The sequence below is a fragment of the Melospiza georgiana genome, chromosome 3 (assembly GCF_028018845.1).
Source record: "Melospiza georgiana isolate bMelGeo1 chromosome 3, bMelGeo1.pri, whole genome shotgun sequence".
Lineage (NCBI taxonomy): Eukaryota > Metazoa > Chordata > Aves > Passeriformes > Passerellidae > Melospiza > Melospiza georgiana.
The window spans coordinates 106,130,567-106,418,924 of record NC_080432.1 but is presented as its reverse complement, the minus strand read 5'-3'; the positions used below and the strand labels follow the sequence as shown (position 1 = coordinate 106,418,924).

Genomic DNA, 288,358 nt, shown 5'->3' with positions numbered 1-288,358 from the left:
TTTTGAAGGTATTTATGACTTAGGCTGGAATAATTTTGGCTTTCCTTTCTTTCTCTCAAAAAGATGGTTGAGTTGAGGCACAGCTAAACAAGTCCACCTCTAAAGGGGAATTATGAAAGTGCTATAATGGGAGACAGCACTTCTGCTATGTGACCAAGTCACTGTATAATGCATTACCTTATCCACCCCCAACCTTAAAAGTCAGAAATGGATTTAGCTTCTAAGTTCTAACAAATTAGGGCCTTAGAAATGGATTTAACATTAATAAATCACATTAAATCCTCCATTTCAAGTCTTCAAGAAAACATGATGTCTTTGGAAAAAAAAATATATTTGATAAGAAAATGGAGAAATATGTTTTCTAGCAGACTACTCCACTAAATTTGTCTTATTATTATAATTTTAAATCTGGAAGCATTTAGAAGCTTCTTAAGAGGTTGGGATGTTAAATTAATCAGAGATGACAGATTGGTGGGCAGATGAGAACAAGCGCTATCATGAATTGGTGTCATGTGACCCTGAAATTTAAGGTACTGTCAAATTGTGCTGTTAGTATATCTGAAAGACATTTATAAACCAGAATTTTCAAAGGAAGTAGATATTTTAATACCATTTTCTTCCTGATTTTGATGTTTTCTTTTAGAAGGAGAACAGAAACATTCAGTAACTTTATGAAAGACTTTGAGGAAATCTATACATTTTTCATAACTGTGAAAATCTATTTATTGCTTCAGCAGGTATTCAAAAGTAGCACATCCACCAAAACCTTCATGACCTCCAAAAGTCTGCAACCTGCCAGGCTGCTCCTCTGAGATGAAGTCCACATAATGAACCTGCCACCTAGGGCCAACATAGCGATTTGTGCAATGGGCTTATATCTAACTTTTTTCTTTTTTTTTTCCCAGTGTCTTTCTGCACATTTTTCAAACTAGCAGAATGGTTAAATGGATATGTGTATGGGGTTGAACTAACTTGCTGAAGGAAAAAAGCTACACTGAGATATTTTTTACATTTTGAAACAGGTTGCAAATAGCAAAACACGATAAGAAGTAATATGCTAGATAAAGATTAATAAGAACTTGAGTTATACATTTTATTAAGTAGGCAAACATAATTGTTTTGTTTTCTGGTTTCGAAGGACAGATGGAATGTAAAACAGGGCAGGTGAAGAAGGCTTGAACACAAATCTGTAAAAATACCTTAAAAGTCAAATTCTAACCTGTAAGTATGAGCCATGCGATATAAATAAATGATAGCTGTGTGGCACATTTGAGCTAGATATTGGATATAAAATAGCAATCAAATGTCTGGAGAGCAGCTGCTTGCCTATCTATAAGACATCTGGCTCTTTTCCTCAGCTCAGGAAGAACTTGCTGCTACAGCCAACTGTTGTGTTTCAGAGACCTGTTTTATTTTCCAGCATAAAATGTAAGTGCAATGTGACACAAAGCAATTTTCCCTTTTGAATTGCTTAGAAGTTTTAAGTTCCTTTTGTGTGGATTTATACTGCAGAAAGCTCTGCTTCTTTTGCCATCCTTTCCTGTTGCCCTTCCTTTATACCCCAACCTACCAGTCAGGCATGATCATTACAACTGGCATAATTTCCCTGTCTTTAAAAGGCCCTCTACTTTGTCTTAATGGTGTTTTTATTATTTAACACAGGCTGGAGAAAGATCACGTTAAATGCTGCTTTATGAGACAAACGCAGCTTCCTGAATCTGTGGAGACACGAGGCTGCAGCTCCTCTTGCGTGCTATGCACTGCCTGTCAGCGCTGTCTCCTGGTGCCCCTCACAGCCTCCAGCTATAGGGCAGCTTTCTTTATGTCTTTGCTGATTGCTCTCCCTCCAGAGGAATGCTGAAGTGTCTAGAAAGACAGCACAGAGGTGTTCTTTCTCTGAGAGACACATGGTACAACATACCTATAGTTTACAAGCCAAAATCCTTCTTTTTCAAGAAATATAGAAAATTTGTTTTACTTTTTAATATGAGGGAAATGGAATTAAATTCTGTCTCTCGAAAACCACTGAGCTGGCTGGAAAGTCAAAAAGTCTTCTATTTCTATTTTCTACTTTTCGTGTTTTCAAATGTTTCCTGAAGCATCCACTGAAAGAAAATTAAGCTGAACCTAAAGATCACTCTGTGCAGCTTGTTTGTTCCAGGGTGGCTGGTGAATAGATAGGTAAACTTTTCTTGTGAACTTTTAGGAGCTATCTGGAGGTGTAATCTGGCATTCTATTTATCCATGTAGAAATCAAAACAGGTTTTTCATTTGTTGGGGTTAATACCTTCCTTCCTTCCTTCCTTCCTTCCTTCCTTCCTTCCTTCCTTCCTTCCTTCCTTCCTTCCTTCCTTCCTTCCTTCCTTCCTTCCTTCCTTCCTTCCTTCCTTCCTTCCTTCCTTCCTTCCTTCCTTCCTTCCTTCCTTCCTTCCTTCCTTCCTTCCTTCCTTCCTTCCTTCCTTCCTTCCTTCCTTCCTTCCTTCCTTCCTTCCTTCCTTCCTTCCTTCCTTCCTTCCTTCCTTCCTTCCTTCCTTCCTTCCTTCCTTCCTTCCTTCCTTCCTTCCTTCCTTCCTTCCTTCCTCTCATCATCCACTGATGATTTTTTAACCTAAAGACATGATCCTTAATGTGGCCTTTTATACTTGCTGTCAACTTCTGGTTTATGAGTTATGATTTAACTACAACACAGATAAGCAGACTGTACTCTTGCAAAGCAGTACCTTGATGACATTCCAAAGAACATGCACCAAATTCCCTTTTAGCATTGCTAAAATGAAGACCTTAGAAAATTCACTCCTAAATTATCACTTTAAATTTCCCATTAAGTTATAATAGCAAATGAATTCAGAGAACAAGATAACAGATTATATAAGGAGTTACTAAACTATTTTATGTTAGCCTATAAGTGTTCCTTTAGAGTGAGAGAGAAGCTGTAGCTATAGCAGAAAAAAGTTTCTCCTTTCAGAGCATTTGGTCTGAAGCCTGTTTATTTTGGAAACTTTCTCCTTGATTGTGGTGCAGTGGGAGGAGTTTTCACAGTGGGCAATTAATTTTAATCAAAACCATCATTTATTTTGTCTAAAAAAAGTGTGTGTTTGAGTAGGTTTGAAGGAAGAGTGAACCCTTTTGTCCTTTAAAAATACATAATCTGATTTGGCAGGGCACATTTGTGGTGTCTCTGTGGTAGATTTTCTATTAAATTTATTTAAATGCTCCCATCCCTGAGAAAATAAGCTATAGGAGTTGGTTTGAGACCTTCATTAAAGGCTACTCCAAAACATGTTTTATATGAAAAATGGCTTTGCTACTGAGAATGATTGGTATGTCAAGAATTTCATTTCAGCTAACATTTTTGTTATTAGAAGCAGCTTCTGTTGTGTACAGAGGGGTTTTGTTCAGAAAGATATAATGTAAGATACGAAAAAAGCATCCTTCCAGTGTTCTTATCTACTATGCAATACTTCTATTGTAAGCATAGATAATAACAATTCTAATATTTTTTTCATTTCCTTGGGTGCTGCTTCTTACTCACATCTTATAATGGTACTCTTGATTTTACTGCTGCTTCTCTGTGAGCTAGAAAAATAATCAAAGAGCTTGTTTTTCAGTGTGTTTATTGAAACCTTAGAACTGGATGCCTTAAAGGTGATCTTTTAAATCCCTTTTGCCTTTTTGTATTTCCCGTGTAACATACAAAGACCATCACATTAAAACGTGTTTTCCCTATTGTTTTCTGCATCATTAAATCTTGACAGGCCCATTTCTCTTCCATTTCCTTTTGAAAGAACACCAGTTTCTGAAGAGTGGAAGGAGGGAGGATTGAAGTAGGTCAGAGCCTTTGGTGACATAACCATGACAGTCTTTTCAAACTATTCAACAGGCAGATCATCCATAGATTGGAAGGAAAATGAGAATCCAATTAAAGCCAAAATAAACAGACTGATACTTTGTTCAATAGGTTTCTGTGGTTTCTCTTGTGTTTTGTTGTCTCTATCCTGTCCCACCCTTGCCCTTCTGGAAACTTTATTATCTTTTTTGTGTACTGATAAGCAAGTTTTAAAATTGTCTCAAATCAGTACAACTCTGCAGCATTCAACTCTATAGGACCATAAGTTTCTTTGGGTAGCCGAAACAAATTTCTCTGTACCTTTGAAGACATATACCATATTTTATTACTACTGTGGCTATTTTTACAAAACCCTTGCTTCCTGAGCAGCAACCACATTCCCAGGGACTGTTTGCATATGCCAGCAACAGATAAAGTTAACACATCTGAAGCAACTAAGGAATGGCAGTAACGCACTGGATGGTGCTCGCTCTCTCATTTCTATTTTTGGTTGGGTTTTTTTGTACAAGTTGTCCTACGATATCCTGACAAAAACAAACAAACAAAACCTGACTAAAACAGAAAATGAAAGTGTGTGATGCTTGCTGGGAGATAAAACATCTGATTATTTTATGTTGTCACTGTCAATAGGCTGACAAGATAGTGATCATCACTAATTCATCACAGCCATTAGAAGGGAAGAACCACACTTCCTCATCTGGTCTCATGAGCTCTCAGGATCTACTGAGAAACTATTACATGCTAGCCAACAGCAACAAGTGATTTTATTAATGCAAGTATTAATTTTCTTAATACATTTTGGCCTTGTCCAGTGTAAAATGTACAAAGTACAGTCCAGTCAATAGCAGCCAAAATACCTGGAGCATCTTGAAACCCAGCAATTGTTTGGAAATGGTTAGAAAAGGCATCCTAGAAGCAAAGGATACAAAACAATTATGAAAGGAGAAGCTGGGATAACCTTGCCCACAGCGTCTGCTCTCAGGTCAATGTTAAACACAGCAGGAAAGGGCATAGAGACCAACAAGAAATATTCTGCACACCAGATGAGTGAGCTGGATACTGTGTCCTTAAGGGTGTCTGGGGGTATGTTTTAAATATTCCTGTACCCTATCTCTAACCAACAAGATCCTGTAATTTCCAGCCACTTCCGTGCTTGCCTGCTGCTGAATGTCAACAGTAAATACAGCTGCAAACACAGAAGTTGGAGCAGTTAAAGGATGTGTCATATTTCACTGGAAGTTTATTATAATTTGCAGTTGAACTTGATTACTTAAAGGTCATCTCACTTCCGTACATAATCAGTTTTCCTTGCTCCCAATTTTACTTATACAATTGTCAAACTAAAATAATTAAGGAGGAATTGCATATGGGGAAAGAAATTGTTTTCATGCACCAAAGAGCACATAATTATTAAACAGTTGAGGTTGGAAGGGACCTCTGGAGCTCATCACGTCCAACCCCCTTCTCAAGCAAGTTCACTTAGAGCAGGTTGCCCAGCACCATGACCAGATGGAGACTCTAAAACCTCTCTGGGCAACTTGTGCCAGTGATCAGTAACTCTCAGAGTGCAAAAGGATTTCCCCTTTGTCAGATGAAACCTGCTATTGCAGTTTGCACCCATTGCCTCTTGTCCTGTCAATTAAAGATAATGTAATGTCCTGCAGTGAATCAAGGAGATGGAAGCTAATTCATATATTTCATATGTAGTGATGCCTAAAGATGAGAGACTCTGTCAGAATCTGTTAATTTCTGGCAAAGAAATGAAATTGCATGATGATACCTCCTCAGAAGTGTCATCCTCTTGTAGATGCAGATTTGGGGTTGGACAAGTCTTTAATTTGAAAACTGTAAAATATTACCTTCAGTCAGCTTGACAAGCATCATTCTTCCAACATTTAGTCTTCAAACCTACAAATCCCAGCAGCAAGTACACTGTAAATATTCAAAAGTGAGCAGTAGGTAGGACTTGCTTCTTTTAATTCTCCTTCTACCTTTGCTCAGATGCTGTCCTTTACTTTTCTGCTACAGCTACTTAATTTTCCTCCCTAGCATTACTAGTCACCCAGATTTTACTATAATGATCATTCATCAATTTTTTTCTCTCTCTTGAACATAGAAAAACAGCCATGTGAGAGTGATGCAGCACTAACTCCAGACAGCAATCCTGTTGATGCCATGGCTGAGTCAGTGCAGGTAGAATGCTGCTGGGGGCTGTGCCACAGGGGGCATGGGTGACATGGGACACCCAGGATGCTGCCTGGGCTGGCAGGGGCTGATGCTCATGGCAATGGAGAGTGGCTGCTTCTCCTGTCTAATACATCTGGGTGCCTGGACAGGGGTGAAGCCAGACCACGTCCCTCTCCCATCCTCTACCTCCTCTGATGCTCCGTTGGAGAACACTGCAAGTTTCTGGAAAGGATATTGACCTAAGGATAAGAAAATACACACAGTCCCAGTCTGTACACTATCAGGGTTCTAAAGACACCTGGAAAATCTTCATAATCCTGGAAGATTAAAGGTAGTTCCACCCTATTCTCCCTCTCTCTATGCATCCTGGTCTTACAAGGAGCTGAAAGCTCCCCAGAGCCATGGATAAATGAAGCTCCTCATCACACACCTTCTTGGAGTGAAACTTGCTGTAAAGTTTCTGATTCATAAACCCATTGGCTGTTTTTGGTTTGTGCTGTCTTTTTACTGGAAAAGTTTTGAGCCTTTTCCTTTTGCACAGCAATTGCATAAGCCTAATTTTTTTAAGAAAAGATCCCCAACTGGCAGGCTTTTCTATAGAGACCAGGTCCTCAAGGGACCTTTCAATATCTTTCACCCCAATTTCTCTTTTCCTTCTCATCATATCTTTCCAGCTGGACAGAGAAACTTGTTACCTGACAGCAAGACTGCTTTTTTACCCCATAAGGTGAGAGTCTCTTGCCATTCCCTTTTGTTTCATGCACTTTGTTTAGTGAGAAAGGGCAGGTTAGGGACTCTGACCTGAGTAACTCAAGGTTTTTTGCAAAATCTGAAGACAGAAAATAAGCAGGCTATTTTATTCTTCTTTTATTAATCCAGACCAGAAATTACTTATATGAGGAAACACTGCAGTGGAACTGGAGATTACTTAGAATATAGTTGTATCATGTGGAAATTTCCTTCCCTTTGTTAAAGAAAGGCATTCAATAAATAGCATAAGGTAGGTAAAATAACTGGAAAATGATGCTGTAACAGAGGCAACACTTTCTTGAAGATCTAAGGTATGGCACAGTGATTTGCCCTAATTGTTGTTGTACTTTTATCATCCTTAATCGTTTTGATGCTATTCCAATTTTATCTGGGGGGTTCCAACCAAGGTTAGGGTTTCAAAACTTTTTATATACAAAATGTATAAAATAAGATTGTCCCTTCTCACTCATTGCAAGTGAACATGGGAATTCAACACAGTACTGACATTAATGATATTATCACAGAAACATGTTCACAGTGGTCCTTATAACCAACCCCTATCACAGCACTCTGCAATCTTAAAATTAGCAGAAGAAATTGGCTCCAAAGAATAAACAGTCTTTATCCAAGCCTGTCACTGCACTAAATTAACCAAGATACCTCTCTTTAAACACAGAGGTTGGCCTGCTTTCTTTGGCAAGATACTGCCATGAGTAACATGGAGATAAAGATATAAAATTAGAAGAAATATATCAATAAAAATAATTGAAATATAAGAGTTTCATTTCACCAAAACTGATAAACCTTTCTATCTTTATGCTTTTATGTAAAGAAGGGCTTATCAAGATAAATCATTTGATGTTATTGAGATGGTGTTAGGAAGATAATAATTTGCCTTTTTAAGGAAGAAAAGGAATAAAATTAATTTAGGTAGACTAAATCTGCTCTCATCTTTTGCCCTTTTATTCCTGTTTCTTTGAAGCCAAAGCAGAAAAAACCTATGTGCCAAAAGAAAGGAAAAATTCCTGCAAAGCAAGAAAATGTAGCCCTCCTTTTCTAATGTCTAAGAGAGAACAACTGTATTGAAAAATTCTCAGGCTACCTCTAAGCAGCGAGCACAGATTTTAGAAGTGCTTTAATTGGGTTAGCATAGTACTCCCCCAGGTCTGTTCTCCTGTCTGAGCAACACCATAAGCCCAGGGAAAGCACCTTATTAACACAATTGCTCTTCTCTCAGGCTGAGCCAGCCTGTTCACATTTAGCTGATATTTTGCAAAATCTAGGCTCAGATTGACTTTGACTTGCTGTTGGAGAAGAAGTGCAGAGAAGCACAGACACTGATGGATTTTGGCACAAGGTGGGAAAAACAAATTTCGTAAACAAGCAGGCTGGTTCCAGTCTGGGTGGCAATGAGAGTCTCTCTTGCAAGGGTTCTTCCAGCAGCACTTTCAACTGGACCAGGAGACACTCCCCAAGGTGCTGTTCTGTTCAGTTGTTATAGTCATCTAAACCATGGTCCTGAGAGACTGCTCCATGGGCATGATCCATCACTGAGTACTTTAAACTAAATAAGAAACATAACCTAGATATTCTATCTGCATAAGATTGCCCTACACAGTCATTTCAACAGCTGAAAGAACACTTTCTACTGACTTTTTTCAAGTATCTTATCTTGTATAGTTTGATCAATTCTGCAGCAAGAACCACCCAGAGAGTCTTTGGGATGGCCTGATTCTTCACACAGGATATTAATCTGCACACTGAAGATGTGTGCAGACTATTACAAATGGCTGCTACATCTCAGAAATTAGCTTTCAGTTTGTCTATGGATGCTCTCATACTTCTCTTAATTTCATCACGTCTTACCCAAAATACATCTTGGTCCTACAGGCACTGCTAGAAGTCAGGTTTTCTCTTTTTCAAATGGTTTTAGAAAACCAGTTTTTCTTAAAAATATGTTTTTAGATCCCAAATTTGGATAGTACTGTGTACATGTTTTTAACTTCGATTGAGTCTGACAATTTTATGTAGGAAGCTGTGCTATGATCCATCTATGACAATAAAGCCCAGGCCTCTGCTTAACAGTATTTACTGTTCTCTTCCCTGACTCCTCTGTCATAGAAGTGATCTATCCACCTGAATATGGAATTTGGTCCAGAAAGTATTTTAGTTTTAGTACTATTTAGAAGTCAAACCTGGAAGTTGGAAAATGGATCTCAACCCTTCCTTGCCTTGAGTTACTCAATAGATCAACAAGATTATCTTGTCCCAGAATTTGTTGCCTGTCAATTTGCGCTGTTTCACTTGCACTTAAGTCAGAAGTAATCTGGTTAGTTACTAAATTTTCATTTTCTGTTACTTCTGGCTTCTCAAACCTATGTAAATTTAGGGATTTACTTCTTAGCTTTGATATGGTTTTATGATGGTTTTTTTGCGGCAAATAAATAATAAGAAATAAAGAAAAATAATGTTTCTCTCACCAAATTGGTTGACACATACTTGATGCAAGCATGTTGACAAACCACAATGAAACACTTGCATTAGATTGAAATGGCTTTTGAAATGCTGAAGTTCTTCAAAAAATGGAAATATACTGCTATATCCTGTTTTCCATATACTTCTACTTGGAACATACTCAGCATGTAATTTTAAAGAAAGAACATTAACATAATTAACTGTGTAATCTCAATGCCAAATGTATGTCAACCACTGAATTACAGGATGGGTAAGGTTGGAAAAACCACTGGAGGTCACCTGGTCCAACATCCCTGCTCAAGCAGGGTCCTCCAGAGCACCTTGCTCAGAATCGTGTCCAGATGGCTTTTGAATGTCTCCAGAGAAGGAGATTCCACAATTTGCCTGAGCAACCTGTTCCAGTGCTCAGTCACCTACACAGTTAAGCTCTTCCTCATGTTTAGGTGGAACTCCTCGTGTTCCACTCCTGCCCATAGCCTCTCACTCTCATTGCTGGAACCACTGAGAAGAGCCTGGCTACATCCTCTTGACACCCTTCCTTCAAATAATTCTATACAGTGATATGTCTCAGTTTTCTCCCCTTCAGGCTAAAAAAATATGGAGTGCTTCATGAACTTGCATATGATCATATCATATGTCATATCATACCTCATTTCTAATGTTATTTTTCTCTTCTCCTGTTTTATTGTCCTGGAAAAGTAAGATGATTACAGTCTCCACATAAACAGCATTTGGGTTGAGAAGTCCCACCCAACTGGATCCTTCCCAGCCTTTTCATTTCTTCTGGCACGTGGCAGTAGATGTGGTTGCTATCCAGCTGATTAAAATTACCTTTACTTATAGAGTGAACCAATCAGTAGCTTTATTTAATGTAGAGAACTGCCATTAAATAGTATTAACTATACAATACACCTGTGCAGAATTTTAGAACCTTCTGCCAGTTTGGAAAATTAAAAGAAAATATGATACTTCTGTTTCCACTGTTTCACTGAGCTATATCAGCAAAGCTACTTAGCAGCTTTGTATGGTAGAAACCAGACAAGAACAGATACACAGAAGAGCTTTATCTGTAGCTGCCATTCAAATGTAATCCCAGACAAAAGGGGTGAAATTTACCAGTCAAAATTATATTTAGCATCATTTTAAGACATCCTTTCTACTTCCTTGCTCCAGAAAGACAGAAGTCTCACATAGGACCTGTATTATCTGGCAAATTATGTTCAAGTGTCTCAGGTACTCTGGGATGTCTAAAAGGCCATTAAAGGCCTAAGAACTCAACTCCAAGTGTTCCTTCTACTCTTGGTATTATAGTAAAATATAAATAAATTTTAATTGAAAGTTAATATATCATTGATTATATTTTAATTTTCATCTACATTTTCACATATTTTGTTATTTTTAACTTCCTGAGTTACAATACTTAGGGAAAAAATTTGAAGTGCATACTGAGGCTGAAGAGAGTGGTGAATAAAGCCCACACAGCCAGAGCAGAATATAGGCAGCACTTTCAGCAGACTATGCATGTCTAGCCTTCTACAGTAGTCATTCTTGAACTTTGTTTTGTTCAACAAACTTCAAGCACCAGGATATGTTTGAAAAACCTATTCCAAAGTTTTTTCAGGAAGCCTTAAACATTTTTAATCATGGTCTTTTGGATTTCCTTCCTTGAACTCCTTCTCTTTTTTCCCAGGCACGTAAATGAGGGTGTAAGACCTTACTTGCTCATGGTGTACCCAGTCTACTGACTTGGACTCTCTTTACAAAGTGACATTGATACCAAGCAGTGAAATCTTAGTAATAACCTCTAAGACTTCTGTCCACACATCCAAATAAGCAGAGTTACCTTTCCTTGGCTTGCCCAGAGTGGATCAGTGTTTGGAGGAGGAGGCTATCACCAGCTGCTCAGAATTTCTTTAACTCACTATCACTGCTGCGCAGCTTCCTGTGGATCTTCAGGAAGAATGAAATGAGGCATCTAATTTCAATGTGGAATTCATTATCCACTCTTTCTTCAGAGCACCACAAATTAGCCAGGAATGGCCAATGTCAAATCATCTGGGGTACTTAGCAGAACACCAAGAATAAAAACAATTATCTGACCCAAAGTAATCATTAAGAAGTTTGCCGAATGAAGAATGTGTTACTGTAAATCAATTTCAACACTCCTTTTTGTAGACACAATTTCAGGTGGTAGTACTGAGTGCATATAGTTCCAAAATAATGATTTTCAAATTAATTTCAGTTATTTATTTTTGAGGTTTTGCACAAACTGCCAAGAAAAGAACACTTTCCTGCAGGATTTTTTAGCTGCATCTGAAGCATGGATAAGCTCTGCTGTGTGCAAGTCCTGCATATAAATTAGCAATCACATCTTAAAGCAGTGGAGTGAGAGAGGACTTTTTAAAAAGGTATATTTATTTTGTCAGCAAAATATCATCTCAATTGTCAATAAGTTCCTAATTTTTACTATAAAATCTGTCTATGATGTATTTTTCTCATACTTTTTGTGGAGGCAAGTTGAAATAACATTTTCTCTATACAGCCAAGATGGATGCATTTTAAAAAGGAACAAGGCTAACAGGACAAATCTTTCACCAAAAGCTTGCTTCTGTTTTATTGACTTTCTCCCCCTTCCAGATAATCAAAGGAGAAAGAAGAGTGCTGGCACTCAGAAATAATGCATTTGGGATTGTCCAGGACAACAAACTCACAACTGTGGTTTCATTGTTGGATCATTTGGCACGTGCTGTTGATATGGTCAGAGTGCTTGGCTACACGGGTGAATGTGGGGTGATCCTGAGCTTGGTTCTGGCTTTTCAGAACACCCTTATCCAAAGCCTGCATATCTGCAATTACCATTGTGTCTTCACAGTGATAATTGCAGATTACTGGTAGCACCTCACTCATCTGCGTGGAAAAGATTGTGATAGCCCAACTATCAGAGAGTGGAGAAGTGTGAAGGTGTGTCTGGAACACAGCTTTGACACACTGGAGAGAAGGATTGTCTGTGGTTCTTGTCTTCTTCATGAGGCTCAGGAGGAAAAAACAGGCCTTCAGCAGAGAGAGCAGGCAGCCTGAGTTACTACAGACCAAGGAACAAATGACATGGGATGAATTTGCCTGTCAGCACATGCACGGTTTGGGCAGGCAATTCAGCCTTCCTGAACATCACCCTGCTAAGCACATAGCAAATCAAAAACATGCCCCAGGATGTGCCATGCAGTAATGGCAAAAGAGTGAATAAAAGGGCTACATTTATATTTCTTCTATTTTATACAGCTTCTTCTCTTCTATGTTGTACAGTTCTGTATTTTACAAGCTGTCTATTTCTATGGGAATCTTATTTTCAGGTCATATGTAAGCACTATATGAGCAAACAGTAGGCACAGTTAAACATGTAAATCTATTTAAATTTGAATAACATTGTAGAACATCAAAGGAAATATTTCATGAGTGAAGTTTGTCATGGTTTAAAATAGGAAAAGCACTCTACATAAAGATTTCCAGTTTGATTGTTTTGCTTTCAGTCATCAGAATACACAAGTTTTTCAACTTGTAGAGCAGTCTTAAAATTAATGTGTTATGAAAGTAAAATTATTTTGCTGCACTTTGCATCCTTTTCTTCTTATCCAAGAGCCTTCTGACAGCCACCTAATACCAGCTAGATTTTCAAGTGTCCCTTATTGCAGATAATTGGAAGCATCTGCTCCATTGTTAAAATGTGCACTCCTGTGCTTACAGCTGAAAACTGTGATCTCAGCATATCCAAACATCTCTTCATCTTCCCAGCTTCAATATAATTTTCTAGTTCTGATCATGTCCTGGAGTAAGGAGTTGGTTATTCTAAGTAGTTATTCCTTGATTTATGTCAATTTGAAGAAATTGCAGAACTGCTGTAATTTTCAAGTCAATTGTTCCTCCTCACACCACCTGTGAACTAAAAAGGATGTGCTTTCCAAAAGATATTCAGTGCCTGCTGCTCAGTTGTTGGTTCCTTGGCCATTCCTGAAATTTTTTTAGTGTTGCATCTTGGCTGATACAGCATCAGCAGTTCTGAGGCACAGAAGAGCCGAGTGCTGGAAACGATCAGTGTGGGCACGTTGTTCCCTTCAGTTTGTGAGGATCCTCTCAGGCTGACTGCCCTACATACAATCCAAGAAAAAGAGATTCTTACACACACTGGAAGGACCCAGCAGGCTTTTCTCTGAATAAAGGATACTTCTTTATTCAGCTCTTGCTGGTTACAAGGGCCAAGAGCTCAACTACAGGGACTGTCTTGATGAGTGTGTTCAGCTTGTGACAGGCTTAGTAAAAGTGATGAAGAGTGGAAGAGGGTCTACAAATCTTCAGCAGACGTTGGTATTCCTGTCTCTGGAGGAGACTTCTTTTGCCTATACAAAAAAGCTCCTGCTCAGAAAAGTTCAGATACAAAATATATGAGTTGCTGGTGCAGGACAGCATTGTGCAAAGGAAGTACTATTAAGAGAACTTGGAGACTAGTGTAGTTCTTGCTTTCATGCATTTGAGAAGTATTATAGACATTCTAACAGATTTCAATATCCCCCAAGAAATAGATATCTTAAGTATAACTTGATAATGTATTATTTATATTGGGAATCATTAAGATTCTTAATTTGTGTCTACAAGCAAATGAGGTGTCCAGTGTCCCATACACAACCAGTCTCCTAGAAAACCAACTGGTCTAGTAAGTGACTCTGCTCAGCCTGAGGTAAAGTCTCACTCCCTGAGCTCTCCCTACTGACTCTGAAGAGAGCCCGGACATCTTTATCTAAAATCATAACACCCATAGGTAGATAGCTGGGATGGGTTGTCTTCATTTACAAACTGAAGGACTCCCTGAATCTCCTGTTGTCATTGCACTGAAAGAGATATGTTTTTTTAGGACTTAATGGTGCTGCACATGAGTGCTTGGGAAACTCTTGTCAAAAGTAGGGGACAGTGTCGGATTTCTTAATTCTTCTTCCCACTACTGGTCACTTATTTATGAAGCAAAGATTAAAATGCCATTTCCTTTCTCCTTCCCATAATCTTGTTATAAAACATTACCCTTTCTACCATCCTCTCTTTCTCTTCAGATCATCATCATCATTTTGAAACTGCCAACACACAGGGAGTTGTTTTCCCTAGTTTGCTTAATGACTTCTGTGCTGCAAACAGCAGTTTAAGGGGTGAGTGTAAATGCAGTGGTATTGCAGCCTGAACCCCAACCAGCCCCTTTTTGGTGAGCATCCATGCTTGGCCTCCCAGCCCTCTACAACCTTGGAGGTTCCCACTACTTCCCCCACAGATTTTGTGCTGTCTTCCTTTAACTTTCTCTTTCAGCTTAAACACTTCCACCATTCTTTTTATGAGTACCACAACACTTTGCATCCAACACCCCTCAGAGCCCTTCCCCTGTAGCCAACATTTGCTGACACAATTTTTTTTCTTTTCCTTGAAACAAATGTGACCTCGTTTGTGAACTGCAAAGAACATTTCTACAAAATGAGATTTGTTAAAAGCTTCAGCCTGGTGACAGATTTTAGCAAGCAGCTTTTTTCTTGGATACTTTTGCCAACAGTCATGCCTGGTGCTGGGCAAGGCTGGCTCACTGATTGTCTGCATAACCAAAAACTGCACAATTCATGTAAATCAGGCAAGAGAAATGCTTTCTGGTGAGAAAGGGTATGTCTACACAAGTAGATGGCTGCAGGTGCAGTACATGTCCAGTCTGAAATCTTTGTCTGATACATTCTGCTTCTTAGAAAGGCCTGACTTCATATAAGCTTGGCTATCTGATGTCCACTAAAACAAGGAGTCTCTATCAAAAGAAACTACATAAATCTAAACAATGAACAGACAACTAAATTCATCAGTTTTATCTAATTTTCCTTTTGTATTACCTAACTGTGTTGCTGTCCATCTCCAGCTCTTCCTTTTCTTCTGGACACGAAATAAAATTTTCTATTCTGAATTTTCTCTGCTATTTGATGCTTTTTTTGACAAAAATCTAGGCAGATCTTGCAGCCGTTTTCCTGAGAAGTAGGCTAGTACTTATTCAGGTACTTATTTAGGTACTTTAAACTTCAGTGCACTTTCTAATAGCCTCTGCAATTTGAATACAGAAGGAGATAAGATGTGGTTAAGCCACCAGGCTGATAGAGACACGATATCAAATCAGGTTGAAAGGTGATTAAAAAAATGAATGTGAAGACTTAGAAGGCTCAGAATTGCAGTCCTTACCTATCCCCAAGTCTGCTAATAACTCCCAATTTCTTCTTTTCACAGCTTGTCTTCACTAATGGTTGGCAGTATCAGACCACCGGTCTTAGTTTGAAGAAAATGTCAGCTTAACCCAAGCAGAGCATTTAACAGCTAAGTGGCTTTTCTTGAGTAACAACTCACACTTGTAAATTAATCATGCTGCAACAGTCTCACTCTAGGCTAACTCCACATACCAATTTAACTCATTTTCCATGTTTTGAATGTGGAAACATTAAATCTAGGTCAATATTTTCAGCAAATTCAATAAATTATTCACTGAGTCAATTATTTTCTCAAGATATTTTGTACCACAAATTTTCTACCTGATGCTACGCAACCATTTTAGCATTCAAGGAAAGAAACCATTCTTATCTGCAAAAGGACTGTGTAGTCATGCATCTTAATTCAGGATTTAACATCATTAGGTATAGCATAGCAGGAGGGAAGCAAATTTCACCCCACCACACACTTGATTATCTTCAGACTGAGATGTACTTGAGTCTATATCTGCTTATTCTTGAAGTCAAGCAGGTGAAAATCCTCCATTAATGCAATAAAAATTGTATATTCCTAGAAGCAAGTCATTAAGCAGTTTGTCTGACATTGGCTGGAAAGTGTAATATAGCTTCAGATCACTTGCCTGACCCTGTAAATCAAAATGTACTCATGATTTAACAAATCCTATTTTTTTTTGCTTATTTCCCTTTTGAATTTTACAGTTTACATGTAGTATTAGTAAAATCACACCAAAGCAAAACTTGGAAGCAAAAAGAAGTAAAAAATGGATAATAGTCTACTGTCTTCTAAACAGAGGCTTCTGACAGAAGTGAATTGTAAGAAGAAGTTGAATGAAAGATATGGATATTTGACACGCAAAGGTTGAATAAGCAGTTCTGAAAATAAGGGCTGGGCAGATGAAATAAGGACAAAAATGCAGGCAAGACAAAAAGGGGTGGTTTGCAGGGAGCACTGGCAATCCCGCCAGCATGGGGAGAGGTGGATTTAGACACACTGCCATAAAAAATTCATGGAGCTCAACCATAGTCAATCCAAAGTTAAAAGGAAATCTTCCAGTGAGATCCTGTCAAAACTGACACGCTCAATATTCTGCTCCTTGCCAAGCCCAGCCCAGCAGCTGCACTGGTGATGAATGGCTTGCAGCGAGGCCCTGCCGTGGAAGTCTCCGCCGGGTTGGCCCAGTGATGCTCATGGGCTGTGGCAGGCGGTGAGGAAACCGGCAAAGGCGTCCCACTGGGTCTGTCAGACTCACCTTCCCTTCTCCCTGAACGGTGCCTTTTGCTTTTCATCACTGTCACAGCCATGCTCCAAAACAGGTCCTCTTCCTCAGCTGCACTCCCAGAGAAAACTCAGGAGTGTCATGCCTTGCAGGACCACACAGTCAGAACCTTCGCTCCCACTCACTGCCAAAAATTAAACCTTTCTCCCTTTCTGCAGCCTTGACCTGATAATTGTGCTGGTGGGAGGAATAAACTGTTAGTGCTGCTCCACTGAATTTGGATTTTAAATGTTCAGCATGCCATTCATTAAAACTGTAATTATTAATAGTTTTTAAAAGGCATTGGTGTCACACTTTTTTTTTTTTTTTCACAGCTTTAATCTCATGACTAAGGAACTGTCAGAAAGAAGAGAGACTCTTTTCATAATGGAAAACATTTTGATGTGTTTTAGCAGAATATTTTATGTGCAAGTTGAACAAACAATTCCAAAGAGCCTTGTTTTTGATGGGTTTTCCAGTTATATTGACTAATGTACAGAGGAGAGAGGTCAAGTAACAGCTATTTCCAAATAAAATTACATTCTGCTGAAATCAGAATCTGTGACTTTCTCAGCCCTGAGTCTTTTTCCCCAAGCCATTCACTATTAGAGATTATCTAATTATATAATATTTTACACAATAAATGCAAGCATTGTGCTTTTTTGGCATCTTTTTTATCTCTATTATAAGAAGCTAATTAGACTGTATTTTTCATGTGCAGGATGAATATGTACTATATGTACCCAGATACATGGTGTTGAACATTAGGGTCATTAACAGTGTTTCAATGTATAATTAGATATTTCAGATTTGAATGCCATTGCTAACAACATTAATAGTGTACAAGGTTTTCCATTAACCCACTGAGGTTGTGGGATGGTGAACTATTAACTCAAAGGTATTTCCCTTCTGAGGACCTAAGACCATACACAAATCCTAGTATGGCCTCATTCTTGATTGTCACCCAAGTGTTTTTTAATGCAGGTATTAATCTCTGAAAGAAGTCAACAGATGCATCATGTACCAATTCTTCCTGAAGCATGGACACATCATGAGCCGCATGGCAAACGCTTAATAGGAATTCAAGTACATTTGCAAAACAGACTGTTCAAAGCAGTTTGTTGCATTTAAATGGCATAAAAGGTTGAGTTTATTCTAAGCTCTATACTATATATGACATTTGGAATAAAACACAAAAGAAGAGGAACTAGAAGATGGTTCTGGTACTTTTTTTTAGCTGGAAGAAGTCCTTAACACATTGAAGCTTACATGACAGGGCCATTTCCTGTTGCAGGATACTCCCATCAGTAATGGGAGAGAGACTGGGAAAGCTAAAGATGAGAAATTAAATGCCTGAAACACTTTTTTTGGAGAGCAGGACAGGAAGTGGTGAGAACAGACATTTATTTTTATACTGACTGTCTCGGTTCTAGGGAAATGAGAAAACGCAGTGTGAGTTGTATTGGCAAGCAGTGAGTCATTGATTCACTTCGTTGATAAAAGTATGGAAAAAGTATCCCTCAAGGAGGAAATAAACTGTTGAATTGCAGCTTTACTGGCAGCAGGGGCAAAATTCTTTTTCTGCAGCTCTACTGTTGCACCACATGAAACACTGTAAAAATTATGAATTTAAATACATAATGGAAAAGACATAATAAAGGAATGACAGATAATCAGCTCTATTTCCCCTATAGCCTTTTTTATTTTATATTTGTAATGCCTGATTTAGTGTTTTTACTAGTGGCAGTACACAATATCCTAATTCCACAGTCATTCTACTGAGTGCTGAAAATATTTGCTGAATAAGTTATCTTTTAGAAAAATATATAAAAGCTATAGGCAGAGTCCCCCAATGGCATAACTTGCATGTAAAGATGCCTCTTATGTGTTTTTTCTCACCACTACTTGAATCCCCTACAGCTCCTTACAACTCTAATGTAGTGTTTCCTACCCAAGAAGCTCAGCTGCAGACCTGCTGATTAACAATTTTATGGGCAAAAGAAGAAACATCACGAGCAGCTGGTATTTGCCAGAGAACCAGGGAAAGGAGAGTATCAAATTGCACCGATGACCCACTGCCTCTTGGAGCCTATCCCCTGTCCTGTGTGGCTGAAATGTGGCTGTGCTGACTCTGTCACCATAGCCTGGGGTCCCACTGGCATTTAATCAACCTTATCTGCAGCCTTGAAATCCAGAACACACCATTAGATAATCCACTTTGAACCTTCTCAAGGGTTTGAACCAAGAGAGAAAAAAAATTGGCTCCTGCCCCACCTCGGGCTTAGTTGGGTGGTATTTTTCTGCAGCATTTCGGAGCTATCTAAGCAATTCAGGATTCAGAATTTGACATGGGGGTTATTTCTTCCTCAAAAAATGTTTACTATTGATGCTGAAGTCTTTCTTTACCACACAACAATAGTGAAAATGTAGCTAGAAATAAAAAGAAAAACACATCCCAGACACACACAGAGAGAGAAGGAGCAGAGAAGGGAGGGCATTATCAATATAATCAGTGCTGCAGACATGGAGCTGTTCCAAGCCTATATCAGGGCAATTGGTCATTCAGCTTAAATTTGGATTTGACAGGAGCACAGAGCCTAACCCATCATTCACTGGGAATACACTGTTCTTCCTATATTGACTGCATTTTTAGAAAAGTCAGCATTTTCCATAAGAAAACTTTTACAGATGCTCTAGGGTATTGAAGAATACCAGCCTTGCCAAAAGACAAGCCTTAGATTTCTTATTATTCCCAGGCTCTGACTCCTCAGAGTACCATCTTTCATCTTTCAAACAATTTTCTTGTCAAAATGTGACTTTTTGAGTAGGGTTTTTCCCCTTCTGTCCAGTTGCTTTAACATTTTTATCCTTCATATTGAAGGAAAAAGTTTTATCTTGGATCAGCACAGGTACCTTTATGTTTTGCTTTCTATTTCAGCAGCATGTTGTATTTAATAGGAGACATTTCCAAAAAGGCTGAGGGTCAGGCTTTCAAGTTTGCACTGAACAGCTGCATGTGTCTGAACTGAACATCCACTCAGACAGCCATAAAAATTCCCTTCAGCAGACTGAGCATGGCCACGCAGAACAATGCTGCCTTGCAAATTCCCAAAGAAAATCCTCGTGAGCAGAACAGCCATTTGAGACTCAAATTCAGGATTTCTGTGCCAGTGTCTGGACAAGTTGATCATGCCCCTGCCACAGCAACTCGGGTCAGCATTGCACTGGCACCATGGCATTGTCCCCTGCAGGTGGGGAGCTTATGAGCTGACCTAAGGATGGCATGGAAGGGGCGCTTTCCCTTTGAGCTTCCTGCACATTTTGAAAGAGTGTGACTTCTGTAACAAAGCCCACTTTCTAATCTCTCAGTCTGGTTTTGAAGGTTGCATGGCAGCTGTGGTCTTTAAACATGCCTGATCAGCATTTTAGGCACAATCTTTCTTAGACATGACTGAGTATCTGTTAAGGTTAATGTGCTTCACCAGCACATTCCCAGTTCATAGTTGTTGGATACTTTTATTATTATTTTGATTAAGAGTGAAAGTGAAATTTTCTACTGGCATACCAGAATCAAGCTCATCACTTGTAAAGTAAACAGAGATTTTGAGTCCCAAATTATTGAATGAAGTTCTCCTCAGGGAAGTTTTCTTTGCCATTTCCTGAAAAATATGCCAAGTATCTTGTATGTTTTGCAATGGACGCCCTGTCCACAACAGATTTGTTATGGCATGTTCTGAATTTTTCTGCATTTCTGCTGTTATCCATGCAAAACCATCAACTTATTTTGCACAATGTATCCACAAATAAAAGCAAAACCTATGCATTCTATAAATCATCTGACATTCCAACAGTGTGCTGTTTTCTGACTTTGGATGACTCATTGTCATATTCATTTGTTAGCTTGTTCATCTATTAAATGTAACACGCTCCATAACAAGTGACCCATTTAATTTTCAATGCTAATTATGTCTTTTTGGACCCTCCTAGTTCATTTTTCCTAGTCTTAGTGCCAAAGGTTAATGTCTTAAAATTAGATACCTAAACAGAAGTGGGACATAGGCACTGCTAAATGAGTAAAGCAATTATAATTGTGCAGCTTTAAGCATTTCTTCTACTAACTTTCTATAAATAAAACTTTCCTCAAAGGTTTCAGCACAGATCAATTCTGAGCTAATACTAACTATAAAAGTTATTGTCATATTCAACTAATTCTGGAGCTATGAGTAACAAGGCAATTACAATAGAAGTCTACAGAAATGCAAGCTTTTAGATATTTTGTTCAAGTTAGAATGCCTGACCCAGGTATTCTACACAGACAGACACAGAATATAAGCACAAAGAACATTTTTATATCATATATTCCTGCTGATTAGCACATCTTGAATAGCACATATTGGTGGAATGTGATCACTGATGCTATTACAAAACACTTTCATAGTGTTCAAGACTGTTGATATTTGGCAAGCTCTGTAATTGCTTTAATGTTTTATAGTAATAGTATTGCATTGATTTCTTTTTGGTATTTTTGTCTTCATTATCAAACCTGTGCATCTACTACAACTTCTTTGCCATTTGTGCCCAACAGCTTTTAGGATCAGTGTGCCTTTCCTCTCGTTCTACACATTTGGTTTTCAGCTCTTCCACCTCTCTCCCAAGGCCAGCGTAAACAAACAATTTCTGAGGCCATGGAGGCTGTGTAAAATGTCTGAATGACAAAGTAATGAACACTCTCTGTGACTGGAGTCAGCACAAGTGTTTATTGCTAAGCAACAAAGACTGATGTCAACGAGTTTTGCCAAATGCAGATGGTGAGTAGGTTTGTTGGAAAAATGAAATCACTCTAACATAACTCTTAACAGCAGATGCTAATACAATAGAAATAAAATGCACTCAACTGGTCGGAGTGAAGCGCTCCACACAGAGGAATGAGGTTAATTTAATAATACTTTCTGATGGCTCAGCCTGTGTATTATGGAATTGCTCATATGTGAAAATATTCCTAACTTACCTCAGCAAGATTAAAGAAGGAAAAACATCTGCAAAGCTGTCCTAAAGTGCCTGCCATCTCCAAAGCTGTGGTTCAGAATGTTGTTGTCAACAAAGGAAGGACACAATACACTGCACCCAGCTGCTGGGGAGGTGGTGTTTGGAATATGCAAATACAACATCACTGGACACTTCAGACTCTCACAGCATAAACAACTTTTAGTGTTGTTCAGCAAAAGCTTTTGTATTGTCTCTCTGAACAACTCGCCAGGTGTGAATGGTGGGCTGAGATTGATGATTATGTCACTGTAAAACTGAACCTCTTCCCTGAGGGGAATGTCCACCAAATTCTTTTTATCCTTGTTTGAGACCAGATCTGTCACAGTGGAGAACACACTCATTTATCTGCTTTGAGCACCTTCATGAAAACACAGAAATCTTCATGCACATCCTTCAGGCAGAGCTCAATATCAAAATCACATGCAATTTTCCTTCTTCCTGTAGACAGTGCATAAAAGCAGAACATGAAACTGAAGAGGTGGTAGATAGCTCTTAAAGAATATGCAGGGCATTCTGTTCTGGTTCAGCCAAACTGCTAAAATAACTTACTATAACTCACCCCTGGTGCAAGCTGCACCAGAAAGCAGCTACTCCCTTCCCTGGAAGTCCACATACCTTACTCACCCTTCCAAAACAACCTGCTTGTGATGACTTAAGTTTTAGTTTTCATATTTTCAGTATCTGCACTGCCTTAGTGTGTGACTCTGAACTTCGTATAAAGTGTTACCAAGTTCTCTTCACAGTTTAGTTCGACAAAACAATCCTTTTCCAGCCTGAGAGCCAAGGACACAGTTGCAGCTTTAGGCTCAAGAAGTGTAAACAGCAGTAAGTTGAAGAGAGCAATCTGGGAGGATGGGACTTCATAACCTGAAGCTGTAATTGGACAATTGACACAAATATGTAAATGGACCAAAACTTATAAAAGTGTGAAAACTCGTGACTGGTTGTCCATCCTGGGTCCATCTTGGGCAGAGCCCCTGCTGGGCTCTTGTGCTGCCCAAGGTGTATCCTTTGAAGGCCTTTCAATAAACACCTACTTTATTCCTTTAACTCTGTCCAGCCTCTGTTCTAGGTCAGCCTCTCCAGGCATCACTTGAACTCAGCTTGGAAGTTTCAGATCTGCCGCCCTACTCCCAGATGCCAGTCACGTTCTGTATAAAGAGACTCAATGTTCAGCCTAGAATTTCTGCTAATTCCCTAAACTGGATGGTACAGAAAGACAGGCACATTCCCATGTTCTCAGCCTCCACAGCGAGTGAGTCACCCTTGCTGGCCTGCACCAATCCTTACGTTGGTGCAGAGCCTGGAATAGTAGCCTGTAGTAGGATAAGCACAGTGTGGTGATGGCAATAAAGTAAACACACACACACACACAAAACCAACCCTACTTCTTGTTGTAGAAAGTGGCTTAATTTCCTTCAAAGTAAAGATGTTGCACCTCAGGCAACTCATTAAACAAGTCTCTTGCGTCTGAATGAAAAATGTAACATGCATGAAAATTACTATCTTAACTTGAGTGAAAGAAAGATCAGCCAGAGCTCATGTGGGACTCAGCTGGGAAAAATTATTTTACTTGCAGCTATTTTTATTTCTTGTAGCTGTGTTAGACAACCAGTCGAATTATACTGTACAGTTACAACAGAAAGACATGAGTGGCTGCTTAGAACTAGGTAAAGTCACCTAAAAAAAGACATTAACTCATTTTGAACAGTGATTGCATCTGGAAGAGATTTTAGGAAATGCTGTAATTTTTGTCACTTGCTTTACCGTTATTACATGTTGTAAGTGTCTTGGGCTTTTTCAGGAGTTTGGATCTAGTTTTTCAAGGTCAGTTGCTCTGCTTGCCAATGTTCATAAATGGGAGAGAATAAGTGATATTTCAGGACTTGGGTCATTCAAAAACGGTTCACTCTTGCAGTTCACTACTGAACATTCGACCACATGGCTTCTGGCTTCTGATGTCTCATCAGGCAAGCAAAAATGGTGAAGTGATGAAAGTGGTAGTGACAAATGCATACCAACTCAAACAACCTCTGAATTGCCTTCTTGGCTTTAAAGATATGTTCAGGAATACTGAGTCATTCAAATATTCAGGGTATTGTGAGAAATATCAGTTGAGCAATGGAACTTTAATTTAATTTCAGCTCTTTAATCAAAAATTTCTTTATGAATTTGTTTGGACTGGGGGAAAAACTCCCATTTTTTCTAACAGTCCTAGCCACTGTGCTTTTTCTCTTGATCACCAGGCATCTACACAAAGCCACAAAATTCTGTTTTCTCCATCTGTAATGCACTGCTGAAATATCTAGCACTCATGTCATTTAGCTTTAAAAGCTATTAATGCACTTGGTAAAGAGAAAAAGTGAAATATGAAATCTTGTCAAGCCTACTGGAAGCTGTAGTTAGTCTTTTTTAATAAATGTTTTTCAGAAACTCTGTTTCGTCTATGATAAATGCACTTTTTCAAGTATAGCACTGTAGATTTAGTATTGAGAAAAATCTGTTTACAGCTGCTGCATTCTGAACTTTTTATTTAACTGTACACACAAAGACCTCATAAACTTTCCAAGCCCATCAAAGTTCTTTGCCCTTGGACTGATCAGACCATCTGTAGATGTGAGAGGACACCACGTTTTCCATGTCCATTCTGCTGAGCCTGGCAACAAGGGCTTGAATTAGTATCAAAATATGACAGTGGGAATTAAACATTTAGCATTGTGGGCTTGGATGTTGAATTCCCACATGCCACCTGAGTCCCTAGACTGTAAAGTGTCCTTTGACACAACAAGAAGGTGCTGGCTGTTCCTAAGTAAAGGAGTGACTCCACCAAAGCTCTGGAGAACCCAATCACCACCAACCCTGAGTGTCTGCATTTGGCAGGGGTGGGGGCATGTGCTCAAAACCCTGAAACAGACCTGAGCCTCAACTACCTAAACCCCAGACAATTTCTGCAGCCATGGGGCTCCTCGAAATGGTTTCTCACCCAGCATGCCCAAAGCAGTCTCTGGTTTCAGCTCCCTATCACTGAGAGGGCTGCAAGCCAAAGGGACTCTCAGTATGGGGCAAACTCTTTGAAGCTAAGTGCTTAGGAAGTCTGTTGTCACACAGGGTGCCCCATAAAGTCCCACTGACTATAGTCCTTCTCTAAAATAGGTTTATTGAAGTAAGTGCAGAGTGTTTTAAGCTACCTTTTTTCCCAGGCACATTCTCCTATAATTTGAAGCCTGTATCTCATGCCTATTGGTTGTAAGATCATTATCAAAGGACCTTAACAGCTTTATGGAATATAGAAATTTGCTGTCATTGTGCTCTGAATTCTGAAAAAAATGGACCTCATTCCAGCTTTTTAAAAGGCAAACCCTGCAGTCCTTGGAAACCACTTGAAATTTAAATTACTATACTAGTATTATTATTGTTACTATTGCTATTACTTGCTCTATATTAAATAGACTTCAGAAATCAAGAGGTAAGTCGAGATGAATGACCAGTCTCAATTTACTAACTTTCCAAACCTAACACAGAACCAAGGTCTTTTTAATTGCAACTACCCATAGGATTAGCTGCAGTTTGAACTACACTACAGATCAGGCAACTCTTGTCTAATCAGGTCCCTTTGTATTTGTGTGGTAATATTGCCCCACAGCTAATGATGTCTCAGCAGACACTACAGTTCTCTTTCAACCAAAAGCAAACATTGTGAAGGCCATTTGAAAATCAAATCTTCCCCTCTGTGTAAGGGAGAGTCTGGAAAATACCACTAAGTACAGAAAGAGTAAATGCAAGTAAAAAGTATGGCAAGGAATATATTTCTTAGGTGTTAATTGAGAACAATATTGATATATAATAGTACCCTTATAATAATCTAATACATTAAAAGACATTAAAATGTTATGAGCTATTAAAGCTCTGACACTGATTTAGTGTAAGTATCTTTTGGCTGCCAGCCAGTATTGTTTAAAAGCTGCAAAATTATCCTGTTCTGGTGGGAAGATGGAAAAGTTTGAAAGCTTTATTTTATTCTCTTTTTGGTTTTTTTTTTGATGGGTCTTACCCCCTATAGCATTAATAAGGGTCTGCAAAACAAACTGTAGGGTTGCAAAACACAAATACATGGAGAAAACAGGGAAGATAATTTGAGAATAAAGCTGTTAGCTGCTCCTGACTGTGGCCCCAGAAGCCTTCTGGTAAATCTGACTTTAAAATTCAAACTTTCAGCTATATCAGGATGTATCAAATGAAGTACATTTATTTGGCTCCTTGGATGTGCTGTATATTGAAATGTCTGGTACCTCACTAACAAATTCATATCTTGTCTTTTTAGAGAGATGCAGGAAAATAACAGGCCTCAAAGGAACTACCTTTCAGAACAAACATGTTCTCTCATTGTTTACTTAGAGAAGAAAACAAGGAAAATTAAGTAAAAGCAGATGGCATTTTATGTCAGAAAACCATCTCACAGAATCATGTCATCTAAAAACTCAATAACTCAGTTATGTCTGCTACAGAATTTATGTTTGCTATTAGGCCCATGAGATCCTGTACCTATTGCTGTGAAAGATTTGAGGGAAATGAAGTCAGGATGTCACAAAAAAAGGAAGATATATAATATTCTGTCATGACAAATATTTCCCACCATTTCTTTTTGAATCCTTGCTCGACAGAGATCTAGAGATCCTCTTTGACACTCAAGTCAACTTCTGAAGGAAATAAAATACCATAAACAGAGAAGGATGGCCGTATTGATCTTTATGGTGATGAAAATTAGGATACTGAAATGCCAGATATAGTGAAATGCCAAAATTTTGATTGACTTTAAAAAACTTATTCTGGGGCTTAAAAACTTTTTAGTTCAATCACATAGAAAGGTCAACAGAATTTAGCTGCTCTTTAAAAAAAAAAAGGACAAAAAATGTCAATGGGTCTTTTATATCTCCCCAAAATTCAGCTTTAAGAATATGCACCTTTTTAAATAAGTAGACAGCTATATCATACTTTTATATGTTTTTTGCATGCTGACAGTCACAATTGGGTCTAAAGTTAATCTGTGTGTGCATGTCCATGATTTTTCTGCGTGTCTTCTCTACTTATTCAGCCTGCAGAACTTGGTCCCTCTGAAGGTGGGTCTGCCCTTGCTGCAAGAAACAGAGAGAGAGGAGCCAGATTTCCCCCTGCTGCACGAAGGAGGTCCCATGAAATCACCACCAGGCTTTCCCTGATCCAGCAGACAGCTGCATTTGCAAGGCTTCAGGGCAGATGAAAGGGGCAGATGGGCTGTGGTTGTTCAACTCCTCTGGCACTGCCCATAGTTGGAGCGGTCCCTGCTAGCAAATGGGGACTCCTCCGGGTACCTTGCTACACAGTTCTGCTAGTTCTTGCAGAAATAGACCCAGTACTTCATGAAGAAGACAAATAGTCTATTGTGGTACTACTTGCATTGCAGTCATTGGGAAGACTATAAATAAACAATCTCGGGAACTTCAGCTCAGGAAAGATCCAGAGAAATCTGAGGTATTTTTATCCAAAACCAGCATGTCTGAAGAGTGATGTGCTGGGGTGCAGTTTATTCAGAAAAGATCTATTTTATCCACTGACATTAGAAAAAAAAATCTGGAAGAAAAAACCCAGAATCTTAATACTCTTTTAATAATCTGAACTTTGGTATGACAATAGAACAGCACATAGACGATGGTACAAAGCTTTTAACAATGTCACAAAACTACCAGCACAAAAACCCCCAAGCAACCCTATTAACAATAAGCACTACTCACTGCAATAGTTCCAGCAACACATTTACTGAATTGCATGCTTGCTAATTTTGAAAAACATCTCCATATGAGACAAGAATAAAACATGACATAAAGTACACACTTTATACCAAAAAGAGAGGACTATCCGCTTCTATGCTTTCCTGAAACTGTCTCAGCTAACTATGCTCAGCAAGATGTTATAATGTTGGTTGCTGAGACTGGTTATGGCTTACATAATGATATAAACTTATTTCTCAATTTCCCACTCTGTTTATGGGGTCACAATAGTTAGTTACCTGCTTTCACAGAGTCACTGGAATAACAAAACCTCTGAAGCTCATCACCACTCTATCCTTCTTGGAAGTAACTGTAATGAGAGACTGCCACACATGGTTAGCAAGAAGCTGGTTGGGATCACAACACCACAAAGTGATTAATCACCATTGTGTCCGCTTTCAGTCAAGAACCATTCATCATGGTTAGATATTTGTACTGGAAATTTTTGACATATACCTAATGTTAGAGAATTTAAAGTAAGTTTACAATAATTTCACCACGTTAGAGTCAAAAAGGGAGGAGGAATGGAGAGAGTTTTCTCAGCTCATAGAAGTTATTAATTAGCTAGTCAAGGACTTTGTTCTAGCAAGAGACATTTGCATCTCCAAGGAGCTGAAGTAAAAATACTTATTTTAATTGAGAAGAATGATCAGATGGTTTCTTCGATAATGAAGCAAAAGTATAAATTTCAGGAGGATTAGATTTATCAGGGCTCCAGATAAATTTCTTATAAGAGACAACACTTTGTCCAAAGGGAGTGAAAATAAAAGTATATACCATGGGACTAGCTCACTTCTCAGGGTATGCTGAAGGCCTGCTCTGCTGGATATGCCCTGATCATGTTCCAGCTCTGTTTTGGGAGATGTATGAACCACTCTGGTCCCCTTGGAAGTCACGGGGATGTCCCCTTAGGCTCAGAGAGATTAGGCTGTTTTGGAGGACAGTACAGAAAAGGTCACCAAAAAGACAGCAGTACCACAGACTTCAGCATTTGCATGTCTAGTACAATGTAAAACCTCCAGATTTATGCCTCTACTGAGAAAATATAGTTTGTGGTATAGAAAATACTGTTGGTGTGAGAAAAAGCCTACTTCCTGAGCAGCAGTCACCAGCCCCATTCTTGCTGTGTGCCAGGAGCAGGAGCAGCAAGCCCCAGAGCTGCCTTGCTACCACGGCTCAGGCTCCATCTGACTTCCACAGTGGAAGAAACCAGGCTCCAGCCGCTCAGCCTTAGGATGTCAAAATTAACATCTGCCTACTCCACTAATGAGCCTTGAGCTGGTGATTGAAAATGTATTGGCATCCCTAGTTTCTCATTAAAAAGGCTGCTTTTTCAGATATTAAACTCTTTATGCAGCTCTTGTTTGAATTTTCTTCAGTTCTGCATCGTGCTTTCAAACTGCAGCCAATCTTCCAGCAGCAGCATTGCTAAATCTGCAGGCAGGGTCCTTACTGTCCCCCTGTCCCTCTGCCCTTAAAAATAAGGAGACTTTGCCTTCATCTTAAAAGAGTATTAACCCCTTTTTGTTTGGACTCAGTCAGGGCAGTCAGGCTTATTTTGATAATTTATTGATAAATCACTTTCTCAAATGCCACCTTAGTCTGTGTGTGGATGTGTCCTATTTAAAATGTCTTTTGTATTTTTTTGTTCTGGTGAGGCTAATGCTGCCAATCCCTTCTACCAGAGAGACAAGAAGCAGCTTGCAGAGGGAAGAGCAAAGCAGTGCAAAGGCTCAGCAGCTTCAAAGTGGGGCTGGCTGGCTCCACAACATAGACACCAGTCACAGAGATTGCTGCAGAGTCCATGAGAATACCAGCTCAGCCACTGCAGTGCTGCTTGCTAACTCAAGTATGGGCCAGAACTCCATCCCATCTAAATAAAAATGCAACCATTTATAGTGGGGGCATGAACATAAACTGTGTCAGGAATCCTCTTTATTTGTAGTTATATCAATAGCTAAGAGATAACATACCAGGAGGCAGAGCTTGAGAATATGGTTCTTAGGGCTGAGATCAATAAAGCATGTGCACGGCAAATAGTGCTGTCTGTGGAGATCTTTGTACCAGCTTCAATGCTTCTCTGAGAGCTGAGAGATGCTCCAGAATATCTTAGAAGTCAAAAGCAGCAAAAAGGTAACAAAGCAGGGGGGAGGACAGAGATGGTTAAAAGCAATTAGGAACTTCCCTGCTATTCAGAAACTTGACAAAAGTTTCTTGGAGCACAGCAAATCTCCCAGTAGGAACTGCTCTTTTCTAGCTGGGAATGGATTTCTGAAAAGTTGAATAGCTCTGTAAAGCTGACTGCACAAGGTCAGAGGAATAAGAGACATCTCTAAGGAGGGCCCTGATGTTCTGTCTTATCTTTACTTGCTGTACTTTGTGCCCAGGCAGTGTCTTCCCAAAACACTGCATGACAACCCCAGAAAAGCAGCTCTGAAGACGATAGGAAGGATGTGCTTTTGGAGCTCTACTGACACATGCTGAATTCAGCATCTGCAGATAGCTTTTTTTAATCCCCTCCAGCTAATTATCTGTGAATTCTAAATTTAATCACCATCAAATATTTTCATATTTTGATTAGCTCTCCTTCAAAATAATTTAAATTAAAAGTGAACCTAAACATGTACCCCTGGGACCTGAGCAGGTGTCCTGCTAGAGAAATGGTTTAAGAATAACCTACCGTGGTGATTTAAGATGACCCAGATGACTTTCTGCTGAAATAGGCACTGACATTGTCTCTTCTGACATCTTGACTTTAGGGAAGTCAACTTTTCCTGAGGGCAGTACTTCCTACAGTGCTTCAAAAAGATCCCCAGGAGAGATGCCTCACTGAGTGCTCTGACATAAGACATTGCTTTTTTTACAATCGGCCACTGCTTAAGTGAAAATCAGTTTAAAAAAAAATCAAGTAAATAAAAAACTCTGAAAAGTCTTATGTCTAGATCCTGAAACACAGGACCTGAGGACCAGAAGCATACATAGGATTGGACAACCAAGTAATTCAAAATCTGTACTTGTGGAATATTTGGAGTGAAAAGACTCAAAACCAGTGTTTTAATCCCTTGAAATCTGGTTTATAGCTCTACTGTCTTTCTTAGGGATGTTTTAAATATTACCATCTTATGCTATAAACTTTTTTTGTTACACTGAAAACACACATGCTCTTATTCCTTCAAATCAGAAACAAGATTTGGCCATTTATATCTCTATAGACATGATTCTATGCAGGAAATTGGTTATTAAAATGGGTAACATTGATTTAGGATGCCAGTTGTTCTTTGTGGTTGGGTCATGTATCATATGGAGCTGACATCCAGTTTCCAATTCACTTGGCTGCTCCTCCTTACGCACTTGCAGCACATTTGGATGTCAGACAGGGCCAGATTGTTTTTGGAAATAGTGGTGAAGAAGGTGTGTGAGTAACCCTGCTCTCATCCCCATTAGCAGTCAGACAAAGCAGCAGTCTAGGTTGCAGTCCTCCACAGGGACTGGGCAGGAAGAGGCACCATGTGATGCCCTTTTCATCTCCTGAGCCCCCATCACAGATGCTGTGGCTCAGATGATCACGTTGCAGATCCGTGCTGCCCACCCCAGCAGGCGCAGCTGGTAGGCAACGCAAGTCTACCCCAAAGAGCAAGCACAACAATGTGTTCACCTCCTTGGCAGGCAGAGGCTGCAGGGGGAACACTACTGCCTCTTTGCACAGCCATGAAGCTGTGAATCTCTGTAGCTGGGGTGATAATTTCAAAGGGTTTCACAAAACAATATTTGTTTTGTGACAATGCATTTAAACTCAGTAAACACAAATCAGAGAAATGGTAGTGTCTCCAATTAAAAAAAATAAAGCCAACAAAAACCCATCACTGAGAATCACTGAGCTTGGACACCTCTCAGAGCAGAAAAGCATTTCATTCTTTCGTGACTTCAATTCAAAAAGAAGAAAAGGTATTGCAGCATTCCTGACACTATTGAACCTTCCCAACAAGCGATCAATAGGATTTCAGACAGCTTCCCTGCCAATCTGATGCCGCTGGGGAGGGAGGAAGGACCGCTGTTCCCACAGGCCTTTGACCCTACACTGGAGCTCAGGAGCACAAGGGCTGAGTCTGCTTTTCCCATTCCCAGAGGACTCTCTGCCCCCACACACGAAGGTCCCTTTCTGTGCCCTGCTCCTCTGTAATCCCTCTGCTCTCTGCAGGGCTGGGGCGAGCGTGCTCTCCGGGAGCAAAGGGAACAACAGCCTGTGCTGGCAGCCTCGTGGAGCAGAGAGGCCCTGCAGGTACTGCTGACCCATCTCTGCCAGTGCAGGGGAGTGGCAGTGATTGTAAAATGTTCTGTCTGTGCAGAACAGGGCACAAGGCTGTCACTGCAGCTACCCAAACCACAGCAGTATTGTGGCACAGCTCTGCTGCTGTCTGAAGGCCCATGCTGTTGACACTATGGCCCTACATTCATCACCCATCATTGAGGCCACATCTAGAAGATGTCACTGATTAAATGATATAATGGAGCTTGAGAGAATAAAGATTTATGTAAAAATGTCAATTTTGAAGCTACTCTGTGCAGATGACAGCACATATGGATATAAGGTAGACACTTTCTTGAGGTATGAAACTGATTTTTGGTAGCCTCACTATCAGGTATATTAGAGCAATATTTAAGATTTCTATTTAAGAGACACATATGCATAAGGCAAGAGACCTTTGCCAAACAATGTGCAACAGAGATAGGACACAATAATAATGTGTTGTTGCCTCCAATGCTTTAATCTCTTTCATTTTAGGGAAACTCACTCTTTACTCCAACATTTTCATCATTAGTGCACCATTATCTTTCAGTGCTGTCTACAATATCTAGATGAGATTCCTCTTCCATACAAATTAATTTGTGCCTTTTGTATTCCTTTCAAAACCCTTTTGAGACAACATCTAATCATTTTCTTAATCAAATGGCAAACCTGGTGTTTAACCCACCCTATTACTGTCTTCTTCTAAGCAGCAGAATATTCTCACTTGATGTCTGTAACTTAATCTTCACACAGTTAACCTTCTCCCTCTGCAATTGCTCCCGTAGCAGAGTTCTGAAGGTGCTTATTCATCTTCTCCATGACCCAGCACTCAGCAGAAACTTTGCAGCCTTATTCCCTCTATGCTTTTTGCCCATAAATAAGCCATACTAGTAAATAAAAAATCATCTATAATTTTTAGGTCAGTGGCCAACAGATTTATTACCCATCCATTGACATGTCTCACTTAACTTAAGCTAAACTAATAGTCTGCGGCACTGACATTTCCTCTTAGTGCTCTGACTTAAGACTTTAAGATTAAGTGCAAAATGTTCAAAGCCAAATCCTGTCCTTCTTTCCATTACCTTTAGCCTTACCACTGGAAAATGCCACAAAGACTTATGATTGTGAATAATCTTAGATGTGACCTCCTTATCCATGTCTACCTTTCAATTCTCACTGCATGACACTTCTTCACAGCAGAAGCTCACAACCACATCACTCTCTCTCATTACTTGCTTCCCACAATATTCATTTCCCTGCCTTTGACAAATACCATCTTGCCTTGCTTCTAGCCTGTCAGCAGCAAAGTCAGTTTTCTTAGCTCATTGTTTTGACTGTACCATTCTTCTCCTTGTATTCTGTAACAACAAACATAATCTGCTCACAGTGCTTCCAAGGCTCTGTGACTGATCTATCCTCTCCCATTTACTGCATTACCACATTTAAGGGCCACTTTCATGGAATCAGCCTTCCCACAGATTCTTGTCCCTCCCCTCCACCTAAAAAGATCAATTTAAGTTATCCATTGGTAACTGCAGCCAGATTATTGGCAGCCAAACTTCAAGGCCCAGCTTGCTCCCTGGGTCGTTTTGACGGGCTGAAGTGTGGAGCCACCTTTTCCATCTGAAAGTGGAAGCCACTACAAGCCACTTGATTTGAGACTGGTCAAGCCAAAGCCTGTAATGAAGATGATTAATGGATGATAAGAATGCTTCAGTAGATCAGGCATAGTACAACTTGCTGACCTCAAAAAAATCCAACAAAATAACCCCAAACCCAAACCACACATATTCTTACAATTTTCCAGCTATGATCATTAGCACAAATTCATTTCAGTCATTAGAATTCCACTCCTCTCCACCAGCTACCAGTTTGCAGTACTTCCCATGGTTTAAGCACATGTTACCTTTCCAGTGATATAAATCAAGCCTCCCACTGACTCAGAGGGAACAGCAGTTTCTCTAGGTGACAATCCCAAAACCAAATGGTGAATGCAAACATGAGACAAAAAGCAAAAATAATCTTATTATTAGGTGGAAAGAATATAAGAAGAGCACGAGTTCAGATGAAACAGTTGTTTATTAAAAGGTATGGTTTAGAACAAGTTTGAAGGAAAGATTTAATTTAAGGACTGCATAAAGATGGAATGGCTAAAGCTAAATGCAACCAAAGAGACAGCAGAAAAAGAAGTAAACTGTAGGTACTGACACTAAAAAAAAAACCGAACAAAATTGTGTGAGCCACCTGTTGCTTGCACCTACTCAGGGTTTGACTCATGGGCAGAGGTACATTCAGGCAAATGTTACTCTTTCCTCTCTGTATCATGCTCTTCTAAAACATGAACTCTTCAGTACAGATTTTTTTCTTTCATAGATCTTCTATAGTAGTTTTTGAGTGAGATACAGTAGCTGGAAAAATCTGAGTTCTTTCAGTTGGTAGCACCAAAATAAGATGTTTTATTCACTAACAAATATTTCCTTTTTGGTTTATGTGTGTGTCTGCAGTCTGGCTGCAATATGTTGTTGTCCAAGTAATTATTTTCAAATGACATCCTAAATGATTTTAAACTGTCATTTATTCTTTCCTCTTTACCAAAAGACGAATATATCTTCTTTTTTTATTTCTTTTAACCCTCATAATCTGCGCAACTTGTTACTAGCACTGCTCTTGTGTCAAGGAAAAGGTGAGGTCCCCTTGACTTCTCTCTGTGGCTCCAGGTTCACGAGTTCTGCTCTTTCCAAGAACACACAGTGTGCACCCAGGTGACACAGACACGTGGCCTTGCAAGTGGTGCAGTCAGGGGTATCCAGGTATGATTCTGGCTTAACACTGTGACATCACTACTCCCTGGAAAACTGGCACACCAGATCAACATCTCAGCTGATGGCCCTTTGAGCTTATACTATTTTGGCCCTTAAAATCTCCACTTGAAATTTGGTCCTCAGCTGGGGTGATCTCTGTGATAATGTACAGAAGAGGACTGGACATGTCAAAGGATTTTGCAGTCATAATAAATAAAATAAAGTGTAGAAGAGAAAGGAGACATACAGAGACCAGCATGATGATTTAGAGTATTCTCAGGGGTGAGAGAGAGAGAGAGAGACTGTGTGTACAGTTAACCCCAAATGCACCATTGCCCCAAACTTACAGCTTACTGTCAAGTCTGGTCTCAGTTAAAAGCCATTAAGGAGCTCACTAATCATACCTACAGCGTTTTACTGCTGGACATAGAATTTCGCTTGACATCACTGGTCCCAAGAAAAATTCGTTTCCTCTCCTAAATCTTGTGACAAATTGCCAAAGAACCTCTAGAGGGATTTATCCTACTGCTCTTTAGATAAGAGAAACATAATGTACTGTGTAACTCAGCAATTTTTAAAGGTGCCCACTGCCACAGTTTTCAGATTTGTAACCAGCCAGAGTAAGAATGCTTTGCTATATGTCAGAGAACTAGCCAGGTTTATTTCTTGACATGATTATTGATTGAAACATAATTAAGAAACATAGGGTTTCAGTCACTAAATAAAGTCACAAAGGATAAAATTACAATGGCATCGTTAAGATTACATTTAACAAGAATGGTCTCCCTAACTGAATTCAACAGCAGCTATATTGTGCCCCATTTTCTCTTAGGTTCATTGAAAACTTACCCACCCCTATGGAGTTAGGATGGGATGATTTTGTCATGATGGCTCTGGCATGTGCCACAGACCTTCTTTCCACATCACATCCACTTGCACATGAAGAGCACAGGACAAAGGCTGAGAACCTTTCCAACTCATCTCAAAGCAGAATCCCTCATGTCTGGAAGAAAGTTTTCCTCCTTTTTGCTTGTGAGTGATGCCACACAACACTGAGGAACAAGGAATTATTTTACTCTTTCCCCATCTTTTCTCCCAAAGTCTCCATGAAGATTTTCACTGTATGTCTCAATTAACATATTCAGCCTGTATGTTTAACAGTCATTTTAAAACACATATGTAAGCCAATGAATGGAGTAAATATTTATAGATACTGTTCATTTTAACTCTATTAGTCTTATTCTAAATTAATAAAAGTAGATAACAATTTGAGTAACACAGATACAGCTTCATGCTTTGGGTTGCATGGATTTTCTTCTACCATATCAATTGTATTTGTATTGCTGGGTACAGCATGATGGTTAAAAACATATATAGAAGAAAAGCAAGGATCAATGGAGTAAAAGGCTTCCTTCTTTAGATTACTCTGTTCAATAGGAGTACTCTCAGCAGATTCATGATTCACAGCAGATTCTTGGTTCAGCCTAGCAGAGAAGTCCCAGTGAATTTTCCTTACTTACTGCTAGACCAAGCAAAAACTGCAGCAGCTCAACACCCAAAGGAAAGTAGCATTTCCAAAGCTAGACAGGACAGATAAGAGCTTTGTCAGGAAGAACAAGGGAGTCAGGACTCTTCCCTGGCTGAGTTGAGAATGAACCAACTGCTGGAAATGATGAGCATTTGCCTAACTCAGACCTGACTGCAGAGTCCAGGTCTGTGTCTGGAATACAAGAAAAGAGTGGGACTTGACACTTTTGGAGTTTGCCAAAAGGCAAGTGGATGTCAGCCCAGATCAGGGGTAGTTACGAGTCTCCTGTCTGAAACATGCAAGGTAAAAAAGTGTGTTAAAACTAATCAAATGTACTGGTAGGTGTGGAGTTATTTACTGGCACTCTGCACACATGCACTTCTTATTTCATTCTGTTGTCTAATGTTGACACATACACATGAAAATACTTCTGTTATAGCTGATTTGACCTTTAGAGTTTAAAATGTAACTCTTTAATGGCAACACATTTTATCCCTCCATCTTTGACATTCCTCAAAATCAGGCTCCTGGGATACTTTGAAGATGATTTGAGCGCCTGTAACAAAGGAAACAGAGCTAAGAAAGTTTTGTAGCATCCATAAAGGTAGAGGAGAGCACGCACAAACCTTGGGAGTTCTGAGAAGCAAGAGGCACCCACACCTGAAGATCAGGGGCATTGGTATGGAGTTGCAAGCTAGGGGACTTCTGGACTGCTCTGCCTGGTATTGAAGCCAGACTGAACTTTCTGCATTAAAGACGGATATTTCTGCTAAGGTTTGGGTTCTGATATCTCCTGTATTTTTCTGTTTCTCCGTCAGATTGTAGGTAAATCACTCAGCATCATTTTGCACTGTATCCTGAAACATAGAAAAAGGTAGCTCACAGAAGAGAAACTTGCTTTGAGGTACTGAGAAAAGGGAGTTCTGAACCCTTAGATCTGGCCTACAACAGGCCAGAAAACAACATCATCTGATTGAAAATCTCTGCTGTCATCTTATATCACATTTTCTGGAACTGTGGGTGGGGTGGGAGGCTGCAACTCATCAGTTTTGTTTCTGAAACACTGAGGGCCAAATCATGTGAGTACTCTGATGAATTCATGCTCCTTTGGAAAACAGCTCTCCTAGGACTGACACAAACATGTTCTTTAAAGTAGAGGATGATAATAATGCTTATTTTACCAGAAGAAGATTGGTATCATTGGCTTCCTTAACAGAGAAGATCTGAGGCACAGAGTTACTCAGGGACACTTAGCAGGTCAAAACCAGCCCGTTTTTCTGCTGTTTCCATGCCTTGAAGACAGTCCCTGTTGGGCAGCAAAGCACTATAGGGCCTGAGGGCCCCATGGCATGAGGTAGGCCCATGAGATGGTGCTGTGGTGGCTGACGTGGCCTTGGGGCAAGCCAAGAGCACGGCAAAATACAGCTGGGGCAGCCTCTGGGGCCAGCAGGGACTTGGGCCACTTTTGGGAAGGCAAAGAGCAGCAACACACAGGGAGCAGAACAAAAATTATTTTCCTGGGGTCGGAGGTCTCAGCGGTATGAGGAGAGATTGCCTCACACTGAATCTGAGCATTTCAAGGAAAAACGAAATTCATTTAATATCTTACATGCAGTGAGGATTGGAAAGTGAGCTGTTAGGCTGCTCATCGAGGTCAAGCAACATAAAAGTACTTATCTGTCTATTGTTTCTTTTGATCACAACATTTTGAAGTGTCCAGACACTCAAACACAAGGCTTGTTTGTACTAAACATCAGCTGTCCTTCAGAGAAGCCCTGTACCCTGCCTCTGCCAGCTGCTGACTAAATGAAGGGAAAAGCATTTTTCTCTACCTTCCTTATTCCTGGGCTGCTTGCCAAGTCCTTTTCCAAATCCTCGTGACTCTCTCTCGAGCAAAGGGAGCTGCCTGTGCCTCTTCCCCAGGAGCAGCAGGAGCCATCTCGGGCGCCCTCAGTCCCTGCCTGCCCCTGCCAGCATCCCACCAACCCTTCCCAGCCCAGTGTGGGGCTGCCTGGCCCTGTGCGCCAGCTCCTGAACCCCTTCAGTCCCACAGAATCCTGCCAGCCCCTCGCGGTGTGTAACCTGCAGCCCAAGAGCAGCTGACTGGAGCCTATGGCTGCTTTCACCCCAGAGCTTTCTGGACAGAGAGCCGACTGATTTACAGATGTAATATCACTGTCCACTGGCAGCCAGGGGTCTAACATCCTTCCCAAATAGTGATGTTTGGTCACTAATGGAGCCCATGATCCCTCAGTCAAAGGGAGTGGTATATCCTCCACTGCCTCCAGCAGCCTTTTATTCAGTACATGAAAGTAAAATTGCAGTAATTTCGGATATTAAAGGAAATAAATACACGCCAACATGAACTCCACAGCAGTACTGAACAACTGTACTTCTTTACCAATACAGTGGGTCTGAAAATATGAAGTTTTGAGCTAAATGAGACTTCTAGCCCTGAAAGCTTTCCTTGGGACTTAGGAAGCATTCATGTTGATACATGCAGGTCCCTCAAATGAAGAACTGCTGCCACATTCAGGGAATCTTTTAGAGAAGATATAATTTTCCTTGCCTCAGTACTTCTTTGAGTTACTCCTTTCCCAAAATTTTCAGTTTCGTAAGTAATTTTAGAAATGCGTAAGATATTTAGAAAGGGAAGGACACAAGTCTTTGATTTGATAAAAGTAGCTTCAAAAACTTCAACCTTTCAAACAACTGAAAAGAACACTTAGGATTACTTTAAAAGCATTAAATCCTAACCCATCTCCACTTTTTTTTTTCCTTTTTTTTCCTACAGAACTATCTGCAGCTATATAAACCCCAGTATTGCTCCTCTACTTAGGAACAGCTGCTTCATTAAACATCAGGGCAAACACTGCATCACTCTTTCTACTGTCTTTTTAATATCAGGTCTGAATTCCTATAAGCAGGAGTATTGTCTCCAGCCAATACAAGGATTTAACCCACATATATTACCCAGGCCAAAATCATATATGTAAAGGAAGCTGAAAGAATGTGAAGAACCTCCTTCTATTAAATGAACTAGTAACCATGCAGCTTGGAAAAAGCCTGGTGGAATCCCTTTAGGATCTTACCCTAAGACTGATTAAAGGAACTCAATTATGTCTGCTGACAAACCACTCAGAATATTTTGTGAACTGTGACTGAAGTGTGACTGAAACTTGTCATTCAGGCAGAAATCAATTCACTGTTCCTACAGCAAAATGTAAAACTCCCAGTACTAGTAACTTTTATTTAATTGAAATAAATAACTTCAATTTTAAAGACTAGCTGGGCAAGAGTATCCTACAGGGTGTTGACATACAACTTCTTTCTGTGGAAGCTGACTTACAATAGTGCCAATTTATGAACTAGTGAGAAGGGCTGTGATTTAATTAAAAACAGAAGAGATAAAATCCTTCCTTCATAAATGAAAGGTAATGTCCTCTAATTGTGTATAGCTGAGTAAGAATACAGAACAGCATGGGTGAGCCTTCTTTCCTTACAATACCCTGGAGTCTCTAGTTCTGGGAAATTGCACAATGACTAATTTTATTTTTTTTAATATTTCATTCTTGTGTATGTGTAGAGATCTGCTTAATAATCCAGAGTAACAGGTAATGGGCTCTGGATTTTCAAAGCAGTCTCCCAGCTCCAGAACCTCATAGCTGGATGCCCACCCTGCAAAACCTAAGGTGATGCTTTCTTGGAATGCAATCATTATTGTAGCATCCAGCATCCTTTTTTTTTGGCTGCAACTTTACATATAATAGAGGAGTAATGTCTGGAAAATTTTCAGAATAGTCAAGTGTCTTAATTCCTGTCTACCTAATGCAGAAGCAGGACAGGATGGGCTGGGGAATCAGCATTCATCAGTACAACCCAAGAGAAGAAAATCATCAGAAATGCTTCCTTTCCTTGGGATGTTCAGATCCAGTGGAATCAGACCAAGCAGAATTGCATTTAGAGATGTTGTTTCCTGTAGTAATTGTCCTCTGGATGTGCCTTCCCTTGCCGTGGTGTCGAGTTGTCCTTGCATGGTACAAAGAGGAAGCCTCAAGCACCATCTCAGCTATCTTGGCAGCTGGAATATGAGATTCCTTGAGTCCAAAAGAGGCTTCAGACACACTCTGAAGACACCCTCTGTTTTACTGATTGTTTTCTATTCTACTATATGATTTTTGAGGCAGGTTTGACCTCTTGTAGCATGCAGGATACAGGACACAGAATCTACAAGTTGAAGCAGTGCTGTCTTCTGCCTTGTTTTCTATATGCAGCAATTTTTTTTCTCTTTTGACTGTTTTCAAAGAGAAGTGTTCCCAGCGTGTCTGGAAGAAAAGTCTTCATGATTTCATTGTGCATTGGTAAGAGGATTTTTTCCCCCATATAACATTATTTTGCCCTTCTCAGCATCACTTGCCTTTGTTCACTGATTTTCCAAGCCTCTCCAGTGAAAATGTTGAATATTCTATGTCTCATATGCATCTGTGGGACTTGGCTGCTGTCCAAGAGGAGGACAGGGCTTCTCCCAAAGGTTCCTGTGAGGCCCCAGATAACACACTTAACACACTTGAGATCATCTCTTGCTCTTTTTTGAAAGCAAGAAGTTATTAGTTTCTTGTTTCAGCTGCATGTAAATACACTGCTCAGAAGTATATTTAAGTATATGAGTGCATTACCCAAGCACCAGTACTCGACCAGTGCCTTACTGGCAATCCCATAAGAAACTAATAGTGGCTCTTTCTAAAGTTTTAGCCAAAGCACAAGTATAAATAAATGAAAGAGACTGATTAACTTATCATGATGACTCCTTCAATCATCTTCTCCATTAGTGTGGATCAAAGTACAGAGCCTTGTACAAAGGCACTTCAGATCTAGCTGTCTGATACAAAGGATCTGAACCCGGGAGATGAAAAATCTGGTTTTTACCTGACACAAAAAGCCCATTATTCTTCAAGGTTCCAAAACAGAGAATAGCTCTGAAATACTCATTTTTGAGCTGCTGAAGATTGCTTAGTGTGCCATCTAAATAATCACACTTTGCTTTTGGTATCTATACATTCATTCAATATGAAGACTTCACAAGAGATTTTTTTAATGCCTTTGCTATATTTTGGTAGGTAGTTTCTGACATGGTAATTAGTTCAAATTAAATTAGACATTTAGTCTTCTGACATCTGGAACAGTGGCTGCCAGCTATTTTCCTTCTATTTTTTTCCTGAAAGAAAGAATATATTAGGTTGCATGGTAAAAAGCTTATCTACAAGCTCACAAAGGAGCACAGGGACAATGGCAGGTGAGGCAAGCCAAGTAATATCCTCCCTCCCAGCTCCTCCCAGAGCCATAATGGAGGGGCCAAAGGGCCATCAAACACCCATCACCACAAGCCCAGAAGAGCACAGACGCCCTGGGGCAGGTGGTTCTAGGGGACACAAGTGCATGTGTCCAGGCATAAAACCCATAACAAGGAGGAGATTATTCCCTATGGATATGGGATTATGATATGCAAGGGAAGAGCATTTGGAGATAACATGAGATTTAGAATTCAATCTTTGGTGGAGAAACCAAAGCTGAGGAATGGGAGGGCTAAGGACCATTTGCAGAGGAATGAATTTAGGAACAAATGACAAGATGAGTGATAAAAGGAGAAAAGGGGCTGGCCCTGCGCAAATGGATACCAAAAGCTGTTTGGTATCAATTGTCCAGACATACCCTGTGTCTCTCTCTTGTGTGCAGAAGTGTGGCAGGAGATCTAAAAGCCAGTAACTGCAGTGGGCTCATGGGTGGGAGTTGTGTGCCTGGAGTGCAAAAACTGGCAAGGACAACATGAGTAAGAGTGTGATCACTTGCAAAGATTAAGTCTGAGTAGCCAGAGTGGGTGAGGTGCCCTGGGAGCCAGGTGCATGCATTTATGTGTGTGTGCTGCTGTGACATCCCTACTGGGTGCATGTGCACACGTGCATGAAGGTGTGCTCACGGGTGTATGGGCAATGACCTGTACCAGCAGCTGCAGTGGGGCTACAGCACTGGGGACTCATGTGACCAGGTGAAAAAAAAAAAAGGACATTAGGATTTGGTATTTGAGCACACCTCCTGGAGGGATCCACCCTGTACCTATACATATACATAATTATTACTGGACCCCTAGCCTGGTTAGCCAGAGAGGGGAGGACCACGAGGCCCTCGGGGCTGTTCGTGCTGGTGTGGCACCGAGCGCCTCTGCCTGTGCTGATGATGTGTGTGGCTTGCAATGAGTATGTGTTTGTGTGTTTTGCACATACATCCGTGTCTGCAGGTGCCTGGGGAAACATGCTCAGCCTCACTACTGACTGGACCTGGGCCATGGAGCTGTGCAGCCTCACCTCCACTGGATTTGGCTGCCCTGAGCCAGGGCCACACAGACCCAGGGGGGAGAGAGCCCACGGGGCCTCCAGGCAGTGCATGTTCCTTCACCATCTCTCACCTACATGCCACTCCTTTCAATCTTTCTGGACTCAATTGAACACGGAGTTTTAGTATGTCCCTTGTGAGTCAGACAAACCCGTCCCAATATGAACTTAGCACTGATGTTTTCCTCCTGCTGCATACACACCTGGCTGTTCTCTACATCTGCACTGGTTTCTGGTCCATCTTCCATCCTATCTGCATCTTCCAAATATAACTCAGATTCTTCTAGGAACTGAGTTCGGGGAAAAACAGCCTTGCCCTGTAAAGAGCTACAAGGAACCTTGCTTGCTTTTGCATTAATTCTCTTAAATGTACTTATCCCAATATTACTTTTGAAAACAGTACTTCTCATCTTTTCAGAGACTGGATATTAGAGGACTGAATCCAAATGAGATTTATGCACTAAAAACAACATACAGGTAGGAAAGGGCATGAATTGAAATTTTAAATCTACAGGAAAAAAAGTGGATGAGCTTGGGAGGTGTATGCCTTAATGCAAAAGCAGATATGAATGTATTAAATAATGTTAATTTGAACATATCTGGGAATATCAAGATTTTTAGAAATGGTGTTATATAAGTAATTTTATGAAAGTGGTACCTGGATGGAAGGAAAATTCTAACTTAATTTTCACTTTTCTGAATTCTGGAAATATATTTATTATTTTTGCCCCATACAGCCCTAAACATGCTCCTGAAATCTCACATAACATCATTAATGATTAAATTTTCCAGATATTGTTTTCTCCTTTCGTTCTTATTTTTGCCTTGATTCTGCATAAGGAAAGAAATACCAAAAAGGGGTTGTTTACATAATCACCCCCTGCTCATGTCTTTCCTATTTTTCTATGACCATTCAGCCTAAAAGATAGAACATATGATTACTCAGTGAAAGCCCTACAGCCATGTACTCCATCTGTTTGTAGCCTTCTAAGTATTATTTGTATAAAGACAATAAAAAAGTCTTGTTCCTTTATAAGGAAGACTGAAAGTAGTTTGATGTCTGAAAAGAATCACAAAGATTTTCTTTCTCCAGCTCTTGAAAATGACTCAGTATGAGATTTTGATCTCTATACTGTAAATTTGATATCCTGTGGATCTCCTCCTCATCTTATCTATTGAGCTGCTTGTTGTATTACATCTTTCAAGACTAACACATGATTGATTAAGAAGCCTCATTTTCTGCTTGCTTTTCTATATGATTATTCTGTGCTTAAATGTTTCAAGCTCATTACCAGCCAGACTCACTGCTGTAGGAGAATTCACTTAAACTGCTTCTGTATTTTAGGTACTAACTGCTGGAATGTAAAAAAACTCTTAATATGAACCACTAATCATTGTGGACTGACACAGAGGGTTGTTTAGGATGTCTCTCAAATATGTTTCATTCCTCTAATGACAAAAAAGTTACCAACACACAAAATGGAGCTGGCATCTACTTCATTCCATAACTGTACAATACTACAAACACCTGTCATTTTCTTACACGCGTTTGGGCATGGTTCTTCCTGAAACTGCCCACTCACCTGTCTGCTATGGCCATGAGATGTTAGAGCAGTAACCTTGGTTTTTCTTTACACCCTGGTGAAGGTTTGAAGATTTTGGATTACTTCCTCAAAGTCTTTTTTTGCTCTAGCCTTTCTTTGGTGGAGAAACCTGTTCTTCAATCTCTGCTACATCTCAATTTAAATGGAATTTTACTATTTGCCTGCAGAATTGCTCTCAGCCACATTGCTCAACCTGATTTGCTGCTACAAACCACAAATGCTTCTTCTCCTGTGTTACTACTACTTGTCATTTTCACTTTGCCTCCAGAAAGAATAGCTTTAGACTGATCTGGATTTTCATGTGAAAGCGCTTACTTCTGACAATATCTGGTCCTTTCTGACCAAGAGAACACAGTAACAGCGTTTTCAAGTCAGAAAGCACTTGGAGTGCTCTCCTGATGGACTGCAGAGTGGCTTTTTGCAGGCAGGGGCAACGAAGGGTGGAAATCAGCTTCTCCAAATTGCGTTGTCCCTACTCCACACGGCCCTGCTGGAGATTGAAGGCTAGGCCAGCTTCCTCAAATGCTTTAGCAGGGAATATGGTGTAAACATCTAGACATTTAGTTGAGATCCCTTTTATCACATGGAGACTTGGCACATTAGTCAAGGCGTTTTCTTCGTCCTCTTCATGCAGAAAAGGCAGAACTTTGTTGGCTGCTGCATGGCCCTATGAAGGTTAATTGCAAGATTTCCCCTCTTGATTTCTATATCCTGTGTTTTATTAATTGAAGAAGTGAGAAATGCCTCTTAAATAAAACTGAGGATTACTAGAAAAATAGTGCAGCCATGAGGCTGCAAACAGCTGCTCCCACAATGGCAACTGCTGTTGAACTGTCGTGTGTCTCACAGCACCTGGAGCCAGCAAGAGTCACACACGTATCCCTTACCTTGAAACATAGGAAACACAAGGTTGGCAAGTGTGTGTTCAACTTCAAACCTCAGTGCCCAGCAGAGATTTGTATCAAAAGCATCATTTGAGTGTCTGAACCCGAGGCAAGAAATAGATAAAAGAAAGGCATGCTGCTTCTGTAATGAAAGACTGGAACAGCATGGGTTTAGGCACCTTTGCAGTTTACCTGCAGAGTCATGAAGAGGCTCCCAGGAGAAAACACCCAGAGGCAGGATTCACTGAGCCAGTTCCACAGGAATACAGATACAGGGTGGACAGAAAGGACAGTCTCTCCTACTAAAAATTTTAGATGCTCCATCCTCCCAGAGGCAGAGAGCAGTGACAGGCACAGCAAGGGAGCAGAGAAGCAGGACAGCAAAACTCTCAGACCTCTTCAGAGAGAGTCAAAAGTTTGCCACCACATCCCTGAGCATCTTTTAAAATCTAGGTTCAACCAGGACACACTCTGCCAGTCACAGAGATGCTAAGCTCACGTGGAACACTCTTCCCAACCCTAAAACACTCTACGTGAATCTTGCAACAGACTTTACATATTTATATTTTCCGGCACTGAGCAACGTTTGCCCTACATTTCTTCTCTTTCACTGTGAACAAAGGCGTGCCCTCACTCTCCCTGTCCCCCTGTGTGAAGGGTTTTCTGAAGCAGATGCTGCTGCTCCAGTAGCATGAGGCCTTTAACTACCAGGTACCTCAGCAGGGCTCGAGTCAGCCTTTTCGCCTCTGTCCCCAGGTCACTCAGGGCAGCTTCCACACTGACTGTCCTCCCAACAGCAAGCATGGCTGTCTGACTGTCTGCTTGTGCACAAAGTTCAGAGCCTCAGCATACACTTAGAAGGGTATTTTCCTGATGAATTAGCTTCTGAGCAAAATCCTCACAGCACAGCGGGGAGCTGGGAGTATTTGCTGCCCGTTGCTGAAGATGAAGGTATGTACACTCCAGCAGCGCAAGGAACGCAAAGTCCAACTCCTGAACCACCCTGCTCTCTCCAAGTCCCCTAACTCTGTAAAACTGACAGAAAACTCAACTCTCTGGAAGTGCTGGAATACTCATTTGAAATCTCATTTTCCATTTTTCACACATGTAGAGAAGCCCAGTGAGAAAGAATTTGGGGTAAACAAAATTCCTTCGAGGAGATCAAAAAATGACAAATGAGAATTGGTGAAGCATTGTTTAACACTTTTATGAGGGTACTTTCTAGAACCATAGTATATTAGTTCTCTTTTAACAGGTATGCAATTTCAAGGCAATTCTTTTGGATTTCTTCAAATTACTGAAAATATTTTCCACTTCTTCAATTTTTATCTTACAGATTTCCTCCTGCCTATGACCAGTAGAAGCACAAAGGGTCAGGCACTTTCTGTACTATCCAGTTAAGTAAATCCTTATTACTTGAATAACTCTCTGAAGAATAGCAGGCAGATAAATCATGTAAGATTTTTCCAGTCTTTTAACAACCCCCATCTAGAATACATACACACACAGCTTTAAAAGAACATTGATTACACTATCCACGAGGTGCTAAAGTAAGTTTTGTTTGCTTTTAAAAGAGTAAGAAAAATGTTTGTGGAAAAAAACTAAACATTTTTTCTGACATTACATGAAAATAATAATAATTATGCCTAACAGAACTGACTACAACAAAAGTAAAGCTGCCTGTTAAAAAACTGACAACCGATTGAAGCTTGTAATTTCAACCTTCATCAACTGCTTTCTTGAGTGACTCATCAAATCAGTGTTACCTAAAAAGTCAATACTGAGAAAGAGGGTAAACCAATAAAAACTCCTTTCAGTCACACAATTGCTACCACTCTTGAGAACACAGTCAAGCGTTTTATTGTTTATACTCATTTTCATTTACACATAAGAGGAACAATCAATGCAGTTCTATCACAGCAGGTGGACCATAACCTGAAACTCTGCTGAATACGCACAGACCTGTCTTAAGGTCCAATCGGGAGAAAAAAGAAAAAAAAAACAAAAAACAAACAAAACAAAAGAAGAAAAACTAAAAAAACATGGGGGAGAAGTAGGGAGGCAAGAAATTTCACTAACATCAGTAAATTCATGATTCATGGGTATTTATTTTGCAGGTGAAATAGCTCTTCTGAAAGAGCAAACTGCTTCACTTCTTTACAAAATACACTAAATAATGTTAAGTACTTAGAGAATTCTAAATTTCGCAGTGGTTCATGCGGTAAGGGTGTGCAACTGACACAAAATGGAAAACATGGTTACAGCATCAAACTGCTACTCCTATTCCCAGGTGGTTTATGGAAAAGGTCATTGGACTTCTTGATTTCTGCTCTTATGGAGTAAAACCAAGAAGTATTTCCTTTTTAAAGGCAACTATGAGGACAGACTACAGATATGCAGTGCAGTTGAACAGGTCTACAACTCTTGTTTCTAGAGCATTTTCAATTTACTATTGTTTTGAAATACAAATATAAAACTTTTGCACACTGTCGCTTCTCACACATGTTCAGCTGAAGGAGTCATTTACAGAATTTACTGTGATGCTCCTATTTTAAACATGAGTTTGTCTCCTCTTGGCCTCATGGGTGAAGCGAGCAACTCTTTCCACTGAAAGAAAGAAATTACAGGTGTGCAGAAGTACAACTATGCTACCAACACAGACAGAGACAACTGTGCTCTTGTGCACACCCCTACAACCGTCCGGAGAACAAATTAAGAAGTTAAGCCTGCAAAATAAATGGAGTTTACTCTCAAACTTTTTTTCTTCATTCCAGATGAATTATAGACCTTGATTCGAGGCTGCCCTCTTTTTTTTTTTTTTTTTTTTTTTGCAACTGATCTGCGTGCCTATCGGAACAGCATCTCTGCCAGAGTCATTACACTGAAACGCAGAGCTGAGCAGTTTGGTGGCAGAATGTATTGACGTTTTTGCAGCATCATGAGTCTGGCAACTGGGCTTGGGGAAGTTTCAAGCAGTGGGTCTTTACAATAGCAACTTGATTCTGCAGACAAAAAGCAAAAGATTGGCAGAATTATTAATGTATCACAATAAAGGCATGTATGCATTCTGCAGGACGTGGCGCTGAGTTTAGCAATGAGCAGGCGGCCACTGCTGTCAAGAGGCGCGGAAAGGCAAAGCCCTTCCGCGTGTGAAGAGACACACCGAGGTGTCCGGTCTCCCACGGAGGCTGAGGGACAGCTTTCCCCTCGGGACGCCTGCTCGCAGCCGGCTCCGCTCCCGCAGGAGCGGCCGGAGCCGTGAGGAGGGCAGAAAGGAGCAGGGCTGGACTTCGTCAGCAGCCTTCATCTGGGGCCTATCCTACCTCCCTTCCTCGCCAAAAAAAACCCGAAAACAAAGCTAAAAAACACCAACAAAGCCCATCACGCCGTTTGCGGGGCCGCATGGCCTCCCTTCCGAGGGGTGCCCGCCCAGCGGTGCCCGCAGCCACCGGCGGGGCCGGGGGGCGGCTCCGGGGCGGGGACCGGCCCGGCCCGGCCCGGCTGGCGCTCCCGGGGAGCTCGGCCGCGGGTTCGGAGCGAGCGCCCTTTAGCACTAACTGGCCGAAACACGGGCATTAGCATGCGAAATGGCGGCAGATTGGTTTAATAGGTGGAATAAAAAGCAGATTGCCGTGAGTCACTCCCTGCGATCTGGGCGGGGAGGGGGGGCACACACAGCCTGTGAAATGCCAGGGGCGCGCAGCATCGCCACTCGCGCAGGGTCTGAACACCCGCTCGCTGTGGGGTCGCACCCCCTCCCGCCCCATTTCCACCCCCCGGCTCCCCCCGGCCCGTCGCGCCCCCACTCTCGGCGCAGGGCGGGGTGCGCGCACCTACCTGTGGCGCCGGGCGCGGGCGTGCATGGGGGCTGCCCCGGGGAGCACATCGCATTCAACATTTCAGCCTGTGCATCGGAAACGTATGAGTTTGTGGAAAGCTTGTTTGAAGTCTTCGTTAGACATAGTATAGATGACGGGGTTGATGAGGGAGTTGAGATATCCAAGCCAATTGAAAAAGTCAAAGATGGCCATGTGGAACCAGCAAGCGTCCTTGCAAATAGGCATCACCAAGCTGATGATGAAAAAGGGCAGCCAACACACGATGAAGGCTCCTAGAATAATCCCTAAAGTCTTTGTAGCTTTCCGCTCTCTAGCGGCCGTCAGCTTCTTTTTCTCCAGCAGGGCGTCCGATACCTTCACCTTCACCTGGTTCATGTACACGGGGGAGCCCGTTTCGCTGGATCCCTCGGGAGCCTTGGAGTTTATGGACGTGACGGAAGAGGTCGACCCCGGGGAGTCTGTAATTAACTGTGCCCGCGTTAGTCTTTTACCTGCTTTCTTTGGCGTCTGCTTCAAAATCCGCGACCTGGCTTCCACGTAGATCCTCCCGTAGAGGGCTATGAGCAGCAGAGTGGGGAAGTAGAAGGCTCCGACTGTGGAGTACACGGTGTACAGGACGTGGTCCGTGTTCACCACACAGTTAGATACTTCCTCGGCCTTCGCCTGCCGCCAAAACAAAGGGGGCATGGAGATGCAGATGGAGAAGATCCACACCAGGGCGATCATGCCCGCTGCCCGCTTGGGAGTCCGTTTCGTGGAGTACTCGACGGCGTCGGTGATCGCCCAGTAGCGGTCCAGGGCGATGACACAGAGGTGCAGGATGGACGCCGTGCAACAGGTGATGTCCGAGGACAGCCAGATATCGCAGACGATCTGACCCAGCGTCCACCTGCCGGTCACAGTGTACATGGTGCTGATGGGCATGACAAGGATGGAGACGAGGAGATCAGTGACGGCCAGCGAGGCGATCAGATAGTTGGCCGGCGTGTGGAGTTTCCTCGTCTGGTAGACCGTGGCGATGACAAAGGCGTTGGAAAGCACCGTGGCCAGGGTGACCAGCGCCAGGACGACGGCGAGCACGATCTTCCAGGAGAGAGGGGTGGCATCTTGGTAAATCACTTCCTCGGCGCTACAGTTTCGGTAAGAGTCGTTGGCGGAGCCCAACTGCGTCCGGCAGGGGCCGGCCGGCTCCATCCCTCCGCGGCCGCCGCCCCCGCAGACGGCGGGGCTCGGCGCGGCACGGCGGGGCCGCTACCCCGGCAGGACCCCGTCGGCGCCGGGGGAGGGCTGCAGCATCGCCGCGCCGGCACCACCTCCCCGCCCGCCTGCCCGCCCTTCCGGGAGCTCCGAGCGGAGCCTCACTCCCCACGGCCGAGGGAGCAGGGCAAACTGGGGGCCAGGCGCGCCCGCTCGCCCCGGCAGCTCATCGCCCCGCCGCCTGCCCGCGGAGCGCGGCGAGCCCCGGACATGGGGCTCCCGCCCCGGCCGCCCCTAAGCGCAGCCCCGCCGCCCGCGGCTCCGCTCCGTGTCTCGACGGGCGCGGTGGCAGCGGAGCCGCATGCCCGCGGGCGGCGGCCTCGCTCCCCCGGGCTGCGGGCGCGACGGCGGGGGCTGGGGGGGGCAGCGGAGCCGCCCCGCCGGGCCCGGGCCGTGCCTTCACGCGCAGCCCGCCGCAGCAAGTTTGCAGCCGCCGCCGCGGGTGCGGGAGGAGCGGGAGGAGAAAGAGGAGGGTCCGCGGGAGGCAGGGGGAGAGACCACCTCCCATTGCGCCCCGCCGCGGGCCATGCTGTCGATGCCCGGCCTCCGCCCAGCACCGGCAGCCGCGGGCAGGGGCCGGTGTGAGTGAGCGCCGAGCAGCCGCCGCCCCTTATATAGCGGGCGGCGCGGCTCCGCCGGCACCGAGCAACCGGTGCCGCTCTCGGGCGGGCTGCCCGCCCGCCTGCCCGCCCGCCTGCCCGCGGAGGAGGAGCCGCCGCCGCCTCCCTTGGCCCTCCCTCCGGCACCCACCAGCCGCCCGACGGAGTGGGGCGGGGGGCGTTCGGCCCGCTCCGGCCCCGCGCACCGCCCCAGCGCCGGCCCCCCGCCCCTGCCCCTGCAGGCGTCGGGAGGAGCCCGAGCCCGTCCCCCGCCCAGGCAAGGAGCAGCCCCTCCTTTTCCAGCCCGACGAGGGATGCCACGGCACGGGCGGATGCAGGTGTTCCTTGGTCCTGCCGTTGTTCCCACCCTATCTTCCCATCCTATCATCCTATCTTCCCACCGTGCCCGCTGCGCCGTGAGGTGGGCGATGCCAGGCTCCCCGGGGAGCCCGGCGGGGCTACACCCCGGTGTACTGCCCGCCGCCACGTCCCGTTACAGGCGCCGCTCGGTGCCGGGGCTGGCCGTGCGGGACCGTGCGGGACAGGGGCGCAGCCGGAGCCGCTCCGGCACCGCGGGAGCGCCCGCCCTGCCCGCCGGCAGAGGGGCTGCGCAGCGCGGCGAGCCCCGCCGCAGTGGAGGTGGATCCCCCCCGGATCACATCGCCTGCTTTACACTTCTAGTAATCCCGTGTCTTCTGGGCTCAGGCTTTCTTACCCATTTTTCTCCTTCCTTTTATATTTTTTTTCCTTTATTTTTCTGGTGCGCTTGGAGAGGCACGCCCGCGGCTGAGCAGCCTTGATGTGCCCCACAGGCTCCTCCATTGCTCGGCAGGCGGGGACAGGAGCAGCGGGAGCACACGTTTGTCCAGGTCCCGCAGCTCCTGCCAGCGTTTGTTCTCAGCAGCCGCAGGAAAGTTTTGCACACAAAGGGAGTGCGAGCTTGCTTTTTGCTGGGTCAGGATAATTCCAAGCTTGGTAAAATGCCTGTGCTCCAGCCCGACTAAATCTCCCGAAGATACCACGACAAATTAAGTTAAGGGGAAACAAGCGTTTTCAGTCTGCAAGCATGTTTATGCACATCTTCACGTGCTGCTGCTACATGCCTAAGTTCCCTGTAAACTCTCAGCAGTTCCCTCTTGGACATCTCCTCATGGCTGTTTTCCTCTGTGATGAAAAAGCAGTCAGTTTCCCCGTTGCCCCGTCCTTTGTGGGCTGTGCTCAGCACCACACAGGGGCAGACACTGCAGTGCTCTGCCTGGGACATCGAGCTCATGGATGGGGTGAGAATCCACTGCGCCCCGTTCTTCAGCAAGAGGGGCTGGCTCACCCCAGAGGATGCAGACCAAGGAAGTACCACAAGAGGAGGCTGGAGAGGATCCATCGTGTCCCAGAGGGGCTAGGAAACTCTAGGAACAGAAGCGTTGAACTGAAGAGCCAGGGCTGCACAACAGTGTGGGAAAGTGAGAGCCCTGCAGGGACAGCCCCTTCCTCCCTCCTTAGGCACAGGACGAGGTGCCCTGATCTGGAGATGTGCTAAGACCCACAGGTCTCCTGAGATAAAGAAAAGAAACGAGTGGTGGTGCTTGAGATTTTGTAAAATCTGTTCCAGATCTTTAGTTAGACTCTCAAGAAATGAGGAAGATTGGATTAAAGAAAGTGTGGCAGTCAAGGTTTGCCTACATTCCCTGAACTGACAGGAAGATAAAATGTCAGTAAGCCCTTCTGTTTTCCCAAAAGTGCATGGGGATAGGGTTTGGTCTGTTTCCATGTTTCTATTTTGTGGTGCCTCCTTGTGTTCAAGCAGGCACCACTTCCTTTGTGCCTGGTAATTGGTTGGAAGCTCTAGACTTTACTGCATTAAAAATAATAATACAGAGCTGTCTGCATTCTTCTGATCTTTTTGATAGGCAGAGATTTTATAATCCTGGCTTCTAATACAGTGTGATATTGCTTTCACTTCTGCTCAGCATTTCTGGCTTAATTTAGTTGTGCTTAAGTTGGCAACTGCCCTCAAGCCTGTGTAGCTCAACATTCTTCCCAAATAGGGCTACATATCTGAGAGGAATTTAAATTTAAAACACCAATAATAACAAGAGGAAAACCTAGCCCTTCATTCAATTTTGGAACAGCTTGCCTCTTGTGCAAAGGCTCTTCTGATAAAATTATAAAACCTCCAAGGGCAATGTTCTAGCCCTAGCCACAGCCATCAGCCATGGTGTGTAGTGTAGACAACTATTATGTGAATGGGTAATGAGTTCTGGCCACTAATGTCACTGTTTATTCTCATTCTAAAATATTTGTGTTCTGTGCACAGCTTTTGCTGTTGCCCTTCTCCATTAATTCTGGGTCATTATTCATCAGTAATCATTGTTCATTGCTTCCCTCTTTGTCTTGCCAAGAAGATGATTTTTTTCCTCCCTCATTTGTTTTCTTCCATTGTGCTCGCTGGTTTCTCACTCATTTCTGTAGCACTGCTCCGAGTGGTCGGCAAAATGTTCACCCAGAGTGACAGGTCTGGCTGTGGTGAGTGACCTCAGCTCACCTGACTTCCTTTAAGGACCACCTGGTCTTCCTGGGCAGGCTCAGAAAGCATTCCCCACGCTTCTCTCCAAGGCTTCAGCCTTGGGTGATGAAGGGCTGCAGGAAGAAAGTAAAGCCATCTTCCTAGCAGGGCTCCGTGTCATGGTGCTGCGCGTCACTGCTGGAGGGGCATGCCGAAAACGTGTCCCCACCCAGGCTCTGGAGCTGCTGCTTTCCTCAGGCTGTGCATGGCTGTGCATGCTGCTTCCAAGGATTTGTGTCACAACAAGGGGTGCTCAGGGTGTAGAAGACTGCTCTTCCTCTCTGCTCTGCCAGGCTGCACGTAGCCCCCTGTCACAACCGGGCTCCCGAGGGCCAAGGCTTGATGAAAGCACCAGATTCTACCTGGATCATCAATAAGTGCTGGAGTCCTGGAGTGCCAGTCAGACACGTATTGTGCATCATATGTATTGTCACATGAACGATCATATCTCACTGCTGGGCTGTCGCCCAGGAGCCTGCATTTCATTGTTTATTTTCTCCTCTCCTAACTGGATCTGAAAAGATGCTTATGAGAAGAGATCTTATTTCCTGAAGCTTTTGGCTTCTGTGCAGAGGCAGGCATAAAATTAATTTCTTTCTGCTCGCATAAGACTGTTAATAATTCTTATATCCAGATTCTAAAATACCCAAATATAGAAACTGCAATGAAAACTGAGCCTATTATTGGTTTATTGCTTCACAGACTGCCCATGTATGGCGTAAATATCTTATAAATAAATTAGAGAGAGAAGACAGACACATAGAAACAAACCTAAGTACAGAAAAGTCCTCATTGTACAGTCAGATCTGTCCTGGCCACAGATAATGTGTGGGGTTTGGCTCTTGCATCTTAGGTATATTTGAACATGGAGCTCAGTGCACAATATAAACTTCACCTCTGCTCTTGACTCAGCTGGTAAGTTGTGTGTAATGGCATCTGTAGCCTCCTGCACTGTGATGAGATTCATACTCATATTTTAAATAATGAAATTCTGAGTCCTTCTGTTAGCAAAGATAACCTTGGCTATGTAAATCAACACGGTGGTATTTTGGTCAGTTTGCCAACAGGCAAATAACACTAATGTCTGTGTGAAGTTTCTCAGTGTTAACTTTGAAATACAGCTAAGGCCATTTAAATGCCATCACTTTTAAGTCACTAGTCAAAATTAAATCACCCAGCTTGAGTTACTGAAATTTAATTATAAGGAACAGCTGGGCCTAGTTTTGATTTTTACTCTAAGGACCCAGACAAAGAAACAAGCACATGGGCTCAGAAGGCACAAATACACACTGAGTTTCTCAATCCATACTGGTCAGGCACAGTTGCTGAAAAATGCACTCAGATGCCCTCCAAATATCATTCAATTACCCTGAGTAGGCAACTGAGGTCAAGCAAAAACATCCCCTCCAGGCCTCCCTTACAGTGTCTCTAGCAGTTACTCTCCATTCATTGCACTGATCCTCACACATTTCAGTTCATGGAGGTAGAAGTTGAGGTTGGTGTCTATCCCTCATCCATCTACAAGGAATTTGAATTTTAACAATGTTCCTGGAGATGCTCCACAGGAAACCACTTCAATCCTGCCCATAATTCTCCTCTCCTTGCACACTGCCCATAATTCTCCTGCTTTGTCACAAATCAGAATTGACTGCTTGTGTGAAAAGGGTTGTGGTTTCAGTCTGAGGCTGCTGGAGCCTCTAATTCACACTAAAATCAGTGCAAAAGCCTGTTTTGGTACCAGAGAATCTGGCTCAATGACCATCCCTCCAGTTCAAGCTGTCTCCAGTTATATACCTGAAGGGATTTTAACCTACCTGCTGTACTATGGGCGGATTATAACCTGCTATAAAATTCATTCATATCCATTGGGGAATGATCTGTGGAAAATAGCCATGACAGTGTGACATAAAGGTACAGCTGTCTAGGAATAAAAACCAATGGCATAACCTTTAGCACCTGTTCAGCATTGAGGGAAAGTACAATACATTTAGGCTTTGTAGGGATTCAGATGAAAAAAGGTCTAATTTTCTCATCTGCTCAGATCTGGCAGGAGATAAATTCTCCACTTTCAGATATGGACCTGCGTCAGTTTTAAAGCGTTGTCCCACTTCAGCATGTTCCACTCTTTCTGTCTGATTTAGAGAATGGAATCTCTAAAGGTCTCCTTTCAGGATCCAGAGTTGATTTCAAAGGGGTCCCAAATATCAAGTTTTCAGAAATGAAACACTGCGGTTTTTGTTAAAAAAAAAAAAAAAAAAAAAAAAAAAAAAAGCCAGCAGACATTTTAAAGCAACAAGCTACTAATGCATAAAGCTTCATGGAAACTTGTGCAATTCAGTGAACCTCTGCAAAGAAGTAAAACTGCTGAAAATTAAGAATAAAATCTTTTCCTTGTGAAATTATCATGTCAGCCTTGATTTAAGGAGAGCTACAGAGATTCCTTCCTATTAGAGATCTGCTTCTTCTGCATGGCTAATTAATATTTATCTAGGAAAGAAGGTAACATATGCTAAGCCCACTGCCACTATTTATAAGCATGCTCTAGTCTTTGTTCCCGGAGGTAATCAGAAGCTAGGAGCTTTTGCTGGCATGCAGATTTGGGCTGCTAATTTAATAAAATGCATCAACCATTAATTTGAGTCCTTTTAGGATGTTTACTAGCTGACAGTTTCTTTTGCAGTATGAGACTTAATTGCAAAATTTAGTTGTCTGTTCTGCTTAGCAAGAGGCTTACGGAGAGATGCCTCTTAGAACCTGCTGAAATTCAGGAACAGAAGCAGTTTTGGAGGCCACAAAGGTCTTGCAGGCTTGCTTTCATCAGCAGATTAGTGTAGCAGGACTAAAGCAGTGGTGAATGATTGTAGCATCATCCAAATATCAGAGCTTTGTGAGATCAAGAGGCCCTTTGAGAAATTCAGGGTACAGACAGTTGTTCTCAGCAGCACTTTGCAAGGTAGAGCACAGTGGAAGATCTCATTCTGGTCACAAGGGACAGTTTCTGTAGACCAATTAAATCCAATGTAATCTGATCTTGGAGAGAGGCTGTTATGAAACTGATGGTCTAAATGTTGCAAAGTGTGAAATCCATGAGTGAATCTACTGAAAAATTTGAGTCAGCAAAGGCCATCAGTATCCACCAGTGCTCTAGGGGTAGCTCTTTAGGGAAGAAAACAAAGGCCCAGAAGAAGTAGGTAAATAAAATTGTGTCACTTGAGGCTTCTTCCAAATAAAAGGTATTCATGCGTCCCACTGCTTGGAAGCAGAATGTGTCTCATCTGCCCTTTCTCAAAGTAACCAAGTAGAACTACAGAACCAGATCAGCAGCCTGGATCAGCATTGTCCCAACTGTACATCTTTTCATATTTCTTTTCTTATTTCCCAATCTTTTCATTATCCAAAGATTGTCCTAATAGAAGCTGTGAAAGTGCATGTCTTTACATCTCATGTTTAGGGTTATTTATTGGGGAAGGGAATACTTAACTGTAAAAGATAGATGGGATCTTTATCATATTTAAAAGGTATGTCTTAATTCTCATTACAGGAAGAAGTCAGTTTTAAAGAATTCAGATCTCAGGTAGAACATGCCCATAAAGAGGTTTTGAGGTGATCCAAAAAATACCTTGGCTTCTACATGTAGCCTTTAAAATGTTAGTGGGTTTTTAAAAAGTTGAGATGTGGACTTTTTCTTATTTGCCAGATGGTCATGTCTGTGTTCGTGGAAGCAGAATCAGATAATTTTATTTTGTAGCTTTTAAATTCCAGCTGTGGATTTCATGGGTTTCTGTTTCTTTCCTTAGGCAAATCCTTCTATGTCCCTTCCCCAATTCTCACTCTCCATAGTTCTATCTCTTCACTCTAGGAGCTCTGCAAAGGTACAGTGGGTGCACAGTTCACCTCTTCAAGAGCAGACCAAGGCTTCCATACCTAAGCAATCTGCTTCTTTCCTATTATTATAAAAATATGCATCTATTATTAAAAAACAAACAAAACAAAAAGAAAAAGCAATCTGCAGCTCACTCTGGGTTTTCTTTGGTTTTCTTATTATTCTCAAACATTTCTGGACTTGGCCCAGATCTGTCTCCACACCCCCATTAACGTTCATGACTTTCATCCTAATGATGAACTTTCTCCCCCCACATTTCAAAACTCCTTTACTGCCTTCTCCATATCTTGCTCCTGCAGCTTAGAACACGTCTGCATGTGAGCCTGACCTTCTGTGCCCTCACTCTGCTCCCACTGCTGTCCTTGGGAAGGAGCAGGGAGAATATCCTTGCATCTCCCCTCAAGACCCACAGCCTCTGTCATGTTTAAAACAGAGTCCTAAATCCTAGGGGATTTCTACACTCCGAAACCATAAACTCCCATCCAAGAGTATAGAAAATACTCGGCTGAAGTTATCTCATTGTCCAAGTTGCCCCTGCTTAAGAACAGCTTGAGGCTAGGGAGATTTAGTTGCTAAAACTGCCATCCTGGTTTCTCTAATGTTTCAGCTATGTTTTTCTGATCTTGGAGGTTGTATTATACCTGCCTAAAATGCTACCACACAATTTCATAGCCTGCTGTTGTGGCCATGACCCTCTTCTCTCTTCATCCCTTCTTTGTGCATCCTTTTTCTTATCTCATTCCTCCATTAATACCTCACTAATAAGCACATTTTCTTTACATGACTTTCAAAGCCTTTGGTAGTTCATCTACTTCTCATCACATATTCAGGTTAATTACTGCCTCCCACTAGCCTCTGATGCTGGCCCCTCCCAGAGTATTATTCAATTTCAGTCAGACATCTTCATGCCCTCCCAGGCTCGAGACAAGTTTCCTGTAGCAGGTACAGATATCCTCATTATAAAGGATAAAAATCCTCCCTCGCTGTGTTACCAACAAAGCACACTTTACAAGAATCAGGCTGTTGATTAAACTATGACTGCTGCCTATTATTCTTCCTGGTTGTATTTTCTTTGCTGATGTTTCCCACCTGTGTGCCTCTGCTAGTGCTAATCTTAGACTGCAATTCTTTTGAGCAGAGACACCATATTTGCTGCTATGAAAATAGCTTTGAGGGTCCTGATTCTACACTTTGAGTGGCTTGGAATAAACTCTCTGTCAATAGTAGCTATTAATATTTTCTCTTATGTTGTTTTTCATCTGTACAGTTCAGAAATCACTGTCAAGATCTAAGCTGGGCAAGGGAGAGAAAATATAATGAAAGGCTTGTGGGTTGAGATAAGGGCAGGGAGAGATCACTCAAGCAGTTACTGTCATGTGCAAAACAGGCTCAACTTGGGGAAATTAGTTTAATTTACTGCTAATCAAATCAGAGTAGAGTAATGAGAAATAAACCCAAATTTAAAAAAAACTCCCCACCACCTCTTGCTTCTTCCTGGGCTCAACTTCACTTTTAATTTCTCTACCTCCTCCCCCCAGGCAGCGCAGGGGGATGGGGAATGAGGTTGGCGGTCTGTTCATCACACATTGCCTCTGCTGCTGCTTCCTCCTCAGGGGAGAACTCACACTCTGCCCCCACTCAGCGTGGCGTCCCTCCCATGGGAGACATCCTCTCTGAACTTCTCCAACGTGAGTCCTTCCTCTGGGATGCGGTTTTTAACAAACTGCTCCATCATGGATCCCTTCCACATGGAGCAGTCCTTCAGGCACCCCCTGCTCCATCATGGATCCCTTCCACAGGGTGCAGTCCTTCAGGCACACCCTGCTCCCTCATGGATCCTTTCCACAGGGTGCAGTCCTTCAGGCACACTCTGCTCCAGCATGGATCCCTTCCACAGGGTGCAGTCCTTCAGGCACCCCCTGCTCCAGCATGGATCCCTTCCACAGGGTGCAGTCCTTCAGGCACCCCCTGCTCCAGCATGGATCCCTTCCACATGGTGCAGTCAATCAGGCACACTCTGCTCCAGCATGGATCCCTTCCACATGGTGCAGTCAATCAGGCACCCCCTGCTCCAGCATGGATCCCTTCCACAGGGTGCAGTCAATCAGGCACACTCTGCTCCAGCATGGATCCTTTCCACATGGTGCAGTCAATCAGGCACCCCCTGCTCCAGCATGGATCCCTTCCACAGGGTGCAGTCTTCAGGCACACCCTGCTCCCTCATGGATCCTTTCCACAGGGTGCAGTCTTCAGGCACACCCTGCTCCCTCATGGATCCTTTCCACAGGGTGCAGTCTTCAGGCACAACCCTGCTCCAGCATGGATCCCTTCCACAGGGTACAGTCCTTCAGACACACCCTGCTCCAGCATGGATCCCTTCCACAGGGTGCAGTCTTCAGGCACCCCCTGCTCCATCATGGATCCCTTCCACAGGGTGCAGTCCTTCAGGCACCCCCTGCTCCAGCATGGATCCCTTCCACAGGGTCACAGGGTGCAGTCAATCAGGCACCCCCTGCTCCAGCATGGATCCCTTCCACAGGGTGCAGTCTTCAGGCACCCCCTGTTCCAGCCTGGGTCCCTCACAAGGTCACAAGTCCTGCCAGGAAACCTGCTCCAGTGTGGGCTTCTCTCCATGGACCCACGGGTTCATCCAGGAGCTGGCTCCAGCACTGGCTTCCCATGGGGTCCCAGCCTCCTTCAGCTGCATCCACCGGCTCCAGTGCGGGGTTCTCCAGGGGCTGCAGGTGGATATTTGCTCCAGTGTGGGCTTCCATGGCTTGCAATCTCTGCTCTGGCGTCTGGAGCACCTCCACCCGCTTCACCTTTGCTGATGCTGGTTAATGTAGAGCTGTTTCAGGTATTCTCTCACTCTGCTCTTCTGCTACAGCTGCAGATCCACAGGGTTTTTTCTCCCTTCTTGAATAGGTTATTCTAGTGGCACTACCACCATCACTGAAGGGCTCAGCCTTGGCCAGCAGTGGGTCTATCTTGGATCTGTCTGGCATTGGCTCTGCTGGACACAGGATAAGCTTCTAACAGCTTCTCACAGCTTCTCACAGAGGCCCCCCTGCTACCAAAGCCTTGCCATGCAAAGCAAATACAGCAACAAATGATCCACATAAACTGACATGATCAGCACAGTGGACAGTTCAAAATAAGATCAACCAGAATCTACAAAATATAAAGGCTCCTCATTTTCTGCTTGGGAAAAGCAGTTTTGCTGTATGTTTTGTTATATTTTAAAGATAAGGACTGCTCCTTATTTACGTTATGCAAGTAGTGAGAAATAAAAGAGCTGACTATTAAGATGTAATGTGTACCTGGTTGTTTGCTTCTATTGCAGCTCTGAATTCTGAGCTATAGAGATAAAAGGGGAAAACACCCCTGCCAAAAATTGTGTTCTAAAGACTGGGGTTTTGAGAAGTAGAGAACACGATTACCCTTTCCCTTCTGCATCTGCTTCTTACCTGCCCTAAAAGATTAATTTCTCCAAAGTCTCCCCAAAGGATAATATCTTACTTATAGTTTGATTACAAGAATTGGGGATTTCATCTTAAGTGAATCTGCCTAACCTCTGCCTAAGATGCATACACTTAATGTAAAACTTTAAGAACCTGGTCATGGCAGACAGGACTTCTATTATCAGTGACTTTCCAGGCTTCTTCCTCTCTCCTTTGGCTGTAGTGCAAATATTGCCATTTATTGTTGGAAATGTCTTTTATTGGGGTACATTTCTTGCCTCAGCAGACTTTCTTACTGGCTTAGTACTATATGTAACATTAGGAGTTAATTTACTCCTGTCTTCTGCTGTGCTGCCCTATCAATGACCTTTGGACCAGTGGTGAAAAACCCAGTAATGTAGATTGCTCTTTTACATGATTCTGAAAATGAATCTGATAAAACCTCAGCAGTACTCCCACTTCCTACATCTCACATTTACATTTACACTTTGTAAATTCCTGAGAAAAAGAATTTTTAGTTCCATGTTCTGAGAGAGACCTGCAAGAGTTCAGTAGTTCCCTTTTCAAAAAAAAAAAAAAAAAAAAAAGCATTTTGGTAGCATTGTTCAGTCTTTGACATTTTGATTGCCAGTAAGTACACAAAGTCCTCTGAGACATCATCCTCTGAGGAGCCATGAAACATGGGTCAGCCAGTTGTTGACAGCCTAATATTATCTGGCCGAAACAGTATGAAGAAAGCTATTCCTGCAAGCTGATGGTTGTGTGCATTCCCTTTCTTGGATTTCTTTCATGAAAATGATTGGAGCAAGTTTAGATATCCTTTCCTTAATGAAAGGAGTGGGTTAAATTTGTTTTGGAGATTTTAAGTATGCTTTAAAATCATCTGCTGTCTTCTCACTCCCATTTCTGTACTCAATTCTGCTTTAATTTAAAAGGGTCAGACTGCAGCTTATCAAGGATCCTTTGGGCTGAAAAAGACCTGCCTTGAAAAAAGTCTACCTATTAACTGTTTTCAGCCCCTCTGACATTTGCTCATATATCAGAAATTTCCAATTGATTGCCAATGAGATTTCTGAAAAGCCAGAGAAATGAAGAAACGAGTTACTTGGATGTCTAATCATAGGCATGTTTGATATGACCTTGAGCCAGGAGGACTTGATGAGATGGTTCTAACAGTCTGTTGTCAAAGTCTCTATATTTGGATATATTTGAAGCTAAAAGGCACAGTTTTACTTTTTGTAATTTTAAGAACACTTGGCAGGCACAGCCAGATGAAGGAAAGCAAGAGAGAAATTTGAGGATATTTATCAAACAGTTTTAGATAATTTCAGCCTTTGCATCTTGATAATAGTAGCTTATACAAGCAGTCGCTTCACTAAATTATACAATATTCAGATGGAGGTGATTTGCAAATAGATGTGTCTCTGTAGGGAAAGTTTTGTGTGGGTTACCCCAAAAGCCAGAAATGTAAAAATATAGAAAATTAACAGCAAATGATCTCGAGGATCAAAACCAAATCTTGACAAAATAAGGACTAAACCCCGCTGTCATTTAAGCAATGTAACTATGTACATTTACAATTAAATTCCACCCACACTACTTACATACTGGGTAGCATTTTTTGAATATTTGAAACTTGCTAAAGAATTTGAGCATCCACCTATTGCAGGCAGAAAAAAGTAACAGATTTTTAAGGACCCAAGAAGTGTTAGGGATCTCTACCAATAACTACAGGCCACACAATTTTACCAACCAGTACTCTGACTCAAGAATTTGTGACTGGAGCAAGCTGGTCGAGTCACTGGTCTTAGAGGTGGAAGGCAAGAAATATATTTTATCATCCCAGCTGAGATAGCAGGAGAAAAAGCAGAAAAATCCTCAGGGGCACAAGAGATCTTCAGCAGGTCACATATTCTGACCCATCCCAATTCATTCTTCCAGATCTCTTTTTAAAAGTCTATTCCACTGGTGAAATGCTGGTAAAAATCTGGTAAAAATTTCCATCTTCTTTTTAGCATGAACTTGTATGCCTTAGGTGTCCAACAGTTCTGCCAGTATAGTTCTTTACAGCCTTCAATCAGATAGCCTGCAGTCAAGGTTCATTTTTAACTTATTTCAAATGGTTAAACAGACCTGCTGTCTTTAAGCTTTTGTGCTCCCATGCCTCTGTTTTCTGATATTTGACTTCCCAGTCTCATTACTTCTTCCTACACAATTCTCTTATGCTACTTGAAGCGAGTGTAAAAAGGCTGACAGATACATATAGATACCAGATATATGGTATGCACATATATCCTTATAATAAAATTTTATATCTGATAAAATATGTAAACATATATGTGTGATACATATAAATATATGTGAAAGGCAGTCACAAAAAAAGAAAGGAAAAATCATGAATCAAAGAAGGGAAAAAGTTCACAATAAGAACTCATATAAAATCTGAGCCACAAATTTTATTTTAAAATACGCATGTATAGCCTAGCTGCTCACTAGTAAATTGCAGATGTCCTCTATCATTTTATAAACTAATCCATGGAAGGAAGGTAGGGGACAGTTTCAAAGGGAAGCTGCATGTACCTTTGCTGCGTTGGCAAGGCAGAGCCACGGGCTGACCTGACCCAGCGCTGGCACCGCTGTGCTCCCCAGAGGGTGTCAGGCTGGATGACTTCCAGAGGCTCCTACTCCTGCCAGCATTGCTCTGCTTCTTTGCATTAATGCAGAAAGATTTCTGGACACAGCCACGAGGGAGTAATAAATAGTGGTGACTGAATTTGGAAAGGTAGCTTCAGTTATCAAGGCAGTGAAGACATAGACCTGCCCTTTTAAGTATTGTATATAAACAGCGGCAGGGAAAAGCACCATATGTATTAAAATCCCAGCAGAATTTAACAAAATAAGGGTGACTTGATTTTGGCAGTGTGCTGTTTGGCTTTCAGAATGAATTATTGTAAAAACACAGGAATTAGAGAAAATAGGGATTGAACTAATGAAGTAAGAAATATGAGGATTGCCAGGAATGTGGAAGAGCCCAGCAGAAAACATTAACAGACAGCATGAATGGAAACAGCAAACTTTTCACCCATTAAGTGCAGTCACAAGAGGGATAAAATGTGCTGCAAAGCAAAACCAATGGACTAAAACAAATCTGGCTAAATTACTGATCAAGGCAAAGTTTTGCCCTAGAACGTATGAAAGCAAAGTGTTACAATTCTGCTATTATTATTGTTGTTCTATTAATTATGCAATACATATCAATAAAGATTCCTTTTGTGCTAGGCAATTCCTGTGGATCCTATGATCTTCATAAGAATTTTCATTTAGCAGGAATATTCCATGCCTTTTTTCTAACTAATTTTTTTATGCTAATAGAGTATTCATATGACAGTACAGCTCTTCCTAATCTCAGGATTTAATAAAAGGTTTAATTGCAGAGGCATTTTTCTGAAAAGCAGAGGGATATTTATTTGCTCCTCAAATAGCCATGAGGAAAGTTAAATTAAGAGGTTTATAGTATGAGATTTATATTGGCTTTAAAGGATAGCTGGCCACTTCAGCAGAAGTGGGTTTGAACAATCAGTGATGAAGTAAAGAATTGCTTCATTTGTTGTGGACAAGTCAGAAATTCAAGTATTTGGGAAGCTTGGAAATTAGCTTGAAGTAACATTTGAGTTCAGCTTCTGTCTGATAACCACCTCTCTGATGGGTGATGTGACTGTATGGTGCAAAATGCATTTTTGTGATGTGGGAGTCTCAGTGAAGTCCCAAACCTGTTCACCTTGTCTTGCTCCTCATTAGTGAGAATGAAAGACTCACAGTCTCTCTGATAAGAGGAATGTGGGGGTCAACATCCAGCCAGCAGCACATCAGAGAGCCTGGTCTGTGCTGGTGAGGGCTGTCACTGTCTGTGCTGGGGCAGGACACTGGAATTGGTGCTGCACATGTCAGAGTCTGCTGCAGCAGCAAAACCCGGGGAAGCTGCCTCAGTCTGGTTGCCTCTGCCACCAAGTATGTGTGGCAGACATTAGATTTTCCCTATAAAAATGTCTCTCTTGTCAGAATGGTATAAAGAATCCTAATGTAAATGAGACTCAACCCACATTGCACACTACAGTACTGCTGATTTGTTACAAAAGGAAGCACTGCTGTTCAACACTGTGTTAATGAGTGGTGAGATGTATTCATTTCGAAGTGGGGAAAGGATGCCAAAGCAATTGATCAGGAAACAAGGAAAATAAAAAGATATATTTCTTATAAAGCAATGTTAAATAGGGGCAGTAGGCTCTGGCTGCAGGTCTATAATATCTAGATTTACTCTTCATTAAGGAAAACAACCTAAGCTTTTTTTGTTGTCACCTAAATTGATACCAGAAGTGTCATTTAATGAATCATAATTGGTTTTCTTAGATCTAAACTAGATAGGAAAACAAAACTGCAAAACCTCAGTAGTGTGGGCCATGGAAGCCTTATTTTACCCTACAAATTCTCAAGATTTTGTTCTGTTGGCAATTGTCATTCTGAGATTCTGTTCTCAATTGCTTTTGGAATGCAAGTTGCAAATTCCAGCCTGATTTTTATTTAATGTCATACTTTCATATGGCAGTGGTAATCAGAGTCAGAACTATGCTTGTAAGACCAGGCAAAAGTAGAAAGTCATGATGTACAGCACTTGAGATTTATGTAGCTGATAATAACACTCGTGAAACACTGAAGGGAAATAAAGGCATTTCTTACTGTGGTGACAATAGGGCAGTGATGGCTTTGAGAACCTGGATATTTCCAATGATTCAAAACAGTCAGAAAATATTTCAAGCCTTTGAAATAATCCAAAAAGCTTGAATTCCTCATGTAAGGAAAATAGTGGATATCCTAAGTTATTGATTTTCTTAATCAAACTTTTCATTTGTTTCTTTTAAAACTTTCATTAAGAAAAAGGAACTGACATGATTCAGCTGTTTACTGTTTTGTCAATATGGGCTGCTTTGGAATCCTTCTCAGAACAGCCAATTGAGCAGATTTTTTCTATGTGGTTAGGAACTTCTACAATTCTGCACTCTTGTTGATCTCCCCCATTTAAGCATGTGCTGTTTTGCTGAAAACTCCTCATTCCCCTAGCCATCTCACCAAGAGTTTCCTCCAGGCTACAATCTCCTTGTCTCACCTTTCAGCTATATCTTTGATTTTTTTTTTTTTCCTCTTCATTGGCTTTTTTGCAGTCACATTATTGCTTTTAGGAAAAGTTTCCTTGGCACATGCCTGGGGTGTTCTTGCACTTTGCATCCTCTCATGTCATTGCGCCATTCCTCTCCCTGTTCTTCCATCCACACATTCAGAAATCAATCAGCACCAATTACCCACTACATCTACAGGGGTTCAGAGCTGCAGTCTTGAAAGAAAAATTGTGGGGGAGTTCAGATTTCAAAGGGGGTCTCATTCTGCTGGATCAATTTGGACTGAGAACATTGGAGTGACTTACTATTCACTGAAATGAATGCTCCCACCAGTCAATAGCTGAATAACTCAAACCTTGCATGACACATTTCATTTCCAACCAGTAAAATGCCTACTTTGACCTCTCTGGAAAATGCTAAATGGCATCAGCAAAAGCAAGGGAAGGCTGTTAATTTTATTATCATCATTGCTGGCAAATAAAGCACTGGAGAAATATAAAGGTTTGTGTTCACAATCTGGCATATTCAAATAATGCAGATGCTATCACAGAAAATTATTTAAATGCCTAATCAGCCTATAGCCCTAAATAATAAGATATTAAGCCAAGGAATCTTTGGGGTCACATTGATTTGTTTAATAGTTGATGCATTTCATAAAATCACAGCAAGCAAACAGAATTGATTTAGGGCTGCTATTTATGGAGATCAGCTCACTGGGAGCTGTAACCATTCAGTCTCCTGGAGGACTGTCTCATGACAAACTTCTGTGATTACTTACCCTGTTTGTGGCACCAAGAGATTTGTACCACTCTGCTTTTCTGGTAAACTTTATGATCCTGCTTCTTTGCTTACTGTCAGCAGATCATAAAAGAGTTTCTTATTGTGGGAAGTCCAGCTTGAATAAAGAGAAAGCAAAATTCAGGAAATTAGGAAAGCAAATTTTGAGAAGACTGGAAGTTTGGGGAGATGAAAGCAGACCACGAGAGCATGTTGTTCTTAGCACACACCTAGTGTTTAGGAACTCACACATCACTAATAACAGACATATTTTAAAAGCAGCGCAAACTTCTAGTCCTTGGTTCTCTCAGATAATTTTGGAGGCTTCTTGAAAATTTTGAAAATTGACTTGTCGTTAAAACAAATATGAAATACAGAAATTTATATACAACAGAAAAGGTGTGTCTGGTATACTGCATTATGTTGCCTTTGAAACCCAGCCATAGAGGAGATGTTGTAATGGGATTTGCTGCTTGTCTAGCCTGGGAAAAGGATAATGTGCACTTGTTCTTTTAAGTTGTATGCCACACCAGAAATGTTAAAACATCCAGTAGAAGCATTTTAAAAATACGTTCTTTGAACTGCAGTTTGCAAAAACAACAGTTGGTGGCACTTTGAAACAATTTTTATTTCTAAATGCATTTGCTTATTGTAGGTGTGTACAAGATTACATTAATATTAAATTACTGTTCTACAGTGATTCAGATTAGGGTAACGATACAGAACTTATCAGCTGTCTCTGCATGGAACACAGACAGCTTGCTTAAACTGAATCTGAAATCTGCATTTGTAAAAAACAAGGGAAGGTGTTCAGGGAGATTAATTCTTAAAAAGAGTCACAGAGAAATTACCAGAAGACAAATAATGGCAAATGGAAAGCAGAGAGTCACTGCAATCAGCATGGCTTGCTCTGGTCTGCAGAGGCACCGTGGCCTGAAGCAGTATCACACGTTTCTGTGGGCAGCTTGCTCTCACTGGGTTTACATTTTGAACAGGTTTTTGCCATGGCATTGATGTGCATGGTATGTAACATGTATAGATTTCTGTTTCAACCAGCACCCACTAGGTAAACAGGCATTTCCCGGGATTTTAATCCCCAAGCAATGTGAGGATGAAGAACAGAGAGACACTGCCATGGCCATTCCAGGAGAATCAAGCATTTATCTGTGGTGATCCTATCAACCAAGTGAAATCACACCACCTGCACAGGAACTGCAAAGTGTTTGATATCACAGAGGAAACCTGGGCATTACTGGAGAAAACCAGTGGTTTGAAAGATATTCTCTCTCTGTTATCACACACCTTGTCTGAATAAGTGACATTTATAGTAGCTGACAAGCAAAACCTCTTTCCTTAGAGATTATATACAAGCCTTTCTTCCACGAGCCAGTTTCTTTTGAGCCATTTCAATTCCATAAGGGGTACATCACCAGTTGGTCACAAAAAAAGCCCTGAATACCAGGATGGCTTGCTGCATTAGCTGTGGCCATTTGTTTAAAGGACAGAAAGACCAGACTACAGCTGATACTTGGCAATCTTTACAGCTTGGGCAAAGGCATTTCAGTGCCTTCTGTTTTGTCTCTAATTCTTGCATATTGGAAATGAGAAGTCTCTGTCAACAGAGAGTAAGAAATTTGGAACCACTGCTGTTGCAGATGATTTCTGTTTGCCATCTTGGCCCTGAATATGTTGGTCTTAACAGTATAATCCATAAGTGATTCTTACTTAGTTTACTAAATTACATGTTTTCCTGTTATTAGTAGCTCTTTATATTGGCCACTTTACGTTCTGTGGCAAAATGTTTTGCTCAGCTTCTGACATGTTTCTTGATGCATTTACTAATATGGTCTTTCCTGGGAATGTTTTGCATTTCTCCCATTTGATTACATGAGGCTGCACTGACGGGAGAGCTTGCAATATCCAGTATGCTAAGCCAAACCTCCTTGTTGTGAACAGTAATGCTGCCTGGCATTCTAAATTTTCTGTAATGCTCTGCTAGATTGGGTGTAAGTGTGAGCTAAATACTGATTTGAAGTGTTTGCTTTCATATACTTCCGTGTTCCTCAGCTTTTGCAATGTTCTTGCTTCAGCTGCATTCACGTGGTGCTTAGGCAGCCCAGCAATGCCTACAAGTTTTGTGCCTTAGTAACTTTCTGAGTCCTTGACACGCCCCCACTCCCCTACCTGCAGCAGTATTCTTCTTGCAGTCTGGGAGCATAGCTCTGCCTCCGTTTGAGATAATGCTTTGAGGCTCTTTTAAACAGTTCTCTCCAGTGCCTAATTCAGGAATGTGTACCTGGACCAAAAAAAGGGTTCTTTGCTGATGCTAATGTGCTGATGCTGATGCTGTTCTCTTACATGCCTGATCTTGTGCTTGCAGAGGGCTCAGGAATCTTTGTTTAGGTATTTTGTAAACCTGCATGCATAGCTAATCAATTTTCACACACTGCTGCTTTCAGTTCAGGTGTGGATGCAGAAATACCTATTTTCTGACTTTTACCTGCAGATAACTTATGACCCACTCTTTATCTTGGCTGCTAACCGAGGTAGTAATTTTGGGCTCAGCAGTTACTATACTTCCCTTACATTTCTGACCTGCAGGCTTGATTGTTTTTATTATGCTAGATACAATTCTTTTGCTCACATTCTCTCTTTGAACTGCTGTATCAGTTGTACAACTGTGTACCTGTTATTAATGCTGGCTCTGAAGTGCCTGTAGATGTAAATCAGTGTCCCCTCCAGGGATTTCTGTCATTATATTAAATGAACTGGATCACGTTCCTCCTCCTTTTATCCCTACTTTCTCTTTGTCCTTTCTTCTCGTTCCTTCCTCCCTAGGCCAGGTGCCAAAAATGCTGGAGAGGCAGTATCTCAGCTATCAGCTTAAATTGTCAAACTGGCATCCACCTCTTTCATTTGAGGGAGCACTGTGATTGAAATTCCTTTTATTTTAGGCAGTGGTAGTATTTTAAACTCACAACTATCTAAAGAATTGGCGAAAACGCTGCACTGCTTTGCTGTGAAGGGGTGGTTACAGACCAAGTGAGGAAATGTTTGCATAAATACTATGTAGGCAGATTCCCACCTAGAAAAAGCCGCTGTTTCTGCCAAAATATTCAGAATCTCTCTGGCATCCACCACAAGACAATTGTCAGACTTTATTGGTCTGATCAGGAAAGGCTTTTGCTTTCATTTGGTGCCAGCATATTTTCCTGACAGTGATGTGAGAGGTGACCAGATGTGTTTGTTGACCATGGAGATGCCTACGCAGGGAATCTCTTTCCTTCTTCTTCAGCAGAGGTGAGTGGAATTCTGCAGTTGCTCCCAAGGAGGATGGGTTGACAGCATGCTTGGTGTTCATGACCTTTCCAGGCTGCATGGGCTGGCATGAATGCTTAATCATTGCAGGTGACAGATTGGGGGAGCCTGGGCTTTGCTCTGGAGCCAGAGCTCTGAGATGAGAACCCCGTGTCCTAGCTGGGGAGGCTCAGCTCAAACTACTCTTTGTGCCACACTTCTCTCTTTTTATCAACAAGGCTAAAAATCAGGGATTTCAGGGACACAGGAGTCCCAATTTCCTGTTTAGCATTTTGTTAACTAGTTAACAAGTAAACTCTGACTCTTCATTTACTAAACCAGAGAAACTTTATTAACTTGCTGCACACTTCTGTTTTGTCAGGCGTTTGGGGATAATAGCAGGGGAGAGGAGACAATATAGAATCTAACATTTCTATTGGATCTGACTGTGCTTGTTCATGGCTAACTTCCAGATGTGCATGTTCAAACTGTGGGTCTGCAGTGGGGGGATGTGCTCAGTTTTGTTCTAAAGATGGAGTATTATAAAGAAAGTAGGACACATGTGACAAATGCTTCAGTCCTTCGAATGTTTTCCTTTTTCAATTGTTGTCAACTAATCAAGAATATTCAGAAGCCTGGGGATGAGGCTAGAAGGGGAATGCTGACTGGACACAAAGATGGGACTGGTTTGCCTCAGATAACCCAAGCAATGATTTGCAGCCTGAGTTATTGGCAAGGAGAGCAATGAGGCACAGCATTACCTGGGAGTGGTGTCTGAGGGCTGATCTTAACAAAGAAAGTTTTCTTATACCATACTAAATGTGTTGAAGTTTTTCAGACTCGAAAAAGTGAAATGTCATCTCTTTTGATTTGTTAATGGGGAATTGCTGCACAGCATGTCTCATAAGCAGTATATCAAGTGTCACAAAGCACTCTGAATAAGAGGGAAAGTCAAATTATCCTTTGGCAGATGGAGCTATTGGGCAACTGAGCAATTCTCATGTAGGAAAATCTTTGTACAGAGTCAACATTGATTGGTTTGTTTGGTTTCAGTGTGAAAAGATTTTCTCAACATTCACATTTTTTGCAGAAGTGATACTTTCTCAGCCAACTCATTAAATGTTGTGTTCTCTGCCTGAAAATATCTATTTAAACTCTTTGCTGCACCCTCCCAGCAACCTGTTCTGATGCATAGCTCCCTCCCAGGTGATACCAGAGATGTGTTCGCCTTTTGCAGATCCTGGAATGAAATACAGAGTTCTTTTTCTATTTCATTACGAATGCAGCTGCCAAGGCCAGCATCTTCATTACCCCACTTTTGCATGCATGAATGCTAAATCCATTATTTATAGGCAAATTTCTGATGATAACTATTTGTTTGTCATTGGTGGAAATTTGCCTGTGTGCTCCCTCAGAAACAGATTGGCATTATATAACATTATATAACTTCACCTAACCAGCTGTAATACTATCAGAACACGTGTGCAGAGCAGCTCAGAAACAAATGAAAACATTTTAATGGAACATTTATTTTCAGGTAGTAGCACATGTTACTGTGGTAAGTCTGAAAGTATTAACAGCTGACTTACGAGGTGATATGTTTTTATCACTTACTTTTGGGATCCAGTCTTAATTGTCTGCTAATGTCAAGAAGACAAGCCGCTAATGTTGTGCCAGTAAAATAACACAAAGAAGTAATAACTGATTCCTTTAGGTGGTCATACATTAAAAAAACTAGAACAGCTTCTTCCAAAACAGAAAACTGTGTATGGAATGTGTAGACCTAGCCTTAGAAAACATGCTCACAGGTCCTGTTGTCTCATCTGCAAAGGATTTCCTACCTGGGGGAGCAGTGGCCCTGTCACTGAGGGCGGCTCCTGAGTAAAGGGCTGAGTGATATGCAGTTGTCTCTTGTCTATCTAAAACCCAATCAAGCAAATAAACAACTTATTTGCATAGAAGAAGGCTCTTAAAAACCCAACTAAACCCAACTAACCCAACCCAAACAAAAAACCCACACACATATGAACAATATTATGAATTCTTTTAACCCTGTTGAGCCCAAAAGGTCAACCAAAAAAAAAAAAAAAAAAAAAAACCAAACAAAAAAGCTTCTGATGTCTCTAAAAAAGGCTTTTGCAGACACTGACAGATTTTTCATTTCACTTGTCTACCTGGGTGAAACAGTCACTCAAAAATGGGATCAATGACTTTAATCAATATCTCACCCAATACTGTGAGAGGTCATCTATCATTGTCTCCCAGCACTTGGGTAATTTGCAAACAGACATTCCTTGTGCTGGAGTCATGCCCAGAGGGCTTCAGCAGGAAGGGAATACCTCTCTGTTGGTCAAGCACAAAATAAAAAAAGTCCACACTTACTGCTGGAACAGGAACGAGCTGAGACAGGAGTAAAACACAGGCACCAAAGGCTTGAGAGGGAAGGGGTGAGAGAACATAATGGCAGAGAAATGGCAGAGTGAGGCAGAGCCTCTGAGCCACTGTTCCCTGGGGCTGAGGAATGGCTGTAAGGGGGGCAGCTCATCAGAAGACCAAAGCTGTCTCCAGCACCTAAAGCAATTAGTAGATTTTTCAGAAGAGCTGGTGCCTGAATGTTTCTGCAAATCTCCTCATAACATGACTGTGAAAGCCACAAGCTCCTGAGTGCTGCTGAAAGCATGGCTTTTGCTTAGCTGTTGGCATGGAAGCTAAAGCCACCCTAAGGACTCTGTTTAGGTATGGCTGTTTGCAGTGTTTGTCAGTGCATGTTCCTCCTCCGCGTCCAATGCCAGACCCACTTGTGTCCTAAACGTGGGAATTATTGATGTCATCAAAGGTTAATAGTTAAAGACATATTTTCATTGTTAAGTACCCCCAGCTGAAAAGCTGTTAATCATATCCCAGGAGAGCTTGCTAGCTTGCATTTTTGAGGATGCAAGGAAATGTTATTGCCTAGTTTTTATGTCACTGTGCAATGAGAACGGGTGTCTTACTATTTTATATAGTGTTCAGATATGAAATATAGCCAGACCTCTCTTGAAGGGTTACTCTGGTTTGATACAAATTTCAGGAAAATGGCATAAATTTATTATAGTCCATATATACAGGAAATTCTGATCTTTGATCAGGTTATTAAATTGACTAATGTTCCAAGGGAAAACAAAATGTTTGCAAAAGGTGATAAAAAATGAAATTAAATTGAGGTTCACAGGATGGGATGGATTTCAAGGCTGGGAGATCAGAACTTAAACATTACAACCTGAATATTAAATTAATAATTAATATTATATTAATAAAGATATTATAGTTGCTTTAAGTATAGCATATCTGGCATGGTGGTATTGTTGTTTTGCTTTAGGAATACATTTAATTTCTTAATTGTCTCCTGAACAATATTTTCAGTGAAATCAACATGAGAACATCATCAGAAAGGAATCTAAAATAGTACAATCCTTTTCATCAAATGCCATGAAATGTTTATTATCTATACTGTGTGCAAGTACATCTGCACACAGTATAGATCTGATTGTCACCAGGATGCAGATACACCACAGGATAGATAATAATATTGTTTGAGTTACCTTGTCTCCAAATTCCTCATTAAACATTTCTTCTTTTTTGGAGAAATCTTCTGTAAAACTGCAGAAATCTTCTGTGATGCATCTTATGTGATGTTGTTATGATCCAAGTTCAGAATTTACGGCAATGAATTATTAACCCTTCTGGATCATCCTGAATATTGAAATATAGCTCATAAGGCTTACATGTGCTTAAATTTCTTCAGCAAGTATGAGAAACTGCCAAAGCACCACTACCTCCTCTGCACAGATTGCAAGAATTTTATCTTTCTTTACATTCATTGAGGATAAATAAAGCTGTGATACATTGCAAATAAGGAATTATTGTGGCAAATCCATCAGCTGAATCTTTGGCTCACAGGCATAATTTTATTTCAACAATTATATAAGCTGAACTGGACTTATTTCTATTGAAAAGTTACAAATAAAAAAACAGATGCAAAAGAAAGCAGATAATAGAACACATACTCTTTTAAGTCAGTGTGAATATGAATGTGCGATAGCGAGTGGACTATGAATGTCTGTCTCTTGGATTCTCAAATACATTACATTCATAAGTTATGCCTGTGAGTTATTGCTGTGCTAGTAAATTCTATAAGAATCTTTTGTTAAATGGTTTAAATTAGTCTGTCAATTAAGTGCTGTCAAGTTTAGGTGCTGTTAAAACCTCTAAGCCTAAACTGCTGGTCAAGTCCTGGGCTCAGTTTGGCAAGGGAGTCCACTCTGAACCTTATGATACAACAGGAAAGCCTCCCTTATTCCTTTTTATCCTTACTCTTTCCCATCCTTACCCCTTTTTCTATCCCCAGACTCCACATATATCATTTTAGGTTGTTTTTTTGTTCAGATTGATTGATTTCAATCTGACCATTTTAGTCTGATTTTTCTCTATGTACTTTAACCATGTATAAGTAATAGAGTGAACTTTGCCAATGAATTTTGTAATACTTTCCCTTTAATATTAAACCTGCTTTTACTGATACCTTTTCTGGGGATTCTTTGAGCAACCTAAAATACTCATTCACAACAGTCTTAAAATCCCACATGGTTTTTCAAAATAGAAGCACTTTACAATGCATCTATTAAAGCCTTTTCAAGGTTAATGAATGGAAGACTGAATCTACATCCCCGTCCTGGTCCAAGATGCCTACTCAAGTTAACATTGTTAATCTCCTGTCAGTTTGCATCTACTAAAACATGAGGGTCAGTTTTAAAACTGAGAATTCAGTTGTCTCCAAAACTGAGTAAATAACCCCAAACTGATGTTTGAATAATTCAGCAGCTTTAAAAAGAAACTTATTAAATACTTCCAGATATAGATAATCCTTATGTACCATAAATTTAAACTGCCTAAGAAAATTTGCAACAAATATCATCAAACTCTTAAGAGAATCCTTCACTATTGCACCAACTTGTTGTTCAAGAGGATTTTGTTGAGGAAGTTAGAGGTAAGAACTTTTTATTTAATCATGAAAAATTTATTGCAATGTTAACTACAAAGAGCCCACTCCTACTCCATAACCATTAAAATGCAGGAAGTCACCTATTCAATAATGCAGAATTGTTATGTATTAAAAATTTAAATCTATAAATATTAATAGAACACAGGTCAGTCTCTTAACGAACAGAGGTAGCTGTACACACAGCTATTGTTGTAAGCCTTAAGGGGTGTACATTAGTTATGACATAGAGAAAAACAGACATGTTAAAAAGCAGTTGTCCAAAAAAGGAAGTTTTGTTACTTTTTTCAGATGAAAGACAAGGACAGTAAATCCTATACTAATCCCAGTGTCTGTGCTTGTCCTTTGGGAAGGCAAAGTTCCTATTTCAATCTAACGAGTCAACGTGTTGGAGTCAGCTTTACAAGGGCATGGCATAAAGGTGTCTATAACCAACAGCAGCCAAAGTCACCTTCTGCAGCCTTGCTCCTTTACACCACTTTGGCTGTATCAAGAGGTCAAAGACACCATATTGCTTTTCAAGGCACTGAAAACACCCGGACAATGTGTGCCAAATGTATCCAAAATCAACAGAAGAGGAGTGATTGCCATGAAGAAAACTCCCAGGTTTTCACAGCCTGAGATTTATAACCTCCGGGAAAGGGGAAGCTGAGTGGGTTGTGAGAGAGCTTTCAGTATCAGCATAAAGCAAACTCGAAGTACTGCAGAGGTACCACTAGCTCGTCAGCAGTGAATCCTGTTAGATGTAGTCAGCTCTTGCAGGAGATATTTGTGGCCTTTCCCAGCCTAAACCAAACTGGCATCCCTCAAGCCTCTCCAGCTCAGCCAGGGGAGCTAGTTAGCAGCACAGGTTGAGTGGTGGCCTGCGTGAGAAGCACAGATGTGACCTGGCAGCAGAGCAGAGCTTGGGCAGCATGCACAGCACAGGGCTGTCCAGGCTGTGTCTGGAGAAACGTGTTTGCTTCTTTACTTGAAGCTCTCAGCCACTCTAGGAAAACCACTGGAACGTGGCCACATTGTTTCATTGCCTTATCTGTGTTTGCCCCGCTGTGTAATGCTGCAAATGCAGGAAGACACAGATGTCTGCTGCCTGCAGCTGAAGGGTGAGGTGCGGGGGGCTGAGTGTCCTCCCCAGCTCCTGGGGACAGGGAACAGGGCACAGCTCCTGGGGACAGCTCCTGGGGACAAGTATGCTGTTTGAGAAATAGAAAGAGAAACAGCAGTAGACAGACCACTGGTCTGTCCAAGGAGGGCATCTTTCATGTTCTTATTTCCATCCCTTCCCTAATCCAAGATATCCTTCCCCAGTTTTGTAAGAATACAAATGCAAAAATGGAAGCATTTTTCTTTTTCTTACAGGCTGTCTGTTCTTCCTCCTCTCCCCCTTAGGTGGAGTAAGAAACTGCAGGCTAGAGCATAGGAATAATTCTCCAACACACCACAGGGAAAGCTGATCATCTCACATGCATTGTTTTTGGCACCACATCAGGAAAGCACATCTGTCTTCACCATTTCTCACAGTGGCAGTGTTGAACACTCCACACTGCTCTGCAGGGTGCTCCTTCAGCCCTGCTCTCTGAGGGAGCACACGAGGCCAGAGGACCCATGCCATGGCCTCTCTGCTTCAAAGCATGATTTAATATTAGGCTTAATTCAATTTTAGACTAATGACAGTCATAAATAGTATCACAAGAACAGTGGAATGAGGAAAACACAAACTTGGTGGAGACAACACTTCAGTTAATGAAATGTTTTGAATTAGAAATAGTGGCTGGAAATAGAATGTTTGTTAGGCAATCTGGGCCTGTTTAGAGATACTGTATTTAGTTGAGTCTGAAAGTGAAAAGCAATTTCCTAGCTGTGTGTTTGTCCTAAACTTCTTCATCTGCATTTCTAAGGGCTCTTGATACACTACTTTGTTGAATGCTCCCTGCTTTTAATGATGTGACAGCTCTGCAAAAGATTGATGGTTGCTATTAATATATAGGAGAATATACAGGTCCCATCTGTATATCTGAGTGTTTCAGAATAGAAATGGAATAGATTTGGCCACATAGAAACAGAATAGGCACTGCTGCAGCTAGTGCCAGATCTCCATTCTCCTGAAATTTTGTCCCTCTTAGGATGACTATTTCTATCCCATTGTGACATTTATCCCATTTCTGATTCCAGTTTTTTGAACTCTGTAACACCAATGCTAAACATGTTACATGAGCTGTTCTAACTTGGACCCTGGCAGGAGAAAGAATTCAGGATGTAGCAGTAGTTAATAATTTTGTTATTAGGTTAAGTAGTCTGTTAGACAGGAAGAGATCAGCAAAGCACTTCTTATTGATTTGATAAGAACAAGCCAACTGTATTCATTTGTAACCAGCATCTGTGCAATAAAAGATATAAAAACAACATAAAAACCTGTTATTTTGTATGTTTTACCCTGGATTGCTCCCGGGGCTTCTCAGTTTGTTCCATTTCATTGTTCATTTCCACACACTTGGGTTCATACCATCTCATGTAACTGTGCTTGATTAACACCACTGCCATTCTTTATTTCATCATCTCTTTTAATTTACTAGGCTTTTTGTTCTTTCATCAAGTAATTGGATCCTGTCTTTCTTTCTTGATTTTCACTATTATCTTCTAGAAGCACTGAACCTGGTTGTTCCTTATGCCTCACTTCTTGGCCTCGTTGTCTTTTTTTCCCCTTCCTTCTTCTCCTCTTCTTGACACATTGTGGTTTTTGGATATTAATGTTTGTCATATGTCTATTGTTGGACAATTACAATTAATAAATCCAGCTTTATCATTCTGTGTGCACTCACACAAAGAGTGTGGGCATGGAAGCAAGGAGGATGTGGCTTTCCATTTATATATGGTGCTTTACGGACAGAAATTCCCCTATCTCTGGAAAGCAGACGTATGCTTAGTGTTGGCTCCCTAGAGAGACTGAGAGTATTATCTGAAGAACCCAAATTCCCTACTAGAAAAACCAGTGGGATTGCTGCAGGAAAAAATGCAACCTAGTGTCTGTGTGGTATTTCAAAAGTTCAAATTTTTGCATTCTCAGCATTTGTCCTTTCAGAAGAATACAGAGCATCTAACAAATACCAGTCTGTCAGTCTGTTGGGGCCAGGTGATGGCTTCAGTGATGAAAGTCCAAAACTCTTTTGTCTCTTATGGGAGCTTTTGCCTAATTGAACTATATTGTCCTTTAGCTAAAGGCAGTTTTATTAGTGCATGCCCACACCAAAACATCACCTAACACAAAGGAGAACATTGACGAAAGAGATAGGCTCAGTCTCCAAATCTGCTTAGGCTTGTTAGTGATGGCCACTCATTGTATTGACAGTGTTGTGTGGCTTTTGCTTCTGAGCCAGCATGGCATCTCCTCAGTATCTGCCCTGTCTTTGCAGGGTAACAGGGCATAGCTAAACTGTGCCTTGGGCATAATGAGTTGTGTATTTCACCAGAAATCTTCATTTTAAAAAATCTGGATTTACAGTGACAAAAAGAAGCAAAACCAAAAAATTACAATATAGGGTTATAAATACCAGGACATTTTATTTGTAAGACATATCACAGCAACAAAAAGGAAATTCTGTGTGAGGAATATCAGTTGGTTTACTGTATAATGGATTTTATTTAAAATATATCTGCAGTCCTCCATAGCACTCTCAGTGATTTACAGGATTCCATTTATATGCTTTTTACAATTTAGACTATTTGCTGTAAGCATTGAAAGTTGACTGGAAACTATTAACATCTATTTATCAGAGTATTTTTTGCAGAAGTCAAATGGTAGCTAATGCTTTTGGAAAAGATTTCTATCTATATACATAGCCATTCCTCAAGCAATATTCGGAGTTGATTCAAAAAACAAGAGAGAGAAGTGATTTCTTCTCTTTGTCATTTACTGTGAACAAAAAAGTCAATTGCATATTATGCAGCTACCAAGGCTTATTTGACCAGCACTGGTGATAATAAATGAGAAGGGGAACAAAAAACTCCGGTTGTCATCCATCTGCAATGGCATTTTTTAAATGGTTAAATATAAAGCCATTTAAACAATTTTGGCATTAGGAAAAAAGTCCCAGGGAGACAAAAAGAAAAAAAAGGCAAAAAAAAAAAAAGGCAATGTAAAGCATGATAAGACCAGATTATTCCTTCCCTTCAATATCTGAAAGTAACATTCCAGCCATAGATCTATACTGTCAGAGAGAGGTAAAAGTTTTAAAAAAAAACTCATGTAGATTCTCAAGTACATTTATTTTTTTAATGCTTTTGACAGAGATAAAGTGGTATTAGATTTCAGTAAGCCAAACATTACAGTTTTGTCATGTCATATATACAATAAAGTATTCGAGTTTTTCAAAATAATACTATCAATTTACAGTTAGAGAAAATTTTACCATTAGAGTGAATTGATTTAGCCTATGAATGTATACTCTTGTAACAATGCTGATGATCTTCAACTCAATAATCAGATAGATATTAGATCAGCAAATAGGGATCCATATCCATGGAACATGCTTTATGTATGTGTGTGTGTGTGCCATGCATGCACATCCTATATAATTTAGTTTCTTCAAAATGTAAATTATTGCTGTTCTCACAGGCACTATATCAGACTGCCTGATTAAGGATCCAAGAGGTTTTCCATTACAGAAATGATCTACATTCCTCTTTTCTCAGGGGGGAATCCAATGGTACACAATGGTACAAGCAACTGCATTTTGTGCTGGCCTCTAGAACAGGCTGGGTCGTGCCTTTACTAAGCAGGCACTGCTTGTTCTGGAGTAGAGCTGGAATGTAGTCTGGTGGGACTAACATCATTAGCTATGTGGGACTAACATCAAATTGTGCTTCCTGGGCTTTCTGAAAACATACATGTAAGAAAGTTTAGTTCAACCTGATACGATACTGTGCTCATTGCCCAGCTCTTCTCTCAGCTGTACTACTCATATCACAGTATGACAACTGTTAGTGTGGTCTGACAGAATCTGTGCCACTACTGTAAACGCTTTGTTTTTCTGTGGATTGCAAAATTATGTATTGAGAAATTTAAGGGATAATTGCATACTAGATTTTATGCCTATCGATCATATAAATTTTATCTCAGCTCAGCTACAAATACATTTAAAATTTTCTGCATTTTAACCATAGATTAAAATGTCACTGTGAACAATTCTACCATTGTCTCAATTAGATGAATGTATTCCTGTTAGTCAGTTAAATAACTCTCTTATTGTGTAAGTAACAATTGGCATACATTAATTCAAATCTTTAGGGAGGTATTAACATGAATAAAACCCCTTGGGAACATATCTCCCTGCTGTTGTGTTCACAATTCTTTAATTTCAATGACTTCTTATCTCAAAATTCAGCACAAAAGAGCTTGACTGAAGACATGTTAAGCTTCTAGAAAATCTAACCAATTTCAAAATGCTTAGAACTGGCCTTGCTAGTCACCTCTAATATTGTCACAGATTCATAGAAAATCAGAGCAGGAAAGTCCTTCATGGGATCGTTTAGTCATTTAAAGAGAAGCAGAAGCTGTCACTGAGCTCAGTGACAGCAAATCACACATTAGGAAATATAGTTCCTGGTGTTGAAAAATTACTCAGTCTAAATAAGTTTTTAGAGCGGTTGCATGTTTTGTTCCACAGGAAGAGATATTTCTCATTTTTCATTATTTACACTTTCTGTACTACAGAGTGGATGCAGTGTTTTTCCAGATGCCAGGTGCTTCCAGTCAAAACTACTTTTCCCTTCTAGCCAGCTGTAATCTTTCAGGATACCCCAGAGTCACAGCTGAGCTTTCCTTCTCAGAGCATTCTGTTAACCTACCCCAAGCATAGTCCTGGCTGTAAATATCCAATTTTGCTCATGTTTATGCTTGAGTGAGGAGCCCATCCACCTAACAGATGTGCTAATGAGAGGAAAAAAATGAAACACTATTGACCAGTTGTCATGGTTTGACACTGGCCAAATGCCAGGCACCCACAAAAGCCTTTCACTCAGCTTCCCCTGTTACAGATGGGCAGAAAATTTAATGACGGGTTCACGAGTTGAGATGAGGACTGGGAGAAAACACTCCAAGGGGAAAACGGGCTCATCTTAGAGCTACAAAGTGAGTTTATTACTAACAGAGTCAGAGGAGGAGAATGAGAATTAAAATAAACCCTTAAAAACACCTTTTTTTCCTCAACCCATTCCTCCTTACTGCAATAGCCCAGGGAGACAGGGCATGGGGGTTTGGTCAGTTCATCACCCAAGGTCTTCTTCTGCTGCTCTGGGAGAGCAGTCCTTGCCCTGTGAGACCGTGGGGTTCCTCCCACGCAAGGCAGCTCTCTGGGAACTTCTCCCGAGTAGGTCCGACCTCACAAGCAGCAGTCCTCCCAAAATGGGCTGCAGGTGGGTCTCTGCATCCCCCATGGATCCCCACGGGCTGCAGGGGCACAGCTGCCTCAGCAAGGTCTCACCATGGCCTGCAGAGGAACCTTGGCTCTGGAGCCTGGAGCACCTCCTGCCCCTCCTTCTGCACTGACCTTGGTGTTGCCATGTTGTTTGCCTCACATGTTCTCACCTCCTCCTCTTCTCTGACTGGAATTAAAACTGTGCCACTACTTTTGTTCTGATTTCTTCTTAACTATCTCATCACAGCGGTGTTACCAGCCTAATTGGCCCAGCCTTGGCCAGCAGCATGTCCATCTTCAGAGCCGTCAGGAATTGGCTCTGCTGGACATGGTGGAAGCTCCTAGCAGCTTCTCATAGAAGCCCCCTTTCCCTCCCACCAAAACTCAGGCTGTGCTAAACCAAGACACCAATAAAAACATAATGGCAGCTTTGAGTGCTTAGTGATCCCTCTTGGGTTTTTTTCTGTGTAATTTCTTCAGAGAACAAAAATTTTGTTCTGTGCTGAATAATCTACCTTGGAGTTTAAACTTACCATAAAGCAGATTTGCTTTCAAGTGTATACTGTCACTCATTAAGGTCCCTCTTGCCATTCCACTAGCATATTTAACTGCCTCTGAAGTATCCTTGCAAACTCTCTTGAAGATTTTTGTTAAGCCTATACTCTGCTTATTGCATTGTTATTCCTTGCTCTAGGGTACACCTGGTGCTTGTTGCTTTGAACTTGTTTGGCTTTGTAAAATTCCACCTATCCTTTCAGGCTGGGATAGAATCAAGCATTGAGACCATTCTATAGTGTGCTAGGACACCTTGTTCAGGCTTGCAGAAGTCTGTGAAAATCCATATTAATACATAATTTAGAAACTTCTGGTTGCTAATCCTAAATCAAGGTGGTAAAGGGTTCCCTAATGGAACAGAAACCAGAAACTCCTCCATGGAAAAAGCTCAACTCAGAGTAGAAAAGACATGATGTATGGTAGTGCTGCTCTCCTCTTATGAATGTTTTGCCCAGCATAAGTGGCAGTTCTTCTGCTTGTTCTGGATTTATTGCTAGCTGTGACTCCATCAGAACAGCTGCTAATTGTACACTGGCTTCATGTTGTCGGGGTTTGATGGACATTGTACACCAAAGCCTCTTACACCTCATTTTCCAGTCTGACTGAAGTCTCTCAGCCAAGCCCAGATGGAATGGATTTTGTGTCCTCTGCATTAAATTTTAGAGTTTATCTGTAGAAATGTAGGATGATGTGTGGTTAACTGCCAGACTTTCATTTTGCTGCAAAGTTCACCTTGTTTGTAAGAGTCTCTGCATTGCCATGAGGGATGTTGACTTCCATTTAATTGCTATTTCTTCTAGCATCATTAGTAACACTTTCAGCTTACTCTTGTAATCAATCCCAGCTAATTCAGGAGTTTATCAGTACATGACATCTGCCTTAAGGAAATGTACAGAAAACATGAGTCTGTCTTTTTTTATTATTGTTGTTATTACCTAAATGCTAAATATGCATTGTTTGGTGATACCTCAGAAAAGCCATATACATATTTTGGCTACAGTAATGGTCAGAGGGCTGGAGTACCTCTCCTATGCCTGGAGGAAGGAGGGCTCTAGGGAGACCTCACTGCAGCCCTCCAGTACCTAAAGGGGAATGACAAAAAAGCTGGAAAGGGACTTTTCACAAGGGCATGAAGTGATGGAATGAGGAGGAATGGCTTTAAATTGAAAGGGAGCAAATTTAGATTAGGTATTAGAAAGAAATTTTACTGTGAGGGTGGTGAGGCAGTGGCACAGGTTGCCCAGAGAAATTGTGGGTATCCCCTCCTGGATCTGTTCAAGGCAAGGTTGGATGGGGCTTTGAGCAACACGGTCTAGTGGAAAGTGTCCCCTGCACATGGCAGGGAGTTTGGAAATGAGATGATTTTTAAGGTTCCTTCCATCCCAAACCATTTTATGATTCTATGATTCTAATTTACTGTTTCAGAGTTGTATAGCACTGAGGACAAAAATGTATATTTGGCTTGTGATAAATCTTTTGGCATAGTCATCCAGAGCTCATAGATTTTTGACTCATGCTACATTTGTTGACATTGTTCCTGGCTTCTACATAATTTACTTTAGTTCCCAAAAGAAGTCTCATTTGAAGTATATAGTTGAATGAAAATATAACTGTGTGCAGTTAGAGCCTGTTAACTGATCACATTCCTTTGGGAAAGGATAACTAGCATTTTATCACCAAAATTTTTAAGGAAATACCTGAGTAAGCATTTAGCAGTAGAAAAATATCACTTTCATTAGTGCATGGACTGAAAGGATTTGGGAGGTTTGGGTTATTTATAGAGAGGGGCAAGCCAGGTGCTGCTGCATATAATGGTTGCCTGGTAACACATCTAGGATTACAAGATAGCAGGGTCATTGATGTAGGCTTACTTCATCAGTAAAAGAGAAAAGAAAGGAAAAAACCCTAAACCCACACCAGCAAACTGTTCCTTGGCAAGTAGTGTTCTTCAGTGCTTTGTGAGCAATTCAGTAATGCCGAGCTTTCAGAAATACATGCTCTAGAAATGAAAGACCAGAATAGAGGCTTGTTAGTCATTGCTTTTGTTGTATCAATAAGAAGCCCAGTTTTGTCTTTGGGCTTGGATTGGGTTTATTTTCATTTGCCTTGCATGTCAGTTTACAAATACTCAAAAAGCTTTACATGACTCTCTGCATGCCGTTCTACTTTAATAAATATTTGTTGATATTTTGATTGTAATATCTTTGGAGCTGATCCTAAGAGGATAACTGGTACTGAAAGCAAAATTATTTAATAAGATCACTCATGTATTCAGCTATTACCTCTCATCATTAAGAGTGGCAGATTAGGCTCAGTATAGCTGTAGACAGGCGAGCTTTTGTACACATGTGTATTTAAAGCTGTATTTAGATATTCAGTTGCTGAAAAAATACCCTAGCTTGCATAGACATTGAGAACTTACAATGAACATTGTTTGTCATGGGCATTTTTGATCCTCATAATGCCTTGGTTTGGGCAGCATTCAACAATTTTGGCATCAAAATATGCTTGAAATTGTTAGTGAGCAAATACAGTTGTCACTACCATATTTATTTTTCGACTTTTTTTTCTCTGAATATGTCCTACCTTTCTGCCAAAAACACTTCTCCAGCCAAGCTGGGAACAGCTACAGAAGTTACTTTGCAAGTGGCTTCTCAGAGGCACAAACTCCTCCTTTGAAGTCTTTCAGCTTTCACAAAATCTTTTATTCCAGTCAGGCCTGGGAACTCATCCTACATCATAATTTGTTTGTTGTTTCTTTAAAGCTCTGGTGTAAACAGAAATCAATAATGATTGATGATGAGACCCACTGGGTCTTGAGTTTGTTGTGCAGTAAAATTAATATTCCTGGGTTTTGGATATATGGACTCAGCCTGTGACCTCGCAGCTGTGACCTGTGCTGAAGCACAGCACATGAATCATAAAAGGATCTTGTCATGGATTTGGCTTGAGAGAGAGATTCTCTTTTGCTGCCTTCTGGATTCTTTTCATAAGGAATCAAGGGACAGTCAAAGTGGGCAGTATGATCCTCCAGGGCAACTTACTCAAATAGCCAGAAGGCTCAGCCTGGAAAAGAAGGATATTTTGTCCCAGGCACAGGTCCTGCAATTCTTCTCATTTCAGGAGGGTGTAGTAGTGTGTGTGGAGAGTCATATTTTTGTTTCCTGATCTATTCTCTCGTTCAATAAATGGTAGTGTATTCATAGAATCATTTAGGTTGGTAAAGACCTCCAAGATCATCAAACACCACCATGTGAACTAAACCATAGCACCAAGTGCCACTTCTTGAACACCTTCAGGAATGGTGACTCCACCACTTCCCTGGGCAGTCCATTCCAACGCTTGGCCACTGTTTCAGGAAAGAAATTATTCCTAATGTTAAGCCTGAACCTCCCCTGGCACAGCTTGAGGCTGTTTCCTTTTGTCCTGTCACTGGTTGCCTAGAGAAGAGACCGACCCCTGCCTGGCTACAGCCACCTTTCGAGGTAGCTGGAGAGAGTGATAAGGGCTCTCCTGAGCCTCCTTTCTTCCAGGCTAAATAACCTCAGTTCCCTCAGAAACTCCTCAAAGGATTTCTGTTCCAGACCTTCCACCAGGTCCATTGCCCTTCTCTGGACACACTCCAGCGTGTCAATCTCTTTCTTGAAGTGAGAGGCCTAAGTGCAATCACTGCCCTGGTTCTGCTGGCCACCCTATTTTTTATACAATCCAGAATGCCATTGGCCTTCTTGGCCAGCTGGGCACACACTGGCTCATGTTCAGCCTCTGTCAACCAGCACCCCCAGGTCCTGTTCTATCACAGCTGAGACAGCCACCACACACAGAGTAACAGCATACAATTTCAGAAGGCCTGAAGCATGCAGAGCAACACCATACCACATCAGAAGGCTTCAAGGTTCTGCACTTTATTTCTCTTCAGTGCACTTTATTGTCCTTCATCTGACATGCATTGCACCTGTGTGCCCTCTGCACCCTTTGGTGATTGGTCAGTGCACCTCAGCACTGCATGTCTCATCACCTTCAATACTGTTCACCTGTCCTGCACAGCTGTAGCCCATTAGGGATGAGATTCAATCACAGCCCCACTCCCAATTACCTCCAACTGTGTGCCTGCACTTTTCCACCAGGCAGCTTTTCAGGTACTGCCCTCAGCCTGTAGTGCTGCTGGGGATTGTTGAGACCTGAAGGACTTAATCTTACACTACATCTCATATTGTTGGCCTCAGCCTATGGATCCAGCCTGTCCAGATCCCTCTGCAGAGCCTTCCTGCCCTCCAACAGATCAACACTCCTACCCAGCTTGGTGTCATCTGCAAACTGACTGAGGGTGCACTCGATCCCATCATCCAGATCATTGATAGTGACATTAAACAGGAGTGGCTCCAATACTGAGCCTTTGGGAACCCAGAGTGACCAACCACCAACTGGATGAAGCTCCTTTCACCTCTCTGGGCCAACCTTCCAGGTAGTTTTTAACCCATCAAAGAGTGCACCTGACCAAGCTGTGGGTTGCCAGCTGCTCTGGGAGAACACTGTGGGACCCAGTGTCCAAGGCTTTACTGAAGCCCAGGTAAACAACATCCACAGTCTTTCCCTCATCCACTAGGCAGGTCACCAGATGATATAAGGATATCAGGTAGGTCAAACAGCACTTCCCAGGGTTCCTTGAGTCCACTGGAATATTTTTATATCAGTACTTTGCCATGTCTGCTAGGAAAGAATTTCAACATCATATATGGAATCTGCTAATACCAATTCTTGTGAAAAGGAAAAGAAGTAAAATAGGAGAATCACTGAATTTGATTTGAGCTATTTTCTAACATGCCATTCTTACTTCTCTTTAAGTGCTGACCTGCATTCTCTCTGAGAAGCAGAATTAACTCTTACTCACCCTTTCTTTACAAGACAAAAATCCATCCCTTCATACTACTCATATTTGTGCCATGTTTTGATCAATATGAAATTGCAGGTTTTGATTGACAATATTTTACCAGTATGAATAGGTAAATATGAAAATTCTACATTCATTATAAAAATTGAGCAATTAAACCATTGATTCATCCTGGTATTGTCATTCCATTAGTCCAGATTTCTCTATTGGAAGCTTTGTAGTTTGTAGGTTTGGTTTCTGCTAACAAAAGTCTTTACTTTTTAAATTTGCTTGGTTGCTTTTTTTCTAACCAGCATTCTTTAAGGTCTTGTTCCAAATACATTTTCATAATTAAAATAAATAGGAGAATCTCTTCCCTGCTTTCCATTTCCACAGATAATAAAAATAAAAAGAAAGTTTTTCTCTCGAGTATTCCAATTCTTTTAATTACCGTCTCAAATTTGATTTAGGGTTTTTTTGTTGTTGTTGTTGTTTTCATTGCTCAAAGTAATTTTGCTTGCTGGCAATTAGAGATAGGTGTTGTGCAATAAGCACTGGGAGAAACCTCAGCAAAATTGTTTCCATGGTGTTTAGTCAGATCTGCATAACTGTTGCTTAGTGAGGAAAATAAGACAAGAGTACTCAAAAGCAGAAAAACAGGGGTCACTCGAAGTTGTGCGTTTCAAACTGGCCACACCTTCCATCCAGCCTGCTGGGGTGGTGTGCCACAGCATGGATGGGGTATTTTACCAAAGGAATTTGTTCCGAATTCTCAGTCTGAATGACAGATTATTATATTATTCTGTTTCCTTTTTACTTTGTTATTTATGAAGAATAAAATATGCTGAAAGCATGATTTATGAAGAAGTAGATCTAAAGAACTCCCTCCATCAAAGCACACCTTTCTTCTCTCAGCTCACTGTGGCATGCAGCAGGATTTCATGCCTGAAAAAGCATCCCTGAGCCTCTTTGGTACTGATCCAAAGCTGCAGAGTCACCCAGAAGCTGGAGGCTGGGTACTGTTTGTCCTGGAGCTGCAGCTCAGGGGGTCACAGAAGAAATAGTGAAATGTGCTGCAATTCCTTAAAGCTAGAAATACTATTCTTGCTTCTCCTACTCAAGGGAAGAAGGTAAGAGGGAAGTCTCTCTGCAGAGTAATCTGTATGCAGAGCAGGTTCATTTATACAAGAAAAAGTATAGAAGAATTAAAATTTTGCGGTTTTTTGGATGAACCTGCAACTTGGACATCAAGCTGTACTTCTATAGAATAACCTTGTATTTAGGAGTTCCCACAAAACAAAGTGGAACATCCTTCAGAAACTAAGCCAGAACTTTCCCTCCCAAAACAAACAAACAAACAAACAAACAAACAAACCTCACAAAGATAAGAGAAAGCAAAATATGACAGATAAGAGCCTTTCACCACATTTGTGTGGGGCCATACAATGCCTGCTCACTGATTCCATCTGGGAGCTTTCCAAGTCCATGGCTCACCCTTTTCCCCACGTCCCTTGCTGCTCTTGCTCACAGAGAGACAAATGCCTGCACCAGGCCTATGGGGCAGCTGAATCAAAGGACAGGGGATGGATAGCTCAGTTCTGTTCTGTCCCATGCTCAGAGTGGTTTTGTGGTTTGCAGCAAAGGGCTGCTTGTGGGCACACTTGTTTCTGGCTGTTTATTCACTGTGGCTAAGCAGAGCACCTCCAGCAGCACTGCCCGAAGTGTTACACAGTCCTGGACCTCCCCAGGCTCTTCCCCATGTGGCTGTGGTTTTATCTATTGCATTACACTTCACATTATCAGTCCCTGTTAACTCCATCTTTTGTATATACAGTCTTTCATTTCACTGTCAAGCTAGTAAAATCCATCTTTTATGTGTTAAGCCAACTTTTGTCCACAAAGCACTCCATTAAACCCATCAAATCTATTTTGGTCTTATTTCTGCAATCATTTCTGCCACATTTTGTGCCAGCTCAGACCAATAACTAAATTATTAAAGCTTGGAGCCCTACTCAGATAATATGGGCACTCTCTGAGCAGCATAGGACAAAGGTTAACAGCAGAATGAGCAGTGGAAAATGAAGCACAGAAGGGATGCAGTATAAAGATGTTTTGTAGCCAGTCCTAGCATTAATGTACTTACTATATTTTCCATGTCATTTATAGCATCTTCCTCTCAGTTAATTTTGTAATCGAAATCTGAGGATTCAGGCTGGGGAGGAGAATCACTCTTCTGGAAAAGGGGAGGCCATTTTAAATATTTGATAATTGAAGTAGGAAGAGGGAACATGTAGAGAGGGAAGGCTTGAAAATTTGGTGTGGGGAAACAAATGTTTTTAATTTTTCTTTTCTTGCACTATAAACTGAGTGCAAAATGAACAAGATTAAGCAGTATTAGTTTAGAATTATCCCAAAGTTCTACCCAAATGCAGCTGAGTTTGTTTTTGGGAGAAGCTTCATTTTCCATTGAAGAATTATATGATACCAGAAAATAGGAACTAAAGCCTCGATTTGCTCCTCCTATATTACAGAGTTAAGTGTCAAGATACCATACTAGAGCAAGAAAAGCAGCTTTCAGCAACTGGTGCCTTTCCAGCTCATGGTATCCAGAGCAGGGATCCTAACTCCCCCATGCCTTCTCCAAGATCTCTGGTATTTGATTTATTCCCCCAATGTGAGGAGTGTGACCATCAGAAATGACCTCATCCTGACCTTTGTGCTAAGTGGGGAAAGAGCAAACAAGAATGAGTGCAGTGAAATAAACATTGAGGAGTTTATTTTAATGGGCAATTGTGAGGGCAAAATGAAGTGGTTTGGAAGAAATAAGCAGGTTTTAGGGAGAGAGGTTAAAAAGGAAATCAGGCCTGTGAGTTTCTTGTAGAGTTTGTCACCCAGTCACTCTGTATGGAATGCTGGCAGAGACAGGACCCAGGGGCAGGAAATAGTTGTATGCCAGTATTGGAAAGCTCATGGAGGATGCAAGATCTAGCTCTAATATAAAAGATCAGCTCTGTATAAAAAAGTGGCAGAGTGCAACCTTTCATGATTATCTGTCAGTTCCCTGCCATCATTGTTCTGCATGGTCCAAGTTTGGTTCCCTCACCCTCTTCACTTCAGGGAATCCCCCAAATAGGCAGCTACTTCACAAGGAAATCCTAATGGGGACTTGTATTTCATACTTAATGCTGCTCTGCATGGTGCTTACTACTTTAGGGACAATGATTAAGTGTATACCAGAAGGCAAAATGAACCTTCTTTATCAAAAATTCTGGTTTCCTTATGAGACTGTATTTAATATTTATAGATCATCACATTGTTTTATTTGTTTACAAAACATATTTCTCCTCCACAATCTGTGTGAGAAGCATGAAAAAGAGAAGCACACTTATTTGTAAGATTAAATTTCTTTTATCTTCCTTGTCACAAATCTTCACTTGGATAAGATAATGTAGGTTAGGAAGTCTCTGTAAAGCATAGAGTTCCAGTTCTCAACTTTCTTAGTGCAGAATTCTGAGTCTCTTTCTAATCTTTCTTATTACTCCCATCTGCACCCTTAGAATAACTATATTTTGAGATAGACTAACCTGGGGACAGTATTCCTAGCACAGCAGGCATAGCTCGATTTATAATGGGCTTGCAATCTGTTTTTTCTTCATACCAGCCTTTTGTAGACTAATAGTTACTTTCAGATTCTCATCTCTGTTATGCAGTGATCCTTAGAGAGCTGTGATTAGTAATTTATGACTGCATCCAGAGTCATTGTTGCATTGAATTTCTTATTGCCACCTCACCATACTGCCTATTTCCTAATATTACTCCTAGTTTGGCCTGGGTTTTCTTGACCTATATAATTTTGCTATCTTGCTGTTTATCACCCTCCCCAGAACTACTACACATAGACAACCATACAAACCTCATGAATATATTTGTTGTATCTCAGCAGTCACCTTTTTTAGACAGTTCATATCAACAAATTGCCTCTCACCTTGATCCTTCTGTATTTCATTATCAATGTATGGAATATTATGAAAGGCAGTTTCAAAATCTAAATAAATAATGTAAATTAATTTTCCTTCCCTTTTAAATATTTTCCTGTCTTTTTGAAAGACTGTTAAATATGTAAGAGGACATGATCTCCCTTCTAGCATATCTGCCCTTACTGAGCCATGTGGTCATGAAGCTTCAAGGGACATATGTTCTCTCCATAACCAATTCACAAAGTACAAATTCATAGAATCATAGAAAGACTTCAGTTGGAAGGAACCTTAAAAATCATGTAGTTCCAACCCCTCACCATGGGCAGGGATGTCACCCACTAGATCAGGTGGAATTATTCTAATAGAAATATGTATTTATGAGGCACTTACATTGTGTTTGAATAAGAATACATGCTTTTGAAAATTTAATGCTTTTGATTTATTTCTCATTAGAAGGCAGCATAAAAAATAGGCATTGTGGAAGCTTACTGCATTCCGAGGATAAGTTTCCCCTCTGCGAGGCATTTGTGCAGTCATTAAAAGGAATGCCACATGGTGTTGTGATGATCTTTTAGAATAAGAAAGTCATGAGGGAGAATTCTGTGCTACTAATTCTTTCAATTACAGCAACCTTGTAAGAAAAACACTTTTAACATTTAGCAAAGATTTTCTTTGGGACCCCTCAGTTGTTACATGGGCCTTTTATTTTTCATCACTTACTGAAGAACATGTGAAAGCACAGGGGCAAGTATAAAATGCCTGACACTCTCTGTTTTAGTGTTAACTTAGAAAAAGTTTCATTAATGACTATAAACCATTGGTTTGAACAGTCTTAAAGACTGGCAGAATGGATTGTCAGACTAAACAAAAATCAAATTGCCAAGTAGGAAACTAAAACACTAGATCACATTTTGCCTAGTTTGCCTCTACAATACTGGGCCATTTTTATAAGGGGAAACAAATGCCCATATTCTTTGTTTAACTGGTCAAAATGTGTCACCCCAGTATGCTGATCTCTACAAATCCCTGCTGGGTTCTTGTCCAATTAAAAATTTTCCACATTTTGAATTGCCAAAACATCTTATTACAAAGAGCTCTACTCCATCTCATTCTAAGCAATGAATAATTTTTCTGCACATCGTTTCCTTTTCTTTCAAATGGGACAAGCTTTCCTAAGCTTTGGAAAAGTCCTAGAGGACCCAGAGTGAAGCACAGTCTTTGAGAGGATGATTCAACCCATCTTGAGATAAGCGTGAAGACAGATAATGCGCATTGCTGTCACAGACATCTTTTCATAAAAATCCTTTCTTTTAGGATTTGTCCTTTCTGGGAAGCTGAGGCCCCAGAAGAAAAATGTAAACAATTGTTATCAGCTGGTGTGGAATGCAACAGGTGCAGCTGTGATTGGTCTTCTGTGAGTGTTTGGATTTGTTGACCACTCACAGGAGAGCTTGCTTGCTTTCTACTGGACACAGAACTTTGTGATTCATTCCTATTCTATTCTATTCTATTCTATTCTATTCTATTCTATTCTATTCTATTCTATTCTATTCTATTCTATTCTATTCTATTCTATTCTATTCTATTCTTAGCTTAGCAGCTTCTGAACTTTTCTCTCTATTCCTTTTAGTATAGTCATAATGTATTATACATCATATATTAATAAATCCAGCCTTCTGATCATGAAGCAAGATTCTCGTCTATCTCTCTCACCCTGAGGAACCCTCACAAGTCATGTAACACATTGCCTTTGGGAAGCCCCCCTCTTCTCACTGACTGTGGAAAGTAAGAACATCTACATTGTGCAGTGCTGCACAGACACCTGAGCTCGGTCTGAAAACCAGAAGCATCCTGGCTATTCATTCCACCCTCCTGGGACAGTCATTCTGAAAATGCACCAATGTGTCTGACCCCAGGATCTTGGTTTGCACCTCACTTGACTTTGCTGTTCAGAACAGCCTGGAGAATTTCCTGTGACAATACACTGCAAAGGCTCAGGCACGAGTCAGGCGCAGACGGCAAATCCAGGCTCAGAAGCAGCCAGGAATGTGACTTTGTCAGGAATGTATTTTGTCTTTGACACTACCCACAGAAACATGAGGGTGTCACATAAAGGCTGAGATGATAAGGTAATGCTAGAAAGCCTAAAGAGGACCTTCTAATTTGATTAAAATGGAATTAAAGAGAGAATAAAGTTTTTCTATCAATTTAAGTATTTTGAGGTTTTAACTGATTATAAAGACATTTTTTAAATGTGTGGCTTCATTTCCCTCTTTTATTATTGAAATCCTTTCCATTACAATTTTCTTTGTGTATATAGAAAGACAATTTAAATCAACTTTCATTTTTCATTCTAACAGAGAAAACCACATTTGCATGGTGGAACGACAGTAGAAGAAAAAATCTGGTAAAGAATATGACTTTTACTAAGCTAAAACTGCTAGTTAATTATTAATTCTATTGTCATAATGGATTTCTTAACAGAATTAGGTGCAACAAAAGTGGAAGCTTCTCTAATCTATCTCCATGTGCTTTTTACTCAATCCCAACATGCTTGCCTGGAGCACAGGTTAACTGTTTGCTCAAGCTGTTTATAGATATTGCATTTATTCTAAACATGACTAATTCTTTTAACCAGATGGCTGTAGAGATAGCTCTTTTTCATTTTTTTTCAGTATTTGTTTCCTGGGTCTCTTGTTTATATTTATGATGGGATTTTATCACCATATGTCCATTTTTTATACCTTTTAATTACTTAGACTTGGTACACAATATTTTCTTTTTGAATGACTCCACAAAACAGTGAAATAACCAAATTGTAACAATTCATGGTCATTTTCATACTCTAATGTCTTTTTTCATAATCTATTTAAAAGTAATTCTGGTACCTTATTCAACTAGTGCTGCATCCTCTGAGAAATTCCAGAGATATTCTCAGAAAACACAAAAGGTTTGTCCATTCATTAAGCACAATATTAATGAGACTGAGTTCTCCATCCTGATTTTAGATATGCAATTCTCATCATCAGTTGGCAAAGGTAAGTGATCTTGTTCCCACACAAAAAATACCATACTTCTCCTTTATAATGGAAAACTGTGTGAATGAACACTAGATTTTGCAAATAATTTTGGTGACTGCACAAATGTGTTCGCAGTTTGGGACTCTATTTTCAACTCAGATATTTAAATTCACTTATGTGAATAACGTCACAGAAACTTTATTTTTCTTACATTTAAACATACTGCATGTAGAATGTTTCATAAGAAGACTAGAGCCAGTATTATTGTCTATACACAATAGTACTGGCTCTAGTCTGTGCTCTGAACAAGTGTTATAAATAATTGCTGAGTCAATCTACAATAGAAAGAAAATATTTTTAATATATGTAGCCAGTTTCTTCAGGGAAAAAAGATGCAGCTTTTATTGTAATTGACTAGTTAAGTAGCCTGAACTGAACCCAGATGATATTGATCCAAGATATCTTCCTGGATGTTGCAAGTCTTTACTGCAGGGAGGCCTCTCTGTCTCTGAGTCTTTAGTTGAGGGTCTCCTTCCATGAACAGAATATTGCCACTCATCAATGCTCTCATCACCTCCAAGCTGCCAGTATGAACATCAGATACATCTGCATTATTTTTCTTGGTTCAGGCAATTTTCTTTGTGCTGTTCTGAAAAAAAATTGAAACTGCTTCCCCTTTGGAGTGGAAAGCTCTTAAACTTTCCCTTAAATTTTTGCTATAAAAATAGTGCCTACCAAAAAGTCAAAATGTATTGCACTTATGTAAAAGCTGTTAAATATTAAACACAGCTGAAATAAAGTCTTCAGATTTCTAAATGAAATCTGATAAATTTTCTGATAGATAAATTTTTAAAATTTTTAGAGAAATTTTCAGATAAATTTCTTTATCTGAAGAGCTTCTTAGAAAAAACACTTAGATGTACTAAAAACTAATTCATATTGGCAATAGAGTCACAAAGAAGAAACAAAATTTCTCACTTATAGTCAAAAAATGATACTTTTCTACTCATTAAATCAGAAAGCTGTCATCTTGCCAAGCAGTATAGTTCTGGGTCCAAATACCAGGTTCTAAAACTAAATACAAACAGATTGTGGGACATGCTCTGGACAGCTTGTTCTCAGATAGCCTGTGATGTGATGTGCCTTTCAGCTGACTGGTGGACTCTGGCTGTCCCTCCAGAGGCTTGGAGATGGTCACTGGCCCCAGGGCAAGAAAAAATGTCTCTGGGTGACAGAGAGATGGCAAAAAGGGAGGAACTGTAGCTCACAAAGATAGTATTGGGATGAGTAGAGAGACCTGGTCACCCATAGCCCAAGCCCTGCTGTGGCAGACAGAAACACTTTAGGGATGAGAATGGGTTGGCTCTAACTCAAACCGTAGTGGGATCGCAGCAGCCAAGCAGAGGAGCACGAATTTGCCTGTGAGTATATGATAGATGGAACAGATTTGCTCATACACAATTTTATTTCTGTTCTGTCTTATTTAGTTATGCTTAGTATTCTCTCTTTTAAAGGCTTCTTATTTTAGTTTATATTTTAATAAAATCTGGCTTTGAGTTGAAAGAGATTTTTGGTCTTCTGGTCTCCACCATAAGGCAAGGATCTGAGAGATATGTATCTCAGAGATTCACCTGTCTCTCCTCTCACTCCACTGCACACACATCCTTTGCTTAGCAGTGAGCAGCATTTGAATTTATCATAATTGACTGCAAATTAGTACTTACATCCTGTGAAAATGCCAGGGTTTCAAAATTTTTGCTGTTAGGCAGAAGAAACATTGACAATTTTTTTACACAGCTTCTCATTCTTTTTGTATTGTCATTCCAAGCTAAACAACACTTCTTGACATTTTCAAGTACTGGGTTCACTGTGAGTTTAAGTGAAGCCTTTAGGTTCATCTTCCTCTAATTTACTGTGGATTTTGAGCTGCTGCACTGACTCCTGAAGAGGTGGTCTTTGTGCCTCCACTCTAACTCAACTGTAATAGTAAGATTTTAAAGTGAAACTTAACTTTCTCAGTGTTGTGTAATGCAGCCCCATAGTAATTATTTAATCACCCAGTGGTAAGCTGAAACATTTCAACATCTGCTTTTGGGTTTGAGTTTGTCATATCATTGGGTTTTAGTTTTGAAAAACTCCCAATAAAGTCTATATGTCATTACTGAATTTGTAAAGTATTTTGTTACAAACATGGGAATGTTATTAGATAACTTATTAAGTCCATGCATTTCAAAATCTACACTATTAGTTTCAGTAGCCTTCTCAAACCAGAGATCTACTTCAATTTCTGGAAAAATTGTGCTGGTTTTGGACCCCGACCCCCTGCTTCTCTGTTGGAGTTCTCCCACCTTATCTCCTCCTTCACAGCATTTCCTCTCTTCCCCACTAGGTTTGTGCGACTGTTTCTACTTATTCCACAAGTACCACAAATATGAATTCTTGAGAACTGGGCAGGGTCATCCAGAAAGGCTCTTTGGTACTGTGGGAAAGGCACAGATAATTGTGGGTCATCACATTTTGTTACTTGTTTATTTATTTGTAGGTTGAGATCCTGATTATGTAGTCTGAATTGATTCAAAGTGAGCTAAAGGTCAAACTTATTTTGGCCAGGCAGTTAAGATGATTTGTAATTCATGTTTCTCCAGTTTTAGGCCGGGTCAAATACTTAAGGGAGATATGGCTGGGATGTTAACAGGTTCCTAACCTAAAGTACATGGGAATATTTTTACTATCCCTTCCCTTCCCTTCCCTTCCCTTCCCTTCCCTTCCCTTCCCTTCCCTTCCCTTCCCTTCCCTTCCCTTCCCTTCCCTTCCCTTCCCTTCCCTTCCCTTCCCTTCCCTTCCCTTCCCTTCCCTTCCCTTCCCTTCCCTTCCCTTCCCTTCCCTTCCCTTCCCTTCCCTTCCCTTCCCTTCCCTTCCCTTCCCTTCCCTTCCCTTCCCTTCCCTTCCCTTCCCTTCCCTTCCCTTCCCTTCCCTTCCCTTCCCTTCCCTTCCCTTCCCTTCCCTTCCCTTCCTATTTTATTTTCTAAAATTAAGAACATACAGGAAAGGTAAATGAGAACATCCTATTTCCTCATGCACACACAGAAAATCATAACTGTTATAACTTTGTGTGTGTACACAGACATATCTATATATATCCATCCTAAACCTATTATGAATTATTAGCAGAGGATTTAATAACTGTTCCATGAGTACCATTCTGAATATTCTGAAAACTATTAAATAATGCATTTTACACTGATATTATGTCAAGTAGTCATAGTATTTGTAGCATTTTCTGTTCGAAGTGTCTATAACCTATAACCACTATATAATGAGATCATTATTTGTGTATAAAGTTTTGTGCATACTATGTTGCCTGCAATAGCTGTGCTTATTTCTGAGGAAAGGCAAACAAATAATTTTACAATATTTGTCTATAATATTTTGTTTCAATGCACTGACAATTTGACTTTAGATTTTTTATGTTATCTTTTGCTTTCACAGTACCAAGTCATGAAAGACTCCAATTTATTGACTAAAAACTATTTTCTTGGAACCTCTGTTACCAAGGTCTCAGACTGAAAAAAATTTCAATATGTCTATGGAGAAGAAATAGTATTTTTCAGAATATGCTGGTCCGGAAACTATTCTAATGCATAAAGTGCCTTTAAGTGGACAGGCACTTCAATTTAAATAATATCTATCTGTAATGTGACAGGCTTGAAGGAACTTGATTACTTGTCTAGCAGTCTAATTTGAAACCCCAGAGGTAATCACTGAAATCCAAAGGAAACAAAGTTTAATTTGACTATGTGACCTCATGTGTTGATCTAGATTAGTTGTTTGATGATCTCCAAAACCCTTATCAGTTTAACAGCTACCCTGTAATAAGCTCCCAGTAAACAAATCTTCCTCCTCCATCCACCTATTTTTTATTTTGAAGAAGGCAAAAATTGGTTACATACAGAATGAAAACTAAAAAACAGTGAAGCAAATACTCAACTAGATAGAAAATAGCAAACTGTCACAATACCCAGACCCCTTATTCTGTTTTGATTGCAAGTCCTAACTTCTGGATACATCTAATTTAAATGCAAAATAAAACTTCAGAGCTATACTATGTATTGCTAGTTTACAACTGTTTTCACAGTTTTACATTAGATTTTCTTCATATTTCTTATTTGAAAGAAATAGATCTGTTCTCTTGCAAACAAGTTTGGTTTGGTTGTTTTTATGTTCTTTGCCTGATCTAATGGTAAGGATTTTAATGTACCTGATCTTCACTTGATTTATTCATCTGCTTGATTGGTTAAACAGTGATCACACATGCAGATCTTCCTAGGATGTGCTTTCTCTTCTTTTTTTTATGAACTTGGAGTCCTGTGTGCTGAATACTTACCAGTTGTCATCTTGGCAAGGTCTGAATTCAATTACAGGACTTTGTGTTTCACTTCGCTGTTTGAGTTGGGTGATTCCATCCAGAAGGTTATTTAACCTGTCCATTATCTTGCAAAATAGTGTTTCCAAATAACTTTCTTCATTTCTTATCTATAATTTGCTTTCTCATGGCCTTTTCTGACTGCTTCAAAATTTTCTTATTCGAATTCCCATGGCCTGACTCTTCCTTCAGCATCAGAACAGGACAACCTGGACAATATAACTAAGTGTTTTGAAGTTCCTAGAATTGTAAATCCTGGTTTTCTTTCCCCCAAGCTTGACTTTCCTATACTTCCCCATGTCATTACTTCAGCAAACTTTTTTTTGGACATTTTTCAGAGCCAGCATCCTGTGGGTAATATGGGGTTTTGTGGTTCTTTAATGCCATTTCTCTTATCCTGTTTCTTATCCTATTTCTCCACCCTGGAAGACTTCCAGTACAGCTCTGCCTCTAGCAATGCAGTTGTCAAGATGTTTAAAGAGTAGAGAAGTTACTTTTTAGCTCTTTACACTTTTAAATGAGGCTTTCTTGTACTTTTTTGTAGAATTTTTGAAATACAAGGAAGCTTTTCCAGCATCTGGAAATCATTACGCAAAGGGGCAAATGCTACAGCAGCCTCTGCACCACGAGCAGGTTGTCTGTATGCCAGTAAAGGGTCTGGGGACACAAAAATGCTAACTGCTGGACATAAATCTCTGTGCTTCAGGAGCTACAATATTAGAAGTTCTTGAACTCCCAGACCTTCTGATAGCAGCAAATAAAGACTTTGGCACTACTTCTAATATCCAACTGTGAGAAGGGGCAATTCTCAGGAGTTCAAAAGAAAATATATGCATATGGGTGGGATGGGTATGTTTCATGGTATGGAACCATCTTGTTACTGAGCACTTGGGAATGCCTTACAGAACTGCAGCTGGACAAAATCCCCAGGGAGGACAGGGCAGTGGGGTCTGACCATCCCATCTGACAACCTCAGCAACTGCAGCCTAACCTTTTCATAGTAGAAGTCACCCTGAAATGGGCATGAGAGGGGAGAGCCTGAAATGCAGCCTTTTTTCAATATGCAGGTAGCAACTAGGATTTGCATGGAAGGGCAAGGAGGGGACTTTATAGAGGGACATTGTATTTGGGAAATGAGCTTTAGGAACCTCTGGCACAAACCACCACAGATGGTCCAGAGAACATCTGCTGTTCTACCCTGAGAGGGAGCTCTTGGGGTTACTGCTGGCTGATAGTAGGCCTAGCACTGTAAATTTTCTTGCTCCATAAGATTTTTGCATACTTTCAGAGGAAAAAAAGCATCTTTATGGACCACTGTAAACATACATCCGATTCAACCAGATTTACCTGTGAACAGAGAAAAGGAGAGAGCAAAGACAGCTAATAAAGGTGTGTCATACTGATTAACTATACAAATCAAAAGGGAAAGCAGTATCTTTTAGATGTTAGACCTCCTAATAGTTATTTCACATCTGCAACACCTGGGACCTGTGCAGAACAGGATTTGTTTTCAGACCTCATGGCCATGATTTCCTATGGTCATTCATTTCTTGTATATTCCCGCATTCTTAGAAATATGCATAAAATACTGCTGATCAGTCTGGATCTTTTTAAATCAACTGATTCTTTCCTGTAAAACAACCAGAAGCATAACGAAAATACAGTCATTAATGGATAATAAGTTTGTACTCTCCAGGAAAGACAAGATTAAAGTGTGGGACTGTCAATCATTGTGGTAATAAGAAAGAGTGAAATAAAGATTATATGGATGAAAACAGAAAGGATTTTGGTCAGTTGTATTGTGGAAAGCTTGCAAAAGAGATTTCACTGAGGCAGTCTCTGAAATACTGCACAGGCAGGTGAACAGACATCTCTATATTTCCAGTAAATTCTTATCGCTGTGATTACAATTTTTCCAGGTGTATGCTGGAGGACATGTATAAATAATACTGATAAAGCTCAGTTATTACAACATAGCCACATGTACAGGAATAAAAGACAATGGAATGCCAACCATAGATGGGACAGAGGTTTCTGCACCCTGATGAGTTGAGTTGATGATTGAGTTTATAGAAATGGGACAACATTCAGTGGCATTTGTGAACATTCTTCATAAGGCCAAGAATTAAGGAGTAGTATCTAGAGTTTCTGCATTAAATCAAGTCATATTTTGGAACAATGCAAAAAAAAAAAAAAAGATTTATAGTAGAGATCCTGTGATAGCCTGATGTGATGCAGCCATATGAAAACATCTTCTCATTAATAGAAATGTAATAAACAGTATTCTAGCAAGAGTTTACCTGGAATATAGTGTACAATTACAGCTGCTTACACAAGATAATTAAGCATGCTGAAAAGCAAAGAAAGGCATCTAAGATGCTTAGAGGGAAGAAAGTTTTCACATGATCAGAGGCTTAGAGTACCTCTCCTATGAAGACAGGCTGATAGAGCTGGGGTTGTTCAGCCTGGAAAAAAGAAAGCTCTAGGAAAAGCTTATTCCAGCCTTTCAATACTTAGAGGGGTGGGTCATAAGAAAGAAGGGAGAGACTTAGAACCAGAGTCAGTAGCAATAAGACAAGAGGGAATGGGATTAAACTAGAAGAGGAGAGATTTAGCTTAGGTGTTAGGGAAGATGGTCTTTACTGTGAGGGTGGGGAGGCACCGGCACAGGTTGCCCAGAAAAGTTGTGGACGTGTCATCCGTGGAAGTGTTCAAGGCCAAGTTGGATGCAGCTTAAAGCAACATGATGTTGTGAAAGACATCCCTGCCCAAGGCAGAGGAGTTGGACTAGATGACCTTTAAAGCTCCTTTCCAACACAAACCATTTTATGGTTCTGTCTTTCAAAAGGAACTTGGTTTTCATAGCCTAACAAAATGTTGCATGTCCATAATATTGCATGTTAATACACCAGAGAAAAGCCATTTGAACTAATATCCACTGCTGCCACAAGAACAAATGGGTATGAACTGGCTATTTATAAATTTATCCTGAAAAGGTTTCTAAGCATCAGAGCAACAACAATTTGGAACAATTTTTCTAGTTGCAGCACAAAATTTAATGTGGTTAAACAGAACAATAACAACCTGGATTAAATTGTAGATCAACCAACTAAGCAGAACTCCTGTGCTTTCCTATGGCCTATATTATTAGAAAGAAATGTAATACAAGGGTTTGGGCAATACAGATATAGCTCCTATATCTCTAGATAAGGTTCTGAGTTCAGCACACACCAAAAAATGCATTTGGTGCTGCTGATTTTTTGTGCTTCACCTAATACTTAGTTTCTGTGTCTGTTGTTCATTACAACACTTATGACCTTGATTATGCTTTGGTTTTATTACTGTTTAGGTACTTAATTGCATTTCCATCATTAAATATGCACTAATTCTTTCAAATGAAACTTTTAAAAAATATTTTTTCATTAGATTATATCTTTCCAATATATTGTGAATCTTGCTGTTATAGTATTACATTTCAGCTTGGCATGCTGATGTGTAATGTCCATTCCCCTCTCCTGTTAGGGTTTTATTGGTTGCTATAGTTACCGACCATTGCTCCGTTCATGTCATTTATGTAGGCTAAATTCTTAGTGACCCTAAATCTGTTATCATGCACACCTTGTTGTTCCTATATTGTGAGATGTCAAGGCACCCAACATGTTATGAGGAAGACTTCCAAAAAAATTAGTAGAGCTTGTCTGCATGACAGTCTGGATTTGCAGGGCTGATCCCTCCATGCATTGCCATAGTTTTACATCCACCTTAAGAGTAAATCAGCCAGGTCTTGTACATGCTGCAACACAGTCTATCTTGATATTTATTATTTAATCTATTAAAACATTTGGCTGTCTCCACACACAGTTGGGGGACCAATTAAAAGTCCAGAAAAACTATACAAAGTTTCTCATGTAATTAGACGTTTCAGGGCATGCTATTAAGGGCCATCTGTTCTCCTGGATGACTGAGTATGACTGAGAAATGAGATGTTTCCTTCTGTGCTTGAGGTTCCGTCTGTCTTGATTCTATATTTGATTAACTCTGTATGGGGGTGGGGACTGAATTTATTTATAATGGTCTTAATCTGTATAGCAGGTTAAGTATGATTAGGGTAGGATACTGAGTTGTTTAGCATTTGAGATACCCTTTAGTGTTTCAGAGCAAATAACTGTCTTGAACGTTTTTCTAGGAGAATCCCACTGCTTTTCTTTTCCCCACTGCCTGTTTTTTCCCTTTGTTATCAGTGATCCAATTTTCCCATAGAATAAATGGTTGCAACTAGAGAAAAATCACTGCCATTTTATGCATTTTGAATTTGGCTAGTAAAGCCAAGCAGATCTGAGCAGTGCAGCAAAACATATGCTGTAAACTTATGAGAACTGGCTTGCTCTCCCCATGGTAACATCTGTGCAGGCTCACCAAAGGTAACGTAGAACATGCCAGACTGCTGCAAAACGTGGAGATACCCAAATTAACTTTTAATTTAGGTATTTCTGCTGTTCTGCCAGCTGTGATGTGCCAATACCCTTAAGAGCAGATTTCAGTCGCTTTTTATCAGTGTAGCTGGCTGCCTACACTTTTCCCTCTAAGTGCCTCTAAATCCTAACAGAGCAATGACATGCAGCAATACTTTTGTTTAACATTTCTAACAACAACTGGTGGCTTTAGCCAGAGTTTTGCATTATCACACACACATTCAAAACTTAAATCTGGCTATAAATAATACTTCAGCTTCTTTGTATAAATTTTTGCAAATAAGATCAAAGGTCTCCTATGCTCTGCATATAGCAAAGTATTCACAAATCTGTGCCAAGCCAAGACATCTGGTCATTGTGTTTTGGTTATAGTAATGTGGGTTTTTATATCTACCATGTTTTCTTTGACATTTCACCCACTTTACACACAGCAGCAAGTACAGTTATATCGATATTCAAAGAACACATTCACTTACTCATTTAAATGCAATATTGTTTGAAAAATTACACAGGAAATAGTTTATGACACTCTGTTGCACACTTTGCACTGCTAATGCCACTGCCCTAGCATCACCCTTAGGCATGTAAACCTGGCACTTTCCCAGGCTTCCAGCTGATTTCAGGAATGGTTATCATACACAGTTTAAGTCTAGTATTTGATGATAATTGTAGGCACTTAGAATAGAAACATATCAACAAAATTTAGATACAGTTAGCTATCAAGGAGTGAGTTAGTTACCTTTCACCTCCTTTATGTCAGCAAATAATACCAAGGAATTTCCAATTTGAAGTAACTTTTCCTGACTTAGAGAAGATGTGTAATTGGGTATCTCCCTTGGAGTGAGGTATATCACCTGGGAGCCCACGTTCCTCATCCCTATGAAGAGGTCAGTCTTAACTTCTCTTTTAATTCCTTGAAGTTAACTTCACCGCTCCCCTAAGTTTCCTTGGCCTGCAATGTGATGAACTCAGTATTTTTTAGCAATTAGTATCTGACTCTAGAAACTACTTCATTTTCTCTCTCTTGAGGAGAAAGTGCGTGGATCTTTCTACAAAGAAAATATAAGTGCAGCTATCGTGACCATGCAGCTATAGCTGTTAATGATGCACATCACAGTGAACATGATTCATACAGTCATCTGGAATTTATTATCTACTGTGAAGGAGATGTGGACTTTTTTGTGTAATCAGAAAGAGAATATAAATTCTGTTTTAAAGAATTTTTCCTGAAATGAAAAGCCTAATTTCTCTTATTATTATTCAAAGTGAGTAAAGTTGTTTAAAGAACACCACAAAAGCTATTAAAACTTTGACAGATGTTCTGGTGAAATGTGAAACTGGTTTTTTTTACCTTCAGGAATGACATTATTTTACTATTGTGATAATTCTATGATCAGAAAACTGGAAAAATTAACTTTGATGGATTTTCTTTTTTCCTGGAATGTTTCTTTCATAAGAGAAGGGCACAAGAAATCTGGAAGCATCAAGATTTGGCAAGCAATTAAATCATTCAGAAAGTGGAATTTTAATCCTTATAGGAGCTCTACTTAAAGTGTCATCTCACAAATGTGTTTTCATCTTGGGAATGGTCATGTTGGCTGTCTGCTCCCTTTCACAATAATAATGTACATCTGTTCTCACAGTTTTCATAAAATGGAGGATAGTATAAATCACTGCAGATTATATAATTACTGCATAGTAAAAACACTGAGTTTATAGATGTTTTTACATCGTTTTCTATGTATTTCAATATGTATATAGCTCATGTGCTACAGGAGTGGTTTTGATTTCTGAAAATTCAATAATAATCAGAAATTCTTAACACATTCCTTATCCATTTTCATCATAAGAATACAAGTTATGTTACAGAGAACTAAAAAAAGGTGTGCGCATGAAAATCAAGGTTTATATAATCTTCCTGCTACACTAGGAGCAGGATGGAAAAAGGTGAGTTTTCTGTCCCTCTTGGCTTTTCTGGGCCCTGTTAAAAGTATCTAGGTTTTTCAGGCTCCTCCCCTGTCTCAGCTAGAAACATGGGACATGTTTTCTTATAATTGAGACAGTAAAGCCTCTGCTATTCAGTGGCATCATTTTCCATTACAATACTTCACCTATAGACACAGCAGATCCTTTTTCTCTCAGGATCTAAATTAATTACAGGTTTTTATCCTACGTAGAAATTCCTTTGTGATAACGTGTTGTTCTGCATGCTAGAGAGGAGGTCACGGGAGATCACTACAGCCTGATCTGGCTGCAAGGACCCGTGAAAAGTTCAGAGCTGTTACCAGTGACAATCCTGTTCACGGGGGAATTGCAGGTGAAGTCATTTGTCCCCCAATGACCCCTGAAGCTTGTGTCCCATCTGCCTCAGCCTGTTGAGCCCCAAGAGCCTGGGTCCCTTGTGCCTGGTGCATTTCTCCACGAGGATGAAGCCCCAGCAGCACAAAGGGGATGCTCCTGCTTTGAGGAGCAGTTGTCCAAAAGATACTTGGGGAGCTTCTGCATCAGTGGGGTTAGTAGCTTTTTGGGGGCTTAAAGCTTGTTTGTGTTGAGGAACAAATGAGAATGGATATGTGAAAACTCTCCTGTCAGGCAGAATAATATAGACTGTGTTCAAGCTGTATTTTAATTAACGGTATCAAAAATAGAGTGTCATACAGACTGAATGCTAGGGATGATTTAACAGGCAGAAAGAACAATGAGTGAGAGCTTAGCAAACTAATATAAGGTTGGAAAACAAGATTTGATGACCTTTTAATCACTGAATTTCTCAGTATGTAGAGGAAGATAATTTATTTTCTCAATGCTTCAGTTTTTTTTCTGTACAGTGGGGACAATAAAACTCCTTGAAATAAGCCTTTTAGGGAGAAATGTTAAATATTGGCAATTGCTTACAGCTTTGATCAAAGAATCACACTGGCTATTTACTTTGGGAAGTAAATGCTATGTGTAGATACAGAATTTCAAAGTATAATAGGTCATGAAACCATGATATGAGAAGGCATTCCTCTCAGACTTGTGAAGTAAAAAAGCCAACTGGACATGAAAGGGCCTTTGACAATCTTCAGAGGAAAGAACAGGGGAGCACCTTTAAATCTGAAATTGCAGATAAATACATTTTCCTTCCTTAAACCCACTGCAGTTCCAATTAGGGATTTTACTTCTCCCTTCCCTCCCAAAGTGTGGCACAATGCTGCTATGCATTATTGAACATGCTGCTGTGCCTTGCTTGACCCCAGAGGTGACTGCTTCTGGCACCGGACAAAACGAGTCACACAGATTCCTTGAGTACCTCACTGAGAGATTGTGACTAGCTTAATTAGAGAATGCTCAAGAAGTGTTGTGAGATACTTGGATTACAGGCATTGTGTAAGGCCAAATTAGTTATGAGCATTAATACAATCTTGATCTAAAGAGTAATTTGAATAAGGGATGAAATAATAACAAGATCCCTTTGAGTCCCATACAGCACACTTTGTTTTCCCACATAAAATATCTCGCACATCATTTAAAATGTTTCTGTGGAGCAGAGCAAGGCAGTGCCACTCAGAAGTGCCAGGAAAATGCACTACCAGATGTGAGTCATTGCTGAACTCCAGCATTCGTTTTTTTGTTCACCTTTCAAGCACAAGACAACCTGTTCCCTACTGCAGAGTTGCCTGCAGGTGCCTTGATGGAACATGCAGTGAGGAGCCTGCCAGTCAAGGGGGGGTTGTTTGATTTTCTTCTGAAGTTTCAGGAATTATCTTCCTTTCCTGAGAACACCTGGGGTGCTGTGGCACAACCATCTTTGTCCTTGGGTGAAATCTTAGCATTTCTGAAGTCAAAGAAGTCTGCCCTTTTATCTTTCAGTGGTACCAGGATTTCCACCATACACATGTTTCAGTGCCATGCTCTTTCAGGTAAGGAAACAGTGAAGTGCTGGAAATGACATGAATTTCTGTAGCCATGTGGTCAATATCCCTACCAAAGTGGAAGAATCAGACTGGATGTAAGTGACCAATCACCAAATCAGTCTTGGAAGTTGGATGGCCAGAATGGGCTTCCACTGCAGCTTGTTGCATGGTAAGCTTCATACATTTTGTGGATACCTAGAAAGTTTGGTAGCAGGTTTACTTTAATGAAATCTGAACACAAGGAGATCAGATTTCTAAGTCTAAACTTTGTATATTTCTAGGATAGATTCTTTTGATTAAATACACATATCCACAGTGTATTTAGGACATCCCAATTCTAAGATGAATTGAGTTACTCTCTAGATCTGCATTGACTCTTAAGAGTAACTGGCTACAATTAGTCACACAAATCTCATACTTTTATACTTATTGTTTGTAAGTACTCTAGGGTTTTAATGAAATGGGGCTGGAATACTAAATTATTTATTGTTACTAAGCTAGTTAGCACAGAAACGTGAGCAGAGAATTGTATTTTAACTTTACAAGCAGGGTATCTCTGCAAAATTTTCCCTTTGATTACTACCAAATGAAATATCTCAGCTGAATAACCATTTTCTTTTCAGATATTGAACAAATATCCCTAACAAATACTCTTCACACAAGCTCCACTTGTAAGACCAGAATTCCACATGCAAATTTCCTTTGAATGTAAAACCTAGGGTGGCTGTCTAAAGCTAAGCATACAAATGGCATTCTGAACATTTAGTTCTATTCCATTTATTTTTGTTTAGTTCTGTGCTCCATTATAATGAGATACACGTTTTTGTGTATCGAGGACTATAATTACTCGTGTCCATAGAGCAGCTCAGCAGAGAGTATAATTATTGCTCAAATGTCAGCTCAAGGCAAGAATTAGGCTCAAAAGTCTGACATGGTCATTACTCCTACATTTTAATTTGTTCACCTCCAGGTAGCACCTAACAGATCACCTATGCCTGTCCTAATTTTTCAATACAAAGAGATTAAAGTCCTGCCTCTGTATCCTTTTTTGTGAGGGAGACAGTCATACCTGAGAATGAAGCTGGTTCTTCATTCATGTCAGAAGGACACAGAGCTGGTTCTGGGACAGGACCACAGGGCAGCACAGGGCCACGTGTGCAGCACTGCCAACATCACAGACACATCTGAGCTGCAAAGATGTGACAGATGGGCCTGGGTGCACAGAGGTGGAGGGTGTTCTCTTTCTTTGGAAAAATCAAGCAAGGTCTTGGGGCAAGCTAGGCATTTGCCACAGCTGGAGAGATTTTTTTCAGTCTGGAAGTGACATAGCCATTGCTCATGAGCTATGTGTAGATCAAAAACTGGTTTGATGTGGCTGCCAAAGAGCCCTTCAAGACAGGGGCTACAGCAGGGGTGACCAGAGAGCCTGCATTGTATGCTCTCTGTAGGTGCCCCTCATGCCCACCTACCTCCAAGTGCAACTTGCTCCAGAATTCAAAAGCACTTTTAGCACAGGAAGACACTGGACTGTCCCTTACTCAGCTGGAGAATGGGAGCAGACAAGGGCTGCTGTCCAGCACAGGTACCCACCCACTGCTGTTACACTGGCCTGTGCACTGCTGACACTTCTCTTTTCTTCTGTTTTTTTGTTTTCTGTCTGGGGCACCATTAAAGTTCCTGAGAACTATCACAGTTCAGTACAACAAAAACCTTCAGGCTTTAACACAGTGTATTGGGTTTGTGGTTTGTGCTATTATGTTGAGCAAAACCAAACAAGTTATAAAGCCACAAAAAACCTTCAAACATCCCTCCTTTGCCTATTACCAGTGAATCCTGGCTCTCTAAATAATTAAAAAATATCTGGTACTTAGGCTTTTTTTGGCTGACTTTCTCTGAGTTTGTGTGAAGACTTTCCTCCACAACAGAAAGCCCTGACCATCTCAGTCCTATATATTCAGGGCATGTCTGCATACTTCCCATTATTTTGGGAACTACAGACAGAGATACAATGCTACAGTTGGCCAAGATTTCTCCATAAGGCCCTGGTAAGGTACAGGAGCCTACACAGAGATAATCATCTCATCACAGAGATGATTACCCTGCTCTGTACCCTATGACTGAGTGAATAAAGGAACCACTTTTTCCTCTATATTCATACAACTAATCACAAAACAATAATGTTTTTTCAGAAAATTGTCTCCATTACAGCAATGTTGGAAGTAGTAGGGTGAGAGTGAATCAGCTGCGAAAATTAAAAATTCTGTTTTAATATATTTTAGTAATAAATGTTCACAAACAAGCACAAATTAAGTTTGTTCTCTATATTTTAAATTAATTTTTACTCTTCAGTTTATAAGATTCATGTCTCACTATATGATTTAAGTGGTTTCACAAAATTGCTTCAAAAGAAATGATTCTGTAGAGTTTGCATATACTTGATACATATCTTTGAAATTATTTGCTCTTGTGCATGTTTTTAGTTACAGAATAAAGACTGCTTAAAGTTTTATTGAGAAAATTCAAGTAATTCCCTTATAACTAAATGAAAAGCACATCATTAAAAGAAGATTTAAAGGCAAGAAAAAATCCTTTTATGAGAGTACAACTCTTGAATAATTACTTCAGCTCTGGCAGTGAATACTTTGTTATTTAATGAAATCATAGTATGCAGTACTTTATCCCAAATGTGTCACGAATTTTCAGTGAGAGAAAATGAACTTTGGTCCTAATGTGTACTCTGGGAGTGAGAGGCACATGGCAAATATTATAGCAGTTCACTTTGAATGTTATTTGCTCAGGTATCTTTGCTCAGGTAGTATCTGGGGTGTCAATAACAGCAATTTCATGTTCTCTGTCAGGCTCTACAGGAAAAAACGCATCAGAGTCCTTTGCCTCCTCACCCACTGGCTATGGATCTCTCATGCTGATGCACAGTCCGTGTCCCCAGGTGTTCCCCAGCGCCCTCCCTGTGTCTCAGCTGCAGCTCTTCACCACCTGTGGTGTTCACTGATGCACAGTCCGTGTCCCCAGGTGTGCCCCAGCGCCCTCCCTGTGTCTCAGCTGCAGCTCTTCACCACCTGTGGTGTTCACTGATGCACAGTCCGTGTCCCCAGGTGTCTCCCCAGCGCCCTCCCTGTGTCTCAGCTGCAGCTCCTGTGGGGCTCACCCGAGCCCCTCTGTGCCCGTTCCGTGCGATGCTCGGGGGCACACACCCGCACACTGCTGGCCGTGCCTGAACCCCAGAGTGCAGCACAGTGTCTGCACTGGTGCTGCAACTCCTCTCACCTAACCTCAGCTTTCCAAAGGTTAGAAATATAGATATTACTCTAGTCCCTTTCCAGCTAATGGAAGGAGACAGGGACAGCTGGCCAAGATTTCTCTGGGTGGACCTCCCCGCTCTCCAGAGGTGTCAGTCCTGCACCTGCAGGGACATCAGCTGGATAACGCTAACTGCATGTGGCAATGCCAGGTCTCAAGAGTTTGCAGAGACAGAGCTTGACCTTAATGTGCACCAAAATGATTTTAGCATTAACAGGACCATTTTTGGCAAGCACGTTGCTCTACATAAGGAAAGATCTGCTCATGGGCCTCCCAGTACTTGGGCCTGATATTTCAAATGCTGCAGATTATAAGATGCAAGAGCAATACAAACAAAAAGTTTTATCAGTGATAATGAAACATCATTAGAAGCTAGTGAAATACTTTTCTAAACCATTTAAAACCATTTTGCCAATAGGTCAGGTGCAAACTAAGTTAACTCAAAAGGACTACAAATACTGATTTTTGAAAATAATTAAAAGAAATAAAACAATACTAATATTACCTGAGCAAAATTAAAGTTGGAGCCAAGAAAAGTAGATGCAAATTATGTATATTTCTCAAAGATAATTCCTGGAAGTATATTTATGTCTCTAAGTACAAAGGGGAAATTGAAAATAACATTATTTAAATCTCACATTTTTAAAGTAATATTACATATGTAATTCCAATAAGGATAAGTTAAATTAAAAGCCATACAGCATAGAAGAACTGTGCTCTCATTATGTGAAGTGCTTCCTAATAAGTAAGTGAACCACTGAGCAAATTCTTTTTATTCATAACCTGCACAGAAGAAGACAGGGGTAATCAGTGGAACAAAAAAATCTGTCAGTGTCCAATATGAAGTTCTTGTTTAGTGCCAGATTAAACTTCTCAGCTTTTGTCTGTCACTATTCTTTGGTTTTTTATGTTAAAGATATATTTCAATAGAAAGCCATTTGTAAATATGAAATAATCTAAAATATTATTAAATACATTTATTAGTATGTGATTTTAAAGACCTTGTGGTTTATTGAATAGATTTTAAGCTCTTTTTGGAGGAAAAAAAAAACCCAAACAACTTACTTGCTTTCTTTCTAAAAGCAAGCACTACCAGTTACTTTTTTACAAATACACTTTCTGTACCTTATTTTTTCATGATGGAGATGTTTTGACTGATGTCACAGTTTTAAAAGTCAGTGAAAAATCTATTTCACTGAAGTGGAAGCCCTGATCAGGCATTGCTTTTTCTTCTTAAACCTGAAGCAAGTATAAAAGCATGTCTCTTAGAACATTTAGATCAAGCTTTTTTTCCTGCTCATGAGCAAAGAATTCAGGAGTAAAAGAAAAAGACAAAGGATTTCTCTGTGACAGGAGAGAAAGGCAGGGGAAAAAACCCAAGACAAAACAATATAAAAGCCCCACCATTTCTCCTTAAAATCCTTAGGAGACCAACTCTCCTCCTCACTTTGTGTTTTGTGGATGGAGAGGTTTGAGCTGATTGATGACAGCGTTGGGTTAGCATAAGGACCATTTACTGAAGTGAGGAAAAGTAGCTCTTCAGTCAAATACTTCCATATCTTTTGCTTTTTCCAGTGGCTCCTTTGTACTGTTTTCTGAAACAACATTACTATGTTGATTACTGCTCCAAGAAGATTATTACTGTAAAAATGTTCAACTGACAAAGATTTCAGAGTGGGTATTATCAATTTGTGTGAGTCAGACCTTTGTTGGCAAAATCTCAATGGAATTGCAAAATAGAGTTTTCCAGCTCGGCAGACTTGTACCAGACACGTACAATGCTACGCAGAATGTCAGTTCCATGCATCAGAGGAAAGGTTTTCAGCATGTTGCAAAGCAAACAAACAAACAAACAAAGCAAAAAATTGTATTCATCTCAGAAGATGAAAAACAACTGTCTGAATGTGAATAAACACATACACACACACACATACACTTATCTACACACGTGCTCTAACACACATGAAACATCAGTCAGGCTTCTAATATCTGCACTCAAAATAGCAAAGAGGAACTGTTTGACACAAGACCATACTGACAAATGCCAATACTGAACTGAAAAGGTGAGGATATATTTTTTTAACTGTTCCTCTTACTGTCAGCACCAATATAACTGACAGAGCTATCCTATCTCTCATCAATTAATTTTTTAATTGCTGTAGGTGAAAGCTAGATTTAAACAAAAGCTTTGGAGGCATGGAGTTTCATATAATATTTCAGTAAACAGCCAGCATTATCAGTTTAGATTTCATTCACTTGTGAGGAAAGTATAAAAGATTCTGGACATTTTCTTTGAGCTGTTTACAAGAATTTACAGAACAATTGTAAAAATCAAGTTATAATAGTATTGCTGATACAAAAAAAAATAGAATTAGTGAAGAAATTTACATTAAAATGTCCAAAACTTCCAAGAATTTTAGAAGACTGGATTTCTTCTAAAAGCCTTTTTTCTCAATTTAGCAGTGCTCAATAAAACTGAAAAGCTATTAACCTAAGTGAATAAACTATCAGAAGCTATTCACTTTTTGATGAGTCAGCATATCCAGTTCTAACAACAGCCCTGGTGTCAGATTAGGAAAACTCATGGGTCTAGATAAGATCTTAGAGGACAAATTTCAATGTAAAAATAACAAATGATTTCCATGTAGCTTTGAATTTTTATTTAGCTTCTTTAAACTACATAAGGAAACGAAATTTTATTCTCTCACATACCAAGGAGGAGCTAGGCAAGTTTAGCAACAATATTCTGGATAGATGGTTACACAATACTGAGTATTGCAATAGGATGTGACATGCTGCACATTGCAAATGACATAAATCATTAAATGTTTTAATGCTGAAGTCTTTAAAGTAATTTATGCAATTTACTGGTTGGTCTACAAGTCAGTGTTTCAAGATTATTCTTATACTGCTATGAGTTGTTCAACAATGTCAGTGATCAGTTCTCTTCCCTCTGCCTTATTTTGTGGTTGTCATTAGCAATATTGCTTAATGCTTTATTGAACCTCCACTTGCCTGTTTTCTCACTATGTAGATATATTTCTGTTCCCTGTAGCCAAGTACCCACAGAATGATATGAATACTATTAACTTTAAAATGTAATGTCATTATGAATACTTGCTTAAATGAAGCACACAAAAATTGTTTGGGTTCAGAGCCCAGTGAATAAGGAGTCAAGCCAATCTCTGATGCTATTGTCAAAGTCTTCTTATTTTTCTTAGGTTTGTACAGAATCATATACAGAATCATATGATTGCCTTGTTAAAAAAAATACTGGGATCACATTCATAATTTCTGTTGGTTTTGTACTAGTATACACTCCACTTTATCATCTTAGACAATTAAGAAAAGAGAATTGTGGGTTTGGTTCATCACTGTTCAAAATACAAAGTGTTACTCCAATCTATTTGAAGTTTTATCTGAAAATTTTAGCACTGAGTGATTATTGAAATACTCACAGAACAGAAAGGAGAATCCTATAAACTCAATTAAAATGGAAACACAAATATCAAGCACCAAAAATCTCACAAACTGTCAATTATTCCTTTAACATCATCCTGTTCTATTAGGCAACTGTGAAAGTAAATTCCTCCTTGTTGGAGGAAATACCAAGCCATATGCTATTACTGTACCCTGTGATTTTAAAGAAGATGCATAAAGTCAAAATGTTTTATTCCCAAAATGTACCTGACATTTTATTTTTCATTATGCCTGTTTGTATGTGTTACAAGATTTATTTTGATGAAATGAATGGAAAAAAATAGGACAGTAGAAATAAAAAGTTAAATCAAGGCAAAAATAAATTATCTATATTTTATTAGTTATTATAGTATATCAGCATCTCTCTCTGTAAAAATAGCAAATATCCCTGGCACTGCGATAATTAGGTGCTTTTTGTGACAAAGGATATATAGGAGGCACTACTTCACCACAAACTGTATGGGCTTTCATTGGTGGTATCCAGTCTTCTCAGGTCCATGCAGCCCAAAGTCCACCTGGAGAGAAGCTCCAGTTCCAGCTGCAGATCCACATCCCTGGGTCCCCTGACCTGGTCACTCTTGTCACATGAAATCTTCAAGGTCAGCATGAAGAAACTTGTGCTTTTCTAGAGAGGTAGGACAGGAACAGTAAGTCCTGCCTTGGGCTGGTGCAAGCAGTGTTTGTCTCATTTTTATATTATGATTTCCTTTCGTCACCTGTTGATGCAAAGAATGTAATTAGACTAATACAAAATACAAAACCACCAGCCATGAGCAGTGTTATTGTAGTGTAAATTCATGCCAGTGAATGGAGGATGGATGAACAGAGATATTTTTCTCCTGTGCCTTTGTCTTATTAATAATATCAATGAGCAACATCAGTTGTCTTCTTAGGCAGGTTGGGGAACACAAGCAACTGTGCCTGCTCATTATCTCATTTACCCAAGTAGTCTTTGCTAAACAGGCACATATTCTTGTATCCTCACTGCACAGACAAGACAAGATTGATGGAGATAACACCCCCCCCCCCCCAAAAAAAAAAAAAAACCACAAAAAAAACCCCCACAAAAAACCCCCCAAAGATAAACCCAGAGGGACCACAGGTATTTATTTAATGACAGGACCTGATTTTCATAAGGTATTTGCTTACTTGAATTGAAACCATTCATAATAAGGAATAAACAATTCACTGAAATTTGAGCATTAGACATCAAACCAAGTCTGTTTTATCTGTTGAAGTAAACTGAAAAGAAAATTTCACAGTGTCTGGCACAGTCAAAGGTAGAAATCCTTCCTCTTCATTACCCTCCCCCAGATGCTTAGACCTTGTCTCCAGGAATACATCACGTGAGAAACTTGTCAATTATCAAAACTTTTAACTCTAAGACTGCGATTAGGCAGAAAATAGAAATATGTTTCAAAATTAATGCAGTAAAGAACTATGGCAGTAATAAAAGAAGCCTTAAGCTTCCTTTCAATATTTCCTCATTTTAGTTATTGGTTTGCAATATCAGCATCCCATTACAGTCTAAGCTACAAAGACTTCAGGATAATAGATCTTCCTTTAGGCATCAGTGTTTGAAGGGAGGACAATTTAATATTCTAAAATCAGTGGAACTGTGTGGGCAGTAAGGAAGAGGGGCTTATCTGTAGATTTACTGTGAAACAATTATGCTTCTGCAAGCTCTAAATCCCTCTCCTACTCACAATTAAAGGCATAGATAACTTCCTAATGTACAGCAGCTGACAGATCAGATGATGGAAAGCCAATATCTATCACTCTCTGTTTACTTCTTACTTTGTATGGGAAAAATCAGCCATATGCAGAATTCATTTGGGATAAAAAGAGCTTGGGTAGCAGAGCATAGTAGGAAACTGTTTCATCCATCAACTCTCCCCAGAAAGACAGGACTGGATGTTTCATTTGCAGGGCAGAGGAAGAGATACCAAAGGAGGAAGCAATCGGTTCAATAACAAAGGGAAAACTCTCAAGCAGAATTTCAAGCTCTTAAATGACTTCCTGAAAGGCCCTTGCACAGCTCCTTATTGGTTCTTTTGTTCTGTTCCTCAGAAAGGCAATTGCCAGAAACTTGATTTCAATTTGAAAGCTTTCATTTATAAAGAATGCAGCACCAAAGGAACCAACCAGTGTGGCATATTAACTGGTACAGTGAATCAAATCTTGAAGACTTTCTTCAGAGTTTGTGTTTTACAGCCTATAAAAACTCTAGAAATCAGACCTGGCAGAATCTTTAACACTTCAGGAACCCCAGAATTTGGCCTGCTGGGTTTAGCTGTGAAGCTCCTGCCTTTAATTTTTAAACAGTTTGTACATCCCAACTCAGTTTATGTCACTAGTAAAATTAATCCAATCCACCAACAAAGCTTACATTTAATGCACATTACTGTTCTCTTATGTCAGAGAAAGCTATGAAAGTGATCCTGCTGAATCCAAAGCATCCTATGACTCTCCTAAAGCTCTTTGGAGGCAGAGAGACTTGCCCACTGCAGGAGGAGGGATTTACTGCCTGCGAACTCAACATCTGTGATACTTAGATTGTCAGCTTAAGTACTTTAAAACTTTCTTCTGTGTCCTTATTTTTCCCATTAATCTCTTATCTTATTCAATATAAAAAGAAGACTGACAAAATAAATTGTGCAAGTAGGAATCCAAATGGGTAGTTTGTCTTGTCTCCAAAATATCAGTAGAAACATCCCCATTTTCACAATACTTTTCAAATTTCTGTATTCTTCCTTCTCCCCTTCTCTTAAATTCACAGGAGATTCCTGGCTGATCCTTACTTGTCATAAAGATTTTGCAAGGAATTTTTGAAGGGAGATTTAATTAGGATGGCCAGTAATAGCTCGCTTTTGTTAACTCAAGCACAGCATCACCAGCTGGGCAAGGGAGGGGATTGTCCTGCTCTGCTCTGCTCTGGGGCAGCCTCACCTCCAGTGCTGGGGGCAGCTCTGGGCACCACAATGTAAGAAAGACATTAAACTATCAGAGAGTGTCCAAGGAGGGCAACAAAGATGGGGAAGGGCCTTGAGGGGAAGCTGTGTGAGGAGCAGCTGGAGGCACTTGGTCTGTTCAGCCTGGAGGAGACTGAGGGGAGACCTCACTGCAGTTACAGCTTCCTTGTGAGGGGACAAGAAAGGGCAGGCACTGATCTCTGCTCTGTGTGACAGTGACAGGACCCAAGGGAATGGCCTGAAGCTGTGTCAGGGGAGGTTTAGGTTGATATCAGGAAAAGTTTTTTAACCCAGAGGGTGGTTGGGCACTGGAACAGACTCCCCAGGGAAGTGATCACAGCACCAGCCTGATAGAGTTCAAGACATGTTTGGACAATGCTCTCAGGCACAGGGTGTGATTCTTGGGAATGGTGCTGTGCAGAACATTGATGGACTCAGTGATCCTTGTGGGTCCCTTCCAACTGTGCATATTCTGTGATTCTATGACTGACGAGACCTACACCTTCCTCCATCTGCCAACATTTCTGGGTCCAAGTCCTGATGCCTGATATATATGTGCAAATCTGCATGAAACAACTTGCACACAGAGTCTGCTTGCCTGGCCCAACAACTACACAGAAGCCTGATAGATTCCAGCTAAGAGCTGGAAAGCAGCAGGTCCTCTGAAGGAAACATACCGGTTTCCTGGGTGCTACCCCAAAGGCCCACTGCTCTAAGGGATATGTGAAAGGAGCTGAATCAAACCAATGACAAATCTTTCTTGAAAAAAAGAGTCTATTCTTCACATCTCCTGATAACATAAGCAACATCTTAACCTCCAAAACATTTACCTAAGGGGAAACGTTATCTCAGTCTTCAGAAAATCTGGATACTTTTCACAGTGTTATATGTCAATGACTGAAATGCAGTCAAAACCACTTTGTCAATTGTGCTTCTTCAGGATTACATTTCAGTTGCAGTGAGACTGATGCAAATAAGTAATGACCATAGCAGATACTGGTCAACAAGTAAATTACTTCCTTTTTATTCACTGACCCATAGCTGAAGTGACTGGAAATCACCCTCCCAGAAAATGGTATGAAAAAGCAGGTTCAGCTGTTTTTCATCCAACTGGCTGTTTATGTTTAAATCCTTGCAGCAGAGTTTTGGGGTTTTTTGAAAGAAAGGATGCTTGCTTTGATCTTACAAATGTGTATCATTATTTTTTAATCAGTTCAATTGTGAACGTGAGAAGCATGTTTTTGTGCTTAAACATATTGTGCAGAGACTTGCACAAAGGAAAACAATAAAAGGAATTGTAACAATTCTTGTTTTCAGTTTCTGTAGAAGTTTCTACAGTTACTTCCATCCAGTTTCAAAGTCTTGGTGTTAATTTCAGTTGTTATTATTAGTGGCTATTTAAACAAGAAAACACTTTTTTATGAGGCTTTGGGGGGCTTATTTTAATGTTAGACATCAGGAGACAATGACCTGTTTCGACAGATTAAAAAACATAATTTAAAATGAGATGCTACTGTATTGGATGTGTCTGAGACAGGGCTAGTTTCCCCATTGCAGCCCTCATAGTGCTGTGCAGTGTAGGAGATCTAGAAAGGTGTTGATAATGCAGCATCAGTGCTGTCCCTCCAAGACTCCCCTACTGAACCCAGTAGACTGGGGGACAAGGTCTTGGGAGGGGACAGCTGACCCAAAGTAACCAAAGGGATATCCATACCATAGGGCATCAGTTCAGCAGATGTTCTCAGCAGAGTAGTGCAGCATTTGTCTTCCAAAGCAACTGCTATTCATACTAATACCCTACATGTGAAGTGACTGGACATTACTGCTGATGGGAAGTACAGAAGAAATCTTTTGGTCTTCCTTTGCTTCCATGTCCAACCTTTGCTTTTGCTTTATTAAAGTGCCTTTACCTTGAATCATGAGTTTTCCTGCTTCTTATTTGCTCCACCTGTATCCTGCTAAGGAGGGTAGAAAATAGGGTGTCTTGGAAGGCACCTGGCACCCAGCCCAGGTTAACCATCACAACTATCAAGTATTTTTAGCATCTTTTAGAATCAAAGGTGCATTTACCCTTATAATTTTTGTCACATGTTTTTTGGCAGTATTTATAACTAGGGCATCAAAGAACTCACTACCAAGCATGACTGCTTACTTTTTTCTCTCTCTTTGAAATATTCAGCAGATTGTTCTATGTGCTAATCATCATGCAAGAAACTTTAGCTTCTAGGTGATCCCAGAAATCACGACTCAAACTAGGGGAAAATAATGAACAGCATGTGAAACTTTCCAATGCACAGATTTACCCTGTAGGTTTTGTGGAGGCTCAAAATTATTTTATAGTCTTATTGTTTCTTTGTTTTAAATTGAAAAACACAAATCCATGCTTTATCATTTTTTCATCACCTAGCAATCAATCCAATGTTCATGATTTTATGATATTCATAACTCAGTATTTCCTTTAAATGATTTCCTTTGAAATCTCACTGTCTAAGCCCTTATAAAAGTCAATTTGAGTGGCATTTATGATTTTATAATTTTTTTAGATTTTCCCATATTTGACAGGATTTTGCAAGGTTTCTGTGAGCTACTTAGATATTTCACAGGGGCTTTCTTAGCCTTGTGGTGCAAACTAACTGCATCACAGTCATTCAAACTGTAATTTAAGCACAGAAAATCTGTATGGGATGACATTTGATGCAGTACTCAATAGCAACTCTTTCAGTTACAAATGCTATAGTATCTTCTGAGTTCTGTTAGAAAAATATAAATCTCCTGAAAACATGCAAAAATTTAGGTTGGAGGAATAATGGTTTGGACACATGTAAAAACCTACTCTATTTAATTTAAAACCAATTGAGCACCCAGATTTTCAAAACTGAATTAACATCTCTGATGCATAAATATACATGTATTTGGCAAATATAAATAGTGATATTTTATATGGCTACAGCCTGACTTACAGCTGTCATTTCACCAACGAAGGAGAAAAAAAACATTGCATAATTTCAACCCTTCAAAATAAGTCCTCTAGCAAAAAAAATGAAGTAAGGCTCTGTAAAATTTAGTTGATGAGCTTTGATGGTAATATAAATGGAAAGCAGCCACTTTTGAGAAAGGCAAATTAACAGAAACCAACTGCTCTTTGATGTCTCCAAATTCTTTGTTGCTTTAAGTTCTCTGTCAACCTTATTGAACTCCTCCCTTTTGCTTTACTGAAGACAGTTTCATCTTACAATCTAAATTTAAAAGAGTTTGGTATTTTCTGCTAATGGAGTGTCCAATGGCTATCAGGTGACTTATCTCCTGTGGATAATTAGCTGAAATCATTTAACTATGATCAATAACACTTGGAAGGAGATATGGTTAAAAAGCCTTACTTATATTAGTAAAGACTGTGTATAAATTGCATTTTTCCTTTGAACATAACAGACAAGAAAACTTAGTGGACGATCTTGGAAACAAATATTACCACACTGAAGAAGGCTAAATAAATGAACATTGAAGAAAGCAACTAGGTTAAAAAAGTTGGCAAAACTTAAGTCCAACTTAGTTGCTAATCAGTATTTTTCTTAATCACATGGGTCAAATAGGGTAACTGACCTTGTTAGATAGGGTGCTAGTAGAGAAGCTGGAGACCCTCACTCCGTGGCTGATCTCCTGTCTCACTCTGTTCAATAAAATTGAAGCAATGGCACATTCTTACCAAAAAGATACAAGCAAAACAGAAGGATCATAGAATCATAAGATTATAGAATAGTTAGGGTTGGAAGGAACCTTAAAGATCATCTAGTACCAAGCCCCCCACCATGTGCCAGGACACACCTCACTAGACCAGGTTGCTCAGAGCCCCATCCAACTTGATTTTGATGGGGCATCTTCAACTTCCCTGGGCAACCTGTACCAGTGTCTCACCACCCTCACACAGTAAAGAAGTTCCTCCTGATATCTAATCTAAACCTACTCTCTTTTAAGTTGAATCCATTCCCCCTTGTCCAATTAACAAAAGCCCTTATAAAAAGTTCCTCTCTGTCTTTCTTGTAGGCTCCCTTCGGGTACTGGAAGGCTGCAAATAGGTCACCTCAATATGTTCTCTTTTCCAGGCTGAATAAACCAAATTCTTTCAGCCTTTCCTCACTGGAGAGGTGCTACATCCCTGTAATCATCTTTAGAGGTGGCCTCCTCTGGGCTTGTTTCAATAGGTCCATGTATTTCTTATGCTGAGGACCCCAGAGCTGGACACAGTGCAGGAAACATATACTGACCAGGACTGAAGGACGATCATTTACAGCAGTAATGAAGAGCTCAACAGTGTCTACAAGCTGAAGAAAATACATGCCAGCAAATAAACTCTAAAAAACATTCTAACAGCCTTTCCCACTGCACTAGATGAGAGGCAAAACTGGGCTGGGTAGACCCTGTGTCTCGCTTACTGAGGTGTGCATTATGTTTCCAATGTGTGCTTCCCTCCTTGGTGTTACTTGCTACTTGACTTACTAGTTAGAGAGATCCAGGTGAAATGTATTGATTGACAGTCCAAGGAATGATCTGTGGGACATTGGGACCATCTCTTTGGCTCAGTATTGACTTTAAACTGAATGAATTCCCAGAGCATTCAGGCAGTCTACCTGATCTGTTTTCCACAAATAAAATGTAAGTAGCAAGGACAAGCTCATCTTCATGAATATTGGCAGAACAACTTTTAGCCCTGAAAACAAGTGTACAAGTAATTCCTTATGAGGAAAGAGGGTTTCTTAGCATATGAAGAAATGCCAGCAGCACAGGTATCTTTAGTTTGACAGTACTTCAAAAACTCTGGACAGTGTGAAACAGTTAAAAGCTGCAGCATTCTAAATGTCTGAAGACATTTAATAGCAAGGAATAGTGTTCTGAAGGCTACATATATGAATATTTCAATGAGGAAACAAAGAGGAAAACATTTTTTTTAATAGAACCTCACTTGCAATGGCAACAATTCAGATTGAGAAGGTATTTAATTTCTATTATGACATACAGAGGTTTAAGAACATGATCTGTTGTGCTAATATCGTTTATGTTTGTTCATTACCCAACAATAAATTATTATCAAAGGGTAGAAAAAATCCAGTCTGGCTAGTTCTGAGGTATGGAATACAAACAAATAGATTCCTGAATACTTTGAAAAATGTTAAGGTTGCCCTTTTACACTCCAACTCATGTAGCTTTTATCTTGACATATATCTGCCTTTGGCATGTTTGAAGAAATCTGGTTTTGAAATAATCAATTTATGCATTTTAGAACTGCCTGCCCTGGTCACAAATGTGCCACATTGCATATTTATTGACAGACAACTTTTCTCTTGAGAGAATTATATTCATATGTGCATGGCTCTCAATGTATTCCTTCACATTATCCGTGTGTCAGATATGAGAATAAAGCATAAATAATATATTAGAGTTGAAGAGGAAATAAAAATATGAAAGCTATTGGAAAAACAACTCCTCTCCAAATGCAAGGTGCATGGGAATACAAGAGGATCATCTCCATAAATACATTTCTTCATCCAATTTCACCTTAGGTTCTCACACATCAGTTCAGAGCACAACTTCTGATTAAACTTCAATTTAATTTTCTTACAGACCTTAAGGAAATTATATACAAAGCACATATATCAAGTATCACATGCACTCCACAGAACTCATATTTCTTTATTCTCAGATATGAATTATCCAAGTAACCTACATAAGAATTTCACTCTGCTGAGTTGCTGCTTTCATTGTTTCCCAAATCCTTGAGACAAGAAGTTATACAGTCACTCAAGCTTAGAGAGCAAATGAATGTCACAGCTGAAATGAAGAACTGTGCATTTATTTTACATAACTGAAAGATCAAACAGTGAATTATTTCAACAAAAGTCTAGAATTTAGTTAAAACAAAACTCAATAGAACTTAGTTAGAAGTGAATTTAGTTCACTTTACGAACTACACTTATACAGTAGTTTCCACGGATTTAAGTGGAATTTGAAGTGTCCCTCCCTTTAATAGGGGTTTTATGTTGTTGTAAGTCATGACATCTATGTCTAGTCCCAAAATTATACATGTAATAAAATTTATGTTCACTTTTATTGCAGCCAATTCCTTTTAATCGCTTGTTTTCTTCATAATTACAGGGTTTAGCAATCCTGGATTTGGTTTGGTTTTGTGGGGTTTTTGGGGGGATATTGTTTTGGGGGTTTTTTTAATTTTTTTGTTTTGTTTTCTACTCATTCAGCAAAAACATGATTAAAGACAGCAAAGATATTTTAGTAGATGGGTAATTATCTCTTAAAACCTTCTATGGAATGGCTGTTTGTAGCAACTTAAGGGCACATGCAATTTTCTCCCTTTAAAATATGCACAGCCCAATCTTTCTAGTTCTACTCTTTCTGAGTCCCACATACGGACGTTCAGATTTCTGGCCAGCTGCATGAGGACATAACTTCTACAGATTGATTTGAATTTCAAATTGTATCACTTGAGTCACATCATGCAACTTTTAAATGGCATCCTCATTTGTACCTACTGGTGCTCACATTTGTATGTCACCGCCATTTCATATCAGGCGTGGGAACCATGGTAATGTGACCCTCTCATGCTGGAAGCAGGTGATCTTCTCTGAAGCAAAAGCCCAGCTGCTGGGAGAAAGGATTTATGTCAGTCCATGGCCCTTCCTTGGTGAGTGCCTGGAGCCACAGGAAGCACAGGTTGAGTTCCAAAGCAGATACAATATTGATTACAGCTACCTCGATCTGTTAGAATTATCTACAGCCCTTCAGCTGTAAGGCAGAGCAACCATTGACCCAGGATATGTGATGGGATTTTTCTGAGGAAAGGAAAGTTTCATGTAAAGGAAATCTTAGGAAGCCTGTTATAGTTGAAACATATTCATCAGATAAATAAAAATACTTTCTTTGCCTTTTTACCACACCCTGGTCACCTTGTCACTTCTGTACCTATCTATCCATCCATCTAAAAGCATATATGCTTATATATATTTGGTAAATGGATACCTCTATAAATGACCTATTCTATTTATACAGCATTTGCATTAGAAATTCCTTTTACTAGTTGAAAATATTTAATTTTTTCTGAGGAGTGTTTTTTTCTTCTCCAATCTTCTTTACACAGTTGCCAGATACAAGGAATTCTGGGCTTCAAGAATCTACATTTTTAATATTAACCTGAAGCCTACATTTTGCACTAGGAAAAATGAATGAATTAATGGTTTAAGCTTGTTAAATTCCGTTGGACATATTTACAATTAGAGCAAACTGACAAAACTCATTTTAAGTGAATGAAATGGTGACAATTTGCATGGCTGAGCAGATGGCACTCCCTCTCCTCGCCTACAAGAGCAGTACAGCATGGTCGTTTTGAGGAAAGACATTAGCATAACTTTGAATACTAAACTGGACTGCACAGTCTATAAGAATAAATTTATTAAGCACTACTTATGTGTGCATAAGTAGTGCTTAATAAACCCTAGCCCAACATGCCAGCGCACGACCATGATAGTGCCACAATATAGCACAGGTCCTTAAAACAGCTTCCATGTTGCTATGCAGTGCAAAGATTGTGGATTTTTTAGTAGGGGACTTCTCAGCACTATTGCCAAGGATCCTGGGAGGGATGAAACTGGCAAATGCAGGTGCCATGGGGGAGAGTCTTGCATTAATCAAAAGTCTTACCTGTGTGTAAGACTGCCAGACCACATGCTATTTTCTCCAGTGTAGATCAGAATATGTCCATATAGAGCTAAGAACCTCCAAAAACTCTCCTGTGATTTTATGTCTGGAATACTAAAGTTATTACAAAATACAGATAATAGCTATGCTAACCAATTTCTGTCCAATAACTCAGTAGTCAGAGTGCTGGCACACACAAATTCCTCTCACTTCTGTGTCAGTGTTAAAGCTCACCTTTTTCACCTTGCAAACCAATTAACCAGGCTACAACCAATCTTCAGGTGGGTCAGGTAGAATATCAGAGCAGAATACTGAGTTTGGTTTGGTTTAGTTTGGCTCAGTTTGATTTGGTTTGAAAGAAGTTCTAGAAGTTCTTACTTACTTCTAGAACTTCTTACTAGTCAAGTAAGACTATCACTAAGACAACACTGCTCTTCCATCAAAGCAATGATGGATGAGACAGCACAGGATCATAGAAACACTTGGAATCATTGGAAAAGGCCTCTAAGATCATTGAGCCCAGCCCTTCACCCAACACTATCAAGTCCAACACTAAACCATGCCTTGAAGAATCACATTTGCAAGTCATGTGGTATCATACATAACCCTTCACAGGAAGGTAATTTGATTTCTTATCTGAAAATAGGGCAAATTTCAGTTGTCTCTAATGAAAAATATATGCTACCTGGACCAGGGATACAAAACTGGAGCCCTCATCTTCCTGCCTGTTAATTACTTTTTCACCACATTAAAGCTCCCTGTAGCCTCAAGACTATTTAATTTCACCCAAAGCAGGGCATTTTGGCAAAGGGTATTGAAACAAATCCCTTCCAGAACATCACTGTGATTACTGGGTGCAACGCTCCTTTGGGAAACAGGGTGCAAACTACTACTTGAATAAGAAAACAAACAACTGTATCCTTTAAGTTCTAAGCAGGTTAGACAGGCAAGGTGCTAGAAGCAATAGCACAACCACTGTGTCTCAAGTGGGCACCTGCCCTTTCCAGTGTTTGAAGTGTTTTAAGTGTGTTAAGTCAGTATGGTCCAGGAAATGTAACTCACTTCATCAAAACTTATGCCTGACCCAGCTGAGTCAACAGAAAAAAATGGACATTGTAACCCATGGTTCAGCTGACACCTCATGCTTGCACAGAAGAACTAATCAAAATGTCTCAGGATTCAATCACAATCACGTGGATATTTTAATGCATTCAATTATCTGTATTATGAGGCAGTTAAAAAGGACTGCTCACATGTTGCTTGGTTAAAGTTCTGTGTATAGAACTGTAATCTGTATTTTCTACATCCCAGGACATCTATATTGTAGCAATTACCTATTTACCTCTTTGCCTCTTTAAAAACCTCATGAAGAAAACCTTGTGGAACTACAATAAAAAAGTACTAAATTAAATGAAAACTCTTTATATGTTCTTTAATTCTTCTTTCTTCTCAGGCATCTGTTGCTGTATAGAAGGAAAGTCTTGCAACATTCCTGTTTTGTTACCCTTAGATAAATGATGAAATTTAAATGCAGAAAATTACCTGCTATATTGTCACATTAATTTTTAAGTACCATTCTGACTACTTGCTAACATGCTTTTATTGTTTTTCTTACCTAGTGGAGTGAGAATCTTTCAGTACTGATTTCCAGGCAGTGAAATGCTTTGAGGGAAAGGTTTTATCTTTCCTTAGGATATACTGTATAGAAAGAAAAGGAATCTGTTGTCATTAATTTTATGTGATGACAAAGCACTATGAAGTATCTATTCATAATTGATGGTATGATGCCTATAAACAGTAGCAATTTTTTTTAGTTTCCCTGTTCTCCTCATATCACGTCTAACTTTTTATATTGTTTTTATAGAACAAGGTTTTCATTGCATCAGACACTGAAATGTGATCCTTTTTTCCCTGATGATAATGCTTTGTTTCTCAACAGAAAAAAAAGATGTCATTGCATAACTCACTGAACATCCCGGATCAGATATGTTTAGAATTGCAGATTATGCTCAGAGGGACTCCTGGAGCCATACTGGTTCTATCAGAATTACACAGAAAATAGAGACATCAAAACCACATTACATTCTGTTTTGAAAGCAGCTTGATGCTGAGTAATAAAGTATCATGATGCCATTTTTTAACATATTTTTAATTAAATATAGCACTGAAACACAGGGGGGGAAAAGGGTCCAATGAGAAGATTTTGATGCTCCTGCACATGATTTTCACATGCTTTTAAAAACATTCTACCTCTTGCCCTACCTCAGCTAAACAAAATTGCAGCTATGATAGTTGAGACAGGGGATTTCATATGTTTTCAGACACTTCCAGTTCTCAGGCAAAAAACCATGCATTAAAATATGAAGATGTCCTATAAATTCTAATAGCCTGTAGTTCTCCAAATGAAAATTATTTTTCCATGCTTAAATTGTTACTGATACTGTAACCATCCACTAGGCAGGGCATGCCTGTTTGACAGTAATGTAATCCACTTTTAACAACTGATTGAAGCCTGTGGTTTTGGGGTTTGGTTTTAGTTCACCACTCAGTTGTTTGAAATCATTCAGCATGCGGATTGGTTAAATACTGAGAACTCATGACCTCTAGTGTGATTAAACACCTCACTGCTTTTATGTTTAATTAATAACAAAAGCAGCTAATAATTTTGTATGACCTTTTGGCACAAAGATATTCTTTGACTGTTCTTGAGATCAAAAGACATATTCACAAAAAGATCAAAATAATTTATGTGCAACTAGTAGAATCGGTTTCCTTCACAAACTACAAACTGCTTATTTCAAACTGAAGCTTCATTTCTCTGTTGTCTCATTTGAGTTTACATACAGTGCTAATCACCCCATGTTTGGATAGCTTATTTTTTATTTTTACAGACATACTATTAATTTGCAGCATACACCAATACATATGCACATACACATTGATCATTTATGAAAAAGTAATGTTAAATTATGCTACTTGGATGTCACAAAGAAACTCTTCACTGAAAGGTTGGTGAGGCATTGGAATGGGGTGCCTAGGAAGGGATGGAGTCACTGTCCCTGGCAGTGTTCAGGAAATAACTGGATGTGGCACTCAGTACCATGGTCTAATTAACAGTCAAAGATTGGATTTGATGATCCTGAAGGTCTTTTCCAGCCTTAATGATTCCATGATTCTATGCAATCACTGAGAATACTCACTGAATAAAGTTAATGCAAGTTCTACACATTATTTTTTAGAAGTGTTCTTCAATAGAACAGGTACACACATCCCAGTGATTCTGCAGTTGATTTCACCCAGATTTTGCTGCTTTCAGATTAATAAAAATGTTGTTACAGACGCTCTGTTAATGGTGGGGGTGCAGCAGCATTTTTCCACCTTGAAAATATCAAGATTCTTCAACTTATTTTGAAAGCAAACTTAAAAATGGTAGTAGGTTGTACTTTGGTTGGTATTCTGAAGTGGTGCATAGTAACTCTACAAGTTACTTAAACTTGCAAATTTAAGAAACATTCCTTCTAACTACTAGCTCCAAGTTAAAAAAAAATATAAAAATGGGAACTGTGCATCTAAAACTGAATTTATACAGCTCTTTTTCTTTAATTAATATAGTTTTAAGTACAAAACAATTAAGTGAAAAACATCTCTCCAGGCAGGTGCCTAGTGGTAGAAGGCCTCAGGATTTTTAGGTGCCACTCAATAAGCCTATAATTGCAAGCAGAACTGCTACTCTCAGAAAAAGTAAAGCCAGTTTCTTTTTTAGAACAGTAATAATCTTGTCTCTGCCGAATTCTACTTTTTAAATTCAGCTCTCAGCATACAGGTGACAGGTTTGCAGGTAAAAGCACTGATGTCTCTGACTCTTTTATTTCAGTCTCAGCTGAAAAGATTAAATGAAAACATGCGTGTTCCAATCTATATAATGAGTGTCCAGTTTGCAAAGCATCCGCATCACTTACATGCACAAAAGATGCACAGAAAATGACAGGGTAGCTGCTGATATGTCAGTTATAGAAGACTGGAGAATGTTTTGTTATTTTTTTTTTCCCCTTGAGTTTCATTGAGAAGTAGTGCTGTCAGAATGAAAATGCTCTCCAACTTTTTCCATCTAATTCATTTTTCTAATTTGAAGTCTAAAATGAAAGTTCCAGTGTGTTAACAGTTCTCTGTAGTTCAGAAGGTAAATCCTTCAAAATCTTAAAAAAAAAGAAAATGCGTATTTGCTCAGAAATTTTCCACTATGTATATTGATAAAAAAGAAGTTTTTTGCAGAAAGAGGATTATTAAAATAATGCTGCTTAGATTATCCAAGAAATGGGGATGAGGTTACAAAAGCGTGTATTGTTTGTCACATCTAAATACTTATGCATTCAGAAAGATTGACTACCCTCTACTTAAAACTTGATGTATTGTGATGAGCCTAACTGCACCTAATGCACCTGACTTCATTATTCATTTTTTATCTCTCCTGTCTTCCCTTCTCAGCCGCCTCAACAAAGTATTAGTAAAAATTTCTTTGGGCTGTCAAGCATTAGAACAGGCTGTCCAGGGAAGTGGTGGAGTCACTCTCTGAGAAAAGTATTTAGAAGTTGTGTATTTGCGGCACTGAAGGACATGACTGAGTCGTGGACTTGAAGTCCTGAGTTAATGGTTGGAATCAATGATCTTAAAGGTCTTCTCCAGCCAAAATGATTCTGATTCTATGCCTCTATAGATTCCATTTCTGGCCAAGAAGGCTTATCACAGCCTTTTCAGCACAGTTTGTGTAGAGAACATAATATTTCATACAAAGATAATTTCTTTAACTGGTGAGCTTGGCTCATGGGAGTTTCTGCTAAAAGGCACCTTCTATTTCCAATGCATGGTTAAAGAAGTTTCATAATCCCATCTCCTCTTACGATATTGTGCTGGTTTTGGCCGGGATAGAGTTAATTTTCTTCAGAGTGGCTAGCATGGGGCTATGCTTTAGGTAAGAAAAGTTTAAAGAGGCATAAGTTAATCAGCAAAACACTCTGAGAGACCTTAATGGAATTTATAGAAATAAGAAGTGTAAAAAAGCGTCAAAAAGTGTAAGAAAGTGGGGGTGGTTTCGGTGGCCCAGGCGATGGGTGAGCTCTGCCACCCGGACCCCGAGCAGGCCCAGCGTGCGGCCGGACTCCAGGGCCGGGACAGGCAGGCCACACTCTCTAAAAACCTGCCCACAGCTCCGCTCCCGTCCTTCCCTGGCGGAAGGACCAGGGGCCTTCAGATGTGTCCTGCGGGGTTCCACGGCTTCCCCCCTCCTGCACCTTCCCGACTGAGGCGGCCTTTGCAGCCGGCCGGCCTTCGCGCTTCCCTCTCATCCCAGCCCCCGCAGCGGGAAGCGAGAACCGCGCGTCCGCGGGCTCTGCCGGCTCCCGCAGGGAACAGCCGCTTCGGTCCAGATAACCGCGGGTGGGAGCGAAGGAGCTGCCAGCCCTGCGCCCCGGGGCTGGGGCTGTGCCTGACGGCAGCGGGGCCGGGGAGGTGGCGGTCGGGCCCGGGCCATGGAGCCGGGGCGCGGCCCCCGCTGCGCTGCTGCAGGTGGGTGCGAGCCGGGGCCATCGCGGCTTCCGGGGAGGCTCTGAGGGAGGCTCCGAGAGGGCTCCGGGAGATGTCCCCAGCCCGCGGCGTCCCGGGCCTTTGGGGACATCCCTCATGGGCAAAGGCTGCCTCGGACAGCCCCCAGGTTCTCCTGGTTCCCCTGGAACCACCACCTGGTTCCCCTGGGACACCTGCCTTGTCTCCGTGCAGGAGGCCTTACCTGGAGAGCCTCAGGTCATCAGAGTGGTTTCCTGAATGTGAAAAACGCCAATCGCTTGCTTTTAAAATTTTAAAAGTTTAATAGTAATAAAATGGTTATAAAAACAGTAATACAATTAGAGTAGTAATAATTTGGACAATTTGAATTAGGACAATATGAGACAACAAATCCAAAGAGTTACGGACGTCCGGGTACCTTTTTCTGGGCAGCACGAGCCCGAAAAAGGACCCCGGTTAACAAAGGATTAACCCTTTAAAGCCTTTTGCATAGTCATACACTTAATACATGATGCATAAATTCCATTCAAATACAGGATTCTGTCTGGTCATCATCAGCTTCTTCCTCCGAATTCTAACAGCACCTTCAAGGCGGGAAGAAGTTCGTTTCTTCTGATAAGAGGCCATAAATTCTTTTTCTCTGAAAGATTTAGGTGTCCTGTGGCTGGTATCTTGCTTCGAGTCCTTTCTTTAAAAAAAGTATCCTACATAGCATCGTTTCTGTTTTAACAATTTTTATAACCTAAAACTATATTTAACACACTACTTAAGAGATTTAATACAGCATTACTTTCTAAAACAACACATATAATATTCATTTTAATATTTGCAAAAAGCCAATCATAAAATACATGCATTTTTCACACTGAGGAAAGGTTGAGTTTATTTGGGAGGAAATGGGAGCCTTCTCATGAAAGCTTCACTGCTTTGGTTATTAATAATAAAGGAATCACCTATTGATTACTTGTCTCTATTAGTCACAAATCTGAAGTTTTCTCCTGTCCATTTCACCTGAGTCACAAAGAAAAATCATTATTGTGAAGTTTTGTTGGATAGATGCTGGGATTCAATTAATGTTGTTAGCTCTCCTGTTAAAAAAAAATGCTTGTGTGAATATGCAGATATAATAGAGTATCAAAGAATTATCAATTACCAATATTTTTCCCTGATTATTTCCAATGTTAGTGAATTGAAATGATAGTTTCTGATCACTGTGACCTTAGGAATCCAGAAATCATAGGGCTTAGTCACTCGCATTTTTCTCATTGACTGATGGAAGAAAGTAATGATTAATTTTGTATTATCGCAGAATGGCCTGGAATTAAAGGTCCTTAAAGATCCTCTGGTTCCAACCCTTCTGCCATGAGCAGGGTCATCTTCCACTAGACCAGGCTGCTCAAAATCCCATCCATCCTGGTCTTAAACAGTTCCAGGGATGGCGTTTAACCCCAGCTGGCAACTAAGTACCACACAGGCTTTTGTTCAGTCCCCCCACCCCAACGGGGATAATCATAAAGAAAAGGTAAATCTAATGGGTTGTGATAATAATAATCAAATAATTGAAATAAAATATTATAACTGTGATACTAAGTATGCTAATGACATGATTAATAGGATGAATTGTCAAAAGGAAAGGAAGAGAGAGTAAAAAGAACCCAAGAGAAACAAGTGATGAACATGGTTGCTCAGCTCCTGATAACCAATGCTCAGCCCATTTCTGAGCAGAGATCCCAATATTCCTTTGGCCAGTTTGGGTCACCTGTCCTGGCCTTGCTCACATCCATAAATTAATATTTAGTCACTACATATTTAAATGTTGTTATAGTTACATTAGTGTCTACAGTATATGCAAGGATTCATTATTTATTGTATGCTGTATGCTTTTTAGACTACTAGATTCCTAGCAGTATTCCCTCTTTTCCTTGTCCTCTATAACAAACATTTCCTTTCTTCTGAACAATCTCATCTTTCTTTCTGCCAATATGAAATTTCTGTAAGAAACCCAAAACCAAGGGTTTTAAAATACAATGGGTGCATTCTGGAAGGTTACCTGAATGAATCACTATCACTGAAAGATACTGATCTTGTAGATTTAAAAACTTGTGGAAAGTGAACTGTTCAGGTTAAGGCTGGAAGTGTGAAACTGAAAAGGAAATTATGGTGATATTTTAGTCACTATATTTTAACATGGGAAGAGGAGATATGCAAACTAGCCTTCGTATAAAACTCCAAACTCTTGATTATTGCCTTTTTTTGAACTCTGCTTTGAAATTCTGCATTCAAAAGCTAATACAGTCATTGCAGTAGGTAAAAATGGGGAGATAAAGGCTGCTTTCTTGTTGGAACTTGGCAGTACATAAAGGCTGGGGTTGTTTTCCACAGTCCCTAATGCCAACTGTAAATTTACTCTTTATGTAATTATAATTAGCATTTATGAAACTTTGTAAAAGAATAAGGGTCTGAACTTCATGGTTTCATAAATTTCATCTCACAAAGCTATAATGAAAAGTACATCCTCAGTTCCCATACTAAATGGATTTACACCCAGCTGATGAAGTGAGCACAGTTCTGTTTTGGTAGCAGAAGAAATCTGTGCTGACATAAGAATAGATAAATTTGCACCACTGAGTTATACTTTAATTTCTGAACAGCAGGTTTTATAGAATAAATTCCCTATTCTGGAAACATATTCGTGTCTTTAGTAGTCAGAATAGTAAAGAAGAAAGATGGTAGTGGTACTGTGTGCCAGATTCACTATATATTGTTGTGAATGACACATAAAAAAATTTTCCTCCTGTTGGAGGAGGAAAAGGAGTGCAAAAGGAAGAAGTCTCAGCTTGTAAGGGGAATATATACACAATTTTAAACTGCCATAAAACTCAGGTTTAAATTACTGTTTCCAAATGATCTTGTTGAAGAGTGAGGCCCAGAAACTTTGAGGAGCCAAACCAATTTTTTATGCTCATATAATTCCAAACATACTTGTTGTTTCTCATGTCTTTAATTTGCACCTGCCTGCTATTTGTACATTGTAATATGTTTGCAAGGTTATTCTCACAAACTTTTTTCCATGACTTCTGGGTTTTTTTCTAGAAAGCTTTTTTTTCCCCCCCCAGAGGTATCAAAAAGATGTGGAATTACAAACTTCTTTTAAAGGGCGATGCTCTCAGCCTTGCAGAATTTCTCTTGTTAGCTAGGTACCTTAAATAGGTCTTTGAAGGTCTCAGCTTTAGCTGCCTGTGGTGCACCAGCTCATCTCAGTGCAGCTGGCTGTCCACAGTACACGTGTGTGCATCTGATGTAGTCATCTTAACACTCTTTGTGGTCCGTGGGGGGAAACAAATGTTTCTGGGTCATGACTTTACCACAAAATGTACAAATGACTTGGCTTATTTTTAACATTAGAAGTCTCTGTTTCTGCCCATTGATGATAAAAGAAGTCCAGACAGCTAGGTCAGTTGTGGCTACCTAAACTGTAGATTTCTGTAGTTAAGAGGAGATAAATCCTACGTCAAAAACGTTACTGAAATCCTGAGGGATTATGTTTGCTTATGTTCTTAAATTCTCTGAAATGGTTATAATTGGGGAACATTAGTAAGTTCTAAAATGTTTTTTTCAACTCATTCATGTTACTTGGATTTGGAGGATTTGTAACATTTGATTTCAGAAGCTAAAATTGTTTAAAAGTTAGAGTTTGAAGAAATAAATCATGCTACATCTAAGTTTCCTTGTGCTTTTGACATAAATTATTTTAAACATTTATTATTTTCAGTGTTGTTTTACCATTTTGAGTTCATTTGAAAAAAATATTCTGGAGTTATTGTTAGGCTTGCTGTAGGAAGAGCAATTTCTTCCCTCACTATGTCCACATTACATGTTTTTGTATATTTGAGCATAGGTTGTTTAAAGATGACACCATGGAGTAGCCTTGGTTTAATACACATTTTTACAATAAACACTGTGTAATTGGAGGCATACTTCAGTTCATCTTGATTGTGTAGCTGTCCCATTATCATTGTTTATAATATACACAAATGTCATTTTGTTAGGCATACCAATTTAATCAAGTTTATTTTATTGTTGCTTAATTTTGTGGCCGTATGTCTCTGAGCTCAGCCCAGTTCCACTACAGCAATTGCAGCATTTTGTGCTCCATCATAATGAGTCAATATCTTGGTTTCTATTGTATAAAGCAGATGAGGTTACAAAGGTGTGGGTGATTTTTTCACCTTTATTTGCACTGTGTAATTGACAGACTAGTTAAAGTAAAATCATGGTAAAAAAACAGTTTTTCCTTAACTGTTTGTACCTTTAAGGACAGACCATACTCTTAAATTTAGACGGAAAAGCTTTTTTTATTTTTTTATGTTTAGGGTTGTCTGAAGATTCTTTGCTGTATAGTAGTGGTAAACAGCAATTTGTTTCTGTCCTGAGAAATCCTCTTATTTTTAAATAAAAATTTCACATGTGGAGAAAACCGAGCTCTGGAATGGCCTGGAAGTTATATGAATTACAGTCTATTTTGTATCTTATGCTATTAATTTTTGAAATCATTTTTTAAATTCATATGATAGTGGTCTGAATAACAAATGAGTGTCTTGACGTAATCAATAAGGTTTTGTCTATGACATTTGCAGCAGTTTCCTCCATTATTAGCCATGAATTTCATGGCCAAATTTGCAAATCACACCTGAGGTGTGTAATTCTTTGACAGTGCTGATAATTACTCCAGTGTTGAATTATTCCAAGTGAATTTAGGTTTGAGGTTTGGTTTGAGGTACACAATAATTTTAAATCATAGCATAACTCAGCTAGCTTCCCCCCATTTCTCTCTGATTTACCCATTTCCAAGGTCAGTGAGAACTGACCTATGTGCCTCTTGGAAAAGTAAAGTATATAAAGCTCACTTTCTTTACCCATAAACATCCCTGAAAGATTTCTTAAAACCTCTACAGGTGAGGATTCACCTTCTTCTGCAAATGGCCAATTCTTTGAGTCATTAACCCTTAGCATTTCAGTCTCTCCACATGAGCTGCTGCAGCAAATGCACCTGCAAAACTGCACAGGCAGATTGGTGGATTAGGGTAGTGCTTAGGAATCAGATTTATCCTGGTTCTTTCTGTTATCCTGTTTCCTGCTTACATCAGAGGTCTTCAATGGATCTTGCACCACGTGTCAGTTCCCCCTGGTTATGTTACACAGAGCTGTGTGGGACGGTTCATCACTTCTTTTGTAATTATTTCAGCAGGTGAATAATTGCTCAGCAGCCTTCCATGGCTAGGATCTCAGCAGGTCTGTGGGTTCTCAGTACCCTCTCTCTGCATGAGAGCTGGAAGTGTGGAATGTCATTCTTGTGTTGGAAATCTGTAGACTTAGCCCCGTTTTACAGTGTTGTTAATCCATCGTGTCCTCTGAGTGGTCTTCCAGTGTCAGTTTGTGGATTAAAGGGTTTGCATAAGGAACCTGTGGTATCTGTTGTTAGGGTGCTGAGCCCTGCTTCCAGCAGAGTTTGCAAGGGATTACTGGTTCTCTCCTTAACACTGAGGTATCACATGAATGGAGCTTTGGATAATTCTTGAACCTTTCTCTTTATGTCAGAGGTATTTTGGCATTAGCACCTGGAATTAGACGGAGACTCCGTTCTGCTCTTGGTCGGGTTCTGTTCTCAGTCAAGGAAACTCTTTGGTCTGGTTCTAAAACTTTTCTGCCTAACCAGTGGTGTAATTTCTGTGCTGATAGGAGCAAAAACATTATTGATAAAACTCTGTAGCTGCCAATATGCTTTCAGTGGAATTTATTTGGTGGTTCAGCACTTCCTGAGAGCAACAGATTGCTGTGCAATTTTTGCTAATGCACAGTTGGCCCACATCACCATATTTCTAATAGTGTCATCCGGTGTGGGTTTTTCTAGAAGACTTACATAGTAGTTTCTGAGAGAGCAGTTGTTCCTTTAGGGGAATGGTGGAAAACCTCAGTCAACTCTTAGAACTTCTGCTTTTTGATAAACAAACTTCTCTTTTCCTAATGAGAAAAGAAATAGAGACATAGTGTCAGTAACAGAAAGCAAGTGAAAGAGCTGTTTATTCTCCATAAAATCTTTAATAAATCCATTCTTTCTTGAAATACATCCAGGAATATTGCTATTTGTCATTAATTATCTACTTTTAAACTAGAGATTTTGTGATCCAACAGAATGACTTCTCCAAAAACTATGTGAGTTGTTCCTAAGAAGAACCAGCTGTGTTCTGTGATCTGTCCTGCTGGTGGGTTTTTTTTCTAACAACATCTTTACAAGTAATTTTTCCAGAAAAGTAGTGACTTTTTTCCTCCAAAGTAAGAATATCTCCCTAAACTCATTCAGTGTAAGGCGCTCCTACTGCAGAAGTGACTCTGTATAAAATGTTAAAGAGGAAAAGGCCTCCCTCAAACTCCAAATTAATTCATTAATTAAATGTATGTCTTAAGTGTTAAGGTGGAATGCTATTTAAGATTCTCAAAGCCAAATCAGGTAATGGTTTATATGGTTTATCTGACTTACTAGGGATACATCTACTTTAGAAAAAATCTTTTTGGAATGTTGCAGTTGAAAGATCCTTTTACTTATCTCCATTGTACCATTACCTTGTGCACTAAGGTTTTTGTTATGCTTGAAACACAGTAGTCACTTTCCAGATAAAATGAAAAAGTGACTCTCTTTATTTTGGTAATGGGTGGCCAAAAAATGCTACCACAGTAGCATTTCATACTGGTAGCATAGTGGTAATATGTCAGTGGTCAGACAGCAAACTTTGTATTTTTTTTTTTGTATTTTCTTTGTATTTTCTTTGTAACAGTATGTCCTGTAAGGAGAAAAAGAATGCAATAAATAATGTATTGGTGGTGACTCTGATGATAAAAGGCACCTGAGCATTCATGAAATGCTGGCACAAATACCACTTCCCAGTCCATACTGGAATGTTGGTCATTTTGCAACTTCTGTGAATGTAATTTAAAGGAGAAAACTTATATTGGCAAAGCATGTTATGAAGCAGGAAGTAAATATGTGTTTGTCCTTAAAAAGAAGATGAATCAGAAAGCTTTGGCAGAGTGGTCTCTGGAGGTACCAAAATGTTAAAGGGGCAGTGTAAGACATTTTTCTGCCTGCCCTAATTTATCATTCTGCTCTGCACAGGGACTTTGTAAGAATGGAGCTTGACAGACCCCGTCTGAATAAAATCTGGGTGAAATTTCTATTGGTGAGGTAATCTGGGAAGCACCTTTCAGATTCAAAGCTAAATATTTTAGATACCTTACTTTTACTATTTAATCTTCTTTCAGTGTGGTTCCACATATTTCATTTTATTCACAGCTTTGAAGGCAGTTCATTTACTTGCATGCTTTTGTATTTGTAAACATTTCCTTTCATGTATAGGGCAAGCAAAAGGCTTACACCAGCTTGCTGTCCCAGAGGTGCTAATCCTTTGAGTTTGAGAGAATCACCTTCTGCTTTTCACTGAAATTCTAGATATGAATTGAAAAGTTGTATGAAAAAGATTTTCTTTATCAGAAATTTTGCAAAAGTACCATTTAACGTATAACTGCTTTAAGTAAAGCATATATATAGTATAGTTCAGTCTCTAAAGGCTTACTATTTAATTAAAGAATGCACAGGTGGCTTAGATTAGGTGATTTTGCCCTGACAAATGACAGAAATGGAATATTTCAAGTGGAGAAGAGTAGCTTAAAATATAGCAGTAGGTAAATTGATCCCAAGGAATGTTTGCACTCTTGTCCTTTGTGCTCTGTACGATGTAATGGACAGAGTGCAAGGAGTACCCAGGAGTTCTTTGTGCATTTCAGAAGTATTTGAAAGGTGAAAGAAATACATAAAAAACAGTGCCTTCTGTAAGTGTCCCTGATGGATAAATGAATATTCGATGATTTATGACTTACTTTCTAAAGTCAAGTACAACCAGGGGAAGAAATCAGCTTAGCGATAGCAGATGATCTGGTGAAAGGATGACCTAAAATACCTTTTTCAAACCTTTACTGTGACTATTTCAGAGCTGTTCAACACAAGTTATTAATGCTTAACCTGCAGCTTTGGTGGATAACAAGAAAAAAACAGCATTGTGAAAAAATTGTAGATGTCAAGGTCAGGGCAAAAGTGTAGGAAGTGATTTTTTTTTTTCTTAAATTATTATTTTGGGAGTGATATTTTTTGAGGAAAAGAATACATCAAACAACTGAATGAAATGGTGTGGAATTAGGGAAAAAAAGTAACTTTGCTAATTAGATAGGCTGGTTGATATTAGTTGGTTGTAATTTAATTTTTTCCTTCTCTGCTCCTAGGCCCTGTGCTGTTGCACATGATGTAATCATCTATTTAAATATTTTATTTTTCTGACTCTTTTAATGCCTTTTGCCCCATTCTCACTGTTTGTAACAAAGCTTATGAAATTGTCTTCTTCACTTACCTTACTAGCCACTTGCATCCCTTTGATGCTGTCTGCTTAGCCTTCTGCAGGCTTGAGGCTTAATATAGACTTAAAACTACAAGGGCACCAATACTGGGTGTCCAAAACCAGACACAACCTCAAAGTTTTATGTTTTGAGCACTGAGACCTTCTGGTACACTTTCAAGAAATTACATGTATTTTATTTAAGTATAAATAACCCCAAATGAATTCTTCTGTCATGTCAGAATTCTTTTGAGGGGGAGGGAGTATCAGGGTGAGAGTTTTGGGGTTAGTATTTTTACTTTCTTCATCCTTGCTTTAGTGGTTATAACATTTGCATTAAAATTATGCTAGGATAAGCCTATTTGAAGTGCTTATTATTTCCACAGTTATTCTCAGACACTGGCTGAATTTTATTTTTATAGCTGACTGCAGCTCATGTATGTTCTGTTCTCACATTGTGCACAGATGCTTGTATTTCTGTTCTTGATGATTTAGGAATGCACTAGATATTAAAGAATTGGCCTCACTGTTGAACAGTCTTCAAAGCCAAGAAAATATTTTGTGTCATTTCCTTAATGGAGTCATAGTGAAGTAACCTTTTTTTTTCTGTTTTTCTAATGCAATAGAAATCAAAGGCAGAAGAGAAAATCAGATTTCGTATTTGAAAATATCAAAACTAGCATTGGCTTTTGCAATTATCCACTCAAAACCACCAGGGAAGAGTTCCAAAGAATACACAGAGTACCTTGCCAGAACTGTATCTGAACAAGATTTTGGATGGAAATGGAAAGTGGAAGTGCTGGAAGCTGAAGTTCTTCGATTACGACAGGAACTTCTTTTGAACAGGATCTCTCCAAGATTCTGCTTGGAAAATAGTAAGTTCCTCAAATAATTTCTGGCTATGTTGCAATAGCAAGGAACCAAACAGCTTTCATCTTGCCTGTACCATTTCTTGTACCTAGATGTGAGAGTCTTCAGTGTTGTACAGTTTTTTATTTTTCCCAAAGTTTTGACATAGTGGAACACTTAATTTATTTGTAGGGATTGTGCTTGAGAATTTGATGCTCATGCAGAATTTATATATTTAACCTTCAGAATCAATGTGTATTATACAAGATAATTGCAGACAAAAATTTTCAATACACAATGCTACTCTATAACCTTGGAAACACTAGTTTGTAATAACTAGTTTGTATTTACATTTGGAACATGTCTTAAAGACATATTGCATATTTTTTAACCACTCTACAGATTTTTAAATCAGAATTTAAGCCTAAAGTGTTGGAAGTGCTAATCTTTAATATGTGTAACAGGAGCGTAGGGCAGGCTATGTCTGTTGTTTCTGAAAGTGTATTGAGATTGTGGATATGGTGAATGTTTTTTATGGCATATGATAAAATATTGTGAGTCTGATATTATTGGATTCAGGAAAGCTTTTAGTCAAAGAAGAGTAAAAAAAAATGCTCTCAAACAGCACTGTTTCTCTGACTTTTGATGTGTAGTAAGTCATGCTTAGTTCAGGATATTGGTGGCACTGTGTGAGCTTGGAAATCAGGCAGTGGAGGATTTCTGCAGGCTCTGGGAAGATACTTTCCTGGGAGATGAGGTGAAAACGCTCTGGGCTGAAGGAGAGAGAAAGTTCACTGCTGAGGGCATCTCTAAAATCAAAATGTATAGCTAATTGCTTTATGACTTGAGATTTTTAAAAGGTTCCCCGGTGGAAAACTTGATGAGGCTTTACCATACTGCTTTTGTACTGAAACAGTAGCTTCTTTATTGCCATCCCTAAAGAGTTCTAATTTGTAATGTTGACTGATGGAGAGATCATTAGACTTCAGCTAGAAGCTCTAATGGTTTATGTATTTAATTAGTATAATAGACCTTTCTCTACAGAGAAGTGATTTAATGACTATTCTTACTTTTTTATTGTCTGTGTGTCTATCTTCTGCAACCTATTGCAAACATGACATTTAAGACTAAAAGTAATTTTTAAGTTCAGTTTCCAACAGGTGTCTTACGTTTTGAAGAACTGGCTGTGTATAGTCAGGAGAAATTTATAAACATCTAATGTCTGGAGAGGCTACTCTAATTTTAGATTAAGCAGAACACAGAAAACACTACCAAGTAGCAAAACATAGCAAACAAGATCAATTCACTTGCAACTTCTGTGTTCTAAGTCTAATTTTTTGAAAGATTCTCTAACCTCTAAATTTTAATTTTGAGATAGGCAGAGAAAACTGTCCCTGGCAGATAACGCCTCTTGCAAAGGATATTAATTTTCATTACCCTAGTGACACTGAAGTTTGTTCACAGACTTAAAATGTGATAATCTTTTCTAATTTTAGATGTCGCACACCTGCACTGTTTCTGCTGAGTGTGCATTCATGATTACAGTTCCACTGGAGACAAATGCTCAGTCTTGCTTTTGAGTAAAGAAAGATTGTTACTGGTACCTGGTGCAATATCTGTTGGTGAGATCCACGCTCTTTTTGGGAGGGCCAGTTGATGATTTATGTTAGCAGTAGGGCATCTGTGGTTGACATGTGTGGGAAGATGGTCATAGAAACAAGGCCTGCCTGAAATAGAAGCCACTACACCACTGACATCTACCCCAAGATAAAAAAAAACACCTTTCTTGTGTGTTGTGTGCCAGTTTTGAGATTTGTCAAGCCTGTGGTGAATAGAAGCTAAAGGGTAGCTACTGCTGAGACACAAAATCACAAGGATGTTAAATCTAAGAGGAAAAGAGGTAATAAGTGGTGTTTCATCCTTTCAAGTGAAACTACTATAGACCCATCAAGCCATCTTTATGGTTTCCCAGGTTTACCACCTAGTATCACACCAGAAGTTTGCTCCTTAGGGCTGAGGATGATTGCTAGGACTGCTCTTAGCACCAAGTAATCTGCAGACATGGATCCTTTTCCTCCTCCACTCATTTCTCTCGCCTCATTTCTGGAGCTGGTGTTCTGCTTTAAAGAATGCAGCCTCATAAAAATATTTCAAAACCTCAGCCTTTCTATGGCTTTACTCTGTTTTGATTAATGACTTTAGATACAGGGATAGTTGGGTTTCACAAAATCCATCACCAGAAAATCTCATGCAGTGAGGATAAGACTGCGTATGTTCCTGCTGGTGCCTCTTGAGAACTGAAGAGTTTGAGTCCTTCAAACAAGGTTCACTTTGCAGCTGTATGTTCTCTGCTTTGCATCACAGATGTGAGAGCTTTCCTCTCCCACCTGCTGTTTGTAATAGTAGTAGGTCTTTCAGAGACTTCAGGAATGATTAGAAACTGTCCATGGAGTTTTATTTCCCTTATGTGAGAAATTTGTGAGCTGTTTTCCCCCTTCACATACAGTTGAACACAGTACAGATTTGCTAGTACATGAAGGATAAAGAACAGAGAGTCCATTTTTAAAAGAAATGATGCCTAAATTTCTTTGTTCCACCTGAAAAGTTCTTTGTCCTTAGAGACACTAAAAAAGTTGTGGGTTCCTAACTTAGGGGGAGAAACATGCTTTGGTGCAGGTAAACTACTTGGTGGTATGAGTTCTTACAGATTAATGTGTTTTTTGTGAAAGTGTTGAGTATTCACTGACTGTGCTGTGTCTGACAGGTTCTTATTTGACTTACTGTTCAGTTATCTTTCTGAATACAAGACTCTCTTCCTTGGTGGTGCTTTTGGCTGTATGTCAATCATATGTGGAGAAGGAGAAGCAAATATTTTTGCAATTATCTGTTATTTTTCACCTTGACAGTATTGTCCTGACAGCTAAGTCCGTGGGTAGAAAAAAAAAAAAAGTCAAATCTCATGTTAAATCAAAGTTTCATGCCTTTCTTTGATTTAGATTACAATTTCACAAAAAGGAAGATAGAAACTTCTTGATGTAATTTCAAGAATAAGCATTTAAAGTATTTGAGCATTCTGTTGTCACTTTGCTTCAGAGCAACAAGAAAAGATAAAGGTTCTTACAAAGCATTGATGAATTGATAGGTTCATGGATTGAAGCACCTGTCCTCTAAGACAAATTCCTTCACTCTTATCAGTTCATAAAATCAATGATCATATTGTTTCTTGGCAGGCTGTGTTAAAGAGCTCTGAGAAGCCTGCAGCTGTTACTCCAGCCCAAGAAGCCATAAATGCAGTATTCTACCCTTTTTTTGCCAAGCATGTATTTTAGGAATGACAATTTAGAGGATAGATGTTTATTACCTTGGTTGCTTCCAGCTGATACTCTTGAAGGTTCCAAATCGATTATCCAGGGTTTATGTTTAACAAAACTTGTCTCAAGTATGTGTTCCCTCTTCCTTAGCTTCACCTTCAAACTTGATTCAAGTTAGTCCCTTCTAATGCAGTGGGTAGGAATTTACTGAACTGCTTGCTCCTCTAATTGAAATTAAAACCAGATTCTCTCCACCCTCTACCTTTTCAGAATTGGATTACTCTTCCTTTTATAGGTCATTTACAGTGGAATGTGTTCTGCCATGCCCTGGAGTTCCCTCCTGTTTTTAGCCTCCACAGTAGCACACAAGCCAGTCACCCCACCACAGTGTATCTGTGCTTAGGGAAATGCTGACCTCTGGGTCACACTGTGATTAACCTGAATGTCTGATTTTTAACTCTATCCTGGGGCTGTTTCACCTTTCAGGATAGTGTCCTCTAAGTGTCAAAGAAGCAACTTTTATCTCTTTTGGGAATAATACCCAGAGAAAACAAGAATTTTTAATCTCCTGCTTCACTCCTTACCTTAATGTGTTTCTTGAGGCATTTAGTTGTACATGTGGAAAAAGGGAACAACTTCCTTTGTACGTTAGTATGAATGAAGACACTTCAGTCTCATTTCTTCTCACTGGGAGCTTTATAGAACTGAAACTAGCCAGTTCAACAGCTGAAGTAAAACTGATTATAAGCATTACATAGCTACAGTTTACCAGCTGCCTTGCTTTGGGCCAGAGAATTCAGCCTTCTCTTCCCTTTCCACTTCCCTGTAAGTAATGGCTTGGTAATTTCTTGCTCAAGAGAGGCAGAAACTCTGGGTGCTCGTGTTGCACCCCAGGATTTCCCTGGTAAGCAAAGACAGGATCAGGCACATCCTGCTTTAATGATGTCAAGAAAAATGATGGCCAGTCCAAATATTTTCTGAATAATTGGATTTTTCAAACTTCTGAAAGGGCAAAGCTCTCCATCATGACTTAAGTAATATAGCTTATGATGTTTTCTCTGCCTCCTTACACTAAAAGGAGTGGTGAGAGAACATAATTGATAATTGATTTTTTAAGCTCATTTTCAAAGAGAAACCAATCAGATGAATTCAGAAAGGTCAGACCAAAACCTGAAGGTTTCCTCAGTGGGTATTTTATCTGCAGCCTCATAAAGGAGTCTTCCTTGTTATGGAGTTAACAGCAGTCTGCGTCTGACTGAATAGTAATGATACAAACTCGTTATTCTATTAGGGGAAATTATTTCCCTCCCCAGAAGACATGAAATAGTGTGAAATGTTCACATATGTTGTAAATAGCACTTAGCAACAATTTTAGTTCCTATGACATGGTACTAAGTTCGAGGACTACAGACTAGAATTTCCAAGCCATCATGGTGTGTTTAAGGAAAAGCTATTTTTTCATGTTGGCGTGTTTAAATGTGCTGCTGTTACAGATTGCTGTGTCCTGTCATCACTTTCCTCTGCTGGTATTTGGAAGGAGTACAAAAGCACAGCAATTGCAGAGGAGCTGTCAGCCTCTGAGGGGTATCTTTTACTTCTTGCTTTTTCTATCTTCCTTTTTCTAAGGTCAGAGTATTCTCCATTGGGCACCACTCAACTCTTAATTTGATGTTGCCATGGAAAACAGTTCTGATTATTTTTTCAGGTGCTTAGGGATCTGATGTTTCTGCATAAAGACATTCTACCTCCCTATTTCTTCCTTCCCCATCCCCCCAGATAAAAATAGGTGTCTTTCTCTTCATTCAGACCCATAAGGGCAGCCCAGTGTGTCATCTCAACATATTTTCTCTAAGGCTTAGGGGTGTCACGCAAACAGCACTTCAGAAATGAAATTTGACATTTTAAGTGTGCTGGTGTGCTCCCATGCATCTACCAGTGGTAATGATGCAAGTAGGCAGCATGGCAAGGAATGTCTCACAACCTAAGAAGTATTTTATGTTTTTATGAGGAGAACAAAGAAATGAAAGCAGATCTGTGAGATGGCAAAAATGAAGTTAAATTGTGTTTAGCACAGATTTATAGGAATATGGCTCTTGGAATATGATGATGAGATAAATCTGTTCTCCATAATTGTATTGACACAATGGGGAACTTCATGAAAGCTGAGGCCTTTTCAGGATAATTAAATAAGTTAATTTGCAATCTGTAAAAAGCACCAGCTGGAGTGTAATGATTCATTGAAATCTCAGAGTACTGCTCCTCCCATGGATAACAGGTCTGTTTTGGCTGTGGAAACTTTCTCCCTTTGAAAGCAGGTGCTGCCTGTCTAATCTGATGGCATTGCTACAGCTGTTCTAAGCACATAATTGGGGCAAAAGGACCCAAGAAACATCCTTGTCTTTGCAGATTTCTGTGTAAGGAAGGCGTCCAGAGGCAAAACCAACACAATTTTTCCAGCAAGAGAAAGGGTTTGTTATTATTTTATTAATTGGTTATAAGATGTGTAGTGATTATTAGGAATAATATTCATAAAAAGAAGTGGGATTTATAGTTTAGTGTAGATTATCTTCTTCTTGGTAACATAACAATAGTTTTGGGGAAAACTGAATGTATATGGTAAAAACAGATTAAGAAGTAGCAATTAGGATCCTTTTGCCTTTAAGTCTACTGTGGAAAGCTAAGAATCAGTTTTTTTCCTGGAAATACAGAATCACAGAATGGTGGAGGTTGGATGGGGCTACTGAAGATCATTTTGTCCAAGCCTCTTGTCAAGCGTGGTCATCTAGAGCCAGTTGTGCAGGACCATGTCCAGACATTTTCTAAGTTTCTCTGAGAGTGGAGATTTCACAACCCTTTTGGACAACCTTAACCCAACTCAAACTTGGAATCTAGTTCCTCAAGCAGATCTTTGTTTGTGTCCTGGGTATACAGACAGAAAAGCCAGGCATTTATACCATGTTGTGTTCAAGAAAAGCAGTATTTTTAGCTAGGTACACTGTAGCTGACTTCTTAAGGAGTCCATCTCATTTTAGCCTCCATCTCACTAAGTTGCATCCAGATCATTGCAGTCTTCATAGGCTGATATTTCCTGTCTCTTAGCAAAGCTCAGTTTGTTTCATAATGCAGAACATTTTTAATAAGACATAATGCTTACAGTTTAGTACTACCAGTTCAGTCAGGTAGTCTATTTAGAGATAACATTAATTCATTTAGTATTTTGAAATATCCCCTATCTGGCTTAAAACTCACATTTCAATCACATCATTGAGATGGTCAATATTGTAAAGCTTGTCAGATCTTTTGTTGTTGAAGCTGCTTAGTGAGCATTAACTGACCCAAATCTGTATGTTTGTCATCTGATTATTACCCTTTCATATCTTTACTGCAAGTTTGCTTTGTTTGACCCAAACTACAGAAGATTTGTGCTGTCATCTACAGAGATCCCTTAAAAATGAATGTTTATATCCTCAAAATCCTTCTCAGTTCTTACTGAATTCTAAACATTTAGGTGCCTTATGTGAGCAAAATCCCTAACAAATTGAAGTATATGCTTCTAAGCCTTTAGAGAAGCACTTAAATCCTAGCATTGAACAATTTGAGAATTTAGATACTCAGTCCTATATTCATTTCTGTGAAATTATCCCTAAATGGGATAAACTATGTCAGCATCCACCTTTAGCATTAAAAAGCACCTTCCATTCAAACAAAGGACCTTTCTCGTCCAAGTCAGTTATGGAAAAAACCCCATGGAGATGAAGAAGCAAAGTGTGGGATACAAGGCTTCTAAGAGTTCCTATTTGGACAATTCTAATAGTATCTTATAATATTTTTGAATTATTATTATGGAATAATTCAAATAGAAGTTTGGCTTGGTTCCAATGGGATGCTAAACACATAAGAGTTCATGACGAAGCGAGAGTTGTTTTTTCCTCAACCAGTCAGCTTAGTTAGTAATGAAAACAGCAGAATAGAGGCAGCATTACACATGAAAGAAAGGCAAGGAAAATGTATGGGTTTTTAAATAAGAGAATAAACTTGATTCATTATTCATGGAAAGTGCACTTCAAACAAACTGATCAATGAAAATTAAATGAAGAATAGCAGAGCTCTGAAAAATGTAGATGTGGACATAATTTCACATATGTTTTCATTTCCTTTTAGAGGTTACTGACTGAACACCTACTTGGAAAGCAGAATGCTATTATTGTCTCATTTTTAGTTGTCTCTTGTTTTTTCTTTTAGAAGTAGAACTGAGAGTATCAACTGTAACTGAGTTTTAAGAGAACTTTACATGTCTGATGTCAGTGGTCTTGATTTTCAAGTGATAATCCATGTGTCTGCTCATGAAATGAGGGAATATAAACAACATCTAATGCTTGAAACTGTAGTAATTTTCTCTTTGCAGAATTCAGATCACATCTTCACTTTGCTTCTCACCTCTGCCACCTTCAAGCCACTTTTCTGTCACCATCTTATTACAGGCATTCCATACTGTTGCCTCCTTATTGCAAAAGTTTTACACTTTCTTGACATTGTCTCATGGGCATCTCTTCAGAGCACTGCCTCTCTCTTCACAAAGCAGCCAACTGACTCCAGCTCAGCTCTCACCCAGCCACCCCACTCTTTTATAGCATCTTCTTCCCACTGGTTACAGCTGTGGCCTGGGAAAGTCAGGCCTGTTCCGAGTCTTTAATAATTGGCCCAGCTGCAACTCTTTAGGGGTAAGATTACTTTCTACACTATCTTTATTTTCTTATATTCTATCCCCCTACACTTTTCTGTTCTGCATTTCCTGTTGGTGGTGAAACTGCAGGTAGATTAAGTTTTTCAGAAGACTTGAAGATCATTTTACCATTTCACAGTAATTTCATCAGTTGAGGACCCTTCTTCCAGGTTTTAATTGTAGAACTATTTGCAGCATTTGACCTTTCTCTTTCAAATGCTCTCCAGTCTGAGGCAGCCACCAGCAGAGTGTCTTGGGAAAGCATCTTCCACCACCCCAGCTCCTACTACACAGACCTTAAACCTGCTGCTTCTTCTACTCCCCACTGGGTATGGAGAGAATGAATGTGGGAGATAGGATTGACTTTGGTGTTTTCTAGAGCTCTGCTTCCTTAGGACTAGCTGAAGGCTCCCTATTCTCTAATCATGGGGCTGGTTGCCATCTCACTGCCCTGATGAAAGCCTCTATTTTGTGGTCCCACTGCAGTATGTAAGTTCTGAGTCCTAGTGCCAGCACACCCTGCTGACACACTGCAGTATGTAAGTCACTCCCTCATCCCTCGAGTGCCTTCTGATTTTCAGGTCATACTTTTTCTGCAGAAACGTGTATGTGTAGAGGGATGTGAGTTCTTCAGCCTGTGCACTACAAGGCTCTTTGTGGTACCATATCTTGCTTTGCTTTTCAGCTCAGGAACTCAGTTTAGTAAGGGACTAAAGTACTAAATAGGAATTAAGAACTTAAATATTTCCTGAATTTGATGTGATAAATTTAAAGAGACTGTAAAATTGTTCACAACCAGATATTTCATTACTTATAGTGTTGTAAAATTTGTGGTCACTTTATCACACACACTATATTTTCATATTTCTTGTTCCAATACACTTAGAGTCAAATGTTCTTGAAATTAGTATTTAAAGATTCTTGTTAGTCTGAAGCAGGCTTAATGCCATTTCTGTTATTTTTTTTTTTTTACTTGATAACCACATGGTGTGAACATCAAGACTGCTTTCTCATTTGAATAGTAGGTAAGTACAAACTAATGAGTTTTGCTTCTTTCAAGAAAAAAATTACAAGCTATTTCTAGACATGTAGAGGGAAGTAATGAGTATTTCCTGGTGCATTGTTATTTTTGTCTTACAACATAACTGCCACCTCCTCCCCAAATGACTGAAACATGTAAATCACTTAACAATTTTAAGCATTTTGTATTATTCATTTAGCTGGAAATACACTGATATTGGGGACTTACTGTAGCAGGGTTTTCTGGAAGCTCATCATGGAACAGGGGTTTGATATTGCAGTGACTAGGGACCTAACCATAAATGAAATATTGTTTCCTAGTAGATGGAGTGTTTCATTGAGTACCCTTCCTCTTTTATTTGGGAACATCTTAAGTTTGGTTTCTATGGGTATTGCTGTACTATCCTTCCCTTTTTCTTCTCATTACTTCACCTTTCTTTCACCTCTTCAGTGTTTGGTTGTTTGGTTTTTTTTTTTCTATTACACTTCCACAAGAGAATCAGAAAACATACATATGGGGGTTTTTGCACATACTTCTTGCTTTGCAGCTTCTGACATTAAATCCTCATGAGCAATTTTCATGTTGTCCCCTGGGATTGAGAACAGGAACAAAATAACCACATAGTGGAACTCACAGTAGATGGATACCCTGGAAAGGCCTATTTTCTTTAAATGGCACCAAAAAAACACTTTTCAATTTTTTTTTTCTGAAATGTGTTTTGCACAAAACCCAAGGGAGAGAAGACATGAAAGATGGATTCCTGTTCTTGTTAGTCAGACCATGGGAAGTGTGCTTTGCTTCTTTGCTTGCTTTCCAAGTTGAAAATGCTAGGCTGGCCTTAAATGTCCAGCTTTTCCTACTTTCTGGAAACAGCAGTTGATTTCCCTACAGTTAGCCCTTTGATTTTGAGTCAGTTGGTGCCAATACTGTGCAATTTCTAATATGTCTGAATGTTTGTCGTGGGTTGACAGCCTTTATCCCAATATCAATTGGGATAACAATGTCTTTAACAATGTTAAAGACATGAAACTCAAATAAATAAACCACATTTCCAGTTTTGATCTCGATAATGGTACTTTCATTGATACTGGTATGTTTTCAGAGATTTGATGGTCAGAATTTAATTTGAATAGGTGAATTTAATGAAGTCCATATTAAAATTTTTGAATAGTTTTTTATTAACATAAAGAATATTGTAGGTTGCTGCTTAGGGATGTTTTCTATGTTAAAAATGCTTTTTTTAACTTGCTATGAAATGTAACATCTATTTCCTGTGCGGCAAAACCATCTATAATTTGTTTTAATTAATTTAAGAGGCGTATGGTACTGCATGGGATCCTTGTGGAAAATGAACAGTAGAGTCAAGTTTTCCAAGACTGAGAAGGGAAGCAGGGCTGAGCCAGAAGTTGGTCAGATGGGATTCAAGCTTTGCCTCGTGCACTGAGATGTTTATGGGTGTTGGGTCTTACACTTCACTTCTCTGGCTTGTTTTGACTCTAATCCTTTGGCATAGGCAGCATGTAGAACAGGTGTCTTTCATCACCTAGATCTGAGTTTATGTCAAGAGGCATTGCCTTAAATGTATTTAATGTGTGAAGTGGGATGAAAGAGATTCTACAGTAGCACGCAAAAGTAATTTATTGGTGTGAATGTACTGTATACTCTTGTAATGTAGTTTTTGTGTCTTTGAAGGAGATGGTATGAGATAGGTGATGACTGAAGAAGCTTTTGATTCTCAGTGTTCCTCTTTGTTAAATAATGAAAAAATCAAACCTAATGTTCTGTTCGACTTTGACTGTTAGAATTTCCTACCTGACTAGGGAGAGAGAGTACACATAAAGCAGAATATTTTATTTGATGCAGTTATAGTAACAGACTTTCACTGCCTTCTAAAAGCAGTCTGAGTTTTTGAGAATAAAAGCAGTGAAAATGTTTGGAGGACCAGAAATTTACATTCATTTTCTTCCCTGGAAATTAATGGGAGTGTATATATTCACTTAAATTGCTTGTTTACTTAAATTATATATAGGAAAAATTAAGATTTCTGACAGTTTTAAACTCAAAATTACTGTTCATATTACTATGAGCATAAAGCATCTTGTTCACAAATAGATATTAACTTCTGAATTTTTAACTTTCATTTAAAAATATCTTCTTCCACAGCTAAGTTCTAGTCATGGGAAGTTCTTGGGGAGCCAACGCATGCATGTACTACATGAATTTTGCATGGAAGCAAAAAGGAGAAAGTATATATGGCACTTTCAATTAGCATGTATGTAAGCATTGCACAAATGTAATTTTCATGTTTGCATTTCAGGAAAACAGGATACCTCTGCTGAAACTCTTCTGGGTCAGGAATCTATAAACCCTACAAGTTACTCGAGCCAGCTAGAAGACTCTGGATGTGATGTCTGTAATGACTCTGCATTTGATTCAGGCATAGCTTCAGATTTTCACCAATCTGAGCATAATTGCAACACTTCTAAACATTGGTTGGAAAGAGTTCCTCCCCTGAATCTTTGCCATACTAGCAAGGAGCAATCTCTGACTGCTCCAGTGCATTTTTTGCAACGTTTGCTTGAAATAAGAAAACTGTCAGAAAGAGGAGTTCTTCAAGCAGACTTCTCAGAGCTTGAGAATGATTCTTTCACCATATGCAATTCAGTGTCTCAGTTGCTTGATGGACTGACTTTTTTTTACAACAGCCCTAAATTCCCAGCTCCAGGTTTCCTTACTGAAGGGGTTTGTGTTTTGCTCAGTTTAATAACTGATACAAAATTATCAAATCATGTTTTGAAGAAGTGTTTCAAGAAGATTGAAGAATTTAAGAAAAATCTAATTCAAGTTATTTTAGGAAATAGGAGTGTCAATAGGGTAAGTTTAAAAAATTCCTTCTTTCATATCCTATTTTCATATACTGTAATATTCTCCTGGTTTTATGCACTCTTAAAACACCAGTTTGTCTTGTATTTTGAAGAGCACCAGAGATATTTGTGATTTTCTTTTTGGAATATGGATAATAAATCCTCTGAAGCACTTGAAAAAGTTCTTGCTCATGCATGCAAGAGCTTCTAGCCTATTCCCAAGTACAAGACTTCTAAATAACTGATAAAAATGCAGTTTAAAGCAATTTTATAGATAATATGCAGGAAAAACACATTGTTTCTCCTGCTATATGGAGATATACTGTAGATATTTATTTATATGTAATGAACTTCTTTCTTTAGCATCCACATAAAATAGTTTGTTTGCTTCAGATATCCATCATTCTCTAGCTACTTGCAAATTTGTGTTTTAAAAATATATAAGCAAATGAGTGAAGAGTTAAAAAATAATGTCCCCATCATAAACAACAAGTAGAACTGAATTGCATTTTGTTTGTATTCATTGGTGTGTGTAAAAATCAACATGTACCATCATGTTAATTTCCTCATTCAGCTGAAATATCCCTGTCTTTCTTCACAAGATGCCCTGCAGGTAGTGAATCCCATTGCCCGTTTTAGGATTTTTAGTTTTTATTCTGGATTTTAGAGTATCTTGGAACAGACATGATGGTTCTATTTTTTGACACTTAGATGTAACAATTTAGTGTCCCCATGTGAGTAACTGTGCTACCAGAAGAGCAAATTATCTTATCCCTGTAATCCTTGGAGCCTAAAGAATGTTTTCTGGGTACTAGGTCCCTATTCTAGGATAAATTCTAAAGTTGCCTCTCTCAAAATGAGAGCCTGGACATCTGATATGCCTATGGATGGATGTACCCATTTGTCTTAATTTAAAGTGAATCCAACGCACTGTGTATTGAATGTTTACCCCAGAACATGAACATCAAATAAATATTGTCACCAAATTAAGAGAGGATTGGGGGAAAAGGATGTAATTGTATTTTTGTTAGGAAGCATTCAGACTGAAATCTTTCCAGGACTAGAGCTTTGTGTTTCTAGTATCAGAAACATTTCCACTTTAGTGTCTGCATGGTGTAAGACTCAGTTTTTAACTAGAGGTGTCCCTGGTCAGTGTTTTGAAAGGATATGACCATACATTCCATTTGTGTGACATCAGGAATGGAGTTACACAGGTGTGACTCCTTTTGTGTATGTGTGTGTGATCACTGGATAAAAAAAAAGGCTTGAACAGTCCTTCATTAAGGACTTCTTTATAATTGATGATGTCCACTGTTTCCACCATTTCCCATCCTCTTCCTGAATGGGAAGTCAGTAAATAATTGAAATAAGTTTGTGTGGAAGAGCAACCCAGAGATTATCCAGAGACAGATTTTATGTTGATTGGAGGAATCTGGCAAAGTCTAAGTGAGAGGTGTCACATCTTAAATGGGAGAAGATATTCTGATAGATCAGGGGTGTTTCAGGCCTGTAAAGTATTTTTATGAATCATTCAGGAGAGACAGAGTACGTCCACATAATTTGAAAGTGGCATGTTTTCTCTGAATAACTTCACTAAAACAGATGGCTTTTTATGAGATGTGCTGTATCTTGCCTCCACAAAATATTGACATAAGAGTCATTACTAGTGGCAGCCATTACTTCAGTCAAACAGATCCAAAGAGTTTAAAAATTGTATAAACCAATTACTAAGGGTGATAATCTTGGATTCTAATCTCCCAGATTAGAGGTTTGGTTTTCTTTAAACTGAATTGAAAATGGAAACAAATGTGTAGCATTCAGAATTAGTGGTGTAAATTGTATACCTAATCCTTCATGTGCTGTGTACCAGATATCTCCCAGGAACACTTTATACAAGTGATGACTGAAATATCTCAATTATAGGTTTAAAAAAGAATTACCGTTACTTACAAGGCTATCTTCTGGAAAGGGTCGCAAACTGTATGAATTTCAGTTCCAGGAAAATACTTAAATCCCTCCAGCATAAAAATATAAAGAATTTTGTTGTATCTAACCTTACTGTCAGAAAGCATTTGTATAGACAGCCATGCAGCAATGTAGTATTTGACACAGCTTTCCCTTTATCATTCTCATCATTAAAACTGTCAGGATCTTGCAAGAAGGACAAAGGTCTGTGAGAAATGCCTTCAAAAACCTCACCAAGAGAAGTGGCTGTGGATTACACTTAACTAATTAATTACATCTTCAAAAGCAATCTCAGATTTTTTCAGAGCAAGTTAAATAACTTTAAATAATCTTTGAGAACTGGGAAATGAGTCATTATCTCTACCTTAGATGTAAAGGAATAAAAACAGCAGCAAAATTACTTTCTGTAACTCTGGAGTCCTATTGTTTGAAATGTTTCTAATTATAAAGTATTGAAGCTGTTAGAACCAGCAAAGATGTGTATTCAGAAATTTTTTCCTGGATTCAGCTGCCTAAAGCTGCCTAAACTCTTGGATAGAGTCTGACCTGAAACTCCAAACTGACATAGATATCAAAAGGAAAAAAATAAGTCAGTGGATTAAGGTATGTGACAGAAAATAAAAGGTAATTTTACATAAAATATTAAATTATTTATATTGAAAAATTAAAAATAGCCTCTTGAATTTTCCTTTTTTAAATTTTCTTTTTTCCCCTCCAAGTTTGGAGAGCAGCTCAGAAATATGAACACAGTTGTTAGACATACAATTTTTTGGAATAAACCTTCTGGAAATATCTCAAAAAGGGAGCCTCGAGTCACAGCTGCTCAGGGTGAAGCATGAATTTTCAGAGGTTCAACTGTCTGTGCAAGGCCTAACTTTGCACCTTCTGCTGTGGTGCAAAGCACAGCAGAAGGTGCAAAGTTTTGCAGTTGTGCAGTTTTGCATCCCTGTATATCCCACAGAAAAGTTTTTGAGGATTCTGAGTCTACCTCTGGTATAGATGAGCTGTTGCTTTCATGCAGCAAAATGTGTGACAGTCACTGCTGATCTGTGGTGCAAGTGCTTTGTTCATAACCAGTTTTTGAGTCCTCAGCACTGAGACCTTGGAGGTTTGTAGAGGTGTGTATTGCCTTGCAGTTTGTAAGTTGTTCATTTATGTTCAGTCACTCCACTGACACACACTGTTGTGTCAGCAGAACCACTGTTGTATTTATGTAGGTTCCTTGAAAGTCCTGCTTTCAGGCAGACCGAAGTGTACTATAAAACTCTGTGAGATTATATTCAGTTGGCAGAGCCACTGGCTCTGGCTTTCAAATAGACTCTACAACCTGACAAAACATGGGAAAACATTTGGCATGGAAAACTCTGGTAGGAGTTATGGTATGTAATTTCAGCCCCAGTGGAGCAGAAACTTCAGAAAGGAAACACTTGGAAACACCAAACCATTGTTTGGTGCTTAATCTACCTGCTTGGGATTTGACAATGTCTGTCTTTGTCCACCTCTACAGAGACACAGCAAAATGTACATTTCTCCTGCTCCTAGTTGCATCAGTTGCTCACTGGCACTGCAGTGTGCCTGTTGTGTTGATGTTTGTATCTGTTGTCCAGAATGTGTTTGCACAGGGGATCATCTCTCCTATATCAGAAGAATACAACAGTTGGAGGCACTGGGGATTCCCGACTCCCTGTGCTGTTTAGGGTAGCATATATGTTTTGTATTTCTGGTAGAGGTTTTGGCAGCAGAGCACTTCAGAGATGACATCCCGAAGCTTGCCTGGAAGCCTCCTGTGGTGAATCTGGGCTTGCTGTAGGTTCATAATATATGGAATTAGCTTTAAAAGTCAAAGCCATCTGACAGAAATTAAGACGCTTTGTATGTGTCATGTTTACATCTCTTGCCTATACAGCTGTGTGAAACTTCAAAACAGTTATTGTGAGGGAATCCAGAGTCTCATTTATTACTTTGGAGATAGAAGAAAAATAGGTTTATTTTTAGCCTTTTTCAGTGCCATTCAGTTGTGTTCAAAGCTGTCATGGCCAAGTACATCACAGGATGCTGCATTACGTAGGATTTCTGTGGTGTGATCCTTAGTGGTGTCACAACAGTTTGTCAGCATTGTAGACAATTCAGTTCACTGACTGTACTTCTTTTAGGTGCAGCTGATACTGTAATTCAGAGCCTGGTTAATGCATCTGTTACAGGCCAAAAGATCCAGGCCTTAGTCATGGGTTTTTTACAGAGATCTGTGTGTGTTTCTTGGACCTCATGTTTTAAGGAGTTAACCAAAACACAAAGACAGTACTTTTGGGATTCTAACGTTGAGCTGTATTGAGCTCCTGTTCAACAAATACCTCATCTCTCTGGCCCATCTCACTCATAATGTCTTTCAGGCAAGACCTGGAAAGAAAAGAGATGTGTTTTGGTGGTCTGTTGTTTGTTTCTTCTCATGATGTGTTTAAAACATCAGTACTGACTTTGAAGATGATGTTAAGTCATGAATTGCCATTCCAGTCAAACAGCACACACATAAAAAAAGGTTATGTGATGCTTCTTTCCTTTTTTTTTTTTTAACCTTTTTCTTTTTCAGAAATTGGCTGCCTTTGGGGTAGTTGTTTTGAATTGACTAGCGTTAACAGCACCTGGAGGGACACTGAGACATCAACATAGTTTTAGGAACTTCTCATGTCCTGTTTGGGACTTTACTACCCATTTTAATTTTTCTCTCATGTTTCACCTAAAAACCTTTATGTAAAATTATGCTGCTGCTCAAAATACTACTATTGATAACATTTAACAGAAAAGCAATTGCAGGAGTTCAGAGTAGTATTTTGCTGCCTTTACTGGGTATTTGTGTGAGAAAGAATTCACAATTCTTCATGAAAATAACAAGTTGAAAAGTAATACATTGAAAAGCAGAAAGAGAAATGTTTCGATCTCAGTGGCAATTATATAATGAAATGTATATGTGTGCATGTGCAGTTTAAACAGCACACATTCATCAGAACCATGGTTTTGAATCTTTTCTTACATAGGATACAGTTTGTATGATTCATTAATGACTGAATTTTCCTGGAAGAGAGTCATCATAAACTTACTCTGATGCTTGAATACATGCAACAGTATGCATTTAATACATGCTGCAGTCAGTTGTGGTTGACAATAAACTTCCCCAGCTGTGCATAGCTTTGCAGTATCTTTTGTCAGCCACAGCCAAGACAGGACTTAATTCATTGGTTTGCAAGAGCCTTTCCTGCTTAGGGACAAATAAGATTTAGAAATAGTTATTCATGTCACTGGTGGTTTTCAAGTGTAAAATGAGCAGGTTTCAGTTTTCCTAATTAATTGAGTCCCAAGGGGAATACTGTGGGTGCATTTTCATACACCAAAAGATTTTACTTTTATGGGGAAGAGCACTTCATTTGTATGAATATTAAAACGTTGCCTAGAAAATGTTGCCTAGATTTTGAGGTCTAGTAAGAGTCAATGCTTGAATCTCTTGATTATTGAATTAAATTTTCTCAGCAATCTGTTGTCCTTATGTAGAGAGTTAAGTCAAATGGTAATCAGAATCCATTGTTTTGAAAATTGCTACTGTCTAAAGCAATCACCAAACTGACTGACCCTCATTTACTTCAGTAAAGTGGATCATAGAAGTAACATAGACAAGAATGAATGAAAGAAAATGTTGTCTATCTTCCCCTTTCAGCTAGCTTCAGCTGATGCAGATCATACCAAAGCTACAATTATGGAAGAATACAGAACAAAGTTGGCTTGTCCAGCAGATGCTGAGTGGGCTGAAGCTCCCCATCAGGACAAGAGCCTGTGAGCTTAATGCCTCTTGCAAAAAGACTTAGTCAATAGGCTCCCCTTGATCAGGGGCATGTAGTAAACCCCAGTCACAAGGCTCCCTTTGTTGCCTCTGATTCCTGCCCACAGGCTTTCAAGCTGCTCATGATTGTTCTTCTAAGACAAGTCTCCTCACTCAATCCAGCTCTTGAGGCAGAGAGCAATCTCTCCACTTCTCCTTCCTCCTCTGTCTATTCTGAACACTCTTTAGCCTTCCAATCATGCTCCAGTCATGGGATTTTTCCTGCTGAGCTTCAGTAATGGCAACAAGGTTGTAGCTTTCTAGCAGCACAGTGGCTTCCAGCTCCTCCAGTTTTTGCCCATGCTGTGTGGACTGGTGTAAAGGCACCTCAACTGAGTTGTCAGCCATGTCACCTTCCTAGAGGAACACCCATAAATTCCTTTGAGACATTTGTCTCCCTGGTGTTTCCCTGTTGGCTTCTGTTACCTCAGGAGTCCCTGGCTCATCTCCCTAAGACTGCAGGTGTGCTTCAGTGCAGCTAGCACATTTCTGAATCAGCAGCAGAGCATCCTCACCAGCACCCATGGCTCTAATCTTTGCATATCAGCCCACAGCATGCCAGGGACAAGCCTGACAGTGACAGCCCCCAGCAGTGGAGCCAACTGATGGTTCTACTGCAGAACATTAGGTTGAGAAGAGTGGAGAAAAGCATGAACAACATTATGAAAGAGGGGAAATTTAGCCCAAGTATTAAGAAGAAATTCTCTACTGTGAGGGCAGTGAGATGCTGAAACAGGTTGCCCTTAGAAGTTGTGGATGTGCCAGGCCTGCCACTGTTCAAGGTTGTGCTGGATAAGGCCTTGGGCAACCTGGTCTGGTGGGAGAGTCTCTGCCCATGGCAGAGAGGGTTGGGAGTAGATGATCTTTAAGGTCCCTTCCAACCTTTACATTCCATGATTGTATGATTCAGTGAAGGTTTAAGGGCAGAGTAAGGGCTGGAAATGTGGTCTGCAGAGCAAAGAGTTGAAATAATATGTATAAATTTTCAAGACTGATAGAAGAAATACTGGGAAGTAAACAGGAAGAGAGAGATACGTGAGAAGCATCAATTAAAAAACGAAGCAACGTGAAGATAAGAAAAGGGGTGCTAATTTTCTCTGTATAAAAGTGAGGTTTTCAACTGGCTCTGATGATTAGGAGTGGAAGTCAGGCTGAACTAAATTGGCAAGGGTAATGTGAAATCAAAGATGAAAATAGTTTTGTTTGTAGGACTTCACAATTTGAGGATTCCTGCCATAATTATTTGCCTGTCCTGTATTGCCAAATATGTCAGTTTATTAGGAAAGAGAGCTGTTACTTGGGACAAAAACTGTAAACAGAAAAACAGAAAGTAAGGTTCAGTTGACACAGCTGCATGGTGTAGTGAATCATGCAACTCATGAAGGAATTTAACTCAGAAATTTTAGATCTCCTCTATTAAAAAAAATCTAACATGCTGATAAATGAGTTCTAAAAAACTAATTTTTTAAGTTTTTTAAGCTGTTTCCTGGGGAACAGGGCTTACAGTGTGTGTGCTGTCTGCTTTGGTTATCAGTCATTTCCTCTGCAAGTAAATTTTGATAGCCAGGTTGAAATCACTTGGAAAGAAGTGAAAGGTCAATACTGCCTTTAAGTAGGCTTTAAAATCTTTAGCTGAGTGAAGGAGAGACCCAGTTAGTATACCTGAGATAAGCTGAACATTGACATTATATATTCATTTTGGCATCAGCCAGGTTGACAATGCACACATCCTTCCCAGCTGCTGACACAGCATTGCCCTCTCCTGCTCTGCATCCTGAATAACATAGGAAGACAGTAGAACCTGGGATGTGGGAGGAGGGCTGGGAAGAGGTGATGCAGGACCTGAACAGTGAACCAGGCTCCATTGCTTCCTGTTTCTAATGGTATATTTTTTACAATCCAGTTTTCTGACTGCTTGTACGTGAGGATTCCTGAAATGCATTGGTTTTATTTCATCTACAACATTAAACAAGTCTAAGGGATTAAAAGATTTCTGTTCCTTTTTAACATTGGATAGATTAGAGCATTGAATATATGCTTTTATCTTTAATGAAACTGTATACTATTAGATTTTTTGTTTGAATGTTTCCAGAGAAAAATTGGCAATACACGAGCATTGCTGTACAACAAGGTCTTACTTTTCTTTGCTATTTGCAGATTCATTGCTTATATGCTGCATTGCTTACATGCTTATTTGTTCTGTGTGCATTTAATCCACACAGTCTATGAGCATTATTTTAACCTTCTTTATTGTCTCTTATTTTTTCAAAATATTCTTATAGGAATATAAGAGGTCCACCAAGATACAATGGAAAAGCTATGCTCTTTAACAAATCAGTGGGATGTAAAAAAATCAGTATTAATATTTATTAAAGATAATTACAATATATTTTCTATAATATGTAACTGCGAAATATTTTATTATAAGGATACATTTAATAAGAATATGTATTAAGTATTAATAAATTCACCAGTGGCATTTTTCAGTGCCATTGATACTCATATCTCAAGTACTCTAAGTGGCATCATTACAAAATACAAAATACCTACTTACTTCTCTTAGTAGAGGCTGAGTCTTTAAATTTCAAGGTCCGTTGTTATCTATTCTTCAAAAATTCCAAATAGAAAATGGCAACTCTTGCCAAACCATAAAAGATATGGAAATTTTGGGAAAGATTCTATTTGAGTTAAATCTCAGCTGCTAGCATTCATAATTGCACCAAAAATATCATTGCTGCATTATCTATCATAAAAATTATGTAAGCAAATAGAAGGGAGCTTAAACAAGAACAATATTTATGTTTTACTGTGATCTTTTGGAGAGGTTACCCTGAAAAACTGCTCTGGATTGCGTAGCTTGCTTGCTCACCTAAGGCAAATTAGCAAGTATACTCAGTGTTATGCTCTGAAAATATAGAACTGTAAAATTTGTATCCCTCCTTAATTTATTAAAAGAAATAAAAATGAATGGTAACTTTACTGAAAAATGTGCTATTTTTAAGGCATTTTTTAAACCTTGAGTTGAAGCAGTTGTAGCCTTGGGAACATGGGTGCTGTCAAGGCAGAACTATCCAGGTGTTGTAAACTTGTTTCTAGTAGATACTGCGGAATATGTTTTCAAAATGGTAATTTCTACCTTATTTTTAGAAAGAGGAGTCATTGTTTTGTTTGGAAGGGTGTATATTTCTAGTATATGAACGTCTCATTTTAATTCATATAGCCTCAAAGCATAGGTAGGTGCATGCATTACATTATCCCTTTATATAATTTTCATTATTCAGAAACCTATTTTTATCACATCTTCATTCACATTTCATATTTATAGACTCTTTGGTGTATGTGGTAATGAATAACTTTAATTACACAGGTTTCCAAAGCTGCATGTGTACAATTTATGGATTCTTTTTAATAGGAGGAGTTTGCTTTGTATCTCTGCATGAAGATTTGGTTCTGAACTTGAGACTTGTATCTCTTTTGTAGATTTCTTTTGATACTTGTTTTGGGATAACATGCAGAAGTGAGATGATTGAGGGCAAAGTTTTATTAAAGTTGGATTGGACTGTGCATAGGAGTCTCATAGTGGGCAGATGATAACCAAGCTGATCCTACTCTTTACCAGCTGGAAGAGGCTGGGAAATAGACATTGCACCACCTGCTGATCAGGCGGTCAAGCAAGAACTGTAAATGCGAAGCTGCCTAATAAATGGGTTTTACAGCAAAAGATTTCAGTCACCTCACTGTCCACTTCCCTGGCCCAAAATTTGATCAGTGACAATTTTACAGGAGGCTGTGTTGAAAACCATGGTAAAGTCGAGGTAAATGCTTCCCCTAAATAAAATCATGCTGACTGCTCCTGGAACACCTTCCTGCCCTTTGTGTGTTTGGAAAAGTTTTCCAGCAGGATTCAAACTTGTAAATAGTGGGCAAGTATTTTTTTCATATATATGTATGTGTGTATATATATATATATAGATATATATTTGTCTGCATCTGTATACACATGGCTGGAGGTATAATCTAGATTGTTAGTAGGGTACAATGATCTGTTTGGAGTGGTTCAGACATCATAGTTATTCTTAGGCATATGGATTTGTGTAAGAAGTAATTGTAATTAATGTGTCTTCTTTTTCCTTTGAAATAACTCCAGTATGTTTACATATAGAAAAATCTTGTGTACTTTGTAGAGAAGTATGCTTCATTACATAATAGCTATTTATTTCAATTTCAGGGAACAAAGAAAACAGTATTTTTTTTTTTTAGTAGAAGAAACTGTGGCAAAAAATTACTAACATAATTCTCATGTAAGTCTACATCACTCCTCTTGTGGTTCAGGAGAAATGCATTGTTAAAGAACAATATGAAAGTGAATTACTTGAATTTGAAAATACATACAGATGCATAGTGTGTCTTCTAGCAGTTAGCATTTAATCAGGTTTTTTTCCTGATAACTATATTGACAACACCCTAGTACAGCTCTCAGCTTGCATGTTTGAATTTCAAAGAGTTTGTTCATTTATTTGTCTATCTATGAAAAGCAGAAGAACTGTATGTGCAGAGTAGTTACCAATTTGCTATGTGAGGAGATGGGTATGGTGACATCTAATCCTGAAAAGCAGTGTCCTGGGGAGTTCACACTTTTGGAGGAGTTTGTTCCTGTGACAGTTTCCTATAGTGTTATTCTTGTGAGGATGGATGTCGATTTCTCAAAGATCTCATAGTCTGTAATCAATAGAATTTTGAACTGGACTTTTTCCTTAAACATTTTAATATGTAAATCCCATTTCTACTTAAAGTAATCATTTGGGATAAAAAAAAAGACTGAGATGCATTTTGAAAGATTAAATTTACTGTTATTTCTCTTTAGTTTCAGGCACTGCATTCTGTATCACAAACGCTGGGTTTGCTAGGAAGGAACAACATACTAAGAAATTCTTTAATACCCCTTCTCCTATCGGGAGTCCGTCAGTTTGCTGAGCAGTTGTTGCAGGCTCACCAGGTACTGTCATCTTTTCTTTTCAAGAAAGCCCAGAGAGTGGTGTTGGGCAGTGTTTTGGCTGCATTTATTTGTTTCTTAAAATGTAAAGAAAATCATCATTCTATAGACTATTCAGATTTATGAACCCAGAAAATGCTAGGAGCTACCTTAAACAGCAAATTCAAAAAGAGAGGCATAAAGTAAGAGAAAATTCCATACAGAAAGGTAAAATTATCAGACTGGATAATAAATAGACTGTATAGGTTTTTAGATTATACTATATAATTTGCAAAATACTTAAAATAATGAGTTAGAAGATTTAGTACAATGTATAAATTGTTGACTGTGCAGGCAATACAACTTTGGTATTCAGCTAAACAGACAATATAACTTTGGTATTCTCTCCCTAGCTCATGTAAAACTGGAATGTCAGCTGCTTTATTTTATTTCAGAATCAGATGTCATGTTTCACATTATTATTATTTCAAATTATTAATTTTCCTGATGCAAAAGTTGTCCAGCACATATTTAATTTGTTACAATGAGTAGGAGCTAAATAGCAGAGTAGAACTTTTGGTAAAATTTATTCTTAACTTAAATTATTTCCAGTAAACTATAGAGGAAAGAGAGAGACAATAGATGTTCCTTTAACATTTGATAAAAAGATATATGCACTAAATAGGGGTTTCATAGATTTTTCATGCATTTGTATGTGTTGGTGTGTATTTTATGCAAAAAGGTTCAGCTTCACTTGGGATTGCAACTGGATTTTACACTATCCTAAAAACTTTTTATTTGGTGGAAGATAAACTCTTAGATTTATTTTGTGGTGGTCTAATTTAACAAAAGGCTTAAGTGTTGCTCAAGCAGTTTTATTTTTTTCTCTCTAGGGTATGATGTAGTAGTAAGTTGGACTGTTGGAGAAAGAATATGTAATTGCCAACCCAGATTTCTAGTGTGTTTGAATCATATTCTGAAAATGCCAGTTTTGAAAAAATAAGGCAATGAGCTGTGCCTTATTTTAGGTTACTGTTTGCATACAAGATTTATTGATGGCAACCAAGTCAAAAGACTTTTGACAATTGTAAGGATAGGGTAGAGTGTAATTAAAAACAATAATTGTTTTTTTAAGTTTAAAGCAGCTGTTCATTTTTAACATTATTAAATCTCACCTGTTTAACAGAATTAGTCATCTTTCTCTTCAGAGTTTTGCCAGTGGCAATGCAGAACCTTTCAGTTCTCCACAGTGATGTCAAGCTCATACTGAGCATTGTGCTTTGCTGAGTTAGTTACTATGGAACTGCTTAACCTTGCCATACTGTAATTATTTTTATTGCTTTTATATTTGGTGAAGCCTCAGGAGCTGGGCATCTATCAATCTGTAGCTGACACTGTAGGAATTTGAAAAGCTGCAGTACATGTAGGGCAAGTAACTGAAGTTCTGGTTTGCTTAGCTTGTGATGAAGTCAGTGTTTTTAAAGTTCATGCATTCTTAAACTTAGTCCTAATAGATGTATTGTGTTCACTTAAAATCCCTCATATATTCTGTATGTGGTAATATTCTGGCAATAGATCACAATAGCACTCAATTCTGATGGCCTGATTTATGGACCAGCTTCCAAATGTGTCTGAATTTGTGTAGCATGACTTCTGGTAGATATGATTCTAAAAAGGATTAAAGTATTTTTTCTTGTTTTATAATCAAATCTAATGATACAGTATCAGTTTGAAATAAAAACCCCCAGCTTTAAAACAAAAACTTTTCATAAATACTTAAATTAGAGTTTGGAGAAAGATAATACTTCATATAATCAAACTTCATTAGCTGACAAGTATTCTAATTGTGTTTTGTTACTTAAGCAAAACCACTGTTAATTGCAAGGAGTATCTCCCATTTAAAACAATCAAATTAGAGATTCTTAATTTTAGTTATAGAGGTGTGGAAATACATGAGGTTTGTTTTGCTTCACTGTTAGTTAGTTTTATTGTTTTAGGCACAAAACAGAAATAAAGAATTACCTAAGGCATGTATCCAGGTTAGTTTGCAATTAACTTTTGAAAATTTGATGGAACACAGAAATTAAAAAATTAGTTTATTCATCCAGGCAAATTTCTGTTTTATTTTTTATAGTAATTTTTTTAAATTGAAGATGGTTTTCAACAGTGACCTGGAATAAAAAGAACATTCCTTTTAGTTTTTCTAAATGAATCATCTAGATAGCTCAACATTTCTGTTTTAATTTCCTCATTAAGACTTGAGCTAAGTTCCAAGTAATTTGCCAAATGCATGAATTCAAGAATATGCAACTTATATTCCATCATGTCTTCAGTAGGAAGTGTGCTCAGCACAACCCCTTGCAGGTTTGTGTATACATCTTTGATAAATATTGAACATATTTTAATTTCAAATTCTGAATGATTTTAGAGAGTTTGTAACTGTGTCATCTTGGAACAAGCTTATCAGTCGATGACCCACAGTTCCAAAGTGCTATCTGTGCCCCATGCTTTAAAAATTAAGTTGTGTATTGGAAAGTGTTTCCAATAAACTACAAGAGAAAAGTACAGGGATTACTCTAAATATTTTTATATTGTTGTCTAATTGGTTAAATGCTTTAATCTTACAATAGGCAAATTAATGTCAAATACATTAATCATAAAATTTTGTATACAATATTTCCACATATTAATATGGAAATTAAAAATAATTTAGGAGCATGTAAAACAGTATAGTCATCCTGATTTTCCACACAGTTAAGATTATTTTTATGTTACTAAACTCTTAAGCAAGTTAGTAGTTTGCTTTAATTCATTTAGGTACTTCATCATGGGCTCAAATAAAGCTCTTACTTAAGTGCTTTGCTGACACCAGCATGCTGAATTCTAGGCAAAAGCATATTAATATAAACTCAGTTGGATCTCCTTATTTTTACAGATGTTGCATATGGTCTTTTGAGTTTTATGTATAATAAGAAGCTATCATGCTTCATAAATAAAATTTATAAGAATACTGTAATTGAACCTTAAGTTACTATGAAATAGAAATTTTCTGATCCCCAACTGGATTTCTACTGCAGAACAGATGAGGTGTAAGATACTAAGATTTCCAAATCAAAGATTTCAGATATTGTGGAAGACGGATTAATTTTCACATGTTGAGCTCCTCTCATGATAGCAGATTTGCCTTTATGATAACTTTCAAAGACAGAAGGCTAGAAATGGAAAGGACATAGTGGTTTACTGGATTTACTGCTCATTTCTAACCCCTCCAGTATTAATTCCAAGAATTCTGAAAAAGAAAATTAGAAACCAGAAAATTGATTCTGAAATAGGAAAGAAAGACATACTATGAGGTTTTGAAAAGCTCTGTTATTCAGTAATTGCTGATGCATAGCTTGGGCAGCATTACCCAAGTTTTATCACATTACTTTCTATGTACCATTTTTACCTTTTTGAAAATTTAAAATCGTTTTATCACAAAAGCTGTACACTGGATAGCTGTTTGTGTGGGGTTTTGTAATCAAAGCACCAAATTATATGTAATTCTCAATATTCTATGTAAGCATTAAGTCCAAATTCAGATGTGGGTGCTGACTTCTCACCTGAAGTGAATGACAGAGGACATAAAGGGAGAGATTTCCTCTTTAGTTTAGGTGTATGTAGTAGACCTTGCTGTCTGCTTCTTGTAAAAGTCAAACAAGCAGCTAAGATTAGCTAAACATTTGGCAACATGAATATAAACAGTCATGCAAGGCTTTCCTGAATGTTACAAAAATTCTTGAGAATCGGGCTCATTACAACAAAACAGCTTTAACTCAAAAGGGCCAAAGGATTTAGACATAAGGTGGGATTTGTCTCACTTGAATTCAGATGTGTATGATATTTCCATTTGACATTCTTACTTAAGCTTTCCATTGTAGTCAAGGGAGGGGAAAAGTCATTTCTTGTCCAACCTATGTTCTCTTAGATAATTATGATTGTTGGTCCCAGACTTGTTTGCTTCTTTCTTCTGCCTATGAGAAAAGTCATTTAAGTCCTTTCCTGAAGGGCAGATATTTATGCTAAAAAATTCCAAAGTTAAGGGATGAAAATCCCATAATATCTCTACAAAAATGTCTTTTTGGATGATGTGGGCAAGACATGTTGTTTGGAGCAAAGACCTGATCCTGCAGAACGTTGTAACAGGTAGTCATGCAAAGCCTACTTCTCTCTGTACACTGACACACATGAGTAACGTTATCAGATGTTTGGAACAAGTTATATTTTAGTTACTGTAATTAATAAGTTAACTTCGTTATCATACATTTGAATTCTTCAGTGTCCGCAACTGGTGACTGATGCTGATGGGTTGTGCAGGACATGGGGGTTGGAGCTTCTTGTAAGATGCATTCAGCCATGGTGTGTCTGATGCACATGCCTCTGAACAGGCAGACCTGTAACACCAGCAGTCCATGCAGGCAGTGTATTGAGGCAGAAAGAGAAAAAAGGGGAGCACAGAAGCACTATGATTTTGAGTATTTCCCGAGATTTTCGTTGCTATTCACCACTGTGTAGCTAACAGGCTTGTCACTGGAATGTCAAACTGCACAGGAACAGCTCTATATGGAAGCAAATGAAGGGCTGAAATATTCCTGTGGCTGCAGAGCCTTTTTTTTTTTTTTTTCCCCAGCTGGCCTGCAAATTAGAGGCTTTATGAATGTCAAGTTGGACTAGCTCAGTTGGTAATCAGTTCATCAGGGAAAATGGAGTTTTCCTGTTGCTGGGTTCAGCTAGATGATCAAAAGGTTTAAAGTGCTGAGAACTGAGCTGTTAATGTCAGAGCTTGTCTTCATAAGCCTTTCTCCATGTATCCATTCTGTATCCAATGGTTGCTCTGGGCAGGTGTGGTACCCACGACATGCTTTATTCCAAAGGCAAGTGTGTCTGATGTGATGTAGAGAATTCTTCAGACAAGTTCCTCTTTCCAAGAAGTTTACTTCATTTATGCAGTATGTCTAATCTCTTCAAACATAAGTTTATATACATTGTAATAAATGTTTCCTATGCATTAGAAAAATAGCTATACTATTTTTTCTCAACTATGATAGAAAATGGCTAAAATAGTTAATAAGAAAAAACAACTGAGAATATTATGCAGCTAGAGAAGCTAAATACCTTTTGCAGTCTGCTGTTGTTTGAGGTACTAAAATGGCTACCAAGTATATTTGGCTTTTTATAATTTCTACTGTTGACTTTTGCTGATGCATAAGATTAATAATACTTCACCTAGCTAAAAAAAAGAGATTGGTGTTATGTAGACCTTATGAAAATAATTTAACTTGCATCTGGACATCTGTTCATCCTGTCTAAGATGTAATTTCTTTCCTTGTTATGCTTGTAAGCAGAGATTGTAGTGTATTTTAAATTGTGAATTCTAAAAGATGCTGCAAAATAGTGCTCTGAGTAAATGTAATGTAATTTTTATTCCATTCAACTGCTGATGCTACTGATAACAAAGGAAATAATGGATGGATAGAATAATTAATGGATCTGCATTATTTCTTATATACCTTGTGTGGAGATACAGTTTTGGGAATCTGTAAAACTCTTCCCTGAAAGGCAGGAATGAGAGAATCAGTCAAGACTTGGTATGTGCCAAAAGAGTTCCATATACCTTTGAAGTGTATACTTGCTTTTGCTGCATATGTCATCCCCTATTACAGATTAGATTTTAAGATGCTTACATGTCAGACAGAGCTGGAAAATGACAAATGGTTCATGCCGTGTCCTCTTCCCTCTCATATTATCTTGAAATGATACCATTAAGGAGAAAGGAGTTTAAAAGTGTTCCTACAGAACTCAAAGGTAGCAGGGCTTTGACTACACTTAGGTGCTTGGCAAAATTGAGGATGACATGTAATCAGAAAACCTCAGATGTGTTTGGGAACAGAAGCAGCAAATATCGATTACATGAGGAGAACTGTCGACTAGGGTAGTATTACTCTTAATATTGGTGAATCATGTCATTCATGGAAATATGATACTGGAAAAGGAAAAATGCTTAATTAAAAATACCAAAATATATTATATCTGAAAATGTTACTAAGTATTATTTCTGGAAATCTTGTTTCAAACAGTGCACAAAATTCAGGCTTAAAAAAACCCCAAAAAAATGAACAAAAAAAAATAAAAAAAAAGCCCCTAAAAATCCCATAAGCCAAAACCCAACAAAACCAAAAATAACATGATTATAACTTAAATGAAATTGCCTATTTGAATTTCTGGTGCAGTTAAGCTTTCATTACATCTTTTTTAAAATGTGGGTTGATGCTGCTTTTACTTCCCTATTCTCAGTCCTTAAAAGGACTGTTAATACTGTCCTTTTTCTATTGCTTTCTTTGCAGCTCATTTAGTTCTTTTACATGCCTAAAGCAGAACATGAATAAGGACAAAATGTCAGATTTTTGTGGCATGTGTGGTAAACTTGCTAGTCTGGAAGACCATTTGATTTTTACTTAAACCTGTGTCTTCAAATAGATAGCTTTAATGTTCCCATTAGGCTCCCTTCCTTATTGAGCATTCCTGCTTACAGACAATGATTTGCAAAATGGAATGATGTTACAGAAAATTGAGCACTGCTTCCTTAATGCTTTTTGGTTATTGCAGTTGTCTGTGTGAATAGCATATATATACCATATGTGCTCTTAAAAGTTCAATTTCCAGGAAAGGTAACAGATTTTGTTACAGATTTACCTTTGACTTTTGATTTTGGAGAATTGTTTAACATCCTCATTATGCATGTTTTTAACACAGCTTCACTAAATGCTTTTTTGGGATATGTTATAAATGCACAGTTCTTGTGTCAGTGGCTTTGCAGTCTGTTTGCTGCTTTAGTATTTCACATCTTCAGAAAATGGAAAAATAGAGTTGTAGTCCTAGAATTTCTAACAAGGAATCACTGATAAAATGACTTTTTGTTTAAAAAGTAACTACAGCTTATAATTAAAACTCTTTTTAACACCTTAGATAAATATAATAAGATGTAAGTGAAAACTATGGAATTATAGAGGATACTGGTGTAAACTCATAACTCTATCTTTCTTTCAAACCATTCTTTTGATTTTACAGGCCACATCCATATCTTGGATGTCCTAGCTTTGCACACACTTGTCTTTCTAAACATGTCTGACAGATCTGTACATAATGACTTAGAACATCAGCTTGCCCCGTTGGAACCTCCTTTGTTGGTTCCATTTGGTTTTGCTAAAAATACATTTAGAGCAGTGTTTATCTACCTATAGAGCTTATGCACAGCCATCACTATTTTAAAGACCAGGAAGAATTAACTGATGTTTGTTTGGTGCTTTCTAAAATGTTCAGGTGCTGCCGCCACAGTCAGAAGGGACTGCTGTCCCAAGTTTGGCTCTGAAACAAGCAGAATTTGTCTCTCATGGATTTAACTGATGCAGAACTTATTAACAGAGTAGGTTTATATCAGGGACAAAAGGTACTAGCTGCATAGAGTTTGCTTTGTAGCTAAGATTGAAATTATGGTTTGCATGGCTGAGACATGTGGAAGATGAAATCTGGTTCCAGAGCATATTTTAAACTTAGTATATATGTTGGGTGACAGCACTCTGCCTGGCTGGGTAAGGCTTGATCTGGCAAGACAGCAAACCATGATTAATTCTGTGCCCAGAGGGAAAAGAGGGTTCCACAACTGGTGTCAGCAGCCACTCCTATTCTTAGCTACACTGACAGCATTTCTGGTGTAGATTTAATTAAGGGAGATAGAGTGGGATGATCTAATGCTGAACATCTTCATAGAGGGTATCAGAGAGAGATTTAAGTTTGTTGTGCTGAGGAATTAGGGATCTGAGGGTTCAGTTTTAGGTAGGCACTGATGATGTAGCCTCATACCACAACTGATTCCGTGCAGCTAATGAATTGGTGAACCTGAGTAAGTGTCAGAATGAGTTTATTGAGACTCATAGGGACTTTAGAGACATGGGAATGGGATACTGGACTAGGTTTGTGGTGAGAGAGAAAGAGAGCAGCAGCTAAATGTGTTTAGATCTGTGCATTAATTATGTGAGTTGCTGGATTCACGTAAGTCTTGGATGTCCAGGATTTGTGCAGCAGAGGATGTTTTGCTGAGGTTGGAGGTGCTCCCAAAAGAGAAGCTGAAGTGTTCTCAGTCAGGATGTATGATTTATATGGCTTGATTAGATTGAGGATTAAGACATTGCTGGTTACAGTCTCAAACTTGCATGAAAAGCAGGTAACCAGGTGCCTCTGCTCAGTTGAACCACAATTGTCAATGCACACTTGCACTCTTTATGGCAGCAAAATTTGTGTTGCATGTCCTGTAGAAATATTCCTTTCCTGCTAAAGTATATATTTTAAATGCATGTAGCACCAACATTACAGAATTAAAATCAGTTTTAGAAAATAATCATCTTGAATCCACTCCAGTTTAGCTTCCTATTATATAAGAAAAGATTATTTTCACTTGATTGCAATAGCAATTCACATAGGGAGAAGTCAAATGCATAGAGCAGAAAAATGAGAAAAATAGAAGAAAAATATGTTTCTTTCTCATAGATAATGACAGGTTGCATGATTACAGTGCAGACTTTGAAGATGTAACTTGTATGTTTTGAATTTCTTGGCATCTGTCATTCCTGGAATTGAATTGGCAAAGCCCAATTAAACCTCTGGGTGTATTGTCTTGAAACAAGATCATTTGGGCTCTGTTTCATCTTTATAATTAATTCTTTCATTAAAAGTTAGTACTAGTGCCTCTTGAGTTTTCAGATTATTAAACTTCTAGCTGAACTTGCAGTTTTCAAGAATGCTTCGTGGAGCCTTATCACTTAATCAAAGATCTTTTACTTAGCCTAGCTACAACATTTTATACAGAATACTATAGTGAATTGTGTATGATAAATATGAGTGGAGTAATAGAGTTAAAAATTTAAGTAGTATTTCTACTTATTGTCATAAGTTATAAAAAAACTTGGTTAAGAGTAACTGAGTAAGTTAACCATTTTGAGTTCTTCCTACACAATTTGATTATTTTACCTATGATTCAGTCCTGTTGATTAACTTAAACAGAGTAAATTCATTGAATGATTGTTGAAATATGGAATGGAAAAGGTTGGAAACAACATCTAGAAATAATCTAGTATAACAACATGCTCAAAGCATTTTTTGCATTTCTATTTGCAGCAACTCAGGATTTCTTTTGGCAGTTTCTCCAGCCTTTTGAGATCATGCTGAATGGTAGCACAATCCTCTAGTGTGTCCATCACTTGTGCTGTTGTGTCATCTCTAAACCTACAGTGTTTGATAAATTTTCTAGAAGTGAGATTATAGTTGCAAATTAGTTGAGTTCCTAGAAGAAAAGATGTTAAGTCATGTATAGACAAGTAATTTTTCTACCAACGAAGGAGGTAGAAATACTGTTCAGGAAAGCTTATAGGAACTTCAGTAACACTCTAGGAGTTGCAAACTAGTGAAGATATAATTATCAGTTTATGGAAACATAAGGTGAATATTGAGGCATGCTCTAAAACTCCTAATTTTTCTCAAGCATCCTGTAGAACAGCCTTCATGCACCTAAGAAACCCAGAGGATAGCACATAACCCACTAAATTAGCCCTTAGCCTTCTAGGGCTGAAAGATGTTTCAGAGGGATCTTGAATAACAGCTAGAACTAATTATATTTAAGTATGTCCCATATCTTTTTCTCTTGTTATTTTTAAATTGTTTTAATGAAGGAAGAAGTTTCAAGGAAAGCAACACATTAGCTTCTCTCTCTGTTTAATTTAGAACTTGCCTGATTTTAATAAGGGTGTTGAATAACTTGAGCAAGCTAGCAAAATTATTTGTCTAGAAATTGGAGTACTCGGATCTTTTAGGAGCTGTTTTGTTTTTCACCTGGATAGTTTAGTTGGGAAGCATGCAGCTTATATGATAAGCTTGATGAAACTTTCTTTGTGTCCACTCATGTCAGAGAATATACATTTTTTTTTTTTTTTTGCTGCTGGGGGAGGTAAAGTGCTGCTGTTTAGGCCATGCAGAGGGAACAGGTAAATGACCAAGGATTACTGAGAACTCAAATTACATCTAGAGCAGTGCTTGCCAGGAGCAGGAGTCATCAACATGGTGATCCTTCACTGTGATTAACCTCCCTTTTGTATCCATCTAGATATTCTCATTGTCTGCTACTATTGTGCTACTGCTAGGTCTTTGATGTTACCACACCTCCCTTCCAGCCACCTAAACCCCATCACAATTATCTTCATTTTACTTCTCAAACCTGATTTCATGCCAAACCTTGTCTGTCTTTCACAGACTCTTAGCTCCAGAGTAGCCAGGAGGAGGTAACACCAGAAGTTTGGGGCTGAAGAGGGCAAGGCACTTTTAAGCTTGAAAACTCTTTCTCACTGAAAATAAGAAGTAATTCTAGATAATAGGTATGTTTTTCTCAAAAGTAAATGGTGTATAATTCCAGTTAGTATTTCCAATATTGATAGCAAAATTAGACTAGTGGGTTGTGCTTTTGTCAGATAAATGCTGCATTGTTGAAAGACATTATTGTACCATCTGCTGAAAACAGAATAAATTTTCAGGTATAATGTGAAAAGAATATTTTTCTCTCTCAGAAGCACGACAAAATAATCAATTTTCACACAGTAAAATTCGCCCACATTGTAGATCAGGTAAATGATAGTGTTTTCTATCATTAGAGGTTTTTTTCAGTTTGTAAATTTTGGAAAATGTTTACCATTCAGACTGAAACTTTTTTTTTTTTTTCTCAGACCATTTTTTTCTGTGAAGAGGAAGACATAAGTGTCCAAAGTTTTCACAGAAGTCAGCATAGGCTTTGCTTTGAATTTATGCATTTCTGTGTAATAGCAGGCATTGTAAACTCACATCCCAGACAGCCATGAATGCATTAGCAGCTAGATTGAAAAGATTCTTTCTTAAAAGTAGAAAAGCATTACCTCACTCTAAAAGCATTTATGAACTTAAAGTAATATTTGTGGTATGTGTGGGATTATAGCAATGATTGTCATAAAAAGAAGTAAGTTTTAATTCTGTCTTCAGAAGAGACTGAATACTACACATTTCATGCCCATGCATATAACAAGAACAGAAAAAATACTGAATAACATTTCTTCTAATTGAGCATCATCCATTTTCTATAGTAATAGAATCAAGAACCCTTTTCAAAAAGAAAAACAAACAAAAAAAACCAAATCACAGCCAAACACCTGTAGGCATAAAAGAAACAAATTAGGATTGTAGTGCCATTATATGGATTTAAAACTACTATTCCTAGTAAAAGCAGGGAGCTAGTAGTACTTTAAGAAACTATATAAAATAAACAAGATCATTATTTGCAATATTAAAGAACATTATCTGAATCACAAACCTTAATTTCTTCTACATTTCATAATTCTGCTAGTGAATGCTTTGGCCAACTTTTGGAATGCATCATGCTACTTTATTCTGAATGGTGATTGCTCAAGAACTGCTCAACTCTGCTTAGCTTGGAAGAAGAATCTACTTAAATTTGAGTGTCTTAATTTAATTAATTAGAAGTTCGTACCTATGTTTTTGTAATGTAGAAGTCAGTTCCAGTCTGTGGGTTATTCAAGATACAGTCTTCCATGGTCATGGGTTATTAAAAATTAATTTTCATGCAAAAGACAGCTCTTTCTAAATCCATCTGTTTCTCTAGAGTGTAGATACCACTGTAGAAAAAGTAGAGGAAGTTAACTTCCAGGGAAAGCATAAAGCTGCTGAGATTCTCCTTGTACATGATTTAAGATAAACAAAAAGAAAGACAGTTTCTGCTCCCCAATGACTTCAGAGAGTCATGTGGGAATTAAAATGCCTACAGAATTATCTTTTTTATGGGATAATTTTTTTTATTTGCTATACAGCATAACTAATCACCTTTAAAGTGTGACTTGTGAAATAATGGAAAAAGTATTAATATATTTCTCAAAATTCGTCTGTTTTCTACAGATAGAGTTGTTAAATAGGCCAAGCAGTAAAAGGTGTTTTGTGATGAGGACTAATAGTCATTGTAATTGTAATGTAGTATTCATTATAATTGTGCTAGTATATAACTAGGCAACCTATGATATATGAGAAAGAGTTGCTCAAAATGCAAAAAATAAATTATAATCAGGAAAACCAATTATTATTGGTTAGTTTGTGGTTTGGGTTTGTTTTTAACGTTTTGCATCTATTTAAAAATACCATAAATCATAGATAGGGCATTTCCATCTTTCATGGGATTCTTTGTGTGCATATTTGATGTGTTCAGAGATATTGTTGACAAAATGTTAGTTTCCATAAAATAATCTGGAAAAAGAGAGGACTGAGGGGGAAGACAAGTTGTAATTGCCTCCCAGAACATGAAAAGTTGTTACACAAGGAGTAATCCTTTTGTGTACTGGTGTGAACAAGAAGAAATGTACTCTGTGATTAAGGTTAGATGTCAAACTCACTGAAGTACTGAAATACATTCATGATGAGCATCTTTTGGAAGTGCCCTAAATATACAGGAACCTATGTCAGGGTGAGGGGTGGGATTAAACACTTCAGCACCCTTTCAGCCATATATCTGAGCTCTTAAATGCCTATTTATATATTATATTAACATTAATAATTATGGTCAAAATTCTCACAAAGGACGAAAAAGGAGGCAGAACTATACTGCAGATTTTCCCTGCTTCTGAGATCTAGAAGAAATTGAAATACTGCTCTAACTAAGAGTGTGAATGCTAGTTTTGGGGAGATTGGTAAAATAAGGGTGTAAAACTTAATGCTAGTAGGTCAGGAAAGAGGCTTTACAGAAAATTTACAAAATTTGACTCATATTAGAAAACTACTAACACATCCCACAGTTAGGATTTCAAATTGCAGGAGGTTAAACTTTCTTCTTCAGGCAGTAATAAAAATTCAGGATGTAGATTAGATGTGTCCTGGCAGGCATGTTAAACAGGTAATTTTTGCATGAAAGTGACTGGTTTGCATCAGAGGAAGCCTTTTGGGGATTTCATCTTTGGAGTCCTGTGAATTCTGTGTTTCTCAGAGAGATTACTTCTAATGTCCCTGCTAATATTCAATATTCACTGTAACACCTGTGTATAATATAATTTATCTCTAAAGATGGAAGAAATAGTAAGCATAAGAGAGGGGGAAACTGGGGGAAAAAAATATAGTTGAAGACTGGCCTGCACCACTGCTGGAGACCTCAGAGAGTTGTGCACAGTTACATGTAAGGATCTGAGTAACGAGTAGATTACAGCTGTGTTCACTTCAATAGCCTTTCAAAGAATTTCAGCTGTTCTGGGTTGTGTTATGCTAATGACAAAATGATACTCAAGAACCTTTTTTCTCATGTGTGAATATGTCTATTTATCATAAGAGCTGTTCTTCAAAATGTATTTTAGCAGACATTTCAATTTCAAGACCTACTTTTTAACTTCCTTACAAAATATTTTAAACTCATTTGAAAGTTAAATTATATTATTGATTCAGGGATTCTGAGGTCAGAAGGAGTCATTTAGTCCAAACACCTTTCTACACAAATTTTTCCAGATGCTGAATTTAAGAATGTGTTAATACATCAAATCTGAAATCTGGTATTGATTCTGTTTGTTGTTTAAAATTATTATTTGCCTCATTCTTTAATAATAGCTTATGAATTTTGGCTTTCTCTATCTGAATTTTATTGCCTAAAATTAAGTAACAGCTAATTAAAAAAAAACCAAAGCAAAACTCAAGAAAAATCCGTAATCAAGATTGATACAATATGTTGAAATAGTATTACAACTGCATAAAGTTACATTGGGCAATATATAAAATATAATTGCATAGTAAGTTAGAGATATGACTGAACTGTAAGCAATTGTCCAACCAGGTTTATGTTGAATCAACTCAAATCAGTCGTACTGACTAAATATTGTTTTGTTTTTTCTATGTATTATCTATTTATTAAAATATTGTTTGAGGAAGAAATCCATCTATGGAAAACTAAATCTTTCCTAGAACTCATGGTTCAATAGTAATTCTGAATACCATTAAATTCAAAATTTAAAAACCAGATCCAGAGCGTATTGCAATAACTAGAGGACTCCATTTTACAGTCAAATTACATTAAATTTTTGCACTTATACTATGCTAACATTATGTATTTGCTGAGTTTGAGTACTGTTGAAATAATATAATTAACTTAGAATTAATAATATTTAAGATGAGAATTGAGAATTTTTTCATGTAAGTATGATGGAGTTTCCTTTTCTTCTGTTTAGATCTATATAGAATCCTTCTATAAGGATTCTGTAAATCCTTCCTAGTGTTTTATAATTCTTGCTGCTTCTTCACATAGGTCCTTAATTTGTATCTGACTGAATTTTATTATGGCTCTATATAAGGCATGGCTTCATCATTTTTTTGTTGTTTATGGAACAAACTCTTACCTAATGCTACCTGTACTTGTCAGTGATGTCTGCCCTGGTTGTCCCTCCTACCTGATGTTCTGAAACACAATTCTCTCCTCTGTCTCCTCATTCACAAAGTGTACCACGTTTAGCAAACCTGAAGTATTCTAACTGCATTTTCAAACTTTGTATCCTCAACTTTAGTTATCACTCCTATAAGAAAGCATCAGTTACAGTAATATGTATTCAGTATCAAAAACTAATGTCTAGTTTAAAGAAAAAAGAAATCTTAGCAGTCTAAGATATCTGTACTATGTTATGATTGTTTTCATGCCATCCACATTTTCCTTCTCTTACTGCTCTTGTTTGAACAGTCTTAAACTTTGGTGTAGTATATTCAAGGAAGAAATTAAGTAGAGATTTTGAGGGGCTACCAGGATACAAAGAAAACAGTACTTGAGATTGCTCCAGCAATTCAGTGTTATTGATTCTTAATACTGTAGGAATGGGGAAGAAATTTTTTGGTTTTAACCCAACCCCCAGAAAGATATATCCGAAATAAGATGTACTATACATAGAAGAGTTCGTAGCACAGTTTCCATGGCAAAGCTGTTCTCTCTGTGGCAGGGGAAATAACTGGGAGGGCTCCTGCTTTTCCATGTGCCCCTGGTAGCCCATCAGCCTCCCGTCCTGTGGGACAGCACCCTGGGGAGCTGCTGCCGAGCCGGAGAGCAGCAGTTCTGCCACAGAGCCAAGGGATCATTTGCAGACTTGGCACCCTGGCACGGCTTTCGTCTTCCCGAGCTGCTCCCTGATTGATTCTCCTGCCTGCAAAGTGAAGGCAGAGGAACCAATGCAGGGCTTTTTAAGTATCTTTGCTGGCAGTTTCAGACACTTTACTGTGACTGTTGCAGGTATGAGAAATTCTGTCAGAATAGCAGCATGCAACATTGCTTTTAACTCTACATGTAGCACCACCACCTCTCCAGCCAAAATGTGCCAATTTTTTGCTGGTTGTATTGTCTTTAAAGATGCATTCCTCATGACCACTATTTCTTCAAATAAGCAGTTCAGTGTTAGGAAAGAATGTGACTTTATTTTTCCACCTTAATCAGTATTCATTTGGAGATTTCAGTTCTCTGTGAGCAACTGAGTGCAGTTCATGTGTGCAGAAGTTTTGATTCCCAATGAATTTCTGCACATACAGGAATTGGACTAAAATAAATATGGCAAATTTTGTTGTAATCTGTGCACAAGGTACCTTTTTTTTTAATTGCAATTGACTCAGCAGGAGACAGACTTCTGAAATTTCACTGACAAAGATACCCTGCCTGTAGCCATTTTATCAGTAATATCTTACTTGTAAATTACCTCCCTATGCTAAGTTCCAAATTCCAAAGACTTTAAAAAAGTAATAAAAGAATCTAAAGCCAAGAGTCTAAAATACCAACTTATTCCTAAGGAGCCTGTTTCTCCAGTAGGAATTTAAAAGACACAGGATTTTTAGTCAAATGCATCATGGGAAATACAAAGAATTAGAGAAATTTTGAAGCTATTGGTGTAGTTATGAAACTAAGTTGACAGCCCAGCCTGTAGATTTTTTTATGGATTTAATTATGTTGAAATTGAGGCATATTGATTTACTTGCCCTTATGGTATATTGAGGGTCTTCTGGAGCAGCAATGGACAATTCTCTTATCCAATCATAATTGTTTCTGTCATTGGAAAGAGATTTTTTTTCCCCCAAGGTCTGAATATTTAAGTGTAAAAGCATTTGCATGTAAAAAACAAACTCAGAAACAGACCTCCACTTTTCATTGACATATTTCTAACAAGGCCTTCAGGGCTTTGTTGCTATAGGGAAATATTAGCAATTAATGTGAAATTCAGTAAGTGCACATCTGTCTGCTAAGCTAATAAATAAAACATAGATGGGTTATGTTAGTTGCCAATTGTATCCAGGAGCATAAGCAGTGAACTGTGATACTTAAAATAAATTGGCATCTTACAAATACTGTTTGAGAAATAATTATGGTCCCTAAAATGATTATCCATAATAATAAATTTTATTTTTCCATTTCTTCATGCTATTCTAAAATTAATTAACTATGTAGAAGTAAAAATATGTTTTTGTAATTTAATCAAATATCTATTAGTGCCAAGAACTTTCTGGGGTTGAAAAAAGGTCTGCTTCCTTTGATAGTCTTTATTTGCCGTCCAAACCATGAAATGCTATGTTTGTATTGAACATAACACTTTTTACACTAGAAAATTTTTATTTTCATAACATTCAGTGTGAATGTGGAGCCAGAATTGTGTTTCAGTCAATTCATCACTGTACTAGAATAAAGGAAATTCCCTAGCAAACAGGCTCCACTGTCTTTTTGGCAAATGCATTATTCTGTTGAAACAGATCTTCCAGGCAGTTATCTAGAATAAATGTACCAAGTTGATGTTTTAATTCATTGTGAGAAATACTGCAAGGGCGCTCTGGGAGAATTCGAGAGCATCTCCTAATGAAGTCTTTGGTTGATGCAGATCATTTTTCATATCTGCAGTTTTTTAGTTCCATCCACACTATCATATGGAATAGAAATGTATTTTTCTTCTTCCACTTCAGGATTGGAGAGCAGAAAGCATTGTGGACTATTTCTGGTTTGTTTTTTTTTCCACAACTACTTCCTTTCCTACTTACCTTTAGTAGGGTGTCTTTCTTTTTATCTGTGGCTTTACTTTAACTCCTAATATCTCTTAAAGTTTTTCCTTTTGGGTTTTTTTTGATGGGGGTGTTTGTTTGGGGGCTTTTTTTGTTTGGTTTGGTTTTTCTGTTTTGTGGTTGTTTTGTTTGGTTGGTTGTTCAGTTGGACAGGGTTTTTTACTCTAGCACTTAATGATATTCTATGATCCTTTTAGCTTCTCTCATCAATTGCTTGCATGACAATATTTACCTTACCTTCAGTTCCATTCATTGCCACCTGTTCTACTTCCTACATATAGATTATTTAATGTTTTATCAGTGCTTTCACATTTTCTTTTAATAAGTCACTTTTACATGAGCACACTTTTCCATTTCCACTTGGTTGGTACTTGGAAGAGTCAGCTGTTGCACCAGTAACTTACATGGAGAAACAGTGACTTCTGTAGTTTGTCATCTTTAAGATAAAGTTATGTATATTTCTGAAAGACAATTAAATTCACTTTTTGGGAATTTTCAGATCAAGCAGTGTGATCTGTTTGGTCCTTTCTTGACTTAAAAGTCAGGCTATGTAAAAACTTCATAAACATGATTTAATACTTTCAGATACTTTATAAATCTTTCTTTCATTAAGAACTAGGAATTCTTTTTTAATGGAGGCAGAATTACTTCTTTGTTTTTTGTTTTTTATTTTTTTGTGTGTTTCTTTGATGTAAGAACTTTAAGTAAAAATATTTGTTCATAAAAATCTGAATTCGTTCATTTAGTTTGGTTTTACCTATTCTTTCCAACCCTTCAAGGGCAGTGCTGTAAAAATACCAATGAATGGATATTAATTGCAAATTAGGAAGGTTATGTCTTATGTCATAAGATATGAGTACAGCAAAAAGAAAGCCTCTGAGAATTTATTTCTAAGTAAGAAAGGGGTTTTTTAAACTTTTTTTTATTCTATAGACTGTGTAAAATTTCGGCCTTCTGCGGTCTGATACACACACAAAAATAGAAACAATAAAGCCTGTCACAAACTTAAGGAGATGCTACATATAATACACAACCAAGCTGTGTTTGTTGTAAATTCTAAAAGTAACTGCTTTCTTACCACCTAACTGTTTCTGGTGCTTAATTTATGGGCCTGCTTGTACTTAATATTTGAGACAGAGCAGTAGATGTGTTTTCCTGTTTAGGGTGCACTGCTCAAAATGTGCTTGGCTTTTTGCTGTCAGCCAGTTTTTGCTGTTTTTCTCAAATCTTTTTGCAACTCAGTCAGCTTTGGATTATTAATAATTTCTCCCTACTATTTCACTATACAGTTTGCTTTAAGACTTGATTTTTTTAGTTTTAGAGCTTCATACTTTTGATTGACTACTTTTGGAAACCAAACTGCTATTCATTTAATTTTTAGTAAATATTCATATTTGTAAGAAAATGAATCATCAGGAAACGTCATGAGACATCATTTTGATTTTAAAACCCCAACAGGTATCCTTTGTACTGTTAGTTAAAGAAAAGGGTTCATCTTAAATTTTGTTTTTCTGTGCATCTCACCTGCAGTATTGCAGTTTGCAAACCCTAAGTGGTTTCCATAGGAAGCACCTAAGCCATTTATTTCAAGTTGGAAATGGGAAGGAGATTTGTCCTTTTAAATGAAATCAGTACATAGAAGTGCTCCTGATGTCTCATTTCTTACAAAGAATTACTTTTTTGCAAAGAGATAGATTTGTACAGCCTACTTGCTGACTTAGACTAACAGATTGTGCTGTTCTTCACAGCTTGCTATATTCTTTACCGTACCACTTACATAACATACACATTTGATAAATAAGAACAGTAAAACCAGTCTGGGAATAAATAGGAAAAACACTTGTGTCATTGTGTCGCCTTCCACAGCACTTGGACATGAGCTAGCAGCACAGGATGTCTCCTGTTAGACACATTACATTTTTCAGTGTCCCGATCCCAGCCACAGCAGGAGAAGGAGGTTATTCTGTAGCACCTCACGTCATGTCCAGGGGCAAGAGGAAGGGCATGTCTTCTGAGGAGAAAGGGGTTCCCTCCTACAGCCACGGTGTGGGGAGGGAGCAGTTATGTGGTGATGTTCCCCTTTTTCTTGTCCTTTCTGTCGTTAGTATTGTTGCTGTTATTGTTCATTTTCTTATCTCCTTGCTGTTTCCAGTGAATTGCTCTTATCCTGACCCATGATCTTTTGTGTTTGTGCCTCCAGTTCTCCACTCCAGCTCTCCAAAGGGCAGGGGTATGTGGGGAGCAAATGGCAGCATGGTTTCAGTGGGAGCACTAAATTGGAGAATACCATTCTAAACCAGGACACCCACTCTTTCTATTTCATGGTTTCTCACCAAAACTATCCTTAAGTATTGTGTTATGCTAATTTTCTTATAGATAATTTGTATTTTGTATTTGTATTACATTTTCTTCTCTTTCATTTGCCTTTGAACCATGTTAACATCCATTCATTCTTAAAGATTATGAATTTGCATGAGTTTCTTAATCATCTGTGTCAGTATGCTCTAATCATGTTACTATCATGCTATATCTTTCTAAAACAAATTTGAGCTTGATTGTCTCTGTAGTGAATACTGCAGTTACTGGAGTAATCACTGTACATGAAATAGTTAATTTCTCTTTAAAAACAAATAGCAAAGAAATACTTTCAGACATGCACAAAGTCAAAATAAATCTAAAAATGTTCCTGTGTTCCTACAAAATTATTCCCACCACTCAATGACTGTCTTCTCAAATGCTTTTAATATAAATGCAAGGAGAGCATTTCAAAACATGAGTATTATAAAAGCAGTAGAAGGGCAATTACAGTCTGTGTGGAATACTAATGTGCTGCTTAGTGTGAAGTAGGCCTGTGTTGCAAGTTCAATTTATAGGTGAGCCAATGTAGATTGTTTTCAATATGAAGTATGACAGGCAGTGATATTAATAAAAACTTGTTGCACATATTGCTGTCACTTATTATGCAATTAAGTACAGTTTTAAATCCTAAGATAAATCATACTGCATGCAAGAGCAGCAAATTAAAAACCACTCCAACTATTTTGTCATTATTCTTAAATTAATTAAGGTAGCAATGTGGTGCTAGCTATTGTAAATTTAAATTTTGAAGATTGTGGTTACTGTAATTTTTATTCATTAATATAATGAATTATTATTTTGTTTAACCTCCAAGAGCTAGTTCTTTAATGTCATTAACCGAGTACAGAAAATAAGGTTATAGCTATTGTTCCAATGCAGAGCAACTGTTCTGAAATATTTATTAAGGTTGTAAGAGAAACGAGTAACGATATAAATGATGAGTGGCAGCAAAATTGGTCATGTGATAACGTCTTCTCAGAAACTACGTAACAGACTAGAGAGAGTTTTGGATAAAATTAGAGACTTGTAAAGTCCTTGATTCTGAGAGAACAAAAGATTATGACTTAAAGAGCGAACAAGTGAGAGTAACAACAGAAATATATAAACCAGTCTATGGTATAAAGAAGAGAAACTGAGTATTTTTCCTGCCCTTTATCATTGTGCAAGAATTAAATTGAAATTTGAAGGTACGAAAAATCCCTGCATCGGATAGACACCTTTGTTCAAAGTTAATATCTAGTATATTTTCTTTCCTGATCTTCAGATCCTACACAAGAACATTCTAGCTACATTCTCTGTGTGAATATTCCATAAAAATTCTTGTCATATGAGCTAATTCTCTGTAATCTTTCTTCCTAATTCACCTCTTATCTGTTGATAAAAGTCACCTTTTGGCCTGTTGATATCACTGCAGATGTGCTTCTCTCTAAGGCAGAATTTTCAGCCAATAATTTGTGCTTCTCTGAGGATCCACATCTAATGGATCCTAAAGGCTGAATTAGAAGAGGAAATTCTGGAAGTACTGAGATTCTAACATATATCTTGTTCTCAGAAACTGTTAGAGGATGCTGCAATTTGAAAAAGGAGTCCTAAATGTAGTAAGGAATTAAAAAATCGAAATTTTTTTGGAAAAAAAATGGTGTTTCTGGATGTTTCCAAAACTGTTTTGGTTTTTCAGAAGGACAATGAGGTACCTGTTGTCAAGGATAGGATGATCAGATCATTTCTATCATCACAATAGTCTCCCACCTTTGAAAGAAGCAATGCATGTGGATTACCCACTTGATCTGTTCAGCTTTTTTTTTTTCTTTTTTTGTTACAAATGTGATGAGAAAACATTGGTTTAAGAATGTTTTATTGACTGTCTTAATCTCCCCATTCTTACAGTCTTGCTAATCGCCAAATATAGTTTAACTTTTTGCTGCAGTTTTCCCTGACAAAAAGGCAGTGTCTTAAGTCAGGCAGTATGAACTTAATGTTCAAACAGAGCTGTGAAATGAAAGATGTTTGTCCCAAACAATGATGATTTCCAACTGATGAGTGAAGGCAGAAAGCTGACTTTTTAGGATCTACTGCCTTTTATCAGTGTTAAGGAAAAAAATTTGTGAAGATTTGCAAAATTTCTGCTGTTAGTAACAGTTCTGTCATTCACCTCTAATGAAGCTAAAGAAAGGCAGCAAAAGGCATTGACTTTATCCAGAAGAAGGTCTTTAGTTTCATGTTTCAGCACCAGCAGGAGATGCATATATTGTGTCTGGCATCACTTCATTATTACTATTTAAGACTGTGGTATATCAGAATACCTTTGGAATTGCTTGAATTCTTTCAGACAACCTCAGGCTAGACCAGCTGGCTCGGGGATTTGGTAGTATTTCGAAGCTCCCATTCTTCAGACTTGTTATGCTCCTCTTGATGACACAACTGACTTCCTTTTGTGAGCTCTGACTTCCCACAAGCATCAGATTCTCCCTCCTTCCTTTTTTCAGTTGTTTACCAATTGAGAGCATAGGAGAAGCAACACAAATCCTTCTAGAAAATTACCCTCATGTCATCCTCATGAAAGTAATGAGGGAGTATTGTACTGTTCAGCATGTGTATTCTCTGTATGCTTCTGGGATCAGCCTACGTGGTATTTCCCAGGTTGATCCCTGAGGCTTTTCAGCCTGCAATTCATTCTGATTTGATCATAAGATCACTGTACATCCATGTCTAGAATGCTTCCTTTTTCACCAGATGTTGGCCAGAATATCTTCCTGTTTATAAGGCTATTTTAAATCTGGCAAAGTCATAAAAATCTCCAGTTTCAACCTGTGTAATTAATAGATACATTAAACAAAAACAAAGCAAAACCAACAAAAAACCCCAAACCAACCAACCATCCAAAACCAAAAAAAATCAACATAGGTTGATTTACTTTTTATTTCATTTGGGTGAAGGAGGTTTGTTGATATTTCTGTGGCTGCATGGGAACAAGTGGAATATAAATGTGTATGAAAGTTAATTTCTAGGCATTAGACCAGAAGCATGACATTGGAATTGGGAAGAAGTTGCAGTGATTTGCATCATCACCTTCTCTAGCTAGTTATTAAGGTACTTATGATTTATGCAGATTTAAGTTCGGCCTAAACTGCCCTCCCTCAACAGGCAGACCAACGTTTTTGTAATGTCTTCAAGAGTTTTTCTTCCAACGTTTATTCATTCATCATATGGATGTTATAGGCAGCAGTGGTTGTGTTGATATTCCCTGTCAAGCAAGGTGTTGTACAGTTTTCATAAGTAGTATCTTCAAGTTTGAGTCTCTGTTCTTACCTAGAAAATGCCTTTCCCTGTGGTCATCTACCTGTAGGTAATTCATTCTTTCAAATGATAGAGTAGATGAGGTATTTCTTTTCATTAAAGATTTTAGAACCATATTAAGATCCCTTGCCTTAATGAGGGTTACTTTTCAGAGGAATCCAGTTCTGTGCATCATACTTAGTGGGGTTATACTTCTTCACTGTCCCACATGTACAGCCAGAGTTGGGTCCACTTAAATAATGGTGTTACCATCACCCACATGACAGCCTAGTTTCAGAAAAGTTCTATAAGATATCTACTCTCACACTGCAGTAGACTCAAGAGGCCTAATACATTCCTCTTATTATTTATTACTTTTTCCAATTTTGACTATAATCCCTTATTTTGAGAATTGCATTTACTCTATATCTTTGTGTGTACATTTGTATTATCACAGCCAGAAGTGGTTCCATTTCCTTTTAAATGTTGTCACATGGAATTGTTAACTTTACCCCTTTCAAGGAATGATGCTCATTAAGATCTTTCACAACAGGTAAAGTTTTCTTCTGATCCTAAAAACAAGTGCAAGTTCCTATAAATGGAAAGAAGGTTCTTCAGCTAAGATTTTTGCCTTTTTTTTGTAAGACAGTAGAATTAAAATTAAGATACCAAGTTCCTTCATCTGCGCATGAGTATTTGAGTTGATAATTCTGATAGAATCTCAGACATTCAAATATTGGGTTGGAAAAAAAACCCCAAAATGCATTTCCTTCTTGTTGCTAAATCCTGTGTCACTTGGGGGCAGAAGTGTTTGGAACAAATCATAGGTCATATTTTATTCTGGAAAGATAATATAGCAGGTGAAAAAGTTTCATGGGAAAGTAAAGTAACAGGCAGAGTAGCAATGGTTCAGTGTTGACCTTGCTGAACACTAGACTAAGATCCCACTGAGGGAACAGTCAGTGGAAGGAGCCTAATTAACCCTTTAGGGTGAAGAAAGTCAAAGTGTTTAAATTCTTATTTTCCAGAGGATTGAGAACCAAAAAGAACATTTAATGAGCTATAGTTCTATATGGTGATAATCCTATTTTATCCCTCTCCAATAGGGAATACAAAATACGGAGTATTACGGAAGAGAGATGGAACTGGGACAAAACCAAATGAGAATTTTTTCCATTTCAGACTGGAAAGCTTAAAAGCTTTACTAAATAAATGACTGTGTGTCCATATGGCGTAGAAGAACCTTAATTCAATTTAAATGAGTTAAATTCAGTAGCAGAAACAGTCGGAGCATGAGTTCCCTATTGTCCAATTCACTGTCATCAGGGAATCTTGAAGGAATGAATTGCCTGGCTTACCTTAGAGCCATAAAAACTTAGCAGTATTCTCTTTCTTATTTGTTCACCCTGCAAGTTGCTGTATTATCCCAGAAGTTTTCCCTGTGCATAGATATTCTCCTCAAAAGCACAAGAATAGTGACCTTTTTTTTTTTTATAAAATAAGTTTGAGCATTAAAATAGGAGGGTTTCTTTATACTGCAGCAGATGCCTTTCACTTATTTGTAATGCTACAATTGCTATGCCTGATAGTCCAGACCTTCTAAAAACTAGAAATTTGCTGGGAGTCAGTTACAGCATACCAAAAATGATCTATGTACCTCAATTCTGACAGGATTTGATTTTGCTTCTTCTCTCCTCTTTAAATGAGTCAGTCTCTAATGATTTTTTGTCATGTTTTTGTTAATGTATTCCTGCAGTCATCTGAAATAATTTTGAAGAGCTAGGTGGCCTGTGTGTTTAGTATGACTTGTTAATATGATCTTTTAATATCTTTCACAGTGATTTAAATCTTGTTTGATAAATTAAGCAGTTGTGTTAAATTGTGTTACATTTACAGCAAAGAGGAAAGAATTGTATTCCTAAAGACAATTAAAAAGCTTTGCTAAATTATTGTATGTATTGCCTACTGGTAGTTATTACCTGATTCTAAATAATGTGGTACGTAAAATAACTAGGTATTTTGAATTCTTCATCTGGTCCACAGTTAGGAACATGCTTTATTTCTTGTTCCAGATCATTTAATTAAAAAAACTCAAACCTGTCCCAAACTGAAGCTTAGCTGTCTTTTTGAAAGGCTAGTCGTCCTTTAAAATTTTAAATTTTTTCTAATCTTTTCAGGCCAATTTTTTAATAAACACCATGCTATATCTAACATTGCATTCTGATGCACAGTACACCTGACAAGTGTGCTGGCAGCTGCAGAAAGACCAGATTTCTTTCTGAGAATATTTATTGAATGTAGATTATCTTAATTGTGATAGGATTATGCTATTTTTTGTTTTACACAAAAGGTCATGTGCTGTCTTTACGGTGGTGAGGATTAGAGACTGTTTTCTGTTACCTTCTTGAAACTCAAAAATAAGCCTTGAAATTGTTTAGGAAAATATCATATCCTAATTGCATTTTTAAACTCAGCTTTCCATTGAAGCAGCTTGCAGAGTTTTACATAGTGCTAATTAGTTCACTAGTCCAGTCCACTTCAAAACATCCATGGTTTTGTAATGAATATAAAGAGATTTGAGTCTTTTTCTTCAGGTTGAAGATTTGCTTATTTTCCACTCTTCCATTCCCCCCCCCCCCCCCAATACCATGTTCTTGTGGGAAGTTCAAATTTAAATTAAAAAAAATTGTATTTTGTCTAGATTTCAAAATCAGAGACATGGGCCAGACTCATGGTCATGCCAGTGGGACATTTGTCTTCTGTTTTCTAGAGATGGGGGATGGAAAAATTAGAGAAAAGCCAAAAGGATGATGATGGGAGTACAGCATGGAAAGGAATGGTAGAGCAGTTTGTAGCTGCTAAGGAAGACAAGAGAGGTTTTCAGATGCAATTCATGTATCATTAGTTCAGGCCATCAGAGGAAATCACAGCCTTAGCTGAAAGGTGGATTTCAACTTCTTTTTTTCCAAAAAACTAGAACTAGATTATCTTTAAGGTCCCTTCCAACCCAAGTCATTCTAAAATTCAGTTCCAACAAGTGCAAGTATGTTCTCGACTTCCAGTGGCATCCTTGACATGCTTTCTTTTGCTGCCATTGTTTATGTCAGTCTCTGGTGTTATTCTGGTTTTCTTCAGTACTATGACATTTCTTTTATGCATTCATGTCATTCACATGAATGACAGTGTGTTTCTGGAAACTTTAGCTTACTCACTGTTGTCAGGGTCCCATAAGGGCCCCTACAGGTACATTTAGGTCAGCTTTCTGTAACAGACCCACCAGACACCTCAGTCATATCCTAAAACACTGTCTTCTAGGTTTCTCAAGTCAGGTGTTGTTTCAGTGGGCTTCGTTCAGATCCTTTTTGACTTTGAATGTACTTGGAGCTCAAGTTGGGTTGGTTTTCCTTTGGTTGTAATTTTTTCCAGAATTAATGCTTCTGATTCAAATTTAATTGCCTTAAACTTCTATAATATTTCTGTAGTTTGGCTGTAATAGCCTCCTTTTGGGTGACTCAGTGCAAGAGTGCTCTTCTGCTCAATTTTAGCTTTTTTTTTCCTTAAATATTTGTCTTAGCAAAGCCATTTGATAAAATCATCTGTATTTTTGCTGGGGTATTCAGCTCTAATGTACCCAATTCAATCTCAGAACATTGTCCTTCAAACAGGTTCTGTGAAGAATAAAAAAGTCTGTAGTTCCCCACTACTTTTCAGTTCTTTATAGTTTTATATAAAGCTATAGTTTTACTGAGCGGTGTTGAAGCTTTCGCATAAGAAATTGTACCAGAGCAAAAAATCACATGCTTCTCTTGCCATATGTAAATATTCCTGAATTTTCTTCAGCTTTCCTCTAGGTCATTTCAAGCCCTTCCATTCCCAGATTCCTTTCTTCATAGTATCCTTCTAGCACAAGGAATGAGGCCTGCTCTAAACCACACCATGCTCGCTGAAAATAGTGGTGTTGTACATCCAAATTTTGGCTTGACTCTGCACTCTTGAAGACATTTTCCTTTAGCCAAGGCCAGTTGTACCCTCGTCAGCCTACATATTTGAGATTTACAGAATCATCCAGGTGACAGGTTTGCCATGTAGAAACTCTTGCATAGCAGACAACTTTCCACAGACTACTTTGAATGGGAGTCAAACTATTCTGGTTTTATGAAAAGGAAGCCCTTGGACTTGGTATGACCTAGTAAATTTCACTACTTAATAAGCTCAGAGCACAGAACTTTCTTCAATAATTCTTTCATTATTTGTTTCACCTGATATCATAAATTTTAGAATTATAAACATTTTCCTGTAGATAATCATTCCTGTGTATTTCTTATATATTCTTCTTCAAAGCTAGAAAAACTAGTTGGCTTCTGATGGTCAATTTAGAATTTAATCCCCTTCAAGTTTACTCTGTTTTTTTTGTGTTCTGTCAGGACGCTGCAATTTTCACACTAGTTACAGAAGATTTTCAGTTTCAAAAGGATCTTTCTAAGTGTAACTGTCTTTAGACTTACTGCTGGCATGCTGAACTTTAGAAGGCCAATCTTGCACTGCATATCACTTCTTTCCAGCATCATGACACTAACACATTCTAAACTGCTGCTCTGGAGCTCTTAAAAACCTGTCTTTTTACACTACTGAACTGCTAAAGCAGCTGAAACAAACAAGCAAACAAACAAACAAATTTTAAAAAATAGAGTTGTCTAGACAACTTCTCTTTTTGGATCTTTCCAGAAGAATCTACCAGATAATTAAAGGAAAAGTAAAATGTGAAAGCAAAACCATATTTGCTTATAGTCATACCCATCTGGTTTCTGTAAAGCCTAAAAAGATTGTAGATAGCAATCTGTTCCATTTTCCGTTTTATGTTTTTTATCAAAAGGTCTAATTCCTTCCAAGATTAAGTTTTGATGCATGTATGCAAACTTTTAGAAACAGTGTGGTGTTCTCATGATTTCATGACATTTTATATTTTATTTGATTTTCAATAAAATATGTTGAATCTCCAATTTCTCACATCTTAAGCTGTATAAGAAATATTTTCATGTTGTTCAATTTGATTAACCCACTCAAGATTTATTCTACATATATATTCCACATAGTTTTAAATACAATAAATAAGAAAAATAGCACTGCTTGTTAACCTTGTCAAATGTTTATGAAATTATATCTTGAGTCTTCCATGTCTCCCATGTCTCTTGAGTTTTCCTGTTAAAGTTTGGAAGATTCTCATGGTATTCTTTAAAAAAATCAGAGATTGTTATGTGATTTGTTGACATAATTGTAGTGGAATATGGATGTTTAAGACAGATAGCAGAATCACTGAAAAACCATTATTGTTTCAGTTATATCTATATTTCAGTATATATCTATTATATCTATTAATCCATTTTAGGAGAATAGTTTGAGGAAACATATATATACGAAATATAAACTCTTTCCTAAAGGCTTTTTATCTATACAATAAATACAAGATTTTTTCTAAAACAAGAGGAAAGATAAATAGATAGCTAAAACACTTCTACCTGAATCAAAGTTTGGTTTAATATTAAGTTAAATATTGCCTTGAACACTAATAGAATATTAAGCCTTTCATTATGGAAGATGAAAAAGAACTGCATAATGAGAAGGAAACCTGTCTTCTTTAGCAGTATCATTTTTTTATCTATTAAAATTATAGAGAGGCTTAGATTGCTTGTATGAAAGGGATTCAGAAAGTAGATGCCCACTTCTTTTTCTTAAAAACATTAAGCTTGTGTTCCAACCAGGTTTGTCTTTTTCCTCAGACAGGGCAATGCCTAGAATGACTCCTCTTGCTCCTTAAATGTTTTGTTTTGTCTTGTTTTTTTCCTGGATTTTCTGTTTTCTTCTGCAGCAAATAAATACAAGCATCAAACACACGTTTGTTCTCAGTTAGTCCAAAAACACCTAGGTTTGCTTATGTTTGGGCTGTTTTTCTTTATGATTTTGAACCTGGAGTGGTGGATTCTGTCTCTGGCTTTGGAGCAAGGACTGATCTCATTTAAAATGAAGGAGGATTCAGGTAGAGCCACTGGTTGTAAGCTTTTAGAGCTGCAAACTAAAAAAAGGAAGATTTTCTTCCCTGAAGTAACTTACTTCAGGTAGAGGGTGGGGCAGAAAATTAAACTGAGATAGAACAACATGGGAATGGCCATTCTGCCTGTCACTGTGCTTACAGTAAATGTTCAGAAGAATTTGGAGATGTTTTCAAGAACATTCTCCCAGTATCCATCTGTGATATTCCAGATGAAGAGTGATTTATTGATTGATTGAGCATTTCTGTGGATTTCACTGTCATACAACTGTTGACTTTTCTTTCACCCCATACAAGCTTTCAGCTTTCACAGTGTCCTGTGGCAAGCAATTTAAGGGCATATTCTGTGACAGCCTTCTGCCTTGGTTTGTTCTTGGACCAACCATCTGCCACTTGCTAGGTTCAGTTGATTCTTTCCATCCCTAGCATTGGAAGAGATAATTTTAGGAAGTCAAGCTCTATGTGTGGCAAAGTCATCGTGCTTTTAGGAAAAAAAGGCTTTATGAGATGAAAAACATGTTGAAAAACTTCTTTTCAAAAATTAATGAATTATGATTCAGTACAAATAAATGTGTGTCTTGCATTACTGTCAGGGTTGCCTGCCCAGTGCTAGAGTCACTAAAGCAAAGTGATTGCTATTTATTTTCAGAGTTTCTTCTGCATTTTCTAAAAAAAGTGAACTGTCAAATCTTTTGAAACTAATGTAGCTGTATTTTTCAGCATTCCATTGCTTTCTGATGTGATTTTAATTAATGGAGGAATTTTTATTATTGCTATTATTCAAAACTTAATCTTATTACTTTCATATCCTATTACCTTTAAAAATTTTATATATATAATGTTTCTTTTCAAGACTTGCTTAGAGCACTGTCCTTGCTGTACTTACAACACTTCTTGAAGGACAGAACCTAATTTCTTACATCAACAAACAGCATCTATTATTTCAAATATGGTTATTTCATGTAGTTCTCTTACACCTGTAAGTAGGCAAGTCCTCCACAAACCACAAAAAAGCCCTTTCTCTAATACTGAAGTTCATAACAGAGAAATTTTATTCATTGTTTTGTTGATTGCTTTCTCCTGATAGCGACTTTATGTGGGATAGCCTGACCTATAATTTCATTTTCAAGTTAGAAATATTCTTAAGTAGCCCATTTGATTTGTAAGGACTCACACTATAACAAGATATATTCACAATCTTTATTTCAGTTTATTTTCTGAGAAAAAATATAAAAGTAAAATCAAACCAAAATATTTCACATGCTTCAATTTGTGAAGAATTAACTTTTATAGTTTTAGAACAAGTTTCAAAAATAACATCTGTGAAAAGTCAGATTTGAAGTATATGTCTTGTAGATTGGAAAAAAATGTGTTTATAAGTTCCCATTATCCTAAGAAGGTTCACAGATTTGTACTTTTTGGCTGTTTTTTCCAAATGAGATAGCTTTGTGACTTATGTTTTAGCTTTCTTTAATTGGATAAAGGGGATTAAAATTTGAGTTTTAAAGCTTTCTGCATCCGTGTTAGGTTACTTGCAAGGCAATTGTGAGTCTTACTCCAAAATGGAAACGTCAGTGCTCTGCTGCTGACATATTTAATTTTTTACAATATGTTGTGGAAATTGTATTACTAGATAAGAATAATATTGCTGAAGATGTCTTGGGAATTTCTTGTAATTCAGCGTGTCACGCTAAGGGCTAGTAACAGATGACCCTGCTAAGTGATGTGTGGAAGAGGCACGATGCAGAGATGCTTCAGGGATATAAGTATCCTCCCCTTGGGAGATAGCAAAGACAATAAACACTTCAAATTCTATCAAAAGTATTTTCCAGGGTATGCCAAATAATTATGTGTGGACAGATACTATTTTGCAAGATTCTTACTATTGCTTCTGAAACCTCTCTTGCATGAGGCTGTTCAGGGTTTCTAAAGTGAAGGACTAGTGACTGCACATGCTGTAGATTAAATTGTTCTAAGAGTTTAGCTCCTCTGGAATTTAACTGTTAAAAATGTTAGTAATTCCTTAACCTTTTCTGCAGTCACATTTGATCTTGATCTGCAAGCAGAATAGTTGAAACTTAGGGATCTACTTGAGAATAAAGGGATAGATACTCAGCATGAGTAAAGACAGAAATAAAATTTCAGAACCCATGGAATAAAAAATGAAAATATTTTGAAAATTTGGTCTGTGAGAGTATAAATTTAAATAAGGGATTTCACATTATATGAATTTTGCTTGAGATACTGAAAGAGTTCATATATTGGTTTGAATTTACTTGGCAAGTGAATAATTGACATGGTTATGAGGATTATGATTATTGGGAGGGTTGTTCAGGAGATTGGCATTTCAAATCACAAAACAAGCTCCTAAAGAGACATGCTAATCAGCTAAAAACTAAACCCTGCATCATGACAGTTTGTAATTACCCTTTACCTTAACACAGTAGTACTAGAAATAGAAATATTTCTAGTAAAGACTTTCATGCATGCCTGCCTTAAATATTTTAGAGGTATTTATTTTATTATTTTATATAATATATATTATATATTTGTGTTATTTTTATATATGTTATTTATTATGTTATTTAAACACTAAACAGCAATTATAGATAATCTAATTATCCTACTGTGATTTTGTATTCTGTGGATATTGTTGGGTTTGTAAATTTTAATGATCAGAGGTTATTTACAGGTTTGCAGACCATCCACTTAAGATTTCTGTCGTGTTTTGAAATTAAATGCCATCTATCCAAATGTTCTTTCTCTTGTATTTAGCACTTGAACACAGCAGTAAGTAACCTGGATAGGGATTTCTCAGAGGAAAACTGAAGTGTCAAGAACAGAATTCCCTGTGAGAATTCATCTTCATTATTCATAAAATGAGAATGTATTGACTTAAGGAAACAATTCAGTGATTCTTGAAACATATTTCCATTAACCTCTAGTCTAGACTGGATGAGTAGAGTAAAACAGTGTTGATTCTACTAAAAATTTAGGTTTTCACCATTCCCTTTGTAAACACAAAATTTACCAAATGGTGGCCATTTGTTGATAGAGTTTCCAGTCAGTCACTTTTTTCTGGTTTTTCATTATGCTCATTTAGAAACATGTTTTCTTAGAAGGTGATGCTGTCAAATATTGCACCATTTAGGACATGGTAGTTATAATTATATACTCATTAGAACTGTAGTGTTAAAATGCAGAAAAACATTTCAGTCTCCCTCCCATATGGAGGCATAGTGAGCACAGAAATAAGTTTTTAATTTAGGTGAGCATCAGTGACTGCATTTAGTATGTCACTTCCTTTTTGTTTAGTCTCAGTCACCACCCTCTCAGTTCTAAATGGAGCATCCCCTCTTACCAGAAAGACAAAGCAGCAATAAAATGAAATAACAACAAAGAGTTGGGGTAATTGTCTACTGAACAGCACACCCAGGACTGTATGTCTCTAGAAACATGTAAATCAAGCTCAGAGATTTTCTATCAGGCTTGCTCCTCTTCAGACATTTTCAAGTGGTTTGGGTAACTTCCATGTTCCTGTGGGACATCAGCTTCCACTTCTCTGTGGCCTCCTGGCCCATAAATTTTAACTTTCTTGCCCAGAATTCAGTCTACATGTGTACTTGCCTTTAGTAGGCACCTGCAAGGAATCAAGGGGCGCTGGGGCTGTTTGCTGAAATGGTGTTCATTGGTATAAGCTATGTCAAGAGAAATGTATGCCCTTTGTTTCTACCTTCTCTGGAAAATTTCTAGGAGCTTTGGCTATATTTTCTTGCCAGAGGAGGGGACAGACAGGCCTTGGGGGATTTTTCCTGGAAGTGGCTTGATGGCAGATTTGGTTCTGTTCTATCCTTCATGCTCCTTAACCAAGTAGTCACAGCCCAGAAGCTGATGCAATTCCTGCTGCCTGTGCTTCCATTGGAAGGCAAAACTAGCCAAGCTGTAGCAGTTCTTTTTGTGTATTTTGGTCTACCCTTTATGCTTCTCTGACAAATACACATATAAAAGAGGAGAAATACTACCTTTTATCACTTGATGTTCCAGTGAAATTTTACTTAGAATCTCTTGAAACATAAAAAGACACTTTACTAGCATAAAAAGTTATATCCCTGATGAATAGTAGAGGTTTGCCAAGAAATGGAACAGGCAAAACTTGCAAGATAAAAATTACAAGAAGCAAAACTGTAAGGATATGATGGATTGGGGAGATCTGGGCAGAATACTTTTCTGCTAAAATAACTATCTAGAAGTGTCAATTTTATTACTTTCTAAACACTTTTATTTCCAGTTTGATTAAAGTGTATATTGGTATGTCAGTGTTTTATATAGGATTTTGTTGTGTAGAACTACTTGTTGAAACTTATATTTAAACTTGGTATTGCCATGGGACTTAAGAAGCCTAATTAGATGTTAATTATAGAGATAGAAAAAGAGGAAAGCTTTTTGTCTCTAATCAAATGTAATGGTGCTTTGAAATTAATTTTAATTGTTTTCATTTTGTCAGAAGTTTCAGCATTTAAATCTTCTGTTCTAAACCAGAAAAAAAGAAGTTTTCCCAAATTAGTACCATTCCTCCTATATTCCAGAGAGCATGCAGGTGTTGCTGACACTTCTGCATAAGCATCTGAGCTGCATGAAAGCAGTTGCCATGAACGTACTCTCTTTCATCTATTTTTTTGTTTACACTGGTAAAGTATTGTCTCTGTTCTGTACATACTTTGAGATGTAAAAGGAATAAAATTACTTTCCTCTACTCAGAAAATGTCATCAGCCTCCTGCATGTGAAAATCCCAGGCCCAACAGGCTGCATCACTGGAACTATGACTTGTGGCTGGTGAAATAAGAATTGTAGAGAATTCCTTCAATTTCTTTGCTTGTTTTATATTGCTGTTACTAATGACATTTGAATAAATTTAAAAAATGTGCATAAACCATTAGGACAAGAAAACAAAAATATTCTAAGTACAATTAGGAAACTGTTTTCTAATTTGTTTATCAAGACTCCAAATCTGTCCATTAAGACAGCAGCAGCTTGGAATTTGATCTGGGGCCCCCGATCTGTTTGTTTGGTTTTTGTTTTTTTTTTTTTTTTTTTTTCGTTTTTTTCTTTTTTTGCAAAGAGGAACTATAATAAAGGGCCAGGGACCTGGAACACAGCAGTTTCTTTTAACATCTTAGTACTGACTGTGATAGCGTTATAATGAAGACAGGTAAGAGAACTTCTCCCCTGTTTTCAATTATGTGGCAAATAGGTGTCCATTTCCAGGTGGCCACCATGTAATGTACAGGAAGCTTGGAGAATTAATTTCAACCAAACATTTTGATACTTCTTGCATTCTGAACTTGGTGATGTGAATACAATTAATTTTGATTAGCAGATCATCAGATCTAGCTAGTTTCCATCTTACGTAAAGCTCAATTTTATATAAATAATATTTTTAAACATTATTTAACCCTAAAATGTTTGTTTAAATAAATTGATGAGGACTGACCTCATAAAGTATAGTGTCCAAAATCCATATTGCTTACCTGTCTGATTATCTTAAAATTTATTCTGAAAAACAGAGTTAGTGTCATAGTTACTTAAAATTAGTATTAATATATTGTGGAATAGCAGCATATATATATATATATGAGACTTGCTTTATAGAAGCACCCTCTGAACTTTCTGGTGTGTGCACATACATGCACAGCTACCCCCTCACACACATTGGTGGGCAAGATTAATAGGCCTATTATCTGACTCTGCACCATTAGGGAACAATAAAAGCATCCCTTTGGCAATTATGCAGCATAAATTTGTATTAGTGGTAGTTGCATCAATCAGTGCTACAGATGACATCTAACAAAACAAATAGAGACACATTTTGTTCAGATTATTAAATGGATTGGAAAGGTTAATAATAAGCCTTGAGCCAGAAATGTTATAGATTGATCTTTTCCCCCCCTCAGTTATATAATGCAATATTTCAAAGCGTATTTGTCTCTAGAAAAATAATTATCTCAAAAAATACTTTCTCCTTGCTATCATACTTACCCTTTCTTTTCAATATCAGTTCTATGTGATTAAAGCAATTTTCCTTTAATGCAGTAGTATTTGTAGAGGAAGCTAATTAGTTAACTTGTGGATCCTGTTATCTCTAATCAGATAGTTTACTAAGCTGCAATTAGTTGCACCTTTTAAGACCCACTGAAAGTAACACAATTGCTTAACTGCTTGGAAGAGCCTGAGGTTATGGGAGTAAGTGAAGTGATATAATTTCCCTTTCTAAAACATTTTCTATTGATTACTCATGTAAAAGGAGTGAATTTTCAAGGCCAACACTTCAGAGTCAAGCAAAGAATTTTTGTTTGTAATGTTGTATGTCTGTTTTCCAAATTGCAGGAACTAAGAGCATAGAACTTCCATTTATGTGTCTACATAGTCATTTTTTTCTGAGCACAGTCACACTTTACCACTGTAAAGACTTCCAGGATGTGGTATATCTGTGGTTCTAGTTTGGAGTGGGATGAATTACATGCTGAAGGATCCTGGGAACTGCTCAGTTACAAAAGCTCAGGTGTCTAATGGCACACCTAAGGTATTCCTCCTGGCTTACATCTGCTGCCCTGGGCCATGTGAAATGGCAATAGGCATCTACACTCAAACAGCTCTGGGCCACCCCTTGCTTCCCTCCATCAGCTGAAACAGGAACAAGGGAAAACTGTCTCAGCTTGTTCATGCCTGTGTTTGGTCAGATGACCCCTACACTGAAAATCTTTGTAGGGCTTTAGAATCATCTATTTCCTAGAAATTCAATAAATCATTAATAGCACCTACTTTCACAACTTTGAAAGCTGTAGTTAAGTTAAATAAGCAAAGTAAATATATTTAGCTCCTTTCTATTAGTTAACAGTCAAAACAATCAGTGTGAAGTCATGATTGCTCTAGAGTTGGATGTTCAATATTTGAAGAAACAGTCATATTACCTTGGATTTGGAAGGAGCTTTTCCCAAGTTAGGCAGTTTGATAGGCAGAACTGAACTTTAGAAATATGCAAATACTTAATATACTTTTATTAAATAATGTAATACTTTTTCATTTTTCACTCTCTGTTCTGATAAGAATGTCAATACTGAATTCTTAGCAGCAGCTTCTGAACTGTACATTTTTCTTAGCAGGGTCCAGGGAGACAGAATAAGAGTATGCAAGGCTAGGAATGATATGTTTTGGTAATGAACCTATATTTCAAGATTTCTAGAAAACTCAGCAAAATTCTTTTTCTACACTGAGCCTTTGCAACAGGATGGCTGTGCTGTCTTAATTTTGTTTCTGAGGTGGGAGTCTACCTGAAAACCATTACCCCAGAGTGCTTCAACACAGATTTTAGGCTTAACAACTGCTCTCTTAGAAAGCAAAATGAGCAATCTCTGAACCAACATCTTCCTCAGTTTTAGCTGGAGAAGGTAAAGTGCTGTCTTTTTCTTAGATTCTAGAATAGAATTCTTGGAATCAAAAAAAACCCATATATTTTTGTGAAACCAATGACTGTATAATAGATTTCACACTTTGAAAAGTCTTACAGTTTGTAATCTAGACTGAGGAAAATGATTTGATGTCTTTTCATAGACCCATGTTGAAGCTGTGACCCATCTGGCTTTGTACCACAGGTCTAAACAGTTCTTTAGATTTGCTAGAGCTACTGGTCTATTTTCTAAAATATATAATTAATTTTCTAGCAGTTATGATTTTACGTTTCAGTTCTGTTCTTCTACCTACTGTAAAATTGCAGCCTTTTTCAGAGCAAGGTCATCTCATATTATTAGTAGATTTTGCTGTTAAGGACATAAAATTTCATTCCAGAGAGACAATTCTTCAAGGTTTAAGTTTGTATCTTACCAATTATTTCCTATGTACAGAAAGCTTCTATGTAAATTTCCAGTTTCTAGATAAAGGACAGGTAAATTTATATTGGATAAAGCTATAAGAGTTCTAAAAAATTTTTAGTTTGGTCAGTGTCCTTGTTCCAGCTTATTTGACAAACTAAATATTCAGCTTTAAGTGGCTCAGAACAGGCTTATACATTTTCAGTTGAGATTTTGGACTTTTAATTTGCTTTTTGGAGGTGTCACTTGAATAGATGAGTGTCTATATTTAGGAGTAAAAAATTCTTTCTTGCTTGTTATTTTATTTCTCAGAAATCCACCAATTCTAATTATATGCCCAAAACAAACAAAGCTGTTATTGTAGTTGTTTTTCTGTACATCACTATGGTATGTCACAGCCTGTGGATAATTAGGTAAAGCAAACTCTCTCACGAAGAGGAGGTTATGTTGACTTTTCATTTGGTAGTGTGATGCAGTCTTAGTTGTTTGACTGTTACCACAAAAAGGAAAACATTTTTTAGAAGTAATCATACTGAATGTATGGCTGTACTGATTATGTAAATAATACTGCAAATTTTTACAGTGTTCCTTAAACTGTCATCTGAGATGTTAGGCTGCAGAAATGTTTTCACACTCTACTTATGTACTGATTTTTCTTTATTCCCAGGTCCAGTCTGTGTATGACATTGCCCAGTATGAAAATATTTTTCTTTTGTGCATGATTCTGGAACAACTTCTTCAAAATGAGACAGAAGAAAGTAACATTTCAAGCTCAGACTATGGAGGAGAAGAAAAAATCAAATTTTTGAAGAATCTTGATCAAGTTATTCTTCAGCTCTCAGATGAATTCCCTTTGTTTTCTTTATATTTGTGGAGAGTGAGTGTTCTTTTGAACTCAGGTCAAATGCAAATTGATTAAAACAAGCAGCCTACTTTTTAACTATGCATTTCTTGTGGGATTGCATTGGAAAATTTTCGAGCTAGACAGTGATATTATCCTTATTGAAAAACATTTACTTTATACTACTATTCTATACAGCAGTTGCAGAGATAATGCAATTTATTTCCAATTCTGAATATAGAAAAAATGTAATAATCCAGGTGCCATTTTCAATAAATGCTATTTCTTGTAATAGAAAAGAGTGTTTTGGTGTTTGTCCACCCAGTGAAAATGGAACAAAGAAAGTTGTTTCAGGTGCTGTTTGAAATAAACACTATGAATTTTAAAGTACAGTCATAGTATGTGTGTAGAGCTTCCAAGCTAGGAGACTAATGCCTCTCCTTTAAGAGTTGTGTAGTTTCTCTGTGACTTCGAGACAGTGTCTGGTTGGTTGAAATAAAAATGGTAATTTTAAACTTGATAACTTCTCAGTAAAAAATCTTACAGGACAGACTTTGTTACTGATAATCAAATGAGTCATTACTTGAGCAAAATAAAACCTGGTGCTCAGTTTCACAAATTTCTTAAATTCATTGTATACTGCTTGGCTTTACTTGTGTATGCACAAGTTTAGGTACAACAGGCCTAATTCACTCTGAGCTGAGTAATGATTTCAGAGAAGTGTAACTCATTTCATAGCTATTTTAAACCTTTCTGTTCAAAATTAATGAATATTTCTAAAATCCCTCTTGATATATTTACATATTATCTGATATTTAATGGTTTTTTTCTGTGTGATGGTTCTATTTGCATAGTAATAATTAAAATAACAATTTTAACAGAAATTGTCTTAAAACGTATTTATAGTGTGAGCTCAACAATATTTTAACGGAACCATAGTCTTTGATAAATCTAATGGATAACTATTATAATGAATTGCTCTTTTTTCTGTTAGATAAACAAGATTTTAGTTTTATTATGTCTCCTAGAAGTGTATATTCACTATAAATGCAAAACATTTCGAGCATTAGTCCTTGTCCTTCCCCTTGAACTTGTCAATCAATTTTTATGTCAGGAAAATTGTCTGAAACACCAGTATCTTGTTAATTTGAATGCATTTATTTTGTAATAAACCTCTTCTCTTTATATATATGTAAAATACATTGATATTTAAAAAGCTTTGATGGTGAATTAGCTCCCCAGAGAGTGTTTCTTAGTTGACACTGGCCCCCGTTCTCATTCTTAAACTTCCTGTTTGATATGTCATATGGTAACCTTTGTTTAATGCTTTCTTCTTGCTAACTTTCTTCCAACAGAAATGCTTGATTTGCAAAACAAGTATTTCGTACTAGTCACATGAGAAAAATCAGATAAGTTGAGCCAAAGTAAAGAAAATAAGTCAGTGTGTAAGTTTGGTAGCCACTCAGGAACTGTGCCATTTTTGTTGCTGCTTTACTTTGTTTCTTTGTTTGTTTCATTCTGGTGGAGGATCAGTTCTTCCTTCTCCCTGCACAGCACTGAAAGCCTGACTGCAAAAACAAAAAGGAAAGGAATAAACAAAATTTTAATTTTAATAATTAATTTTAATAATTTAAATTTTTTCTAAAAAGCTTCATTCAAATATAGTAAGTAACCAAAAGACACAAAATGAAGAAGGATACTGACATCTTTATAATGGCAAAATATGTAGTTTCAAGCCTGTGATTTGAAAGAAAAGTTTCAACCTTAGATTGCATACCATATTTGCTCACTGATTGGCAAAAAGTATTTTTGTTGTTAGAAAAACAACTCAGGCAAAAAGGGACACATTTTCTTCTTACTGATAGCACTTTCTCACCAGCAAGCTCTCTAGGCCACTAAAGAAGCAATGGATATTTTGGGAAATTTATTCATCCTTGGTGAATTTTGAAATGACTGCTCACTTGAGACATGATTTTTGAAATATGTTTTTTCACAGCATACAGAAAGAGAAGCTTTTGTATCCAGAGATGACACAACTACATGGCACTTAGACTCTGACAGGGATTTGGAACCATTGCACCGCTTTGAAATTGTTGAGGCAGATTGAGAGTTCCCCTTGCAGTGCCATTGCAGCAATCCAGGCACACACACATCTCTCTGCCAAAGTGCTGTAAACTGCTCAGCTGGGCCCTCCTTATCTGCTCAGTGCAGAGCTAAATAGGGCAGTGAGCACCTCAGCTTTGGTGTGGGCAATAACCCCTGTGATCAGAATACTTGCTAGATTGTTGTCTCTTGTTTCTTGGAGATTTTTCACTAAAAGGGGACTTGCCCCAAGATGAAAATGCACAAAGGTAGACATACTTTCACATGTCTCCATGTGGTTGAGATATCTAATCTACGAAACAAAGTGTTTTGGTCTGGATATCTAGCTATTACCCCAAAGGACTGTAGATCTTCTCTAAGTCTTGTGTCACATTTCCTCTCTTCATGTAGATGCCTGTGATAGCTTGAAGCATCTTTAGTGGCCCTGTCACTTGAAAGTGTCTGTTTAGAGAACCAAACAGTGATGATAGCATGAGCTTAGATGTGGAACTCACCACTACAAACATGCATTTAGGTGTCTTAACCTGAAAACTAAACCCCCACATTTGTGATACCTTATATGTTTTAGTAGGAAATCCTAAGTTTAAATCCCTGCTCTTCAGACAATTTCTGCTCTTATCCAGTGACTATCAGATTTAATTTGAGTAAACACCACCGTCTTTAGTTTTGAAATTACCAGGATGACTGAGATAGTCCCTGGAGGATTTGCAACCAGGTTACAAGAAACTTGCCTGCAGGTTTAAACAAAGTCTTCAAGTACTTACTAAGTAGGTTTGACCATGTCCAGGTTTTACCTGTCTGGCCTCCAGAGAGGAATACCAAATCCAGAGAAAGTGCTCTTTGCTGAGTGTAGGCTATTGGATGTCTCAAAAGAACAATCTCAAGGTCTGATGTGCTGAGCACAACATCTCATAGACTTAAAGAGGGAACACTGAAAATAATTTGGTCTGACCTGTCATTGTTCTCTGGAGTGTTTTACATTATTTACCCTTGGAGTTTTAAAATGAGCAGTTCAAGGATGTTTTTTTTGTATTGCACATCTCTTTTTCTGTAAATACATGTACTTTAGATGTTGGTAAAATGCAAGTGTTCTGCAAATGTAAATTGTTCAGCCTTATAAAAACAAATGTATATATAAGCACACACAGTTAAATTATATATTTATGTGGTTGAATTACCAATGCTTATTTATTAGTAGCCTAATAACAGTTTATGATTTTATAATTTGTTGTTCTGCCACATTTGTAGCTTTCTGGGTGAGTGACTTTCATGCCTGTCTCTATCTGTTAAAAAGGATTTTGTGGTAGAGTGTCTCGTTTTATAAAATAGAAAAATTATGAGAAAAAGAAAATAAATTTTTATTCTACTGCTTCTTCATTGACTGTTCTATTCCCTGAAGAGTTTTTCATGCCTACTAAATGGCAGCAGTGGGTGAGATTTTGAAGTAGACTGTCTCAGAATGTTTTTGTAAACCTAGTTTGGAATTTTTTTTTAATCTGTTCACAATTTATTGATTTTACAATTTATTGCTTATATATGTTTGTAACAGTGAAAATGGAGCTACAGCTTATTTTAATCCTGTAATAATATTTTTTTCATTCTGTTATCTATGCATTACTGTCTGATACAGTTTGTAGTTTACAGTGATGCAACATTAGTTGATGTTCACAGGATCATAGGAAAATCTGGGTTGGAGGAGACTTCAAGGTCTCTAGTCCAGCTTCCTGCTTCAATCAACATTAACTGTGGGATCAAATCAATGTTGGTTAAATCAATGTTGTCTGTTGCTATTTCAGTATTCAGTCAGATATTGAAAACTCTGCACTAGGAGACGGAGCCTGGATCTGCTCTTTCGCTTGGCTGTCTTCATGGTGAAAAAATGTTCCCTTGTGTACAGTCTGCCCTGCTCTACAGTTACTTCATTTATGATCAGTGTCTTATGTCTTTTCACCACCCGGAGCCTGGATCTGTCCCCTTGATATCTTTCCCATAGGCACTGGAGGCTGCTGTTGGGTCCCCCTACAAGCATCTCTTTTCCAGCTGATCAGGCCCAGCTCCCTTAACCCCCCTGGCAGGTCAGATGCTCAATTCCCAGACATTTCAGTAGCCCTGTGCTGAATAGCTTCAGTTTATCCACATCTTTTTACTGGGGGCCCAAAATGGGCAGCAGTATAGCTGCAGATGAACAGGTGCTGATTAGAGGGAGGTAATCCCTTCCCATAAACTGTGCTCCTGCTGGCACAGGCCAGGATGCCTTGGCTCTCATCACTGCCACGGGCACTGCAGGCTCACAGTCAGTGCCCACTTCATTGCCCACCAGGGCCTGAGAGCTTTGCCTGCACAAATGCTGTCCAGCCAGGCGCTCCCAACCTGTATCACTGGAAAGGAGACTTCCTTCCCAGGCTGGGCACTTTGCATTGGTCCTTCCTGAAGTGCAAGTCTCAGTGATCAGCTTGAGAGAGTAGTAGTTAAAAACCACGGTCAGATAAAATCAGAGGACTACATTAACATTGGCATCTTACTCTATTTCAGTTTAATAATGAAAAGAAGGATGAGTTTTAAAGTATTTTTAACTATTCATAATGCTAAGCACAAACACAGGAGAAGCAAAGGATGTTTGTTGTGTTTGTTTTCATTCCCTGAGCAGCTGTCCATATATATATGCTCCCCTTTAGAACTCAAAGTTTTATTGATTTTTTATATACTTCTAGCTTTCCTGGATTGTGGTTTTTTGTCTGTCACTTGCCAGTAAGGGTTTTTTTCTGTTCTGCAGTTCTTAATTGCCTTGATTTGCAACAGTTTCTGCAACTTCATCCAGATGGTCTGTTTCACTTAGGCCTTTATTAAATCAGCTCCCCCTTATGTAAATTGTTTCACCTTCTTTATCTTGTAGTTTTTCCTATTTTGCATATAAGTAAATTTACTTAGTCTGCACCTGCTTCTTTAATTGAACAAAGAAAGTTAGTTTACAGCCTTGCTTTAATTAGGCCATTCTTTCAGTATGGTTTCTTCTAAACTTGCTGATTTCAAATTCATCTTGAATTTTTAGGGGTTATGCCACACTTAAAATAGTTATACTGAAAAGAGGCTCATCCTTGTGAAGAGCTCTGTTTGCATATCACCTGTTTACCAGGCTTAAGTTCATGTTTGAGACAGTCTTTCAAATTTTACTTAAGGAAACATTCCCTGCAAACCAGTAACATCCCCCAGTGCGCAGAAATAGTTTCAAGACAAGATCTTTGTTTGGGGTTCTTTAACAGGGAACAAGCTTTTTTCTTTGCTTATTCTCATAAATGCCAGTGATTCCTGTGACTTAGGCCAATTCTGGCACCTTACAGAATTCAGCTGTTTAGTACATGTAGCTTAAAAAGCAGCACCCATGCACTCATCAACAATTTCTCCAGCACACACAGGAAAAACTTACACTACAGATTTTAGCAGTGATACTGGTTACTCCTCTAAGATGTCCCAGCAATTTCTTGTTTTCTTCTGTTTGCTGCAGTTTCTGGTTCTGTCAAAGTGTAGGGATTTTTTCTTTTTTTTTTCTTTCTTTGTTTTCCCACTTCTTTTTTTTTCTCCACTTTCCTTCCAGTCTGTGGAGTCTGAAATTCATTTCTGTCCTCCAGAGTAGCTGACCTCCCCTGATCCCAGCATGATGACACCTACAAATTTCATAAGTGCACTCTCTGATGTATTCAGCTGAGCTTGTACAGTCAGAGGAATATTATAAAGTAAAATCTCTGGAGAAAACAACAGAAATTTAAACTCCTGTAAATGACTACTCTTTTCTGAAACAAGATAAAACATTGAAAGCAAAGGTACCATTACAAGGCAAATACAGAGCCTAATCTGTTTTCTTGCAACATAAATGTGCTCCCTTGCTTTAGTGAAGCATTTACTTTATATTTCTGCTGAATGCAAGAAAAAATTGTGTCAGTCTAATTTTTTATTATCTTTTTGACATTAAGAATTGACAAGAAGGAGAGCTGTAAACAACCACAGAAGGCTGTGAACACACTTCTGTACTACACCTTTTTTCCTTAATGAAGATACTGGGTCATTTCTGACCTTTATAGCTCTTCATTCTGTCTTCCTCTGCAAAGTTGTTACTTTTGGCCGTTGTGTATTCTGAGCTTTGTCTTTTGAACCAGAGATCAGGAAATACATCATGAGCCAGAAAAAGAAAGAATGGAAGATTAATCTTGTAGCTTATTTTTCTTAGAGACTGACTCCTTTGAACTCTTTTTTCTTATGGAGGGATAGGATGAGGGTGGAAAGAAGACAGCACATGGGAATTCTCAATACGTGCATTCAGGATTTTTACAGGATATCAAGGTACCTCAGTGGTACCTCAGTGGTACTCCTGATTCATATGGTAATGAGTCCTATCAAGATCAAGGTTCTTCAGGCCTTATGAACAACTGAGTGTTTTTCAGCTGATCTTTCCATTTATTTTAGGAGCCATCCACAAAAACAATTCTAAGGGCTGAGATAATTCCACATTAACTTTACTCTGAGTCTGTCTTATCCTCACAATGCATGGAAACAAGACAGATGAGAAAAAGAAACAAAAAGATGAACTTCTATGAGACCTCCCAGAATGTGCAAGCTCCAGTGAAATTTTCTAAAATCCTTCAGCAGTGTGTCATCCTTTTATGGGTCCAGGCAGCATGAACAAATCATGCCTTTCAGGGTCCTTGCTACTAGCCTGGAGGGAGCACAGTCAGTAAGAAAAATGTTTCCTCCAATGGGTTTGGATCACTAGGGCAGGAACCTGGACACTTAGCAGGTAATTCACTACTGATCTTCTTTATAAAATTAAGCATAGTCTGCTTCCTAAATAAAGAGTCATTTGCGGGTTTTTCATGTGTGTTTTGTCAAAAAAAAAATCAACCCCTCATAACTAGGCAATGTAAATTGCTAATGTCCCATTTGATTATTTTTCTGTTAGCTATCACTTTTTTAAGGCCAACATACCAACTATTTCAAAGGAGACTTTGTTTTTCTATTTTTGTTTTTATATAAAATGCTCTTGTGACTAGAGAGAATTTATAAGAAACTATGTGACACTTTAAATGTTAGGCCACCACCATTAGAATGTAATAGATTTTTTTTGGTAGCTTTTTAGTGCAGCAATTTGTTCTACTTTTCAGAAAACAGATTGTACTCTTTGAGCTGTCAAAAGTCTACTCATATATTAGAAGCTAATAGAAGCACAAAGGAAGCCTGTTCCACATGGATACTACTACAAATTCCTTGTTGGACTAAGGTATGATTGCAAACACCAGTGTGTGACATTAATGTATACTCTTGAGCAGCATACTCAACTTCACTTTTTTCTTCCTAATCTTTATACAAACCAAAATTGACATCCCAAACTGTAAGAAGTAAACGGACTAAAACTTTAGGCTTCTGTTTGGCATTTCTAGTTTTTGCTCCAAATGAGAAAGAAAATCTACTTAACATTGTAGTTGTAGTATTAAAATCACTTAAGGCAGTAAGTAAAATGAATAAGTTAAAGAAATATGTGCCAGTTGTGTATCTCACCAGAATTGTTTTTGACACTTCCTGGTTTTTCCACTCAGTTTTTTAGTAAAGTTGAAAAAGGCACTGGAGGCAGGTTGTACTCAAATCATTTCGCTGCTAAGTTAATGATCCTGTTCTACACAAAGTTCCCTTATGGCCATTTTGAAATAAACTAAGGGTTTTCATTTTTAACAAGGGAAAATATTGATGGCTGAAAGGCATTGTTGTGTTCTGTGTCTAGACTGCTGCAATACCACATCTGCCCTTACTGTTAACACCTTCCCTCATGTCTTCAGCCTTGCTTAGGCAGCCCATACAGTGACAGCTATCTGTACCTGTTTGGCAGGTAATGAGAAGGAAGAAATTCTGAAATTGTGTGATCACCTTTAAAATGAAAAAACTCCAAGGTCTTCTGAGCTGTTTTAGTTTTGCAGGATCTTTCACATTGGTGAAAATGTGTTTTGGTGGCTGAAGGCACATAGACCTAAGGATTAGATTCTACATTCTTTATTCATGGTAACTTACAGTGGGGTTTTTTATTCCCATTCCTGGTTTATTAATTTTAACTTCAGCATGCACCCATGATGCAGGAATTAATATAAAAGCAGAAACATGAATCCTAAGATCCCATAGCACTCTACTCAAAGAGCAGAAAAGAAAAAACTTATAAATTACGCTGATGAATAAGGCTGTATAGTTTTTAGGGGGGCTTTATGTAGTTCTTCTGGATGGATTATTTTCAAAACCATTTTGAAGAAAAGGGCTTATCATAACCAAACTATCAAATCCACTTTCAAGCTCAGTGACTGAATTCACATCAGTAGCACTTTAAAGGAAGATGAGAAATTATAGATGAAAAAATATCTTACTGATTTCCAGACTGATAAATATATCAGAACATTTTACATGTTGTCTTGGCAATGTGCTACGAAGTGTTGATAAACAGGAATACATCCATTTAATATTCCTTGTCCCTGACAGATCTTATATTCTTCACTGGTTTTCATTTAACTCTCTATGCTCTCCCCTATGATTCAGGTTTTCCAGGCAACATTATTTGTGTTGATATCCTGAGCTGATTTGATAATAACTCTCTGATAACATTGTTCTGCTTGGAAAGTAGTAATTCTAGCTGAGACTGTACCTGGTCTGCTTTGTGCCATTGCAATCTTCCTTGAGCATGTTGCAGCTGCTTGTACAAAAACACTGTTCATTGTGCTAGATGCATTAGACACTTAAGTGCACTAACACTACTGGACAGGTTTGTGCATTAAGATTTAGATGTGGAGGTTTTTAATTTTTTTTCAGTGGAAGAAGTGGTTAAACTCTTCTAACCAGTCTCTGATCGCACTGGTATTGGTATTTGGTTAGGATGGCTCAGTCTGGCACAAACATGCTCTTCATTTCAACTGAGATGGTTTTGTTTTATGAAGAGGAGCAGTTCAGTCGGCTGTCATGATCCCAGGCCACTGCAGTCTAGAAGTAATTTTGAGAAGTGACCTTTTCAGTCAGTTCAGATGCAGTCAGGAAAAAGTGTGTCTGCAGCCTTACCGATTCTGGGGTCTCCTTTTCTCTTTGCACACTTAACAGTTTTCTCTTTCCCCCTTCCTCTTTTTAATTTTCTTTTTGTGATAGATAGCTCCTGTACAATTTGCATCACTCACCACACAGATTTATAAAGAATTATCTTAAGCCAGTATGACCTGCAGGGCTTCTCACAGATGCATTTGCAGTCTCCTGGTTCAAAAGGTGGCCCCAGAAGGCAGTAGTAAGGATATTTGTTTGTTCTTCTTATGCAGTATCCAGGTGGGTCGTCCACCCAGCTGTGGAAAATCAGTGATCCCTGTTCATCTGACATTTCAGCAATAGGTGATTTAACCTCTCTGTCCTGACACTCTCTAATTCACCAGTACAGACAAAGTCCTCAGGTTTCAAAGGTCATGCAGAGACTGAAATGTATTTTTTGTACAGATGTTGCCAGAAATTTGTGTGGATGTGTTATGCTTTGCCTAATATTTACTAATGTGTGTTTACCAATTCCACTGCAGCGTTTGTGCCCTTTGCTTTAAATGTCACCAGAGGTTCTCAGCTCTGCAGAGGGTGTCAGGAAAAGTCCTAGAGGAAGCAGGGGAGCAGAGCATTAGATGGGTAACAAGCCAAGGGAGCTGAACTTCCAGGAAAGGGAACAAAGGGCAGTCAAAGTAAAATGATTCCTGAAAAGTAGAGCTAGTGCCTGTGCTTCTGAAGCAGGTAGCATGTGACAGATCATAAATTAGCAGCTGGAGACAAGATACTGTCAAGTGCTGAAATCATTAGTATATACGTGACTATTTTCTTCCTGGGGACATTATTTTTTTCTGTTAATTGAAATTTTCTGTGTTTTATTTATTCCTCTGATTAATTTTGCCTGTTGATTTCTGCCACATTCGTGATTTGCAAGGTCTCTCCTTATGCCCTCCCTATGTTTGAGTGTCACTAATACAATCTGTTTTTTCTTGCAGATCACTTCTGACAGTATCAAACACTGTCAGTCCTGTCACCATCCTCCACAATACACTCCAGGATAGCTCTCTGCAGTCATTCACCAGCATTCAGCATTATCTTTTGCTAATGCTGCTTATGTCAGTTTTTTTGCTCAAGTAGTAGCATGTCTGAGCCATGGACAGACTTCCAAGGGAAATTTAAATGACAATCTAAATAAGGTCCCCAAGGTAGAGAAGAGCAAGCCAGGCTTAAAGGGGGGATCATCAACGCTAAGAATCCTGTTGTACATTCAGATTCCATCTCCAGCAGCTGTTTAAATCTTTGATAATACCACTGGTCTTACCCATTTATCAACTCCAGTGTTTATCATCCTGAAGGAAATAGTAACTGTAAGGAGGAGCAGCTGACAGTAAAGAAATTAAGACTCAGGGGAGGGTAAATCACTCAGAAAATAAGAGTATCTAGGTTTGACCTTCAAAAAGACAGCTTTAGTGGGAATAGAGCCTCAAAGCATATGATGGAAAAAAGAAACTTTTATAAAAATCTGTAACAATTCAAAAAGTTACAGTAGGAGGTAGCTGTTTTTCAATAAAGGCTGTCTCCTGAAATAGCTGCAGCTGAATTATTACAGAAGAGAAAAGCTGAAAGTGAAGATGGATTCAGTAGTGTGCAAGAAATTAAGAAGGTAAATAAACAATAAAAAATAAAAAGTATATTTGTGCAAGTAATATAAGTAATATTGACTTCTTCAGCTTTAATAAGTTCATTAGGGATTATGATAAAATTGTGATTGTGATTGTTGTGAATTTATGTTAGTGTAGATTTCTCTGCCCAGCACTTTGAAGATTAACCTTTACAGTGCTGATATCATAATGAAATCAGGAGGGGTAAGTTTTCATTTACAGATATTGAGATTAAGGAGATACATTAGAGTTAGTAGTTTCTTGTAATCAAACCAATGTAGTCTGGACTTTTATTAGAATTATCAAGCATTGTGTTTCTATTTTTATCTGGTTTTATAGAATTTTTTTTCAAAACCTATTAGCTTCATAAGGTTAATACATGGAAGTAAGCAGATTTTGAAATTTTCATTTTAAGTTCTAAAAATTGAGGCCAGCTACACCCAGTAACAACTTCCACATATTGAAGTCTTCCGACTGCCCAAAATTTTAAAAATAACCCTCCTCTAGCACAGAAGCTCTGTAACTTACCAAGACAAAAATTGTGAACATACTGACTTGACCTGGGAACGATTTCAAAGGAAAAAAGTTGAGCATAAGATGGATCTGGAGTGAATTGAAAGTGCTGATATAAAATTTTGCTTTAGGGTTGCAAAACTTGAGTGCTGTGTTTAGTTCTGGGCCCCTCAGTTTGGGAAGGACATTGAGACACTTGAGCACATCCAGAGGAGGCAACGAGGCTGTGAGGGGCTGGGAACACAAACCCTGTGAGGAACGACTGAGGGAGCTGGGGCTGTTTAGCCTGGAGAAAAGGAGACTCAGGGGTGACCTTGTTACTCTCTACAACCCCTGACAGGTGGCTGTGGTCAGGTGGGGTTGGTCTCTTTCTCCAGACAGCCACTGACAGAACAGGACACAAGCTGCACCAAGGGAAAATATAGGTTGGATATTAGAAAAAAGTTTTTTACAGAACGTGTGATAAAGTGCCGGAATGGTCTGCTGAGGGAGATGGTGGAGCCACCATGCCTGGATGGGTTTAAAAAAAGATTGGATGTGGGACTTGGTGCCATGGTTTAGTTGAGATGTTTGGGCATGGGTTGGACTCGATACTCTTGAAGATCTCTTCCAACCTAGTGATTCTGAAGTTCTGTGAATTATGAAATTTTGATAGTACTTTGCATGAAATATAATTTCTGCAACTCCCTAGTTTCTCTTTTTTCTTTTCAGTATTGGAATCTTAGCTTTGAAATTCTCTTTTTAATTATAGACTGTTTTTAAATGCATATGCATATGTACTTATGCTTTATATATATCTTACTTGTATATTTCATTTTATTTTAGATTTATTTCTTCTATGTGCTGTAATTTTGTAATAAATTATGCAAACTTATTAATGATTATTGGTATGCCATAGCAACTGAAACTTCTATGATTTGAAGTGTTGCTTCATCTTTGGTTTAAATCTTATAAGTAGCTGTTTCTTAGTTCTTCTTGAAATATGTTTGTAATTTTTTCTTTGGGGCCTCCAGTTTGAAACTTGAGATGTTTCTGCAGTCATTGTCTCCTAAGACAGAAAAGTGTCTGTCTCTAAGTTTGATATTTTTTTTCAGTAGCACTTGCTAGAGATCTGCTATCCATAAGTGTTTGTTCTTATGTAGAGTTTATGCTTACAAAGTTTGCACAGCTTACTTGGATTTCTAGATTGCCTGTTACCTGTTACCTGTTACCTTTCAAGATTGTTTTGTTTTAGCATTTGTATATAATTCCAGCTTAAACTCTGTAGATGTGCTTCGCACCACAGTCAATTTGTCTCGTTCAGAAAATAATTATATCCAACATAAGTATACAGAAAGATTGTTCCAGTACTTTGTGTTTGAAAAGATTTTAGACTGCAAGTGACTCCATAAAGTGCTAATAATTAAGGATTTCATTCAGCATATCAGATTGCATTAAGTTGAGCTCAGAGTTGTTTAGACATGTCAACAATTAATCCTATAGAAACAAACATTTTCCATTAATGAGCTGGAACCCACTAATATACACGCTTTTGAAAACATAAGCTGCAATTATAGCAGTATGTAGTCCTCTGATGGAACAGTTAGAAAGTTTGTCTCTTTCTAAAAGCTTTCCTAATGCCTCACTGATTTCTATTTCCTACTCATTAAATTATGGCCTAATTAGTATAGAGCTTTGTTGCAGAGAAACAGTTTTCACTTTTTAAAATGCCGATTTTTTCATAGTTCTTTCAGCAGTATTTTCTGTCTAAAAATGATGCAGCTCTGCATCAAAGTTGCCACTTCATTTACTGTTATAAAATGCTGAGGTGATGAGAACTGTGGAAATTGCTGTAATTATGCAAGTATTTGTGTTTTCTTATTGTCTCACAGCTGCCTAAGTGTTATTTGAAGACAGGGCTCAGCAGCAAACAAAAGCTTGATTTGCTGAATTTTTTTGTCTTTCACATTAAATTCCTTCCAGTACAGTAGAAAAGACAAACCTTCAACAAAGAGAAATCCCTCACATAGACCCAATTTCAAGGTTTTTTTCCTCTCTGCAGTTTGGTTGAATGATCTTGAATCTGTTTCTATCATTTTACCTGCCTTAGCTTACAAATTGTCCATCTCTCTGTCGCTCACAGCTGAGAAATTCTTGGTGTGATTAAAATCTCATTTACCTGTTACTTTTAAATCTGATTAAAAATTCTACATCAATTTAAGAATGTTTACTCAGCAAAACTTATTTTTTTAATTAAAACTGCCCTGAAAAATAGGTTTGTCTGGTGGGCATTTTTCTACCAAAAAAAAAAAGTTTTTTTGAAAGTTTCCAGTCAGCTCTATTTAGCCGCTGAAAAGGGGAACGTTTTGCTTTTATAAATCATGCACAACACTTAAAGATAATTTGTGGAGCAATTAAAGGAGCTACTAAGGTTTTATGGTGTGCAATTATGTTTCTTCCATCAGAACATCATTAGGAGAACACTTGTTTGCCCTTGCAAGTGAGCTTGTTAAATGTAAAGAAAAATGCAACTGGCAAGCCATAAAGGGCAGATTAAGGGACAAATAAGATGTCCAAAGAGTTCTTTATGAGTAGGGCTTTTTTTGTTTACTCAGCTCTTGTTTTTCTAGCCTTCCCTGGAAAGCTCAGAAAACCTATTTCATTCCATATAGTTGACTGACAATTTAAATGCAACTTCATGCTTCAGTGATAAATATACTGGGTCATAGTTAAAAAAAAAAAAAAAAAAAAAAAAAAAAAAAAAAAAAAAAAAAAAAAAAAAAAAAGCAGTACGTGCTAAACTTGTGAACATTACAAAATAGCATTGGATACACCTGGTTTTTTCAGAGTTTTAGTGACTCCCCAAAAGGTAGGAGTCACTTGTCATTTTTTAGGACTGTCGGAAAATTCGGGTTGGAAACGATCTCAAAATGTCCAGGCCTGCCTCCAGCTCAGGGCAGCATCCACTAGAAGGATAAGCCAGGTTGGTCAGTGATTTATCCAGTTGAGCTTTGAAAAATTCCAAGGATGCTCAGTTGGAAGCATGACCAGTTCATAGTCTCCATGACCACTCAGGTCAGCATATTCTGCTATTTGTTTGGGCTCATGGTGAGAATGTTTCTCCTTACTCAGTTTTAATGCCTTTTATTTCTATTATTTCTTTTATTCTTGTTATCTCTCTTCTTTTCAGGAATCACTGTGAAAAGCCTGGCTTTGGCCAACTGATAATCTCTCTGCAGGCAAAGAATTGGTGGTGGGTTTGTTTGTTTTTTACAATCCTTCATGATTAGACATCTACCATGATGTTTGTGGGAACACTGGAAAAGTAGAATTCATTAGCCTAATAAAGAAAAAACTTAGGGGAACAATTAATAGAAGCTTTCAAGTACGTAAGAGGTGTATTTAAATGTTACATCTGATTCTGAATTTCTGGTTCATACGCACACTGAAGCTTATAAAGTGACTTGCAGGAATCAGCATGGCAGAACAGAGTTGTCAGATGGAACATACTCTGGCTGAACTCCAGCTTGAAAAGGATTGGTTTAAAGTACAGACAGAACTAAGTCATGCATTACTCTCTGTCAGAAACTTGATCTTTCAGCTGAAATTAAAAAAAAAAAAAGATAAAAGCAGAAAGTAACTTGAGGTATTTGTTCTGTTTAATCCATACTTTTTAGAAGAGATAAAAATGGAATGAGAATAAAGTCTGTTCAGAGAAAATATCCAAACCTCTTATTCATATTTGGCATCCTTGTGTTTTAGGGAGAAAGTGAAGGCTGGAAAAGAAGATCTCTCTGTTTACTGAACAGGCTATTCAAGAGTGGTAACATTTGTGTCATTCTATTTCTTGCTGCACTCCTGAGAGAAGCAGAAATAATTCATCTCTGAGCAGTACACTCGATTCCCAGATGTCCACGTTGAAAGTGTATTTAATTTCTCATTTCAGACTTCAACTGAGTAGTCTAATATTTTGGCTGACACTGTTTTCCTACAGGAGTGAAAACCACTTATTTTAACCTCTGCAGCTAGAATAGAAGTAAAATATGAAAAACCCCAGGCCAGCAAACACTTAATAATGTGGGTAATAGATTTCTACACAATTTCACTCAGAATTTCCATTTTTTCTTCTCAATTGCATCACCATCTCTTACCAGACTTCACTACAAGTTAAAGTCGAATTTACATAAAAATATATGTTTCTGCCATAAGTAATTCTGAGTTTAAATTAAATTTTACAAAGCAGTATGCCAAAGCTAGAAGACCAGTTATAAGAGCAGATGACATAATAAAAACTTGGTTTTTTTCATATTTTTAGAATTAATATTGTTTGAATTTGGGAGTTAATGTCCAGAGGGAAGATATGATATACTATGTACTTGTTCAGAATAAAAAACCACCAGTTTTGTGATATTAAAATTACTTAAAGTGACATTTTAAAATTCTTCTACTCTCATTAAATTTCTGGATAATACATATGCCAAACCATGCCTGACTGAAGGATTGTGAACTTTTGTGATATTTTAGGTAATTTCTCAAACATTCCTTTGTCTAATGCTCTGTGTAAGGCTGCCATTCAAAAACCGTGGTGATTCTCATTTCCTTTTGCCAGCGGTGGCTCAAGACAGATGCAACATTTCCTATGTAGCACTTCTGTTCTCTCCAATATAGTCTCTGCTTCATCACTTATTGGTTTGCCTTGGCCATGAAAGGTTCGTTGATTATCTTTTTTTTGTTGTGTCACGTTGTCATCGGCCATCAACCTCCATCTACAGCAGCTGAACACAGCCACTGTGTTATGCAGGTTTCAACAAACATCTCAGGAAAATGAGACTAAACTCAAAAAAATGCTGCACAAGCAGCTTTTGGAGTTTTTCTCTGACTGAAAAGGGCTAGAGGCCATGAGTCTTCAGCTCCTTGTCTGGAATGTGTCACGCTTTTGAGCAGCTGCCAAGTTCCAAGCCCTGAGAGACCCTGAGAGGCCACTTGCTTAATAACTTTGCATCAGGACCCTCTTCAGTTTCTCTGAGTAACCCTCTAGCCAGAGCTTTTTCAGCATAGTCCCATGAATTCACAAATCCCATGGCCTGAGGATGTATTATCTATATTGTTCTTTTGCTGTCTGGCAGCCTTCCCCTTTCTGGGGACTCTTTCAAGACCTAGAGGACTCTGAGAGCCCATTTTTCCATCCCTAGACAAGGTTAACATTGCATCTGATTTTTAAGTGTCTTTCTATTTTTGGTAGTATCACCAGGTAGGGAAAAAAGGTTTGAGTTCTGTTGTTCATCCTCTCTCTACAAATACATGGGTTCCCTTGAATTTCTGAGATTTATTTAATTCAGAGGGCTAATCTACCTCTATTCTATTGAGAACTTCTTATCCCAAAAGTGGACTCATTCTTCAGCACCTCCTTTGTGAAAAGCATATTGCTTTTCACCACAGAAATCAGTCCCCAAGATTGTTTCTACTGGTAATTGGGAAAACTAAATGTAGGATTATCTCCTGCTAGAGGTTCTTAAACTAGATAAATGAGACATGTCAAGGTCCAATATAAGCCTAGCAGGATGAGGGCTATCCTCAGCACTCCCTGGGATTCAATAAAAGCTCTGTTTCCATTAAGAGATAGCCATGGGTATTTATGATACAGGAGGTGTATTACTGACACACACCAAGATGCTGCTTCCACCCAAGTCCAGTTTTTCAGGCATTAGAATCCCTCAGGGCCTTGGGTGACCTACTTTGTAGCTTTCTTTTGGTTTGACTCTGAGCCTCACATATCCGGCAAGAGTTGCCTACAAGCAATGACTCCAAGGTACAACAAAAAGATTATTTGCCACATTCATGGCTCATATGTCCTTCTGTGCTTTTCCTTGCAGAATTTTAAAAAACTGAATTGTGTTTGAGTGTGTATTACAGCATTCACAGTGGGGCCACAGTCGTGTGTGTCTCTATGGACTCCAGTAGTAATATATTTCTCAAGTCTGATTTAAGGGAGCAACAATTTTGATAGACAATAAGAAGGCAGTCTGAATGAGGTTATATTTTGCAATGTAAATTCCTAAGCAATAATTGCAGTAAATTTCCTATCAACATCTATGACACTGGGTCTGATGCCTTTTTAGACATCTATCTCTGGGTTCTGTTCTATTAATCATGTCTGGGTTTTGGCCCACACTCTTTCCCAGTAAAATTTAGACTGGTAAAATGTTGGCCAATCTTCATCTCAGCCTCTGGATCCTCTCTTGCCTCAGTCTTTAGGTTATTGCCTTCTTTTCTCACTTTCTTGGCCTAACTCCTGCTTGATCGTGCATCTCCAATGTTCTTCCCTCTTCTGGCTCCACTCTCATCTTGTCCTCAAGGTCTTCCTCCTATTTGTACCTAACAACTCCCATGAAGAGCAACACTGTTCAAGCAGGATCTCAGATCTTAATCATTTACTCGTCCTGTTCTTTTATAGGTTTGAGTTTTTTTATAATTTTATGTTGGCTATTATTTAAATTCGTGTAGTTAAGATGAAAGAATTGTGCTGGAGTTGTTAATTTTTCAGTAGTTACCTCTATTTTTTAAGACTTCTGTTAATTTCCGTGAAGGAAACAGGACAAAAAAGTCATTTCAGCTGCAGTGAGATTTTAGCATTTGAATGAAGAGAAAGTACTTAAATCTCATTATTTCTCTCCAATTAGCTGCCCTTTTGGGTGAACTCCCTGAGTAAAAGAACTACATTAAGAATGAGCATTCAAGTTTTTTTACTATTAAGTCAAGGCCATAGCAGCAGACAGGGTATTAGTTACTGGGCAGAAAGCAGACAGATGGACAGGTTTTTGGCTTTTATGTTTTCTGAAGCAGGAGATGTAATACATCTTCCAGCAGTTTCTCTATGCATGAATTGTTGGAGTTTCTAAAAAGACATTTTTACCTCATGTCAGCTTCATGATTAATTCTCTGTTTTAATTCAGTGACTTGATAATTTCAAAATTTTAGAGCAAATTATTATTGATTCATTGGTTGATTCACTCAGTCTATGATTTGATATATTCACTGTTTATTTTTAATTAGCAGAACAATTTACAGTAATTTAGCCCCAGTCATTGTTATTGTTATTCACTTCTTCCTTTAATCATAATCCCTACACACAGAAGAGAATTGATCTTTCAAATTGCATCGTTAACTCCATGTTTGTCAATAAGTTGGTAAATAACTTCAGTTACTTAGGCCATTTTTTCTAAATTAATGCCTCTGTGTCCCCCACAAATGAACTCTAAAGTCAGCAATTAAAAGCAAATAAGGAACATTCATGTGTTTTGAGAGAAAGATATACTGCAGGTGAACACAAAGCCAGAGACCGTGGCTCTGTGCCTGTCAGTGCCTGTCAGTGCCTGTCAGTGCCTGTCAGTGCCTGCTAAATGGTGTCAGGTGTCTTGAGGAAGCTTTGGAAGGAAGATACTCCACATTTGGGCCATCCTTCAAATCAAGTCATCATGAATTAATGCCTGGGGCTCCTCTGTGGTTTCCAGCTAGTTTAGCTGCATTTTAGCACATTATTCCAAGTGTAAGGCTGCCTCTGTTCCTCCAATTTTGGTACATTCCTCTGTTGTGACAATGCTTCCCAACATTGTGTCTGTTGTTGATTTATTTCACCTTTCATTATCTATGAATAATACTTCTATTCTTAAATAATCATAAAATAGATTGGGTTGGAAGGGAGTTTTAACAAATTCTTTAACATCTAGTCTAACCCTCAAGTAAGATTTGTCCAGAAAGCAACCTTCAGAGGAAATCCTCATCTGTCCTTTTAGTCTAACTGCAATTATTTTCTTCTGTCCAACTGCTGACGGCTTATTTGGATTGCACAACTGTGCTTGTTTTACTACATGTGATTAAAAAAATATAACATTGTTCCTAATTCCCATTTTGCAACAGTGATAATTAGGGAGGAGCAATGGTCAATAGATATGGCTTTACTTTAAAGAAATACCATGGGAACCCAACTTGATTAATACATTGACTACTTTTTTACTTTTATTATGCACTATTATGCAAATTGTTGTTTATGATTTCTTTCTTTTCTTTCCCTCTGAGAAAATAAATAAACCTGGAGATCTGGCCTGACTCAAAACCGAGCGCTGAAACAATTCTATGATGTTCTCTAGGCACATTATTCCTGACTTTATATGACAAGTTTATTGGAAACATTCAGGTAAAATATTTTGACTTATGGTCTTTCCATGGTAGATTTACTGAATGCATAAAAATTCAGTGAAATTGAATAGGATTTTCATTAAATTATGCATGCAAAAGCATTTTGGTATGAGTGAGAGATCACAATTTTAATTTTATTTTAATGTGTTCTTTTATTCTTTACTATTGCATCAATTGTACAGCCTTTTTCACCCCTGATGTCTTCTTGTTAATATTTCAATCACACTTCAAATGTGTTTGAAACAAACACAATGTGTTTGAAAAAACAGGGGATTTTAAGCACTGGGATTTTTTGTGTTACATTTGCTGGATTGTAAACCTGTTATAGGAGGGAATTCACCTAAAATTAACAATATATTTCACATGCTGTGTGAAATAAGAAATGAGAAGTACATCTTGTCTCCTCTTAACATCATCTGGTGATGAGGTATTTTAAGTAAAGCTCTGATCATTAATGTTAAGAAGGGCCAAACCTGTCCTTCTCATCACCATTCAGCATGATGTGACTACAGAGAAAATGAGACACTGCAAATCCTCAAGGGCCTCAGAACATTAAAAAAAAAAAGAATTAATACTAAACACCAAAAATTTGCCATATGATTGGAGAATAAGATCTCTAATAGGCTGAAATCAAAAATCTTGCCTTGTGAAAGGAAAGGATGCTCTGGTGCAGGGTGTTCTGTAAGGATAGGTGTGGTTATTTACTTGGACAGAATAAGGAAATGTTTTCTGGAGACATTGTAGGGCATTAAGTTTCTCTATTAGTGAGATGGTTGAGGGATTTGGAATAAATTTTACATAAACATACACTAGTGTTTCAAAAAATTGTAATAGATTATATGGTTTAAACTGTATTTCAATAGTATAAATTTGCTCCTACTAGGCTGGGTTTGACTTAACTTTACATGGTTAAGCTCACATAACAAAGATAACTTTAATTTTTTTTTTCCAGTCCCAAAACTAACATCTGAATTTTAAAAACTGGATCTAAATTTAGGTTTTAATGGTTTTTGGTTTAGAAGTGGTAATCAAGCCATGTGTTCATTTATAAATTCTAATTCCTCTGGGCATTGCTGGGAAATACTAGTTAAGCAGTGAATTTCTTTTTTCTTGATAATATTGAAATGGATTCTTGATAAAATTGAAATAGGTTACTTCTGTCTGAAGTAAGAAAAAGTTTCTTTCTCTCAAAAACTTTCTTTTCTTCCAATCTCAGAAAAGTACACCTGTCAATATCAACTTATTTCTTAATCTTTTATGTGGCAAACCTAGGGCAAATAGTAATCTTCAAAAGGTTTGGATAATTTTTGGTTCTAAGCATTTCCAGCATGTTCCACCTGGGATATGTTGTGATTATTGGAGCAAAACTCATTTGTGTTGGAACACTGACATATTTTATTTAGCAGACTTTGATAGGAGCAATTTTAATGGCAGAAATCACAAAAGCTTAACCAATTTCCCCTTCTTTCTACAGTTAAAAGGTTTTGTAGTAGAACAAATAGGCTTTTCTAAGTGTTCTATACAATGTTACGCATGAAGTGCTTTAGAATGGTTGCCAAACTGGTGTTAGTATTTTACAGAGAAGCCATTCTGTTTGTGAGAGGCATTGAATTAAGAGACAAAAAGAACAAAACCCTTAAATTATGCTTCATGTAAATGTGCACATTAGGAAACATTGCAGAACAAAGATATTGTTATTTGTGTTCTGTGCAAAAGCCACATGGGTTTTGTGACTGATGTCAGAAACTGCAGTGACGCAGGAGTTCAGAATTGGATAGACTGGTATCTGATGAGCAGCTTAATAAGCTCTATGACTTCAGAAATTGATTCACAATTAATGATACAACTATATGCACTCTTCTAGGGAATGGTATCTAATATGCAGCTTCTGGAAAACTGTCTTGTTGCTGAGTCAATAGGTTGAATACCATGGGAAGAAAGGGAAATACTCCAAACACACCCAACCCCCAAACCTTTCTATATAATGTAAAATCTCAACATATATCTCTGCCTTTGTTACATTCCAACAGTACATATACATATATATATACACACACCTTTTTTTTTTAAACCACAATATTCTTAATTATTTCCACTAAGTTAGTTGTGGGATTTTTAAATAGGGAAACTCATTTATTCATTTAACTTCATTTACTCTTACTTCATCATCAAGGAAATTGTATGATTTTGCATTTTTGATGTAAGATGAAACATGATCAGGCTTACAAAGGAAAGAAATAAACATTATGCCTTTATTTCAAAACTTTTAGTAGAGTTGTTTCAGAATTGATAATTACCGTAGCCCTTCTTAATTAGTCTTAGTTTTCTAGTGACTGCATTTGCAAATTTCAAATGCTATCATTTAACTAAGTCTGTCTTTTGTCTGTGACTTAGTGGCACGTATCAATAGATATTTCCTTTTCTGTTTGTCTGTTATCATTAATGCCTGTGTGGAAGCTGTGTTTTTAAAATGGAGAAGACATGATTTTTGGAGACAGTGGAGATGATAATGCTGCAGCAAATTTGTAGGAAAATTAAAATGGAAGTGGCTTTGGCCTATAATGAACTTGTGGAGGCAGCAGCACCTGATCTAACTGCAAACTTCTGTTCCAGACCTTTTCAAACCCCAGAAGCCACAGCAAATCGTGGAATAATTTAGACTGGACAAGACCTTTAAGACCAAGACCAGCCATGAGCCTGACACTGCCAAGTCCAGCACTAAACCATTCCCTGAGCACCACGGTGTATGCATCTTCTAAATACCTTCAGGGATGGTGCTCACCAACTTCCCTGGGCAGGCTGCTGCAGTGCTTGACATCACAGCTAGCTGCCATCTTCTCAGCCAAGAAACAGATGCAAAGAACCAGCTGCTGATGGAGGGTAGAGAAGAAGAGGTGACAGGCTGTCATGTGCTGACTTGCTGTGCGCCCTTCTGCTGCTCCTGCTGCTGGCAGAGGAGGGCAGGGGGGAGCCCAGCCCAGCAGCCTCCCCTGAACCCCTGCTGCTGCTCTGCCAGGGCTTGCCCTGCACAGCATCTGATGGAGAGAAAGGGGAAATTGACTTTTCTAAGCTGTGATTATACAGGCTTTGCAAGGGAACTGAACAGACTTCTGCAAAGTATCTCCAAAGCCTGCTAGTGAGTCACAGGAGGGAGCTCAGTTGTACATGGCGTAAATGAGTCCAGGGTTTCTCTGAGCTGGGGCATTTTGTCCTTATGTGACACATCAGAGAGAGAAACACAACCAGGTAATAATTCCACACAGGCAGAGCTACTGTTCAGTAATTATCTCTCACCATTCCTATTTTATCCTTTAAACAAAATCAAAGCAACAAGCAAAAAAATAACTTTCCCACAGGATAAACAAATGTGCTTTTAAAATTGTTACTAAACTCTATTTGTCATCTTAAAATACAGAATAAAACTGCAATACTTTCACCAACAGGATTGTTTTACAACTCAGTTTCCTTGGATAGTATTTTTTCTTTTTTTTATTCTAATTGTGTCTGCACAGAAGCCAATCTATGTATGTGATGCTTATTTTGTTTTCTAAATCATAAAAAGTTATTGTTTAATTACAGAATTACTGTCCTATGTGGCAATGGAAACTGAGATTCAATATGAAGCATGCATCCAAATTACAGTGAACTGTGTGTGCACAAGAACTCACCTAGTTATGTTTGAGAGTTACTGCCAAATATTGTAGGTAAAAAATCACTGTATTTTAGAGGACCCACTTTATGTTTATTGCATGTTCCAAACTCTCACTAAAACTCTCAGTAAAGGGGCAAATTGGTTAAGAAATGACCATTGGACCCCAGGGACTTTTGCACAGGCTCTCTGGTGAGTTTTAAAATGATACTGGGTACACCACGTAGTGTAGTGTATCATGGGAGTCTGGTAAGGTAAAGAGAGTTTGCATTTCTGTAAAATTGAAGAGCTGCTATGGAGAAATAGATTTTCCTGAGCTGATAGAGCTAGTGCTTTTTTTTTTTTTTTTCATTTAATTTTGGTTTTTTTGGTTGGGGTTTTTTTGTTTGTTTGTTTTTGTCTGCAGAAATTTGTAGCATTCATACAGGTTTTCTACATGAATGTCACTTGTTCCAGCATACTTATTTATTCATATCATTATGGTAGCCATAATTAGAGGATTTACTATCCCTTGCTATGATTTTTCTCTCTGGTTAACGGGGAAGAGAAAATCAGACAAAATTACCTGAGCAATGAGAAGAAAGTATGTGTTGTGTTAGTGACACATTGCCCTTGTGTTGTGTGTGTGGAGCAGCGTGCCCTGTGTGTTTAAATGTGTGGTGTGGGGGAGCCCTGTGCCAGCAGAAAGGTTCTGGCAGGACAGGGGCACAGCAAGGAGCAGAACAGTAGGAAGGAATTGAACAGCTTCTGAGTCAGTGGTGGAAACTTCCAGGAATGAGCTAGTGAGAGTGGGCTTGCATGATGAGAAACAAAAGGGAAAGTAAAAGGTGCTTCAGTATCAAAGGTACATTGTAAAGCAGGCTTCTAATGCAAACCAGAGTTTCGGGTAAGGAGAAAAATCTTCAGGATATACTGGATGGTGCAAATAGAGAAGAGGAAGGGGAGGGCAAGATCAGAGGTGTAGAATAAGCATGGAGGAGAGTGTAGAAGACAGGTCAGAAAGTCTACTGGAGATTCTTAAGAGAAGGAGGAAAAGTTTTAATTTGATTTAAAAATACCACAAAGGCTAAGGAAAGGATTGATAAAGTGCAGCTTCTGGAATATAAAAAAGCCACCACCTGACATGTGGGGTGTACTTACTGCAAAGACTTAGAGAGATGAAGAGCAACAGTCAAGACAAGAGGACTTCAAATCTCAAAGTGTTCCAGGAGGTGCTTAAAGCAGACAATTGGAATGCAGGAATGAATTGTAGTAAGGTTTCAAGGATGAGGATAGCCTTCCTCATAGCAAAAATCACACGAAGAAAAAGCATATATTAGCTATGAAAGCCTGTCAATGTTCTTCCAATAATTGTGCTCTAAGAAGAAAGTCAAAGCGTGAAATTCAGTACCTAATCAAGGTGCCCAGCAAAGAAAAGGTTGTAATAATATTCTGTGATTGACTAGCTCTCTAATTTATCTGGTTGAGATGGATAAACAAGAACAAAGTTTAGTTGGGAAGGAGATAGAATAAATCAGCCTAGAGAAGATAAAATTAAAGCTCTCTTGTTTCTGTAAGTTCCTGCCACTCAAAATAGGCCTAGATTTAGATAGTTCACTCCCAAATGTAGTGTAAGGCAACATAATTTTAAAATTTAAGCAGGTGAGGTATGGAGTCACCTGGAGTTAGAGGAAAGCACAGCTGAATAAAACAAGGAGATGGTGTAAATAAAAATCTGGAAGCCCAGTGCTGCTGACCATTCATCACTTTGGGATACATGGTTTGAACACTGTCTTCATCCTACATGCCCTTTTTTCAAAGAACTGAGGAGGGATCCCTCAGATGCATGAAGGCTATTCTGCACCAACACCAGGCAAACTTCCAACTTTTGCCATGCTGGATAACTCTCTCTCACCTGTGGAGTTTGAGGTCTCTTTTTTATTATCTTTTAAGTTTCATGCAGAATAATTGGAACAGAACAAAAATTCAGATTTTCCCACAGGATGTTTAATTTGTCCAGCCCCTTTTACTATCTCTCCTCAGTGTTCTAGTTGCTAAGAGTTTTTCCAGTCTCAGCACCATGAGTGTTTTGTATTATCTTTTGCCTTGCACTTTAAAGAGAGTCTCTTCTCCATGTGTCCAGAGTAGGTGCTAAAGGCAAAGGCACACAGCTATCACAGCTGTTTCTTCATTTGCCATCTGAAATGACATGACAAAAGGATCTAGGAATTATACATTTATTCAAGAAAAATTTGGAGATTACTGGAATAAAATGCAACAGCTGCTCTCTATGGAAGCCAATAGCACTATGGCAGAAGTAAAATCAGCTCCCTTTTAAGCCAGATGTCTCTAAATTAGGAACAGACCAAATAAAATACTTAAATATTGGTGTGCTGTGTGAAGATACTGTAATCACTTAGTCTGGATTTTGTTCTGACAAAGCAACCCAAAGTTCACTTCAGTACACACTCATAGTGATCTTTGTGTGAGGACCATCAGGCATGTCAGAACGAGATACAAGGGGGTAAAACCCTGGATAAGTGGTTGTTGGAAGCTGGATACCCTGACAGGTTAGGAAGACACCTAAATGTAGTTTGAAGACCCACACTGATATTCCAGAGCAGGCAGCTTAAAAATACCTATATGGAAGCCCTTCTTTCTGGTCTAATCACCCATCAGATGTGTAGCCTTCTTCTCAGAGCATGTCTATGATAATTAATTTTAGGGGGCAAGGCTTAGCTTTTTCTTTTAAAGGATAGATATTTGGTGGTACTGCTTGCTTCTTATATACATTCAAAAAGTTTGATATTCAAGGGAAAAAGTCTTAGGTTCAAAGTTCTCTTTAGCTCCTGTGTTCCTGAAGATTATTTTAACCATCAGTTTAGAGGTTACAGTAGACATGGTAGAGAGGTACTCCCTTAGAGCTGAGATAAGTAGGAAATTCATTGTCAGACACCACAATGGTTGTCATGGCAGCCAAGGCAGTCACCCTTTTCTGGGAGAAACACCATTCTGCAGAGTCCATCAGGTGCAATCACAGCAGAGCAGCTCTGCTGACTCAAACTCACTTTGCTGGGAGTGTGTAATATTAAAAATTTAAGCCACAATGGCGAATACAGATTGAAAATAACAAGGTAATTTATGAGATGTTAGTTGGCATATGGTGTACTTCAAAAAAGAGCATTACAAAATAAGTGGAATACCAGCTTTGTGGTTAATGCTGATGATGCCAAGCAGGCAGGAGCTGAGCCCAGCCACAGCTGAGTAACTCCAAAGGAGCACCTGCACTGTGCTGATACAAAGAGTCCTGGCAAATGAAATGCAGTCCATGTTTGCTCTACTGAGTATAATCCGTTGTCACTGCTTGGTCACATAAAGGATTATTCTTTTTACTCTTATTCATGTAACATCTCTACTACATTCTACTTCACATTAGTAGAAATGTTACACTCTTTGGACAATATCATTTCTCTAAAAAATAAGATTGTCGAACAGGCAAGTCAGTGCTTGTATGGCAAGAATGGACACTAACAAGAAGATTAATTTACCTGAGGAATTCAGAATTTTTGTGCTGTGAATACTGTGTAAGTGCTACATAACACCAATGGAAAATACAGGTGCTTCAGTTTTTTGGGAAATAAATCTTGCTTTTGAACTGAAAGAGCCACCTCCTCGATTAAAGATATTACACACCAGCTATAAACTGTCTCTGACAGTTCAATTTAGCATACAAGTCAGGATTTTCAGGCAACACATTCTAATCAAGTTAGAAAAATATAAACAGTTTAAAATCTTTTGAAAGATGAATGAAAGAATATTTAATATTGAGTCATGTGATTGAAAGTAGGAACTTCTGGGCAGCAGAGCTATAGATTTTTTTTTTTTTTTTACCTTCAATCTCTTTTTTCCTGTAACCTCCCATGGCTATCATCAAGTGCAAAAAGCAAATAAAATAGCAGCAAGGAACGTGTTTAATATTGAATGTCATCCTTAGTCATAGAAACATATAAAAGTATTAGATGTGATTTCTCTCATTGTTAGGTTTTTCAGTGGAGGCACCCAGTGAAAAAGAATGCAGCTTATTGAAAATAATACATTAAAAAGTTACTTTTGTGAACTTAAATGTACTCATGCACTGTTTGCTTATTCTTTTGAGGAGATTGGTGCATGATGTTCTGGAGCTTGTTATCCATGGGCCAGGTGGTACTCTCGCACCAGGTGAGGAGCCAGTCCAGGACCCTTCTCAATGAGGCAATCCAGGGGTTAAAATGCATTGTTTGGTAGTGTTTGTCATCCAAATTCATCAGAGGAGCTATGGTACAAAGTGCAGATAGTTCTGCCTGTCTGTTTTTAATCAAGAAGGTGAACGTATATTGCACAGTAGCATGGAGACTTCATTTCCCTCTAGTGCAGGTGTTATCAAGACTGCTAAAACTTTCTTGTACACAGAATTTATACAGGCTACAAAGGATTCTGCCAACCAAAAATCATCTAATAATCTTTGAAAATCTCAAAGCTTATGTAACTATTTAGTTCTCTGACGAAGAGGACTAAAATAATGATTACAGAGATGGAAGGATAATTTGCCTTACACATGGCAGAAAACATTCAAGAGGGTCTCAATCAGACCAGCTAGTGTTGCTGTGAAGGACTCTCACTGAGATATGCTTCCACTTTCCTCCCCTCATAATCGTTTATGTCAGCTTGTTTAGCTTATTTATTATTTTAAAAATTATTGTCAATTACTCATTCTGATCTCAATTTTCTTACCTAAGAACTTAGGGTAAGACTTTTTTATTCTGATCTTGATCATAGGGATAATGATCCTCTCACTTGAGGTCCTTGTCAACTGGTTGTTGGCCTATTTTAAAGCATATTGTTCATTTGACATATCCAAGAAGGAATAAATGGCAATACAGAGGCATTTTTGTGTTCCAAGTTGTGCTCAGATACTGAAAGTTGTCATTGAAGGTGTCACACAGGGGTTGTGTCTTTTCTATCTGTAATCTAAACAAGGTTGTTTATGTTTCTTCCCAGATTAATGATTAGTGCATCAGCTTTAATCTTGTTCATCAGGAAGCTGTAAAGAAAATTTTAAAAATCATGACTTGTGATTCTGACCATCTTGGCTTGTAGAAGATTCACAAGACATCTTTTGTCTCTACAGAGAGACATAGCCAGTGTATTATTTTGAAGAAGTACATTTTTTTTTCCTCTGGTAGGAAAGCAAACATCGAAAAAAGCTGTAATCAGGATCAGATTTTTTGGTTTCAGTTAGCTACTGTCGAAGATCAAAGCTCTGACTCCTGAACAAGGAGAAGGTGCCCAAAGGTTAATTCATAATTCATCTAATTGAAACTTGCATGATAGATGTGATCAGAATAAGGACCAGAAGTCATGGGTTGTAGGGGAGTTTTGACTGAAAACCTGAGATGAGGTTGAAAAGATCTGGCAAGGATCCAGGGAAGTGAAGTGAGGTACACAGAGTCCTTCTTGGAGGGATGGATCCATTAATTTAATTCAAATATGTTTGAATTAAAACACAACTGAAAAGAAACCTAATATGGCAAACTGTGTACATTTGGATGATAAAGGTTTAGGAGCTTCCTAGAATATCTGTAGGATTTGTTTCTCCTCTTGTTTTTTGACACATTTATGGAATTTTTCACTGTCTCAATCATTGTGCTTTGCTGGAAGAGAAAGTAAAATAGTTTTATTAATTCAAGTGTCTTCCTGTGCTGTTAGTCCAATTCTTTTTCCTTTTTTTTTTTTTTTTTTTTTAATAAACCATGTTCCTTGATTTCATTTTCTTGTAATATTCTGTCTTGCATTGCTAGAATATAGTGTTATTGATTTTAGTCATCTCACTACATCCTTTGTAAGGGCTAGAAGAATTTCTTATGATGTGCCAAATTTTTAAGTACATTCATAAAGAAATGAAGTACCGAAAAGATTCCCCAAGAGTCATCTCATCCCACTTGTGCAAGCTCAGCAGATATTTTATGATGACTATTTCTCTAACCTGTTCTCAAAAAATTTCTGAAATCTGCTATTTGTGAACCCATTCTTTCTATAATAAATAAATAAATAAATAAAAACTGCAGTGTACTAAAAAAGCAGCATTGAATTAGTGGGAATTTTTCACTATAAATTTTTTAGTAGATATTTCAGCTTCAAAAGCATGTTTAAGTCCTTTCACCTTAGTATTATTAGATAAAAATTGTATTCTGTCATCTTGGTTCACCATTAACACGTGCTTTACTTCTATATAATGAACTAATAAATCAAATGGATTAAATCCCTGGAGAAAGAAAGACAGAAAGTAATTTTTAGCAGATATTTAGGAAATTACTTGATCTCCTCAACAATGAATGACTTCCTAGATGACAGCAACTACTTCGAGCTGAAAAACTGACAGCTATTCTCTATCCTTGAGAAGAAATACAAATCATTGCTTGCTCACAACTGAGGCCCTCAAAGCTCATCTGTTTTGTACTAAAGTCACTCCAGTGCACAGCAGCCAAGCTGAAGAGCCCCAGGTTAGTGTGTGTAACAGCTGAACCCACTGAGACAGCGTGTCTGTACCCCTGAGCCTCAGGGCTCCATGGCCCTTTGGGTGCACAAGCACCCCAGGCTAAATTCTGTTTGCAGGGACCTCATGAGCACAGCCTGAGGTAGGACATGTGATGGGCTTCTTGGCTGGAGAGAAATTGCCTGATGCATCCTGAAATTGCATTACATTGCAGCTGCTGGGATTGATAATAATCTCAACTTGGAGCTGAGCTCCTGCATCAAAGTTGTGCTAAATGGCCAATATAATTTGTGTGCTGTAGCAGTTCAGTATTCTTATTATTCAAAATAGTTTGCAGTTTTGTTTTAGATTTTGGATTGTGATCCAAGTTTCATTGCCCTGTAGAAACCAGGAAAAATCCTTTCCTGATGGTTTTGAGGCAGCATCAGTGGATTTTTTCACATTTAGTTAAAATATCTAAGTAACAATCTGGGAATGCTCAATATTTTTAATAGGAAGCAAAGGATTAGTAGAAAATGTGATTTTTGCAAAATAGCATTAAACAATCAAGCCTTATAAATTCTGATGGAGACCTAAACTTTTGGACTTTTTTTTTCTCCTCCTAATACCAGGCAAAGCATTTACTTTAAAGAGAGTGTCATAAATATCTTGCTGCTGTCTCTCACAGGATTGTTCTGGACAAAATGTCCAGCTCACGATAAACACATCATGGGTGAGCAGCTGGCTCACAGATCAGGCACAAAGGGTTACAGTGAATAGGGCAATATCAGACTGGTGACCTGTCACTAGAGGGGTTCCACAGGGCCCCAATCCTCAGCCCTGTGCTTGTCAACATCTTCATAAATGGCCCGGAGGCAGGACTGGAAGAGATACTGAGCAAGTTCACAGATGATACAAAACTGGGAGGAGCTGCTGACTGCCTGCAGAGGCCCTGCAGAGACCTTGACAAATCAGAGGGCTGGGCAACCACCAACCACATGAAGTTCAACAAGGGAAAATGCTGGATTCTGCACCCAGAACAGGCCAACCCTGGATGTACAGACAGACTGGGGAATGGGATACTGGAAAGCAGTGCCAGGGAAAGGGATTTGGTCCATGGCAAGTTGAACATGAGCCAGCAGTGCCCTGGAGCCAGGAGGGCCAACCCTGTCCTGGGGGCATCAGGCCCAGCATCACCAGCTGGGCAAGGGAGGGGATTGTCCTGCTCTGCTCTGCTCTGGGGCAGCCTCACCTCCAGTGCTGGGGGCAGCTCTGGGCACCACAATGTAAGAAAGACATTAAACTATTAGAGAGTGTCCAAGGAGGGCAACAAAGATGGGGAAGGGCCTTGAGGGGAAGCTGTGTGAGGAGCAGCTGAGGGCACTGGGTCTGTTCAGCCTGGAGGAGACTGAGGGAGACCTCACTGCAGTTACAGCTTCCTTGTGAGGGGACAAGAAAGGGCAGGCACTGATCTCTGCTCTGTGTGACAGTGACAGGACCCAAGGGAATGGCCTGAAGCTGTGTCAGGGGAGGTTTAGGTTGATATCAGGAAATGTTTATTCACCCAGAGGGTGGTTGGGCACTGGAACAGGCTCCCCAGGGAAGTGATCACAGCACCAGCCTGACAAAGTTCAAGAGGTGTTTGGACAATGCTCTCAAGTGCAGAACATTGATGGACTCAGTGATCCTTGTGGGTCCCTTCCAGCTCAGTTTATTCTGTGATTCTGTGCCATGTAATACAGAAGTAGCACTTTTTCAAATTCAAAATTAATAGCAAGATCCATTCTTGTAAAATGATGTGTCTCCAAGGCTTAAAGATCTATTTTGAAGCTTTGAAAAAATATTTTCTTATCCGTTCCCTACAAATTTTGTATTTTATTTGCCATAAAAACCATACAAATAAGTTGAATATAAATGTGTGTGCTATCTTTTTCCTAGGGTAATTCATTTAATTTGAATGTAATTTGGGCAGTGTGAAATCCAAGCTTTTAAGTGGTAATCTTATAATAAATTAATACGCCTAACAGCGAAAGAGTTTGGGTTTGGATTGTTTGGGAGCTTTTTGGTATGATATTACTAGCTTTGTTTCTAAATTACAGCCCACTGATCGGTGAAATGATCCTTCGTCTCTGTAGTTACACTCTTTTCAAGCAGCACTAATCTTGTTACTGCTTCTCACCAGTCTGCAGAGGGAAATAATGGCTGGGGCAAACTGGGAAAGAGGAGAGGCAGGAGGAGACTGCAGAGCTTAGAAAGTGAGTACCTCAATGGCAGCTGCTGATACTGCTCTATAACCAGAGGATTGCTGGGGTAGTATTTCTAGAAGTATCCCTGAAATTGAGACTTTCGTGTGTTAGTCCCAGGGATGAGATGCAGCTGTTGATGTGTTCTGAACATGCAGTTAAATGTAAAAAAATTGTTTGTGCTTCCAAGTGTTTAAGTTACAGCGGAGAAGACCCATCTGTGTCTCCCCATGGGAAAGTAAATAGCTCTTATTCAGAGCTCAGCCTTGCTCCTAAATGCCAGCCCTCACCAGCCTGGAGGACTCTGAATGACCACATATTTCAGAATCTGGCTTATTTCAGAGGATGATTTGGCTAACTCTCTTGCTCCTCTGGGAGACAAGAAGGAAATATGATAGTTTATAAAATGTCTTCTCTCCAATGTCAGAAGTGAGCAGTGTCCCCTCCACATTTCTGATGGGGCTCAGCCTGACAGTGGTGCTGTCCAGGAGGGGTAGCTACCATCTCTCAGTGTGAGTAGTCCTGGGACTTTCAGCTACTCTGGCCCTGCCCTATCTCATAAAGGCAGCTCTATAAGTGACGTCCCTTGCCTTTTGGCACAAATCAATTGTTTTCCCAGGGACACTTTTTTAATGTGTGTATTGACAATCCATTACAGGAAGCACACTGTGGACAAGGGAATGTGACTGCCTCTGTGCAAGAGTGAAGACCCAGTTTTGCCATTCAGCTTCAAAAAAAAAAAACAACCACCTATCAATAAGTGCTGCTAGCTCCTGAGCTGATCTCTGGTTGTCTATAATAATAATTTCCATTGCAGTCCCTCACATCCTCCAAGATCCTAACCATGGAGGATGTTGAAACTTCCTTCCCTTTACAGCTCAGCTCCCACAAATACAAAGATAAGCAACAAATAGACAGAAGATCTCTATAATTAAGAGTACATTGCTTGGTGGTTTCCTTCCCCTTTCCTAGGGAAGGGATTCATAGGTTTAGTTTACTCCACCACATTTAGTTTTCTGGTCAGCCTGAGTTTTCTAGATGACTGGGTAACAAGCACATCTATGGGGAAGTTTGTCTGGTGTGTTTTACATGGGTTTTCACTTGTTATTTCTACTGACTGCAAAGGATGGAACTGCTAGCAGTCTTATGTAACTACTAATTTGAATGTCTAAATTAGGTAAATGGGCTCCACCTGAGATGCTTGTCTAGTCTCTGTCATTTGCAAAGGATTTATGCCTGTGTGGATGGGAACCCACATCAGGTTTATTTATCATTAGGTTTCTGGCACATTGCAATGGCCTTGTGATAGCTGAACACTCAGTTCTCATAAAAATTTGATGTAGCAAGATTCACTGTATCTCAGAACTGTAATTCTTGCAAATAAGATTTTTGTGGTAGGTTTGTTCTTGTCAAAATAACTTGCATGTATGAGTTCTTAATTCACTAGGAAAAAATGACAGATTTCTATTTGAAAACAGATTCTAAAAGAGCAATGAAGAGAGATAAGTGGAAAATAACATCTATTTGCTCATGGAAGGCTGAAGAAAGCCAATATTAGTCAAGCTGCCAAAAATCACCTGAAAGTATTGAAGGCTGTCAGAGTTCTCATGCTGGAGAAATCTTGGACTCCTTAAGTTTTTTCCTGAGATAAGTAGAAAAAATCAGAACAGCTCCTTCAGCCCATAGCATTTTGGTATTATGCGACTGCAAATTTTCATGCCAATACTTCACATTGTTTAGTGCTCAGGCCCCTTCCCCACCCAAAATTTCTGCATGTTACTTAACTACTCCGCCACAGGAAAGTATTCCTCTTGCTCTGTGGTGAATCCATCTCTGCAACTGCTCTCTTGTCAGTTTTTTCTCTGCTCTCCATGTGCTCTCATGGGGATTCCTGAGCCCCAGTCCCTGCCCTGCCTGCTGCCATCTCCCATATTAGACCTGAGAAGAGCTGAAGAAAGAGAGATGGAGAGGAAAGCACAGGTGCTCTCATCAAAGGGCAGGCTGAAAATGGAGGAAGCTAAGCCCGAGGCCTGAGGCTGGAACTGCACCTCCTCACCTCCTCTTCCATGAAGGGTGCTGGGTTTCTGAGAGGGAATATGGAATTACACATCCTCCATGATGAGGTCCTCTGTGGGCTTTTGATGTAGGGAGACAACTCTAGGAATAGATTCAACCAGGCTGGGCATAGAAGGAGCTCTGTGGCCCCATCTATTGCTGAACATCTTAAAGATTCATCCTTGAAGAATATGAGGATTTTATATTCTTTTTTTCCTACCAATCATTTGAAGCTGCTGTAACTTAACAGGCTCATGGGCTAAGAAGGAAGCTCAAGTCTTACATTACAGGAACATTAGTGTTCCTGTTCTCCTCTCCATGATGCTTCTACAAGGTGTTTGCAAAGGTAGTAGTTAAAATGCTATGTATACAGCTAAATACTCACAAAAGCTATGGGTGAGAGCAGCAGGGCTGAGTCCTACTGAGCATCTTTCTACTAAGCAGCTTTATGAACTGAGGTTCCTACAACTGAATTAATGGAGTCATAGGATTGGGTAGTTTCTCAGGAAAAATGCAAAAGGTAGGTAAGGCAATACCAAGCAATACTAAAGCTGTGAGTGAAGGGGATGTGGTTGGAAGGAAGAAAGGAAAATGAGCCGTAAAAGAGTATTTATTTATCAAATGCATGTACAGCTGGGTGAGGAGCTGGAGAAGTGGACTGCTTACTGTCAGCATTTGCAAGAGGAAAGGCGGATTTTGCCATGTAGAGTTGCACCTTATTTTCCCTAAGCTGATGCTGAGCTTTCATGTAGACTCACAGTTTATAGAAATGTAAATCTGAAAACATGGCCTATTAGAGGTACCTAAGGAAGGCATTTAGATTTTCCAGAAGCTTAGAGTTGAGATTGCAGCTGATGTTTCTTTACTTTGCAGGGCGTTGGTTTTCCTCATAGAAGATGTAAGGTTTTTTAAGGGGGTTTTCCATATGGTTTAAAGGTAAATTGTGGTACTTGTGTCTTTACCATGTTGTAATGAGCAGCAGATTTTATGGGATAGGTCTTCAGGGATTTCTAGCCAGCTTGGTTATTAAAACAATAGGAACACAAAAATTTGTAAAAGGACCTTTCCTTACGTCTTGTTAGTTTCTATAATAAATTCTCTGGAAGAACCTTGTCAGTTGCAGAGAATCCCAATAAATCACACCTGCTGGATCACCTTTATCCACACAGTCATTGATATCCTAGTCAGGCACCAGCTTGTTAGAGCAGCAGGCACAGACACCACACTGTCACCTTCCCAGCAGTCCATCTCCATCCATCTCCTCCTCGTTCTTCGTTACAGGCTCTGCTGTCTCATCAGAGCTGAAAGTCAGTCTCCAGAGTCTGTGGTGCCTTGGCTCCCCTGCAGAGACCTTTACACTGATGTGAGGTTGTATCATCAGTCCTCTGGCATAATTGTTGTTTGTGTGACAGGTGACTCCTAAAAGGGGTGGGAAGGGGAGGAAATATCGGTCTGACTTCTCTGGTTGCTGAGGAGCTGATGTTGCTTGTGCTCAGGAAAGAAAACTAATCTGGGCATTAATTAGTAGCAAATACAATGTTAAATAATAGCAAAATGTTTGAAGTTTGAAGTTCAGTAATTACAAACAAGATAAATCATTCACAAGCTGCTATCTGTGTCTTAGCCATTATGTTCATACACAATAAAAAAGGAACTTTTCAGAAGAAGGATTTCCCTGCCCCAGGTCTTGGGTTCATGTATACACATGCATGCACAGAGTCCTGCAGTCTGACATAATTCTCACTGAATGTCCTTAAATTGTCATTCCTGTGACTTTTGCCCATTCTCATTTATTCAGGCCACTCCTGCTATCCTGATCTAACAGTGTGGCTTTGTTTGCAGACTGAGTATAAATATATTTTGAAAGTTTGAAAGCTGAACATATCTAAGGCGTCATTAATATAAAAAATATTTTGGATTCTCCATTAAGGCTTTTGCTACTGCCTACAGAAGCAGTGGATGACATCATAGTTATAACAAATGTGTTTCTTCACCACTTTTGGAAATACTGAGGGTGAAGCAGTGCCCTCTCAAATCTGGTATTTACCAGAACTTGTGACTATTATTCTGTGGTTTTATATGGTTAGGGAATGAGGAGCCAGGAACAGATCTAAGAGGAAAAGGATGAAGAGAATGAGAAAATGGGTTCTTTTACATATTATTGCATCAAAATAGCTGCTTGTCTGCAACTTTCTTGTTGAACTGTGCAGCAATAGCATCATGGGAGCAGAACAGAAGCCCAGAAAACTTTGGAACAGTACATATGGTATACTATCATAAAAGTATAATAATAAGTCTGACTTATTTTATCTTTCAAATTACATTTTTTTAAATAGCCACAGCTGAACTATTTAGGAGGAAAGGAAGTGTGATAGTTGTGTGTTAGTTGATCTTGCAAGACTTTTTCATTCCCTGAGCAAAAGTTTCAGATATTCTGTGTAGGCACCTCAAAGGCTATAAAGATGGGTCAGACCTTTGCAACCCCTCCTTGCATTCCATTTCCTTGTAAAATTTTCTTTATCCTGAGTGGACCTAGTCCTGGAGTGGCTTTGTTATCTGTTATCCCCAGAACCCTATGACTGGCCTCTATAAGTGCTCTTGCATGAAAGGCTCTGTACAAAACCCAGATGTTGGGTGATGGGACTGGAGTAGAAAGAAGAGAACCCTTCTGGATGCCTTTGCTTTTGTGACATTCAGCTTCTGTGTTCTTTCCTGAGGTCACTGCTATGATATTAGTTATCATTGTGTTGTTCACAATAAAATGGCCTCAGATAATCAATGCTCCCCTTTTGGTTTAAAAAGTTCACCCCTGCATACCTTGAAAGCCTCTTGTGATCTTGCTGAGTTAATAAGAGATAAAACCATTTTCTGGGAGCTGTAGTGCTGCAGTGCTTGCCCATCTCCTTAAAGGTTATATAACAGATAATCTCTATTGATTTGAAACATAAAGCCATGGGTAACCCTGGGATAAATTAATAGCTGACACAGAAATAAAACATTTAATCAGCCTCCAAAGCTATTAGGGGGCTGCATTATAAAAGAAATTTTGCTATCCTGTAGCAAGTCATAAAAAGAGAAGAAAAAGTACTGAAAGTCCTTTTGTGTGGTGGCATCAGTGTGCTGAGGTGACCACAGTGTTTTGAGCTCTCTACTTTGTGACTCAGTTGTTCAGGTCCTGCTGTTTGTTTTACCCGTGTTTGCCGGACACTCCGGACCCAAGTCAGAGCTGTAAGTATGAAAGTCCTATCAGAGGCAGGACATTTTGACATCTGTTAACCCTAGGTCTGCTTAGCCCAATGATATGTTTGTCCTTTCACTGTGATGAATTGAGTGGGGTTTTTTTTGGGTTTCCCTCCCATCAAGGCCATTTGGGCTTCCCTGCCATCAATCTCATTGTGCTCACTAACTGTTAAGTTCTTGTTTCCACAATAGCTGAGTTCCTCTGCTGATTTACAAACAGTTTAAGAATTGACTTTTTAGACTGTGCTGGCATCATCCTGCTTCAAAAGAAAAGGGAATAGGGCTGACTGTAAGAGTCAGCTTGTGCTGCTGGGTGAGGATCCTTGGCTAACAGAGAACAGAAAGTCTGAGGTCGTTCTTCAGCACCAGATTGTTGCCTCTCCAGACCCGATGCCTGAACAGAAGTTGTGTCTCTTTGTGTGTTAAGCTGGTTTGTTAAGACAGGCTTTTCCCAAGCTTTTCCTGAGAAAGCTTGTATGATTTGACAGCAGCCTTGGCTTGTGCACAAGAACGCAGAGGCCTTTTTATCGGAATAAGATCCCAATATTGCCAGGTAGATTGTACCTGGGCTCATCTGACCCCTTGCTACTGGGCCAAAAGCGGCAACTGTGGTGTTTCACCTCAGAGATACTTTTGGCTGGCTGGATGTAGCAGCTATGTGCTGAAACAAGTCCAGGCTTGTAGAAACTCAGTTTACCTCGGGTGGAAAGGCTTCAGGCTGGGGTGAGGAGGAAAAGGAGACGGATTCTGCTGGAGGGTTAATATCCAGAGTTTTATTCCATGGTCACAGACGTCTGAATCTTAAGTAACAGCCCCAACAGAATCCCGAGCACATGGTCCTTGCTCAATTTAAGGCCAGGGACAGGGGGAGGGGAAGGGACAGGTGAGCACCAACCAGGTGGGAGGGGCAGGGTCTCAGGGGACGGTGACGCCCAGACAGGCCAATGATCCCCAGGCCTGGATTGCATCCTTTAAACTTGACCAACCACACGACGCCTTGCTGGAATGTTAAGCCTGATTGACAGAACTCACTCAGCAAGGAGGAGAGGGGGAAGGGAGAGAGGTATTGCCACACCTGGGAAGGGACTGAGAAGTAAAACAGGAAATTGCAACACACTGCAACACCTTTTGTTGACCGGTAACACTATAGTGTATTTAGAAAATCCCATCACAAAGGGGGAGAATTTCTCCTTAGCTTACAAGAGGTCCTCCATAATCTTTCCACAGTCCTCTTGAGAAACTGAATTCTTTCTGTGTGCAGTGAGGAACACAGATGGTTTACTTATTAGCTCTTAAGTAATGGCCTACGTCAATGTTAAATTGCTCTCTGGGTTACTCCCTCATATTTAAAAAAGGAAGAAGCCCCTACATTTGCAAAAAAAAAACCAAAACCCAGAAATAAAAAACCCCACCACCACCACAAAAAAATTTCACAGTGAAGTTGTCTAATCACAGGAACACATTGCTTTGGGACGCTGTAGTGCCTCCACTCCCAGAAATTTTCCAAACTCGAAAAGGCCTTGAAGAAGCTGATCTAACACTAAAGTTAGCCTTGCTTTCAGCTGTGGGTAGCACTAGATGCCTCTGAGGGTCCTTCCCAGCCTGAAATATGTTATGATAATTTTTGTAGTTTTCCCAAAAGGAGCTGTCAGGTTTCTATCTAGCTGAGAACTGTCAGGATTCCAAATATTCCTCCTATCTATTTTTCAGCAATGCACCTCTGCCACACCTTGTTTCTTCAAAGGAACTGTTTGGGACTATAATATCCTCTTCTGGACAGCAAGACAAGTGTCCAGACCACCCCTGGAGACCTGTTGCTTAGCATGAACAAAGAGAGGTGGGAACAGGGATGTCTCTGTGTGTCTCTTGCAGCTGTGGTTCTATACAGAGGTATTACACCTTGCAGGCTCCTCTTCTCAGTGATATCAGCAGATGTCACAGGGAGAACAAGAGCTGAGAGGTCCCATTAACCTTCTTCAGAAAACAAGTAACTGCAGAAGACAGTAAGATTCATTTGTTCTGTAGAAAAAGAAATTAAACCTTGAGCAGAGGTGGAGGATGATTTTTAAGTTTTAACATTCCTCAGCAGTGAGAAGTGACTGTTTTGAAGTCCATCCATCTGCTCTGCCTTCTTGTGAAGGTCTTTGTCTTTCCCAGCACTCTATCTTTAGCAGCTCCTGTGGTGTTTTTTCCCCATCACGTGAAAGTACTCAGCAGAACTGGCAGTGAGAGATTTTTTGAATGACAGCCTCAATTCTTACTGCTCCAAGCATTTCCTTGTGGGCGTGTATTGAAATATTTCTGCTGGAGCTGGAACTGATAAAAAATTCTCTGTAGCTGAACTATGTGTAAGTTTGCATTCTCATTGAATTGTCTAAAATTTCAGCCTTGTAGAAAAAAGGAAACCTTACAGCTACAGTTTTTCTAGATGTTTTAATGTCTGAACAGCATGTCTGCTTTTGGTCTTCATTGCCTTTCTAGCAAGGACATGCCACATTTTTCACTCCTTTGAAATTCCTCAAGTTTTGTGTATCCTGTTAATTTGGTGGCTTAGGGGAATGTGCCTGTTCACATCAGTGCACGTCTCCAGCTCACTCACAATCACTGCCATGCTGAATGCTGTCCCCATGCTCCTGCTGGGCTTCCTGGTTCCCCTCATTCCCTGTCTGCAGTAATGCCTCATTCCATTACCACATGGTACCTCTGTAGAGGTTCTGCTGTGCAGGTCCCACCTTTGGCTCTATCTCCAGCCATCCAGTTAACTTGAGTATAAACAGGCCCATCTTCACCCACATGGGAACATCTCAGCGCTCAGCTGATTTTCCTGCAGCTGCAGCCCATGGCATGAGCAGCAGTCAAGCTCAGTTTCTGCCTTCTGCAGCCCCTGGCTGAAGCCCTGGTTTACTCAGTTCAGAGCTCAGCATGCTGGGGAGTCTAATGAAAAATAATTTTATATTATTTTTTTGTGTTTGGATAAATAACTCTTATTTTTTTTTTCTTCTTGTTTTTCTTCCTCTAGAGCATTCTTCTCTTTACTCCCAGTGTGCAATGCTCTATGGTTTAGCTGAAGGCGAGGGCATTTTTCTTTTACAAATGTGTCTTAGCAGCAGCAGCAAGCTGCTCTTCTGATAACAGCTCACAGAATTCTGTCACCTTATAGCAGAATCTCTACAATCTTTGGCCCTTCTCCAAATCCTCCAAAAAAGGGGGACAAACCCCTTAGTTTTGTCACATAAAGGACCACACTGTTCCTCAAATGATGGCTTTGAGGACACTGCCGTAAGCAAATCGAGTAGCTGGTCTTCCATGCCCCTGTCCTCATTCAGTCCTCCAGAGGGGAAGAAATATGGGTTAGGCTGGGAAATGAGATGAAAGCTTTGATAAAAGCTGTAAAGACAAACTGGGTGTGTAAATACCAAGGATATGATTATTAACACCAAGTGACACAAATGCATCTCAAGGAAGTGTCTGCTCTGCCTTTCCTGCTGGACAGTTCACACTTCAGCTAATCGTGCTTGGCCATCTCATCAGAAACATATTGGGACAAAGGCATTTTACAGCCCACAGCAACTGCACGCTGTTAATATCGCCGTAGCAAAATGTGAACAACTGCAGTTGTGGAGACATATCTTAGACTACACTTTATTGTGGTTTTGCTGAGTAGGAGCAAAATTAACATCTCTGTAATTAATGCTGATGACAGCAGCAGCTAAGGCAAACCTGAACTGACTGCAGAAATTCCCCAAGCAGGCTAGTGAACACCTAAATAAAGGGGGAAAAAAGTATCTAATTAGATTTTCATATCCTTTTGCAAGTGCTTGATTTTGTTGAAGATGTATCTCTTTAAGCTGAGGTTTATAGCCACTGTTACCATTTTCTATTGTACCAAACTCCACAAATGTGTGGATTGCTTTTAAACATGACCCAAATAGCTAAAGCACAATTCACATTTTCTTTTTATTGGCAGTATCTATCCTCATTTTCTCAGAGGAGACTAGCTAGATTGGATATAGTAACTGCAGCCAACAGTCCATCTCAGCACAGCTCAGTTTTGTACCAGTAATGAAATTTCACACATGGGTTTTGTTTCATTTAGGGATTTTAAAAGCATTTCATGAAACTGGAATTGTCTCTACATTAAAAAGCAAAGCTCCAAAAATCTTTTGTCTGGAGAAGGTAAGATGCAATACTATGATGGTACATTTCCCAGGAATTTGAGTAAGAGGCTCTTGGCCCCTAACAGAACAATGTCTGCTTAAACTCTAACTGCTGTGTAATTTGACATGCTTACTCTTTGGAGACTACTGTGAAGATCTACTGAGTTGTAGAAATGATAGAATCATGCCCAACCAAAATCTGAAAGCTGGGGGATGATACTGATATCTTGCCTCAGCACAGTTTATCACAGGTAATCTTTGAAAGATGAATAGCTGGGAGTCTGTATCACTGCTTTACTGTCATCAAGCTGAGAAGTTTGAAGCTGTGCTCTCACTAAAAAAGAGTGCTGAAAAATTAATGTTGCCTTAATTGCAAACAAATAATATATTAGCTTGTACGTCTCTGCCTTATCACCTAATCACAGACCTAAAGAAGGTAGACAAAAGTGAATGCATTTCTTTTTGAACTGGTAGGTATTTTCAAGGGAATGTAAAATGGCTTTTCATTCATACCAACACAAAAAAAAAAGGAAACAAGAATTTTTCTTATCAGGATTCACCAGCTTTACAGCATCAGTAGTGTATGCAATGTGGTTTTTTTTACAAGTACAACATTCTATCTAATATTACAAAGATACAGAAGTGATTACTTGGTACCAAAGGGCATATTATAGCTGACTTCTTTGATCTAAGATAAATTATTGGATCCAAAAAATACAAATTCTAAACACTTGTACTGCCCTTAAGCTGTAGAAAGGCATTATGTACCTTCCAAGTTAAAGCACTATCCTATTAGATTTCAACTACTGGCAGCTGCTTTCTTGAAAGATATTCCTTCAAGGAACTTGATAATCCTAGTACTTAGTTGGAAAAGCTTCATATTGCAAATGCAGAGGCTAAAAATTGCCTCTTAGTCTTGCATTTCCATTACAAAACTCCTTTTCACTCTTTCCATACATGGTGCTGGAACAAGTGTAATGCAATGCCAATATTTTATATAACAAACTAATGGCCGGAGTCCACACTATGGAGAAGGTTGGAGTCACTTTGATTTGATATTTTTCATTCATAAATAATTCCCTTTTTTCCAGCACCATGGCTGAAGACCCTGAGCAGCACTAGTTCTTTGTGAGAACACTTGTTCTGTTGAAGTCAGGATGATGCTGAGTGCAGCATTCACTGTGAACATGTGTGTGTGTGTGTGTGTGTGTAAGAGAGAGAGAAGTGAGGAGACAGTAGGATGTTCAACTGCAATGCTGTAGGTATTCAAACAGCAGTGAGGACATTCCCACGGCTGCAGTTCCCTGGACCCTTTGTGGTTTTTAGCCATTGTTTAAATGTTATTAAGGATGTAGGCACTGCTTACTCTTTTCTGTGCATGTTCAGCATTTTAAGAACACGTTTTGTTTGTGCCAATGGGCCAGTTCTTCTCATGGAGAAGGCAGAGAATGTAAAATAGCCTCACACATGCTAAAGTGGCCCATGTACTTTTGTGCCAAGACATAGTTTACATCAGTTTTCTTTCACCATCTCTTCTGTCCAACAGATAATTTTTAAACTATCTGTTCCTCATGATTTGTTTATAAGCTCAAGGCAAGGATTGTTTTCCTGCCCTACAGCACAACACGTTCTGCATTAGTCCAAGGACAAAAAAAGAATAGTCAACTTAAAGTGTTTTCATCTTGCCACATGATGCCAGTATTCCATTGAATTTCTCTCAATTGGGGTTGCAGGTAAAGCAGATGTTTAGTGGCTTTATGTATTTATTTAAATGATACATCATTTTTCCTGTAATTCTCATGCCACTGCTTGTGTTGCCTTTCTGCAAGCCATGTTTGCAGAAGGTTCATACAGCAGAACCTCTGCAAATGTGAAACTTCTCACTGCAGTCCTTGTGAGACATGCATTTTCAATTCTGTTCCTGTGAGCACTGGCACCTGCACATTAAGCACATCCTTCAACCTAGCCCTCGTCAACAAAACACTTAAGGATTTGACTGAGTGCTCTCCTCAACTGGGGCCCTCAGCTCCAATTCTGAGCTCATTGCGTTTGGGGTAAACTTTAATGAGAGCTGCAAGTTGAGCAGCCTCAGCCTTCCAGCTTCAGTGAATATTTGAAGTGCCCTTAAAAGTTTTTATTCTACTTTCCTAAGCTTGACTGTTAATATCTCCTCCTACTGCAACTCTCCTTAAAATACTGCACTTTTTCATGCCTTATTTGTTTTGCCTCTTGGTGTATTAAGTGGAGGACTAATGTAGTGTTGTGGGAGAGCATTTTGGTTCCTTTCTGGGGACATTATTTGTTGGGACATGATTCCTCTCCAGATGGAAGCAGAGGCCCTGCATGTGCCTCAGCAGAATACTGCACAGCCCTGCAGTCCTCACACACAGTATTTGCAGCAATTTTTCTATCACACCTCAAATAATAAGGAAACACTCTCTCTTTCTCCTACTCCACTATCCTACACCATTTTAACCAAGCACTGCTAACCCTAATTACACAAAATCTTCAGGAAAAACATTGTTTATACAGCTACAGACTGTTTTCTCTATTTTTTAAAAATATGAAATCATACATCTGGAGTTATTTTATTATTGAAGACTGAGGGTGACTCGTGAAAGGAAGTAAACACAGCCCTGCCCTGGACCAAAACATTTAACCCTCATTGATTTAAATGAGAATTGAGCACATGCTCAAATTCCTTTTATGAATAGAGGCTAAAATAATGCCCCATCAATTGAATTAAACTTTTCCTCCAGACCTTTAAGCAAGGATTTTTGCAAAAATTAAGGGAGAAGAGTAGCATGGCCTCCAATATTAAAGATAACAGCACTTTCAACTTGCGTGTTTCTAAAAGTGCATTTTAATTTCATTCTGGGAATGTTAGTTCTTTCAAAAATAAGACTTTGAAAAGCCACTACTCTTTGAATTAATTGTCTACTGTATATTTTTAATATGTGAGTCAGATCAAGTGCAAATTGCCTTTTAGAAGTTGCCAGATCAAAAACTTGTTTTATCTAGGGCTGACTTTTCCCTTCAGGTTTAATATCTTTCTACTCATCAAAAGGTGTCAAAGTTCCCCTTTTCCAGTACAAGTATAGCAAGAAAAACCATAGTTTTGTCTTTCTTGTGCTCATTGCCACTGAAACAGTATCTACACAGCAGTGTTTTCAGCACTGAATATAATTAACAATGATTTACATAACATTTAATAACATTTTAAGAAGATGAAATTTCATTACCATTATTGAATTATTCACCCCTTTCAAGTTCTGCATCACAACTGAAGTGATTTTTTTTACATGCAAGTTGCATCCTCAGCAATGTGTTTCAGTCAATTTGCATTGGTATTCTGAGGGTGCTCTCATTCTACATCTCTCTGCTTTTATTCCAATTTAGAAGCAGCAAGAGGTTAACCAGGATTTAAAGGAAATACAATAGACAATAATTCATTCCATTGCATGCCTGAACCATTTGCAATTATGCACAGTATTGAATTTTTGTAAACTGAATTTCTAATTGAATTTCAGGAAACATTTGCCATCATTATATTTTATAAAGGATAAGAAGTGTTGCAGAAGGTTCGGGGTTTTTTAATTAACTATTAAGCAAGGTAGGCAGTGTTACCTTTCAATCATTAATAGAAGAGGCATCAAGAAAGAGAGATTAGCAAAGTTAATACAGCAATAAGCCCCTCTGTCTCAGAGGTGAATAAGATACTTAGATAGGTGAGATGTTTGTAGCTCTTCCAGACCTGATGAACTCCATTCTTTGACAGGAAAAACACTTGCTAAAAAGATGTGGGAGCCAGCAGCAACCAGCTCTGGGGATTCAAAGAGGAAATGGATGAAGCATCATAAATTGATCTCATCATTTTTGCTTTCCCCCCTTTCTTTAGAAGGAACAAGAGTGAGGAGAAGCAAGGGAGCTGCATAGCACTCAGCATAACTTAAACACCCAGAAAAATTCTGGAATGGATAATTCAGCAACACACACATATGTAACTGGAAAATTATGAGAGGAGTTGCATAAACTCTCTTCTTGTCTGACTTGTAGCATGGAACTTGTTCTTTGCAGATCCAAGTAACTCTTTTTACAGTGGAATAATGGCATTTGTGGGTAGGATGGGAGTGTGAATATTTTACACCTGGTTCTTAGTAAGGCTTTTCACAATGTTTAGCATTATATTCGCAAGTCAGCTACAGGATCATAGTTTAGATGAAAGAACCCTTAACTGCAAGCAAAATTGAGCTCAAAAAATACTTTTCAGCACTTTCTTTGCAAAAGGAGAAGATATATTTATGCAGCTCTGCAGGATTTTGCCTTCTAGTTTGCTTTCATCAGTGGTCTCGATGAAATAACAGATAGGGTGCTTACACTAAAAAAAACCCAAACAGTAGGACTACAGTTATGCTGCGAGGCAGAAAAAAGGAAATGGAGAAATAATCTGAAAATTCAATAGAAACAACTCGAAAGTGCTATACATAACCAGATATAGTCTAGTGAACTAATAGGGAATGGAGAGCACAGGACTTCAGTTCCAATCCAGAGAGATTGGAGCCTTGAGCAATCATTAATGGTGTGATAGTTAACAAGTCCAATATTAGATTCTGCACCTGGGATGAAGTAACGCTGGGTACAAGTACAAATAGGGAGAGAAGTGGTTGGAGAACAGCCCTGCAGGAGGGAATCTGGGGGTGCTGGTTGGCAGCAATCCCTCCACCAAACCTTGTGCCCTGGAAGGCCAGAGGGCCATCCACATCCAGGGGTGCATCAAGCTCAGCATCACCAACTGGACAATTCTGTTCTACAGAGCCATTCTCCAGGGAATATCCTGACAATATCGTGTGCTTTGATCTACATGTAGGTCTGAATGAAAGGGAAGTACCATTCTGAGATGTGTAAACAACAAGTACAACCAGCACATAGAGAAATCCTTTAATTCTGCTTAGTAATGCCAAGACCCCCATTGTAATCCTCAGTCAGGTTTTCAGCAGCATTTCTAGGAAAGAGGGGAAATGTTTCTGAACAGGCTGGTAAAGCGCCTCTCCAGAGCAACCACAAGGCATGCAAATGCACATTTGAGAACCTATCCAGCAATACTTCTCCAGGCTTTTCTGAACAAAACCAAAGCACAGGAGTGATACAATATATTCACAATTTTAGTTTTGTTTGTGTTTGTTTTGTATTGCTGCTGTAAAATTTAACTTGCTATTCAGTTTGACCCTTCTCCTCATGAAGTTCAGATGTTAATGAAATACAGGGAAGAAAACACTTTTTTTTCCTTGCTCTTTCATTTTTGTGGATGAGCCTCTTCCAGATGGTGTTTGTGAACAACAAAATCAAATATATATGCATATTGGATACACTCACAGTTATTTCTGCTTAGGTTTTGTTGTTGTTGTGGTTGTTTCTTCAACAAATACGGGTTTATTCTTAATAACATACTGTCACCAATTTGAGGGGTCAAAACTAAGAATTCTGGATTCTAACAAATTTGAGGATAATCCTCTTTCTCATAAGACTTCCTTTGGCTTTGAGACAGCAAATTACTGTTTTCTTCTCTTTACAAAGTTATGCTGTGAAAATTTCTCCTGGATCTTTTCTACTAACCTACTTTCTTGGAAAGAAAACGCCTATTGCGTACATTGGGCTCATCAAAATTATTTTGGTTTAACTGGAACCAATGTCTATTTCCAATTCCAATTAAATTAAATTCCGTACTAATTTTAGATCACTGGCAATGTTCAAGGGGAATATGCATTTATTTTGTCCACACATAGAATCTGTGTATAATTTTTTCCCAGGTAAATGTCAATGGGCCCCATTTGTGCAGAATGTTCAGATTAGTATCTTTTAGCATGAAAAATATATGCTTCATTTCTATCGAGTTTGAGATCATGCAGAAAATGCTATTCCTTAAGTGTCAAATTTTTTATGTCACTTAGTCACATATTTATGCCACTTTTCTCTTCTGAAATGAGACATGGTATTTAGAATACTGCAGATGGAAGCAATCTCTAAATCAGTCATGCAAACCACTTGCTGTTTTATCATATAGGACATAGATGTGAGACCTTTTCAAATCCTCTTTTACATGTTAACAAAGAAATTGGCCTTTAAAAAAGTGATAAGGAAATGGAGTTCAAAAATATCTGCAAAATATCAACTGGATGGTGTCATTTTAGCAGGATTCCTGGATCTTTCTATGGTGTGGGATGCTTGAAATCCTTACATAGATTTTATTTATCTGAAGCCTTACTCACTCTTCCGTCAGCATCGATGCTGCTTCAGCAATCACCACCTGCCTTTCTGCAGTGGGGGAGAGCTGGTTGCCTCCTGTGCTTTGCCAAGTCTCGTGCTAGGAATTAGGGCACCAGAGGGGTTGCAGCAGGTGTTTGGAACCAGCTGAGCACTTGCTTGTGCCACTTTGGGAATACTGAAGAAAGTGTGAATCTGAAGTGGCTTTTAATAGTAAGCATTTCAAATATTTTTTACATTGAACAACACACTGGACAGCAAAAGTTTGTTGAAATTGAGAAGGCTCTAGTCAGCCTCTTAGGTCTTGTCTTTTTCCCCATGCCCATGGTGGCAATTAGCATGATGGCTCTCTGGGTTCAGAGGGCCATTACTCGTGCCCAGAAGGGACTGCAAAGTGACCTGTCAGTGTGGCACATTGTCTCTGACAAGGAGAAAAGGATGAGAGCTCTCCCAAGAGCAGAAAAGAGGATTTTTTTGAAGGTTTTAGCAACCTGAGGATGTAAGGAAACACTTGGTGCTTTACCCATGGCACCTGGGTCATTATCTCATTGCCTGATAGCCCAGCCTGAGTCCTAGATTCAATACTGAATGTGGATGGGATGTTGGCATGTCATATATGGCTCACAGGGAAATTAACTGGGAACTTGGGAACACCCCTTACTGCACAGCTATTTTTACTGGATATCCAGGGAACTCATCTTGATGTGTTGTACTGTCAGTATGAAGGCTCCTGGTGGTGGCCAGGAGGTCACATAGGCCCCACTTGGGACCATGCTGCCCAAGCTTTCCTTCTCTTAGTTCTTGGCAAGGCATTCCACTGCTCAGGAAGAGGCATGTGGATCGAGAGGAGGGTAGATTGGTATTGTGGGAGTGCAGCAATGAATAGCAGAGTATGAAGCAGTTGTAGCTGTGCAGCTCACATCAGTCCAGGTGAGAGCTTTGACAGAAATGCCTGGGTCTCTCTGTGTAGCTCTTTGAAGGTGGACTCACAGTCTGTAATTCCTTCCAGCAGAATTAGATCTCTCACCCAAATCAGTCCCTCTCCAAGGCCTGTGTTAGTGGCATCAATTACTACAAATATTCGTCATCGGAAGAGTGAGACCGTGATTCAGATTTTTTACTCATTAATTGAGGATCTTGTTGCCAACTGTTGAGAAACTTATCAGCTTTCTTTTCCACTCATGCAGCCCACTTGCGTCAAAATGAAGCTTTTATTAGGTGCTTTGCATTAAAATAGAGATAAAAGGAGTGTGTTTGCTTGAAGCAGAACAAGAGGAATAAGCCAGATCTTCAGCTGATATACATTTGTCAGGGCTCTGTAAAGGTAATGAAGCGATACTAATTTGCATTAGTTAAGCAGCTGAGCTTCTCTCTCTCATAGCAACTCCTGTGCAGATCTCCTGGTGATGACAATGTGGCTGGATGGAGTTCTGGCTCAGACAGAGTTAATTTTCCCCATTGCAGCCCTCACAGAGCTGTGGGTTGTATGGGTATCTAGAAAGGTGCTGATAACATACCAGTGGTTTGGCTACTGCTGCACCAAGGCTGTCCTACCCCAATTTCTCTCCTCACCAGTAGGCTTGGGAGGGGAGGCAAGAACTTGAAAGAGGACCTAGCCAGGACAGCTGACTCAAACTAAACAAAGGGACGTTCTGTACCATATGAAATGTGCTCAACAATAGAAGGTAGGGGAAAGAAAGGAGGAGGAGGGCAACATTTGTTATTATGACATTTGTCTTCCAGAGCACTTGCTGAAAGCCTACCTTCTGCAAAGTAGTTGGACATCATCAGCTGGAAGTAGAGAGAAAATAATTTCATTTTCCTTTGCTTCTGTACACGGCCCTTGCTTTTGCTTTAATAAACTGCCTTCATCTTGACACATGAGGTTTTTTTCCTATCTTATTTCCTCCCTGTCCTGTCCTGCTGAGAAGGGGAGTAATGGAACAGCTTGGTGGACACATGGCATCCAGCCAAAGGCAGCCCTGACAGCTTCTAGCCCATGCCTCAGGTAGGTCAGAAATAGTCAGTCATGCATCTGCCAAAGGTGGCTGATAGGCAATATTTATTTGCAAGTAAATGGTGGAATTCTCACTCTTTTTCCTGAACTGTCTTTTGATATTACTAGGCAGAACTGTTCTGCTTTACCTTTGCCTTTAGGGCAAGGGATTTGCATTTTTTTCATGACTTCTTGGAATTCATCATGTAGAGTTAAGAATGACGTGTTTCTCCAAATCTGGCTTGAGACAACACTCCAACCTCTCTGTTTTTCACTTCTTTTCTGATTCCTCTTGCTTCTCAATTCTTAGGCAGTGAGGAGGTTTTTTCTTACTTTTTCTACTCCTTTTTCTAGTTCTATCTCGTTCAATTAACTCAAATTTTCTTGCAATGCCACCTGCTCAGAAAGAGTCAAATATCATTTACCTTATATAAGCATATTTCTGGCTGATACTGCTCTGCCTTCTACAGTGACAAAAGAAAATAAATTTCAATAATTTGGATTTTGAGTAAGTAATAAAGGTTTAAGGGATTCCATTCTGTTGTATTATTCTGAAAACACAGACATCCTTTGGCTTTCATGAGCCCACAAACTGAATCAGAAGTGTCCCACTTAAATACCAGCTGAAGCTCCCAAGTCCTTTTGCAGACATCACTGTTTAATTCATGCAAACTGGAGGAAAAAGTGATGATAAGCTAAGAGAAGTGTCCTTCCTCTTTCCCCTCACCAGGAAGTTAATACAGTTTTCATGTCTTGTGACATTATTTAGTGTTCCCACGGATGGCTGCATAATCACAGCCTGACAGCCGGGGGCACTGGGAACAGACACAAGTCCTGTGACAGAAAGGCTCTGGGACAAATGATACAAAGCAGGTAATGAAAAATTTACCAGAAAACCAGCACTTTCATTCTGTTCAGAAAACAAATTTTATCTCTCCCAAACACATTCTTTAAAGAAATTAAATTTTATTTTTATGCAATTTTTTGTGGATTTGTGTGTGTGAGTTTGTGAGCTGTATGAGCTGGTTTTCCACTCAGAATTCAGTGTGGAAAATTCCTGCAGGTAGTTTTCTGTCTTTGAGTCAGAGTATCCACTGAGATATAATATTCATTTCATTAGACTCATCAGTGTTAATACTGTTCAGCTCCATCTAATGAGAACAGTAAATTAGCATGTGCAGTAGTTCTCTTTCACTTACTAATTGATATATGATGAAAGTTCCCATGCTACCAGCTAGTACATCCTCAAAGAGAGTAAGTAGAAACAGTGGCTTAAGGGATTTTAAAAATATATGTTTTTAAAGACAGTGATAGCCAGTACATGCTATTTAAGAGAAAAATGTAAAAAAAATTGTTGCTGCTACTGGATAACAAAATCTTATACAAATAATTTTCTTCCCTGGGAATTTGAGCAGCTATTGTACTTATGCAGAAATGGTCTTTGAATACATATTTCAGTAGCATTATGCACTTCAACATAAAGATTATCATTCTCAAATCTCTTCTCACAGTTGGGTTTTTTGGTGGACTTTTAACTTCTGATCGTGAGCTTGCATCTAATTGAAAAAGTGTTTATACAACTGGCTGCTGGTTGCTAGGCAGGAAAGCCTTGAATTACTAGTTGTCTTCCAAGAAGCTAAAATGGAGGACAGCAGATTCTCATCTGATGTTAATCACCTGATCTGCTTAAAATTGGACTGTCTTGATTTACATCAAAGGATGGGAAAGAAACTCCTCAAGAACACCTCTGTCAATGACAGTCACACAGTACCCCAGAAGCCCAGGAGACTTTATCAGGCCTTAGCCAAGCACTTGTTACCAAAGGAAACTTTGAATGACCAGTAAGGGAAATAAATGAAAAGTCATAAACTTCATCAGTACTGCCTTGTGGATGACTTCATTCTTCCTAAAAAGTCAGCAACTGACTTCCCTCCTTCTGTAGTAACATATGCCTACAAACATTCAGAGGGAAAAAACAGAGACAGGCGAGAATTAAAAATGCAAAAAGGAACTGAAAATAATCCATTCTGCTGTAGGAAGTATGGAAAAGACTGCAAATAGGAGCTTGCACATCTTCCAAGTCATCATGTTTTAAAAAGGGAATGGATCGATGTGAAGAAGAAGCAGCCTTAGTCACTTTGGAGCCAAATGGATCTGCTCAGTTTCTAAGAAATCTCTGACCGGGTCTCGCAGCATTAAAGGTACCCAAACACTGTGCAAACTGTAAAGGCACCAAGTTGTTTAAAAGTCATGTTCCCCTTGGCTTGGTGGATCTGCAGTGATGAGATGCTGCTCACCCGCTCGTGACAAAAGCTGGGGCTCCTCTCCATTGTGTTCTCTGAGTTCTCGTGTCCCAGCAAAGACCTTGCCTTCCTGACAAACGTGCTGCTGGCTTCCTCCTGCTCCCCACAGCAGCTCCAGCGTGTGTGCTGCCAAACCACATGGCCCTGGCAATGAGGCTTTTCTTGGCAGGAAAACCCCGGGGTGCTCCGCGAGGTCACCCGAGGGCTGCTGTACTCCCTGCATCTGTTTCAGTTCGACCGAGCTGACGTAATGCTGCCAGAAATAGGTCTTGCCGCACCTGAAGACACAATGTGGTAGGCAGCTTTCATTTAACCAGAAGTGAACTTTGTAAATTCAATGTGTTTATTTTATTATCCCAAACGAGTTCTCACAATTATTTTTTCGCAAGTATCTCAGTATTGTTGTACTCCATATGGACAAGCCAAAAATCCTGTCCCACAGACAGATGGAGCAAATGAAGGAGAAATTATTGTAAATGCAAACAAAATTTTCTAACTGAAGGCTTTATGATTTTAGGTTCTTGATTTTGTACTCAGTGGAGTGTCATTTATATGTGATAGCTCTTATAAGGCTGTGTAAAATTACTAAAATAAAGTGAAATGTATACTTACATTTCTTTCTTCCTTACAATGTATTTTTTTCACTTAACTTTATATGTTTGTGTACTAAACGTGGGAAGTTTGTGACAAAAAAGACATTAGTCTGAGAAGTATTTCTGAATTTCTTGCCTAAACCTTAAATCATATCATGACAACTATAATCTGTAATTTTCCTGCTGAGGTGGAATGTGGGGTGGTAGAGCCTCTGCCCCCTGCTTTCCACATATAGTTAATTTTTCTCTTTATTTTATTCATTACAGAAGAATTTTCTATTGCTGAGGACTATATTACTTCCATTTTTAGAGCACTGCGTTGTGTTCTTCTGTAAGATTTATATTTGTTGTGGGACAAATATGGTATCTGAGTGATACTTCCCATTGCTGAAATTGAAAAGGTCTGTTTCTGAAGACTGATAAAAATGGCGAAGTACAGGACTGCTTCAGTTCATATATTGGCGTTTCTTCACAAACTTCAAGTTGAATTACCACTGAGCAAGAAGCCGCAGCGATGATATTGTAAAAGATTCATATTGTTCTGTATTTTTGGAAGAGATCAATGATATTGTGGTAAAGGAGATGAAGGAAGACACTTTGTTATCTATGTTCTCCTTTGAATGTGATGCCAGGTCATAAGTTTTCCTTTTATTTCTGTCAGCCAAACTCCACTGCTCAGATCACTCTTTGTATTATGTTTTTTCACTGGCAATTAAAACCTCTAAACACGTTAGCCTGGAGTGTTTAGCAGCATTCCAGATTATTTAACTGACCTTTTATGAATTCCTGGGTCAATTGCCAACTGCCAGGACAAAATGAAATCTAGGCTTGCATTTATTTTCCTAAGCATTGTATTTAGAGTTATCAAAGGCTTAACAAATTCCCCAAGGCTTTCTTGGCTGAGATGGAAACTCTGGATCTAGGGCTTTCCCTGGAATGATTTTGAGTGTTTCATCCCTACCCTGTGCAGACACCTGTCCTCATCCTGCATCATTCATCTCCTGGTTCTGAAGAAAATGGTTCAATGTTTTCCTGTTGCCCTGGGCCCACTCAGGCAGTGTGTAACTGATGCTGCAGCTCACTCCTGGAGTAGCAGTAAACACAACCTTACCTTCTACTGTTTTACTTCTTAGCCCACAAGTAATACAAAACAGCATTCCCAGTTGTAATTGAGCTACAAGGTCTGCTAGGAAAAAAAACAGCTAGTTCCAGGTGCTTCCCCCTTTCGTTGTCCTGCAGAGACTCATTCCTGGGTAATGCAACATATTTTGTGTATTCTTGTATTATGTTTCACTGTATCAGGCAATTCAACAGCTGTATAAAACAATTGATAATTGTCTAATGGAGGAGAAAACAAGTTCTTAACACTCCTTTTCTAGTTGTTCATTTTAGTAAGAACACTCGGGAACTCATGCTCTAGCATTATGAAAATGATGGGAGTTCTGCTCTTAGGTAATTCCAATTATCCTCTGGATTTATTATGACCTTTTCTGTTTGTTGGGGAATTTTTTAGGGGGAGAGCTGATTTGCACTTTACCCCTGCTTAACAGCATATTTCTTGGGCTTGTTTCAATCCATTTCTGTGATTTGGGATTTTTTGAATGTGGCCTCAGTGCACTTGCACTTTACCAACATTGTACTCTGAGGTGATATGCAGAACTGAATATTGGATCATTAGCCACTCATTTTGCTAAATTACATTGTATACCCTGGTATGTAAAGATCTGGTATGTAAACAATTCTCCTGCTCTAGTCTTATTTAGTTAAAATGGGGTTTATTGTTGTATACCAGGTTACATGCACCATTGTTTTGACTCACTTCAGTAATTTTTGTGTTACTATTTCTTAGGGTAAAAGTGTAAACTCTTAATTATTTTTTTTAATTATTTTTTGCTGGTTTTCACTGTCTCCTGAAATCACAAGTTATAAGACTGAGCATAAGAACCAGGGAACTTATCAGAACTTGGCTGGGTTCCATGAGTCTAAAGCCTGTGCTTTAGATGCTGAAAAAGGAAGCAAATATACCCTGTTCCTCTTCCATTTCTGTTAGGCTGCATGAAGATGTCTTTTTACCACTTAGTGCCCCAATCTACCTCTATTTCTTAAAGGAGGGAGCCAGGGGAATTGCCATTTAGTTCTTCCAAAAAATGTAAAGGAAGTGAGAACTGCTCTCAGTATATAAATAACTCAAGTCAGGAAAAACCCAATGGCATTATACCCACTGCTGGGCGGTGATTACAGCTAGAAACCGCATATAGCTCAGCTGATTTAAAATCATCCATATATTAGATCAGCCTGAAGGCTGAATTCTTTAATGGTGCTTGGCAAAGCTCAAAGAGAAGTTAGTTGGAGCCAAGGAGGGTAGCCATGGTCATCCATCTACCACTGTGGCTCCCTGTGTCTGGGAGGGCGCGCAGGGCCTGGTGGACAGCCAGGGGTGGTTTGGTTTGTTGCTGGGGGCTCTGCTGGCTTTGGCTGGGGTACAGGGTTTTTTTCTTCACAGTGGCTGAATTTGTGCTGAACACAGAGTTGATAACAGAGAGATGTTTTTGTTATTGCTGAGCAGGGCTTACACAGAGCCAAGGCCTTTTCTGCGTTTCATACTGCCACACTGGGGGTGGGCTGGGAGTGCTTGTGAGGCTGGGAGGGACACAGCCAGGACAGGTGACCCAAACTGACCCAAGGGATATTCCAGACCATGTAACATCATGCTCCATATATAAAGTGGGAGGGAAAAGAAGGAAGGAGGGGACATTTGGAGTGATGGCGTTACAGGTGATAAAGCCCTGCTCTCCTGGGGATGTCTGAACCCCTGCCCAACCATGGAAAGCAGGGAATTAATTCCTTGCTTTGTTTTGCTTGTCTGCATGGCTTATGCTTTCCCTATTAAACTGTCCCTATCTCAACCTACGCGTTTTTTTGCTTTTGCCTTTTCCATTTTCTTCCCAATCTTGTTGGTAGGGGAGTGAGTTAGTCAGTGGTTATGTGGGGCTTGGCTGTTGGCTGTGGTGAACCACAACAAGGTCATGAAAAAAGCTACATTCACTTTAGTTGCCATGCTTTAGGGAATGAGCAGCCCTTGAGGTGCAACTTCATGACACAAATCACTGCTCTCTGAAGAGGATTCCCAGAGCTCACTTCTCCTTTATTGTTTGTGCATCCTGTCTTCTGTGAACTTCTAGGTGCCTTTCTGATAAACTCTTTTCTGTTTAATATTGAAACTTCTTTCAAACAACCTTTAATAATAAAGCCATGAAGTAGAACTCTCTTACTTTTTTTCCTATCTTTTTACTGTCATGTTTATGTATGAAGCAAATTATAATATCCAATAAATTTGCAGTCCTGTGAGTTTTTATAAATATTTAAAATGGTTGCACTCTGTTAAAAATTCCCCATGCATTAGAAATGCAAGAGGCTGCAAATTAAATTTATATTGCGTATTTGAATATTGGATGTCAGTACACACTAAAGTTATTTGGACTAAAGCAAGTGAAATACCTAATACAAATGCAGTGGTTTGCCTTGACACAATGTCTTGATTCACTGACAGCTTCAACAAGCACAGAAAAAAGATAACATGCATTGCAAATTGTTCAGCAAAATTAACAATCAGATCAAAATTGTAATTTGCAAAGCTAAATAGACTGATGTAGTTATGAAACAATATCAGATTTTGAGTTTTTTTAATTTTTCTTCCTTTGGCTTCTGTTGCTTATTTTCTTGCATTATGGATCTTCTTTCACTGTGTCTTATAATATTATCTAGTCACTAGGTACTGGGAATACAAGATATGTTTATTTCCATCCAGACTCTCACACAAGTCATATTTCATTTGCTTCAATTTTCTGTCCTTGGAAGCAAAAATGAAAAGTTCTTCTGAACCGTCTTCAAGAAGTGTCCTAGCCACTGCTGTCTCACATTAATATTGTAGTTAATACAAATAATGGAAAAGGGAAACAAAGCAAAAGCACAATTTTCAGTGCTTAAACTCTGTCCTTCATTTCCCTTCTAGTTCTTACAGATTTTACTGCTGTCTTCAAAGTCTTACTGATAATTACTTTCAAATACAGCAAGGGAAAAGCATTTTTCAGCCTGTCCAGTTATGGAGGTTCTTCAGTGTCCTCTTGCCAGGTTCTCACAATCAGCAGTCATATAAGAAACTGGCAATTTAGTTTCTTGGCTGTTGTCCCTACTTATTTTAACCAAAATAATTTTTTTTTGGCCAAGAGATGTGGAGGTTTGAGGGCTCATAATAACCAGAAATATGAAGAAGGCTACAAGTGTAGAAAATGAACACAGGTTCAAGATTTTAAAGAAAGAAGCAACTATTGGTTTGGTTTAACCTCCTCACTGCAGAAGTCAGAGCAATCCATGCATTTTGCGTCATGCTGATCCACACAGTTTTAGCCCCATTTAAAACACTCTTTCAGGAGGCATCCCATCCTGATGTGGAGGCATCTAGAGAGGGAGTAACCACATATTTCATGAGCTACCTTTTCTGTTCCAGAATGCACAGAGAAATTCAGTTGAAATTTGTCTGGTTGGGGTAATATTTTGTATGCTCTTCTCCTGAGAGATTAGAATCTTTAATATAATACTACTTTATATCTGTAATGGTAAACTCGTCCTTCTCTGTTACAGACTGCACAGACTGAAGCACAGCCAAAGGGGTGAAATGCAGAGCATGAAGCTGACACAGAGCTATTCTGCACCAAGAGGTCAAGTGGACATAGAGTGACAGCCACGCAATGCTTTGGTGCCATGCATGGCCTGGAGGGAAGAGGTCCCACAACCCAGACTGGTCAATCACAGGCCCTGAAAAACAGGAAATCAGCTGAGTATTATCCCTATGAGACACACGTGCAGTGCTTGGTTCACAGCTCTTTCATTGCAGAAGAGGCAACAAGTGTGCCTTGGAGGTGATGTCCAGAGTTACAGATCAATTAACCTTGGATGGCAGCACTTGTGGCAGTCTCCAAGCACCTCAGGTCATCGTTTACTGTGTTGGCAAGTAATAGGAAAATAGAAGAGACAAAATGGAAGTAATTAAGATAAAGTGCTGGAGAATTTAATAGAAAAATAGTGTGCATTTCAGAAGCACAATTTCTGCTACCTAACAGGCACTAAGAATTCTATGCTTGTGAGAGGCCAGAAATGATCCTTAATCACCTGTCCTGTAAGAACACTGATGGCCATTGAAAAAAATTACCCCGGTTAGTAAGGAAAATGCCACATCCAAAAACCAGCACAGTCAAAAGGAGAGTTTAAATTTATTCAGCTATCAGTAGCAAGACTGGTAAAAGGTTGTTAAATATGAGTTATGGCTCCATTCCACGTACTACAGCCTGTAGCAATGGATATTTTAATAAACTTCACTTGGAAGAAAATAAAATTATTTCTGTGAAAATACCTGAGGTGTTTTGAAGATACCAGAATCCCAAGAAATATATGGCAATCTCATGGCAAGCATTCCTATAATGCATAGAAGCAGGGGAAACATAAGCACGTAATGAATATAGAACAGGCTTGAGGAAGTAAGTGCTGGTGAATTTAAGCAAACTGTGTGCCTTGAAATGTAAAACAACCAAAGTATATTTCTTCAGCACAACAGTGGCTAGTAGGAAGCATTTATAAACTGCAGAGCAACTGAGCTCCCTATCACGTTAAGTGCAAACCCCCTGAAGGAATCAAATGTTTTGATTGAAAACAAATGGGGCCTTCACACTAAGCCCATTAACAATCGGTTTGCCCATAAATTGCCTCAGAGCATGCTGTGTGCCAGTCCAGCTCCCCAGCAGGCTGTGGCCACATTAAGGTGGAGGAAGATGGAGTGGTGGACTGGAGGGAAGGGGCCACGGGGGTGGCAGGGGAAAGGCTGTAAGGAAGAGGTTTCACCTCATGTTCCAAGTCACTGATGGCATCACTGCTTGTTGCTGCTGTGACAGGCACACCAGCAGCAGTTTCAAGCACAGCAGCCTTGGAATTGTGGTAGGTCTAAGGCTGCCTGGCAAAAAAAAAAAAGTTTCTTTTGCTGTTACTGCACTAGGTACCTCCCTACTTGGTTTAAGTCTCAAGCTAGCCCCAAATTAAAGACTATTTCTACTTACTGATATAAAGTTTTGTGAAGCACTCCATAGGCAAATAGCACAAGATCCTTTCTGATGAATCAGCTTGAATGCTATAATGATATTTGTCAAATAAATACTCTAAACAGAAGTAGTTTTTTCTTTAGCAGACAAAATTAAGTTCATTAGCATACACAAAGTTGTTAAGTGTGAAGCAAGAGCAAGGCAAAATGTGAGAAGGCTGCAGGCAGTTCTTCAGCTCATGTACAGTGCAGGGGTGGTCCAGGGACCTGAAGTCCTGCGGTTGGTGGAGATGAATACTCTTCATCAGCTGCTCTCCCAGCCAAGTCTATAACATTAGCTGGACACTGATTATGCACCTTTTTTCTCGGGGGAGCATGGCATTTTAAAAGCTGCGTGTTGTTCTTGGGGACATAATTCCTCAGGTAACCACTTGATATCTTTACCTGTCTTTTCCCCCTGTAAACTTGGGCAGTTTCAGTGACAGTGTTCATTGCTGTTGTTTCCATGAGGGAGCTCATCTTACTGCTCTGGGGATCTTGAGGATCACTTTGTCTATGCTGTAGCTACACTGTTGCTCCAAGCTCTGTATGAATGCTTATGGGAGGAAAACTTCATTTTATTTTAAAAGAATTCTTACTTCACTCACTTTTTTTTCTGCTGTGCTTCTCATAAGTACCAGGACAGATGCCTCTGGGACACCAAATCTGAGACCTTGCCATGCTGCCTAGGTTAGGGAGGGTGACTTTCTTTGTCCCCTTTAGGAGTTGATGATGGATTTTGCCTTTCCATCCTATCCCATCCCATGCCACCTTTGTGAGTCCATGAGTTTTCCTCACCATCCTTTATCCCTTCCTTTGGGCAGCCTAGGACTCTAGTCTATTCTTTATCTTCCCACTTTGATGGGAGCCAGTACTATTTGTGTATTTTAGTTTGGGTGTAGGCTCTCTAGTTGTCCTGAGAAATTCCAAGTAGCTGTGCTGCACTGGGATGTCCGTGACCTGTTGTCTTCACTTGAAAAGACAGGTGCTTGCTAAGGAAGGCAGGATCTTCCCCTGAAATGGAAAATGTAAACCACCTCCCTCCCTCCAAATTATTATAATTTTGAAATTAAGGGGCTCTCAGGCAAAGATATGGGAGTAGGAATAACAGTTCTTTATTAAGGAAGAAAATAAAAGTAAAATTAAAAATACAGTAATACAGACCAACACTGACAGAGTCAATATGACCTGACACCCTGTTGGTCAGGGTGTTGGTAGCAGTCCTGATTAAATGGTGGCTGCAGTCCTCCTCAAGTGGCAGGTGTGGTTCTGTTGAAGCAGTGATCCTATAGAAGAAGGGTGTAGTCTTCCTCTGAAAGTCTAGTGGTGGTATAGATGGGCCTGGTCCTCCTCTGGGAATCCAGTGCGGAAAGGCTGCTCTGGTGTTCCAAATCTCAGATTATATCCAGGTAGGAATGCTTGCCTCCTCCCCATGGGTGGAGCTTCTCTCAGTGGGATGATGTAATTTTATCAGTCATGCAGTGAGACTCAAAGGCCCATTAACAGAAGAGATCTCCCCAGAGGGAGGGTTGGTTGTGGAAGAGACAAAGAAAACTGCCCAATTAACAGAAGATAACTGCCCCACCTCTAACAGATGGGGATACAATACACACCCCCAGCTGCAAATTTCAATCTAAGATACCTGTTTACCTGAGCAACACCAGATTCATCAGTCTTATGGCCCTTCTGTTCCCTTGGGTGCTCCTGCAGCCAGACCTACCCACACAGTCTCTGTTCATGCCAATCTTAACACTTCTGTTACAGTTCTCTAAAATACTCAACAAAGCTCTTCAATGACCCTTGTCCTCACTGCTACTATGAAGTGAATTTTTATGAAGTGAAATGAAGGCACAGATCTAATCTTACCTGTCCTTGCAATTCCTAATATCTACCTTGGCAAAACAATTCAAGTGGTTAACAATTTGAAGTTAAGAATATCTCAGGAAAACCTTAAGCTTCAATGAATATGTGTAGTGAGAGGAAGCAGAAAATACTTGGGTTCAATTAGCTAGTTCATTCACATCTTCCTTCTGTTGCATCTTGCAGTGATTCTGCAAAAGATCTTTGGTTTTATATTTTTCATTATTATTTTTGCCCCAAGCAGAGGAATGTGGGTTTTAGAGCTGTTTCCTTTTGCCATTGTTAACTTTGAAACAGAGAATAATGCAGTTTTCACTAAGTTTATTTTTGTTTTCAGCCAGAAAATATGCTCTGCAGTGCATAACTGCTACGTGTGTCTAGCTATCCAAACAGAACTCAAAGACTAGAAGCTGCAGCATGGCTCATTAGGGATTTTTTGTAAATATAAGGTAAATACAAAAAAGAAAATCAGAACAAACTTTCAAGGGTCCATGAGTTAAAGTCAAGTAGACTCACTAGCTTAGCAATAGTAAAATCTTGTTAGTAAAAAAAATACTCAGATGGAGTTTTTTGGTTTTAACTGGTGCCATTCCTATACACATTTACATACTTATAGCTACTCTGATAGTATTTCTTCCTGCCATGTTCCTGTGCTATAACAGAAAATGGCTTCTGAAATGTAATATCATACAGCCTGGGATAACATACAGAGCTGAATCTTCTCTTGATAGCACTCCAGGATGTTTGACATTAATTTAGAATGCAGTGTCATTTCCCAGGAGTTATGGGTTAATTCTGAAAAAATTAAATGACCTTCGGATATATGTTGCATAAATGGTTCTCACTCATCCATATTCAAAGCAAGACTTTTAAAAGAGGCTCCATGTATCTCATATCTGCAAGTATGATCTCAGGGAAAAATAATTGCATTCAAAATTGCAGTTACTTGACTAGAGGCAAAAAAAATTTAAAATGCCTACCTCTTTCAACAAATCATCTTGTATTTGAAATTTATTTTCAGCTTTCCAGGTGGTTATCTTTGTCAGAGTTTCAGGAAGAAAAATAATATATATGAACCATAGGTAGTGGATAATTGAGACCTCCTATAAATACTCTAAACTATTGTGTATGTAAACATCTCAGCAGTGCTAATAGGAGTGAAAGTGTAGTGAAAAGCCTTTTTATTTCACACCAGTCAGTCTCAGATAATTGTTTTCTATGAACTTGTAAGGAATGATGGCATTCCATTTCATGTGATTAAAATATCCACTTTACTTTTTTGTTAAAAATAATTTTTACAATTCTTAATGCACTTACAGGTACTCCTGAACAAGAGAAAACTGCCTTCAAGTTCTTTTAAATGCCTAGACCACCTCAGAAAACGGCTTGAGTTTAACACATATTCTTATTTTATAATGAGAGAAAATAAATATTTTCCTTCTGAACAAGGAGTAGGTTTTAACAAATGCCCATTTTCTAGATGAAATTAAATGTATAGTGGTACCTGTTTAGATGCATAGGCCCCTCAGATGTTTAATATGAAAACCCTTGTTTACATGAGTGGGTTTCCTCTTTCTGCTCCTGAAGATCTTGTCCCAGACTCTTTACTCCCAGAAAAATATGTGTCTCTGGCATCAATTTTTTTTTCCAGTTTTTTTTTTTTTCAGGAGGCAGAGCCATTGTTAAGTCCTGTGTGAGAATTTATCACACTTTTAGAATAGTTTTTTCGATTTTAGGCCATTTATGCTCTTCAACAGTTCTGTCTGACAGCCTGAGTCTCACAATGCTGAAGATTGAGCATTGTGACATTATATGTTTGAGGGTGTGTTTTGTTCCCATTGCATAATTTTGGAAACATTAAAATAATTTTCAAATGTATCCTGAATTTAGCAAGCTCTTTCACCTGAAATCACAGATGACATTTGTTTGAGCCTTCTGATTTTCCTTTTAAAGCTTTTCCCTTGATGAAAAGTCAAAATATTCTTACTTATGAAGAAGGTCAAGGATATGGAGGTCCAGATTATCCTAGCCTGTAAATAGCAATCCCCACACCCAAAACAGAGTCTTAAGAGTCATTAACCACCACTCCTTTCCTATTATGTGATCTTTTTCAGATCCTTTTCGTGTTTGGAAATGCATGTGGCTTGGTAGAGAGAGAGCAGTGCTACCTGCAGGGTGTTAAGGGCTGGCAGGAGGTGTCAACACCTGTAGTTTTACTAAATGAAACTGTGACAGAATAAAAAAAGAAAACAAAAAGAGAGACAGATTCCACATCCTTGAAGACAGAGCTGGGACCTGCCCACAGGTTTCAGCGCAGTCTGTCTGAAGCAGCAGAGGTGCATTCTCTGCCTTCTGAATGGGGTGTGTACCTTAGCCCTAGGAACCATGCCTGTGTGTGGGGAAGAAAAGGACACTGCAGACAGTTTTCTGTGTCTCCATTTGTTTGCTGTTTATTGCAAATGCACCCAAAATGAAAGAAAAGGGTTGTTCAGATCAAAATCCATCTCCTATTTTTCCTTTCCCTCCCCCTCTTTTTGTCATTTTTGTGGTTTATTTGCCATTTACACTTCCCTCTCCTTACAAAAACTACAACAAATAAACCAACAGAAACTCTAGTTGTCTGCATCTGCTGCTACCTACTTTTCTGGTTTTACTGCAAATGTGTAAAACTATCTTGTCCTGGATGGTGGTTGCAGAGACACAGCCATAGATGTTCTGATAGACCTAAATGGTTCTGAATCCATCTCTTGTGTTTGCCTAAGTAATTTCTCACTCAGGCCCCAGTTCCTTTTCTCTAGAGCCCCACGTTTTATCTCAGTTAAAGTTGTGTGGAGGACAAACTGCAAGCCCTTCACTCTGGCTTTCCTTCGTACAGACACAAGTCACAAGCCTAAGGAAAAATCTATTAAAAAAAAAGGAAACTATTTATTGTATAAAGCCTATCACAGGAATTAGGAGACAGTCTGAGGCTGGGACATGTGGGTTGCCTGTACCTGTCTTTATAAAGAGGGAAATTAAATGTGTAGAAGAAGAGGGCTTGAGGTATATACCCAGAAATTCTAGGAAGTGCTGGTGGCAAGAAGATCTGGTGTATATTGACATGGTTTTCTAAAAAGTGTATATTGACACGGCTTTCTAAAACCCTGTTTTCCTGAGCAATATGACCCTTCTGTCCTGTGCTGATAATTGTTTCAGGAACAGGTCAGAAGTTCTTTCCACAGAGTTGTAAAAAAGAAAAAGTAGGAAGGAGCCAGGGAGAAAAAAATTCCCTGTCAGAATTAGGTCTAAGACTTCACACCTTCAAAGAATAAGAAAAATCCCATAGTCATAATTCTGAAGAAGAAATATGACAGATTAAAATGACCAGAAATAGTATGATAATATTGTTACTTCTCTGTATCTGTGGGTAACTAAGACATATCTTTCAAATATAAGTTTTATTTTATAATCTTATGATATGATTCTTTTCCATTAATTCATTTTGCATTTATATTTTTTGTACCCTGCATTTATACCTGCCATTTACAAAATTTATTAATTTGCATGCTCATTTCATGAACCAAATTCCATATTGTCAAAAAGAAAGTGAATGGCTGAAACAATGCACAGTGAATTTTTCATTCTTCTGAATATAAGTTTAATAACTACATTTTTAACTGTGTTGTTCAAACACTGCATAATCTGCTTAAATATTAAAGGGGTTTTTTTCTGCTGACACTATTTTTCTATGGAAAATGTTTTGTTAGCCTTTTTTTGAGACACATTACTAGGCACTGTAATTGCTGATTTGTTCATTGATTTTCAAGCTATGTGTTTGTTTATTTTCACAATATTTTAAATTCAGAATAGCAAATTAGAGACAAAAATAACTTACATATCCACTTTCACAGGCTATCTCTAGATATTTCTGAGTTTTCTATTGACTCTAGCTCTCTGTGTGAGTTTTACCAGGAGACCTATCACCTGCCTTGCAAATTCCTGAGAACCAAAATAGCAACAGCTGTACATTGTCATTGCACTGGGAGCCATCCTGAGAGGAACAATGCACAAGGGGAGAAATAAGACAAGGAATATTGACTTCCATCTGACAAGAGTCAAGCAAAGACTATTTTCATGAAGTGTTGTAACTATATTTTTGATCACCTCCCTGTGGCTTGAGTATAATGTCCTTGGAAACCCTCGGCTATGCTAGATTTAGGATCCTAGCTCTGCACAGTTGACAGAGAATATATAACATTATACTCGCTAGTGGCTCAAAGTCTGCATTGTAGGTTCCATTTTTCAGTCCCTGATGGGATTGTACCTTGTACTTTTAGGAGGTATCAATTTTGCAAAGGCTTTACCCTTTCTTCATCATAAATACTCTTGCTTGGATAGAAATTTGAGAGTGCTGAAGCATCAGTTTTTAGGTCCTATGAAGAAATTGTGTATACAGCCCTAGACCCTGCTCTCTGCAGTATTTATTTGATTTATGTGACAATGAGGTTTGCAAAACCTCCGTTGTTTTCTAGTCCGTGGATTGTGAGAACTGCCTTTCAGAATTGGATCGAACATTGCTAATGCTGTCTATAAACAACCCAAAACAACACTCGGGGGAGTGTAAATAAACCTGGAGCTCATTAATCCCTCTCAACTGCTGCACTATTGTCATTGAGAGACTGCTCTATTTAGCAATCCAGGTGAAGTCATCTCAATACTCCAGGAATTTTGCCTGAGGCACAGCTACAAATATGCTGCACAAGATTTACTACACAATTACACAGCACAAAGCTCTGAGAGGAAAAGTACTTCTGAATACAATAGGAACATTTGGGATGGTGGATGGAGAAGAAATTTTGGAAGAGATGGCACAAAATTCATGTTCTCTCAATGACAGTACTGGCTTAAGTTTCCTTGTGCATCAACAAAAGAAATTTTTGGACAGAAAAAATAGGCTATAATGTTTGGATTTGTTCATATGTGGAAAACACAGGTAGCATCAAAACTTTCTGCACATGCAATGTCCAGGTTTCTCTACCAGTGCCTGTAGGACACTAAGGGTTTTCCAGGTTCCCAAGGACTGAATACTAGTTTTTCCATAATTATAGGGAAATTATTTGTATTTTAAAAAATCCCTCACTGAGAATAAAGAAGTGCCGAAATGGTCAGTGAGACTGAAAGTTTGGAATTCAAAAGGGCTTTATGCATTCTGAAGCTTTTCACTGCCAGTGCTTGTGACTTGGGCTAGAGAATAGATATCTTCAGAAAGGTGACTGCACATGCCATTTCCTTGTTTGCAGGAGATTAAGGGCTTTGTCTTTATCTTTTCTCTTTTATTGCTTTAGGCATGACAGGAAGCTGACACAAAATGTGATCACAATTTGTGTACAGCTAACAGGTGTAGATTGTGTCAAGACAAAGATCCACCCCATTCGCTAATCTGCCTTCTGGAATTTGCCTGGGGAACAAATGTAAGCACCACACTGTTGTCTAAGTCCTCGTAGTAACCTGTGAATAGTAACTTCATCCTTGCCAAGAGCATGTGAAGGCCACAGATAATGCAGGCAGAGAGCAAAACACTTGCAAAAAGACTCTGCATTGGGTTTCTTTGCATAATTTGGAACAAATTTCCTCTCCAGGTGACATTTTGATTAGACTCATCAGTTTGCAGCTACTTCTTACTAGTGATAAATACTTGGATTGAAATTTTCTCTTCCGGGTTCCTGCATAGCACAGGGGGAAGGAAGACCTGTGGCCTGCTGGGACACTCTTCCTAATGCAAGGCAGACTCTTCCTGAGTGAAAATAGTGATTGGTACCTTCCCTTTGGCCTTCTCCTCTCCAGACTAATCGAATGCAGTACCTCAGCCTCCCTTAACACATGGTGCTCTCCAGTCCCTGATAATGTAGTAGCCTTTCACAGGCCTCACACTGTTTGCAGTCTCCCTCCTGCTCTGGAGGGCCCCGTTACAATACTCCAGGTGTCTCTTCACAAAGGCTGAATAGAGGGAAGTAACATTTTCCCATAGTATCATGGTTAAATCATGGTTGCATAGTATTTACTGTCCATTCCTGTAAACACAGTTCCCAAGAGTACCAGGAGTAAATAACATAACCCTTTTTAACAATATTATGGTCTTAAGTCATTGCGGTCCCATGTGCAGAAGTTTTGGTAACTCCTTGGAACAGCTGACATCAGGTGACTTACTTTGAACAAAGGAGATTTTATTTATTGAGGTTTCCAAAAAATTATTTTAAAATGAGCCCAGCCTATTGCAATAATAGCCACAGCTGGAGGATATATTGTTATTTTAAAAATTATTTGTGCCTTGTTTCTGGTCTTTCTGCTAGATTGTGCTCATGCCAGAGATTGCTAAGAAGCCAGACTTCAGTTAGTGAAACCCTCAGACACTGAAACAAGCACCACAGAATAGCAAAAGGACACTGCAAAATATGGAAATTCTGTATATGAAGCAAAACCAAATCATGTCTTGTGCTAAAGTGGAAAGGAGTCACTGTGAAGAAAATGTAACCGTGAATTTTTTGTCTGTATCACAATACATAACTATCTTTGCATTTTCTATCCATTGAACACTTCTGAGCCTTTATAACATTCTTTTAAGAGTATTTTTTTCTTCTAATTTAATAATAAAAGAAGCTTGTTGAGTTAAGAATTAGGTTTTACCTAAAGGTCAGCTAATATACACTAATAAAACTGTGCAGAATATGAAATGTTCCTTTTTATGTATCATCTGTTATTTATGGTATTTCTCATAACATGCACTGAATTAGTGATAGTGAAATATCCTTGCAGGATAGCTACTCAAAGGAGAATAAAATATATTGTGTTACAACTGGAGCTGGAAAAAATCAACCAAAGATTAGAGGAGCCAAAGCTCTAATAAAATATAATTCTAAGTTGAAAAACTAAGTGGTCAGTATTGCTACTAAGCTGTTCTTTGGGGCTCTCAGGTGAGAACATAATTGAAATCTCAGGTGAGAACATAATTGGCCCAGGTCTGTCTCAACACACCCCAAGCACCACTGCTCAGCTGGTGTTGACTGTGGCTTGATACCCAGCTTATGCACACCCTGAAAGGGCCGTGGAAACCAGGGACTTCTCCAAGCCATGTGTTTAGCTCTGGATGGTGTTTCCTATCTGCCCTGAGACACCACAAAGGGAAACAGAAGATGCCTTACAGTCCCCTTTTTCCCAGGAGTCTATTTGACCAAGAACTGTCACTCATGACAGAGCAAGTTCTGGACCCTTCCCTCCTTATCCAGCTCCTCTGTGGATTGTGCATCCAACTCCTTCTATGCCTAAAATTTTTTTAGTTGAAGCAGGAACTACAGCTGTGTGTTCTCAGATTAGATTGATGCTACCAGCTGATAGCATATCCTGGGGTGTGGAGCTGACCTCAGACCCACAGCTGTGCTTTATTCATGAAAGAAGAAAGCACAGGTCAGACAGGAGAAAATGAGCCCAGATATTATGGGCTAGCTCCTCTACTAATGAAATGAATAGATTGTTTAAAGTAAACTACTCAGTCTTAGATACCAGATTCCTGTCTGTCTGAACAGGTGAAACCAGACTTAAATCCCTATTTCCTAATACCTTATTCTGCTAGTTTAGTGTAATAAGCACTGAGGAGTAACACCATAATAAACTTCAGAATTTTAATATTTAATAGTTCTGAAACAATTTGAATGTGAGAGATGGCTCATTAATTTTTGATTTCCTCAGTCATTAAGGCAAAACTAGGTGACATGATGCCTTTGGATGTTACCTTGTCCTTCCCCTTTCCCAGGATTTCTCATGCCTTTATTATTCTTGATTGGTGTTTTTCCAACCTATTATTCTCATAAACTTTCAGGATTGTCTATCTCACAACCCCTCCCAGCCCAGTCCTGTGCTTCATTATCCATCCTGTGAGATTTTCCTCATAATGCTTCAGTTTAAGCTACTTTCCACTCAAAGGTATGGGGAACTGATCACTTTTTTTCACGTTTTGATATATGGTCTCTAAATTCTTTCGCTCTAGACTAAGACATTTAAAATTATCCACTCTTTCTCTATGAGATCAACTTTATTACTTTGAACTCTACACTAGTTCCCTTTTTTTATTGAGCATATTTATTACTGCTGGAGACACTACTCATTAATGGCTGAGGCAAAAAAAATCCCCAGAGAGCAGCCTGCTGTCTTTGGTAGATTATATTCTTGTGTGTACACATATGCATCAGTATGTGTGTGTGTGTGTATCCTAGTGGAGTGCTTGTCTTTTCTTCCTAACAGCATGATTAGATTCATTAACATTCAGCTTAGAATCAAACCTTCCCTTCAAACTCCAATTCTTTCCTTCAGAACTACTCCCCAGCCTTCTGCACATGCAGCCTATCTACCTACAGTACATCACCTTTCATGTCTTTATTGACTGCACACTATTTCTTAAGTTCACATAATCATTCTAAGTTCTACCCTGTTTTTCCCTGTTCTTTCACCCCACCTCCAGTTCAGTGCCATCTGCAAACTTCATATTCTGCTGTGAAAGTTCTTAAGAGAAAAATTGAGTAGTAGCCATCTCAAGAGGGACCTCTTCAAAAGTCGATTGGCATGTCTTCCATTTTGACACCAATCATTAATAAACACTTTTAGTGGTTACCAAATGCTCAAGATTTATACTCTTTCATAAAAATCTCTGTATGACAGGCTTTTCTCCTAACTTGTTTTCAGAAATATCATATAAAACTGTCAAACCTTTCTAAAGTGAGGATATGACAAATACTTCTCCTGCTTTTTTTCTCTTATGGAACTTAAATCAAATTTACAAATTCCAGACTGGCTGGTCTTCTTGTCATCATCCAGGGGTCTGTAAATTACAGATTGATTATTTATTACTATATTTTTTTCCTGAAAGCCCATCCTTGCTAGTATCTAACTCACAGTACTTCCTTTATCCTTTCTTTAAAACTTGCTATATATTTGCTCATTTGCAGTCTTTTGGACCACATCTGTTCTCCATGAACTCTGAAAATTGTTGGTGGGTTTTGTTTGAGATTGCTTTGGTCAGTTCTCTAAATGCTTTACCATGAAGCTCATCAGTCAGTCAATTTTGAAGTCTGCACCTTAGGTAGAGTCAGAAGTGTGCAAGAAAAAGACAAGACAACAGGTAGAGGTTGCACTTAGACAAATGGGAGAAAAAAATCACAACAAGAGTTCCCATAAGGACTTGAACAAGTTTCTCAGCGAGGCTGTGGAGTTTCTACCTGGGTAACCTGGGAAAATGTTGAAGCTGGCCCTGTTTTGAAAGGGGTAGGGACTAGATCACCCCAGAGAGCTCTGCAGTGTACATGATTCTCATAAGCTGTATTGATTTTATGACTCTTCTTTTTTCCTCTGAAGTTCAAGGTTAGACTGATTTTTCTCTCTGATGAGTGGACATGATCAAGCCAGATGTAATCGTAACAAAATAATGGTTAAGTAGCAACTGAGCTATTATAATTTTCTGTCATCCTCCTTCATACTCAATGACAGCACCGGTACCCAGTCCCTTTGTGCCATTTGTTATTGCTCATCAGCTGGGTTCCCATCTCTTCTGGGAATAAAACAGGTAGGAGACATTAGTGACAAATATTTGTAAATTGCATCACCATGGTTATAAGGTGGCGTTTCATGTTTCTAAGACTTTCTCTTAGAATTTGCCTTTATTGTTTTTCATATCCATATCACACTTCTAATTAGTTTCCACTACTATCCTATCAGGTATGGCAAGGAAAAGGCTTTTATATGTATGTGTGTGTGTGTGTGTGTGTGTGTGTGTGTGTGTGTGTTTAAACCCTTAGAGTGCTTTATCATAGGCCTAGGCAAACAATAATTAGCATCAGTCAATTAAACAGATAAACCAAAGAACTCCTTCATCTGTGTAAAGTCATCTATCTCCCCCGTAGGGAGAAGTACTGGGGGGTCAGTCCACGCTGTGCCATGAAGAGATTCATCACTTACACTCTAAGTAAAACCAAATTATTACTTTCTGCTTCTTTGGTGCACTTAGTCATGGCACAGAGGACCTGTGACCTGCTGAGTTTCACACCTATTTAAGAGTCTTAAAGCTTAACTGGAATTACGGTATTTTCTGCTACTTCCATTTCTTTGGGCATTTTTGCTGCAGTCAGTTCCTAGGAAGGAGCACATGTTTTTTGTTCATCTCTCCACCTGAGCCCATACCTTTCTGTGCACAAAGCCTGCAGCTGGTTGGCCTGCCAGGTAGCTCTTCCTTCTGTGAGAGCTGCTGTGTGCCTGCTGTAAATATAGCCAGCTGGGCCAGCATGATCATTGCTTTATAAACCATTTGTCACGACCCTCAGGGTATGGCATGTGCCCTTTGCGATACTAAGCACACAGAGGAAGCTACAAAGTAATGTATCTGATTATTTATTCTGGAAAGTAATTTCTGCTGAATGAGAGAACAGCAATGACTAATATGTTGTGCCAGCTCTTGGCAGGCTGACCAGCCCAGAAAACTGACCAGCCTGCAAAATCCCTTTGTTTGTCATCATCTACCAAGTAGAGATGCCTTTCTAAACCTCTTTTTGAGCTCTTTATAAGTCCATCTATTTTCATTCTCCCTTTATAGTTTTTCCTTTAACATCTTTCTTTATTTGCCACAAACAAAGCCATTTTTTCCCCAGCAGCACCTCTAGCAAAATGGGAAGTTAAGGTGTGCTATTTTTGGGTAGAGTGTTGACACCAATTTTTCTCCACTGAGTCTTAATATGTATTTTTCTTTTGTTAATAAATCCAGAGCATTTACATATCTGAGAATTTGACTAACATTATACATTAACATGAAAAAAGTTTCTGATTTACATCACTTTCCACTTCTTTCTCTAGAATGTGGTAATTCAAGTTTTGATACAAACATTGTTTATGATTGTGTATAGTGTACTTGCTGTGAAGCATATTAGCTTGTAAATCCTTGTAAACAGCTAGCATGTCTAATGTCTTATCAGCAGTTCACTGGGGTGATTCACATCTGTTCAAATGTCTAACTTCTTTTTTTTTTAATTGTTAGGCCTTCTGAATCATTATTATATTCTTTTCAGCTTTTCTACATTTTAGCATGCTTGAAGAATGACTCTATGCTATAAGAAAATAACTGGCAATTGTTTCAGTGAAAATAAGTTTAAAAAAACTTTAGTATTTTAAAAAACGAACTCCTTTTAGAAGTTAATCTTGTGTAGGTATTTCTAAGTTCACACATATATTTCTAACTTTTTCCCATTTATGACTTCTCAAACTGCCTTTTACTCTTTTCATGAAATGTACAGTAACAATTTCCCAGAAAAAAAATATTTCTATCTCTATTTTGAGGTAGTGGCATATATTAATCTGCAGATGCCAATTTCACATAGGCACGAGCAATCAAAGTGTTTAAAGAGGCCATTGTCAGGGCACTAAAGCAGATGTCCTTGCACCCCCCTTGCTGATTGTGGTTTCACATAAAGTGGGGGTTTCATGTGGTTTTCAATGTCTTGCTTGTCACACATATGCAAAGAAAATTTTATTTTTCCTTTCACATTCTTTAGGGAAAATTCAAGAAACAGGGAGCAGAGGCAAAGGATACCACTGGTGTATCCTAATGGAAGCACTCACCAATAATTGTGAGCACCATATACACTGTGAGAACTCTGAGCAGCATATTGTTGTGAGATGCTGGACCCCTAGAATCACCCTGATACACTGTGTCCTCCAAGGCATCATAACGAATGCAATATGAGAAAAATCTACTGGAAATAAGTACTGAGGAAAAAGTGGTTCACTAGAGAGATCATTAAAAGACTTTCAGTGGTGTACACAGGCACAATCTGGAAAAGCAATTTTTTATCCTGTGCATTTGGTAGCCTGGCACATATGCCCTTAAGTGACAGGTTTGGTTAGTTCCTATAGAAATGATTCTGATTATTATTGTTTTTATAACACTTCTTCCAGTGGTTAGTTGAAAGTGCTGTCCACAGGCTATCCATTCTACTAAGATTTCAAATTCATTATGGTCATTTTTCAGAACAAGGAAATCCATTTTCTATTACCCAGAAGATGTTAGCTTCATGTGTTTCTGAAAGAGCACAATTGCGGTGGCTGCTGATGGTGAGTGAGTAATTGACCAGAGAAACTTTTTGTATCCACTTTGGCATGATAAAAAGCTGGTGCTGTTCAAGGGAAACATTATAAGCTTTTTCTTTGTACAGAGAACTCATTCTTTGTCCAGGTAGTAAGTGCAAATAATTACATGCCATTTAGTTGAATAAAAAGATAGATGACAGAAAATAGAGGGAAACTATAGCAAAGAGAAGAAAAAAAATTGCTATGTAAAACTTATAAATCATTTTTACCTCCACAGAGTCCTTGAGATAAGGGGTACTAGTCTGCTTAGCTACTCTGAAGAGAAATTGATCTTAGAATTCGTACCACATTCTTACAAATTAAAAGCAGACACCTTTTTTTACATCCTGCTGGGACCTCCCTGGTTTGAGCCATCATGGCTTGAACTCTTCTGATGCCATGGGATGAGCTTTGTCCCAAAGCAGGGTGAGCACAGTGGAGGAGTGGGTATTGGGGTCAAATATCCACAAGCACAGAAATCAAACTGGGGCTCACACAGTGACTGTGCACATGCAGTGCCTCAGCTCCTGTGTCTGGAGCTCAGCTATCTGTTTAATTTCTGGCACTCTTGCTTTTCCACTCCTTCCAGTCTGGTGGAGGTGGTGGCAGGTAGAGGTCATATTTCAGATTAACATATGTCCTCCATGGTGATTTTTCAAAGTAATCTTGTTATGCTTATTTTTTGACAGTCGAAAGAGAAGAAGGAGCATGGGGCACCATGACATGAAAAGCATTTCTAGCAACCAGAAGTAGGGCAGACACAAAGCTGTCAAAGGAAAACAAATCCTGTTAAGCTCAGCCTGTTCATGCAGCAAAATGGGTTTTCTTGCAGTTTATGTTTTAAAATACATATTATCTTAAAATCTTCATGACTCAGTTTCCTAAGCTGGGAGTACTGTTCTGTTCCTTTAATTAATAAGCGAGAATAACAAAACATAAATGAGCTGCTCTATTACAACATAAATTTGGATTCTCTAATTTGAAGCAGAACATAATGCTATAATTTAACATTGACTAAATGCTGAAGTCCAAAGACATCACAATCAGAGAATAATACATTTTTGCAAGGCTAGGTATATCAATGGCTACATAGAAGAAAGCACTGAGAGAATTTAAGTACCATTGAGGAAGATTTTGATAATTCATTAAGCATGAAGGACAAAACGACAGAAGACTGCAAATGAAGTTTCCCAAGTGTAAGACAAGAAGAAAAGAACAAAACCCCAAATTGTCACTGAATAGAATACTAAAACTCTGATTTCAGTCTTCTTTGAGACAGAAGAGCTCAAAAATATATAATTTAATAAAAGCTGATCAGCACAGATCCATTACTGGAGTCCAAACTTCAGAAATTTGCCTGAATATTTTTGTATATATTACAATGGGTGTGAAAGTCATAACATATCCATATTTCAGGAAATATTTTAAGCCATATTGCAGAATGTGTTATTCTGCAGAATATGAGGAGAGGTGCCCAGAGCAGCTATCAGGTGAGTGCAGCAATGCCTGACTCAGGGTCAGATGTCCCCAGTGGCTCAGGACACAGGCACACTTCTCTGCAGCAGGTAAAGGAGAGGTTTGTGTACTACAGCATGTCCTGCCACAAGAAAGGATAATCTGACAGAATGGCCTAGATCCTCCTCCTATCAATCGAGACAATCACAGCCTCCTGACCACATCTAGCAACAGGGGATTTCATCTGTGTTTTCATTAAGATACCATGAGTTTGATTTGGTCTGCTGAGATACCTACCTGAGAGCTGTAGGTTTGGTTTTCTGCTGAAACACTCTTCCTTCAGCTAAATGCTGCTTCTTTATCTCTCAGAGAAATGTGGCTAACTGTTCTGAAGTTCTCCAGGGGAATATTTCTTCTGCTGGGTCTGGTCAGAGCTGTGAAAAGATGAAGCTTCCATTCATGGGTTGTATTTACAACACTCGCTGCCTTGCTTGAGTACTTTAATTCCTCTTTGCCTCAACCATCCTATGGAGAGTAAGAGAAAATATGTCTTCAATCCCTTCTGGGGGGGGGGGGTTTAGCCCTTTATGTGACAATGCCTATATTCCTACTAAGCATTTTTGGTTTTGAAAGCCCACAATGGTCATTAAGAAAGCTCAGTGCTATTGCAGTGCCAATAGATATTCATCAGGGTTGTGTTGTATTTATTATGGGTCATGTGCAAGCCAAGCTCTTTACATGCCTGAATAAAGGAGAAATATTTTGCCTTTTTTTTTGTTGTTAGGATTCCTCTCACTGTCTCATCCTCTGAACAGTTCCAAAGTGGTTGTCTTTGCCAAAATTTTAGTGACATTGAACACTTACTAGATGTCCGCCTCCTGTTTTGACAGCTCACATGATGCATATCATTCTATGCTCATTAATCAAGGTCGTGCTTATACAGAGAGTAACAACTGTCACTGGGAACAGATTCTCTTTTTGAGGGATTTTCCTTATTCAAATGCATGATAGACATAAGAACAATTATTTTTTTTCACTTCTAATTTTCTTCATAATATGTTCAATTTGAAAACCATCTGGAACTGAGTTTTAAAGCAGACACACTCTGGTTGTTCATGCTGTTGCTAGATGATGTAAACATCCACATTACACACATGGTAAGTTAAGTGTAATCAACCATTTTGTGTCTTTCCTCCCCAGTGAAAATAGAAAATTCTTGGGGTTTAGCTGTCTGTCACAGTGAATTAAAAGCACAGACTTTTATATTTGAGGAGACTGTCTCTGATTAAAATGATTGAAGATCTCTGTCTATGAACCGGTAATAAAAAAAGTTATGCATCATCAGAAATAAGGGTAAAAATATGGAAAATTCAAACACTAGTATCAGGAGAAGTTTGAGTATTTAACGCTGGATCTACAGCCTCCTCTGTACCCTGTGTAGCTGAGTAAGTAATTGCTTTTGAGATAGTGATGGCACTTACATGTGCAGATTTTTCCCCTGAGTCCCAAACATGGCTTCTTGTTCAAAGGAAACAGAAGTCTTCTTTTTGATGTTCTCTTACTGATATCTGCCTTTGTTATATATTACAATGCTTCCCTTGCATGAAGATACCATATTCTCTTATGGAGAGTGAAAAATGATCTTAGGCTGCAAGAAAAAGACCTTGTACAGGTTCAGAGTGAAATAGCATATTACTCAGTCAGTTGTCATACTTATTTACCATTTTACAGCTGTCACTGTTTGTAAATGGTGATGCTATCTCATTATTTTCCAGCCTGCCTGCAATTAACCTCTTATTTTGAGCGTGGTGAAAACATGCAGTAACAGCACATAACCTTTCAAACATATTTCAAAGTGTATCTTTGTCACTTCAGTCACTCATGAGGGAATCAAATGCTTCCTTACTGATTTGCATGCATCCTGGTCATAAATAATTCTTATCCTTAATATCACGTATTAGAAAAAAGTAATAAACTTCATTAATGGATTATATGTTTGTCATCATTGTCTGAATTTTAATAGCTCCTGATTCTTGAATATAAGTAATGCAAGCAGTAGCAAACAGATTGAGAGCTCAGAGGTCATCTTATCTCTGGAGCTGTTTGTGATGAAGACTGGCCAGTCTAGTCCCAAAATGCTGTCACCCTTAGGAGAGCTTCCAGTACCCAAATTTACTAGGGCCTCCAGTGTGCAATAAAAGCTGAATTGCTACTGAATTATATTTTCACCCTCACATAAGCTGTGTGGTAGCATACCTGCTTTAACATTTGTCCCCTGTTTAAAAGCCAGCCTTGGGGACCTGAGCTTAGCACCTTACCTTCCCTCTCTAGCCAGCTACAAAACAGCTTCATAAGGCAATTCCACTCATCCTCGGATGGTGGCTATAATAGGGGAGACAAACTGTTTCACTGGCATTGCTATTCTCTCTAAGAGCAAAACTGGGAGAGAAGAGCTTCAATTTGGGCAAGTAACTTCTGACCTCTGGCATTGATTGGGCTGTGCTTGCTGATTTTTTCCTTTTTCTTCTGTGAGACAGCTGTTCTTAGCTAATCATCTGGTTTCCCACCTACAGACAGCAGAGAGCAAAGAGACTCTCCGGGGATGATTCATCCTCTCCAAAGATAAGTATCTGACACAGGTGGGTGTTAGTCAAAGTAGAAAATGTACTGTAAATTCATTTCTGCTGGTATTGTTCACTACTTAAGCAGTCTCTTGGGAGGAGAGCTTCTTATCTGATTCTTGCTTCAGAGGAGAGGGTAGCCGACCCACCGAATTGCTGGAGGATGAGATCTCCTGGATGTTAGTCTGAGCATTGTTTCCCTGCATAAATGAGGGAAGTGCAGGAGGAGAGGAAGGCCCTTGGGAAAGGTGCCAGCAATGAAAAGTATTTTGGGACACGTAAGAGGGTATGTGTGAGAGGCAGTGATTACAGAAACAAATAGAAAAGGATTTTTAGGAGAAGAACGGTACAGGAAGTCAAATAAACTAAAGATTAAAGAGCACAAAAGATGTGGGGAAAAATGAATACAAACGCCATCAGAAATGGATGGTAAATACATTATAAAACTCGTGTGGAAAAAGATGCCTCAGAGCAGGAGATTTTGAAGAGGTTATTTACAAAATGAAAAAGTAAGCTGCTGTCAGCTAAATAAAATAAATGCTGGTTTATTGCTTCCATTTCAGGATAACTTTCTGACAGAGGCAGGTAAAGTGTTTGGGAAATGTGCCAGTTAGATATTCCCAGGCCAGGCAATTAGAAAGAGGTGAGTTCCATATTGCCTGAATTTGAAGTTCAAGTGTTTGAATAATGCTTTCAGATACCTGGTGTGATTTTTGGGGTTGTCATGTGCAGAGCCAGAAGCTGGACTCGATGATCCTTGAGTGTCCCTTTCAACTCAGGATATTCTTTGATTTTATAATTTACATGTGTTTACTCTATGAAACTCACCACTGGGTCCTAAGCATATTTAGGGATTTTTCAATCTGGCCAGCCATTTGCTCTGGTTCTAGTAGAAGCACCTTTCTACCGAGTGGATCTTCATTCATTAAATTCGCTCAGCTCCCTAATGTGTCTGTAAACACCAAGATGTGCAATTGGATGTGTTAATTTTGAATGGAATCTTACTCTCCTAGGCTGTGCTACCCTGCTCACATGGACAGTTAACCTAATTATTTTTTCCTTTCCTTCATTATTGTTGTTTAGTTTTATAAGGATTTGCTTTCTTGGACAGTATTAAGTATTTGGCCACAACAATGTAGATTCACAGTGCACCATTTGTGATGTGTTAACCCCAAGTGGACAGAGAATTATACTTTAGTGTAAAGATGGGATAAACTGTGGTTCATTAATACACATGAATGTATCACTTGCAAGTAAGATACATCAGAAACATAGACTGGGACTCACTTCATCTGATTTATGGTCATCACTTGTCTTAGCTCTAAAGATTTAAATAATGCTTTTCTAAAACAGACGTCTTAAATGCTCAGTTAGAGAGATGACTTTGTCCAGAGAAAGACTCTGCTGTATTTAGGTGATTCACTTTAGTATACAGGACTTTACTGTGTGACTACAGTCCAGAGTGTTCACTTGGTGTGTTTGGACAGACAGCAAAATTCTACCTATGCTGCACCTACCATGTGAGCTAGAGCACAGACCTGTGTTGTAACTTAGACTAAAATAATTATTCCCAGGCTGTTTATTCTTGCCTGTTAATATTGTTCATGACACAAGAGAGCAGGCCTGATTGTGGTCCTTGGATGCAGTTATGATACAAACAAAACCCAACTATTTGACAATTAGGAGGTGAATGGAGCAGGGACTCTTTTGAGTTCTTTCATGTCAGAAGAACACTTCATTCTTCTCTTGGTATTAAAAGTAAATCCCCTAAAGTTCTGAATGTCTCTAAGCCACTTTTAAGCATGCCTTAGCTGCTGATATTTGCTAGCACTGCTCAAAAGTCTGAGAAGGAGACTTAAGCTGTATATCAGAAATGCCAAATGGTCAGCATAAAACTACATCAGTGTTTTGTCAAAATGCTGAGACAAATGGAAAGTTCTTATCTTTTTGTTCCAGGCTGACAGCTGAGTTTTATTCTTACTGAAAAAGAATATGAGCAGAGTCTGTTTCAGTGCAGAAATCTGAGCATTAGAAATCTAGCCATGACTCTGGACTAAAACTGATCCATGAACCAAGACAGGCTTAAAGAATAATATTAGTTTCCTTCTTTGAATTAGGTAATAGAATCATAGAATGTTTTTGTTAGAAGGGACCTTAAAGATGTTTTTTAACCCACTTGCCAGAGCAGGGAAGCCATTACCCTCCCTAGCAATATCAGCTGTCCCTGCCCTCCTTCCCATTAATCCTGACCCATAAACTCTTCAGCTCCTCATCCAAATCCAGGTGAAGCTTTATGCTGGTCACTGGCATAGAGGGTGACATTCCCTCCCTGTCCTCCTCCTCCTTTCATCAGTTTTCATTGGGAATGCTTTTTACTTTTCACATTACAGCTCTGGCAAAGTAAATAATCTATTTTAACATTATAAGTCACTTCTGTGAAAGCACTTGACTGAAAGTTGAAGTCCTTCTTCTGCTGGGTCCAGCACTTGCAAATGTGAGTTCCTTCCCCTACAAAGCAGTATTAGACTGCCTTAAGAAGTTCAAAGAGAGAAATAAAAGGTACCTTTGCAGGTGACTTCCATTCACATTTCAGATCTAGCATAACTAACCTCTGCTATTGGCCTCTGTGGCTTTGGGCTCCATGTAGGGCAAGGAGGAGATAGCCATGGCTGGCTGTCATCAAGGGATGCATGTAATTTTCAGATTTTTCTGTGTTTAAAAATAGACTCTGATTGTTGGTATGTCTTTTATAGCAGTGTGAGAGCAGTGGGCTGCTTAGCAGCAATTTTAGGTCCAAAAAAGTGGGATAGACATATTGCATATGTTGTAACTTTCTTTCACCAACATCTGAGTCCAGCACCACATGGCTAAGGCTTGTCTGAGGAAATCACACTCCATACACCTGGTTCATTTCAATGCTGTGGCACATTGGAACAATACACTGGAATAGACTCTTGAAATAAAATGCTTGCTTGCACAATACGATTTAAACAAGCACAAACAATTTTGAGAGAGTGATTTTTTTTTTTACTCAATTTGCTATAGTCCTTTTGTGCATCTATTTTAACTCCTAAGAAGAAAATCTTAGATCATTACTATCGATTCCTGTGGGGGGTTAGGCTCTTTCTAAAATTCCAAATACAGAAGAAAACAGATCAAATTCTGGAAAATATATTACAGAACCAAACACATGCATAGTTTGTGTTCCAAAGGACTTGACTCCTACATGCTTATCTGCTGTAAATAACAAAGATGGGTGTCAGAAATCACAGGAGTACCAAGAAGCTCCAGTGTATTACTAAAATAAAATAGAAGCAGCATGTCATGTCTGAAGTGAGTTAAACATAAACTTCCTAATATACCAACTGTAATGCTCTAAACATATCCCCACTGTCTTTCAAAAAATATGTGATTGATTCCCACCACATTTTCTAGTCTACACTGCTCTGTCAAACTCATTCAAGAGTTTGTTTCTTTCATTTTTGAACATTACAGAATCACAGAATATGCTGAGTTGCAAGGGACCCACAAGAATCACAGAGACCTACTCCTTGTGTTAATTAGTTTTTGATTTTTTTTCTGAGAGAGTTCCTCAATGGACAGATTAAAAAAAAACATTGTTTTCTCCTAAGTTCTTTTGGTAAAACCCTCTACAATGATTGTGCTTGCTATCCATAATACACTAATGGGATGAGTTCTAACTTCTTCCAATATGATCTAACTATAGACACACTGGAAATATAAAATACATTCCCCTCTTCCAACACAACTTCAGATCTAGTTCTGACCTAAAATATTTTCTGTAGCAAATGGAGGTTTATAAAGATAACTTAATGTTATAGTTCAACAGCTATCTATATTCACAGCAGTCAGAAGGAGTAATATGGTTGTATGTTTCAGTCACAGAATATTAATTTGAAATAGATTGATTTGCCCCTTAGATCAATACTTTCATAGTATATATGTTTTCATCTATATGCAGAGTTGATGGTACCATTTGAAAAGCAATAAAGGCACAATTTATTTCTAGGTAGATCTTGAATGCTAGTTATGTTAGTATGACTACCATAATAATTGACGATATTTTTTTTTCCAAGTTCATCTGTTTGTGTGGTTTCCCACTGTTCCTTAGGAGGAAAATGTGAAAATACTATATTAAATCCCTTTTTAATTAAACTTCAAAAGCATTTACATATCCTTGTTGCTCTCAGGCGGTAGACCTTAGTACAAACAATTCAATTGAATTATATGTTGGTCAAAATACTTCATAATAAGAGAAATGCAATGTAACTAATCAATTATCACACATGAGAGTCTTGCTTGGGCTTTTTCCTCTCCTTTGGGCAGTAAAAGGGGGTGTCATCATCCTGCTTGTTCATTACAGATGCTAGAAACCACACTTTACAAAGGCACATTTGGTGCAATGTGTTAATAATCATTATAATTGATTTAAATGCTCGAATTGACCAAGAACTCTCATAGATTTTTCATTAGTTGGCTGCAAGATAACGCTGATGAAAACTGGAACATTTTGTTGTACTGCACAAAAGGCCTTAGAAAAGTTTCTGTGATGAGCAAATTTTTTCTACCTGCTGCTTTGAATATTTTTCAACTGAAGGTAAAGATTCGGGTAAATCAAAAGGTGGATGTATTGTGTTTCCCTGGGCATTCACTCAATGGTAATCTAACAAAATCCAGGATTTAAATAAGCAGTGAGAAACAATATTCGTCAGCACATTTCTACAGCTTGAAATTTCTTCTGGATGCCACAGGAAGGATCACACTCTAGTAAAAAAAATTATTTTTGAAAAGCTAAAAAACAGGTCTGTGATTCTTGGTGTGCAGGTCAAAGTTTGTCCCTTCTCACCTTCAGCACTGCCAGCAGAGAAGTCTCTTGTGAATTCCTGAGACAACACTTAAGGAAAGACTGGTTGCAAATTCAGACCTGGGGGAGAGGAACAGAAAATCTGAGCCTGGCAGCATTTAGACACCAGGGTGCTGACAATGTGGAATCAGCCTGATACAGTAAATCACATTGGTTTTATTGTTACTCATTGAGGTCAGTAAGTGATTTCTAGATAGATAATGAATTGGTTTCCACATAGATTTTTCTCATTTGTGCTGAGCAGCTTTTATATCAAAGAGGTTTTGATTTATGAATATTGACAGGTCATATTCTGCTCTCATTTATATCAATAATAAAATTCAATTCCACCTGTAAAATCTGTTATGCCAATAGTTAACCTATATAGAAATAGGTGGAACTGATGGTGGCATTTTGATGACTAAATGCAATCTGAAGAAATGAAACACCTTTATGCACTTTTTTGAATCATAAATGTTCTAGTTCTACATCTACCAACGATATGCCTCTGGTAATTATCCCAGGTGTTCCAAAGCACTGGTTTCTGAAGACATCAGATTTTATCTTATATGATAATTTCTATGTCTTTAGGAATCACTGATAGTAATTTGTATTTGTTCAGGTAAGTGTTTTTATAACACCCAGTAAACAAAGTGAGAAATAGTCTAGTTAGCATAAATAGTGTGTAAATTAATTCATTGCTCTTCCAGTAACAGCATATGTTACTTTCTGATTGCAGAGCTTTTGAGTTATACCAGAGATTCAGTCTTTTTATAATTTATTGTCAAAGATATTTTCATGTAGAACAACTTTTAAACACTGGTGATGATTTCTAATGTTTAGGATTTTCCAGGATATTTTAGTAAAGCCCTCCGGACTTTATTCTGACTCTCAAGTTTGTTTAAGCTGCCCTAGTGCCCACAGTCCTAATTAAAAAATGTATTGAATCTCAAAATATTAGTCAGAGTGTTCTCAAAAGAAGATTCTCTCCTCTTCTAAGCATTTATGAGGGAATGATTAGAACAATAACAATATCCATAAAAGTTAAAAGCAGCTAAAAAGCCTCTCTAGAGGATTAGAAAAATTCTCAAAACCCCAGTTCTCAAAACTTCAATGCCAATGCATGGCAATATAGGCTACTTGGAAATATAAAAACAACTTTTATATTTGCAAAATCCTTCCTCCATGAGGCAGTTGTAAGGTAGGAATGTTCATCAGTCACATTGGACGAAGGGGGAGAAATTTCTCTGTTGCTTCTCTCTCTACTGAAAGAAAGTCTGCTGGGGTAAGCAGTGATTTGTGCTGGATTGTCCCCTCTAAAATCTAATCTTGAAAATATTTTAGCTTCCTTGCTGATACCTTAATTAATTCAGTTACTCATTTACACTTTTCAAAGAAAGAATGTTTATGGATTACTTTATGCCTAGATGAGAAATGGGTATCAGTGCAAATACATACTTTTCTCCATTACTGGATTTGTTGATAGTTACTTGAATCCACCAACCAAGTTCTTAAAGAGTAAGTTGAGTAAACATCTTCCACCAGTATTAACTAAAGTGTAATTCAGTTTGGTTTGGGATGGAAGAGATGATCTTGTTAACCTCTCTAATGCTATGAGATGTCCTTATCTGTGCACTCTGCTCTATATATTGCATAATATTGTAATTTATTGATCTTTGAGCCTTTCTAATTCCTAGACTATGGAATTCAAATGCTCCATCTGCCAGATTTTTACTTACAAGGTAAGCTTGCATTATTTGGCACAAAACCACTGCTCACAGTCTTGCTGCAAAGTTTGGGGTTTAGAGAGGATTTTGCCAACTCAGCTGCAGTGAGAACAGGGTTGAAACCACCTAATCCTCCAGGCAATAATTTGGAAACTCCCAAGAGTTTCTTGACAGCTGCCCTCAATTCTGTACTGACTTGGGGTTTAGAGATCCTGTGGCCTCCAAACACATGCAGGAATAAATTGGTTATTGCTAAGATTTGTGATAAAACTTCCACACTATTAGCAGTATCCCGACTCCAGCAGAAGACAGATCAGGCAGTACAATAAACACACAGGAAACTTCTCTTGTAACAGAAAAAGGAAACAGCTCTTTTTTCCTACATTGCTTATTTGGGGAACATGCTACCAGATTTGGGGGCAGAGTAAAGGAGCAGAAACCGTGAGAGAAATTTGGATTTCTTTGCAGGGGTGGCACAGATTCTGGATAAGAGTGGTGAGATGCAAAACTCTCACTGCTGGCTCAACCACACAAGATGAAAAAGTTTCATTCCTATCTTAGATACTTAATGAAAATTTTATCTTTTTTATAAATATATTCATATTTTCCATTTTCAGTGCTTATAGCAAAGACTCAGCTGCAGCCACTTGTGACTTCAAAGCCATATTAGGTGTGATCTCTATCCCTTGTGTTGGCTACACTGTTAATCAGAAAATGGGATCTCTTAAAATGTACATTACTGTTGTAAGGAGAATTAATCTGTTTTTACCTCCTTTTGTCTGATGACTTGGCAAACACATCTTCATTGCAACTCAAGAAGGACAGACTCTGATTAAAAAACCAATAAATTAAAAATATCTTGGAGTACCCCTTCACTCTCCAAGATGAGCATCTTTTATTCTTTCAATTCATTCTCAATCCATTTTGCAAATTTTCTCAGAAAACCCTAGTTTTGTAGCACCTAGCATAGGCCAGACTGTAATACCTGTTTTAGGAGCTCAGTTGATGCCATGGCCTCCACAGAGGACAGTCTGGTGCTTTGACAGGAATAACTTTCCAGTGCCTTGTCTCTCCCCTCTGAGGGGAAATGACTGCTTCCTTAAGTTAGTCTATGTCTGCCTTAGCAATAACAGGAGTTAATCAGAATAAAAGGCATTTTGTGCAGAGAATCCTTCATCTACTAGATGTCCTCTGTAATGCTTTAATCTATATTAAAGTTAGCCAAGTCTGCTGTCCCAAGCATGGTCATGGTACATGGAAGGAATTGCAGCCTCACTTCTGCTCCATAGAGGTTCTCTGCAGAACAGATGCTGCTCCTCTTGGCTGTCCTTTCCTTAGGGAAGAAGACAAGGGCCAAGACATTCTGCTAGCTTTCCCTGCTGCAACTGCTTTTATTCCCATTCACATGAAGTTCTGGATGCAGCAGGTGAGCTCAGAAGTGGTGGAAGGTGGAAATTGCATTGTCTGTGGGATGGACAGCAACAGGCACAATATTTGTGTACATGGGAGGCCAATATGAAGAGCTTGTGCTGCTATTCCACTCTCAATGAAAACAGGCTTGGGGGCCATCCCTTCATTTAAATTAATGGCCAGCACTGTTGAATCTTGCAGACCTCAGCAGCTGCTGCTTGGTGGATAGCTCTTTCTGAGGACAGCAAGCACAAAGTGATGAGGGAAGATTTAGAAGCCATCCTCCAAGAGCATTTTTTTGGGGAGGAAGTGAAAGTGGGGCATAAAAAATGGACAGAGAGCTGAGTGGCAGTCCCTGATAATGAATGTTCCCAGAAACTTTGGAATACACCTTCTGTTAGGGCATGAACATTTTCAACTTGTGTTCAGCTTTATTAAAAGTGTTGGTGTCATTTGATTTCCTGTTTGGCCTTGTTAGTTTTATACAACATACACAGTATTTCCACTGCAATAAATCAGTTTAGAGACTTAACTGGATATATGTTGATGGCGATGGGTATGGACAAGGCAGGTTTTGAAAGAAAAACAACATAACTCTTGAGATCTTTGGATAAAGTACTGTGCTCTTGTCTCTATTTTAATGTGTGTTTACACTCACAGAAAAGACATTTGAGTTCTAAGAGACCTGCCATTGTCATTTCACTTCAGATTTTTTATCAAAATATTTAAAAATTTGAATGTGTATTTACATTTTTATGTCCTTTCTGTAGTATTAGCATAAGATTATTATTTATGGGGGCTTACAGTTGCAGTGGGTTGATGAGGACTTTCAGGCAAGTTATGAGCTAAAATTCTAACTTGTACTTTTCTCACTTGTTCTTTCTTCTACTTTTATGTCACTATTATTATTACCATTGTTATTGTTGTGGTTATTATTATCATCATCATGACCAACCTCATCCATAATAATCACACCTCTCACTGTAGTAGTTGAAACTAGTAAAAAAGAGACTTGATAGCACGCCTGCTCAGCAATTTGGGAGTGAAAGGATAAAACAATTTGCTTTCTGTTTCCTGCTGCCTTTGCAGATAATCTGCAATTGGCTCCCCTGTCTTCTCTGCACAATTTGAATATTTTTTTTCTGTGTATTGTTGATACCATCATGAAGCTGGGAAAAAGGACATAGTGCAGAAAGCAAAGAGGCTTCCCTGTATTCAATTATAATGTCCCTCTCCCTTGACTACATTCTGCCTACACATTTCTTCTCCATTTATCTGACCCTGGAATTCAAAGTTTTTTTGAGGCTATTTCTGTCACAGGAGCTCTGAAAAAATCGACGAACCAGATGAATAGAAAAAGAAAATAGTTTAATAGAGTGTTTCAAATGTCTGATGGTGAAAAATTCTATTATTTTATTTTAATAGTTAATATTTGGGGCTTGCATTCCTTGAATGTTTCTCCTTGGTTATTTTCTGTGCTCTCGTTGCATTGAAAGCATCTCGGGCATGGCAGGTGGACTGCTGTCAGTGCTTCCAGTGTGATGTGAGGAGAGAAAGCTACGTGCATTCTGGCCCACAGAATAAATGGTCACTGCAAGCATTGCAAGATCAGAGACTGCCTGTAAGAATCTATTGCTCTACTAGGATTATCAATTTGCTTAGAAGATCCAAATAACATTAAACTACTTTTTCTGTGCAGTGAATTAAAGATAGATAAGTTATCTTCCACATCTAATCAGGTTTGCAAATCATTACCCTGGCAGCTATGAAAGGCTGTAAGAACATAGCCCGACAAAGTAAAAAGTAATAACAACTGCAGACTTATTTAAATCACTTTTTTTTCATCTTTGTTCTTCCTTGGTCCTCAGGTCAGTGGTCACTTTAATGTATCCAGAAATATGAATGTCGAGTTGCACCAGAGTCAGGGAGAATTATTTGCCTTTTCTGTGCACAGCAATGCTTTTATCTTCCCTGTAAAACTTGGATTAAAAAATAAACAGCCCCCTGTAGCTATGGATCAGGTTGTTTTTCTAGCTTCCAAATGCCTACACCAGTCTTACCTGGGTTTTTTTAAAGTTCTCTGTGATTAGCACAAACCATCAAAGAGAAGAAAATGATCCTGTTCCTTAAGAATAAATTTCAATTAGACTGTACTGTGTATAGTTACTGGGTTGTACAAGCTGGAGAAACTGCAATATTTAAAAATAATGGTCTGCAACAGGATTCCCCCATGGATTTTCTCCTACAAATTCAATTTTCCTGGAGAAAGAAATGAAAAAGTCCTTTTTTTTTATGTTCCGTACTTTGACTATGACTTTCCAATATCCTTATGGTGTTCAAAGAGCATCTTTTAATTAACATTGCCTGGTCAAAGCACAATCTTCCAGCAATGAAAACATGCAGGATATTACTGTGCCCGGTGTGCAGCAGAAAATCTGTAGCCAGTGAGGAATATGTCTCAGCAGGGTTAGTGCTCTAGAGAAGTCTAGCATACTGCTAAAAATAGTTCAGTTAAAATAAAAAATAAAAAATAAAAAATAAAAAATAAAAAATAAAAAATAAAAAATAAAAAATAAAAAATAAAAAATAAAAAATGAGGAGTAAATAACAGAGAAAGCTTGGGCAAGTCATAGCAATCTACATAAAGTTTTTACTTTTCCTCTGTAGCTTTATCTTTCTAATTTTTTCCTTTGTAGTTTTATTTTGGCCTAAATACAGACAATGTTCTTGGACCTCGTCCTTTTTTTTTTTTTTTTTTGCCAATTCTTCTCAGTATCTAGAAAAATTTTTGCCTTAGATAGCATCATAGTGGTATCTAAATAAGATTTTTTCACATGAAGGTGATTGAAGAAGTCACAGGAAAACTTAGACATTAACTTAAATCTGCCTGAAAGAAGTGCAGAACATTAATTTTTTTTTTTTTTTTTGTGCAAAGTTGCTTCAAAACTTGAAGTGGATCATTTTGAAGCAGTGTCCCAAGTTACATTGTTCAGAAACACTGTGGAGATGGAGTTAATCTTAGATGGAAAATTGTAACTGCAACATCCCTTTGTAATTCTTAATCAATACTCACTCTCTTCTTTCCATCTTGTTTTCCTCTAGCAAAAGAGGAAAATCACATTGTAATTCTCCTATCAGAACCATAAAATACAATTACTCCTGGCTGCAAAGACATTCCTGAAGGAATATAAAGCATTCCTTCAAACATTGATGGTGTAATGAAAATGAGGACCAAGAGGTAGAAGGAATATAACCTTATTTAGATGGTGCTTTATAGTTTTAAATGACACTAAGGAAAAATACAGCAAGTTATTACCAACACTCAGAATATTTCAAATCATCAGAGTATGTCAGCAAATAAAAGCATGTGTTTTCATTTGAAAATGTTCTCTTTTTTCTCAGCCTCTCTGCATGTAACCATAAATTTTCATTGGTGCTGTAACTTGGAGAAAACAGCACTTCTGCTTTAACACTGTGTATGGAATGGTTGGAAAACTTAGGTATCAAACACACAAGTTAAATTCTTCATTTTCAGTGCCAAGACAATGCACATCTTTAGACTTCTTAATAGACTTTGAGCCTGAAATGGAAAAGCCAGCAGCTGCTTTTGATGATATCCACTGCAACTCTGACAGATGGTGATGAACAATGTGAAATCAGTGTTTCCCAAAAACGTTTTAAAATTGAGGATTGTTACTGCCTGATTTGCCACCAGCACTCCAGTGAAAACATGTAGATTTATGCTGTAATACTGCAGTTGGTCTTTGTGAGATGTACTCCATCGAATTTCTTCTTTCATTGATGTGTTGGAGTGGCTGACGTCTCCAGCACAGACTGCAGATAAGTGATACTGGTATTGTTCTTGCAGATATGTGCAGGACATGGAAACAAAGAACAAACTTATTTAAAAAAACCGCTGTACCAGCAGAATTTTGCTGCCTTGCTGAGGGATTTAAGAAATTTCACTTGCTTAATTGTTTCTTTCACCTTGGCTGTTTCATTTGCCCTACCTAGTACCACCTTGTCTTTTTCACTTAGACTAAGTAAAAATGAATCCTTCAAGGACTTTTCTAACACTCCCATTGGTACAAAGCAGAATAATTCTTCCAACATTCTGAAATGTGATCTGAGGTGTCAAAACCAATCACTTGCCCAGAACATAGAACCACACAGCCTTACTAAGCATTTTTTCTGTGCTCAATATGTTAAATATAGATTACCTTCTGATGTTTCTATGACAGAAATTCTATAAATGGGGTAATAATTGTATCACCCAACATATAAATTAAAAAATGAAGAAAAATAAAGAGTGCCTACTTAATCTTCTCTTGGAAGAGTACCAGATGAGTCTCCTGAGAGTGAAATTAAGAGCTTGGAATAGGTTGTGCAGGATGATTTTTTCAGTTCTTGGCAAGGGTATTACAATAAAGAACAGGGTGC

General features: G+C 38.7%; 2 protein-coding genes across 2 annotated transcripts; one reads left to right on the top strand and one right to left on the bottom strand.

Annotated features, from left to right (window-relative positions):
* Positions 1 to 46,977: 46,977 nt before the first annotated feature.
* Positions 46,978 to 50,220, bottom strand: HTR1B (5-hydroxytryptamine receptor 1B). Its single transcript, XM_058020871.1, has 2 exons — positions 48,978 to 50,220; positions 46,978 to 48,142 (listed from the first exon to the last, which is right to left on the bottom strand). The coding sequence occupies exon 1, from the start codon at positions 50,171 to 50,173 to the stop codon at positions 49,040 to 49,042; it is 1,134 nt and encodes a 377-aa protein (XP_057876854.1). The 5' UTR covers positions 50,174 to 50,220; the 3' UTR covers positions 46,978 to 48,142; positions 48,978 to 49,039.
* A 19,613-nt stretch (positions 50,221 to 69,833) lies between these two features.
* On the top strand, positions 69,834 to 200,820 carry MEI4 (meiotic double-stranded break formation protein 4). The gene is made up of 6 exons (XM_058020869.1): positions 69,834 to 69,990; positions 106,608 to 106,820; positions 138,749 to 138,997; positions 150,344 to 150,900; positions 161,588 to 161,719; positions 199,072 to 200,820. Exons 2-6 carry the CDS (start codon positions 106,784 to 106,786, stop codon positions 199,321 to 199,323), a joined length of 1,227 nt encoding a protein of 408 aa, XP_057876852.1. The 5' UTR covers positions 69,834 to 69,990; positions 106,608 to 106,783; the 3' UTR covers positions 199,324 to 200,820.
* Positions 200,821 to 288,358: the final 87,538 nt, after the last annotated feature.

What these genes read in the sequence shown, in the direction of transcription:
- HTR1B (XM_058020871.1), bottom strand. Translation starts at nt 50,173, where the DNA reads ATGGAGCCGGCCGGCCCCTGCCGGACGCAGTTGGGCTCCGCCAACGAC.
- MEI4 (XM_058020869.1), top strand. Translation starts at nt 106,784, where the DNA reads ATGGCCAGAATGGGCTTCCACTGCAGCTTGTTGCATG. An exon ending in AAGATTCTGCTTGGAAAATA is followed by an intron (nt 138,998 to 150,343) that starts GTAAGTTCCTCA and finishes TTTGCATTTCAG; the next exon opens with GAAAACAGGATACCTCTGCT. An exon ending in GAAATAGGAGTGTCAATAGG is followed by an intron (nt 150,901 to 161,587) that starts GTAAGTTTAAAA and finishes ATTTCTCTTTAG; the next exon opens with TTTCAGGCACTGCATTCTGT.